The sequence below is a fragment of the Homo sapiens genome, chromosome 8 (genome assembly GCF_000001405.40).
Source record: "Homo sapiens chromosome 8, GRCh38.p14 Primary Assembly".
Classification (NCBI taxonomy): domain Eukaryota; kingdom Metazoa; phylum Chordata; class Mammalia; order Primates; family Hominidae; genus Homo; species Homo sapiens.
Window position 1 is genome coordinate 128,337,841 of NC_000008.11, and position 288,358 is coordinate 128,626,198.

The 288,358-nt window shown below is 39.2% G+C and overlaps 1 long non-coding RNA gene across 2 annotated transcripts, besides 7 other annotated features; it reads right to left on the bottom strand.

The window, feature by feature from the left end:
• Positions 6,099-6,687: an enhancer, noted in NCBI's record as "NANOG-H3K27ac-H3K4me1 hESC enhancer chr8:129356185-129356773 (GRCh37/hg19 assembly coordinates)". NCBI's record gives its function as "activates a minimal SCP1, AML or CMV promoter by ChIP-STARR-seq in naive and primed H9 embryonic stem cells {active_cell/tissue: H9 hESC(naive and primed)}" and the evidence as "EXISTENCE:reporter gene assay evidence [ECO:0000049][PMID:30033119]".
• Positions 23,949-24,569: an enhancer, noted in NCBI's record as "NANOG hESC enhancer chr8:129374035-129374655 (GRCh37/hg19 assembly coordinates)". NCBI's record gives its function as "activates a minimal SCP1, AML or CMV promoter by ChIP-STARR-seq in naive H9 embryonic stem cells {active_cell/tissue: H9 hESC(naive)}" and the evidence as "EXISTENCE:reporter gene assay evidence [ECO:0000049][PMID:30033119]".
• LINC00824 (long intergenic non-protein coding RNA 824) lies at positions 67,429-226,839 on the bottom strand. Of its 2 annotated transcripts, NR_121672.1 has the most exons (8): positions 226,389-226,839; positions 223,230-223,286; positions 89,818-90,544; positions 85,661-85,753; positions 83,903-83,974; positions 76,374-76,568; positions 68,936-69,006; positions 67,429-68,793 (listed from the first exon to the last, which is right to left on the bottom strand). It is a non-coding gene; the product is annotated as a long intergenic non-protein coding RNA 824 (long non-coding RNA). The 2 variants fall into 2 exon arrangements; NR_121673.1 differs by lacking the exons at positions 67,429-68,793; positions 68,936-69,006; positions 76,374-76,568; ... (1 more) ...; positions 85,661-85,753; positions 89,818-90,544 and adding exons at positions 221,188-221,736; positions 222,400-222,708.
• Positions 216,699-217,898: an enhancer, noted in NCBI's record as "P300/CBP strongly-dependent group 1 enhancer chr8:129566785-129567984 (GRCh37/hg19 assembly coordinates)". NCBI's record gives its function as "activates an origin of replication core promoter dependent on BRD2, BRD4, P300/CBP, MED14 and CDK7 cofactors, with strong dependence on P300/CBP, by STARR-seq in HCT116 cells {active_cell/tissue: HCT116}" and the evidence as "EXISTENCE:reporter gene assay evidence [ECO:0000049][PMID:35650434]".
• Positions 217,343-217,637: an enhancer, noted in NCBI's record as "tiled region #4031; HepG2 Activating non-DNase unmatched - State 5:Enh". NCBI's record gives its function as "activates a minimal TATA promoter and a strong SV40 promoter by Sharpr-MPRA in HepG2 cells {active_cell/tissue: HepG2}" and the evidence as "EXISTENCE:reporter gene assay evidence [ECO:0000049][PMID:27701403]".
• Positions 218,951-219,095: an enhancer, noted in NCBI's record as "145 bp enhancer 33 fragment used in the MPRA reporter construct; PK_construct_3118". NCBI's record gives its function as "activates an SV40 promoter by MPRA in HepG2 and K562 cells {active_cell/tissue: HepG2 | K562}" and the evidence as "EXISTENCE:reporter gene assay evidence [ECO:0000049][PMID:23512712]".
• Positions 219,018-219,028: a transcriptional cis regulatory region, noted in NCBI's record as "NFE2L2 motif; enhancer activity is reduced when this motif is scrambled". NCBI's record gives its function as "necessary for full MPRA enhancer 33 activity {active_cell/tissue: HepG2 | K562}" and the evidence as "EXISTENCE:site-directed mutagenesis evidence [ECO:0005528][PMID:23512712]".
• Positions 274,234-275,054: an enhancer, noted in NCBI's record as "OCT4-NANOG-H3K27ac hESC enhancer chr8:129624320-129625140 (GRCh37/hg19 assembly coordinates)". NCBI's record gives its function as "activates a minimal SCP1, AML or CMV promoter by ChIP-STARR-seq in naive H9 embryonic stem cells {active_cell/tissue: H9 hESC(naive)}" and the evidence as "EXISTENCE:reporter gene assay evidence [ECO:0000049][PMID:30033119]".

The following is a 288,358-nucleotide window of genomic DNA, read 5'->3' on the forward strand; positions in this document are numbered from 1 at the left end:
TCTGTCCTAAGCCTTTCTACTTTATTCCGCTTCATATTCACTTTCCTACTTGCTTTGTATCACCCCAGGCCTCCGTCATCTGTCCTCACCTTTTACTACTGAATTCACCTTACCTCTGTGGAAGTAACGCTGATGGTGCCTCTTTGACTGTGGCACCTTCCGTGGCCCTGATTTGCTTTCTTTGCTTACTCTCGGTATAGTGTTTGCTCTGAATAACTGTCTGCTTTGTTCCAGCTCCCAAGGAGTGAGGCTGCTCCAAAGTTGGCTGCTGCAACCAAGTTCCTTTGGCCTCTAGAAAGGAGAATTTGATGATTCCTACTTCTAAGTGGACCACAGCTTGGTGTGGAATTGACTTGTCAACACATAACACAATGTCTTAAGTGCCAGAATGGAAGGCTCATATGAAAAGTGATTTTGGAATCCAAGGGCCAGTCAAGATGTTCTTACCAAGTGGACCTTTAAGCTGAGTTTTGAGGTAGAAGGTGACACATGGGCAAGGGGTGGAGTAGGACTTTCAAGGCAGATAGAACAACATAGAAGGCATGGGAATGGTAAAAAACTGTGATGTGTGTGTCTTTGGCTGGTGCTGGTGGCAAAACTATAGATACTTTGAGCTAACTGTAGTGCTCAGTGCTGATGACAGGATATTGGAGCATTCATAACATGGCAGCTTATTCATGAAATAATTCTTATTTTTTTATGAGAAGTGGCAAAGTCATGAGTCCACACGTACCTTCTAACCCCCAAACCAGACCAACTCCTTGAATATTATTTTGGAGCAGTGTTTGATGATCAAGAGGCATGAGCCTATGATCTATATTTAGTCATGTGCTTGACAATATGGGGCCACCCTGTAAGAGCAGAGTTTCTGTGTCAGCTGGGGAAGTACTGATGTCAGGATGAGATCCTCTGATGATGTTGTCCCCAGCTTGGAAATTACTGGTAACAAAAAATGTTAGTCTTTTATATTGTTTTTTCACTGATTCTGGTTGGCTGATTACAAGGTACAGGGAAAGCATTGTGAGCTAAAAAAGCACCAGTTTAAATATTTGCATGTGGGTTGCTGTATAAGATTTTCTATATTTAATGCAAAAATTGAATGAAGTCATTCTAATGGGTATCTGACTCATTTGGAAAGTGAACACTATAGATTTGCCACATGCCAGTAAACACCCATGCATTTCTATACCTCTTTAAGTAGATGCTTCAATACTTGCTCTCATATTAGTATTATTGCCTAGTTGGCACACTTTAGTGGGAGTGGAAAAAACCATTTCATGGGTGTGAGTGGACACCAACCTGGGAGTGAGAAAATCTACATTCCAGATCTGGCTGTCTTATTGGGTGCTTGGCTGTGTGACTTTAGGCAAGTCCCTACAGGTGGACATTGAGAAGGAGCTGACATTGCCTTTTTCTAACTTGGATGGCACTAAATGGAAATTGAGTTAGGACAGAGAAAAGCAGGCTAGACACAAACAGGCCTTAAGTATCACAGAAAATTAAATCCCTGCAGAATATAATCATGGGGACTCAAATGCAACAAAAATATTAACTCTGATTTACAACATTCCCTAAAAATTTGTTTCATAATATTAATATTACAAGAAGACTGAGGAATTAGTGTCTTTAAAGCTGGTTCATTCATTCATGGTCTTCTTAAAGAGGACCTATTGAGTGGATGAACTGTTAATTGCAATTTCAAGTCGAGTGTTAATAGGTGGTATGTTTTGACCATTTACTGTGGATCAGCGCTGTTGTAAATAGTTAACAATCATTATCTAATTTAATCTTCACCACCAACCTTATGAGGTAGTGCTATTAATATCCCCATTTTGCAATGGAGGAAATTGAGGTTTGCCAAGGTTAAGCAACTTGCCCCAATCTGATGGCTGTTAAGCAGCAGAAACTAAAATATTGGTCTATCTCATGCCATAATTGCTTATCTGTTATTGCCTGTTCAATTCTTCACATTTACAGAACCCTGAAGCATTGGTTTGCATCTATATTTCCAAGGACTTGAGATTTGAGAAGGGTCTTTTCATTCAATATCCATCTAATCCACATTTTCTTTTTCCTTGTAATCCATGACGAGACAGACTTATGCCTAAAAAGAACATCCGTCTATCATTCCTTAGGTCAAAAACTTCCTTCCTTGGTGTCCTTTTATCTTTAAGATAAAATTCTGGCTTTATAACATGGCATTTAATGACCCTTTAGGCCTTTTCCAATGTAACTGTCTGGTGTGAATGCTGTATCCCAACCCAACTCCCCTCAGATCAGAGAGGTCTAGTCATTGTACATCCTTGAAACACTCCTCTTCTCCTGCCACCCTACTGACTTAGGAAAGCTCCCACTTACCCTCCTCCAGGCATCTATAACATGCCTTTTGGGGGATGACCATTTGTATGGTATCTGTCAATCCCCAGTCCTTAATGAAGCCCTACCTTGATGTGTCAAGACATCCACTTAAATCCTGCCTATATTTATTCATTTGTTCACTCAGTTACTCATTCGTTCAACATTTATTGAACATCTATATGTGCCAGTCTTTGTGCTAAGGATGTCCTGTTAAAAACCAGATAGTGCACCTGTTGTAGATATTTTTCTGTTTAATTATGATTCATTTGTGTAAAGGGATAGTAATCTTGTTGAGAGTAGATCTTTTTCCTTTTCTTTTTCTGCATCTTTGCGTCTTCAATATTGGCACATAGCAAGTTACCAGTAAATGTTTTTATTTTTTATTTTTGATGAATTTCTGAATCACATTGCTTTTTAACCTAATTTATTCATATAGTATCTGAGGAAATCAAAACATTTGTGTCTTTTTGGCAAGAATTTTATGACTATAAACTAAAGTATTGGTTTATCTCATGCCATAATTGCTTATCTGTTATTGCCTGTTCAATTCTTCACATTTACAGAACCCTGAAGCATTAGTTTGCAATGCTAAATATCATTTGTGAAAATATTATCAGGGTTTCAAAAAGTATTTTTTTGTTTTTCTTGTCTTTCTTTTTTTGCTCATTACCTTCACCACACTGAATGCAAAGCACCCAAAAGATGTTATATGAATGTAATGGTTAGGAGGTTTTTTGGTGCCCTTTACTTAACTATAGATGAGAACAGTAAAAGCTAGTTGACTTGGTATGAACATTTCCTTAAGAGTCTAAGATGTTTCTGGGTCAAAAGTTCAGATGGATTTTGCAGAACTTCAGAGGAAGAACTTCTTCATTGTAGGGGTTTCAGCCTCAAAAATGACTTGAAGTACTTTTACATCTGGCTAAATTCAATTCAACCATTTGCTGTAGCACTTACAACCCTGCACATTGTACTTATAACTTAGATACTGACTTTCTGGTAATGGTATTACCCTAAAGCAAAAGGTCTAGATGAAGATGCCTGAAAGCTGCATCTCCTAAGCAATTTTTCTGGGAGAGAGAAGCAACACACACACACAAACACATACACACACACACACACACTCTCACACACAGAGAGAGAGAGAGAGAGAGAGTGTTCCAGAGACAAATAAGTTGGAAAGTACTTCTTTACTAAGTACTTAGTAAATATCATCTTTTGTATATTTACCAAGCACATTTGCATACAAAAGACTCTGAGAAGTCTATACATAAAGAGGCCTCACTAATTGTATTACCCCAAATTATTGGACTGTACAATTTTCCCCATTCCTATACTACTTGACTCTGGCTTCTTCCTGTGACTCTATGTCTTCATTAATTCATTCAGCAAATTTGCATTGCCCAATACTGCTGGCCACCAAGGAGTATAACAAAGTCCCTATCTTCAGTAGCTCAGAGTCTACTGGGGAAGCAGATAAGTAAACAGTGGGTAAACAGGTCTGTGATATGAGCTATAATGGATGTATTCATCAGGAGCTGGAAATCAGACATTGTATTCAGGAAAGTGGAATAGAAGTAGACTTGCACCAAGTTCTTCAGAATTGGAAATTGACCAGGCCAATGGTCAAGCATAGGAGATTCCAGGCAACAAGAAGTACATGAAAGTCATTAAATATGAATAAGTGACAAGTCTGCCCTGATTAAGATACAGGGTTGAAAGAGGACACTAGAATGTGATGATATGAATGAAGCAGCAAGACAAGATCCTGAAGAACCCTATTTCTCATCTGGGTTTGTCCTTTGCTTTTTCAGAACTGATCCTTGGGTCAGGCCTGGCAGTTCTGGTTTGGCTTTTCATGCCCTCTTACCAGCAGCAGGGACAGGAGGCACACAAGATGATTCAGAATATGGGAAACTGGGTTCCAGAGTTGTAGGAGTTGGTCAGAATAGGAGGCGGCTGTAGATGCCACTGGAAAGTCCCCAAAGAATGAGTGCTCCTGATAACAAATTGTTTTTCTCTCTCAATGATTTTTGATATAACCAAATGATTCATGCTTTTCTACCTATAACACCCAGTACTGCTTCAGACACGGGTAGTGCAAGTGCGCTCACCACCACTCTGCTCTCTGCTTGAAAATTATTGTGTAAAATGGTTTCCCTAATAGAAACTGTTATTATTGACAAGTGGTAAAATGGTACCTCAGGTTCTTTTTCTCTCTCTAGATCCTGGCTGCATAATAATTTTCCTTTTGATTTTTTAAAATATTTTTTTCTCTCAGCTATGTATGTATGTATTTGTAAGCTTATAAGTGAGATAAAATATTGTTCATAAATGTTGTTACATTTTCTCATGTCCAGCAAAAAGAAAACTCCCTAGCAAAATGATCTTAAAAATGGAAAACTCTACAAGTTATTTATTCCCTCATCTGTAAAACAGTAGGGCTGGGCTAGCTTGTCTCTGGGGTCCCTTCTAACATTAAGGTAATGTTCCTGGTTTCCATGGGAGTTGGACAAAATTGTGGACAGCAGCTGTGAAAGATAATTGCCTCAGCAAGAAATTTGTCCCTCACAGACTCTGGGAAATGGTGAGCATGTATTGTATTTCATGTTATGACTGGAAGATGTGAACAATAATTATGAGAACATCCATAGAATTTCCCCCGGGGTATAAAATACAGATAAAAATCTCATAATATTAACCTTTGATTGCTGATATTCATGAAGACTGGAACTCTCTACGGAGCTCCCTGAGATTGGGACTGTGCTACTTGTCATCTGGATCTACTTGTCTATGAGGATGCCCAGGCCTTGGCTGGCTTCCAACAATCAATTCATTCATCCGTCTGACAAATATTTACTGGGCACCAGCCTTGTATAGGGCATTATTCTAGGGGCTAAGAAGAAGGATAAATAAGAGCTCACAGTGTAGAGGGGAACTCAGATATGCAGTCCATTCAACAGACATACATTGGGTGCCTAGAATGTGCATGGCTCTTGACAAATAGGAATGAAATAAATGACAACTTATGCATGTGCTCAAGCTCAAACTGATACATGGTTACTAATCCATGGTGTCTAGACTCAGAAGTTTCACAGAGGAGATAGCATAAAACAAGATTTTAAAGGAAGAGTTGGGGCTCACCAAGTGGCTAAGATGAAGGCCCTTCTATGAAGATGGAACAGCATCTCCCAAAGTACAGAGGCATAAAAAACGTGGTGTGGTTGAAGTAGTTGCGAGTGGTTGTGATGGTCGCAATATGGCTGAAGATAAGACTTGGAGGCTTGAAAGAGCCTCATATGCCGGTTCAGGAAATCTGGAGAGAAATAGGGACCCACAGAAAGATTTGGGCAGAATGCCTCAGTTGCTCGTTTGTAACACAGAACTAAAAAAGCCAACATTTATAGAAGTATTGTGAGCATCAATAATAATAAGAATAGTTGGGGGGAGGAGCCAAGATGGCCGAATAGGAACAGCTCCGGTCTACAGCTCCCAGCGTGAGTGACACAGAAGATGGGTGATTTCTGCATTTCCATCTGAGATACCGGGTTCATCTCACTAGGGAGTGCCAGACAGTGGGCGCAGGTCAGTGGGTGCACGCACCGTGTGCCAGCTGAAGCAGGGCGAGGCATTGCCTCACTCAGGAAGCATAGGGGGTCAGGGAATTCCCTTTCCTAGTCAAAGAAAGGGGTGACAGACGGCACCTGGAAGAAAGGGTCACTCCCACCCGAATACTGCGCTTTTCCGAAGGGCTTAAAAAACGGTGCACCAGGAGATTGTGTCTCGCACCTGGCTCGGATGGTCCTCCGCCCACGGAGTCTCCCTGATTGCTAGCACAGGAGTCTGAGATCAAACTGCAAGGCGGCAGCGAGGCTGGGGGAGGGGCGCCCGCCATTGTCCAGGCTTGCTTAGGTAAACAAAGCAGCCTGGAAGCTAGAACTGGGTGGAGCCCACCTCAGCTCAAGGAGGCCTGCCTGCCTCTGTAGGCTCCACCTCTAGGGGCAGGGCACAGACAAACAAAAAGACAGCAGTAACCTCTGCAGACTTAAGTGTCCCTGTCGGACAGCTTTGAAGAGAGCAGTGGTTCTCCCAGCATGCAGCTGGAGATCTGAGAACGGGCAGACTGCCTCCTCAAGTGGGTCCCTGTCCCCTGACCCCTGAGCAGCCTAACTGGGAGGCACCCCCAGGCAGGGACAGACTGACACCTCACACGGCTGGCCGGGTACTCCAACAGACCTGCAGCTGAGGGTCCTGTCTGTTAGAAGGAAAACTAACAAACAGAAAGGACATCCACACCAAAAACCCATCTGTACATCACCATCATCAAAGACCAAAAGTAGATAAAACCACAAAGATGGGGAAAAAACAGAGCAGAAAAACTGGAAACTCTAAAAAGCAGAGCGCCTCTCCTCCTCCAAAGGAACGCAGTTCCTCACCAGCAATGGAACAAAGCTGGATGGAGAATGACTTTGACGAGCTGAGAGAAGAAGGCTTCAGACGATCAAATTACTCCGAGCTATGGGAGGACAGTCAAACCAAAGGCAAAGAAGTTGAAAACTTTGAAAAAAATTTAGAAGAATGTATAACTAGAATAACTAATACAGAGAAGTGCTTAAAGGAGCTGATGGAGCTGAAAGCCAAGGCTCGAGAACTACATGAAGAATGCAGAAGCCTCAGGAGCCGACACGATCAACTGGAAGAAAGGGTATCAGCGATGGAAGATGAAGTGAATGAAATGAAGTGAGAAGGGAAGTTTAGAGAAAAAAGAATAAAAAGAAACGAGCAAAGCCTCCAAGAAATATGGGACTATGTGAAAAGACCAAATCTACGTCTGATTGGTGTACCTGAAAGTGACGGGGAGAATGAAACCAAGTTGGAAAACACTCTGCAGGATATTAATCAGGAGAACTTCCCCAATCTAGCAAGGCAGGCCAACATTCAGATTCAGGAAATACAGAGAATGCCACAAAGATACTCCTCAAGAAGAGCAACTCCAAGACACATAATTGTCAGATTCACCAAAGTTGAAATGAAGGAAAAAATGTTAAGGGCAGCCAGAGAGAAAGGTCGGGTTACCCTCAAAGGGAAGCCCATCAGACTACCAGCGGATTTCTCGGCAGAAACTCTACAAGCCAGAAGAGAGTGGGGGCCAATATTCAACATTCTCAAAGAAAAGAATTTTCAACCCAGAATTTCATATCCAGCCAAACTAAGCTTCATAAGTGAAGGAGAAATAAAATACTTTACAGACAAGCAAATGCTGAGAGATTTTGTCACCACCAGGCCTGCCCTAAAAGAGCTCCTGAAGGAAGCGCTAAACATGGAAAGGAACAACCGATACCAGCTGCTGCAAAATCATGCCAAAATGTAAAGACCATCAAGACTAGGTAGAAACTGCATTGACTAACGGCAAAATAACCAGCTAACATCATAATGACAAGATCAAATTCACACATAACAATATTAACTTTAAATGTAAATGGACTAAATGCTCCAATTAAAAAACATAGACTGGCAAATTGGATAAAGAGTCAAGACCCATCAGTGTGCTGTATTCAGGAAACCCATCTCACGTGCAGAGACACACATAGGCTCAAAATAAAGGGATGGAGGAAGATCTACCAAGCAAATGGAAAACAAAAAAAGGCAGGGGTTGCAATCCTAGTCTCTGATAAAACAGACTTTAAACCATCAAAGATCAAAAGAGACAAAGAAGGCCATTACATAATGGTAAAGGGATCAATTCAACAAGAAGGACTAATTATCCTAAATATATATGCACCCAATACAGGAGCACCCAGATTCATAAAGCAAGTCCTGAGTGACCTACAAAGAGACTTAGACTCCCACACATTAATAATGGGAGACTTTAACACCCCACTGTCAACATTAGACAGATCAATGAGACAGAAAGTCAACAAGGATACCCAGGTATTGAACTCAGCTCTGCACCAAGCAGACCTAATAGACATCTACAGAACTCTCCACCCCAAATCAACAGAATATACATTTTTTTCAGCACCACACAACACCTATTCCAAAATTGACCACATACTTGGAAGTAAAGCTCTCCTCAGCAAATGTAAAAGAACAGAAATTATAACAAACTATCTCTCTGACCACAGTACAATCAAACTAGAACTCAGGATTAAGAATCTCACTCAAAACCGCTCAACTACATGGAAACTGAACAACCTGCTCCTGAATGACTACTGGGTACATAACGAAATGAAGGCAGAAATAAAGATGTTCTTTGAAACCAATGAGAACAAAGACACAACATACCAGAATCTCTGGGACACATTCAAAGCAGTGTGTAGAGGGAAATTTATAGCACTACATGCCCACAAGAGAAAGCAGGAAAGATCCAAAATTGACACCCTAACATCACAATTAAAAGAACTAGAAAAGCAAGAGCAAACACATTCAAAAGCTAACAGAAGGCAAGAAATAACTAAAATCAGAGCAGAACTGAAGGAAATAGAGACACAAAAAATCCTTCAAAAAATTAATGAATCCAGGAGCTGGTTTTTTGAAAGGATCAACAAAAATGATAGACCGCTAGCAAGACTAATAAAGAAAAAAAGAGAGAAGAATCAAATAGACGCAATAAAAAATGATAAAGGGGATATCACCACCAATCCCACAGAAATACAAACTACCATCAGAGAATACTACAAACACCTCTACACAAATAAACTAGAAAATCTAGAAGAAATGGATAAATTCCTCGACACATACACTTTACTAAGACTAAACCAGGAAGAAGTTGAATCTCTGAATAGACCAATAACAGAATCTGAAATTGTGGCAATAATCAATAGCTTACCAACCAAAAAGAGTCCAGGACCAGATGGATTCACAGCTGAATTCTACCAGAGGTACAAGGAGGAACTGGTACCATTCCTTCTGAAACTATTCCAATCCATAGAAAAAGAGGGAATCCTCCCTAACTCATTTTATGAGACCAGCATCATCCTGATACCAAAGTCGGGCAGAGACACAACCAAAAAAGAGAATTTTAGACCAGTATCCTTGATGAACATTGATGCAAAAATCCTCAATAAACTACTGGCAAACCGAATCCAGCAGCACATCAAAAAGCTTATCCACCATGATCAAGTGGGCTTCATCCCTGGGATGCAAGGCTGGTTCAATATATGCAAATCAATAAATGTAATCCAGCATATAAACAGAACCAAAGACAAAAACCACATGATTATCTCAATAGATGCAGAAAAGGCCTTTGACAAAATTCAACAATGCTTCATGCTAAAAACTCTCAATAAATTAGGTATTGATGGGACGTATTTCAAAATAATAACAGCTATCTATGACAAACCCACAGCCAATATCATACTGAATGGGCAAAAACTGGAAGCATTCCCTTTGAAAACTGGCACAAGACAGGGATGCCCTCTCTCACCACTCCTATTCAACATAGTGTTGGAAGTTCTGGCCAGGGCAATTAGGCAGGAGAAGGAAATAAAGGGTATTCAATTAGGAAAAGAGGAAATCAAATTGTCCCTGTTTGCAGACGACATGATTGTTTATCTAGAAAACCCCATCGTCTCAGCCCAAAATCTCCTTAAGCTGATAAGCAACTTCAGCAAAGTCTCAGGATACAAAATCAATGTACAAAAATCACAAGCATTCTTATACACCAACAACAGACAAACAGAGAGCCAAATCATGAGTGAACTCCCATTCACAATTGCTTCAAAAAGAATAAAATACCTAAGAATCCAACTTACAAGGGATGTGAAGGACCTCTTCAAGGAGAACTACAAACCACTGCTCAAGGAAATGAAAGAGGATACAAACAAATGGAAGAACATTCCATGCTCATGGGTAGGAAGAATCAATATCGTGAAAATGGCCATACTGCCCAAGGTAATTTACAGATTCAATGCCATCCCCATCAAGCTACCAATGACTTTCTTTACAGAATTGGAAAAAACTACCTTAAAGTTCATATGGCACCAAAAAAGAGCCCGCATCGCCAAGTCAATCCGAGCCAAAAGAAGAAAGCTGGAGGCATCACGCTACCTGACTTCAAACTCTACTACAAGCCTACGGTAACCAAAACAGCATGGTACTGGTACCAAAACAGAGATATAGATCAATGGAACAGAACAGAGCCCTCAGAAATAACGCCACATATCTACAACTATCTGATCTTTGACAAACCTGAGAAAAACAAGCAATGGGGAAAGGATTCCCTATTTAATAAATGGTGCTGGGAAAACTGGCTCACCATATGTAGAAAGCTGAAACTGGATCCCTTCCTTACACCTTATACAAAAATCAATTCAAGATGGATTAAAGCTTAAACGTTAGACCTAAAACCATAAAAACCCTAGAAGAAAACCTAGGCATTACCATTCAGGACATAGGCACGGGCAAGGACTTCATGTCTAAAACACCAAAAGCAATGGCAACAAAAGACAAAATTGACAAATGGGATCTAATTAAACTAAAGAGCTTCTGCACAGCAAAAGAAACTACCATCAGAGTGAATAGGCAACCTACAAAATGGGAGAAAATTTTCACAACCTACTCATCTGACAAAGGGCTAACATCCAGAATCTACAATGAACTCAAACAAATTTACAAGAAAAAAACAAACAACCCCATCAAAAAGTGGGTGAAGGACATGAAAAGACACTTCTCAAAAGAAGACATTTATGCAGCCAAAAAACATATGAAAAAATGCTCACCATCACTGGCCATCAGAGAAATGCAAATCAAAACCACAATGAAATACCATCTCACACCAGTTAGAATGGCAATCATTAAAAAGTCAGGAAACAACAGGTGCTGGAGAGGATGTGGAGAAATAGGAACACTTTTACACTGTTGGTGGGACTGTAAACTAGTTCAACCACTGTGGAAGTCAGTGTCGCGATTCCTCAGGGATCTAGAACTAGAAATACCATTTGACCCAGTCATCCCATTACTGGGTATATACCCCAAGGACTATAAATCATGCTGCTATAAAGACACATGCACACGTATGTTTATTGCGGCATTATTCACAATAGCAAAGACTTGGAACCAACCCAAATGTCCAACAATGACAGACTGGATTAAGAAAATGTGGCACATATACACCATGGAATACTATGCAGCCATAAAAAATGATGAGTTCATGTCCTTTGTAGGGACATGGATGAAATTGGAAATCATCATTCTCAGTAAACTATCGCAAGAACAAAAAACCAAACACCGCATATTCTCACTCATAGGTGGGAATTGAACAATGAGAACACATGGACACAGGAAGGGGAACATCACACTCTGGGGACTGTTGTGGGTTGAGGGGAGGGGTGAGGGATAGCATTGGGAGATATACCTAATGCTAGATGATGAGTTAGTGGGTGCAGCGCACCAGCATGGCACATTTATACATATGTAACTAACCTGCACATTGTGCACATGTACCCTAAAACTTACAGTATAATAATAATAATAAAGAAGAAAAAAAAAGAATAGTTAATTTTTTTAATTTTTAATTTTTAATTTAATTTACATGAGATATTTTGATACATGCATAAGATGTGTAATAATCACATGAGGGTAAAAGGACATCCATCACCTCAAGCATTTATCCTTTGTGTTACTATTTAATTATACTCTTTTAGTTATTTTTAAATGTATAGTTAAATTATTATTGACTATATTCACCCTGTTGTACTATCAAATATGAGATCTTATTTATTATTTGTAACTGTTTTAACCACTAACTATCTCCACTACACCTCCTCACCACTATTATCCTTCCCCGTCTCTGGAACCCTCATCCTACTATCTCCATGCGTTCAATTGTTTTAACTTTTAGCTCCCACAAGTGAATGAGAACATGCAATGTTTGTGTTTATATGCCTGGCTTATTCATTTAACATAATGTCCTCCAGTTCCATCCATGTTGTTGCACATGACATGATCTCATTAAAAATCATGAACATGGATTGAAGGCTGCCTGTAAACTAAATACTGCTTTTAACACTGTGCACACTTTATCTCATTTCAATGTTATGACACCCCAGGTCACAGATGAAGAAATGGAGGCACAGAGAACTTGAGCAACCCAATGTCACCAACTATTTAGTAGAAAAGTCAGGAATAGAATCCAGGCAGCCTGAATCCAGAATCCTGTCCTCTTTCATAGTTTGTTTTATTTTAAACTTTTAAAAGTTGAATAATACAACATTTGAAGAGAAGTGCACAAATTATAAATACGCATTCAATACATGATCACAGGGGTCAGCAAAATATAGCCCACAGGAAAATTCCATCCTGCCACCTGATTTTGTAAATAAGGTTTTACTAGACTGCAATAATTCATTTATTAATTGTTGATGGCTGTTTTGGGGCTACAACAGAGTTCAGAAAGCCAGAGAAGAATGGCCCCCAAAGCCTGAACTATTTGCTATCTGTTCTTCTTCCTAAAAAGTGTTGCCAATCTTTGTGTTATCACATTGTGAGGGCAACTGGGAACCTATCATCCAGGTCAAAAAGTAGAGCATAACCAGTGTCCAGGAGCCCCTCCACTTACTTGCTTACTTCCAAACACTCTTCCTTCCCTCCAGCCCAAAGATCATCCCCACTTTGATTTCCAACATGGTGGGTTTGTTTTGCCTATTTTTTATTTTATTTTATTTTTATTTATTTATTTTTTATTATACTTTAAGTTTTAGGGTACATGTGCACATTGTGCAGGTTAGTTACATATGTATACATGTGCCGTGCTGGTGCACTGCACCCACTAACTCGTCATCTAGCATTAGGTATATCTCCCAATGCTATCCCTCCCCCCTCCCCCCACCCCACAACAGTCCCCAGAGTGTGATATTCCCCTTCCTGTGTCCATGTGATCTCACTGTTCAATTCCCACCTATGAGTGAGAATATGCGGTGTTTGGTTTTTTGTTCTTGCGATAGTTTACTGAGAATGATGATTTGCACACGTATGTTTTGCCTATTTTTGAACTTTATACAAATGCAATCACACAGTGTGTGAGTGCTTCCCTTTCAACTGCTGTGCTATGCTGAAGTGCTTAACTTAAGTCCACAAGAAATGGGAGGCCAATTTCCATTTTCTCTGACCACAGAGCAGGCAAGAACCTAGAAGATCAGGCATGCTCGCTTCTTCTTGGAAGGGTACCTACAAGGTTCACTCTTTTCAGATTGCAAGTTGAATTAGGGTCCTCTGTGTCTATCTGTATTCATTTCCTGTTGATGTTGTAATAAATTCTCACAAGCTTAGTGTCTCAAACAATACAAATTTATTCTCTTAGAGTTCTGGAGGTCAGAAGTGTGAAATAAGGATTGTGGGCTAAAACTGATGTGTTGGTGAAGTCATGTGTCTTCTGGAGGCTCCTTCATTCTCATTCTAGACTCTCCCTGTATGAACCCTCAATCTTGTAACTTAAATTACCATATTTATGCTGATAACCCCAAATCTCTTCCTGTGGTCTGCTCCCTCTTCTGAATTTCAGAAATGTATCTTTGACTCCTCAGTTGTGCATCTGGGATCTCCTGAACACCCTCCACACACCTCAGCCCCACCATCTCACATCATTACGCCTCCATCACCCACCCATCTCATTGATTGGCACCACTTTCTGCCTGGTTGCTAAAAACTAGAATCCTAGAAGTCTTTTTAGGGGGGTTTGGTTTTTTGTCTCCCATTCAATCATCAAATTAGACCACTAATCTCATTCTGTCCATTCTATATTGTTAATATTTTTTCAGTTTATCTTCTCCCCATTTCCATTGTCATTGTTCCTGGTTAGGCCTTCCCACTTTTTACCTAGCTTGTTCTACCTATAAGCCAGTCACAGCCTTGCCCCTTCCACATGGTAGCCCACATGGTCTTCCTTAAAGCAAAACCTGATTCTCTCTTTTCCCAACAAAAGAGTTAATTTTTCAAAGACTGGGTTTGTGCCTTGTTCACTATCATGCTTGCTATACCTAGCAAAGAGCCTGGTAACAGTGAGCTCTCAATAAATACATGTAATGAAATAGAGCTTTTACTTCTCTGCCTCTTTCTCACTCTCCTGTCTCTTCAGGCTTTCCTCCATTCTAAACCCTCCATCCTGTCCTAGGCTTCCTCTCTCTTTCTATCACCTGTGGGATTCAACATCATCTTTTTTCCAAGAGAACAGATCTCTGCCTTAATCACAGTGCTGGGTCCATAGCAGATTTCTGACATAGGTTGATGAGTAAATGAATCCTCATATGAATAAATAAGTGGACTCATGAGGTTTACAGGGAACATTTCCCAGGAGACACAAACATGCTTAGCTGATTTGTCAATTCCATTTGAATTGCGTATGGCAGAAAATGACAGCTGATTTTGGATGGAAGAGATTTGGAAAGCTGATGTGCTCTATTCCCCTGACTCCAGGAAACATTTCTCAAAGTGTGGAAAGTCCTGTGAGATGCTCTAGAAATCCAAAGAATATGTGCAATGATTCACCCTCTCTTGAGAACTGACAATGCACATTAACATGTTAAAGACGAACAATGCTACAGTAAAAATACCTCTTCAACATTTACCCCAGTTTTTAGTTTTATTTGAGTCTTTCCCAAACCTGGGTACCATGGAGCTCTTGTCTTCCCAATGATATCTACTAACATTCTGAGATCCAGTGGCCCAACTGATAACACTTTGAGAAATGTTAGCCTAAGGAAACATTTGCTTTTTGTGTAATAACTTTTACAAGGTGAAGAAAATTTATTGCAATGAATATTCTTCCTGCTGTAAAAGATGATCATGTTCAGAAGAATCTTCACAATGACATTTTTTTTTCAAACCTGCCAGAGCAGAAGCAGATTTTAATATTCTCTTTGTCAAAGTAAGCCTTTCCTTTAGTTAGAGGGGTGGAAGAAAACTGAGGTAATTATATAGTGACGGGAACATTTTTCCCCCCATTGAGCTCCAGTGTCAGTCTTCTCAAACAAAGGTGCCATTGAAATTGTGAATTATAAAGTTGATTTTTCTAACTTCTGGGCACCAGCTGGGCTCAGTAGGGAAGGGTCTCTGGTGTGGAGGAAAGCATTTTTAGCCAGAGATCCCTTACTGTGTCCTTCAAGGACTCTACACAGCTATTTTGCATGTCATTTGTCCATTTCACAAACATGTAGGGAACCTCTATTCTGATAGGTGCTGCCAATGCCCAGATTAACATAACCCACTTGTCACCTTTCCAAGTGAATAAGGATTTGAATAAACTCATATGCCACTCTTTCTTTTCATATTAATACATTTTAAAGTCACTCATTTTGTACCACACACACCATGTTATGTGCCTTGAAAGCTCTGATGAATTCTCATAGATACCTAGGAGGTGGTTAGCACAGCCATATCATATTTCAGGAAACTGAGGCTAAGGGACTTAGTCAGGAGGCACAGTTATTAAAGGATAATGTCAAAGTTTGAATCAAGGCATATCCATTCCATGGCTTATTGCTTTCACATTTGGACAGTGTGATGTCATTGGTAGAATGTTTGAAGATTGAAGGTTTGCTAAAAGTCAAGGTTGGGCTGTTTTGAAACAAACAGTCTCTAAGTCCTTTGTGCCTGCTTTTTGGTAGCTATCACACAGCTGCAGCAGCAGCAGAAAAACTTTTCCATTCTATCTTAGACTTCATGCAAATTCCCTCATAGCAACACTGGCTTGTGAAGAATTACATTTCCTGCTGCAGTGATTAGATAGGAGGACACATTTAAGTCCTATCAGCCAGAACTTAGCCCTGTGTTTTACTGGAAAGTTTGTTAATAAGCTTTTCATGCCAGCTTTCTCCCTCTTTGCATTGGGATAATAATTCAGGACACTCTGTTTTTCATTTACTTCCATCTACATTATTTCCTTTGAGATACCTAGTGCTCTATAGGCAAGACAGGTGGTATTATTCCCATTTATGGGAGGCAGAACCAAGGACTAGAGAGACCTGGGAGCATGACTGAATGCCACACAAACTGCACCTCATAACCACCTTTATCCTAATACTTACAAATGGTATGATCAATTTTTCTCTTGACCTCTTTTCTCTATGGCAGTGGGAATATCTTGAGGGCAGAAACTATGTTGTTCACTTGTATTTCCCTAGGATGTAACAAGAAATCTAGAATATATCAATGTGTAGAAACATTCAAGAAGTTGATCCTTGAATGGTATCCGTGATTCTGATAACTCCTAAATTTTTGCCTGTAGTCTGAATGGAATGTGCTCTGGAAGCTCAGACTTTCATATCTAAGTGCCAGCTTCACATTTCCATATAAGCATCTTTGGCATCACAAGAATAATATGGTCAAAGTAGAACTCTGGATTTCCCTTTGCAAAACTGCTTTTCCTAGAGTTTGTCCATCCTAGCAAGTAGCTTCATAGTTTTTCGTGCCAGAAATCTGAGTTATCCTTGATTCTTTTTTTTCCCAACAACTTCCAGATCTACTGGATCACCAAGTCCTCTTGACTTTCCATTCAAAACACATCCAGAATTTTCCCTTTCTTCCAACTCCCTTCTTCCACTCCATTCTAAGCCACCACTTTCTCTTGCTTGAGCTACTGCAAGTATTGTTCTCACTGATCTCCTTTCTACTCTTGTCATCCTACAATCTTTTCTCCATGCAGTACTCAGAGTGAGCTTTTGAAATGGCAAATAAAACCAACTCACTCTCGTGTTTAAAACCCTTGGCCGGACTCTCTTTTCACTGGAAAAACAAAACAAAACAAACTCCAATTCCTTCTTTTTGGTTTGTGAAGCCCTCTGATTTTCTCCCAACACCCTGGTAGCTATAATTTACCTCTCTTGGTACTCTTCATGTTCCAGCCGTGGTAGCCTCCTTGATATTCCTTAGCCTTTCTGGGTTCACTCATGCCTAAGGGTCTTTGCGCTGGCTATTTCCTCCATCTGATGCCTCCTGTCCCTTCATCCTACTTACATGACTGGCTGCTTCTTGTCATTCAAATGTCAGCCTAAAGTGACCTCATTAGAGAGGCCATTGCTGACCACCCAGTTTCAGATAGCCGCATATCTACTCTATTAAATCATCTTACTTTAAGGCTCTCTTTGGACAGCACTTACCATAATCTGATATTCTTGTTTCCTTTGTCTATTTCTCCCTCCACCAACCACCTGTCCACCTACTAGATTACACACCCCAAGAGACATCCTGACCCTCAGGAGACAGGGATCTTCCTGTCTTTTTCATTGTTATGCCCCTTGTACAGTACCTAGGACACAGCATGGGCCCCACGAATATTTATGTAATGGGTCTCAGAGGTGCCACTTTACACTGTAAAGCCATTGTTGGTATTTTTAGCAGAGTAGATGGTCAAGGACTCAAAGGATGTTGTATAATTAATTTTTGAACAAACTGGGATGAGATACATTTTTATCTTTTATTTTTCAGATGATGTAACTGACACATAGGTCAAGCAACTTGCTTAAGAGTGTAGAATCAAGTGATCAATTAAACTTGGAAGGTGAGGAAATAAATGAATCAAGCATAATTCAGATTTCTGGTATGAGAAACCACGGAGCTATTTTTTGAGATGAGAGAATGTAGAGAAAGCAGATTTGTAGGGGGTAAAACTTTCTTCTGCTTTGGGGTATTTATTCTCATAATGGCCAAGGATACACTCTTCGTCCTAGTAAAAGGGTCAGGATTTGAGCTTCTATCTTTGGACACTAAACATTATGCCGCCTTCCCCAATAGTGTGCTGAACTTTCCCAGTTTTTTTCCTTCTCTGCAACGAGGGTGCTCCCTCTAAGTAATTTTCCATATAACTTAGAGAGGTGGTGGGTCATGCATTTCTGCAGTCTGGAGATAAGAAGGATAATATTCCAAATGGGAAGTGTAAGTGATACCCCGTAAAAGAAGGCCAAGAAGGGTGTTTGCTTTGTATTTCCATGGCTGATAAATGGGGCCTTTGAAGATTCTCAGGAAAATGTGAATTTCATGGTCAGAATGAGGAAGGGGGACTGCGCACAGGAAGAGCAACCTTCCCCTCCACCCACGCTCAAGTCTGTGATAATAATGTTGCCCCCTGATGTGGACAGTTTCCAAAGAATTTCACATTGCTTCTCGCATGTGAACCTCACACCAACCTGCAAAATGGAACTTTTTATTCCTGATAAAATAAAGAGGAAACTAAGGATCTAGAGAAGTTGTTGTCCAAAGTCCTAGAGTTAGGAGTGAGCTGGGGCCGACATTCAAAGCCAGTCTTCCCGCTAGTGGTCCTGGTTCCACATACTGCTCTTTTCACAGAAACCTTGTGGCCACTCTTCTCAGGCCCTCGGCTGCTGACCATGTACTTCTATCCTTTCTACTGATCTCTATATTGCACCCACCTCGGTTCTGGAGTTCACTTTCTTGCCAAAATGACTGCAACGTTGTTTATAATCCCCTAGGGCCCCTGTTGAAGAGCTACCTGTCAGTCAGCCATAGGGAAGGTTACTGAGAAAAAAAGTCAGTGGGAAGGGTCAAGGGAGGTGTGAGTTCCTTGGTGGTAGCACTTATAACTCTGTGTCTTATGCTCAAAATTAGTGGTTCTTAAACTTTTAGGAATGCTGTGAAGAGCTTGTTAAAACCCAGTTTTTAATAAACATGCATGTGCATGTGTCTTTACAGTAGAATGATTTATAATCTTTTGGGTATATACCCAGTAATGGGATTGCTAGGTCAAATGATATTTCTGGTTCTAGATCCTTGAGGAATCACCACACTGACTGGATAAAGAAAATGTGGCACATATATACCATGGTATACCATGCAGTCATAAAAAATGGGTTCATTTCCTTTGCAGGGACATGGCTGAAGCTGGAAGCCATCATTCTCAGCAAACTCACACAGGAACAGAAAAACAAACACCATATGTTCTCACTCATGAGTGAGAGTTGAACAATGAGAACATATGGACACAAGGAGGGGAACGTCACACACCAGGGCCTTTTGGGGGTTGGGGGGAGGGACAGCATTAGGACAAATACCTAATGCATGTGGGGCTTAAAACCTAGATGACAGGTTGATGGCTGCAGCAAACCACCATGGCACATGTATACCTATGTAACAAACCTGCACGTTCTGCATATGTATCCCAGAACTTAAAGTAAAATGATTTAAAAAAAAAAAACAGTTTTTGAAAACTGAGTTGCTGATTGAGTAGGTATCTGGTCTGGGGGCTGAGAATGTGTATTACCATATGATTCTACTGCTACTTGTCTGAGGCCTACTGAAAGTAAAACTGCTCTAAAACCAGACCTGTTGCCTTCCTTGGTGGAGGTAGGGTGAGGTAGACATTCATTCACAGGTGGTATTGATAGAAGTATCTATTGGTACAGCTTCTCTGGGGGAACAATTGGCAATTCCAATCAAAATCTGAAAAGTATACTTTTCCCAACAGTTCCACTTCTGGGAACTTTACCTTAAAGAAATAATTAAGGATGTGAGCAAAAATTTAGACACTATGTGGCTGGCATTGTAGGTGTTCAATAAATCTTTGTAGAATGAATTGTTGAGTATAAAAGGTGCTCCTTGCTGAAATGTTTATAATAGGGAGAAATTGGAAGCAAACCATACATCTTTTCAACTGGATATGAGGCAGCATTAAACTGTTAGAAAGGATAATCATAATATAGCAATATATGAAAAATGCTTGTATGCTTTCATTTTGTTATACATTTTTAAAAACATTAATAATAGGATATCAATTAATTCTTGTTTATGATGAATGGGGCTTTTGATTTTTTATTTGCAATGAACAAGTATTGTTTGTCTTACTAAACAAACAAAGCCAATTTGTCTAAAATCAGCATGAAAGAATAACTATTCCACTGAGAGCTTCACTCTCTGACCCAGTATCATTTTCTATACCTGCCAGCTTGGAGGAAGCTGCATTTATAGCTGTGGACGGAGGAATTTTCTTTGCCTTTGAAGAGGCTGTTGCAATCCCAGTTAATAGAAACCAGATGCATTTGAACCTTAGCTTTCCGGAAAGCTGGGTTACTCTTTATCTTGGAGCCCACCTTTCACTCTGTCATGAGCTGTCCTTCCCTGTAGGGCTGATGTGCAAGGCTGGCTTTTAGTGAAGGTGAGCAACTTGGAGTTGTAAACATTAACTGTGTTGGGCATCATGTTAAAGTAAACTGCAGCAAATCATGTACTTCTCCTTTCAAACTTCCAAATTAGTTGGATGATATTAACCAGCAATGATTGTTAGATTAAATTTTCAAGGGAGGTTATTGTTTGCCATATGATGATTTAAAAAATAAACAAAACATTGATATCTATTTTTTCTTTGACAATAAATATTATCACCCATAACACAAACAATATTTGGAGTTATTAGCATGGAACTCACTCATCTGGACTGTTAAAATGAATGATGTTTCCTCTGGTGGGTTGAATTGTGGGTTAATATGTACTTTCATTTTCATGGAATAGATATTGATTTTCTATGCACAAAATATGTAATAAAGTATAAAATAGTTAAGAAAGAAGATGTTACTAGGGGAAACGTGCATCTGGGTTGTTGGCAAATTGAGTCTAGAGAAGAAAATGTAGAACCTGCCAGAAATCTTTGTGATTATTGATTGCTTCAAGGATTTGTCTCAATTTCTAAATTTGTACATTGCATGGATTTTCAAGTCGGACATTCAATTTAGTATAGTGCTTTCAGCATTTATTCGCTGTGAGACTAGGAGAAAAGATTCTCAACCTTTTTTGGCTATAGTCATCTTATTTGCAGAAAGAGAACCGAGAACCTAGAACCTCACATTAAGTAGATCCCTGGTCAGGAAATGTTTGTTTATGGTAATGATGTTGATAGTAATACAAAATAATAGCAAACTTTTCACCAGTCAAACATATTCATTCCTATTTGCTACCTAAGCTAGGAAAGTAAAAATGCATTTATAGAATTTATTTCATTGTAAGAATAAATATAAAATTATATAAAATAATAAAAAATTGGGAAATACCTAAAAATAAAAAAAAAACTTTTTAGTATTACCATTTCAACACAACCACTAATACTTTTTATATCACAATTACTTTTATAAAGAATGCCACTAAGTTGAGAAAAAAAAACTTGAAGTTCAAATTGTAGATTGGATGAGAAGGCTTTTAATTTCCTTTTGACCCTGCCTCCCTTGATTCCAATGTTCTAGGAAATTCAGTTTGGAAACATCCTATTTTTTAAGTATTTTTGAGGCTTAACTGTGAAAAAATGATGAAACATTATTTAAGACACTACATCTTAACACTGATTTTTATTAGAAGCCACTGAAGATACAGTAACTTCATTCATTCATTCATTCAACAATTGAACAAATGTTCATGGCTTATATGTATTTGGAACTAGGCAAAGTGCTGGGGATACAGCAGTGAAAAACAACAATAGTACAATCTCTGCTTTTGTAGGCATGGTAGTCTGATTTAGGAGACAGACCTGAAACAGACAATCACATACAAAAACACAGATTCACACTAACAGGAATCCATAAAGAAAAATGGAGGGTTTTAAGAGATGGTGTAACCAGGAGGCTAATTTAATTGAGGAGTCAGAGGAAATCTTTTGAATGATATTCCTGGTAGAGAATGGGTAGAACTTAGTCAGCCTATGAGATGGGGTGGGAAGGGGGTAGACTAGAGGAATAAGAGGAATGGGAGTTTAGACTCTGAAGTCTAAACTTGGTGTATTTAAGAGTATGGAGGAAGAGCAGTGTAGTTAGAACACAGAGGTGTGGAGGAAGCACAGTACACCGTGAAGCTAAGAGTGCCGGGGTGCTATGGCACAGAGGGCGAGGCTGACTATGGAAAAATATTTGGATTATATCTTTTTTTTTCTTTTTTAGAGATAAGGTCTCACTCTGTCACCTAGGCTCCAGTGCAGTGGAGCTATCATAACTCACTGCAACCTCAAACTCCTTGGCTCAACCGATCCTTCTGCCCTCTTAGCCTCCCGAGTAGCTAGAATTACAGGGGTGCTCCCCCATGCCTGGCTAACTTTTTATTTATTTATTTTGTAGAGATGGAGTATCCCTATGTGGCACAGGCTGATTTCAAACTTCCAGATTCAAGCAATCCTCCCGCCTTGGCCTCCCAAAGCTGGAGTTACAGGCATGAGCCACTGTGGCTGGCCTTGGATTACATTTTAAGGGCAAAAGGGGACACCAAAATGTTTTGAGTGGACAAGTGGCCTGGTGCAGTTTACAATTTCAGAGAATCTCTCTGTGGCTTTACAGAGATTGAATTAAAGGAGGTAAGAGGGCAAGTGTGGAAGCAGGGAGGACAGTTAGAAGGTCCCTGGAGTGGTCCAGAAAATAAGATGATAATGTCTTGATTTAGGATGGCATTGATGAAGAGCTGAAGAAGGAGATTTGGGTACTTTGGAAGTGAACTTGATAAGAATTGGTGAAAAGTTAAACATGAAGGCTAGGGAGAAGGAGCGATCAGGAATGTCTTTCAGATTCCTGGCTTAAGAAACTTGATGGACAGGCGTTCTCTCAATGAAATAGGGAGGACAAAGGAGAAGATTAGGCGTTAGATGAAACTTTCAGTTTGGAACAGGTTGCTTTTGAGATAGATGTGAGACATCCAAGTGGAGAGACAACTGAATATGCAAGCCTGGCAATTGCATATGTCTTGCTTCTTTTGACGATTCTGAGAACCAATGAACTTTTCTATCTATTGTAGTTTTTGGTTACTTTACATCTAATAGGTAGCTATGAAGTAATGTGAGGCAATTTCTACATATTATTTTATTTAGCCTTATACACAGTGAAATGTCCTTCTCTAATTTCAGTTGAGAAAATTGAGACCAAGAGGAGTGAAAACATGAGACAATGTATAGATTTTGGAACTGGGTAAAATCTGCTAATAACCAGTGGAACAAAGATTCAAACCCGGGTCCTGTTCTCACCTGGATCCAAATCTTCTCATGCCATATCTGCTATTCCCTCCTTCCCTCCCTCCTTTTCTTTTCTTTCTTTCTTTTTTCTTTCTTTCCTTCTTTCTCTCTCTCCCTTCCTTCCTTTCTTTTTCTTTCTTTTCTTTTCTTTTCTTTTCTTTCTTTCTTTCTTTCTTTCTTTCTTTCTTTCTTTCTTTCTCTTTCTCTCTCTCTTGCTCACTCTTTTCTCTTTCATTCTGTAATCTATCATTCTTTCATCTTTATCATCAATATAATCTATCTCTGATCATCTGTATTTGTCTATGTAATCCTTTTAAAAAATCAATTCCTCCATCCATCCATCATTTCATCCATCCATTCATCCATCCATCTTCCCAGAAATAGATAAATCCTCAAGAACTGAAGGGTATTTAAAAGGTCACCACTTCATAGATGAGGAAATTGAGTCCCAGTAGAGAGAAATCTCTTGCCCAGAGGCACTCAGTGTTGGTTAAAATTTTACTTTTTCACCCCGTTTCCTTAACCAGTACCTTTCTTCCTTTCTTCCTTTCTTTCTTTTTTCCTTTCTTTCTCTTTCTTTCTTTCTTTCTTTCTTTCTTTCTTTCTTTCTTTCTTTCTTTCTTTCTCTTTCTCTTTCTTTCTTTCTTTTTCTTTCTCTCTTCTTTCTTTCTTTTGCTTTCTTTCTTTCTCTTTTTCTTTCTTTCTTTCTTTTTTTTTTTTAATGCCTCCTCAGAGAACAGCTCTACTTGAAGCCTAAAGAGAACACTGCCAGGCCTCTGGAGGTAGAGTTTGCATCTATTTCCAGCATTTCTCCCCTCTGGTGTTTAAATGTATGGGGTTCCCCTCTGAAGTTCTGCAGAGCAAAAGCATCAGCAGGTGGCCTCTCAATGGCTGAAACTTCCAAGGTATCTGCAGTCAGTCTGCTAACACCGTTTTTCTCCCCTGCTGCTGCAGCAAGACAGAGAATGGGTTTGTAACAGGGGACAAGATAATGATCAAAGAAAAACTTAGAGTGAAGCCTTCTTGTGTAATTGATTTGGAGGTGGAGGAGGAAGCTGCTGGCCTCCTGGCTGCAGATTTGGAATCCTGCCAGGAGTTAACTCTTCAATAGCTGCCCTCCTGAACAGCCTCAGAACAGGAGAGATGAAGCACCAGAAGAGAGTTATCAGAAGAGTGTTCTCTTCTTGTCAGAATTGTCCATTCCTGAATCATCTGTGCTTTGAATTTACCCCAAACTGGAATGATATGAAAAAAAAAGAATAAAAGGGAAAAATATTAAACCACTGTTCATTTTTGTATTGCATTAATTTAACCTAGTAGTCAAATTGATGCTCATAAGCTCAATGATTATGTCTTGGCTCATTATTATAATGCACATTTATCAAGGGCCTGTCTATGTGCTAGGCACTAAAGAACCAACAACGAAAAATACAGTTTCTTCTTGATGTGGCTCTGGGCTCCATACTTAGTCTTTTTATCCTACCATTCTCCCCCTCATCAGAATATGAGCTAGTTTCCAAATGAACAACATTTCCTTGGGTCACTGACCTTCTTTGTACATGCCCTTGTCTTAGTTGAGCAGGCTCTGATGCACCTTGGCTTCCTTTGAACATCTTGACCATCAAGTCTAATTGCAAGGAATGACTATGCTGAATCTTCTTTATTGGTCTCTTCTCCCTTTACATTTCCATTGCAATCTGGTATAACTTGGCTTGATCGAAGTTGTTTTAAAATGAATTGTTTCAGCAAGTAGGTGGGGATTTCTTGAGTGCAGAGACCGAGTCCATTCGTTTCCATCTCACTCACAGACACATGGCACCTGGCATAGAGTAGGTGCTCAAAAAGTAATGGCTTAATGATACAATGAGTGAGTGAAGAACTCACACTCCTTTAGAGATCTCAGCTCTACTCTCTACTAACCTAACATACTGGTGTAGATACTACTGTGGAGATATATATATATATATAGTATATATATGTAAATATATATACGTATATATATGTGTATATATATACGTATATATATGTGTATATATATACGTATATATATGTGTATATATATACGTATATATGTATATATGTGTATATATATACGTATATATGTGTATATATATATACATATATATATATGTGTGTATATATATATACATATATATATGTGTGTATATATATATACATATATATATGTGTGTATATATATATACATATATATATGTGTGTATATATATATACATATATATATGTGTGTATATATATATACATATATATATATATGTGTATATATAACTTTGGATGCTCAGGGGAAGATTAATCACCTCTTCCCCAGGATAGAGATAATAAGCAGATTTAACAGATAATATTTTTGCACTGGGTCTTAACGTGTGAATAGGTGGAAGAGAGAGGAAATGGCACCCAGAGGTGGAGAACAGCATAAGTAAAGGCAAGCAACTGGCCATGCTTAGTGTTAAAATACTCTGGGAGTTGTGGGAATTAGGGGCGGATAGTACCAGAAGGAGTGGGAGAGGGCAAGGTAGAGGAACAAAACACACAAAGAAACTGGTATTATTTTTAAACTTATTACACAAAATTTAGAAGTGTCCAAAAAACAAGAATTGTATAATGAGTTTGCAGCTTCAACAATTATTAATTATTGTCCAATATTGTTTAATCTATAACCCCACCCATTCCCCACCTCCATGAATCTTTTGAAGCAAATTTCCACAGGTTATACTATTTAACTCATAAATATTTCAATATGCATCTTTAAAACATAAGGACTCTATTTTGTTTTTTAAAGCATAACCACAATGTAATTATCACAACTCAAGAGTTCTACAACAATTACCTAATACCATAAAATATGCAGTGTTCAATTTTTTATTGCATTTTTTATTTTTTTGCATTTTGTTTGAATCATTTCAAATAAGTTCCATACATGTCAACTGGTTGATGTTTATCTCTGTAAATCTACAGCTTTTCCATTTTCTCTTTTATTCCATTGAAAATTTTTATTTTTATTCATTTGTTTTTCATTTTGTGTCATCCTTCAATTGTTTTATTCATTTGTTTATTTTCATTCATTGGTGTTGTTGAAGATACTGGGTTGCTTGTTCTAGAGTTTCTGACTCCAACAGTCTGGGTTTTGCAGACTGCATCCTCGTGACCTCATTAGCATGTTCTTTTTTCTTGGAGCCAGGTTCTATTTTTTGGCAAGAATACTTTATTGAAGCCATGATTCAACAATTCACAGAAGTTGCAAAATGGTGATATTCTAATTCCATGTTTGAACCGAATGTTTCCTGAGGCCCCTTCCACTTCTGAAAAGGCTGTCCCAGATGCAGAGATGGAATGTGGGAAGGAAAGAAGTGAGGAAGAGCACCTATTCTGCAGCACCTGTCCTGGGAAGGCATGAGCACAACAGATGAACAAATGCTGATGACACATTTTTCCTCCTTCAAATTTTCTTCCTGTTCAACTTTAAAGAGAAGAGTTAAAGTACCAGTGGGTGGAGAATAGGGAGAAATGTATAGAAGAGAATTAGTGAGAAGGGAAAAACAAACATGCTGCTATCTCTGTGTGTTTCTTTCTGGGTCTCAGTTTTTCTCGTCTATAAAATAAAGCCCTGCTATAATTTGAATGTGTCTCCTCCAAAATTCAAATGTTGAAACTTAATGGCCAATATGATGATATTAAAAAGTGGGACTGTTAAGTGGTGATTAGGTCATGACAGCCTTCTCCCCTTATGAATAGGAGTAAGGCCATTATAAAAGAGGCTTCAAGGGCCTCCTACCATACGAAGAGGCAGTACGTCGCCCCTCTGGAGGACACAGCAGAAAGGCGCCATCTTGGAAGCAGAGAGCAGTCCCCACTGGACAACCAAACCTGCCGGTGCCTTGATCTTGGGCTTCACAGCCTCCAGACCAGTGAGAAAATAATTTTCTGTTCCTGATATATTACCCAGCCTCTGATATTTTTGTTATTCCAGCACAAATAGACTAAGATAATACCTTTCTAGCTCTGACAGAGCCCCATGACACAGAGTCAGAGCATTTGTACAGGTGTGCTTATAAACATCTGAAGAAGGAAAGGAAGAAGGAAGGAAGGAAGAAAAGAAGGAAGGAAGGAAGGAAAGAAGGAAGGAAGTAAATGAAGGAAGGAAGGAAGGAAAGAAGGAACGAAGGAAAACACACACAAAAAAACTCCTGAAAATGAAAAGTTTTATACACAAGACTGCTCTACTGATCCACAGATCCACAAATAAACTTCAGTAAATTGACTTCATAAAACATTTTCCTTAACTGCAGTCATATTAGCAGATATATTTTGTGCTGTTATTAAATATTTTAAATGCTGCAACTTATGAGACTCTAGTAAAATTTGATGTCTATATAGCTGAGACTACAAAGTGAGCCCACTTTTGGACTCAATAGTAAGGTTTGGGGGTTAAATGGTTAATTATCTTACATTTGGATTACAAAACAGCTTCCTTAGTGGTGTCAATAGCTTCATATTAACCCCAATCTGTAGTAGTATTCTAAAATATAAATTGGACTTATTTTCCTTACTTAAAACCTTTCAAGGGCTCCTCATTACTCTAGCAATAAGCTCTAGACTTTTAGCTTTCATTGCATTACTTTCTGCTCCTTCTCATGTTTGAGTTCTGTCAGCATTCTTGGTTGCAACAAACAGAAACTAATGAGACCTAATTTAAGCAAAAATAATGTACTGAAGCAATAGTGTAGCAGCTCCTGAGTGTGTCTCTCTGTATACCCTTGGCACTCACCATTTTGATAGAAGTCGAGAGCATTCTGTTGGGAGCATTTATGACTCTACCTGCAGAATTTTTCTTGACACTTTCGTAGGCAGACTGAACGTTCCAGGGAGCTCATGCTTGAGAGAAGTCCTCAACCAATGATGGATGGAAATTATACAATAAATACCCTAGGTTCTTCATTCCTCAGATGGGACAACTCTGAAGAATAAATCAGAAGGATTGAGCTCTAGGTTCCTCCAGCAGTAACCTGTTTAATCATGTGTAATATATTGGATTTCTTTCTCTATTTTTTTTTAAATTTCTCTCTTCTCCACTCCTTTACTGTTTCCTTCCAGCATCACTTCCTCAATCCTTGTTTCAAGGTCTACTTCTGGGACATCCAACCTTGGGATATAGTGAGTAGCTCTCAGAATCACCTAGAAGGTAGGGGAATTGGGCTTGGAAAAAAATTGCAACAAAGGGAAATGATGAGACAAAACCACAGAATAAATTACCCCATACACGAGTCCAGCAAAGATACCCAGCTACTCTTGCTATACATGACTGGAAGTAGAAAGCCACTGGATGATTTTACACCTGCTATACATAGGCTTACCTACCACCACACTAGAGACCTCAGGCCACCCTGTGGTTACCACTGAAACCATTTGAAAATAATCAGTGACCTGGGAAATTCTTCTCACCGCTGCTACTGCTACCATCAGAACAAGATATTCCAATGTCTTATCTCTTAAATTCTTTGCTCTAAGTTCAAAATCTTTGGTAGAGGCAACTGATTGAGTAAGCATAGATCACATTCCATAGCTCAGTTACAAGAATATGGAAAAATAAGGATGTATACATTTTTTAGCATATATAGTGGGAGGTAGGGTTTGGTTTCTGACTAAGGTTTAGAAAGGAGGGAAATTTCAAAACACAGAAGTGGGTTCAGACACAGAAGAACCTAAAAGGAGACCACCTTCCACCAAATAACATGGAGTTCCTTTAAACCTACTTTGTCATGGCATGCTGACTCAGCATGCATATCTCCCTCTACTTTGAATGTTCCTCTTGGTCTCGAAAACTACTTTTAGAATTCAGGCTCAGATGCTACTTCCTCAAGGCCTTACCTTTGTTTCACAGGAAGGATTGAGTCTTTTAATTCCATGTGCCTTGGGTTCATCCTGGTCATGGCATTTATTGAACAGTATTATAGAAGAAGGTGTGTCTTTCCTATTATCCATAGAGCTTCTTGTAGACAGGATGACTCCCTTGCTTAACCCTTAGTATTTGACACAATACAAATCACATCGTGAGAGCTCAAGAATCTTTACCTAATAAAAAGCCAGTGACCTATTGCAAAAGAGATATTCTACCATTTAAAATTATGATGATCAATGCGCACCAAGTATCCAGGAAACATTTTGGTTGAGGGAAAGTCCGAAGTTACTTTCTTTGTCATGGTAGCTCATGGTAGCAGGACTTTGATCATTTGAAAAGGTCCCGTGTTAACAGCTTACAGGATCTAACCTCATGGTTTTTAAAGATGTATTAAAGACAATTCATTAATCTAATAATTCAACAAGCATGATTAGTTCCAGGCCTGGTGCTGGATATCAAGAATGATGTTGAAGAAAGCACTTTTCTCAAAGGAGAGTTGTGCTGGTGGAGGGCAGGCATTTTTACACCCCCTTGTAGTAGTGTGAATGCATCCCTTACTACATAATGTAAAAAAGTGCTGTAGGGGCACTGAGGAGGGAGAAATCAACTTGTTCTGGGAGAGTTTAGAAAGGCTTCCTGGAGGAAAGGTTTTCAAATTTAAGTTCTGGAGAATTTTACATGGCAGGAACATTAATAGAGGAAGGGTTCATGGAGGGGAGAGGTGAATAGGACAAGGACAGGAGGTGTAAACATTCAGGAGCTACTGGGGGACTGTGTGCTGTCCAGTGTGCTGGAGTCTGGCTGTGGTAGAGATGCCTCGGCAGAGCTGAGGCTAGTGGGGAGGAGAAGTGAGGTTGTATGCAAGCCTTGAATGCCATCCTGAGGAGCTTAGACCTCATCCTTTGTAGGAAATAGGAAGCCACTGGATCATTTAAGGCAGGGAAGTGTAAGGGAGGAAAAATAATTTTCTATTTTTTATGTTTTTTAACTGAGATTCTCCATGACAAAAGACAGATTAACAAGAGAAAAACAAGTTTATCAACCTGTACAGTTCATGAATACAGTTGGTCCTCCATATCCATGGTTTCTGCATCAACCAACCATGGATCAAAAATATTAAAAAAACAAAAACAGTGAAAAACAACACACAGTAAAACATAATACAAATTGAAAAACTACAACAATTTACATAGCATTAAAATTGTATTAGGTATTGTAAGTAATCTAGAGATGATTTAAAGAATGTGGGAGAATGTGTATAAGTTATATGCAAAGGCAACACCGTTTTACAATGCGGGACCTGAGGGCTCACGAATTTTGGTATCGTGGGAGAAGGTGGGGGTGTGGATTGGAACAAATTAGGAGTAAATCTTTAGAGTAGATCTCAAAGAAAGAGCTTAAACTTCAGACTTAAATACCATCATTTTCAGAAACTAAGAAATAAGTATGTGGAAAAAGGTTTGGTTAAGAGGAGGTGGCCAGGAAAATCACTGAAAAACAAAGGTAGAGTTTTGTTATGAAGATTTAAGAGCTGCCTTCCCTGTTGTTTAAGAGTTGTCCTTCTTTTCCTAGTGCAGAAAGGGAGATACTCTTACAAATGGAGAATTCCATTATAGATGTGAATTTCTCTTTAAAAACAGTAATCTTTCAGAGCTACTCCTGTGTCTATAGTTTTTCAAAATAACCAGTTCAAAATAATTCTTACACCAAAGAGGCATATTTTGGGGTGTCATGTTTTGATCTCCTACAGTCATATTTTGGGGTCATGTTTCTTTAGCCTCATTAGGATAGGCTCCTGAAATAATCATTGAAATAATTACTTCATCTCTCTGAGAGACTAAGGCTCTGAGAGATTGGAGTTTCATCTTTCACGAGTCACATGGCCTTCCTTAAGCAAGGTGAGAAACCCATCTGTGTCCTCCTTTTTTCATCTGCAAAATGAGATTAATAGGATTATTTAAGAATTAAATAAAATAAATCAGCCAATTTAAGATAATGCGTGGCAATGCTTAATATTTATCCCCAGCTACTATTACTATTATCATTATTGGTTTATTTTGGATCAGTGTCTCTGGCAGCAACAAGAGCCACGGATTGGAGGGGAAGTAAAGACAAGAGGCGGAACCTAGTGAGGACATAGTGTGACCTGGGGAGTCCCAAGAGAGATGAGTGGACTTTCACTCAAGCCACAGCAGTGAGAATCAAGAAGAAAGAGCTGGAAGTGAGTGTCAGGGAAGGTGAAGGAGCCAAGAGTGACTAAGAGATTTCTGGGTTCTTAGACTAGCATACGACATGCTTCATGTTTTACCCTTGATCTACCTCTCAGTCCTACCTAGTGCAATGCCCTATCGTTTCACATATGCTCTAGAACTGCTGCTCTAATATATACCTAAGAGAAACCATTTTGTTCTAGACCTCTACTCCTTTTCTCAAGAATCTCCTGTGTTTGGAACAGACTTACAACCTCTCTTCCCTAACAGTCTGGGAAAAAGAAACCTTTCCTTTTTCTTATTTCCCAAGGCTGCATTAGGTTTTCCCAGAGCATCTTGTCCTTACTCTGTCAAATACTTGTCTCACCTTTGGGATTGCTTGTTTATTTGCCTGTCTTGCTTTAGAAAATTGCAAGCTCCCCAAGGCCAGAGACCATATCTTATTTAAACTGTATGCCTGGCAACTGGCATGACGCTGCATAATAGGTGCTCAGTAAATGTTTGTTGACCTGAAATTAACTAGCTTAGGCCAGCAGCTATTTGATAAAGTCCAAAACCAGTGGTTCTTAAATGTAGTGAGCTCCTGATAGACTTCTCCAGAGATGACAGGATCAGACACAGGCTGGCAGCTGCGGGCTGTAGGCTAGGTGTATGAATTTTGACGAAAGTTCTTGGGTGGCTCTGAGGCACATGTTGGGTTCACTTGAACTCACTCTTTGTCCCTCTGTATTGTCTGTGAAAGGCCCTATTGTCCTGCCTCTTTCTCAATGAGGCTATGAGCATGAGTAACATAATAACTAGTGGAAATGCTGTATTATTTATGCAACATAAGACTGCGAGTGAAGTTCCTAGCAGTGGAGTTATTAAGCAATGCATTCTTGGCTAATGACTAGCCTGTTGGGGGCCCACTTTCAGAACACCTTTCTCTTCCACATCATTTCCTTTCTGACTTTTTTTTTTTTTTGAAAATCTATGAAACTGCCTTTACAAAATCATGACATTAAGAGAAATCTGACATAGCTCACCCCATCTTGCTTCTACCCTGTAAGCTGTCCTTGTTCATTCCTAGGCATAGATGAAGTTAGGAGGAATTCATAGTTTAACTTTAAAGTAAGGATGACAACACTCCTTCCTCAAACTGCCCTCTCCTCATTCAGGGACCAAAACAACCTTGGTAAAACTAATGAAAGGCCACAAGATTAGGATTATGAGAGGGGCCTGAATTTTGCCAAGATGTAGTCATAGTTAAATAATAACCAGCCATTGTTCAGGAGGTCACAAGATTTGTAAATTCCTCAATTACTTCTATAGATAACATCACTATTGTAGAAACTAAGATTGATTTTTTGACATGTTTTTTCAGGCTTTTATATTTCTGGTGGTCAACTGACCTCATGCAGCCTCAGGAAATAGGAAAAAGGAAAGGTTCCTCAATCAATCCTGCGACCCCCTCCTAGAGGCTGACCCAGCACATAAGGACTGCCTTTCACACCCCTATGATTTCATCTTCATCCAATCAGCAGCACACATTCCCTAGCCACCTGCCCACCAAATTATTAAAAACTCCAGTCTCTGAATTTTCAGGAAGGCACATGGCTAGATTTGTATTAAACAATTCCTTCCTTCCTTCCTTCCTTCCTTCCTTCCTTCCTTCCTTCCTCCCTCCCTCCCTTCCTTCCTTCTTTCCTTCCTTCCTTCCTCTCTTCTTTCCCTCTCACTCCCTCTCTCTTTCTTTCTTCCTTTCTTTCTTTTAAGCCAGGTCTCACTCTCCTGCCCAGGCTGGAGTGCAGCAGCATCATCTTGGCTCACTGCAACCTCCACCTACCAGGCTCAAGTTATCCTCCTACCTCAGCCTCCCAGTTAGCTGAGACTACAGGTGCACACCACTATGCTTGACTAATTTTTAAATTTTCTTGTAGAGATGGGATCTTACTATATTGTCCAGGCTGGTCTCCAGCTTCTGGACTCAAGAGATCCTTCTACCTCGGCCTCCCAAAGTGTTAGGATTACAGGTATGAACCACTGCTCCTGGCCGAAATCCTTTCTTTACTACAATACCACTATCTCAGTGAATCAGTTTTATCTGTGCAGTGGGCAAGAAGAATCTATCAGGTGATTATTAGAGGGCTTCTCTTTTTCCCCCAAGAGGATCATATTTCGGGTTTCAGGATATGACTTTGACATCAAGTTCCCTTGGGGTGAAACCTGTTATTGTAGAAGCCACTTGGAGACATCCCCTTGGAAACTTGCCAAGAACTTCCCAGCATTCAAAGGAGCTGCTCACAGTGTCAGGCAGGGGCAGGGCTTGAGGGGACCAAAAGGGATGGGAGGAAGGCACAATACACCATGTTACTTTTGGAGTTGGGAAGCAGCTCTTTCATCACTGGCCGTGTGATTTCAGGGCAAGCCCCTCTTCTCCATCATGTCCATTTCCTACTCTTTATAATGAAACTAAAATTTCCTCTCCAGGTTGCTAGATACAGTAATATAATTAGAAGATGATTCTAAAGCAAATAGCACTCAGTGAATGCCCCTCCCCAATCCTTTGTCAGATTGGGTACTCCAGAAAGCCAGGACAGAATTAAATGGATGAGAGGTTTGTTGGAGGAAATGCCCATGTAGGATAAGGAGAAATGGAGGCAGATCAGGTGGAGAGGCTTAGAATGTGATGTGGGGGTGACACCTGTAAGGGCAGAGAGGGAAAGAAGAAGAGGGATGAAGAGCCTCAGACCCACAACAGCACTGATAGAGCAGGCAGTTGGGGAAGCCAGGAGCAAAGACGGGCTGCTAGAGGAGTCTTGAATTAGGTGAAAATGGCCTGGCTCTATTGTCCTCACAGTGCTCAGTCATTAGATGGGAGCTGCCTGAGTCTCCTGAGCACCATGGTGGATCCTGAAGGCTCAGCAGCTGGCGGCTGTCTGTGGACTTCCTTCATTCTACTCAGCAGGTTCTCTGTTGAGGGGACATCTGAGCAGGTTACTCTCCTAGCATCACAGCTTCCACACACCCCTCTTTCTTCTTTCATCTTTTTTCTTGTCTATACCTTGAGGATAAAGACTTCTATTACTCACTTTATCAGTCTGCTTGTGCTGCCATGACAAAACAACACAGACTGGGTGGCAAAATTTATTTTCTCATAGTTCTGGGGGCTGGAAGTTCAAGATAAAGGTGCCAGTAGGATTCATTTCTCCTAAGGCCTCTCTTCCTGGCTCGTAGACGGCTTCCTTCTTGCGGTTTGTGTGCATGCAGCTCTTCCTCTTCTTATAAGGACATTAGTTTTAGTGAATTAAGGCTCCACCTTTATGCCCTCATTTATCCTTAATTACATCCTTAAAGTCCCTATCTCCAAATACAGTGACACTGGAAGTTAAAGCTTCAACATATAGTTTTGGGGGAGACATAATTTCGTCTGTAACTTATTCATATACCTCATTCAGTAAATGTTTCTTCCTTTCCTCCCTCCGTTGCTTCTTCAGTCTTCACATTAAAAGCCTGCCATGTCCACCCAGTGTGCTTGGCATGCAGAGACAAAATATACTATTCCTACACTTAGTGAGATGACAATCTGTTGGGAAGGAAGTACTTGGGATTTGCACTCTATGATGATAGGTGCAATGATAAGAGTGAGCCTGGATACTGGATGAACACAAAAGCAAAATCTCTAATCCTGCCTAGGCTTGCTGAAGTGTCCAAAAAACACTTTCTGGAAGAGGTAGTATCCAAGTACATTTTAAAGAATGGGTAGAATTTAGCAAGTGAAGAACATGGAAAGAGCATGCGCAAATACAAGGAACTTTGAGAGATTATAGTCCACTAAAGCAACTACTGCTACTCCAGTGTGCAGGGAGCACAGGAAAAGCCCTGAGGGATATGCTGAGAACCAGGAATGCAGGGGGGTGCAGCTGTTGGTGCCAGTGTTGCTGGTGTTGGTGCTGCTGGTGCAGGTGCTGGTGCTGTTTGTGCTCGTGCTGCTGGAGATGCAGGTGCTGGTGGCGCTGATGCTGCTGGTGCTGTTGGTACTGGTGCTGGCACTGCCTGTGGTTCTTGTTTTGCTAGTGCTGGTGCTGTTGCCACTGGTGCTGGTGCTCCTACTGCTGCTCGTGCTATTAGTGTTGGTGCTGGTGCTGCTGGTACAGATTATGGTGCTGGTGCTGCTGGTGGTACTGGTGCTGGTGTTTGCACTGGTGCTGCTTGTGGTACTGATGCTGGTGCTGGTGCTGCTGCTGCTGGTGTAGGTTCTGCTGCTGGTGCTGCCAGTACTGTTGCTGCTGGTGGTGCTGGTGCCAGTGGTGCTGGTGCTGGTGCAGGTGCTGCTGGTCCTGTTTGTGGTACTGGTCCTGGTGTTGCTGGTGCAGGTGCTGCTGCTGCTGCTGCTGCTATTAGTGCTGCTAGTGATGCAGGTGCTGGTGGTGCTGATGCTGCTGGTAGTGCAGGTACCGGTGCTAATGCTCCTGGTGCAGTTGCTGGTGCTGCTGGTGCTGGTGTTGCTTGTGCTACTGGTGCTGGTGAATGTGCTAGTGCTGGTGCAGGCGCTGGTGCTGCTAGTGCAGTTGCTGGTGCTGGTGCTGGTTCAGGCACTGGTGCTGCTTGTGCAGGTGCTAATGCTGCTGGTGCTGGCGCTGGTGCTACCTGTGTTAGTACTGGTGGTGCTGGTGCAGTCACTGGTACTGCTGGTGCTGCTGCATGTGCTGGCACTGATGGAGTGTATATCATAAGTCTGATGCTCTGCTCAGAGTTTGGATTTACCCTGAATTCTCATTACAGCATCCTTTCCCTCTCCTGCTTTCCTTCCTGTGCTTTGATACATTAACAAACTATTCCCTAATATTTCAGGGTACCTGGACTTAATCTAAGGCTCACAATGCCTTTTCTCATGTTTCCACAAAACCACAGATGCAAATGACACATTCATAGAAAGGCATCTTTCCCTTCCTCTCTGTAAGCAGAACCCGAAGCTCACAGAGATGCATCTGTTCTTATGCTATAAACAGTGGCATGTCACCATCCCCCTGTTATTAGTGTAACTGCTGTGCATGCCGAGTAGATGCCTTTATCTTAGGAGCTGTATGTGAAATGGCCCAGAAACATCATATTAAGACTCAAAAGATGCAATTTAAATTTCCTCTGGCTGTAGAGATGCCACCAACACAGTGATTACATGTGTCAAGCAAGTGCAATGCAGGAGGGTTCCCTGTAATTGTGGATCCCAGGCCATGGACTTCAGATGGAGGTGAAGACCTGGTGAAAGGGGCATGCATTGCTGGGCTGTGCTTGGGTATAGCAGGTACTCGGCGCATACGTGGGAGTTATTAATTTCAGAGATAGAAGGGGCTAAGGGAGCAGTGAGTGGAGGGATTGTTGCTGTTAATGAGAAAGATTAGGCTCAGAAAGCCATTATTGGCGTAAGGTCATGATCACACATCGAGGCAGAGTCAGGACTAGAACTCAGAACGTCTAAATGCAAATCCAAACCCACTCATTTGTTCACAAAATATATTTTGAATGCCTACTAAGTTGTAGGTTCTATGCAAAGTAATCCACATACATGGGGAATAAGAAAAGTATTTTTCTCTAAGAGTTTACTGTCTGGCTACATCTTAGAGGCATCCTGGTACTTCAACAGACACCAAAGCCTGGCCCTGGTTCCAGAGTTTCTGATTTAATAGGCCTTTGAAGGGGCCCAGGTATTGATGTTTTCCAAAGCTTTCCAGGATGAAGAATTTTCAGTTGAATGCTGCACCGTCCAACAGGTGGTTGTTGCAATGTGGCTAGTTCATAGTGCCATGTGCTATTGAGAGGTGAAGCCAGCTGGACTTCTGGGTTGGGTGGGGACTTGAAGAACTTTTCTGTCTTACAAGTGGTTTGTAAAATGCACCAATCAGTGCTCTGTAAAAATGCACTAATCAGTGCCCTATGGCTAGCTAGAGGTTTGTAAAATGGACCAATCAGCACTCTGTAAAATGGACCAATCAGCACTCAGTAACAGTACTTGAAAGTAAGCCTCTTCCCCCAGGGACCAGTGCCCAGCTAGCAGAACTACTGGCACTTATCCAAGCCTTAGAACTGGGAAAGGGAAAAAGAATAAATGTGCATACAGATAGCAAGTATGCTTATCTAATCCTACATGCCCATGCTGCAATATGGAAAGAAAGGGAGTTCCTAACCTCTGGGAGAACCCACATTAAATACCAGAAGGAAATTATGGAGTTATTGTACACAGTGTAAAAATTCAAGGAGTTGGCAGTCTTACACTGCCAAAGCCATCAAAAAGGTGAAGGAGAAAAAGCAGAAGGAAACCATCAGGCAGACACTGAGGCCAAAATTGCTGCCATGTTGAACCTCCCATTAGAAATATATATGGAAGGGCCTTTGGTATGGAATAACCCTTTCCAAGAGATTAAGCCCCAGTATTCCCTGACTGAAACAGAATGGGGACTTTTGCGGGGGCATAGTTTTCTCCCCTCAGGGTAGTTAACAACAGAAGAGGGAAAGGTACTCATACCTGAAGCTAGCCAGTGGAAAATACTTAAGACCCTCCACCAAACTTTTCATATGGGTTTTGAGAACACTCATCAAATGGCTAAATCCCTGTTTACAGGGCCAAATCTCCTCTGGACCATCCGACAAGTAGTCAAATCCTGTGAGATGTTCCAAAGGAATAATCCCTTGGTCCATCGTGAGGCCCCTCTGGGGGAACAAAGAATAGGTCACTATCCTGGAGAGGACTGGCAGTTAGACTTCACCATATGCCTAAGTCAAAGGGATTTCAATACTTGTTGGCCTGTGTTGACACCTTCACAAATTGGATAGAAGCCTTTCCCTACAAGACAGAGAAGGCTTGGTAAGTGGTTAAAGTCCTAATTCCTAGATTTGGGCTTCCCCAAAGCTTACAAAGTGACAATGGTCCAGCTTTTAAGGCCACAATAACTCAGGGAATTTCTAGGGCGCTAGGGATACAATGTCACCTTCACTGCACCTGGAGGCCACAATCCTCAGGGAAGGCCAAGAAGACAAAACACTCAAGAGGCACTTAAGGAAACTAACAAAAGAAACTCATCTCCCATAGCCTACTCTCACCCATGGCCTTGTTAAGAATCCGAAATTCTCCTAAAAAAATGGGGCTTAATCCATATGAAATGCTGTATGGATGACCTTTGCTCACAAATGACCTCCTATTTGATCAGGAAACAGCCAACTTGGTCAAGGATATAACTTAGTATGGGAAAATGAAAACAACAAACTCACACACCTTTTTAGCATACACAGCCAGTTTTGTCTACCCAGCCAAGGCATATTCTTCTTATGTGGAACTTCAACCTCTGCCTCCCCACCAACTGGACTGGCACCTGCACCTTAGTCTTCCTAAGTTCCAACACTGACATTGCCCCAGGAAATCGGACCCTATTAGTGCCCCTCAAGGCTCAAGTTCGTCAGCGCAGGGCCATACAACTAATACTCCTACTTATAGGGTTACAAAAGACCACTGCTACAGGAACAGGAATAGCCAGTTTATCTACTTCATTATCCTACTACCACACACTCTCAAGGTATTTCTCAGACAGTTTGCAAGAAATAACAAAATCTATCCTTACTCTACAATCCCAAATAGACTCTTTGGCAGCAGTGACTCTCCAAAACCGCCGAGGCCTAGACCTCCTCACTGCTGAGAAAGGAGGACTTTGCGCCTTCTTAGGGGAAGAGTGTTGCTTTTACACTAATCAGTCAGGGATAGTACGAGATGCCGTCTGGCATTTACAGGAAAAGGCTTCTGAAATCAGACAATGCCTTTCAAACTCTTATACCAATGTCTGGAGTTTGGTGACATGGGTTCTCCCCTTTCTAGGTCCCATGACAGCCATCTTGCTATTACTCACCTTTGGGCCCTGTATTTTTTTTTTTTTTTTGCAGCACAAGATTTATTAAAGCAAAAGTGAAAGTAAAACAAAAGTGAAAGTGGAGCCTCCACAAGGGTGGAAGGGGACCCAGAAGTGTTGCCGTTTTTTGGCTTGGATGTCTTATGCTTATACTCAAGAGGCACTTAAGGAAACTAACAAAAGAAACTCATCTCCCATGGCCTACTCTCTTGCCCATGGCCTTGTTGGGAATCCGAAATCCTCCTAACAAAATGGGGTTCAGTCCATATGAAATGCTGTAGGGACGACATTTGCTCACAAATGACCTCCTACTTGATCAGGAAAGAGCCAACTTGGTCAAGGATATAACTTAGTATGGGAAAATGAAAACAACAAACTCACACACTTTTTTAACATACACAACCAGTTTTGTCTACCCCTTATGACCCCTCCTCTTTTCCTTTTTCTGTCCTATAGAACTAGCTTATTTTCAATCTGCTTGTGGGTTGGTGGGCCTGATTGGTTAAAAACATCAGGCTGCAGCTAGAGCTTAAATTCCCTACATGATTGATTGAAGTCTCAATCCCTTAGCTTGCAGCTATGACTTATCTTGGCTTAGGGAAAGTCCCCTTGGATTGGTTGAAGTTTCAATCCCTTAGCTTGCAGCTACAATTTATTTTGGCTTAGGGGAAAGTCCCCTTAGGGAAGTCCCTATTGACCCTGGAAGTCCAGCCAACTTAGCCACTTAGTCCCTTAGTCCCCTCCTCAACAGGAAAGCTCAAGTGCTGTTGGGAAGTTGGGCGATGATCATTCTAGCTACTTCCTGCTGAATTAGGGCATAGAAGGGGCTCTGCAGTTGAGGTTTCCTCGAGAGGGGAGTCTTCAGTGTCATGGTGTGAGAACAGGTTGGCGGGTCAGTCTAGGGGTCCTTGATAGTAGGTGCTAGTGGTGGTCATTTTGGGCTCCATTTGTAGAACCATTTGCATGGATTCTATTCTGGAAGAGATAAATTTTACAAGGAGGTTAAAAATGCAGGGTCCATACATAAGCAACATCACAATAGCCACCATGGGTCCCAAGAATGGGAGAAGCCAGGGCATCCACTGGTTGACAATACTCCAAGGTCCTGTGTCATGGAGATCTTGTGCCTGGCACTGTATCTGGTCTCAAAGCTCTTTAACCTTCTGGATGACAATTCCGGATTGATTAACAAAATAGCAGCACTCTTCTCCTAGAAAAAGACAGGTTCCACATCTTTTGGCTGTTAATAAATCTAAGGCTCTCCGATTTTGAAGGGCTGCTGCTGCTAATGAGTTAAGCTGGCTTTATAAGGTGACCAGCAAACCTGCGACTCATTCTATGTCATCATTTAACTCTTGTGATAATTTGTAATAAAATTGGGTGGAGGTGGTAATGCCTCCAATGCCGGTCCATAGTCCTCCTAATATCCCAGCCCTGATAATGAATGGCAGGACAGTCCAGGTAAGCTGAGAAGCTGGGTTTGACAGATCTTTAAAGGCAAATAGAAATTGAGAGTCAGGATGCAGACAGATACAGAAGGAAGTGTCCTTAAGATCTAGGACTGTAAACCATTCTGCTTCCTCTGGTATCTGGGAGAGTAGAGTATAAGGATTAGGTACAACCGGATACAGAGGAAAAACTGCCTCATTGATAATTCTGAGGTCTTGCACTAACCTCCATTGTGCGTTGGGTTTTTGTATGTCTAGAATAGGAGTGTTGCATGGACTGCTGCATGGCTTTAGTAACCCCTGTGCTTTTAGGTCTTTGATGATCTTTTGTAACCCTTGTTGGGCTTCTGGTCTGAGGGGTACTGCGTTTGATAAGGAAAGGAGGTAGGATCCTTTAATTTAACTTGAACTGGACAAGCATTTTTTGCTCATCCATATTGTCCTTCCTCTGCCTAGATGTCAGGATTAACTCCCTCCTCGAGCAGAGGGCAGCAAACAGGTATTCCTTCTCCTGCATGCAATTATATAATGGCCCCTGCTTTAGCTAATATGTCCCTCTCTAGTAAAGGAGGAGGGCTCTGAAGCATAATAAGAAAGGCAAGTGAGAAAAATAAGGTTCCCCAGCCACAACTTAGGGGGTGGGAGAAATACCTAGTGACTGGCTGTCCTAGGACCACTTTGATGGTGACAGACCTGGAGGACAGTTTTCCAGGACAGAAGAGTAAAACTGAGAAGGCCACACCAGTGTCCAAGAGGAAGTTAGTTTCCTGGCCCTCAATGGTTAAGCTTATCCAGGGCTCTGTGAGGGTGATGGCATGGGCTGGCGCCTGCCCTGGACACCCTTAGTCCTGTTGTTGGACCATCTGGTTAGTGGCCTCTGGCCCAGAGGACCTTTGCCCTCGGGGGCAGTGTGCCTTCTAGTGATCACTCTGGCACAAGGGACATGGACGAGGAGACAGCTTATTGTTGTTTGGGCAGTCCTTTCTGAAACGCCCCTGTAAGCCACACTGATAACAAGCCCCGTTAGGCGGGTTGCCTGCCCAGCCTTTCTTTCTTTCAGTGCCACCGAAGTTCATCTGCCTGAGGGCCATGACTATGGTGGCAGCCTTTTTCTTGTCTCATCTGTCTCGTTCAGCCTGCTCCTCCTGATCCCTATTATAAAATGCCAAAGTTGCCAAATTCAATAGAGTTTCCAAGTTTTGCTCGGGGCCCAGGGCAGACATTTGAAGTTTTTTTTCTAATGTCTGCAGCTGACTGAGTGATAAACTTATCCTTTAAAATTAGTTTTCTTCCTTCTCCTGCGTTATGGTGGACATCATTGAGAAATTCATTGGCTTTTTTCTGGTCTTTCTTAATCCCTCTAGTATACAAGTCAGTAAATGCCTGCAATTCTAGTCTCCATGCTCTGAATCGAGGTCGCAATGGGGATCCACACTGGGAACTGCCTGTTGGCCTGTGGGGAATAGTTCCCTTTCTTCTGATGTCATTTTATCATTTATCTGGCTTAGGTACCAGAGATCCCCAAACTGCCTGGCCGCAGCTAAGGCAGCCTCTTTTTTGTTGGGAGTTAACGTTTGACCTAACAACAACATAATATCTCTCCCTGCTAAATCAAAAGATTGTCCTAACCCCTATAAGAGGTCTATGTATCCATCAGGATTATCTGAGAATTTTCCTAGGTCCAGTTTGATCTGTTTTAAGTCTGAGAGGGAAAAGGGGACATGTACTCACGCTGGGCCAAAGTCTCCTCCTCCTCCCACAGCTTGGAGGGGACACAATTGAGGGCCATTGGCACCTTTGGTTCCTTGACTATCTTTTTGTCTGGTTCCTTTTCAGGCCGTTAGGGCCAAAGGAGAGTCCTTACTAGTGGGAGGGGGAGCAGTGGGGGGACCTGGGTGTGGGGGTAGGCTTTAAGGATCCCTGGTAAGATGTAAATCAAATTGGTCCCAAATTATCCAGAATACACCTCAGAGGTGGCTTCACTTTTGAGGGAACATCTCCCATCTGAAGGGAGGGCATAGGAGTGCCCACGCTCCTAGTCATGCCCTAGTGAGCACTAGTCCTAGAGTGTCCCCTACAGTTCTAATGTCCTTTTCTTTCCAGGGTGCACAATCACCCATGGAACCCTGCTTATCAGATTTATTTGCACTTACTGATGTAGCAATTTTGCCCACACTCATTTCCTGCCCTTTTTTAGCTGCAAAAAAGGGGGCTGGGGCTGCTGGATTTTAGTGGCTCCTTACCAGTGTGCCCACAATTGTCTTTGCATCTGCAAGTGGGTCTTAGGTTCAGGGTGTATTTTGAGTTTAGAGACCAGTCACCAATTAGCATATTTCCAGGCTTGGAGCTGTCCCAGCAAGATAAATTCCTTGAAAATGGCACTGAAGCACAACAGTTTTAGGGTAGGCAGTGGCAAATTGGAGGACCATGGTTGGCGCAGTGCTTTTTGTACCTGAATTTTCTGTTCCCTATTTGCCCTCCTAAGAATATTCATTGACCTTTGGTCTTGAATAGGGGGACCTATTATCTATTATATTGTTTTTGGCCCATAGTCTGACTGCTTCGAGTGGAGAAGTTCTACAGTTCTAATTGCTGATCCCAAACAGGAAAGGTGGTAATTAAAGTGGCCTCTATAATCTGGAGTAAGTTTAGGGCAACAAAAGGAAAAATGTCCTAGGACTTCTGTCAGCCACTCACATGCCTTTTGATGTCCCGGATAGTGCCTAGGGTACAGGTTATGAGGGACAGGTCTCATATAAGTATATTGATACATATTTGCATAAGAATAAGCCTGGGGGCACCATGGGCAAGGGTCTTTGGATTGCCACTCCACTCGACTTAGGCTTCTAGCCAAAAGATTCTTAGACTCAGGGGTAGGAAAGATCCTAGAAGAGAGGGCCTAAAGTATTCTCTGAGGACATTAGGACCCAGGAGGCATGGGTCAGAAAAGGCAGGGAATGCATGCATGGGCGGCTGCAGACTAGAGGCTTCTTGCTGTGCCATGATCTTGACTGGGTCAGTGCCAGGAGTTTGGGGGACAGTTTTCCACCTCCAGCCAGCCCTCAGCTTTTCCCAGGAAAGGTAGAGAAAGGTGGAACTGGTTTCAGGCAAACCAATGCTCCCAGCCTGGAGGGCCAGGGGTTGTTAGAGAGCCCTTTCCCAGAAAGCCTCACACCTGTGTCTTAAGTCCGGTGGCAGTGCTTGTTGCTTTTAAATGGCCGATGGGTGCCTGGTGTTTTCCTCCAAGTTCTAGTGAGAAGATAGAACAGAATAGCAAGTGAAAAGGGTTCAATGTTACTGTCTGTTTTGGAGAAATCCCAGGTGGGCCCCCAGAAATGAGACAAGAGGTAATGTCCCGATCAAAGGTCTTTTCTCGATTGAAGGGCTGGTGGTCTCACGGGCTTCAAGGAATGAAGCCATGGACTGCAGCGGTGAGTGTTACGGCTCAATTAGAGAAACACACAGACCCAAAGAGTGTGTGGTGGCAAGATTTATTAAAGTGAAAGTGAAAGTAAAACAAAAGCAAAAGTAAAGCTTCCATGCAGTGGAAGTGGACCTGGAAGGGTTGTCCCAGGCCCTGTATTTTTAACCTCCTTGTCAAATTTGTTTCCTCCAGGATCGAGGCCATCAAGCTACAGATGGCCTTACAAATGGAACCCCAAATGAGCTCAACTAACAACTTCTACCAAGGCCCCTGGATTGACCCACTGTCCCTTTGACTGGCCTAGAGAGTTCTCCTCTGGAGGACACTACAACTGCAGGGCCCCTTCTTTGCCCCTATCCAGCAGGAAGTAGCTAGATTAGTCCTCACCCCATTCCCAACAGCAGTTGGGGTGTCCTGTCTAGAGGGTGGATTGAGAGGTGAAGCCAGCTGGACTTCTGGGTTGGATGGGGACTTGAAGAACTTTTCCGTCTTACAAGAGGTTTGTAAAATGCACCAATCAGAGCTCTGTAAAAAAGCACCTATCAGCACTCTGTGGCTAGCTAGAGGTTTGCAAAATGTGCCAATCAATGCTCTGTAAAAATGCACCAATCAGCACACTGTAAAATGGACCAATCAGCAGGACATGGGTGGGGACAAGTAAGGGAATAAAAGCTGGCCACCCCAGACAGCAACGGCAACCTGCTTGGGTCCCCTTCCACACTGTGGAAGCTTTGTTCTTTCACTTATCACAATAAATCTTGCTGCTGCTCACTCTTTGTGTCTGTGCCACCTTTAAGAGCTGTAACATTCACTGCAAAGGTCTGTGGCTTCATTCTTGAAGTCAATGAGACCATGAACCCACCAGAAGAAACCAACTCTGGACACACTATGAGACTTGAAATGAGCAGAAGAGTTTAAAATATCTCACCTTTTTTAAAAACTTCAAAAAAGTGGCTACTAGAAAATTAATGATACATATGTAGCTTACATAATTCTATTGAACAGTGCTGGTGTAGAGGAAGATAAAGAGACATTGACATCTTTTTTCAGTGACTGTACAATATCTCTCTATGATTCACTTACACATACACAGAGCCTACATACAAGGACACAAAGTGGCACAAAGAGGGTGACCCCAGATCATACCCCAGGCAATATAGTGGAGGTGGAAAATAACCTTTGCCCTGGAGATACACTGCCTAGGTTCCAATACCAACTGCAATGATTATTTTTTGGATGGCCTTAAGTATACTAACTCTCTGTACCTCATTTTCCTATCTATAGAATGGTAAGAAAGAGGCTATTTAATTTTCCATTGAGACAATGTTCGATATCATTATTCTCCCCTCCATTGAGATTTAGCTCTGTGACCACCTTCCATTGAACCCAAACGTTTCATTTATGAAACACATAATTGCTCCCAACTGATGCAATCCACAAGCATCAATTTAATTCCATTTCATGGTCTGTTATCATAACTCATAAAATATAATCTCTTTCCCTACTGACTTCCTTTCCGTTAAGTCTTAGGGAAAAGAGAAGTCAGATGAAAATGAGATGAGTTGCTGGCCAGGAAAAGTAGAGATGAAGTTTCTGATTCTCTTCTCCCAAACTCTTAATTTAAATGATATTTTGAGTTGGGAGAATTCCAAGCGGAAGCCAAGACAAAGTATGAAGGCAGTTTGTTTTCTAAAGTTTCATTGAGACCCAAAAGTTCATTTTTGGTAGTAGGAGTATCTGGTTGAAGACTGAACACTAGGCTGAATAGACCGATCATGGTCCAACTTGTGGTGGCATTTCTTTCATTGTCAGGCTGATGGGCTCAGGGTAGAAAGGGTCTGGTTCCTTCAAAAGCCCACACTGCCTGCTTTGCTCTATGCTACAGGAGAAAGAATGCTCCTGAGTCTTGACACCAACCCTGTTCTTCCAAGGCTGCCAATTTTCTTAGAAAATCAAAGCTCTATCCACCCCCCAACAACAACAACAACAAATAAGGAAAGTAGTAGGAATGAGAAAAAGTTATAATCTCATCAGAATCTTCCTGCAGAAGTTCTTGACCTGCAGCTTGTCTGGGATGAAGAAGGTCAGCCAGAGACCTGGAGAATGAGCTTGGAGAGAGGAATTCTCTTGGGGTGGTTTCAGCAAGAAGAGAGTACACTCTATATAGTGAATATGTTCGGACAAATCCAGATCCACTCCCTGACACCAGAGACTAAGTAATCCACCTTGGAGACTAAAGAGACTGTTAAGAAAAATCCCATCATCACTGTTAGCAACTGTGCAGCAGTTAGAAGAATCTGGAAGAGTCTGGAAGAGATGAGCCTGGCACTAAATATATGACCATAGGCAAGTCACTGGTTTCTCTGGGCTTACCTTTGCCTTAGTTTAAAGAAATATTAAGAAGTTTAGATAAGAAAATCTGCATAAAATTATCCTATTAAACGCTATGATGAGTGCTGCAAAGAGAATAAAAGGCCTTGGTGATTCTGAGCAAGCAGAAATTAATGTGATGCGGAGTCACTGGAGATTCTGGGGAATGAGCTGGGTTAAACACAATAGATTTACTGGATATTTGCTAATTTTTAAATTTGTATCTTTTTATTACAATAATAATACATACTTATAAAAACAGAGGGGAAAACAAAAAAAGAATTTCTAATCTTCCCACTTAAAAGTAGTACTTGTTAACATTTTTGAAAATTCTATACCCTATATGACTTAGTTTGGTGAAATAGAAGAGAAAATTTAGTTTTTTAATATTATTTAAACACAGATGTTTGGCTTGGGCAAGGAGGATATTTGGGTCTTGGATGGGAAATTTGGGTGAAGATATGGTTGGAGACAAGTCATATGGATTTTGCAAAAAAGGCACCAGTAGTTTTCCCTTCTTGCTTTCTTTTTTGGAGGAAATCCATAAACTCTCAACTTCTCTGTCTCCCTTTCCTGCTTTCTGACCTTCTGATTTTATGAATTTCATAAACACATTGACATGATATGCTGTGGAAAATGTGCTCTCTTACTTGGTAAAGAGAACAGAGAGCTCGAGGGCCCTTCTGTCCCTGGTGGAGTTGTGGCACTAGAGAGTGTTGTTTGCTGTTAAATGAATTGCATGTCTGTGCTGGATTCCTGCGCCGGCTGCCTGCTGAGTTGTTAATGACAGGAAAATATTGGAGCCTTCAGATATGAACCCTGCTATACTTGTAAACTTCCATGTTGCCTTTTCTGGCTCCTGGCTTTCTGGGATCTGGGCATCCTCCAGCCCCTCATACATTTTCTATAATGGGCATTGTCATACATGATATGTGGCTAGAAATCTGTAGATTTAGATAGCTTTCTGATTCCAAATAATGAGGTCAGGTAATGGGACAGGGGAGAGAAAGATGAGTGGAGTGTATATTTGTGGCAGGTATGGGGAGAAAGAGAGAGAACAGAGAGTCAGTGAGATAAGATGATGAGTGAGCAGCAAAGTATGAAAGGTAGAGAAAGAAAGGGAAGCGTGGGAGAGGAAAAACACAGAAAGAAAATCAGAGACATAAAGAATGGACAGAGAAGAGAGAAGGAAAGAAGGAAGACAGGAGAGGAGCTTGAGAGGCAAAGAGACACAGTGAGGACAAAGAAGATAGAGACAGTCGTTACCACTTAATGAGTAATACTGGATTAGATGAAATATTCACAAAATGAAATCGGAGCTATAGACCAGTTCGGATGCCACTTCCCTGACCCCTTCTGTCTTCTGACTCAAAAGTGAATGCTTTGGAGATACACACCCTCTGTTGTCATCACATGGAAAGAGTTGATGGATGGCACCAGGAGAGGAAGCTTGTTTCTTTGATGGCATTTCGTTCCATTAAAAGCATTCTACTGATCTACTTGGATTATTCCTGAGTTTCTGCAAGACTGAGGAACTTTCCAGAAGGCTCTCAGCACCTTCGAGATGATCCAGATGGCTTCTCCCTCCTCTGAACTATTACTTTTGGTCAGTCTCCAAGCATTTCCTGAACCAGGGTCTTCCTTTCTTCCAGGAGACGGCTGGAAACATCCTCCTTGAGGGTAGCGGCCACCCTGTATACATCTCTTCAGAGCCCAGCGCTGGTAGGTAACAGAAACTCACAAAGTCCAAGAGACCACCATTTGACATTTGACCTGCCCAGTGCCAACAAAAATGTTATGGGAATTCTCGTCATCTCCCTGAGCCTCTGCTTCTCATCTGTGTGCAGGTACTAATACCTAACTTGCTGATAGTACCACCTGCAAAGAGCTGTTAGAGGCCATGAGAGAGTGCTCTCCCAGGGCTTGTTATAGCATGAAGGATTTCATGCTTTCCTCTTCACTTCCTCCCACCTCCATCTCTCCCTTGCCTCTCATCAACATGGGATGAAACTGATGCCACCTGTTGCCACTAGACCTTGCCTCCTGGGGAGTGATTTCAATCCTGGTGATTGGAAGGTAGAGTCCTTTACTGCTCCCCCATAGTAGTTTGCCTTTGGGGAAATTGTGTGGATGTGCTGCTGTCCACACATCCCCTGACCTCTCAATCAACTTGCCTGGGGAACTTTTTGTTTTCGTACTGGACAAGTTATGTATGGGCTAAATTTATCCCTGCTTTTGCCTGGTTTCTAGAAGTATGATATTTCCTTAGCTCCAGAGGAGCAGAGAGGTCAATCCTTTTACTATAAAAATAACTTGAGCTGTCAATTTCCCATTATAATGATGACTTAAATGGCCTCCTTACCTTCTGACTTCCTTATTTAGTCTTTGGATCTGAGTGTCCTCATTTAAAACGGGGATAATAGCATTTACTTTCATGGGGCTATTTGAAGATCAAGTGAGGGCTTTTTAAACTGTTAAACCTATTCAAATGTTAAATATTATTGTGACAGCCTGTGCACAGTTTATTTTAGTCTGAAAGATCTGGAAATATAGAAAACATCTCCATCTTTCTGCTGTTGAGTTCCCAGTGCCCCTGCAAAATGCCAGGTAATCAGTTAATGTTTTCTTAACAAATAACTGACCTCAGATCATCAGAGGTTTTTCATCTTTCATCTTTGCTGCCTCATACTCATTTTTTAAATCTTTTTTTCTTTTAATTAAAGCCTGTGACTGTCAATATCTGTGACTCTATCCCTCGACCCATAATTCCCAGCCTCCATCCTAGCTTCTGGGATAGAGTTCCATGGATAATTCAGCAATTGCAGGAAAATTTGGGCCCCCAACAGTGAACAACAGAACTCAAAAGATGCAAATACGAGGATAATGGACCACTGGAGGCTGATCCAACACAAAATACACATTACCCTGTGCTACGTTCAGGAATAGGAGGGTTCCTGTCTAGTTGCAGAAAAAGGATAAGAGGTCATATCAAAACAGCACAGTCATCTGAAAATGGAACTTATGTCTACAAAAGTTACAGGTATGACAAGCCAAGGATGGCTGGATGTAGCTTGACCTTTCCAGCATAACTCACTGTTGGTCACATCTTACTAACAGAAGCTGTATACGCTTCCAATGACACATCATTCATTTCACCTAATCAGGGTATATGTTATACATATAGAAGGCCAGCACAATCCTGGCTGTCTCTATAGGTGTTCAGTAGAGTTGACTGATTAAATGGTTATATGCAAGAGATTTCGTATACCCATTCCCTGTATCGCTTTTTCTCTCTAGACCTTAATACTCTCTAAATTGCCATCCATTTTTCCTATTTGTCTTGTTTATTGCATGTTTCCCCCAAGATTTGTAAGCTCCATGAAAGTAGAAATGTTTATCTTCTTGTTTGTTTCTTTTCTCTGATATATACCCAGGTTTAGAACAGTCCCTGGCACATATTAATATGCACTAATTATTGTTTTTTATGTTTAGTTAAGCAACTAGTTTTCTACATAAGTGGTGCTTACTCCTTTATATAAAACAAAATTAAACAAAAACATTTAGATACTTTTTAATGTAAATACCTTAGAAAATATTACATGGTTCCCTACCTTCTCAAACAGAGCTTAAATAATAATAGATAACATGTTTAACACATTTTGCTTAGTAAAAAGTGTTTTATTGAAGTCACTCATTAATCTTCTTAATAACCTTTTTCTAGAAATGAGGGAAATAAAGCAAAGAAAGGCTAAGAGGTTTGCCCAGAGTCCCCCAGTGATTAAATTACAAACCCAGCATTTGTGTCCAGACAACCTGGTCTCAGAGCCTGAGGGCTTAACCATCACACTATACTATGTCTGAACATGAGTTAGGTTGTTCTCAAAGAGTCAATGCTTCCATTATGAAGGCAAAATCTCCTATCCCAGTGATCTCCCAAGAGATCTTGAGATGAGAGAAGCTTTTTGCCACACAGACCACAGAGTAGTGTAGTTTTCTAATTGACATTTCTTCTCCTTCATTGTCAACGTTTGTTAATTGATGTTGTGAGGACTTTCTTGAGAAGTCCTGTGGCAATGATACATCTGGTCTGCTGTATCCAACAGGAAACCACATCAAGAAGACTTTGTTTTGGTGCCCCAAGAGGATTAACCTACTAAATCCTACTAGCAAGTTTCTGGAGAACTCTATAAATTGTAGCAAATCAATAACCTCTGAAGTGTAACCTCTACTTGGACTGCAGCCATTGAGAAGATGTTCTCTATACCTTCAAGGACAGAGGTATCTTGGTGTCAGGAGGCAAGTTACTCCTTCAAGCACTGATGTCTATGTTGCTTGTGATTCTCTGTCCTACAGCTTTGATTGTATAATATATGCTGGGTTAATTTTAAGTGTGTGTGTGTGTGTGTGTGTGTGTGTGTGTGTGTGTGTCTTAATGATTTTTGTTCTTCTATTCTCTTTGCATTCCAAAAAAGCAGTGATATGTAAAAGCAAATCGGTGTGACACATGAATCTTATTTATAAAGCACAAGGCCCTGCCCTCACCTTGGTGAACCAGAAAAGAATTTTCATCTTGAAGGTGTGTCAGGTCCTAAGAATTCCATAAGTATGAGTTGTTCTGGACTAAGGCAATAATGTAGATATTGAAGCGCTCAATATGGTTTCTTGACATGAATTAAAGATATTAACGTGCATGAGCTTTGTGATGGCTAAAAATGATTTGCCCTTACATCTGAGTTTGTGATTAGGGATGGTAGATGTTAGTAGAGACCTACTTCTATATAGATTATGTAAGTTTATTTGAACCAGTTTACTGTCCTGACATTATGAAGTTCATTCTCCAGCCAGTAAGTAAAAACAAAACAAAACAAAACAAAACACATAAAATTGAGGTCAAAACAAATTTATGGCCACTTATTTCTTTCCTAAATACAGTTTTTCCCTCTTAAGACATAAATATTAACAAGTGTGGGAAGAAATTCAATGATCATTAATATTTTCATTTGATGGAATCAAAGATCCATCCTGTAGATAACAGTTTCACCACGAATTTTGCATTAGGCATAGTACCAAGAGCTTTACTGAATTAACTCATTTAATCCTCACAATATGAATTTAAAGCATGCATGGAACAAATGTGGACAAGTCTTTAGGAAAACTTCTCCCTTACTCTGTATCAGAGGAGCCAAACTTGGAGAAACCTGTAATTGTTGCCTCTGGCTAGGAATCTATCTCCTGATTTCTACTTTCAAACCTCCCATTCATCAAATACTGCCTCCCCCATGATTTTCCTACAACATGCAATTTAATTTTCCTCATTTAAAATACATCCCCAAAGCCATCTCGTTTTGTTCTCCTCTGTCATTGATCCTATTCTGTCAGACAGTGTGGTTCTCTGAGGATGTGTGATGTGCTCTTAGCAAGGACTTTGGAATCACGAGACATTGGTTTGATGTTTCTGAGGCTCACTGAGTAAGTGGTACAAAAAGCAGCATTACTTACCTCTGGGGTCTTATGAGACCTAATCAGAAAGCCTAGAGATAATACTTTGTTGACTGGGAACATGGTTTAAAAAAAAAAAACGTATTACTGAACACATTGAAGCAAGTGCTGAGCTGAGTTCATTTTTTGTGTGTTCTAGGAAACCTTAAAAGATGCCTGGGAACTAGCCGTCTTGCTCAATGTATGTCAAATAAATATTTTTAGGATAGAACCAGATACCTTCTTAATAGATAAACAGCTCTGAAACATCTCAAGAGCTTGTTCCCCAAGACTCAGAGGCAGGATAGGCAGATCCTTAGCAGGTGCTGGGTTCTTTGAAGCAAATGAGGCACCACATTTTCCTTTGATGGCTGGGAGGACACAAGACAGAGGGAGATGCTTTCTTCAGCAAAGGAGAAAGTACTCTTTTTAAGAGGCTTCCTTAATGTGGCAAAATCCTTCATCATGAGGCCAGAAGACTCAATGTCAGGCATGTGAGAGGCATGCTCTATATGGGGTAGAAGGACAACATTTGGCCAAATTTGATTCTCAAATGCAGGCATGTTTGGTGCCTCTGCACCTCTGGAAGGAAGGCTGTGTTTGTGCAGTGATGGACTAATTTCCATGGCAACAGAGTGTCTGGTGTCAGAAGAATAGAAATGAAAGCTCCATGTGCCAACACTATATTTATGTGATGTTTATCTCATTGATTCTTACAACGCAAAGAGGGCTTGATCTCTCAGCAAGCGTGCTTTTGTCCAAATGATGCCAATGCAGAAATCATGCCATTTCTATCAATATTTCACATCTAAAGGTTGGGTGTACTATTTTTGTCTTGTGAAGTTTTGATAGTCTCAATGGAGCCTTTAGGCTCCTTTCTACAGGTTTTGTTAGAGCTTCATGGGGTGGCACCAGGAATGGTGAAGGAGGCAGCTAGGGTCTGGGTTTTGGTTTCCTAAGAATGCAGCAATGTCACTGAGCAGCCACTTTCTGCAGGATGAGGAGAGTGAAAAAATGCACTCAAAGGACTGAATGGACCCTTAACTCCTAAGGGCCAACCAGACAGAATGTGAATGAGCAGAGAGGCTGGTCTGATCTATTGTAAGCACTCTGCTCCCTCTTGCTACAAGTGTCTTCTTGAAATTGATACCCTCCCCTCCACCCCTAAGAAAAGCTCACCTCTCAGCCTTGAGTCCCAATCTTTAATGCCTTCCAAGACTTTTCTCTCTCTCTCTTTCTCTTTTTTTTTCTTTTTTCTACTATGATCTGTGCCCTGAATACCTCAAACCAAAGACTTCACTCTTGGCTTCTTTCCTGACCCCAGGCTTCTCCACAAACCACAGAGTCCTATAGTGTTGCTTCATAGGCCCTTACCCTTTCTAACTCATTCCTGTCTTCCCAAACCATAGGCCTGACACATCATGGGAAACCCAACCACCCCTACCTTGTTCTTTACCCCAGATACTGGGTGTCAAGCAGTCTTTCCAAAAGGAAGGTACTTTTTATCCTGTTGGTTGGCAAGCTGCCCACAGAGAGAATGTAGATGAGCACTTTTAAAAGTGAATGAGGTCGGGCGTGGTGGCTCATGACTGTAATCCCAGCACTATGGGAGGCCGAGGCAGGCAGATCATGAGGTCAGGAGTTCGAGACCAGCCTGGCCAGCATGGTGAAACCCTATCTCTACTAAAAATACAAAAAAATTAGCCAGGCATGGTGCCATGTGCCTGTAGTCCCCACTACTCAGTAGGCTGAGGCAGGAGAATTGCTTGAACCTGGCAGGTGGAGTTTGCAGTGAGTCGAGATCGCAACACTGCACTCCAGCCTGGGCAACAGAGCGAGACTCTCTCAAAAAAAAGTAAATAAGTAGAGATTAAAATGTCCCCAAGTTACTGCAGTAATGGTTGTGCATATCTGTGAACAAATAAAACCCATTCAATTGTACACTTTAAGTGGGTGAATTGAATATATGGGATGTGAATTACATCTCAATAAAGCAATTTTACAATAGATCTTATGTATGACATGGTGACTATAGCTAATAACAATGTATTGCATATTTAAAATTTGCTAAGGGACTGCAAAAAATTATAAGTATGTGAGGTAATGCATGCTGTATCTAGATTGATTTAGCCATTCCACAGTGTATATATATTTTAAAACATTATGTGTAGACCATAAATATATGTACTTTCAACAAAGCTAAATTAAAAATAAAGCTTTTTTAAAAAAGTAGGTAGACAAATACAGCCATCACATAAAACTCATGCAATAAAAATTTTAAAATGAATGTATTTGGAGAAAATCTGAGTGGATTTAGAGAAGAATGCTGTATACACCATAGTATGGTGTAAGTGGTTTGGTGGTATGTTGTAGTATATAATATGTGGATGTGGTATGTGAATGTGTTCATGGAAGTTTATAAAAAGTTGGTATGATGGAAAAAGCTTTGGTATTTCTCCTGACAAATCACTTCTGAGCTCCTTCTTGCTGTTTGCTGCTACTGCTTGAATGTTCAATAAACATTTTGGATCACTTTATATCTTTATATGAGCCAGGCACTCTTCAAAGCAGCAAGGACACATCAGTGAGCAAGATGGGCAGAGTCCCCGCTCTCAAGAAGTCCATATTCTACGTCGGGAGGCAGACAGAAGCCAAATCAACAAATGAATAAACGGTGATTTGGATGGCGATAAATGCCAAGAAGAAAATTAAACAGAGTGATGGGATTGCAAGAGGTTGATGGTCAAAGATAGCCTTTCTGAAGGAGCTAGCCATAGTAAAGGGAAGAAATTGCCTTGCAGGCAGGGACACTAACTGCAGGAAAGTCCCAAAGGAGGGAATGAGATACAAGAATTTGGGGAGCAGAAAGAAAACCAGTGTGACTGCCCAGGGGGAGAGGCAGAGAGTGGATACAGATAATATTGGCTTTAGAGTCTGGGGTGAGATGCTTGGATTTTGTTCCAAGTGTTATGGGAAGCCACTGGGGAGCTTTGAGCTGGCATGGAGTGATTATGTTTTCAAAAGTTTATTCACTCTGGCTGCTGCGTGCAAATGGTCTACAGAGTTGCACACATGAGAATATAGGGTCTGCTAGGAGATGGCAACCATCATTCACAAGAGAGTTTTTGGGAGCCTGGACTAGGATGGCTGTGGTGGAAATGAGGGAAGTGAAAAATAGATGCTAATAATTGGAATAAAAGGATGAAGGAATGCTTTGAGAGGACATGCAAGCAAGGAAGATAGATTGGATTTCTTCCTGAAATTAGGAGTCCATTGATCTTAACCAGACTGGAGTGTTTTTGAGATGAGAAAGATGACTGGCTAACCACATTAGACTCTATTCTCACTAGATTTTTTAGACAGTGGTTCAAGTTGGGTTTCTTTCATGGAAAGCCCATTGTTTTGTTCCTATAAAGGGGGTTAATAGACTGTAACACCAGTTTAATTATACCTGTTTCCTTGACTGCTTTCTTTAGTTTAATATTTACTAAGTTTAGCATTTAGCATGTATCTCAGTATAGATGGAGGTCATTTAAAAATTCCCTGAATGCAAACTTAAGATTTTAAACTTTGCCCATCACAGGGAGATTAAGACAGTTCAGCCTTTTATAGCATATCTTGTGAAAAAAACCGAGTCTCTAAGCCTTCTTGGGTCTCTGATTATTGCTTCTTTTTAATTTTGGTGAACTTGATAGTATTAAAAACAACAACAACATAATTTCAACTACTGTTTATTGAACACCAACTAAGCACTGGGTTTCTTATACTAAATTAGGTTTACTCATCATTACAATCCAGCAGGTAGGTGTTATCACTCTTATCTAGCAAACGGGGATTAAGTGGCCCAGGGAGAGGAAGTAATGCACCCAAGATCACACAGCTGTTGCAGTACTTTCCCAGGGCTGCTGTACCAAATTACTGCAACCTGAGTGGCTTAAAGCAATAGAAATCTATTGTCTCATAGTTCTGGAGTCCAGAAGTCTAAATCAAGGGATTATCAGGGCCATGCTTCCTTGGAAGGTTCACATGGGGAGACTCAACCTCTGCTATTCTAGCTTCTGGAGGCCCTAGGCATTCCTTGACTTGTGGTTGGTTCACTCCTGTCTCTGCTCCTGTCTTGACATGGCCTTCTCCCTATGTCTCTTGTCTAGGTGTCTCTTATAAAGATACTTGTCACTGAACTTAGGACCCACCTAGATAATCCAGAATGATCTCGTCCTAGGATCCTTTACTCAATTACATTTGCAAAAACCCCTTTTCCAGATAAGGTCACATTCACAATTTCCAGAGTTAGGACATGGACATGTCTTTCTGGCAGGCCACATTCAACCCATAAAACCTGCTTACTTGTAAGTGGCAAAGCTTTTTCCTTGCACTGAAGAGCTGTGTTCACACTGAACTTTAAACATAAGAAGAGTAGATGTGCCCAGCCTTTCTTCTTTCATCCTGGTAGTCTCATTCATTCTGACAGCCTATTTTCAGTGACTATGGCCAAAGAGCCAAAAACTTTTTCATCTAAAATAAACTTAGCAGTATAATACAGTAAAAGTTATAATTATAGGTTCACAGGGGAGGAAGCCTTCCAAATGGTGACAGATATTTAAAGAACACTCTCGTGTTAAGAAAGGCTGGTCTTGCTAACTCTAATTACAAAGGAGGGTAAATAATTTCAAAATACATCTTAACAGTTTTAGGTGCAATAAAAAGCCAGCGTTAACCAAACAGTAACTGACATCTGCACGGATTGATGACACAGCTTTTTTCTTTCCTTCTTTTGTTTTTTTCTAATGTTAAATTAAAAGCTAGTTGTACCATTAAAAAATTAGGTCAAATTTTTAATCCTCAACAGCTTTCCAACCTCTGCCTCCATTTGCATTAAGCCACAAGTCTGAAGAAAACCCACAGCAACCGGGTCTGTGCATCACAGAGTGAAGCAGAGAGCCAGTCAATCACTCTCTAAAGCAGCAGGGCATCTGAGCAAACTAAACACTCTTAGTTGAAGGGAATTCTAGGCAAGCAGTTGCATAAAGCTAGCTGGATCGATTTGTCTCTAGTTTGAGTGGTCATCTTCAAGACAGTTGATTAGTTGACCATTTGTTGCTTGCTCTGCAGGGTTCCTCTCTGTCTCTCAGCGATGTGAGTGTGTCCGTCCTGGGTGATGAATGGGGCTAGACTCTCCAGGTGATAAAGAGCCATTCTCCTCTCCTCCACTGCCAGAATGTTGGCGTCTCTAACATGGCTCTCATGTAATGTTTAAAAGAGAAAGGAAAGAATAAATCTGAGCATAGCTAAGACTAAGCTAAACTCTTGACTTGAGTGGCCACCATGCTTAATGGCCTAAACTGGTTTCTGGTGAATTATTGATAGATAGATAAGTAGATAGGTAGATAGATAGATAGATAGATAGAGATATACTTATCACAATATATATTTAATGTATCAAAATTAGGGTATATTTATCATTATATATTTATATATGCAGTTAAAAAATTTATAAAAAAATCATAAAATTATAAAACATGTTAAAGGATATTGGAAAATGTAAAAAGCCAGAAAGAAATGCAGTTCATTAACCATACTATTTGTTGGATTTTATAGCCTGCTTTTTAAAATGTAACACCATATTATAAACATTTATAATGTTGTTGTATAATCCTGAGGCATGTCATTTAAATTGGTATTGACAATTCTGTAGAGGAGTTACGCCACAATTTTACCTATCTGATCATAACTGTTGGATATTTGGGGTATTTTTTCTTCTCTACCCATTTAAGGAGGGCATGAACATATCTGAATCTAAAATCTTTCAAAAATCTCTGTCTCTCTGTCTCTCTCATATATCTATTATCTATCTATTTCCCCAGGGTAGGTATCCAGGTGTGGTCAAAGGGTACAAATCAACTTCATAGGACCAGCTGGGTAGAGCTGGAGTCTCCTTTCCTTTCTTCCTTCTTTCTTTCTTTCTTTCTTTCTTCTCTTCCTCCTTTCTTCTGTCCCTCTCTCTTTCCTATTTTCCTTCTTTTTTCCAACTTTAAAAGTTACTGAGACAATAATCTCTCTCAGTAATCCTGGAGCTTTGGCTGTTGGGAACATGCTAAGGTATGATTGATCATAAAAATCAAGAAAAGGACTTATTTTTCTCAATCAACCCCCAAGCACGTATATATATCCCAGTGGCTCAAAGAGTTCTAGAGCTGGATCTGGTTCATCACCATCTTTTCTTTTTCAGACGTGGAAAGTGAAGACAGAAAGATGAAGAAAAGTTTCCCAGAATACAACTGTGCCTAGACTCACAAACCCAGTTTCCACCCTTATTGAGGGCTGCCTCTGTTGCAGGCACAGTTACTCTGCTCCGCAGTATGTGCAGAGCACATAATAACATTTATCCCTCTGAAGGGCCCCCCTATATAGGACTTTTTTTGTTATGCCCACTTTACAGATAAGGAAATGAAGTCACAGGAAGGCCAAATTGAGTCTCTTGACTGAAATGCCAGGTCTTTTTCCACCACACCACACTATATGTCTGTCCTGGGACCTGAATGGAAAGTAGACAGGAGAGAACAGTCAAACATTCCTACAGCAGGACTGGGAAGGTGAAGGTTCTGCCCTCTCAGGAGAAGCAAACAGACCTTCCTAGCAAGTTTGTGCAGCTTTTTATGAAAATGGAAAACTCTCCAAGTGAGAATGGTAATATTTCATTTGATTTTTCCTTTAAAGAAACAACCATCCAGGAAATTGAGAGCCATCTCCCACTTCTCGGTTCTCCCCACAAGCCTTGATCATTGCAGAACAGGAAGGCCTTCCTTTGTGTTTTCTGTGTTGCTTCTGTCACTTTACTTCTCCCAGAGACCCCCTTTTCTCTTTAGCTGCCCAACTCCCACATGCTTTTTAGGATGTACCAATTTGTGTTCTTGTCTTCAGGTCTTGCCTGCTCTTATCATCCCCAGCCACTCAGAATCATTTGTTCGGCCAGTGATGGCAGGGTAGTTGCAGTGTGCCAGCCATTGCATTTGGCTCTGGGGCTCAGCAGGAAACAAGACAGGCAGGTCTCTACCAGGGAGACTATGTGTCCTTCTGGGTGCCTGTGACTGGTGGATGGGTGCAGTCTGCACCTATGCTAATGAGGCACCATCTCTAATCCAGACTGTGCTTGTTGAAGCAGCAGGATGTGAGAGGATTGTAGAATGTGTTCCCTGTGGGATATGATTTTGAAGTGTTGGGGCTCAGAGCATGATACCTCCTGGCACCTTGGCAATTGAGAAAGACTCATGAGTAAGAAGGTCACTCTGACCTTCCCCAGCCTTTCTATGTGAAGCATGGTCATAAAGGAATTCTCTGATCTACCTTGTCTGAAAGTAGATCATAAGACCCTCATTCCAAAGGGTTCTGCCCCATATGTGGGGGGAAGGAATGCTGTTCAAGAGAGACCAAGAAAAATTTAAACAGAAAGGCCTTGTTGAGTTTCTCTTCATTTATTATCATTAGATCATAACATTTTTGTTCAATCATACTTCTACATGGCTGTCTGTTCTTCATGGAACCTAAGCATAAAAACACATTTTCCCTGAGTCTTTGGGTCTCCATTTTGAAGGCTCCTGTGTCAAGTGAAACTTTGATAAGTGAATCTTCTATGCTTATTAAAAATTAATCTGTGTTTTGTTACAAGGGTCTCAGCTATGACTCTTGTGATGGCCGAGGGAAAGGTATTATTTTTTCTCCTCTGCAGAAGGAATAGGACATTAAACTTGAAAAAAGTATTTTGGAACAATACTAAAGTCAAGCCAGGGCCAGAGACATAGCAATTGAGGGGAGATTATCATATGCAGGAATTTGCTTTCATTTTCTCATTTAACCCTCACAATAACCCTTATGGACATATTGCAGATGAGAACGATGGCAGAGCTGGTTTTGACATGAGCTCTATCTGGTTCTAAAAATCAGGATTTTTCAGCTACAGAATTCTGCATTATTTATTCATTTGTGTTTTCTAAAATCTTTGTTTTTTTGGACTAATATATTAAAGTGTCAGGGACTATGCTAAGAGCTGAAGATACAGGTTTTAATAATAGTTCCTGGAACTCACATTCTAAAAGGGAAGACAGACAATAAATACATAAATAAAAAATGTGTAATTTCACAGAGAAATAATACTTCAGAGAAAAATGAAGTTGGGGATAGAGAACAAGGGGACAGGGACTAAGAACTCCAATACAAGGGACACCATGGGGGAAGCATCTGGAAAGGATACTGATAAAGTGACGTGAGCAACGTGTTCTCAGGTCTCAAGATCCATGGCCAGTAAAAATGAAAACAACTTATGGACAGAAATAAAGTTGAAGACCTTTAAATTTGGCAATTAAAAATACATAAATACGTTTTCAAAATTCCCAAACAATTACTTTATCACTATGAATTTATAAAGATCTTAACATTTAAAAAAGTGAATATATTTAGCTTCATAAAAATAATTTCACTCATTTTTTTCTCATTTTATTGCAGATTGTTGAGTACTTGACCATGGACTGACATTTGAAAACCATTACTTTTGTTCACAAATGTTCTGTGTTTTGAGGAAGGACAGGAACTGCACCCTGGTAGTTTAGTAATAGTAGTAATAGATAACACTTACTGAATTTTTTGAATGCTTTAGATGCTATGCAACAAGCTCTTTGCATTATTGAATTGAACTCTCACAGCAACCCTATAAACTGGGTATATAAGGGATAGAAACTAGCCCTTTCCCCTGGTGAAAAACTGAGAATTTCAAAGGTTTAGTTTGCCCAAACACAGTTAGTACATGAATGATATGGTTCGGGTCTGTGTCCCTACTCAAATCTCACCGTTAATTGTAATAATTCCCACGTGTCATGGGAGAGACCTGGTGGGAGGTAATTAAATCATGGGGGTGGGTCTTTCTCATGCTGTTCTCATGATAGTGAATAAGTCTCATGAGATCTGATGGTTTTATAAAGGGGAGTTCCCCTGCACAAGCTGTCTTGCCTGCTGCCAGGTAACGTGTCCCTTTGCTTTTCCTTCATCTTCCACCATGATTTTGAGGCCTCCCCAGCAATGTGGAACTACGAGTCCATTAAACCTCTTTCCTTTATAAATTACCAGTCTTGGGTATGTCTTTATTAGCAGAACGAGAATAGACTAATTCAGCAAATAACAAGATTCTAGTCTAGAGTCAAGGCAGAGCCTATCCTCTTAAATATGGGAGGGATTTGAACCAGAGCTTGGCTGAGTACAGGGAGGAGATAGAAATACATCTTTTGGCATTTTGTTGGCCCTGTAGCTTTTGGTAGCTTCAGGACAGGTCATATGTTCCTCTTGCATCCTGCTGTAGTGGACGTCTCTTTTTTAGCCTTCTCAATGTCCATTCCCCCTATTTCTAGCAATGAACACTTGTTTTACTTTGGGGACTACCTCATTCCATTGACTAGAGTTTTGGTGGGACTGCCCCCCATGGTGTCCCACTCTCTCCTTGACAAGGGGTGGGCAGGTGACTTGAATGAGGCCAGAGTCTTTTGCCATTGAATACGTCTCTTGAGTAGAGTAACACAAACCCTGAAAACAGATGAAGCTGATGTGTCCCCATTCCAAATGCCCTCTGAAGAAGAGACTGTCCTTGAATTCCAGGAACTGCTTTGATCCTTGTTCCATTTTAATTGTGTTGGTAGGTTTGTTCTCTTACATTCATCTTCAATCCTAATACATTTCCTTTTTGTATAGGTTAGCCAGAGTCTTTCTCTGTTGCATGCAACTGGGTGGCTGAGCCTGGAGAATTAGAAACCCTAATCAGAGACTCCTAAATCAGAGAGATCTCTATTCTTATCCTAACTCCACTATTTTCTAAGTAGTTGGCATTGGAAAAGTTACTTAATCTTTCTAAATATGTTCTCTTACCTATGAAATAAAAATATAGCAGACATATATAATATGCTAAACAGAATGTCTGGACTTAATCACACAATTTACTTAGCCTTTTCTTATCGATTCCTTAATAAATATTAGCTTCTCTGACTTGCATTGGTAAATTATAGAGAGCCATGTTTTCCCTCAATTCAAACTAGAACCAGATAGTTCATACAGTACCAAACATAGATAAATATTAGGAAAAAATCACACAATTAAAATTTTACAATATCAGAGCCAATGATAAACTGAAAACACATCAAAGCAGAAGACTATAGAGGATTTATTGAAGTAGAGATTCTACAGATTTCAGAGCATTAAGAACTCACAAAATCTTACAATCCATTATCTTAATTTCAAGTATTTAAAAAGTTATAATTCCCTGTTTACAGTTGAGATAACTGATGGCCTTTCACTTGACCAGTGTTTATTGAGTATCTACTGTGTGTGTCACATTGTGCTAGGTTCTTGGGATAAGGAGGTAAAAGATACAGCCAGTAACGGGATCTGGACTGCATCCAGAGACACAAGAATTTATGGACTCTACAAATGTATTTGAATAATGAAATAAATACTGGAAGGGCGATCAGCACATCTGGTCTGTAATCTTGGATCTAGGGATCTGTGCTACTTGTTAGAACACTAGCCACAGAAGCAAGCAAATTCCTCAGTTTTTCAGTTGGTTATCATAAAGTTTATTTCTTGCTCACAAAGAAAGTTCTATATAGTCATTCTTGGTTAAGTGTGGACATTTTTCCACCTAATAATTCAGGGACACAAGATTTTTCCATCTTGTGGCATCGCCATCTTGAAGAACTTCCGGATTCTCTATATTCAGTCAGAAAGTTGGGGAAGGGAGATTGGAGGGAGCACAGTTACTTTTAAACCCAAGATGGTTCAGGCAACTGAGATGCCTGGGGTGGATGCCTGTGGTTGCCCTAGAAGTCCATTGATAAGAGTGATCTCATGTCCTCACCTGGATGTAGGGAGATTGGGAAATGGACAGCCACTTTTCAGCAGCAACTCTATAGCACAAAGTAAAATAGAAACCCTTGGTGAAGATCCAGCTATCCCTGCCCCTCTGATGGCAGAGCTTTTCTCCCTGGGCTTCCAGTCCCTAATATTAAAATAATTACTTTGACCTCAAGATGACACATTCCATGATTCTAAAACTCTCTGAAAATTAAGAGATGGTAGGTTTTTATTTGCTCTACCAAATTTAAGGTTCCATTTGTCTATCAACTTACACACACACACACACACACAGAGTATTAATAATCATATTTCAGGCTAAGCAGCCCAAATCCAAAGCTATGAAATCTGTAGCACTCCAAAATCTGAAACTTTTTGAGTGTTGACATGACACTCAAAGGAAATGCTCACTGGAGCATTTCAAATTTAGGATTTTTGGATTAGGGATGCTGAACTAATATAAGTATAGTGCAAATATACCAAAACACAACAACAACAACAACAAAAGCACCTCAAACACAAAACACTTATAGTCCTAAGCATTTCGGATAAGGGATACTCAACTTCTGTATTACTTTGATACTCCTTTGTAGCTTTTATCTAGAAAATAGTCTATATATCTTAACGTAATACCACACATATCATACCTTGACAGGTAAATATTTAAATATTTGTGTACGATGGGGGATGTGTAAAGTTTGTCATATCTAAGTAAATGTTTTTCTGGCTTTATTCATTTTGAGGACAAAAGATTCTGATATTTTGTCTGTCGTTAAAACTGTAAGCTTTAATTCAGAGGTTAATTTTCTTCTCTTTCTTCCACTTTCTCTCTTTTTCATCTCTTTTCTCCTCCTGTTTCTCCTCCTTTTCATCTTCTTACCCATTTTCATTTTCTTGAAAAGTTGAAGAGAGACCTAAATCAACTGACTTGGTAAAGAACAGTTCACTTAACGTAAATCAGGGGAAAGTGTGAATTTTATGTTTGAAAGTCTTTGGATATGCAAATTGGACCAGGCTCCATATGATGTAAAATAGCAAGCAAGAAAATTAAAGGGAAATTAAATCTTACTTACAAAATCTTACTTTTAATATTTCCCTACATTTGTCCTTTAATGAACTGGTACAGAACATTTTGATTTTTGTCAGGTTTTTTTTTTTTTTTCCAAATTAGACCGGAACATAACACTGTAAGGATGATTAGTCATCTACACTTATGATAGCTGTCTCACTCAATCATTGACTCACAGGTGGGAGATAGTGTTGAGAAAATTACCTCTGAGTCCCTATAGCTCTGTCTCTATCTCTGTTTTTACTTGTATCTTTAACTATATTTAGTATTGGTTTTTATTTGGGGGACTAGATTGTTTTAAATAATAATGTGCCATGAGTTGGTAAAAATCTGGAAACAGGCCAGGTGTGGTGTCTCACGCCTGTAATCTCAGCACTTTGGGAGGCCAAGGCGGGCAGACCACGATGTCAGGAGTTTGAGACCAGCCTGGGCAACATGGTGAAACCCTGTCTCTACTAAAAATACAAAAATTAGCTGGGCACAGTGGCAGGTGCCTGTAATCCCAGCTACTCAGGAGGCTGAGGCAAGAGAATTGCTTGAACCCAGGAGGCAGAGGTTGTAGTGAGCCGAGATCGTGCCACTACACTCTAGCCTGGGTGACAGAGCAAGACTCCATCTCGGAAAAAATAAAAATAAAAAAATAAAAAATCTGGAAACAATTTCCATTTTCCTCCCATGGCCACGACTACAAGATATGGATTCTAGGCACTAGGCATTTAAGCAATAATATGTTAGCCCTCTCTCCAGTAGCAGAGACAGATATGCAGAAGCGGTGTACTGAGAAGTTAAGTAACCCATCTAAGATCACACTGCTTAAAAGTTAACAACACCGGGATTTCAGAGTTGATGCTATTAACCACTACTCTGTATTGATATTTTTGTTGAGATAGAAATGATGAGAAGGTGACCATTGATAGGCAGAGAGACAGCAAATGCAAGTCCCTAAAGTCAGATTTCTCTGTTAGAATCACAGAACATAAACATTTCCTCTTGGGAGGGCTTCAGAGTTCATTCATTACTCTTGTTTAATAGATGAAGTGACTGAAGATTTGCAAGGGGCAGGTCATATAGCTAGACAATGGATTCAGGTGCATGCCCCATTGCTTCAGAATCAACTGATGACACTGGAGGTAGGAGGTTCTCCTAAACTCTAGGTTTTATTTGCCAGCTCTTTGCCTTTTTCTTAATAAACCTTGGCAGTGTGTGTTTTTGTCTCAATCTATTTATATCCCTGCTCAGATGTCATTTTCTTCCCTGGCATGGAATAACTTGTTCACTCTGCCTTTATTGACTATCTGCAGGTCTCTCATCCCACACTGCGACAAGAGATAGGGTTATAGCATGGAGATAATAGAGCCTGCTCTGTTGCTGCTAGATATTTGATCATGACAGAATCATTTAACTTTTCTTTTTCTTTTGTTTCTCCCACCTGTAAAATGGGGCTAATGATGATGCATATCTTATAGGGTTATAAGAATAGTAAAATGAGGTCAACATGGAAAGAGCTTAGAGCAGTGACTGGTGTATATAAGAATAATGTAGTGGAATATTCCTATTTGAGGAGATTATAATCTAAAATAGGAGATGGGCATTAAAGAGGTTTACAAAATTATGACAAGTGCTGTGTTAAGGGAGACCCAGGTGTGTGGGCACTTGCACAGGACAAATACTTTGCCCAGCCTGGAGGACGTGGGGACTCCAGGAGTCTAGGTGGATGTCTCATCTGGATGGGGTCCAGGGGAGAAGTGAGCAGCTCCTTATGCTCCTTTAGAACAGGGTAAGCCATGGCCGGGCATGGTGGCTCACGCCGGCAATCCCAGCACTTTGGGAGGCTGAGGCAGGCAGATCATGAGGTCAAGAGATTGAGACTATCCTGGCCAACATGGTGAAACCCCGTCTCTACTAAAAATACAAAAACTAGCTGGGTGTGGTGGCACGCACCTATAGTCCCAGATACTCAAGAGGCTGAGGCAGGAGAATCGCTTGAACATGGGAGGTAGAGGTTGCAGTAAGCAGAGACTGCACCACTACACTCCAACCTGGCGACAGAGAGAACAGGGTAAGCCTTGTGGTGAAGGACAGGAGTCGGTTGAGCTAGGAGAGATACATGGAGGTCAAATCACGTAAAGCTCTGTGTGTCAGGCTGAGGAGTTCAGACTTTGTCTTCAAGCCAAGGCAGTCCAATTCTTAGACAAATCTTTCAACCCAACTGTTTTGTGATGGGGAACCCAGAAAAGAGAATTAAGATTCACTGAGTGCCAGCTCTGCCCTATATGCTTTATCTCAGTTCCCTCACTTATTCCTCACCACAGACTACAGGGGAAGGATTATTACAGATATATAAACTGAGGCTCAGAAAAATAAGCTACCAAGAGGTTGCATAATTAGAGGCAGAGCTGTGATTTATATCTTACTCTGTCAGACTATGGATGTTTCTTCTACCATGCATAACACATCAAATCCTAAAGAAAGAAAATAAAAGCTAAATGAACAAAACTGAAAGCACCCAAAACCTTGCATGTGATATGGGAGGATTATGTTCCAAGGAATCCAAAAGTGTTCCTAAAAGTTTAAATTATGCAAAAATGATTATTTAAAACATTAAAAATTGGCTTGAACTTTAAATGCAAGTAGAATTCATTTTCTTGTGTAATTTCTTGCCCAAAGAACCTATTTTTTTTCTAGCTTATTTAAAGTGACATTAGAAAACAGAAGAAATTTATTTTAAAATGCAGGAGGATGACTGACTGGTAGTGATTTTGCAAGAGACTGAGTAGATAATTTAGCATGGGACTGTGAGGGTGATTTTGATAGGATTTTAGAAGATTTCTTGAAATATCTGTCAGGCGAGTCTTGAGCACAAGACTGTTTTTTCTCTCAACAAGGGGGCACAAAGCAAGCCCATTCCTGAGAACTGCTCTCTGGTTCTGTAAACTTCTCTGCCTTGGTAAATATCTGGAAGGCTTTTTGGTGCCAACTTTTATAATTTCCCTACTTTTAAAGACTTCTTCAGACTCTTCAATAAAACTCATCTTTTAATACTGTCCCTGATGATCTGTTTCACGAATTTCCTATGTGTGACTTAATTTGGTATTTGGTCTTTACTTTCCAGATGGTCAGCTTCAGTCCGTGGAACCTTCCAATACTACCAACAATTCCTCACTTTCAGCACACAAGTGGTATCTATCTTTGTCCCAATTGGCTTACTGTTAGTGTCAGTGCTTTCATTTATTACCATTTCCCACTCATCTTTATAAAACACTGGGACAAATTGCAATAAAACATTGCAATAATTACACAAACTTGACTGCAAAATATGGTGTTGATGCAGTGTGTCCGAGCTCTGATTGTGAAATTGGTTTAAGGGTGTCAATGTGAAAAGCAATTGTGTGGAAATCAAGGACTGCTTTAATACATTTATTTCACAAACACATTGTCTTAGAGTACCTTCCCAGAAGTAGATTCCGACACAAGGATTTGTGTGAAAGTGGTGTTTATTAAGAAGCATTCCTGGAAAAACCTCCAGAGAACTGGAGAAGTAGGACAGGGCAAGGAAGAAAGGCAATCAAGGGTACAATGCACTTATTACAAACACCGTGAAGAAAACCAGCAAGGAAAGTCCTGCAGGTGAGCACTGCAGACAGGGAGATCACACATTAGTGTTTTCCTGATCAGGGAACAAGGGAGCTAGAGTGTTTACAGTTATCACCCCGTTCCTTAGCAAATGGCTAAGGCTATGCAAGTTCCCAGCCTTTAGCTCTCTATGTTTTCATGCAGGCAATCCAAGCTGGACTTCAGGAGCCTGGGGCAGCCCTCAGAAAAGAGAAGCAAGTGCTGGCTGATGGACATGAGAGCACTCTCAGTGAAAGTATGCAGGAAAATGATAAAAGGATCCAAAGAAATATGGATGAGACCCTCTTCCCGGCACTCTCTTAAGGTGAAGTGGAAAACAGAATAAACATTGCCTCCAACCACTCTCATGGAGCTTACATCTGGATAGGGGGAAAATAGGCAATAACAAACAAACAAACAAATTAATTAATTAATTGCCCTTTGTGATATGCGCAATGAAAAAATAAGAAAAGCCTGATATGAAGAATAAGAAATCTGGGGTATATGGTTGCTCAGTAAAGAATTCTCTCTGCATGTGAATTTTAAGCTAGTGGCCTAAATGATAAAAGGGAGTTAAACCATTTGACAGGTGGAAAGAGGAATGTATTTTATGCATAAGGAATAACATGCAAAGTCTCAGGGTGGAAAAGTCAATGGCATGTTCCAAGGCTTAAGAGAAGATCAGAAAGGCTGGAGCCTAAAGTCGGGAGGGTGAAAGGGTATTTCAGTTATGTATTGCTGCCTAATAAACCACTGAAAACTTAGCAGCTTAAAACACAATTCACCGAGCTGCAGTCATTCTGCTGTCTTGACTAGGGTTGGGTGGTCTAAGATGGCCTTGTCCAGGCAGCTGCTACTGGTTCTTGGTGGAGCCATGTCTCCAGTAGGTTAGCTTGGTCTTCTTCACATGGAGGCACTATTCAGGGAGGCAAGGGCAGAGGCTAAAAGTCTCCTTCAGCACAGGTGCCTTGTTGCAGAAGGCAGAGTGTCACTTCCACCAAATTCTATTGGTAGTCACAAGAGCCCACTAGATTCAAGGGATGAAGAAAGTTACTTAATCTCTTGATGGGTGGTATTGCAAAGTGTGTGTCCATTTTTTTTTATCTACTACAGACAGAGACTGTGATTTGAGATGTGCCAGGGGTCAGATTAAGCAGGTCATTGTGGAAGGTGTTTGGATTGTTGAGATGTGAGAGTATCCAATAAGCAGTATCCATCATCATCAAGATCTAAATCAACATAGAAATAAGATAAAGTGTAAGATGCATGCAAATCAAAATCCTTCCTTCATCTCATAGGATTTAAATTAAGTCTGTGGACGACAAGTGGAGTGTCTAATAAGAACCTATAGTATTAAACAGAATTACTCACCGAGGCACTGACCAGTCCTTCTGATGACTAGACACATTATCTTGAGCAAATTGCTTCACTTCCTTGTGTTACTGAGAATAAAACGAAATAATGCTTGCTAAGTTTTTAGTCCAGTGCATGGCAGGAGATGGCTGTTCTATGAAATTTGCAATTGTTTTTAAGAAGCATAAGCAGCTCTGGGTGGTTGATTTGCATAAAGTCCACGGAGGGTGGTATACCCACTGTTTTCTTCTTCCCTATCCTCTTTATGAAAAGACCCTATTTCTTGTTCTGTCACAACTTTTCCCTTCCTTTTTTTTTTCCAACCTTTTTGACATTCACATGTACAAATGTCTTCAGCTTAAGGAGGAAGGGAGCTGAGGTAGACAAGAACTTTGCAGAACTAAACAAGCAGACCCTCAGGGTTTATTATCATAATGAAATTGCTGGTGAATTAAAATAACAATAACCAATAAATTCTTTCAAAAATGTTATTATGAAGACAAAAGCTGTGAGAAGCAGTACTTTATATCAGCTGGTGTGATTGTTTCTAAGGTGACAGGAGAGATGTGTGCCTATACACAATGCAATATTTTCTCAGGACAACACTATTAAAACACATATATGTATATGACTGTAGGCACTCACACAACCAAACAATTAATTGTTTCTGCCTTTCATACTTTGTATAGAATTGCAGGCAATCTACAAATTCCATAATTTATTGGATGTCACTTCTCATACAGAAAGGATGCCATTATATTTGACATATTTATGGAACTGGTTAATACTAAGTATTAAATACATTATTGAGGGTTTAAATCAAGGCAAGTGACTTCCACCCAGTACGCAGAGATTTGCAACTTGCTGGCCCCATTTTCAGAGTGAGCTCACCAGCTATGGAAAAATTATTACATGGTTGAATAAAAAGGAAACAGAAGAGCAGAAATGGCATCCAGCACTTAAGAGCAGTGCCCTATGAAACAGCTAAAGGGGATAGCAAAATGCAGTTTCTCAATTAAAAAAGAGAATGAGAAAGAAAGTACACACACACAGAGGTAGATGGCACCCCTAGGCACTGAGAGACTATAAACTGATCTAGAGACTGTAAGGACTCTTGGGAGTTAGTTTTCCTTGGACACGCACTGCACTTATGTGTCTTGCTTAATTTTCTCTAAATATTTCATACAAGAAGAACAGCTTATTTTAGAAAATTACTTTACAGTGCACAGGATAATTTTACATGGTCATATTTGATTTTCACAGTCTCATGCACTTGACCTTATTTCCAGCTCCAGCTTACACATGAGGAAACTGAGGTCTGAATAGCTAAGTGACTAAGAGCCCCTGACATGTGACAGGTACTAGGCAAAACTGGCATCAGTCTCAGAGCATCCAACTCAAGACTCTCTGTGCTTTTTACTATGTTAGGGTGCTTCTGACGTCATTTCTCCTCTCCAACCATAGAATACAGTTTCCATGGCTAGTGAAGAAAATATTTCTTATATTTCAGTGGTAATCCTTGGAGAATCTTGCACCTTCTGGACTCATGGGAGGAACTTAATATATGTTGATGAAGGGAAAGCCTTATTGCCCTGGGAGTGAAAGGACAATCATTTCTTGCTTTCCTACCTTCAGCTCCACAGTTTTTTGTTAGAAGTATTCCCAGCTAGTGTGTGACAGAGCTCTTTTAATGCTTTATTCATTGCATGCATTCTTATTCAGTCATTAAACCTAGCTGGGTTCCAGAGTTTCTCGTTGTTAACTTGGGGCTATTCTGTTGGCCTCAGACTGCTGCTGTAAGGATGAAATCTGATTAGAATCTAGCCTCTTAGCAAAGTGCCTGGAATTTAGTGGGCACTAGTTAAATGATAGCTACTGTTATTGTTGTTGCTTCCTCCTAAGTTTCAACTTCTATAGAAATCATCTTGTTCAGGAATTTTACCAAATAATGAGTCCAACAGCTTTTTCCTAGTCTTTCTCTCTTTAGTCTATGTCTACTTTAATCAGTGCTGTTCGTGCCCTCATGATCATATTGACTCATGATGGTATCAGCTGAGGTTCACTCTTTCCTCATTTCTCATTCCTGGTTTCTCTCCCACATTTCTCCATTGGTCAGACAACACTTACTGTTAATTTAATGACCTAATTTATCCTTCTAATGATGACATTCTTAAGACTGAAAGAAAAATCCAGGTCAAGTTGCAACCACCCAACACAAACCAGATGATCAAGTGCTCACCCTACTCATAGACTTTTGCCAGACGTAGAACTCACAGATGTTCTCCTTTAGGTTTCCCTATTGATTCCTTGAGAGAAGTCTGTGCCTTGTCATCCCCAAAGACTCCTTCCAATAAACAAACTCCACCAAATGGGATTCTTCTGGGAAGTCTTACAACACTAAGCCCCTTGAACTTTTTCACTTAAAAATGTGTTGCCCTTGAGAGCCAGGGCTGGAGGCTCTGCTACATCCTCACTGGCTGCTGAAGTTCTGAAAGATGCTTATGCTGTTTGGTAAATGGCTGCTGACCTGAGCTTCGCATAGGCCCATGTCACCATCCTCTGCTCTGACCTCTCCTTCAAAATCCTGGGATCTCCCACTATTCAGTAACTAAGGGACTGATACCCAGCCCAGCACCATGACTGAAGTTCTGCTGCTGTCCTCCCAGGGCCTTGGGAGGATCTGGCTTGTCACTGCACCCCCTACCCCAGGGCTTCTCTCTAAGTCTGGAAGCCCCAAGGGGGCAACACCTGGAGGGAAGTTCTGTTACCTACTTCCTGCCAATCTGTCAATTAGCAAGCAATGACTCTCACACACCACTCTTCATCCGAACGTGCCCCTTGTTCAGAGGACGTAAAGACATCAGCAGGAAAAATGGTCCCCATTTTATCTTTGACACTCTGGTAAGGAAAATACTCATCTATAACATTTGAGACATCATCCTTCAGTCCTAGTTTTGCTCTTAACCTGCCATAGGATCTTAAGCCAGTCCTTTAACCTCTGTTAGATTTTAGTTTCTCTAATATCTGGCTTAGCACATGGATTACTAGGAGAATTGTAGATAAGATGGGCACCAAAGTGGTTTGCAAGTAGTTATTTGTTACATATGTATAAGATGTTAATATTATTGCTGTAATTATGATTAGTTAGTACCACCCAGGACCAATGGGTCTATTTTCAGACAGTATTCTTATACCAATTTGCACCTCATGGCACTTTAGAATGTTAGAGCAGAAAGAGAAGTTAGAGATTATCCAGTCCAAAGATGAAAAACTACCAAATATTTAGATTAGGCTTAATTTCTTTCTCTCTCTCTCTTTTTTTTTTTTCTGGCAAGAGGTTTTTGTTTTGTTTTGATTTGTTTTTTAAATTCAGTTACCAACATTTAAAAATCAAGAGATTTTTACATCATAATACAGATTTCTGGCATCTTTTACAAGAATTGGCCTCTGTTCCTAATAAATCATACAGGGCAAACATTGGCTGGAGCTCAGTAGAGCTGCCTCTTATACAAAGTGTACATGCACTACAGTTGCCTGGGTAGCCCCTGCTTCCCATCCCAGGCCTCCCCCCATTTTCTAACATCAGGTTAAGATGGGCCTGGGCCCATTGTAGGCTTTTGAGTTGGCCATCTGCCCACCCCCATTCCTCCCAGTTTGTACTACCCTATTACAGATGAGGAAACTGAGGCCCCCCACCCACTCTTCCTTTTACTCTAGGTGTCCTTATTTACTAGATTGCTTTTTGTTGTCTGGGTCCATGTTCTGTCTTCCCCAACACATTAGGAGACCACATCTTCTCTTTTATTATTTTATTTTATTTCACATAATTTAATTTTACCTTATTTTATTCTTAACTAACTGCAAAGTTCATTATAGAGTGACTTGAAAATAAATATTGACAGACTTTCTGCTTCTCTTGAAAACATACTACCAAGTCTAAGTAAAAATAGTAATAACACAGAAAACATTTTATTATTTTATATTACTGCAATTAATAGCTACCAGAGTACATACATATTCATGACCTCATTTGATCTACAAAGGCTCTGATAGAGAGGGCAGATGATGGCATTGCCTTAAAGCAAGCTCATATAAACAGGTGTCCTCAAACATGAAAGCTTTATGCAAATATTCAGCATTTTATTCCTACTTATAAGAGCAGGAAACATGGGACAGAGAAAAGAGAGTGGAGCCAAAAATAAGACACAGAGATGGGACCAGAACAAGGCCTCCTGTTTTTGTCTAGAGCCCTGGAAATATGGACAGAGATGGAGAGAAACTTAGGAATAACTGATTTCAAATTCTTCACTTGACACAAGGAGAAACTGAAGCCCCAAGAGGGGAAGTTACAGCCTCTGCTTTCTTTTACAACTGAAGGAACTAGGTTTAGAATATAGAATTGCTAGAGATTGGCCAAGCATTCTATTCTGATTCTCAGACCAATTTCCCAAACCCATAGCGAGATGTTTATACTTAAAAAATATGAATAAAAGGAGTTAAAACTAGTGTAATTGTTTAAAAAGCTAAGGTCATCATACTGTTTCAATGCATTTTAATGCTGCATTGATTAATGCACAGCAATTTTTCTCTTTACTGAAATCTGGTTTTTTTTTAAGTGAATCGATAAGTATTGTATATTCTGACTCTCCACCTTCTTTTGTCCTTCATTTATCCCCTAAACCTCTTATTATTTCTTTCTCATTGTCTCAGCTCTCCTGCTCTATTTCATCTGTATGTTGTGGTGTCATAGAAAGAGTCCAGACCTGGAGCCAGAGGGAGTTGAATTCAAACACCTTGATTTCTTATTATCAGCTGTGTCAAGATCAAATCACTCCTCTTTGGCATGCTGTTTTTTTCTAGAAGTATTACTCTTGCCTTAGCTATTACCATCCCCTCTCTTGCTTGTAGGTTGATATTTACTTGCTAATTCACTCTCAGTGCATTGTTTTTGAATCTTAGCCTAGTTTTTTGTTTGTTTGTTTGTTTGTTTTGACAGTCTGCTTACTGCAACCTCTGCCTCCCAGGTTCCAGTGATTGTTCCACCTCAACCTCCCGAGTAGCTGGGATTACAAATGCCAGTCAACATGCCCAGCTAATTTTTGTAGTTTTAGTATAGACGGGTTTTCACCATGTTGGCCAGGTTGGTTTCAAACTCTGACCTCAGGTGATCCGCGTTTCTTGGCCTCCCAAAGTGCTGGGATTAAAGATGTGAGCCACTGTGCCTGGCCAGCCTGGTTTTAATGTTCATAGGATATCACTACCTGTGCTGGTCACCTCCAGGGTCTAGGGCAGATAGTGGGGTGGTTCTGCAATTTTCAAGCTGTGGGAAATTGAACACTTCTTAAACCATACTCTTTAATCCTCATTCATTCATTCATTCATTCACTCATTGAGCACTTGTAATGTGGCCAGGAGTGTTCTAGATACAGGATATACTGCTGGAAACAAGATAGCAGATTTTCTTACATGACAGAAGAGGAAGACAGAAGACAAAGAGATCAACTGTGAAAATACCAGATTGGAATGAGCGTTATTCAGATATGGTGAAGTTTCCTCTTTACGTGCTCCAGTTGGGTCTTGTACGTTCTCTCCAGTTTTGCCTAGTACCCTGTAATTATTTCTTTGTATATTTGTCTTCTCCATTGGAATTCAAATTTATGAAGAGACAAAACGTTGTCAGTTTGCTTCTAAATTCCCACTTCCTACATGATGTCAGCTACAGTGAATGTGCTCAGTTAATGCTTGTTCATATTTTCAATACTGACTTCATGTTTGGGCACATCTTATATTTTCCTATTCGTGTTTCCTTTATTTTTAATTTCTTAACATACCTTTAAAAATGTATGTACTTTTATAAACTACTGTAAATCTTTCTGGAATGAGAAAAGCTTGTACAAGTAAGCAGCAAACAAACAAATAAATACATGTGTAAATAAACCTAAAGGGTGTCAAATCAATAAATGGATAAATTAATAAGTACGTAAGTCTAGGTTAGACAACGCTTGAGTTTGAATGCAAACTTTCCAACTTCTACTAGTTTTGTGACCTTGGGAAGGGAGCTTGTTTTTGCTGAGCCTCAGTTTTCTCATCTAAAGAATTGGGCGAATGATATCTGCCTCATATCCTGAAAGGATTACATAGTGTTATGTATATAAAGGACTATGTACAGAATAACAATAGCTCATCTCTTTGAGTGCTTAGTCTGTAACAGTGCTTTATATTTATCAAAGACTGAGACATGGTAGTTGATAACCCTATCAAATTGTGATAAGCAATCCAATGTTGTTAATCATTACTCTACACATTCAGTACTATAAAGTAGGCACTCGATAAAAGATAGCCACTGTAAGTATTATGTTTATTATCTTTTATTGCATGATCTCGTTAGCAATATTGAGCAACCCACAGAAAAGTATTTTATGAGAAGTCAGAGCATATACCAACACTCCTGATGTAAACCCTTATAACCCCCAACCAGGATGAATGTGTGCCCTTGTTTGCTAGGGTCTATCCCTGGTTGGCCTTGCTATCCTACTGTGAGAGCACCCTCCCCTTCTAACAAAACTGTCCTGATTTAATATAGCCACCTATCCTAACCAGTTCACATTCAAAGCCAAGAATGCACAGAAGACAAAAGGAAGAAAGGGGAAGAAACAACAAGTGTTCATTCTGCAAACATGTCTTCCTCCTCAGGAACACATCCTCAAAAGAGGCTTTGATTTATGTCTTCTGATTCATGGCAGTTGGAGGCGTGGAAGATTTGTCACCTTGGATTTTGAGGGTCTAATTATTTTCACTCTAAAACTATGTCTTCACCTCTGAGGAACGATACAGGGATGGTGTGCGAAGTATCATGTTAATGGGAGGGCTACAAAAATCAATGGCAGGATCAGGGATGGGGGCCATTTAATCTCATTTCTGCAGCTCAAGATGCTAGCACATCCGTCTTTCTCAAGAGTATGCACACAGCTCTATTAGGTGCTGGGCGTGCTATAATTCTACTGTAATTGCAATAACATTATAAATTATTGTCATAACAGCATAGAGTGAGTGCATCAGAGGTCTGGTTCACAGCTTGTGTTTTCTCTATGTGCAACCATTTATTTTTGGAGATGGTACAAGGAGCTGTGAGCATAAATATGTCCGCATTCTCACATCACATGATTAGTCTGCTGTCTGCCTCTCTGAGCAGCTTTGCAAGATCCTGCAATGAACTGAGAGAAGGGAGCTCTGTGTTCTATACTTAGCATTACTACTATTTGTATAACCTTGTGAAGGTCATAGTCCTTCCCTCACTTTCATGGTATCTAAAATGCGTGCATTTAATTGAATCACAGACTTCTAAATTTCAACCAGTTTCTTACCTCCTAATTTCTTGTCCTTTTTGTATATTACATGTAGAATTTAATTTTTTTTAAATATGTGTCTATGCACAATACAACATCATTGTACTTACTGTGTTATGCAAATAGCATGCATGTTGGTGTAGAGAGGAAAAGTAGTTTTCTCCAGGTTTGACTGTTTGGGTGATAGATGGAGACAGAAAGCACAAATGTTTTCTGTTTATTGTGTGCAGTTACAGTCTTTTCTTTGGCTTTCCAAAACTTCTGTTCTAGCTTATTGTCACTCTCATGAGATTTGGTGCCATGTCCTGGAGACAACAGAAAGTTGGTATTAAGAAAGTGCCTCCATTACTTTCTCCTCTGTGTGTCTACCCCATCTCCTGTGCTTTAGAGGTCCTGGGGTGATCTCAACAACACCATAAATCTCCAATCTCTTTTACCTCCCATGGATAACCCTTGAGTCTGCAGGCATTCTTGGGATTCAGCTTCCATAGATTTTGAAATTGAGTTTGGAGGCAAAGTGGTCTTGTGCATGTTTTTCAGGCAGATCCACACTATGCCATCTCTTCCCAATCTTCCATTCTTGTTTTCTGATAGCAGAGGGGCAGGTTTAGAAGTCTATGGTTAGATAACAAATCTAAGAATGAAAACCTCTTCTTGAAAGTATCTCTCCTAATCTTTTCTATAATGCTTATGAAATCTTTCTCCATTGACTTTGAGGAAAGGTAGCATACACCTTCCTCATAATCATTATATTCCCAAAGACAATCTCCATCGCACTCTTTTTTTTCTGTACTGACAACACAGGGGAAGGAGAAAGTGAAGGGAAATGTGTTTTGTTTTTGTTTTTGTTGTTATTTTGGAGGGGCTTATCCTCTAAATTCTAGCTCTGCATAACTTTTCAGGAAGGTGGCAAGCCCCAAACATCAGTGGTTGTCTTAATGAAAAGAGTGTTTTGCTCTTTTGACCTTATTTTTAAGTAGTAGCTAACTTAGCACAGTATCCAGAGTGACACTTGTGAAATAAAATAGAAATTATTTCATATCACTCCTCTGCTTAAAACTCTCCAATGTCTTCCCATATCATTCAGTCAAAGAAAAAGATTTAAAAATGATATTCAAAGCCGTATTTAACCTGGTTCCCATTTTTTTTTCTGTTGGTACTTCCTCCCACTCATTTCTAGCTTCCTGTACTGTGGCCATTCTATACTTCATTGAGTTTTTAAAAAACCAAGACATTTCTGCCTTAGTGTTTTCCATGCTTACCATTTCTTCTGACTGAAATATTTATGTCTTCTTCCTTCACTTCTTCAAGGTCTCTGCACAAGTGTCTGGGAGCTCTTCTCTGACTACCCTAGCCAAGGTAGCAACTCCTCTTTTCCTTGGCATGCTCTATCTCCCCTACTATGTTTTTTTTTTCCAGATAGTTCTTTAATATTATCATTTGATATGTAATATATTTTTGTTTGCTGTTCATCACCCCTCCTTAGAATGAAAGTTCATAAGGGCAGAGATTATTGTTTTTTTTCTTAATTATTGCACACTCAGTAACCAGAACAGTGCTTGGCATATAATAGGCATTCATTAAGTGTGTGGTAATAAAATTGAATACATAAATTATTGAACCAAGACTGTTATTTTTCTTCCTTCCTATTGTGCCTCTATCTAGCTTGTTCTCTTCTTCCTGCTTAAAAAATTACATGCAGTAATTCATGTTATTATAAAATGCTATATAGTGAAAAGCCTTCCTTGGAATCTTCTGACTCATTAAAATTTCTTTGTGCATATACAAGCATTATACATATGTTGGCTCTCCTTTACCTGCTTTCTACTGTTAGGGTTTTTTTCTACTCTTTTTAAGTTTGTTTCTTTCTGTCTTCATCTCTCAGTCTGTTTCTTTCTTTCTTTTGCCTGGCTGCCTGCCTGCTTTCCATCCTTGATATATCTCTCCCCTCCCTCTGTCTCTCTTTTTGTTTTTTCTCTCCTCTTTTTCTTCAGTCCCTTCACTTCCTTTTTGCTTTTCTTCTCTTTATCCTTTATGACTCTTATTGTATTCTCTTCAATATCTATACCTTTTGTTTTCCTTCGATTTTATCTTTGTGCATAAGATGGCTTTGCTTTTTTCTTCTACACCGTTGCTTAGCTATTTTAGCTTAGCTTTAACCTCTTTCTGTTATATATTTTCTAAGATACTACCTTTTTGTTTGTGGTCTTCTTTAATCAGCACAATTGCTTTATATATATTTTGAGTTATTGTCTGTTGTTACCATAATCTCAGCAAATTTAGATGGTCTGTATGATTCTTTGTGAGTTGTGCCTTCTCTGCTTCTCCACCAAACTTGCTCACTTGGTTCTCTTATTGTAACAAAGAAGGGTGATAGCTTTTGCACTTTAGATCATGAACCTCACATTTAGGAAGTGTGTCGTTGCTGATGTTTTCTGAGATTTGACATGCTAGACCTTCTTTTCACTTCCTCCCATCTCCACATTTGCCTTCTACCAAACTCAGTTTTGGCAGCCTTTTTATATATTTGTGAATTTTAGCTGCCTCTTAGTTTAACTAAATATGGAACTTACTGGCTTTAAGAAATGATTCTTGATGTTTTTAAACTGTGATTTCTTTGAAGAGAAGTATAAAATGCCGATTATTTTATTATGTTCATATAAGAAATGCTTATTCCTTGTTTTTGACTGTTTTGATTCTTATTAGAATTCTCTAGAAAGCATATTGGGCAAATTTCCTAATTTTTTAATGTTTTGAGCTTTCTGAAGTAAGAGTATTTGGGGCTTTCATTCCAGGAGTAGGGATAAAAGTTTGTTGAATCAACCACCCTCTTTCATTGAGTCTCTTATGAAAGAGTTGCCTAGAGAGAGAAATGTGAAGACTATGAAAATACAATTCACATCTAAAGAAATTTTGTTTTGTTATTGGGAGAAGTACTGCCAGATCTTACTAATGTTCTTGCTTTATAGAAAGCAATGTTTATTTATGATAATATAACATTACATCAGAGATAGAAGGAACCACAGATCCATCTTGCCTAATACATCAATTGAAAGATGAAGAAACTGAGTAAAGAGTCTGAAATAGACTTGATCCACAGTTCGAAGGCCACAGTGTGGACCAGAAGAAGGTCACATGTAAAAGTAAGTCGGAAGATCTAGGGAAAGTCAGGTTCTAAGACTGTCCAGACTGCATATACCAGTGGGCAGGACAACTGTGTGTATTACAAGTTTGCCTACATAGCCACCTCTTTCTTCATCTTACCTTTGAAAGCTAAAACAGTCAGCTGGATGAAGTAATGATCCTACATAGGAGGCAATGATTATACATAGGAGGAGCCCCGAGTGTTAATCTTGCTCTATTCTTCTCAAATGCATGCTCTAGTGTGTTAGTCTCTCAAGTCTCTTTTTACTTGGAACTACTGAGGCAACCACAGCTTTACATCTGGGCTTGAAGGGTAGGTAAAGCTCCTTGTGCCTTTCCATGCTATGTGTTCTAAGCCCATGTCTCCATCCAAAATAACCAAAGAGCTTATCACTGGAGTATCGGGCAAAAACCCACCTAATTATAATAAAGTGGCATTTCGTTTCTTATTTGCCACTTTCTCTTTTACATACATCTACCTTTCTTAGAGACTTCATAAAAAAAGGTGGGTGGCCCTTGGGGGGATGTAGGTATTCATGGATTCTATAAAGACCATCAATAGTATCCCCAAACAAATTATCAGTACATTTCAGCTATCTGTTCCATTTCTCCCCATTTACCAAAGCTAGTTGAGAAATCTCTATTTTATCATCTATGTGTACAAGCACAGTTTAGCAGGGCACTAGCAGAAATTATCTTCAACTTTAATTGTAGCCACGTAACTACTTAAGCAAAATCACATGTTTATCACTTCCTAATATCTTTAAGTGTTGTTTCAATCTGTGCCACAGATGTACTTTAAGATGTATTGTAGGCTGACCAGGCTGACTTTGGGAATGTTTGGATTATGATTGCATTAAGAGTGCAAGCATGGCTGGGCATGGTGGCTCATGCCTGTAATCCCAGCACTTTGGGAGGCCAAGGCAGGCAGATCACAAGGTCAGGGGTTTGAGACCAGACCAGCCTGGCCATCACGGTGAAACCTCATCTCTACTAAAAATACAAAAAAATTAGCCGAGCATGGTGGCAGGTGCCTGTAATCCCAGCTACTTGGGATTGGGAGGCTGAGGCAGGATAATTGCTTGAGCCCAGGAGATGGAGGTTGCAGTGAGCTGAGATCACATCACTGCACTCCAGCCTGAGTGACAGAGGGAGACTCCTTCTCAAAAAAAAAAAAAAAAAAAAAAAAGAGTGCAAGCAAATAGGCCACAATGGGAATGAACAAAGCAGGAGGACTGATGAGTTCATAATGGATCCTCTCTTTGGTAAGTGAAATGGCACCTGCTCCTCTTTGAACATCACTGGAGCAGATTACTTTTCTTTCCCTCTGTGCATTGTTGAAATCAGGGTTTCTTGATTTAAAAAAAAAAAACAAAAAACAGTTTTGATCCAAACTTTTGAGGGTTAGAATGAAAAGAATGTTTTAGGCAGAGGAAAGTATAGGCAGAGGAGTGCAAGTAAGTGGAAGGATGAATTCAGGATCATCAAATGGCTTGTGTGGCTAGAAGTTCTGAACAGGGAGAGGAAATAGTTGGGGTGAGTCGGGATGGGAGATGGTAATGGGAATGGGCAAGGGCTTGGTTTTGAAAGATGTGGACTGACACATTAGGGATCATGGACATTATTCTTTGGACAATAAAACAGTATTACATGATTTTAAGAATGAGAGTGATATGATTCAGTTCATATTCTGGAAAATTCATTCTTACTAAAATTTTGAGAATGGAATTAAAGGAGATAATATTGGACATAGAATTAATTTTGGAACTATTTTGATAGAGGAATATGACATCAATGATGATGACAGCATGTCAGACACTGCTAATCATTTCCGGTACATTATGTGGGTTAATTCTCATCACAACTCTGAGATAGAGAATATAATTTTCCCTGTTTTATGAATGAAGACATAGAGGTCACACAAAGGCGAAGAGGCTGAACTGAGATTCCACTTCAGTAGGTCAAACTGTAGAGGTTGAATGTATTCTGGAGTTCAAAACACACCGCCTGAAAAAAGCCAGTTCTGTAGCTCATAGATTGCTAGATCAGAAAAGCACCTATTCATTGTATTATTTTGTTTCATCTGTTGACTCTTTCCAACTTTGATTAGCTTAAAATATATCATTTTTTTTTGCAAGGAAATTGTCGATATAAGTGAGGTAACTGACTTGACACTGAAACTTCTCTTATGCATCCCTGGGAGGTTTCCTGTGGAGTTGCAAAGAAGAAGATGAAAATTTAATCCAGTAAAGATTTTCAAATGAAGGGGATTCTTCCTCATATTTATAGAGACTTATGGAAAGTATTGTCCCAGAAGTGTTCTGAAATCCTTGAAGTCAAATGTAAGTCAAACAAATTATACTTAATAGTAGGGCTGATATTCTGCAAATATAGGAAATTTGGTCTGTTTTCCATTTCCATAAAAAAATAAATTAGTGCCCAGTGCTATCACTATTGGCTAAAAATAAGTTTCCTGAATGTTAGGTTCAAAAGGGGTTACATTTTAGATTATAAAATTAGAATACCATTTAGGCATTCAATTTTCACAGAAAATGAATTGTCTTTAACCTTTCAATAACTCTAGGATTTCGTTTCTTAAGATAAAATAAGGAATAGATTACTTTCTCAAAACACCTTAAAATAAATTAGGTTACTCGCTTTCCTTCTTCTCTCCCTGTTTTCCCTCTCCCTTCTTCTCTTCTCCCTTCTTTCCTCTCTTCCTTTCTTCTTTTTCTCCTTCTCGCTCTCCCTCCCTCTCTTTTTATTTAAGAATTAACTAAAAGCCAGGGCAATTCATTTGAGGGGAAAAACAGCTCCTCTTTCTTCCTCCTTTCCCTGTAAAATCTGCTCACTGTTGACAGAATGTTGATTTAGAATTACATTAATTGACAGTGAAAGACTTCATATAATCCTGTTTATATGACCTCCAATAATGTTGAAAGATCAAATAAAAACCCTACTCTGGCAATTTTCCGAAGCCATCATAGACTGTAGCAGAAATGATTTAGATGAACGAACTTCCAGTTTCCACAAAATGTGAATTTGCATTTTATATGAAACCTGCCTCATCAGTCAACCAGCCTGCTCCAAAACGATGACTTCTGTTTGACCAAGTGCCTGCTTTTCTTTATAGGCAGTTTCAAGAAATCCTTAATTATTGTTCTTAACAAACCGCATGTGCTGTTAACTTCTCTAGATGAATGATCACGAAGTTGTAGCGTCATTATTCAAGAGGGACACCAGTTTCAATGTCAGTGGCAACATCCTTCACTAACACCCTTGGCAATAACCCTTAGTTTTGGCTGGGCCCGGTGTCTCACGCCTGTAATCCCAGCACTTTGGGAGGCTGAGGCAGGCGGATCACGAGGTCAGGAGATCGAGACCATCCTGGCCAACATGGTGAAATCCCGTCTCTACTAAAAAAAATACAAAAATTTAGCAGGGCGTGGTGGTGGGCACCTGTAGTCCCAACTACTCGGGAGGCTGAGGCAGGAGAATGGCATGAATCTGGGAGGCGGAGCTTGCAGTGAGCCGAGATCCGCCACCGTACTCCAGCCTGGGCGACAGAGCGAGACTCTGAAAAAAAAAAAAAGAAAGAAAAAAAAAGAAAAAAAAATAACCCTTAGTTTTAGCAGAGGTCATCTTAACCTTTTAACATGTAGATATTGAATAAAAACTGAGTAAGGTCTCTGAAGGATGGTCTAAAAATGCATAATGGAATTTTAGAGAGTATTGACTTATATTTGACTTGGGGCACATCTTTTCTTCATTTTGTATGATCTATACATTTGCTTATGCTGTTTATATAACTTCAACATACTAAGCTGCTTATGTAACCTTCAACCTTTTCTCTTCTACTCTCGAAATAATACCTTTGAGGGTCAGATGCTATTTTTTGTGTTGTCTTTGGAAAACAGAGTATAGTGTTCTATGGTCTGTCTTCAGGTTTCTTGAATGAAACTTTATTTCATTCTCTTTACTCTTTACCTATGTGACATCTCAGGACTGCTTTTTGATGTAACAAGAAGTGCCATCATTTTGAAAACCAATTTAAAACTAGAGAAATAGACATATTTTTGGTTGTGATTCCATGAATATGTTCTTATTGGTAATGTCCAATACTGAAGTTTCTGGATGCAGAGTTTGAACAGAACAGTATTTGGAACATATTAGATATCAAATAATATTTGCTTTATGGTTGAATAAATATGAAATCCTAGGGCTTTTTCTTTATTTACTTTTTCTACTTCCCAGACACTAAGTACTATCCTTGCATATAACAGAAAATTACTGTTTTTACACTTTCACCTAAATGTTTTCTTGCCCAATAAGCTGTGGCTAAAACCTATTCAAACTTACATTTACATCCCAAATACACTGGCTCGGGACAACCCCACCCACACTTTTGCTTGTTGGCTGCTCAATAAAAAATTTAAACCACTGTCAAAATGCCCCATTGTTTTGGAAAATTTTTAACAAGGTGTGTCACACTTGCCATCAAACTAGCCTCAGTTGTAAGTTCCATGCTGGATCCACCATGTTGTCCTCCTATCCTGGCTCCCTGTGGCTAGAAAAAAAAAAAAAAAAGCAATCATGTTTGTAAAGTGACTCTAGAAGTTCCTCATTAAATATCTGTAAAATGAATAGTTGTTGCTTATGAGGCTACTTGAAGCCAGATCAATGCTGCCATTGATAACAGTGTCCATCTTTAGAACATCAACGTCAAGTCTACAGAGCTAGCTCTTAAAAGTCCTCCTCAGACATTTTGTCCTGCATCACTGGTCTGGATGGAAAATATACATAAACATATTACTTGGCAAATTTATTTAGCCTTGAATCTGTTTTTCTTGATGCATTTAAACTGATGGTGGAAGGAATTGATTGAACCCTGTAAAAAAGAGGGAGGCAGGTTGAAACATGTAAATTCAAGAATAAGAGCTGGTGCCAATAAAATGCTATGGCAAAACAAAGACTATTTCACATCCTGTCATTCTGTGAGCAAAGGGATCTGGAGTAGATTGATTCAGAAATTGGAAAAGGGTGGAGAATGGGTTCAATCCACCAACCAGGAGTTCTGAAATTGAAAAAAAAAAAAAGAGAGAGAGAGAGAAGTCTTTAGATGTGTACATGTGTTCAAGAAGTTTTGGATTTCTGCTGGTTTGTTAGCCAATAAAGATCTGGCACTGATCTTCCCCATCCTGGGAGCAATGAGGACCCACCCTGGCATCAGTGAAGGAGCACCATTTCCTGCAGGGATTGGCTCTGGTGTGCTAGGAACAAACAGTGCTAGGAATCAACAGCAAAATATGTGCAAATGAGATGGAAATAATGGAAGTCAGTGATGTGGGTGGCAGAGGGCCATTGTTTTAGACAGAGTTGCAAGTGATTGAACAAATCTAGGGTGTGAGCCATGGAGATGTCTGGGAAAACAGTATTCTTGGTAGAAAGAATGTTATGTGTAAGAAACTCAAGGTGAGGGTGGTCATGGTTGAAATAATAGTGATCTCACAATCTTATGGGGCTACTGTGAGGATAGCATGTAGCAACATATGTGAAAGGGCCGGGACAATGGGGCTTAGTCATTTCTTAATAAATGAATGTGGAAAAATGAGAATTCACACTTGCTGATTTTTGAAGAAGTAAAACATAATAAATATATACCTACAGCCAGATTATATGAAAAACAATTGAATCCTTCAATGATTCAAAAGCTGTACACTTCAGAATCTCATCAGAGTTGTCTCTCATTAGAGCTGATGTTGGCTGTCAATGTTCAGAACTGTGGAAAGAAAGTCTGATTTATAAGAATCTGTAGCAGGTGGCCGGGCACAGTGACTCACATCTGTAATCCTGGCACTTTGGGAGGCCAAGGTAGCTGGATCATGAGGTCAAGAGATTGAGACCATCCTGGCCAACATGGGGAAACCTTGTCTCTACTAAAAAATACAAAAAATTTAGCCGGGCATGGTGTCAGGCACCTGTAGTCCCAGCTACTTCGGAGGCTGAGGCAGGGGACTCACTTGAACCCCAAAGGCAGAGGTTGCAGTGAGCCGAGATCGTGCCACTTCACTCCAGCCTGGTGACAGAGAGAGAGCAAGACTCTGCCTCAAAAAAAAAAAAAAAAAAAAAGAATCTGTAGCAGGTGTGGATTCTGAAGTAAGAAAAATCATGTCATTTAGATCATTATCATATTAGTCAGAGTACATAGGAGTAGCTGCTATAATAAGCAATCCCCTAAATGTTTTCTTCTCACCATATAATTCAGTGCAGATCTTGTTTGTCAGTTAACTCTTCTCCAAATGGTGATTCAAGGATGGAGCCTCTTGCCATTTTGCATTCCTGCCGTCTTCAACATGCAATCGTTGTAGAAAGAGAAGAGAAATATGAACATGCATATGAAACTCCTGGGAGGTGAGGGGCACCTCACCTATGCCTACATTCCATTGTCCAGACCCCTTATATGGCCCCACTAAGGTGCAAAGGGGCTAGAAAACATAGTTGTCCTCAATATCTGGGAGGAAGTAAAGTATTTGGTAAATACATAAGAACACAATTTCTGTGCACAGACTTTATAGTCATTATCTCATTTACATCTGTGAGGTAGAAGCTATTATTTCAATTTATTTCCTGTGAGGGCACAGATAAAAGTTTATAGAACTAATGAGTGTCACACAAAGATCCTATCTCAGACCTATATGACGCTAAGCTAAGTATTTTTCCACTCAAATAGTAATAGTCACTAATTACTACCTTATACTTTGTTATAAGCAATAGGGTATAACATCAGAAAGGCTTGACAGAGCAGAATCCTGGGGCATCTTTCTGCTGTGTCCTTCAGTAGCTTGGCAAATTTGGGAAACAACCCTGCATTCTCACATGTCAGTTTCCTCATAAGAAATGGGACTACTCAATCCTCAAGTTCCCTCCTAAACTGAAAATTCATTTTTTTCTCATTTTTTAAAGTATGTCTATTGGAGAATTACTTCTATGTTCTTTTAATGGTCCTTACAGGTACTACAGAATATTGGAGAAAATGCTCCCTTAGAATTATATCCATACAGAATACTCAGCACCTTCTAAATTCCCTGATCCTCTCTTCCTCTTGGAGAATTGTCCATTTGTGAGCAGACCCCACTGTCAAAGAGCAGCTGATTCCTGTTGGTTTAGGGAAGCGTCTAGTGTGACTTGTGTTCAGCAACCCCTTGTCTCTTTTCCAGAGCACCCTGGGAATATAACTTGCCAAATCGCTTTCACCCTAAAATTGGCATGAAATGTGCCCATTCGGGCTTCAGAGAGGCTTAACTAATAAAGCAGGAGGTTGCTGAGGAAAAGCAGATACTTGTGCTACTCAGGAATTCCATGTGCCAAGAACCCGCCCCTCCTGGCTCCCTGGGGGAAGCTGAGGTTTTACAGATTTAAAGTCAAAGCTGCAAGTATGGCCCTCAGCCAGCTTCCTGGAAAGGGAATAAAAGTCTCCATTAGAATTTTTTCCCACTTCTCTTCACCATCTCTTCTACATCTGGCTGGAGCAGAACTTGCTTTCTCCTCCTCTACTCCTCCTCCTCCTCCTCCACTCCTCCTCCCCATCTTTCTCCTCCTCCTCCTCCTCCTTCTCTTCTTCTTGTTTTGTCAGAAAAAAGGAGGCTGTTCTTTGTTCACAGGAATGACGAACAGTGGCAAGAAATGATGTCAAATGATAAAAATGCCACCAAGATAAGATGGTAATTTTTGCAAACCCGGGCCTGAAATGGGTGACAAGTTTTCAGAATGTACTTTTTAAAATTGTTTTTTCAGAATATTTCAAGTGCTGGGGATGCTAAGGATGAGGGGGAGACATCATCAGAACCAGCCAGGGAGAGCACTAGCTGGCTACAATTTTTCTGTAAGCCCAGGGTGGTCTAACCCTTTCATTCATTTATTTCAAACACTTTTATTGAGCACCTCTTCTATATCAGACATTGTGGCTGGTAACGGGACAACAGCCGCTTAATGGTCCCCCTACTTCTTCTTGTTCCTTTTCACCCTTTAATCCAGTTTTCTTCCCATATAGAGGTCAAAATGTCCTTTTAAAATACAAAAATCAAAGGTCACTTGCCCAAGAAAAACCTTTCAACGGCTTTTCACTGCACTTACAACCATCAAAACTCTACCTGTCTCAGCTGTCAAAGCCCTGCCTGGCCTGGCCTTGTGTCTATTCTGTACTTATCTTGTCTCTTTCCAGACTCCCTGTTTCTTACCATTTTCCATCATACAAGCCTCCTCTTAATTCTTTGCACACATCACGTTCTTGCCAAAGCAGGACTTTTGTGCTTTCTATTCCTACTACCTGAATGTTCTAGGCCCAATTCACTGTGGGCCTGGATCCTTCTTTTCCTTTAGGTCCCTGCTTAAATTCTACCTCCTCCAAGAGCGATTTCTGACCACCTGTCTGTGCTGGTTGGCTTTGACCTATGTCCTATACTATATCGTTCATTTATTTTCCTTCCTAGGAGTTACCACAATCCATAATATTTAACTTGTTTATTTGTTTGTTTTCTGGCTCATTGACTATTTCCCCTATTAGAATGGAAGCTGTCTTACTTTTTCAATGTGCATACGGTGCCGAAGAAGGTCTAGGCAAAGCCTTGTCCCTGTTGCTGTCAAGCCACTAAGGAGACAGGTGTTTCAAGGCACAACCCAAATACAGGGAGAAGTGCTTAGGTGGCCAAGGAAGGCTTCACCAGTACAATGAATTTTGACCTGGGCTTTGAATACTGAGTGGTTTGCTGATGGAGAATGTGGGCTACAGCTTTTCCATGTGTTGAATAATGAAGGGAGTGTTTTGTGTGGTGTGCAGTGTGCAGCAGCTGAAGGAGGGAGAGAGATATTCGCAGACAGCTGCGGGCAGATCTCACAGCATTTGGATGATGCAAAGTGGAGAGTGTGTCAACCTCCCCTAATACCTTGAATCTAGGGAAAAAGTGTATTCCTCCAGCTGCTGACACTCAGTGAGAGAGTGACGCCTCTATTGAAAGTCGTCTCCTTGGTGTGCTTCTGAAGGAGAAGACTCCACTTAACTATAATTAATTTCTTGCCCTCAATATTGTCCCCAATTATATCCTTCACGTGACTTTAAACCCATGCTTGGGTATCTTCGAGCAATGTGGAAGAAAGGGACAAAGAAGACTTGCCATTTTTATTTTATGCTTCATTAATGACTTTCAAATATGCCTTTTGAAGAAGAATCAAACTGTCATTACTGTTGGATTAAGGGCGGCTTAGAGTGATAGGATGGTGCATATGCTTTTAGCAAGTCAGGATTGAGTCTGCTGCCCCAGAGTGGGCCTGAGTGCCCTGCAAGTGCAAAGTTCTGTGAGAACCACAGTGTGAATGGGAAGTCGTTGCTGCAGGATTTGCATTTTCTTCACAGAGGACCAGAGGTGGTAGAATAAACTGGGTCTGTCCCAAAATAGTAAACTGGAAGGTCAAAAAGGATTTTCCAGGATTTTATTTGGTATCATTACCTGTTAGCACTGACTGGTGAAATTTTGCTTTTTATGAAAGCCATTTAGGCAAACTAATGTGTTTTTGGAATTGCAAGTAGAGAGGCTGGCTAAGGAGAGTGAGGAAGTGTTACCCACTGGTTATTAGGTGAATTTGAATCAGACAGACCTGGGTTTGCTTTTTGGTTCTGTCCCACTTCTAAGTTGTATAATTTTGGCAAAATTATATAACCTCTCTGAGCTCCGGTCTTTCTTTTGTAAAACTGGAGTAATAATTCTTATCACAGAGAATTATAAATGCTAAAGAGATAATGCACACAAGATGCTGAAGATTGTATCTGGAATACAGTACACATCCATATAGATTAGTGAATTATTATTCTTTGTTACTCCTACTATTACTAGAATGATTTCTATATATATTTACTAGACTATAAAGTGTGCACAGGCAGAATCCATATCTAATTCCTTTTTTATCTCCCATAGCAGCACGATAACTAGCACATAAATAGCTCTTGACAAATATTTATGGAATGATTTTTAATTATTAACACATTATCTTAAGTTATTAATACTTGCTTAGTGATTTTAATTATTATTAAATTATTTGTTCAAGAATCATTTGAATACATTCTTTTTTTTTCTCTTGTACTCATTTTTTTTTTAATGGATTTCAGCCAACCTCTATGGAAGAAGGAAGAGAGGGGGAAGCAATATTTTTATGTGGTTGAGAATAGGGGCTTTGGAACTAGCCAGTTGGATTAGAGTCCCTGCTATGTGGCTTTCTAGCCTCAGATTTTTCATCTATATAATGGGATGATACTTACAATAGCTACAATCATATATAGCTCCTAGGTTTGTGGTGCTAAGTACTTAACCTATGTTATTTCATCAAGTCTTACAAACACCTTGTGAGGGGTGAACATACCAAGGTAAGACTGGATGAGAATAGCAAAGTGCCTGGTTCATAAAAGAGGCCCAATGTCAATTAGTTTCATCTCCTTCTCCCTTCCTCCATTTACTAGACACTGAGGTGCAGACAGGTTCTGGACCAAACTGCTGACTGGCTGGGCTGGGCTTCCAAGTTCATCAGCTGAGTCCCAAATCCACGCCATTTCCACATGGCCCTTGAGTTTCCATCAGAGACAAGTGGGGAAGTTATCTTTGCATGTGTATGAACCCCTCTGTTTCTTAGCTAGAAGCCATCTTCATTTAGCTGTCTGGAGGCCTTGCAGAACGAGTCAGTCACATGCCTGCTCCAGGGCCATTTTCCAGGTGACAGAGACAAATGCCATACTTGGCCAGGATATAAAGATCCTCCTGGACCAGCAGCCCCTATCAATGTACTTTGCCGTTTTGTCTATGAAGGAGCCAGCATTTCTGACCAGTAGCTTCTTTATGGGCAGTGGCTAGCTGTGCAATTGGTTTGAGGTCTCACTGAAGCTACTTTGCCTCTTTTTAAATAGCCAATGTTAGGGCATTGCTGAAAAGCCAGAGCTGAGTCACCTTCAATGCAAGCTTCTTTTGTGTCTGCAGCTTCTTGCCAGAGAGGCTCTATCTGATTTTCTGATGCAAGAAGCTGCAAGCTTCTTTCTCTGCCACAATGTCATCCTGTTGGCTGGCTCCATCCATAAAGTTCAACAAACCAGTTCAACCTGGAGAGAGAGAGGGAGAGAGAAGATTTAGACTCTAGGCTGAAACCTGAGTCCTCCAGGTAATGGCAAACAACTGCCATGACTAGGCAGAGTGAGAAAGTCTCATTTGTAATCTGCCTTCCTGCCTTCTCATCTTGCAGCTACTATTCATTTTTGAGCTGGAAGACTTTACCTCAAGCAAGAGTTTTGACTCCCTGCCTTAAGCCTTTGTTTCTGCATCTGTAAATTGATGACTATGATTGCTTAACTCACAAGATAGTTGGGGGACTAAATTATCTAACAGAAAAAAGGAACTCTCCCGGGCCCCTGACTGACACCTCAGACTGTGCTGGGCTCTTGTGTTGAATGCTTTCATTGGCCACTACATTCTCCCTCCTTAAAACCCTTCATCCAAATTATGCAATTCATTCTGCTTCTTGCTTTATATCTGTCATCCTTTCTAAAACATCCTTCCATTAGACTGGAAGCTGTTTTACTTTTTCACCAGTGAATAGGGTAACAAAGAAGGTCTAGGTAATGCCCTGTCCCTGTCACTGTCAATCCACGAAAGAGGCAGATGTTCCAAGGCACAGCCCAAATTCAGGGTGATAATTTCAGTGCCAGAGGGAAGCAGGACATTATGGAAGAAGTGCTTAGATGGTCAGGGAAGGCTTTATCAATAAGGTGAAGAACAGGAGATCTAATTGTGTTGGGGCTACGTCAGGCTCACTCACTGCTCTATGTGGGCTATCTAGCTGAGAACCTGGCAGCCATTTGGGGGTGCAATAAATATTTGTTGAATGATTAAGCTACAAATTATTTAAACAAACTTCTAACTGGTTTCCACCAGTCCCCTGCATACAGCTTTGCCCCTCTCGAAACCATACATCTCAGAGGTGATAGAGCAATCTTTATAAAGCAAACATCCAGCATTTCCTTCCTTTCCTTAAGCCCTGCTATTCTCTCTAGAGTCAAGGAATCATGTAGCTCCCCATTCTCACTCACTGGTCTTTACTCTTTGAATTTCACTTCTTGTCTTCTTGGTGTATTTGGGTACCCACAGGACACCGGGACACTTAGAGCATATTCGTTCTTTTACATAAGATTCTTTTTCCTGACTGAAATCTCCTCTTCACTCTGGTTATTCTTGGAGAACTGCTAGATGTTTACCACCTCCGTGAAGTTTTCTCCAACCAGACAGCCAAGTAGTATTGACTACTCCTTTCCTTGTATCCCCAGCTTTATTAGACCTTTCATTTCCTAATTGCCAGTCACATATTTGTCTTCCCTCAAAAAGATGGCACATTCCAGAGGGGCATGGTATACGTAGGAATGGTAGTCAGGTAGATAGGAGTGGAGGAGGGAGGCAGGAACCATAATGATGAGTGTGCCCTTGTGAGGGTGAATGAATGCTCTGGGTGAGAGGACTGGAAAGATGGTTGGACAAGTTTGCATCAGAAATGGTGGCATTTTTAATCCAGGGCAAATGCAGGGCACTCTACATCTGTCAGGTCACCTGCAGCAGCAGCAACTGAGACTGAGTCCCGAAATAGACTGCACAGCAGGCGAAAGTGTGTGTGCCAGTGCTCCCTTCGCCGAATACTGGCACATGGCCCAGCATCAGGCACATATCCAAATTAGGCTTGAATTCCCTCCGTAAGCAAACAGCAGGACAAGGAACACAAGTGCTTGCTAAGTTTGAGTGGATCAATGCTTTTTGTGCTAGAGATGGCCTAAAGCAGCTCTAGGATTCAGCCAGGTCCCCTTGCTGAATCAGCTGGGGGCTCAGTGGTAGTGCTGCATGTGTGTGACTGGAGTTCTGCCTCTGACTTTAGAGAACTGTTTATTTATATCCCCTAATATCCATCTGGATTCTGGATAGTTTGAAGTATAAAATAGAAGTGAAGGGCATGGTAGAAAGAGCCCAGGCTTTGCATTTTGATGGAGGTGGGTTTTTCCTTCTGAGTAACCATGACGAAGCCACTTAACTTTCTGAGACTCAGTTTACTATTCTATGAAATGGAAATAATTATGGTACCTGGGTTATAGGTGATACTGTAATGTATCCCTGTGTTTAGCGCTTAACATAGAGCAGGTTCTCAACTGGGGGCAATTTTGTCCTCTAGAGGACATTTGCCAATTACTAGCATTTTTTATTTTCACAACTAGGAAATGTTATGGCATCTAGCAGATAGAGGCCAGGGTTGCTGCTGAATATCCTAAAATGCACAGGACAACTCCTCACAACAAAGAATTACCTGACCCCAAATGTCAACAATGCTGATGTTGAGAAAATCTGCCTTGGAGTAAGCTTGGCCATCTGGAGGCACTAAAAAGTGTAGCTATTAAAATATAATTATAATATCTTTCCCACTTACATGTACTGAGTATATATTTAGAAAATCTGGAAGAAGCTATGGTGCATTAAGAATGACTATAATTTCTTTGGCACTCCACCCATTAAGAGGTGGGGTCTCTGTTGTCTGTCCTTGAACCCAGACAGGCTCTGCAATTGCTCTGAACAACAACAACAATATGACAGAAGTGATGCCATGCTAGCTTATAAAACTAGCAGTTTCCTCTTTCTGCCTTTTGGAACACCTTCTTTGGGAATCTCAAGCTAGCATGTCTGAAGTCTGACTTCCTAAGAGCACCATGCTGGAGAATTCAATTGTCAGCGAACCCATTGACAGTCCCAGCTGACTCCAGCCTTCCAGCCACCTCAGCCAAGTCACCAGCCATGTAAATAAACCTCTTGGACTCTCCACAGCAGTCCATCCAACAACTGAATACCACTGGTGAAGTATTGTAGTCAACATCCCACTGAGAAGAATTGCCCAGTTGACTCTTGCCTGCATTGCTGCTCCAAAATATTGGAATATATAATAAAATGGTTATTATTTTAAGCTATAATGCATTGGAGATAATTTGTTTTGCACCAATACATGACCAAACAGAAGTAACAGATGTCCTCAGGTAATTTATGATGTCTTGAAAAGACCTCATAACTAAAAAAGAGAAAAATGAAAAACCAAATATTTGTATTTAAAAAATGTTAAGATACATTCATTAAATGGAAACTAATACAGAGTTCTTGAAGTTTACTGAATTGGAATCACGGAAGCAGATTTTCTCAACATCAGCATTGTTGACATTTGGGGTCAGGTAATTCTTTGTTGTGAGGAGTTGTCTTACTCTTTAAAAGACTTTGGGCAAGCTTCTTAACCTCTAGAACATTAGCATCTCTAACTGTACCTGTTGATAATAATATCTGCTACATGAAGTTATTCTGAAAGTTCCACTGGAAAATAGATATAGAAAAGTTCCTAATGCAAGTATTAGCACAAAATTAGTACTTGTTAAATGTTTGCTAAATTTAAATAACTTTAGAAGTTAGTAAGTAAAGGATTAGCAAGAATTTTTGTTATGGGGGAAAACACACAGGAGGTGTAAACCTTGAGCTAAATTATAAATTGTTATAATTTCAAACTGTTTCTTGCCTTGAAATAGGCAACATTTTAATTTGCAGTTGTTTGTACATGAAGAAATGCTACAGTTCTGTCTGGTGAGTGGCCTCAGGTGACTATCCTAAGAATACATTTGTGTATGGGTTAGGGGCATTCTGAAATATAATTCTATCTATGGACATACAGGGCTTCAGTCAGAGAGAGAAATAAAGACCTGGTAACTGGGTATACAATGGAAGCCAAATTTCAATGATAAACTGTTGATCACTCAGAAAAAAATCCTTCAGTGCTTAAGGGGCAAAACTAGCAAAATGGATTTAGCAGCTCAATGCAAACATTAGAGGGAGTGGGAGTCTTGGTGCTGTTTCAGTGCAGTGACTATAATATTTAAACAACCAGGTTGGAAAGGTACTTGCATATGGGAAGAAAATGGTTTCAAATCACTCTGAAGGTCTGAGCAATCCTGTTGTGGGACCTTCTTTGAAAAGAAAATCATGGGAGCAAAAAGTATTTCCTTACAAGAGAAGAAAGAGCACAACATTGTCTGAGCAGCAGTAGCTCTGGAGTGAGCCAATGCAAGAGGCTGGGTCTGCAAAGAGCACTGAAAGCATTGACCTCCCCAGATGCATTAGAAAGGGCCCAAGGCAGCATGGAAATTGATGTTGGTGACTCTTGAGCCAAAGACCTAGGGAGAGCACTAAGCAAAAAGAACAAAGCTAGAGGCATCATTTTACCCAACTTTACACTATGCTGTAAGGCTACAGTAAGCAAAACAGCATAGTACTGGTACAAAAACAGACACAAAGACCAATGGAACAGAATAGAGAACAAAAAATAAATGCATACACCTATATCCATCTGATCTTTGCAAAGTCAACAAAAATAAGCAATGGAGAAAGGACTCCCTATTCAATAAATGGTGCTGGAATAGCTGGCTAGCCAAATGTAGAAGAATGAAACCGAACCCCTATTTTTCACCATATACAAAAATGAACTCAAGACAGAATAAAGATTTAAATGTAAGACCTCCAGCTACAACAATCCTAGAAAAACACCTAGGAAATACTATTCTGGACATTAGTGTTGGGAAAAAATTTATGGCTAAGTTCTGAAAAACAATTGCAACAGAAACAAAAATTGACAAGTGTGGCCTAATTAAACTGAAGAGTTTTGCACAGTAAAATAAATTATCAACATAGTAAACAGACAACTTACAGTATGGGAAAAATATTCTCAACCTACATATCAGAAAAAAGTTTAATATCAGAATCTATAAGGAACTTTAAAAATTCAACAAGCAAAAAACATATAACCCCATTAAAAATGGGCAAAAGACATGAACAGACACCTCTCGAAAGAAACATACAAGTGAGCAACAAACAAATGAAAATATGTTCCACATCACTAATCATCAGAGAAATGAAAATCAAATCACAATGACATATTATCTCCCAGTAGTCAGGATGGCTATTATTAAAAAGTCAAAAACAACAGAAGCTGATGAGGCTGTAGAGAAAAGGAAATGCTTATACATTGTTGGTGGGAATGTAAACTACTTCAGCCACTGTGGAAAGCAGTTTTGGGATTTCTTATAGAACTTAAAACAGAACTGCCATTTGACATAGCAATCCCATTACTAGGTATATATCCAAAAGAAAATAAATTGTTCTACCAAAATAAAACAAAAAACATATGCACTGTGTGTTGATCACAGCACTGTTTAAAATAGCAAGGACATGGAATCAACTTTGGTGCCCATCAGTGGTGGACTGCATAAAGTAAATGTGATATATATATACACCATGGAATACTGTGAAGAGAAAAAATTATACAATCATACTTTACAGCAAAATGGATGCAGCTGGTAGCCATCATTTGAAGTGGATTAACCCAGGAACAGAAAACCAAGTACCACATGATGTAGTTTGGATATTTGTCCCCTTCAAGTCTCATGTAAAAATCTGATCCTCAGTGTTGGAGGTGTGCCATGGTGGGAAGCGTTTGGGTCATAAAGCTGGATTCCTCACAAATAAGATATTTCCCTCCCCATGGTAATTAATAAGTACTCACTAGTGTGGTTGTTTTAAAAGAGGTACACCCCCTTCCACCTCTTGCTCCTTCTCCCGCCATGTGATATGCTTAGTCCCCCTTTGCCTTCCACCATGATTGTGAGCTTCCTAAGGCCCCCACCAGAAGCAGATGCTGGTGCCATGTTTCCTATACAGCAGACCCATGAGCAAAACCGTGAGTAGAACCATGAGCAAAAATAAATGTCTTTTCTTTGTAAATTACTTAGTCTCTGGTATTCCTTTATAGCAACACAAAACTGCCTAACAGAGAGCATGTTCTCACTTCTAAGTAGGAGTTAAACATTAGGTATTCATGGACATAAAGATGGCAACAGTAGATACTGGAGACTACTAAAAGAAGGAGGGAGGGAGGGGGACACAGGTTGAAAAACTAACTATTAGGTACTATGCTCACTACATAGGTGATTGGATCATTCATACCCCAAACCTCAGCATCACACTATGTACCCCCTAAATCTAAAATAAAAGTTGAAATTATTTAAAAAAATAGAGGAAATGAAAAGCAGAACACATACCAATGAAACCATGGCTAGAAAAGAGGTGGGCTTTGCCTCTACTTGATTACACATCCTGGTACATGCCTTCCTCCACAGAGGTGAGCCTAATTCCATGCCTTCCCTGGCTGTGTCTGCATTTCAAGTTCTGCCGTCAACTTCTTCTAGCATGCAGCGCTCATCTTTGTTTTGCTACAAAAAAGTTTCCCCTGGATTTTCTTACCATTTCTTTTCCCTAGTTGAATAAGAGCAGGGTAATTTGAAGATAAAAATCTAGGACTTTTAATAAATGCACAAATTTATAAGTATCAAATCTTAGAGCTATGATTTAACAACTTTGTCACTTTGGGAAAGTCAACAAAACTTTCTGAACCTTGCTTTATTCATCTGTGAAATAGAGATAGTAAGTCTTTTCCACAGCTATGTTGAGGAAACAGACATTAAAATACTCTGCAATATTATTTAGAGAGTCTTTGGATGAATATTTTCTTATCTACTGCCCAGTCTAACCTAGAAAGGTCAGATTAAGAACTCAGCATCATAGAAGTCAGAATTATTAATTATACTTGAACTTATACCCCTTTAAAGGTTTATGTCAGGTTATTTTTGGGCTGAGAAATTCCAAGATATTGGGGAACGTGAATATGAGCCATGGTGATTTGGAACTGTGTGGTCTTTCTCAGTAACTACCAAGGGACCAAAGGAAGACAGAAAATAAGGGTACAGGAAGCTCTTTACCTCTTTTCAGAGTGTTCACAATCATTATATGATTTGAGCCTTAAATTTATTCTGAAGCAGGAACAGGAGAGATTACTATTGTTTCCCCAGTTTACAGGTGAAGGCAGTGAGCCAGAGAGAGTCTAAGTTTAATACCTGCTTAATATACAAGCTTTGGGGCATGAAAACACTTGCCAGAATGTGGTCCATCTGTCTTTGTTCTCCTGAATACGTAAGTACAGGTCAAAAGGAAGGGGCTAACATCTTCTAAAACGACAAATATGCCCATGGAAATAAAAATGTTTCCGTTTAATCCTTATAACGACCCTTCAAAAAGCCATTATCATCTCCATTTTATTGACCATAAAAACTAAGGCTCGGTGAGGCTAAGGTAATTTACAACCCACCACCGCTATGCAGCAAGAATGTGGCAAAACTTGAATTCGAACTCAGCTCTTCTGTTCAAAGCCTATGCTCCTTTTCCCCAGTGGGCCTCCTATATGTCCAGTATTTCATGCCAACAGGGTACTATTGCATATCTAAAACAACCTTCTGAATTTTTTTTTCTCTAATAAAATGACAAGGCCCTCAGCAGAAAGATATTTCAATGGCAAATGGTAAATCTCACACCCGCTGGCATTTCTCTTTGCTCTGTTAATTTAGTTCTTGAGGGAAAAAAAAAAAAGAAGGTTACAATCAGCGATTTTACCACAAGAGTGGAACTGACACCCTTAGCCAGCTGTGACCGAGTGATCCATTATTCATGGAGCACGCTGGCTCCATTCCTCACCTGCCCGTCACTGCCTTGCATTTCTATCCATCCTTTAGGAATGTTTTCATCCATCCTTTAGGAATGTTTTCAGATCGCTACCACACAGAGGAAGCCCGTCAGTCTTGTTATGCCTAACAGGCATCCCTTGTCTCACTCTAGTTAGCTCAGAAGGAAGCAAATCTTGTCAATTTCAATGTCATATAAAAGATCTTTTCATTGTGGTTGTCATTAACTGAAGACGTTTCTCACTGTAACCCAAAACTGAAGTATTCTATGTGATTTTAGGCAACTTGGAAGCAAGTAACAGTTAAAAAAGAAGCCCTAGCAAGGGAGCCAGTAGTTCTAAATTTCAACTGCTGTGGCTGAGGTGATGTTTGATTATGGCACCCATGTGAGGACCACAGGGAGGGGAACTCAGTCAAGAAGAATAGACTAAATCATATTAAATATAGTGTTGTTTCTTTTTTGCCTAAAGCCATGGAGATTGACAAAATCTCTGTCAGCAGTGAGAAAGACTTCATTTTGTAGGTTGAAGCAAAAAATATAACATTTACTGAGTATTATTTTTGTAAGGTTCTAATTTGGGGCATTCCCCAGGTCCTATCCTCCTTAATCCACCAACAATTCTTTGCTAAAGAGGAGGTTACTGGAAAATAGATAAGTGAAGTAATTTGATTAAGGTTCTACAACTAATAAATGGGAGAGTTTTGAATCTATACCAAAACTTGCAACTCGAAGTCCAGTTCTCTTTTTACTACACATATGGTGTTCATGGACAGTCTCAGAAACTTAACAGCAAACATGACACAGAAAAGTATTAGCAGAGTTTGTTGGACCAAAGAGGGAGGACAATAACACCCTGGGCATTTATAGGAGTTCAAGTCAATGTTATTAGTAATTAAAAATAGCAAGAGCTGGGATAATAAAAACAAAGACAGTTGAGTTCAAGGTATATGACCTTTGAGCTGAATGACTGAGTGCTGGCTGACTGCAGAGGGGCTGCCTAAGAACTCTTTGTAGTAAGCTCTCATAGAAGGAAGTGGTCCTAGATTTGTATATAGATATGAGCTGAGACTAGTGTGGATGGAGAAAGCAGAGGACAGAACCAGGCAACAACAGGAGGAGGATCTAGAGCAGGAATTAAAAGAGAATCTACCTCAATAAATGCTGGCTGAAAATTTCTGTAATGCCAAGTGAGGAGGGAGTGAGGGAGCTAATAATGTATTTGGACTTGATTTACACATTTAATAGCTCGTTCTTCAGCGCTAAATTTATGACAGATTGTGAAGCTACCAAACAAACAACCCAAAAGGTTTTGTCCTTACTGCATACAAAATACAGGTATATATCTGAGCTCATGTAAATATTTGGGTTTCATTTTTTTATGTAACATTATATAACTTTACATATATATATATATGCTTATACATATATAGAGATATGTGTAAACATTATAGAATTAACTCTCTTTCTCTCTCTCTCTCTCTCTCTGTGTGTGTGTGTGTTTATGTGGTGGTGGGGATGGTAGGGATGGTGGAGTTATGATTTTTTTCAACCAACCCTTCTGTTAGGTTTTTTAAACCCTAAGTAAGAGAATCCAAGATACTACTAAAAAGTAGAATCTCTGTCAAGCGGATTCAACTATCATTTTAATTTACCTTTTTGATGACTAGAGTGGATCAGTAGTCATCTGTCTCTAAGGACAGTTCTTATTTGAATATGGAAGCTCTTACACGGTCATTTGAGATAGCAGTCATCAACCATCAGAGGCTGTTTGGTTCAGCTGGTTAAACATTAATGTTGAAGCCAGATTGGAGGTTTCAGGATCTGGGTGGGTCTGTAGCTCTATCACTTGTTTGATAAGAACAGCAGGGTTCAGGGTAAAGGAATGGAGATGGATACCAACAATAATTGATTTTGGTCTTGATAGACAGCAAAACAATGTGACACAGAAAGTTTCAAAGCTCTGGAATCAGATTATTATGGTTTCAAGCATGGTTCAGCTGCCTACTCGTTTAGCATCTTTAATAAATTAATTAATCTTTCTGAGCCTAGTATTCTAATTAATGGTGTGTGAATAATAATATTATCTTTTAACATGGTGGTCGAGAGTAAAGTAGCTTACATATATGTGAAACACGTAACACATTATCTCACCCATAAGAGGCAATTAATAATTGGCATTTATGCACATCTTTCTTTATCCACCCTCTATCTATCTACCAACCTATCTATCACTCTATCTCACCGCTAAGAGTAGTTGGTTAAGTTTAAACTACTGTATTTTCCAGATAATCTCAAAGCAAAGAACAAGTCTCTAGTTCACACATTAACTTTAAGATTATTGATTCATAAAGTTTGACAAATATAGGTGCAAGTAAATGGTTATTAGACAAAATTATATACAATTTTGAGGATTTATTTAGTATTTTAAAATTAAACATAGAATTTCCATAGTGTGTATTATTAAAAACATATTTTAAATTAACACAATCAATAAAAGCATTAAGAATTGTATGCACTTTCTAGATTCTTTACTATTTTAAGAATCTGTAGCCCGAATGTGGTGGCTTAGGCCTGTAATCCCAGCACTTTGGGAGGCTGAAGCAGGAGGCTGACCTCGCTTGAGGTCAGAAGTTCAAGACCAGCCTGCTAACATGGTGAAACCCCATCTCTACTAAAAATACAAAAATTAACCAGGCGTGGTGACAGGCACCTGTAATCCCAGCTACTTGGGATGCTGAGGCAGGAGAATTTCTTGAAGCCGGGAGGTGGAAGTTGCAATGAGCTGAGACCATGCCATTGCATTCTGGCCTGAGTCTGGGCAACAGAGTGAGACTCCATCTCAAAAAAAAAAAAAAGAATCTGGTTATAATTTCCAAAATTTTGTTAACATATAGTTAACATATAGATAACTGCTTATTGATCTCTCAAGAGTTTGATTATTAGACTCATTAAATGATGTCTGAAAAAAGAATACTATTGTTAATTGTGATCATGATAAAATGTGCCAAAAGTATATAAAATGTTTGGGTTTGGTGGCTCACACCTGTAATTCCAGCCCTTTAGTGGGCAGAGGCAGGAAGATTCTTGAGGCCAGCGGTTTGAGACCAGCCTGGGCAACATAGTGAGACCCTGTGTCTACAAACAAACAAACAAAAACATAGCCACGTACAGTGGTAAAAACAAAGTGGTAAATGCTTATAGCCCTACCTAATTGTGTGGCTAAGTTGGCAGGATCATTTGAGGCAAGGAGTTTGAGCCTGCAGTGAGTTTGGATCATGTCACTGCACTCCAGCCTGTGTGACAGTAGGAGATTCTATCTCTAAAAAAATAAAAATAAAAATAAATTTAAAAGTATGTAAAATGAATTAAATTATTAGTAAAAACTACGGAGGACAGTTGGAATGCCATGTATAGCTGGTTGTAATTGTTTGTTATTGACCAGCCTTATTTCTATACTCTGTTGTACTCATGATCTATATCCCATGGTAAAGCTATCACACACATTCACATGATCACATATTCCTCTCTGGTTATATCTCTCCATTTTTGCATATCTGTACATTCAGCTTATTTAGCAGCATGTTGAATAATCTATTTTGTTTATTCGTTTGTTTGTTCTTTCTTTTTTTTGTTCAATTTCTATTGGGAGTTCAATATATTATAGATATTTCATTAGGTTCTATGGACACAATGTAAACTGAGACATAATCTTCATTTTAAAGAAGTTAGTGATGCAGTATACATAGATGAGGAGGCTTTATAAACATGCAGACAATTATAATATGGCTTTTCACAGACAATAATAATGTGCCATAGATTGTTTTGGAGGGCCAGTTAACCCAGACCTGAAGTCTGAGAAAGCTTCCTGGAGGACATGACACTTAAGCTAAAATATTTTAGATAAAATAGGTCATTCCCAGATGAAATTGAGTATTAACATTTTAGAATACAAAACCAATGTACAAAAATCACTAGCATTCCTATACACCCACAATAGTCGAGCTGAGAGCCATATCAGGAAGGTAATCCCATTCACGATTGCCACAAAAAGAATAAAACACCTAGGAATGCAGCTAACCAGAAAGGTTAAAGATCTCTATAATGAGAAGTATAAATAGCTGCTCAAAGAAATCAGAGAGAAGACACAAACAAATGGAACAGCATTTCATCTTCATGGATAGAAATAATCAATATTGTTAAAATAGCCATACTGCCCAAAGGAATTTTTAGATTCACTGCTATTTCTATCAAACTACTATTTCTATTCTTCACAGAACTAGAAAAAAACTATTTTAAAATTCGTATGGAACTAAAAAGAAGCCCAAATAGCCTAAGCAATCCTAAGCAAAAAGAACAAAGCTGAAGGCATCACACTACCTGACTTCAAACTATACTACAGGGTGACAATAACCAAAACAGCATGGTACTGGTACAAAAACAGACACATACATTAATGGAACAGAATAGAGAGCCCAGAAATAAAACTGCACACTTACATCATCTAATATTCAACAAAACTGACAAAAACAAGCAATGGGAAAAGGACTTCCTATTCAATAAACAGTGGTGGGATAACTGGCTAGCAATATGGAAAACATTGAAACTGGACCCCTTCATTACACCGCATACAAAAATCAAGTCAAGATGAAGACTTAAATGTAAAACCCAAAAGTATAAAAACCCTGGAAGACCACCTAGGCAATATTACTGTGGACATAGGCATGGGCAAAGATTTCATGAGAAAGGCTTCAAAAGCAATTGCAACAAAAACAAAAATTGACAAATGAGATCTAATTAAATGAAAGAACTTCTTCACAGCAAAAGAAACTATCAACAGAGAAAACAGATAACCTACATAATGGGAGAAAATGTTTACAAACTATGCATCTGACAAAAAATTACCAAAGCACCTATAAATAACTTAAACAAACTCATTAAAAAACACAAACAACACCATTAAAAAGGGGACAAAAGATATAAACAGACACTTTTCAAAAGAAGACATACCTGTGGCCAACAAGCATATTAAAAAAACGCTCAACATCATTGATCATTATAGAAATGCAAATCAAAACCATAATGAGATATCATTTTACACCAGTCAGAATGGCTGTTATTAAGAAGTCAAAAAATAACAGGTGCTGGAGATGTGAAGAAAAAGAAACACGTATACACTGTTAGTGATAGTGTAAATTAGTTCAACTATTGTAGAAAACATTGTAGCAATTCTTCAAAGACTTAAAAACAGAAATACCATTCTACCCAGTAATCCCATTACTGGATATATACCCAAATGAATATAAATCATTCTGTCATAAAGACACATGTAGGCCTGTGTTCACTGCAGCACTATTCAGAACAGCAAAGAAACGGAATCAACCTAAATGCCTATCAATGGTAAACTGGATAAAGAAAATTTGGTGCATATACACCATGGACTACTATGCAGCCATAAGAAATAATGAGATCATGTTTTTTTCAGGAACATGGTTGGAGCTAGAGGCCATTATCCTTAGCAAACTAACACAATAACAAAAAACCAAATAGTGAATGTTCTCACTTAAAAGTGGAAACTAAATAATGGGAACATATGGACACACAGAGGAGAACAAGAGACATGGGGACCTACTGGAGGATGGAGGCTGGGAGGAGAGAGACTCTCAGAAAAAATAACTAATGGGTACTAGATCTAATACCTGAGCGACGAAATAATTTGTACAACAAACCCCCATGACATAAGGTTACCTATATAACAAAACTACACACATGCCGCTGAACTCAAAATAAAAGTTAAAAAAATTAAAAAAATTCTAAATGGAGGGAATAGCATATTCAAATGCTGTGAAACAAAGAATGAGCAATATTTTGAAGAACAAAAGGTAGTCTAGCATAGGAGTATTAGACACCGTGGTGTAAAAATGAGTAATAAAATTATATCTCTTGAGGAACATTTCATCTGTGATGAAAGAGAGGAATGTATCAGAGGATCAGAGGAAAAATGTGTTAAGTGATACGTATTAATGTGTGCAAAGTCCTAAGGAGGTAAAGCGAGAGTGACTCGGTTTGCCTGGCAGTCAAGGAAGGCGTCACACAGGAGGTAACTTCTCTCTTTTGCTTGATCATAAGTACCCTGAAGGCGGAGATCTTGTCTTACATTTTTTTTATTATCCATTTTGCCTAGCATAGTAGCAGGTACCCAAGGAGTGTTGGATAAATTCCTGATTTAATGTTATTTGTTGCAATGACCCCTGGGAGGCTGGAGCAGAGGCTGGTAGCATAGAATGTTGGGTGTGGCTGTGACACGCCAGGTTAGCATGAGGGTGCTGCCCATGCCACGTGGCTGTGGCTCTTGTCCTGGGGATGCATAATTTCTATCAACTCACTTTTATATTCATTCATTGACATTGACCACCTCAGTGTTGTGCACTGATTCCATGCTGGTGAATATAAAGACTAATGGCTCATGCCCTTGCCCTTGGCAAGCATGAAGTTGGGAGACAGAGATGTAAACATATTATTACATCAGTGTGACATGAGAAATACCCTGACAGAGCACAAGATACTACAAAGTGAAGAAGAAGTGATGTTTTTTGGTGGTTGAGGTTATTAAGGTGTGAGCAGACCTCGTCCTTGGTTTCCTTCTCTTCTGTCTCTAGGGTCTTCTCCTTAGTAGCTTATTCCATGCCATGTTTTCCACTAATCTTCATGAGGCTTATTTCCAAATCTATTTCCCCAGCATGACCTCTTTCCACAGCTTCATCCATATAGATCTAATTCTTATTTGACATCTCCACCTAAAGTCCTGCTGACACCTCTAACTCAATTTGTTCAATGCTGAGCTCATCTTTTTTCTACAAAACCTGTTCACCATCCTGCTCCCTATTTTGTTAACAGCTCCCTGCTGAAGCCAGTGATGCAGGCTCTAGTGCACATTGATAACTTTGAATCAACCCTTTTCTTTCTTCACTTCTGCATCCAACTATTTTTTGTTGATTCTATTTCTGTGCTATCACTCCTGCCATTTTCTCTCCTTCCTGCTACTGTTATCCTATTTCAGGACCTCATTTTCTTTCTCTCATGTAGGTAGTGTACTTTTAGCCATAAGAGTAACACGACTCTCTATTTAGCAAAATCAGATCTTCAAAATTCTTCTCTTGATGGAGACTTTTCAGGTGAGGAGGAGGAGGGGGAATTTAGACTGGTGATTCTCAACCTTGGTTGCTATTGGAATTAACCAGAATAACTCTGGAAAACACTCATGCCTTGCTTCTACTCCCAAAGGCTCTAATTTAATTGATCCAGGATGTGTCCTGGAGCATCAAAGTTTTTTAAAAATATCTCCACATAATTTTAATGTGTAGTTAAGGTTGAGAACCACCAAACTAGACCAAGAGAACCCACTTTTCTCCCCTTTTTGATTGACATTTCCACCACCACCACTCTTGCTGGAAAAGTGAAAAAACTTTTGTACCTCAAGACAGGATGGAAATTTTCAAAGACTTTTACAAATACTAAACAGAAGGGAAATTTTAAAAATGAAGTATGAAAACATCATACTTATACTATGATAGTTAGCTTTCTCTAATCTAAAAGATGAATATATCAATACAACACAGTAGCTACAGCATCTGTTTAAAAAATAATATATAAACCTAGAGGCATAAGAAGATTCCACTCTCTTATTCATTCTCTCTGTTTCCAATTTTCTCTACCTCAGTCTCAAGCATTATTGCCAAATTTATTCTCTTGAAAACCAGCTTTTAATATATCAATCCCTTTCTCAAAATTTTTCAATACCTCCTCATCACTCACTGGAAAAAAAATTAAAAGTTCTTTCCTAATTTGATCTACAATTTACTATTTCAACTTTCTTTACTGTAACTCTCTTTCATACATTCCTGCCTTCTGGACTTTGCTTACACTGTTCTGTATCATTGCCCCCTTCCAATTCCATTTGTATAAAGTTTTGTAATCCTTAAAGATTCTGCTCACTTACCATCTCCTCTGAAGAGCTTTTAGAGAACATTGTAGAAGCAATTTTTCCATCCCCTTAAATAGCACAGTCCTTTTGTTGTCTATAAAACTAATTTATTAATCATAAAAAACTTTCCGCATTGATATTTTTTGGTTCATAAAATTAATTATTTCCACCATTTAATATTTATTGAGTACCTGCTGTATGGGCTTTGTGCTAGAGATATACATAGACCATTTCAGACAAGGTCCCTGCCCACGATGAGAGACTGAGCAGGATACAAGGACTTTAATTAAGCAGGTGACACTGTTATTTGTGATTATGTCTGAGAATTGGAGGGAAAAAGTAAATGAGCATCAGACTATGAACTTTCATACTCTGTTAATAAAGTGTATCATCTTTCTAAATGAAACAAGCAATTGAACCAATGATGATTATGCCCCTAACTCTAAAGACTTGGTCTTAGAAGTAAGTGAGCTAATGAGAAATAAGCCCCTGATTTTGATAGAATAATCTTGGAGAAATGAGACTAGTGAGGATCAGTCTATAGATTCTGATAGTAAGGTTTGGGGGGTGCAGGGGAATCTGAGGTTTGGCATTGGTCATAACCAGCTTCTGCAGTCCTCATTTTCCTGATTGGATGATCTCTGAAGACTCCACTTGATTTTTTGGGTCTTTCCAATAATAAACACTGGTAGTAGGAACCCACTAGCAGCCAGGCTGTGAATTGTGTGAAGACACTAATGTCTAATTTGTCACCAGCTACATCCACCATGCAGGAGAATGTCAGGACAATGAGGGTCTCCTGGCTTGTGACCAAGGTGGGAAATTGGGGCAAAAAGGAAAAGGTACTAATAGTTCTTGCTTTAACCACTAAAAGAAATAATCAGTTGTGCCCTTTTACTTTTAAAGGCTTGATATTGAGCCTTCACTGTAATGAACCCTTGTAGGGGGTTTGGAATATGTGGCATCCCTTTAATTCCTCTAGTAATTTCAAAGAATAAGAAGGCCTTTCACAAATAATTTATCACTTTTTACCTCAGTTTTACTTATTAAAATACATTTAATACTTTTTTTTTCTTTGAGACGAAGTCTCGCTCTTGTCCCCCAGGCTGGAGTGCGATGGCGCCATCTCGGCTCGCTATAACCTCTGCCTCCCGGGTTCAAGTGATTCTCTTGCCTCAGCCTCCCGAGTAGCTGGGATTACAGCATTTGCCACCATGCCCAGCTAATTTTTGTATTTTTAGTAGAGAGGGGTGATCCGCCCACCTCAGCTTCCTAAAGTGCCGGTATTAAAGGAGTGAGCCGCCATGCCCAGCCCATTTAATATATTTTTAATCACTCAGATTAGATGATAAGTTTCTTGGAGGAAAAATCAACTTACCTGGGTATTCCTTAAAAATGCCCACTGCTGTGGCCGGGCACAGTGGCTCACCCCTGTAATCCCAGCACTTTAGGAGGCTGAAGCAGGAGGATCACCTGAGGTTAGGAGTTTGAGACCAGCATGACCAACATGGAGAAACCCCATCTCTACTAAAAATACAAAATTAGCCGGGCATGGTGGCACAAGCCTGTAATCCCAGCTACATGTGAGCCGGGGAGGCAGAGGTTGCCGTGAGCCAAGATTGTACCATTGCGCTCCAGCCTGGGCAAGAAGAAAGAAACTCCATCTCAAAGAAAAAAAAAATGCCCACTGCAATTCTTAGTACAGAGTAAATATTTGATAGCTACTGTTTTATTCAACAAATGAATGAACAATAACTATTAGTTTGCTAAGGCTGACTTAGTAAAGTGGCAAAGTACTACAAACTGAGTGGCTTTACCACTTTTTGTGAGAAAATAAACAAAAGATGTTTGTTATCTCATGGGTTCTAGAAACAAGGTGTCCAGAATCAGGGTGTCAGCAGGTCTGGTTCCTTCTGCAGGCTGTGAGGGAAGGATCTCTTCTGGGTCTCCCTCCTTAGCTTGTAGATGACTGTCTTCTCTCTGTGCCTCTTTCTATTGTCTTCTCTCTATGCCTCTATGTTCAAATTTCCCCTTTTTATAAGGACAACGGTCATATTGTAGGGCCCACTCTAATGATAACACTAACTTGATTACCGCTATAAAGACCTATTCACCAAATGAGATCACATTCTGAGGCACTGGGTGTTAGGAATTTCACATATGAACTTTGAGCAAGGAACACAATTCAACTCATAACAATGAATAAAGTCTCCAAAACTCTGTGTGCCCTTCTTTCTTCTACTTTCTCCATTTGTTAGACTTATTCTAGAACAGCACTGTTCAATAGAACTTTCTGTGAGAAAGACATTATTTTCTGTCTTAGCTCTTTAATATGCTAGCCTGTAGTGAAGGTAGCCATTCATTTGAAATGTGGTTACTGTGGCCCCCAAAACATGAATTTTTAATTTTATTTACTAGTAATTTACTTTAATTTAAATGTAAATAGCTGCATATGGCTAGTGGCTACCACAGTGGGTTTCACAGTCCTAAATGTTGGGAGATTGGGCCAAATTACTCATCAAAAGTAAATAGTTTACATGCCTGAGATTTGGAATAACATATCCAATGTGAATTCAGATTTGCATGGTTTTTAATATGAGAGATAAATATTAGCAACATATATTCCTCAAAGAGATAAGAATTAGATAAGGCAGAAAATGGAGGTTGCAAAGCTACAACCCATAAGAGCCAGGTGGTAACATATGCAGAGGCAATGACTTGGAAGGGAGAACTGATATACCAGCTGTGTTAAATGGCAGCAATTGGGCTCCAGTCCAGCAAAATGTTAGCTAAAAGGAGGTAGTTCCAGTATTGTTGGATCTTCTGCTGTTCCATGAAAAGCTGGAAATCTAGACTTTCATATGGAAACTCCTGATTTTTAATATTGACAACTGATTTGATAGTCTCCATGAGCAGTTTAAATCTGGTTAAACACCAACAAAACATCCCATTGGCTGGAAATAGATTTGAGACTGGAAATAGAATTGAGACTTCCAGGTTGCAAGTTCTGTTTTGAAACAAAAACTTCACAAAAACTTCCTTAGAAGAATTTTCCTTGATCCTATTATCCAAATATTATAGAACTCTTGGAAAACATCAAGTGTAAATAATATACCTGAATAATGAGGTCTTTTTATATACTACAATTCAGAGAGAACTAAAATAATGAAACTTTGAGATGAATGTATTGTGAATTTTACTTCCAGAAACTTCTAACACCTGCACTAGGCTGTGATGTTCCCAGGACTGACAGATGTGTTCCTGTCTCTGATCTTTTCTCATCAATTCAATTTAGAGAGCAAAAAAGAGGAGCCGACAGAAGGAAGATTGGTAATTGCCAGCTTTGCAGATGTTCAGATCTCTGTTTGACATACAGAGCTTCTCTTAAAAGACAGAGGATAAGAAGTATATATAATAAGTTATTTACTTCCTATGAAAACATTTGCTTTTACTTAAATTTTTTGTTCATAAAATTAATTTTTTCAACTATTTAGCATTTACTGAGCATTTGTTTTCATGCCAAGTCACTGGTATCATGTTGGGGATAGTGCACAGGCTAGATCAATCAGTCATGGTCCCTGCCCACAGCAAGGTTGAAAACTGAGAAGAGTAACTAAGATTTATGCAAATATTCTTCATGGCACTAATTCCAATGATAAGAATTGCTATGAAATAGAAGAGCTGAGTGCCGGGAGATCTTGAAACAGGGAATTCTAATGTTGTCTGGCAGAAGAAGTGGGGACAAGAGAGTTAGATCACCAAGAAAAGAGGTGCAGACAGGGTAAGGCGAGAAGGGTAGGGTGGGTGATATCCTGGGCAAAGAGAGAAGTTTAGGACTGCCCAAGAGCCAAGAGCAGGTCATTTTACCTGGAGAGTAAGAAGGAGAGGGGGTAAGGTAAGATTGACCAGGTCGTGTGGGGATTTGAGCTCATTTTCAAAGACAATAACAATTGGCCTAGTGGAAGCGTTCTACTGAGAATGCAAAGAAAGAATTGGGCTCTTGGATCCAAGTAATCTGCAAGTCAAGGCTATTTCTCAGTGGGGTTTACACCTCAGTGCACAACACCCAACCCCAATGCAAACTTCCCCTGTGCTTGGACAGTTTAAATATCACTCTGGTGATTCTCAACTGAGACTATTTGGCCCCTCAGGGACAATTATTTGGCAATGTCTGCAGACATATTTCACTGTTTGATTTGTAGGGGAAGAGGAGGTGCTAGTGGCAGCTAGTGGGAAGAGGCCAGGGATACTGCTAAATGTCTTATAATACACTGGGCAGGCAGCTATGTCACCTCCCACCCCAACACACACATAACAAAGAATTATCATTTCCAAAACACATCAATAATGTCAATGTTGTGAAAGCCGAGGTTAAAGTGAACATCAAAGGAAGCTGTAATAAATGGGACTGGGAGATAACAGCAACAGCAAGTAGAGATATCAAGAAGCAGGCCTGGAGGGGCAATAGCTCAGTTTTGTGGCTAAGTTTGCAAATCTGAAATTATGTTATAATACAAAAATTATATTTTGACTATGTGCTTCTTTCTTCTCAATATACCAACTGCCAATGGCATCTTTCAAATATCTGGCCTAGGTCAATCAGCCTCATTTGCCATAGTAACCCTAGCTGTGGTTCTCTATGATCCACATCAAAATAAGTGTTGACAATATCGGCTGAATAAATACATGGATATTGTCTTATTTCTAAAAAATAAAATTTTGTATAATTATGATAACTATTGAGCTACTAACTTGAGAAAGGCATACTCCAAACTTTAATGTAATCCTTACAGAAACCCTATAAGGAGCTTATTAGCTATAACCAATAGAGGAAGAAACAGAGGCCAGTCAAGAAACGAGAGTGGCTTAAATTAAGTTTTTTAGTAGAATGGATGGTGAAATATAACCATATTTGGACCTGTTTTCTAGATGGATGAATAGGATCCATTAAGGGGTTAGATGATGATATTGAGGAGGGGAGGCAAGAATGATCCCCAGTGTTTTACTTGTGAAGGATGGTGGCTGTGGTGCTATTTACTGAGAAGAGGAAGATTTAATGGGGAATGAGTTTGGGTGAGTGGTGGCAAAACCCATAGTATGGCTGTGGACTTGTTATGTTTGAGAACATTCTAGTGGAAAAGCTGAATTGGCCATATGTCTTAGGGTGATAGGAGAGAAACTCAGGGAGAATATGCATTTTAGAGTGAGCCATGTATAAATGGTAAGTAAATCCAAGGACTGGATGAGCTCCCTAGAGAGGGAAGGCAGGTGTCCAACCCTGAGCTCAGAGAGCACACGAGGTGTACTTTGTGACCAAGGTGTTTAGTCTCTTTACATCTCATTTTTCTCACCATAACATGACGGTTATAAAAATTGCTCACAGGTTGATGATGACAACTTGATGGAGATGATATTTCATAACAACCTTGCATAGTGCCTTGCACGAGGTTTGGACATCAAATTCCTCTCTTTCAGTGTCCACGCCACTGTCCTCTGATAAATGAGATCTCAAGTGTGAATATTTTGATCATTAAGGCACTCATTTTAAATGAAAACTGAATAGATTATACGATTAGCATTAGAGTTTCAACAATTTTACAAAGTCCTGAATCAGTCTCAAGTTAAAAGTGAGAGACACCCTTGTGCTCAATCTATACCTGGAAGTTTCAAAATGTTTTGCAAACAACTCAAAGTGGCTTTCTACTGCTTCAAAGGCCTCAGAAAACCTCATGTGTCTGCAGGTATGAAAAAGAAGGGTTGATTGAACTGGAAACAAAAAGGGACTCATAGTGTCACTGTGCTGGAGGTGAGTGAGATAAAGAATTTCTTTAGAAAGAGTTTTCATAAAATGTTCACTTAGTCAGTTTCCTTTTTCTTTCCCCAATATCTCAGCTAAATCTTGTTGGCTAACATGGACTTGGACACTGACACATCTTCCCATCTCTAGCCTCTGGCTCTAAGTTCTATTATTTTTATCTTACTCAAAAATTCATTTTCTAGCTTAAAGCCGTCTCCTGCCATGAACCCACCCATGAAACACAATGAGAAACCAATGTGAAAGAAACAATCCACATTGTATAAAATAGTGTACATCCTTTACTTTGCTGAAATGCATTTTTAAAAATTTAAGAGAAACAAAAAAACGATTATTTCCACTATGAGAAAATCAATTGGTTCTAGGGGATCAAAACAGGGTATCAAAAAAGCTGCTCGGATCTTGGTTCCACAAAGAGTACCCTGAGTGATAATGAGATATTGTTCAATAAAGTAGGGATGGCTAGACAATTGCAGTGATATAAAAACTTAATGCCAAGGCAATTTTTTTTCCTCAATTGGAGCAAGGCTATCCTCTATTTGCATTTTTTTTTCTGCTGGATCCCAAAGAACATTACATAACCTAATGTTATTACTAAAATTATCTCTGTCCATGGAGCGGGAAGTAAGTAAAAAGTTGCAAATAAGATAGATAGAAAGATTTTACTTCATAATATAAGTGGGACTAAATTGAATTGCAAGAAAGATTCTTTCTGTCTGATGGGTCGCGTATAAGTCAAATTAAGACGTATATTAAAAATTGTTCAATAGAGGAGCTCTACAATCTAAAACATGGTTCAGGGGACTAGACTAGGCTGGCACAGATAGAAGGGTAGGCCCTCTGCATAGAAAAGTAGAAGTTGTTTACCACACAAAGCCTGGATCATATCAAGAATGAATGAGAGAATGTATGAATCAGAGCTAGATTAAGCTATGATTGATGATAATTGAAGGTTACTATAGAGAAAAATTACCAGCCTGTTCACTTTTCTGTAAATCTTTCTCTAAATTATGATGTATAATTTATATATGCTAGTAATGAACAGACAATTTATATTATGCTTTTAATGCAAAGACATATTTTATAGGGAAACAGTCAGAGACTTGCTCCTCTGCTGGGCTACTTTTGCCTGCTCAGTCTTACCTCTGGGCCCGAGGAGTCAGACTAAAAACACCGTTCATCTGTTGGCAGTTTTCCAACTTGTGTCTTGGAAAAATTTAATATGTTTCTTTCAGATAGGTCATGTAAATGTAGAACCTATTAACCATTGAAGACTTCTTGAGCAATAGAAGGCAATACATTAGAGCTATGCTGCTCAAAGTACGTTCTGTAGACTGATGCTGATGAGAAGAGCACAGAAATCGAAAGCTAGCATTTAGAAACTCTTACAGCAATTTGATGTTGCCGTGATATGTAAACTAGTTACATGAAGTGGAACTATGCTATATCTGTAACTATTTGAAAATTTAAAAACAAAAACACAGCAAATAAACAAACCAACAAAATCACAAGTGTGTAAAAAGAACCAAGTTAAAGAAACCAACACCATCTTGTATTTTGGTTCTAATGCTTGGAGCTGCTTGATGAGAATGGCCACCTATTTTTCTGAGTTGGAGTCATTTGACTCCACTTGGGGACCCACTTCAGGATCTGAGACAAGTCGTTTTCTTGAGAATGGAGAAAGGAGTGATATTCTATGAAGCCCAAGCTCAACATTTATCCTTCAAGTAGCTGTTTATTAATTACTACTTGCCAGCTGCTGTGGGTTCTAGAGCTATAGATATGAATAAGAAAGCTTCCCTGAACCAAAGTGCTTAAAGTCCAACTGGAAAGGCTTCTAAGCAAGTTATTACAATATAACCTGATGAAGCCAGTCAACTTTTCTCCTTTCTTTCTCTTCTTCCTTCCCTGCATCCAGAAATACTTATTTTCTACATTTATACCTTTGTAAATATGATGCTCACTCTATTTTAAATAGTATGCATTACACCAAAGACGTGGTGCTGAATAAGGATGCTATCCTTCCTGTCACACAGGGAACTCCTTTATGAGAGAGACAGACATCAACTAAATAACTACATAGCTTATTTAATTAATTAATTGAGCAGGAACTGCCACATATTAAAAGAAAAAGAACTGTAAATGCGTGTGCCAGGAAGACATAAACTTGATTGAACACACAGTGAGGGTGGATGGGTCAGTTGGGGAAGGTGTCCCTGAGGGTAGAATGTTTGAGCAGAGCGCTAAACAGTGTTTGGAATTCATCCCAATGAGGAAGTGGATGAAGATGTCTTCTGCAGAGACAGCATGTACAAAGGTCCTGTGGCAGAAAGAAAGCCACTGTGGCAAAGGTGCTATGGGAGAGGGGATTGCCCTGCTTTGCCTGTCAACTAAAGCCGTTAGAGTTTACATATTATTTATACCTACTAATCTGGCTCTCACTTCATATCTTTTTTCTCCTCCCCCCCAACAGTCATAGTAATTGGATCTATGACTGTTCCCTTATTCGAGACCCTGTGTTGTAATGTCTCGCTTTCTCAAATGGAAGTCTTTTCTTTCTTCAGAGAACTTGCCTTCTCCCAGTTCATGCCTGGAATTTTAGTGATAAATTGTATTACCTCCTTCTTGATCCTTGGACTAAATTCACCTGTCCAGAAATGCACCACCCTTCGACCCTGTCCGTCCTTTGCTTTGGCCAAACAATACTCCTGCGTCAATCGTCCCTCACACTAGCTAATGCTGACGGCTTTCCTGGCCTCACATCTAGTGTGGTATCAACCCATATAAATAGAATACTCAGCTGGCTGAAAAACTTTCTCTAATTGCAGGAATTTAGCCCACCTCCTCCATGTTCTCCCCCATTCATTCCATGAACTTATTTAATGTGAAAGGAACTTTCCTGATCTTCTCTGTCTCCCTTCAATTGTCAATTCTCTGTTCACATCCTGTCTTGACTTACAGCATGTCCTCATAAAATATGGTGCAGTGAGAAGAGAATAGACTTTTAGGTCAGATCAACTAGGATTAAAGTCCAGCTTGGATACTTGTTACCTGTGTGACCCCAGGAAAACATATCACCTTCTCTGAGCATTAGTATCCTGTATAGCAAACAGGCTTACACAATACTTAGCCTCTGGTTGAGACTACTACATGAGGCAATGTATAGCACCTGCTTCACAATGAATTCCTTCTTTCTAGCTATCCAGCTTGTGTTTTTTTTTTTTTTTTTTTTTTTTTTTTTTTATTATTCAGTCTTTTTTTTTTTTTTTTTTCTTTTTTTTTTTTTTTTTTTTTTTTATTATACTCTAAGTTTTAGGGTACATGTGCACATTGTGCAGGTTAGTTACATATGTATACATGTGCCATGCTGGTGCGCTGCACCCACTAATGTGTCATCTAGCATTAGGTATATCTCCCAATGCTATCCCTCCCCCCTCCCCCGACCCCACCACAGTCCCCAGAGTGTGATATTCCCCTTCCTGTGTCCATGTGATCTCATTGTTCAATTCCCACCTATGAGTGAGAATATGCGGTGTTTGGTTTTTTGTTCTTGCGATAGTTTACTGAGAATGATGGTTTCCAATTTCATCCATGTCCCTACAAAGGATATGAACTCATCATTTTTTATGGCTGCATAGTATTCCATGGTGTATATGTGCCACATTTTCTTAATCCAGTCTATCATTGTTGGACATTTGGGTTGGTTCCAAGTCTTTGCTATTGTGAATAGTGCCGCAATAAACATACGTGTGCATGTGTCTTTATAGCAGCATGATTTATACTCATTTGGGTATATACCCAGTAATGGGATGGCTGGGTCAAATGGTATTTCTAGTTCTAGATCCCTGAGGAATCGCCACACTGACTTCCACAATGGTTGAACTAGTTTACAGTCCCACCAACAGTGTAAAAGTGTTCCTATTTCTCCGCATCCTCTCCAGCACCTGTTGTTTCCTGACTTTTTAATGATTGCCATTCTAACTGGTGTGAGATGATATCTCATAGTGGTTTTGATTTGCATTTCTCTGATGGCCAGTGATGATGAGCATTTCTTCATGTGTTTTTTGGCTGCATAAATGTCTTCTTTTGAGAAGTGTCTGTTCATGTCCTTCGCCCACTTTTTGATGGGGTTGTTTGTTTTTTTCTTGTAAATTTGTTTGAGTTCATTGTAGATTCTGGATATTAGCCCTTTGTCAGATGAGTAGGTTGCAAAAATTTTCTCCCATGTTGTAGGTTGCCTGTTGACTCTGATGGTAGTTTCTTTTGCTGTGCAGAAGCTCTTTAGTTTAATTAGATCCCATTTGTCAATTTTGTCTTTTGTTGCCATTGCTTTTGGTGTTTTGGACATGAAGTCCTTGCCCACGCCTATGTCCTGAATGGTAATGCCTAGGTTTTCTTCTAGGGTTTTTATGGTTTTAGGTTTAACGTTTAAATCTTTAATCCATCTTGAATTGATTTTTGTATAAGGTGTAAGGAAGGGATCCAGTTTCAGCTTTCTACATATGGCTAGCCAGTTTTCCCAGCACCATTTATTAAATAGGGAATCCTTTCCCCATTGCTTGTTTTTCTCAGGTTTGTCAAAGATCAGATAGTTGTAGATATGCGGCATTATTTCTGAGGGCTCTGTTCTGTTCCATTGATCTATATCTCTGTTTTGGTACCAGTACCATGCTGTTTGGGTTACTGTAGCCTTGTAGTATAGTTTGAAGTCAGGTAGTGTGATGCCTCCAGCTTTGTTCTTTTGGCTTAGGATTGACTTGGCAATGCGGGCTCTTTTTTGGTTCCATATGAACTTTAAAGTAGTTTTTTCCAATTCTGTGAAGAAAGTCATTGGTAGCTTGATGGGGATGGCATTGAATCTGTAAATTACCTTGGGCAGTATGGCCATTTTCACGATATTGATTCTTCCTACCCATGAGCATGGAATGTTCTTCCATTTGTTTGTCTCCTCTTTTATTTCCTTGAGCAGTGGTTTGTAGTTCTCCTTGAAGAGGTCCTTCACATCCCTTGTAAGTTGGATTCCTAGGTATTTTATTCTCTTTGAAGCAATTGTGAATGGGAGTTCACCCATGATCTGGCTCTCTGTTTGTCTGTTGTTGGTGTATAAGAATGCTTGTGATTTTTGTACATTGATTTTGTATCCTGAGACTTTGCTGAAGTTGCTTATCAGCTTAAGGAGATTTTGGGCTGAGACGATGGGGTTTTCTAGATAAACAATCATGTCATCTGCAAACAGGGACAATTTGACTTCCTCTTTTCCTAATTGAATACCCTTTATTTCCTTCTCCTGCCTGATTGCCCTGGCCAGAACTTCCAACACTATGTTGAATAGGAGCGGTGAGAGAGGGCATCCCTGTCTTGTGCCGGTTTTCAAAGGGAATGCTTCCAGTTTTTGCCCATTCAGTATGATATTGGCTGTGGGTTTGTCATAGATAGCTCTTATTATTTTGAAATACGTCCCATCAATACCTAATTTATTGAGAGTTTTTAGCATGAAGGGTTGTTGAATTTTGTCAAAGGCTTTTTCTGCATCTATTGAGATAATCATGTGGTTTTTGTCTTTGGCTCTGTTTATATGCTGGATTACATTTATTGATTTGCGTATATTGAACCAGCCTTGCATCCCAGGGATGAAGCCCACTTGATCATGGTGGATAAGCTTTTTGATGTGCTGCTGGATTCGGTTTGCCAGTATTTTATTGAGGATTTTTGCATCAATGTTCATCAAGGATATTGGTCTAAAATTCTCTTTTTTGGTTGTGTCTCTGCCCGGCTTTGGTATCAGAATGATGCTGGCCTCATAAAATGAGTTAGGGAGGATTCCCTCTTTTTCTATTGATTGGAATAGTTTCAGAAGGAATGGTACCAGTTCCTCCATGTACCTCTGGTAGAATTCGGCTGTGAATCCATCTGGTCCTGGACTCTTTTTGGTTGGTAAACTATTGATTATTGCCACAATTTCAGAGCCTGTTATTGGTCTATTCAGAGATTCAACTTCTTCCTGGTTTAGTCTTGGGAGAGTGTATGTGTCGAGGAATGTATCCATTTCTTCTAGATTTTCTAGTTTATTTGCGTAGAGGTGTTTGTAGTATTCTCTGATGGTAGTTTGTATTTCTGTGGGATCGGTGGTGATATCCCCTTTATCATTTTTTATTGTGTCTATTTGATTCTTCTCTCTCTTTTTCTTTATTAGTCTTGCTAGCGGTCTATCAATTTTGTTGATCCTTTCAAAAAACCAGCTCCTGGATTCATTGATTTTTTGAAGGGTTTTTTGTGTCTCTATTTCCTTCAGTTCTGCTCTGATTTTAGTTATTTCTTGCCTTCTGCTAGCTTTTGAATGTGTTTGCTCTTGCTTTTCTAGTTCTTTTAATTGTGATGTTAGGGTGTCAATTTTGGATCTTTCCTGCTTTCTCTTGTAGGCATTTAGTGCTATAAATTTCCCTCTACACACTGCTTTGAATGCGTCCCAGAGATTCTGGTATGTGGTGTCTTTGTTCTCGTTGGTTTCAAAGAACATCTTTATTTCTGCCTTCATTTCGTTATGTACCCAGTAGTCATTCAGGAGCAGGTTGTTCAGTTTCCATGTAGTTGAGCGGCTTTGAGTGAGATTCTTAATCCTGAGTTCTAGTTTGATTGCACTGTGGTCTGAGAGATAGTTTGTTATAATTTCTGTTCTTTTACATTTGCTGAGGAGAGCTTTACTTCCAACTATGTGGTCAATTTTGGAATAGGTGTGGTGTGGTGCTGAAAAAAATGTATATTCTGTTGATTTGGGGTGGAGAGTTCTGTAGATGTCTATTAGGTCTGCTTGGTGCAGAGCTGAGTTCAATTCCTGGGTATCCTTGTTGACTTTCTGTCTCGTTGATCTGTCTAATGTTGACAGTGGGGTGTTAAAGTCTCCCATTATTAATGTGTGGGAGTCTAAGTCTCTTTGTAGGTCACTGAGGACTTGCTTTATGAATCTGGGTGCTCCTGTATTGGGTGCATAAATATTTAGGATAGTTAGCTCCTCTTGTTGAATTGATCCCTTTACCATTATGTAATGGCCTTCTTTGTCTCTTTTGATCTTTGTTGGTTTAAAGTCTGTTTTATCAGAGACTAGGATTGCAACCCCTGCCTTTTTTTGTTTTCCATTGGCTTGGTAGATCTTCCTCCATCCTTTTATTTTGAGCCTATGTGTGTCTCTGCACGTGAGATGGGTTTCCTGAATACAGCACACTGATGGGTCTTGACTCTTTATCCAACTTGCCAGTCTGTGTCTTTTAATTGCAGAATTTAGTCCATTTATATTTAAAGTTAATATTGTTATGTGTGAATTTGATCCTGTCATTATGATGTTAGCTGGTGATTTTGCTCATTAGTTGATGCAGTTTCTTCCTAGTCTCGATGGTCTTTACATTTTGGCATGATTTTGCAGCGGCTGGTACCAGTTGTTCCTTTCCATGTTTAGCGCTTCCTTCAGGAGCTCTTTTAGGGCAGGCCTGGTGGTGACAAAATCTCTCAACATTTGCTTGTCTATAAAGTATTTTATTTCTCCTTCACTTATGAAGCTTAGTTTGGCTGGATATGAAATTCTGGGTTGAAAATTCTTTTCTTTAAGAATGTTGAATATTGGCCCCCACTCTCTTCTGGCTTGTAGGGTTTCTGCCGAGAGATCCGCTGTTAGTCTGATGGGCTTTCCTTTGAGGGTAACCCGACCTTTCTCTCTGGCTGCCCTTAACATTTTTTCCTTCATTTCAACTTTGGTGAATCTGACAATTATGTGTCTTGGAGTTGCTCTTCTCGAGGAGTATCTTTGTGGCGTTCTCTGTATTTCCTGAATCTGAACGTTGGCCTGCCTTGCTAGATTGGGGAAGTTCTCCTGGATAATATCCTGCAGAGTGTTTTCCAACTTGGTTCCATTCTCCACATCACTTTCAGGTACACCAATCAGACGTAGATTTGGTCTTTTCACATAGTCCCATATTTCTTGGAGGCTTTGCTCATTTCTTTTTATTCTTTTTTCTCTAAACTTCCCTTCTCGCTTCATTTCATTCATTTCATCTTCCATTGCTGATACCCTTTCTTCCAGTTGATCGCATCGGCTCCTGAGGCTTCTGCATTCTTCACGTAGTTCTCGAGCCTTGGTTTTCAGCTCCATCAGCTCCTTTAAGCACTTCTCTGTATTGGTTATTCTAGTTATACATTCTTCTAAATTTTTTTCAAAGTTTTCAACTTCTTTGCCTTTGGTTTGAATGTCCTCCCGTAGCTCAGAGTAATTTGATCGTCTGAAGCCTTCTTCTCTCAGCTCGTCAAAATCATTCTCCATCCAGCTTTGTTCTGTTGCTGGTGAGGAACTGCGTTCCTTTGGAGGAGGAGAGGCGCTCTGCGTTTTAGAGTTTCCAGTTTTTCTGTTCTGTTTTTTCCCCATCTTTGTGGTTTTATCTACTTTTGGTCTTTGATGATGGTGATGTACAGATGGGTTTTCGGTGTAGATGTCCTTTCTGGTTGTTAGTTTTCCTTCTAACAGACAGGACCCTCAGCTGCAGGTCTGTTGGAATACCCTGCCGTGTGAGGTGTCAGTGTGCCCCTGCTGGGGGGTGCCTCCCAGTTAGGCTGCTCGGGGGTCAGGAGTCAGGGACCCACTTGAGGAGGCAGTCTGCCCGTTCTCAGATCTCCAGCTGCCTCCTGGGAGAACCACTGCTCTCTTCAAAGCTGTCAGACAGGGACACTTAAGTCTGCAGAGGTTACTGCTGTCTTTTTGTTTGTCTGTGCCCTGCCCCCAGAGGTGGAGCCTACAGAGGCAGGCAGGCCTCCTTGAGCTGTGGTGGGCTCCACCCAGTTCGAGCTTCCCGGCTGCTTTGTTTACCTAAGCAAGCCTGGGCAATGGCGGGCGCCCCTCCCCCAGCCTCGTTGCCGCCTTGCAGTTTGATCTCAGACTGCTGTGCTAGCAATCAGCGAGATTCCGTGGGCGTAGGACCCTCCGAGCCAGGTGTGGGATATAGTCTCATGGTGCGCCGTTTCTTAAGCCGGTCTGAAAAGCGCAATATTCGGGTGGGAGTGACCCGATTTTCCAGGTGCGTCCGTCACCCCTTTCTTTGACTCGGAAAGGGAACTCCCTGACCCCTTGCGCTTCCCAGGTGAGGCAATGCCTCGCCCTGCTTCGGCTCGCGCACGGTGCGCACACACACTGGCCTGCGCCCACTGTCTGGCACTCCCTAGTGAGATGAACCCGGTACCTCAGATGGAAATGCAGAAATCACCGTCTTCTGCGTCGCTCACGCTGGGAGCTGTAGACCGGAGCTGTTCCTATTCGGCCATCTTGGCTCCTCCCTCCCAGCTTGTGTTTTTAAACCTTATTTCATCACAGCAAAAACTAACCCAGATAAAAAGAACAGTGAATCCACACATCAGACAAATGAGAGGTAACTTACATTGTCAGTTTTAGCCTCAGTCACCTTACTGAGGAGTCTGATATAGACACATGTTGTCTTTTTATTAATATCTCACTTAGCTGATATTCTATCACAGAAGCCAGTGTATCCCCATGAAATTCTCTTTAACTTTTTTATTAACTAATTAATGGAATTGGGGAGATAGATATCATTTAATGGAATACTTCTCCCTCCCTAAGAAAAGTTTCACATGCATAAATTAATAAGGTCATGCATTTGCACTTGGCCAAGTGCTGGCTCTTACAGCCATAAGTGCTACGTGGCTGTGAAGTAAGGGGAAGAGAAAGAATGATTAACTGATGTAGAAAGAGAAGGAGGCAGAGGGTTGGGAGTCTGGGTGAGAAAGCAGAGGCAAAGCTGGCCCTGATAGGAAGAGATGAACTAAATGTAATGGGATGATGTGAGCCGGGGTAGTGGGGGAGCAGGGCTGTGAGGAGGGCCAGGCAGAACAGCAGCGAGTTTCTTAGGACAGCAAGCTTACAGTCTGATGAGCAGGACAGGAGGGTTTACACTGAGCTGCAAGGTATGGGGTCCCACCTAAATGCTGCCACTGTGTGATGTGGGGAGGTACAAAGCTTCAAAGGGCTCAGCTCTTGTCTTAAAAGAAGTGATAATCTGGGCCAGGCATGGTGGCTCACGCCTGTAATCCCAGCACTTTGGGAGGCTGAGGCGGGTGGGTTGCCTGAGGTCAGGAGTTTGAGACCAGCCTGGCCAACATAGTGAAACCCTATCTCTACTAAAGATACAAAAATTTATCTAGGCATGGTGGCAGGTGCCTGTAATCCCAGCTACTCGGGAGGCTGAGGCAGGGTAATTGCTTGAACCTGGGATGCGGAGGTTGCAGTGAGCCAAGATCATGCCATTGCACTCCAGCCTGGGCAACAAGAGCAAAACTCCGCCTCAAAAAAGAAAAAGTGATAATCTAGAGGAGGAAAGAGACTTTCATTACAATAATGTGAGAATTATGTGTCAAATGCCACGATGAAGGGATAGTCTATGAACATCCCCCTATGAGGGATGGTCATTGCTTGTAGACCATCCCCCCAGAAGATGGTATGTGCTCCTGGGGAAGTCAAGAATGGCATCTCAGTGGACGTGTCTGTCTTAGGTCAGTTTACAAGCAGCAGAGCCTGAGGTGGGATTTTATTTAGGGTGAACTCTTAGAGGAGCCTGATAGCAAGGGAAGCAGGATAGGGCAGGGGAAGCAGCTCTGCAAAGATGTGCTTTCAACTTGTGCCACAAAGGTTGTCTCATCCAGAGGCAAGAGGCCTGAGCTGTCATTCCTCTTCGTCAGTCAGTCATTTGCCATGAGAGGGTGGGAGTATGTGGTCACCTCCTAGACAACTCTGGGGGAGGTGGCTCTTGAAAAGCTCTTTGGAGAAGGAAGCATATATGTATGATTTTCAGTCAATATCTGTAGCAGCTGATAAGTCAGTTCACCAGCACTATAAGTAGTAGTTGAATGGGGCACTCCCAGCATTCACTTCAGTGACATTGGAAGTGGTTCATTTGCTGCAATGAGTTGGAGGGCGATACAGAATTCCATGGAGAAGCAAAAGTATGTGCAAAGGCCCAAGAGAGTTGGTGGGTGGAACTGATTTGGCTTAGAGGGGCCAGCAGTCAGTTTTGGGTGAGATGAGAGTGAGGGATAGGCTATAGGAGATGCGGCTGAGAGAATGGTGATTAACAATGTGGGCTTGGGAGTGACACAAATTCAGGTTTGAATTCTTACTGAATGTTTACTGATTATGTGGCCTAAAGCAAGATACCTTACTTTTCCTTGCCTCAGTGCCCTCATTTGTTAAATGGGCGTGATGACTACCTTTCAGGATTGTTGTGAGCATAGAATAACTTAACGAAAGTAAACCACTGGGCACATTAGCTGGGGCATATTAACTTTCAATAAAGGCCAGTCTTGATTATTACAAAGCTGAAAATGTTGAACTGATTTTGAAAATTTTGAAATCTATTCCAAGGAGGTTGGACTTCATATAGAAATAATAATAATGATGATGGTAATAATAATAATTATTATTAATAATTAATGACAACATCAGTAATAGCAGCAGAAGCAACTAGAACTAAGATGTCAAATGGGGAGCCAGTAGATGTCTTTACAAGAGTAGGGAATTTGCAGGCCTGTGATTGAAAAAGATACATTGGTCATTTCTGGGGAGAATTGGTTGGTGATAGAGAGAGAAGGGCAGGAGAACCAGCTACAAGACTCTCTCAAAAGTCGATGTAAGAGACAATGAGAGCTTGAACTTGGTCAAAAGTGTGGACCAAGAAGGGACTGAGCCAAGACCAGAGCAAAGCCAATGAAACTCCATAGCAACAGGGCTCAATTTGCATTCATGGGTCTTTGCCACCTGTCCAGTGAGCAACTCCAACTACACATAGTACAAACTCAGTCAAGGGTGGCTTTCTGCTTTGGGTAAGGCCTTTTAGTGGAAAAGGCCTTTGTGAGATGCAAGCTGCCCCTGGTAAGGATGATCCAATGATGCTCGTGAGCCTTCTCTGTCACTTTTATTGAGTTTCTGTATACTCTAATTTATTAATAAAGGGACAAAGGAGGAACATGGGCATGTTTTACTCTTGTCATTATCTGGAAGAGTTTTTCAATGAAACCATTGAGCATAAGGTAATTGCTGTTTCTGCTGAAAGCTCATCTCTATACAGAGTGACCTTGGCTACAATCCCTGATGAAAATGAGGAAACATGCTGATTTAAGTTGGTCTTATAAAGGCCCTCTACTGCAGCCCTGCTCTGGAGGAAATCAATAGACGTATCTCAGCAGATAAACACAAATAAAAACATCCTGCTTAGCTTTGCTGAATTCCCACCTCTTCTCACAAGTAAAATGGTAAAAATAAACTCATTACCTCTAGAACCTATGGAGTTAGATTTGATGATGTCATGTCTCTTCCAGAAGTACATTCTTACTCTTTGACTTCCCAAATTATATTAATAATAGAAGGTAACAGCTCTAACATTTATGGAGCAGTTATTCTGTGGCAGGCACCATGTTAACCACGTCATGTATGGTATCTTATTTAGATTTCATGGTCACCATATGCAGTAGTTAATATTGCAATCTATTTTACAGATGTAGATACTGAGGACTGATAAAATTCAACAGAAAGGTGTGTAGGATAAAATGAGGCACCCAATGTACATGTTTCTAAACGCTGTGCATTCTGAATTCTATCCCTTGCCTCTTCTTTTCACTCATTTTAAATTATACTAAAATGTTAAACACTCAGAACAAATCTCCTATCTGGTCATTTGACGGATATCCATGGAAACCCTGTATGTTTTCTACACTTTTTGGTTGTCAATTAACTACCACAATGATTGCTCTTCTCATGGACAACAGTGACATGATCCTACGTTGTACTGTATTACCCTCTACTTGTTTCATGGGTGGGATTCATCACCCCCAAACACAGTGAGGGCCTAAAGGGCAGGAACTATTTTCTACTTTTGTGTTTCCCTTATACCATCCATCAACAAGCTGATACAACAAGAACCCAGAAATTGAATCAAATTTTTTCCAGAGTTATTAGACTATAGCTCTTTATATCTTGTTGCCTGTGCCTTCTTCACTTTTGAATGTAGATAAGTCTAAGGATTTATCTTATAGAAAGGCTTAGCCCATTGAGAAATGACTAAAATCACTTGGAAGAAAGGCACCATATATTCTGATATGTACATATGTAGGCTTGCATATACATTAAATAGTTGGATGCATATTCCTTGATTAGTATATATATTTATGTTGTAATTCAACCAATATGTAATGAGAGCCTAATTATGAGCTGAACGCTTTACGAGGAGCTGTAATGCAGCAGTAACTATGCATAGTGTAATTCTTATGAAGCTTATTATTTAATAGGGGATAGAATAAACAGATTTTTACCTATATGTACGTTTTTAGAATCTACACATGACATTTGCACATTGCTACTTGGATTTTTGATAGATAAATATAAACCTACCTGGATATATGAAACACTTGACACAAATTGTATCTATTTATTCAACAAACATTAAGTGAGCATTTGCTACAGTACAAGACAATCCTTAGAGGTGACACATTCTCCTGGTTCTGGGGCAAAAGCCATCTTATTATGAACCCTATGTTGGGGTAAGTTCAGAAAACCATGCACTGTTTCTTAAGATTAAACTTCTATACATGTTGATTTGCATCCTAGCTCCTAGCAGTCACTAGATAAGTGACTTTGAGTATATTATTTAACCTCTGATTAATCTCATCTGTAAAATAGAGATAATAATGATACCTACTTCACAGAGTTTCTATAAGGATTAAAAAATATTTTGTAAGTTAAAAGCTTAGTTCAGGCACATTGGAAGTCCTTAATATCCGCTAACTACTATTATTTAAGGTGGGGGTAGTGAGAGCAGCTGCCTAGTAGTGATTACTATCTAACGATTTTCTTCTGGAGATCTGCTGGCTACAACTCCATGTTCTTCATGTCATTATCTCTCTCAGGGAGGAGCACAGAGCCCCAATGAATGGGATTAGAAAAGGTGCTGTCTGCTTCATTGTTCCACGTGCCCCTCATCTATTAGCACAAAGCCAGCACTCTGGGTGGGCAAGTAACTTTGCTCTGTTTCCAAACAGCTAGAAACATCCTTTTCCCTGAATAATATCCATGTTAGGCTTTCAGAGCTGAGTGAGTAATAAGATACTAGGGAGAGTCCTGGATAACAGGTAAGTGGAGTTGGAACCACTTCCAGAGCAAAGGATAAATGCTCTTACTTGGCTCATAGGCCTGACATGACATGAACAAAAAACCAGAGTTTTCTAATTGAACCTAGAAATCAACAACTGCTTGTTGCAGTCAGATAGCTGAACTGAGTTCACTCCAGTGAAAGTTTAAAACTTGGCAGTCACTCGTATGTGCTATTTTTTGCTGTCTAAAGCTATCAGGCTTTGGAGTAGCCATTTTTACCCCTCTTAATGCAGTTCTTACTTTAGTGATGGTAGTAGAGGTATGTGTGCACACATATATGTGTATGTGTATGTGTGCACACATATATGTGTATGTGTATGTGTGCACACATATATGTGTATGTGTATGTGTGCATTTTATGCCCACAAAAGTTACTTAGAAGGAAATCTGCAGTCTGTCCATCTCTGTAGCGCCATTGCTTCTAGCACAGGACTGGCACACAGTAGGCATTCAGTAAAATGTTATTACTACTTGCTGAGTCAGTGAAAGAGTGACATTGATCTGCTGCAGCTCCATAATGCTTATAACATCAAGTTTAAAGGCCTCAGTTTGGCTGTCACATTTCCTCATAGATGGAGGAATGAGAGGGTCATATCTTGAATACTCAGCTCTTTCTGCCTCTTCTAACCCAAGAGAATCTCCTCTAACAGTACCTTGCCTCTCCAAATGCAGCTGGCTGACTCACTATCACCTCTAAGCTGTTTTCTTCTCAAACTTGTCAACTCTTATTCAACATCGGATCTTCCAATGCAACCTCTGACATCCTCCCCTCACCCCAGGAAGTCATCTTTCAAATTTTGGGGGAAATGTGACACCATATGTTATTCCCATCATATTTGATAGCTCACATTGATCACCTATCTTCTGAACTTCACTGCTGAACATCTGTCTCAGTCCCATGTTATGACATTTATTAATCTAGACCATTTACCTCCCTGCCTCACCCTTGAAATTATATTTATCCAGCCAGACTGTGGGCTTCTTGAAGGCCAGGAACAATATTTCTTTTTCTTGGACCTTTCACCATCTTCCCTATAGCATCTAGTGTAACATTAGGTATGGAGAAACACAGTAATCACAGATATAATAAAGAGTATTTGTTTCCTTGTAGAGAAATAAAATAGTAATATGTGAGAAAGAAGGGGAGAGACAGAGAGAGAGAGAGACAGAGAGACAGAGATTTTCTCAGAAAAAAATATATGCTATTTTCTGTGCCAACTAGTTTTCTTGTTAATAGTATTCCACTCTTGAAGCTCCCTATTCAAGCACGGAGTACTTATTACAACCATCCGCATAAATAATATATGCTAAAATGCTTCTCTGTGCCACAAATATTGACCTTGTTTAATAATTGATGATGGACTCCAGTACTACCCTGGAACCATGCTGACACAGGTTTGTGCCCTTTCCACTGGCCTATATTTATAGTTTTTATTTCCTTAAGTTAAAATTTACCTTAATTTCTTTGTGGAAAAATATTTTCCCCCAGGACTCTAATATAATACTGGAAACTGAAATCAGTAAGGCAGGTATAGTAGAGATAAAAGGGGGGATTCTTACTCCATCATTATAAACAAAACCAAGCTTATTTTCTTTAAATGACATTCCTGACATGTCCCTTTTTTCTTCATAATTTTTCAAAGGCTTACCAATTGCCAAAGAATAATACAAAAAAAAAAAATAAGACTTAGTGAAGACTTACCTGGTGCCAGTTTCTCTATAAGCACTTTACTTGTATTGCTTCATTTAATACTCAAAAAGTTTTCTTTACTACAGATAAGAAAACTAGACACATTAAGTAATGCATTTAACATACTTAGAAAGTAGTCTGAATCAAAACCTTAGGCTCTAAATGACTATAATAAACCAGCTCTTTGCTTATACAACCATGTAGTAGAAAATTTCTGGTTTTGCTTTCTCATCACCCTTTCATATGGGAATAGTGCTTTACTTCTCTTTCAAAAACCATTACTCCTAAGCTTTCTGTCCACACTTAGCTCACAGTAACTGAATAAATGATGGACCTTTGACCAAAATCCAGCATGAGATTGATTGTAAAAATGATTTCAATTTTCCACCTACCTTGTATTCATGCCCTTTTCAGTGTGACTTTTCAGCTCTTCCCTTTAAGTTCATCCCAGTCCTTTAAATATGGACTGGCCTCACGACTGAGTCAGGCCAATAGAATGGAGAAAAAGTAATGTGCTAATTCTAAGTCTAGACCTAAAGTTGTCTTCTGAATTTCCACCATCTCTATTAGAACCATGCCAATGCCATGAGAAAAGTATGGGTCGAACTGCTAGAATATGAGAAACACATGGAGGAGAATCCAATTGCTGTAGCTGAAGCTAATGTACAACAGCCAGTCTGTCATTGCTCAAAGATGCTAAGAATCCAGAAAAGATCAGCACAGCCTCCGATTGTCCCACAGCTGACTGCAGATGCGTGGATGAGCCCAGCTGAGACTAACAGAACCAAACCCTGCCTACAGACTCATGAGCAATGATAAATTATCACTACTTTAACCTATGAGTTCTACAGGGATTTGTTAGCTAGTAGAGACTTTCTGAAATTTTGGATGTAGCTATTGGGAAAGATGTAATATCTATTTATTGACATTGCTAAGCTATTAGGATTTAAGCTGAAATTGTTGGTAGTCATTTTCTACCTGAGAAGAATTTGCATAAAAATGCAAACAAAGAAACAACAGGTATAAAAGATTATGGAAACATATTTCTTTATTTTATTTTATTTTATTTATTCTATTTTATTTTTATTTTGTTTTTGAGACAGAGTCTCACTCTATCACCTAAACTAGAGTGAAGTGGCACAATCACTGTTCACTGCAGCCTCAGACTCCTGAGCTTAAGTCATCCTCTCACTACAGCCTCCTGAGCAGCTGGGACTACAGGCGCACACTGCCACGCCCAAATAATGTTTTATTTTAAGTTTTGGTAGAGATAGTGTCTTGCTATGTTGCTCTGGCTAGTCTTGAACTCCTAGCCAAAAATAATCCTCCCACCTAGGTCTCCCAAAGTGCTGGGATTACAGGTGTGAGCCACCATGTCCAGCCTTGAAAACACATTTCCGATAATATTCTTTGAGCACCTGGAACTACCAGTGCCTAAAGCCAGTATACACTTGGACTTTCTTGTGACATGAATTAATAAATCTCCACACCGTCCCTTAAAAAAAATAAACAGTAGACATGGGTGCCTGCTCCATATAAACACAGTGTTGATTAATATGATCACTGTAGACTTTACTGTATATTCCAATGCACATCAAATATCTACCTTTTTCTGTCCCTTTGCTCCAATAGATTCTCATCCTAAAGTGTCCTTTGCACATATCTTTATCAAGCCTTTATCATTTGAAGTCTGAACCTTGCTTCAGAATCGTTTGAAAATAACGTCAAGGAGCAAAAACTAAGTTTATTAGTAAGAGGCAGAATGGAAGATACTAAGAATAGAGAAGAAGGAATATTACGCCTTGGAATAGATTTGACTCAAGGTCAGAATCATTAACTAATTCATTGAACAAGTAGTTTTCAAGTGACTCCATATATGTAGAACTGTGCTAGGTCTTGAGAATACAGAAAAGGAAAAAAACTTTCCTGCTGGAAAGTACAAAAGTGTATTTTCTAGCAAAAGACACAGATACATACAATGAATGCATACACTGATGGATAAGAGAATTTCTGATGAAGATAAATGTTTTAACATTAATGCAGCCAGGTAGTATGAGGAAAGTGACTCAGATGGAATTGGAGTGGTTGAGTGGTCCCAGAAGTCTCTCTAGGAAGTGATGTTGAGCCTGGAGAATGACAAGCAGCCAGACTGAAATGATCCAAGGACCTGGATCCAAGCACTTGTCCGAAATGAGCATTTCAGATAGAGGTAAGCGCAGTACATGGGTTTGAGAGAAGTCCATGTTTTATGTTTTTTTTTTTTTAATTTGGATGAAGAGAAAAAGTAATAAAGTGAGGTGAGTGTGGGAGGACTTGGCAAGAGACGAGGCTGGGGAAGCTGGCAGGAGTCTTCAGGCCATGGTAAGTAAGAAGCTGGGATTCTATTCTAAGCCTGATGGAAAGCCATTGAGGGTTTTTAATGGGAGAATGGCAGGATGAATTTTATAGTTTTGAATTGTAGAAACTATATGAAAGATAGATTGTAGGACTGGGAGTGACTATAGGGAGATTTGTTTAAAAACTTTGTGGCAGTTCAAGTGACTGATGATGCTGGAAGCTTAGACTGTACAAGAAGCAATGCAAAGAAAAGTGGAAGTATTTAAGACTGCCACACAATAGAAAGAAAAGACCAGGAATTGTCAACCTAACATTATCACACACACACGCACACACACAACTAAATCTCACTGATAATCATATTGAAATTAAAATCAAATAAAATCACCTAAATCTTAAAAAAAAAAAAAAAAAGAGTGGCCTTTTTTTCTTTTCTTTTCTTTTTTTTTTTTTTTTGAGACGGAGTCTGGCTCTGTCACCAGGCTGGAGTGCAATGGCGTGATCTTGGCTCACTGCAACCTCTGACTCCCAGGTTCAAGCAATTCTTCTGCCTCAGCCTCCTGAGTAGTTGGGACTACAGGCACGCACCACCATGCCTGGCTAAGTTTTGTATTTTTAGTAGAGACAGGATTTCACCATGTTGGCCAGGATGGTCTCGATTTCTTGACCTGATGATCTGCCCACCTCGGCCTCCCAAAGTGCTGGGATTACAGGCGTGAGCCACCACATCAGGCCGATGAGTGGCTATTTTATATTTCTTTTGTACTTTTGTATTTCAAGATGAAATAAATTAACGAGAAATATCCAAGACATATTCAGACCCAGATATACACATATATTTAGCTGTATACAATTAGAATAGTTGTGCTATGCATATAGTTTTATGCAATTGTTCATTTGATATTAAGTTACTAATTTAACACATATTTATTAAAAGCCAATTATCCACAAATATTTTTCTAGGAAATGGAGGCTGAGCAGAGAATGAAAGAGGCAAAACATGTTATAGTTCTCATGGAGCATGCATATGCCAGTTTGGAGAGACAAACAAGACACAAGATAAGGAGAACACATAGATTTTATGTGGTGGTAGGAGCTAGTTGAAATAAAAGAGAATGTTGAGAGGAGCTGAAATTCGTAGAGAGGGAAACCACAAGTATATTTCCATCATCTTAATAATTAACCAAACATTTTAAGGACTTCTCGATAGCCATTATGTTAACTAAACTTTAAAAACCCTATTTATAGTAACTGCATATATTCACTGTGTTCAACATTCCTATTAAATTCAGACATTTTTATTGCTGCTAATTTTCTCTGTTATATATCATTATTTATAATTCTCTGCAGACACCTAGATTCATCATATTTCTTTCAGCATGAAACTACTTAAGGCTCTTGAAGCCCATACCAAATTTCCTTCCAGGAAGGAGTAATAATGTGAATTCGAAACATCAGTGTTTAAGAATGCCTTACCTCTGAACGTTCACTTGGGGCTCCCATTTCATGAAACTGAAGAGGCAAGAAAACATGGTCATCTCGAAGAGGCCTTACTACATGCTTAGTTTTGAACTAGGAAAGCCAACAAGGTCCACTGAGACCAAAATTAGCATTTGAAAGAGGAAAAATTGAGGCTCAGAGGAAAGAAGTTACTTGGCCCTATTATCAGCAAATTAGCGACAAAACCTGGACTGTATTCCAGATTATCTAACTCTCAGTCCTTTTACTCCTTGATTTAATCATCATCATCAAGTGGGTGGACCTCAGAGTGTCCAAGGTAATTCATGTATGAGCAGCAAAATTACTTTTTATATCGCATCTGCAGGTGTGTATACCGTGGGGCTCCTTACCCTTTTTTATGGGAATCTTATTGGAATAGTTTAGGCAGCTATAGTGCTCAGTACCAAGGAGAGCTCCAGTAAGCATGTAGCCCTTGATGTCCTTCACACTTTGAAGCTTATTATCCTGAATAATTTAATACTGTCTGTGTTTGCTTCTGTCCTCAGGGAAGAACTTTCTAAGCCATAAGGGATCTGACATATTAGTGCTGGTGCTTATCCCCCAGAATAGAGGTGCAGATCTTTTCACAGAAACTGCTCACAATTCACACATATCAGTGTGGGCTGTAGAAGTGAGTTCCAACTAATGGAATCAGAGCAGAAATGATGTGTGCCACCTTCATGTCTGGAGCATAAAACCTCCCATGCACAATCTTCTAAGATCTTTTCCACTGGGACAGTGACACTCAGAGCAAACTTGGAAGTTACATGTTATACAGGACAGAGCTGTTGCAAACCAGAGTCTTTAAGTGACTGAGTGGAGAAGAACTACTGCAAACGTAGCTCCTGCACCCCAATGAGAAAGAAGTAAACATCTTTATTCTTAAAGCCATTGAATCTTGAGTTCTATTTGTTTCAGTGGTTTGCAGTAGTTTGTACCACCTATCCTACCCTACTATAGGTGTTTTTTCATTATCACAGTTTTCTGCATTTGTTTGAAACTATCCTAACAGTTGCTATTCCCAACTAATTCTATGTTCCTCAAGTCCTTCCCCTTACTTAAACCTCATTTACTTCTTGCACATTTATCTCAGCTCTCAATACTGCATATGTAAAATCATAAGTCAATTTATCTTATCCTCTTTCATTTTCCTCTCTCATTTAGTCATCATCACACCTATCTTAAAATTTCTTATCTTTTTCTTCCTTCTTCTACCGGAAGAGATACTTTTATGTCTGTACTCTCAATTCCACCTTCCCTCACCTTCCAGTATAACTTGACATAACAATTATCTGCAGCTTTTCTTATAGCACCAATCCTTCATTATATGTTGCATTCAGCCCTTCTGTCTACACAATGTTGTGCTTTTTCTTCTCAATCATTCCTCATCTCTCTCCTTTTCCTTCTTTCTTTTTTTCATTGCTTTCTTTACCTCAAACCTATCTCTATTCATCACCAAATTGTGAGAAAGGTCAGCCCACACCGGCTGCACTGACTTTCAGTACAGGGACTTTTTTTCCCCTTGAGGTCTGATGTGCTCCATGCTGTCCTACATGGGAATGGCTCTTGTAAAGGTCAGAATCACATTATTAGTGATGTTCAGTTTTAGTGATTATTAGAGCTCAGTTCCACTCTTCTTGACCTCTGTCTACCTTATGATCTTGTTAATTTCTTTTTCTTAATGGATCATCACCTTCCTCTTTAAGCTAATGGAACTCCAGTTTTTCTACATGTTTCTGTTTCTTCTTAGCTGACTTCTCTCCCTTTATGCTAAAATTATGTGTTCTTTTAGGGCCTGACTTCAGTACGTGTGAGCTGTACTCTCTTTCCAATATGACTTCTCACTGCTCCAGTCATATTGAAGTAATTGCTAGGCTTCACATTTGAACAATTTCTGTGACATTACTCTTGTTATTATTTACCTTCATTTCTCAAATATTTATTGCAATCGTACACCTTCTTCTGGTTAAAAATCAAATGTTATGCCCTCTATGAAGCTTTCTCTGAATGTCCCAGGTAAAAACAAACTCTATCTCTGTATGAAATCTTTTTATACTTTATACCTCTACCATGAAATATTTTATAATGTGGTTGTTTGAATAGAGCCAGACACATAGTTGGCCCTTACCAAGTATCTTTTCTTTTGAAAGGAAGAATAAAGAAATGAAGGAAAGATTCAGAGGTATCTTTTCTTCTCCCTGAATAATTTTGTGAAACGGCAACCAGATAACACATGCATGGTCTGTGACCATCAGAATCCTGAGCATAAATTGCAGTTTACCTCCACGAGGCTTGTGTGTTCTGTGCCATTTTTCCCCCTTCCTTTTTGGAGAATGATGAATCAGACTCATCATGGTATTCAATTAATTTCACACAGCTGACTCCTGAGGGAGTTTGTATCCAATGCCCTCTAACCGATGATCAATCATGCTCTTGTGGTTGGCACCCAAGGCAGCGGGAAGCAGGCCCATGACGTGATCCAGGTTGTCGAAGAGAATGTGTCCTCATCCAAGCAGGAAAGGTTTTGGTGACCTTTGATGGCATTTGAGATAAGTCATTTGCTCTGGCTTTTCTGAGGCCATATTGATCTTGCCCAGGATTCAATTTTAGACAAACAGGCGACATAATTTATGTAAACTGGGCAGGTAATTAAACTCTTCTCCCAGGCAAAAAGGTCAGAGCAGAATATTTAAAGTTTCATTTCTAAGTGGAAGCAGTTAGCTAAAAAAAAGAGAAAGAAATCTCACTGGGATTGTCATGTTGCCAACTGTTACCCTATAAATTATTTGGTCCGGATTATCTTGCTAGGAATAGGTTTGAGTTCTCTTTGCTGAAAGAGCTACAAAAGGTGAGATACTCATTAAGCACAAAGTTTCATGTTTAAAATGACTGTGGAGTAGAATACTTAGTGTTAGACTGTGAAAAAAAGTTCAATAACTTTTTCAGAGTGATTTTAAGATAATATCAGACTTAAACCATTTGAGAGTAATTTACTAACATGATGATGTCCTATCACCCTCAAATAATTCAGTGTTCATTTTCTATAAACAAAAACATTCTCCTGTGTAATCACTAAACAACTATCAAGATCAGAAGTTAACATTACTATCATCTAATCCTCAGACCCCATTTAAATTTAAGTGTTGTAATAATGTCCTTCATACCAAAAAGATGCATTTTAATTTTGTGTTTAGATACTATGTCTCTTTAGTTTCTTTCAGTCTGGAAAAATTCCTCAGTGTTCCTTTGACTTTGAAGACCTTGACATTTTTTGAAGAGTACAGGCCAGTTATTTTGTAAAACATCTACTTTTAAAAAATTACATTCGTGGTATGCACCTCTGGCAGGGATATCATTGAAGTGATGCTCTGTCCTCCTCATTGTTTAATTTTTTTGCTTTCTAATAACTTATGATTTCTACTTGTCCCATTCCTGGTGATGTTAATTTTGATCACTTGATTAAGTGGGTTCTGACAGGCTTCACTGCTGTAAAATTATTCGTTTCCCTTTGTGGCTAATGAGTATGTTGAAAAATGTACTGTGTATGAAACTATGTAAATATTCCATTATTCATCGGCCTTTCAATTTATTCATTGATATATTTCTGTCAATAAAAACACTTGGATTCTCATTTTACTCAGTAAGTCACAATCCATTACTCTTTGTATTTTTTGTTGCTTTAAGTTTCTGTGTTTGAGCAGTGGGAGCCCCTTCAAGCTAGCTTATGTGTCTTGATGTGTCCCCATCTGTCTTTGATGACTTCTTTATATTCTGGCCAAGATAGGTGCTCCAGGGTCATTTTGTACTTTCCCTGTCCCAGCCTTAGGGTCAGCCATTTCTCTAAAGAAATATATATACATTTGGTTGAAAACAGTATTTTGAAGCCAAGATGTGAGTGCTATGTGTGCTCATTGCTATTGGAGGATTCCTACTCTCAGGTCATCTCTGAGTCCAGAGCTAGGGAACATATGCAGTTTCATATACACCAGTTATGCATGTGCACACATTTCCATCTTAATAGGTGCATTTATCTATCTGTATATTGAAAATCCCAAGCTTACATCAATTCCTCCAATTCCACTTCAGTGCCACAGGGTTCATTCTGGTTTTCTCTTTTTTTCTATTTCTATCTCCCTTTTCCAATTTCTAGAATCCTGACTCCCATGATCCTTAATTCATTTACTTATTTGAGCATTCCTCTTGTATATGACCAGTCCCTTGTCACAGGTCTGCTCACATTTGCAGAGACCACTGGCTCACCCTGCATGGGTTGTCAATTCTCCCCTGGGCCTCTCATACCACTGATCTCAAACTACCACTGCCAACCCCATGATCACTCATGAACACCCTCCTCAACCCTCCCAGGCTCTGACACACTTGCCCGCCACCATTGCTGCCCGTTCCCCACTGCACAGATGCCCTCCTCTCCTCACTTGGGCTCCAACACTCCAGGCTGGGTTGCTGCTGCTCTTGCTGCTGGGTTTTCCATTCCCTACACGGATGCCTTCTCCACTGTGCCCAGGCTCTGGTAACCTGCATCAGGCTGCTCCCTTCTCCCCATGTAGAAACTTTCCTTAACTTCTCAGGTTCTTATACCATGCTGGGATACCCTCTACATAAATGCCTTAAATGCCTTTTCATCTTTCTTGGGCTCTAATACCCCATACCAGATAGTCCTATGTGCATGTTCTCCTTATCCTGCTGAAGCTCCAATAACCCTGCGGTTTGACAGTGCCACACAAAGGTCTTCCAGATGCCACTCTGGCTCTGACACTCTATAGCAGCTGTTTTCCTCCCCCTAGGATGCCTTCCAGCATCCCGCTTAGGCTATAACCCTTTGCACTGGACTCTCCTGCCATGTAGACACCCTCTTTCTGAGCTCAGCCTCCCATTCTTACACAGGGCTACATCCCTCTGCTCCTTCCACCCACAGGCTCCTGCTTTGATCAGCCCCATCTTATCACCAATATATTGAATTTTTTGGGAAAGAAACAGAAAGAGAAACAGTTTGATAATTTTTAGAAGTTGTTGTTATTATTTTTAAAAATTTTAACTGGAAAAATGAATGCAATCTTCTTTGTGTGGATATGTGTGTCTACCAAACAAAATGCGGACTATCTACATAATGAAATACTATTCTGCCACATAAAGAACAAAATCCTGTCATTTATGGCAACATGCATGGAACTAGAGGTCATTATATTAAGTAAAATTAGCTAGGCATAGAAAAACAAATATTTCATGTTCTTACTCCTGTGTAGGAGGTATAGACGTTGATATCATGGAGGTAGAAAGTATTAATAGAATGATAGATATGAGAGGCTGGGGTATGTAGGTAAGAGAAAATGAAGAGAGGTTGGTTAATGAATATAAACATTCAGTTAGATAAAAGAAATAAATTCTCATTTTCAATAGCACAGTAGGGTGACTATAGTTAAAAGCAACACATTTTATATTTTAAAATTGCTTGAAGAGAAGAGTTGAAATGTTTCCAATAGAAAGAAATGACAGATGTTTGAGGTTATGGATATTCTAAACACTCTGATTTAATTATTACACATTGTATGCATGTATCAAAATATCACCTGTACTTCGTATATACAAATGGTGTACAATATGTACAAATATGTATAATTATTATGGATCAATAAAAAATTTAAAACCTTTTTTTATTATAAAGTTCTGGCATATTTGTCAGACATTGAGTATCAAAAAACTAGGGTATTCTGCAATGGATTTCTATTTTCCAAAAGGATTCTAATCTCTTTGTTTTCTAGTGGTCAAGTAAAAGCAGCTGGTTTCCATAATCTTCCTATGTAGGTGTGATTTTATAATATTATAATATTAACATCTGTAAAGTCAGTGTTCCCAGAAGAAACCAGGTGGTGCATAGGCATGAGGGTAATTTAAATAGGGTCTAATAAAGGGACTATTTAGAAAGGTGTAGACAAGGTGAGACATCCACAAGGACTCATGCCAGACTTTGGAGGTTGTAACCACCAAGAGACATCCCTGAGTCTTGTGTTTTTGGATACCTAGTCACAATCCTGTGATTTTGTTACCTGATCCAAGTCCTAGCATGGGTGGGCTGTGCCAGCTCACTTTTTAGTGATCCACAGGGCATATACTCTCATCTGTTCAAAATCTTCCCAAGCTACTTTCTGTAATCACAGAGAAGCTTTTCCTTTTCTTTGTAGGGTTTGGCTTCCCTTCTGTCTCAGCCTTTATTCTTCCTTACCCTATAATTTTCTCTAAAGTCACTCCTTCAGGTTCTAGTTCTTAATATAGTAAACAGATAACAGAGAGAAAGAAAGAAAAGAGAAGAAAAAAAAGGAAATCAGCTGTGTAAGTTCTGATAAGTCCTTTTCTCTTTCTCAAATCAGCCTGATGTCAAGGCTGTTATCTCCCTGTAGACATAAGCAAACAACACTCTATTTTGAAACTCAGAGCTTGACAGCGATGTCTTTCTTTTGAGCATTGTTAGGTAGAGAACAGCTGCAGGGCCATCAGGCACAACCAGGGGTCACTGGGAATCAACATGTTTGTTTAACATGCCATATAGATTGTCTGTCACACTTTATGTACAACCTGCAAGTTAGATGATTATTCTCTCTCTTTTGCAGGTGAGGAAACTGAGGCTCAAATATACTAAGTAATTTACCTGAGACACATCATCTGTTAATAGTTGCTCTGAGATTCAAACTCACCTTTGTCTGACTTTTTTTTTTCATGACAGAACCTTGTTGCCTCATCTCCCTCGTCTGCTAACACATATCTCAAATCAATAGCTCGTTGGGAAAACTAGGGTAATTTTGTGTTTGTGCATATAAAATAGTGATATTTTACAGTCATAGTCTTTTTCTGGCAGCATTTTCACTAATTTCAGTTTTTTAAAATGTGGAGTAGGTAAGGTTGCTTAATCTTAGAAGTTAGTGATCAATTTGGAGTCAAAATTTCCAATAAATGTGAAGTGCATCAATCCATATGCCAACTCGGTCATCACTAGAGAGAGGATGGCATTAAAGCAAGTGCTAGAGAATTAGAGGTGAACATTGAGGTGCACCACTCAGATAAATCTTCAGGAAATAACTTGCTGATCAGATGTAAAAAGTGAAGTCAGATGACATCTTCTAGCTGAAGCACCCTTGGGATTGGCCACAGCATTTGAGTGAGGCCACACTCTTCTGGAGTATTAAAAGATTTCTGCCTAAAGAGGGGAGCAGTGGCACTGGGGCACCTCTGCTGCCCTCCCTGCCAACCCCTGCTCCTTCCTTCTTTTATCTTCCCCATGCTTGCCTTCTACCCCATAAGCCTCTTGCACCTGTGACTGTGTCTCTGCCTCTAGACACAGAAATACTGTAATAAAGAGAACTTAAAAAAATTTAGGCTCCAGATAACAATAAATATCCCTTCATGTATTGGGCATATGTTGTGTCTCATGAACTGTTCTAAGTCCTGAGAACAATAAGGGGAAAAGACTTAGTTCCTGCCCTTAAGGATCTCACATTCTAACATAGAAGGTAGGCATGCACAGCACATGCAAAACAAACTGTAGCAAAGAAAGGAGATATGCACACACAGACATGCACAGGCAAAACGAATTAGAGTGAAGAATTTCTTCTACATCTTCACTTCATTATTATTATTATTATTATTATTATTATTATTATTATTATTATTTTGAGAGTGAGTCTCACTCTGTCGCCCAGGCTGGAGTGCAGAGGCATGATCTCGGCTCACTGCAACCTCTGCCTCCCAGGTTCAATCAATTCTTCTGCCTCAGCCTCCCGAGTAGCTGGGACTACAGGTGTGCATCACGACGCCTGGCTAATTTTTGTAATTTTAGTAGAGATGGGATTTCACCATATTGGCCAGGCTGCTTTCAAACTTCTGACCTCTTGATTTGCCTGCCTCCACCTCCCCAAGTGTTGGGATTACAGGCGTTAGCCAATGCACCTCGCCTATTATCTTTTTTGACTAAAGGTTTGACTAAACATTTGAGACAATGCATAAATGTGTAACGACTCATTTTTGTAAGACCCTGGAAATGCCCATTTTTAATGGGCTCATCAAAGTCCTTATATCCAGATAATATCATTGTGGAATATAGAAAGAACCGGGATTGGGACACAAATCTTTGAAGAAAATCTTCTAATTTTGTCACTTGGGTTTGGTACAAGTGACGCACACCTTCCCTGACCTGGTTTTCTCATTGAAATGGGGATAAAATTACCTTTTTTTTTTTTTTGAGATGGAATTTCACTCTTGTTGCCCAGACTGGAGTGCAATGGCGCGATCTTGGCTCACTGCAACCTCCCCCATCCCAGGTACAAATGATTCTCCTGTCTCAGCCTCCCAAGTAGCTCGGATTACAGGCATGCGCCACCACGCCCAGCTATTTTTTTTTTTTTTTTTTTTTTTAGTAGAGACGGGTTTTCACCATGTTAGTCAGGCTTGTCACAAACTCCTGATCTCAGGTGATCCACCGGCCTCGGCCTCCCAAAGTGCTGGGATTACAGGTGTGCACCACCATGCCCGGCCTGAAATGGGGATAAAGATACTAACCAATCATTTACCCAGTTGTTTAGGTGCCTGCAAAGTGTTTTGTTCATGAAAAAAAAAAAATAACACCTATATTAAGAATTTTGAGCCATGGACAATCAGATCAGGCTTTGAATGTATTTCCCCAATTACCGACTCACTCATTTAGAAGATGTTCAAAAACCATTAATTTATTTAACTCAAAGGAAACTATTGATTGATAAAAAAAAAATTATTTCCTCTGAAGAGAAAAAAAATAGTAGACTTTTAACATAGGTTTGCTTATGACTATGTTTCAGAGAAGTAGGTGAGTGGCAGAAACATTTCTGTCTGGAGCTGAATGAGCAGTGACTGGTTCATAGGCAGAATCCTCAAGTCCTGATAAAGAGGTTTTGCAGTGGGAATTCCACTGAAGGATCCCAGTTTTCACTTAAAAAAGTGTTACTTTAGAATAATTGTAAATTTACAGAAGGGTTGCTAAGATAATAGAGCTCTGTATACCCCTGACCCAAATTTAATGACATTTTACGTTACCATAGCATATTTGTCAACATTGGTAAACTACTATGAATTAAACTTCAGGCTTTTTTTCCTCAGAAATTTCTTTTTCTCTTTCAGGTTCCATCTAACCCAGGGTGCCACATCGTACTTAGTTGCCATGTCTCCTTTCTTTCCTCTGGTTTCTTTCCTTGTTTTTCACGACCGTAACGATGTTAAGGAGTACTGACCAGGTATTTTGTAGAAAGTCCCTCGATGTTTGTTAGACAACTTTTTCTCATGATTATTGGAGTAATGAGACTTGGGAAAGAATAACATAGTTGTGAAATGCTATTTTCATCATGTCATATCAGGGTACATGATATCAACATGATTACCACTGTGATGTCAACCATGATCATTTGCTTGCCACATTTCTCTACCGAAAAGTTACCATTTTTCTCACTTTCTATACTCCATTATTCAGAAGCAGGTTACTAAGTTCAGCCCAAAATGTGGGAGTGGAGAGTGTGGAGTAGGAATTAAGCCTCACTTCCTGGAGAGGGGAATCTTTACTTACCTTTTCACTTTTAATTATTTTCCATATTTATTATTTCCAAACCACAAAGAGATAAGTCAAAGATGCTGAAGTAGAACCCAGAGCACAAACTCAAAGATGTTGCAAGATTTGAAAGGTTTGAGAATAATAAAAACAGTGAAAGTAAAAGTAAAGGGTTTTATTCCCTGGAAGTCCATTGTATTTACCAGGCACTCTGCCACTTACCTTTCAAATATTCCTCTAATGTTAACCACACTCTGCTTATTTCTAGTTACCTGAGAGCATGGAGACCCAGGGAGGTTTAGTCTTTTGGGACAAGGCTATATAGGCAGTGACTTAACACAAACAAGAGTCAAACCCACGACTGTCAGGCTCAAGCTGTCACATTGCCTCACGGAGTCTGAGAAGGTAATAAGAGTCAGAATTGGCCAGGAATTGTAGCTCATAGTTGTAATACCAGCACTTTGGGAGGCCAAGGTAGAAGGATTGCTGGAATCCAGGGGTTTGAGGTTGCAGTAGGCCATTATTGTGCCCTTGCATTCCTCCCTGGGCAACACAGTGAGATCCAGACAAAAAAAAAAAAAAAAAGTCATAATCTTAGCAGTGCATCAGGAATTTAGAGAGTCCAGAAAGATTGGCTTGGAAGCAGGTGCTGTTTGGAAAGATGGAGTAAGCAAGGGATTTAGTACAAATAGTCAATTTAGACTAGAAGCAATGACACATTGAGAAGGAATGTTAGGTAAGCCAAATCTGGTTATTTCCCATTCAATCAAATCTTTTCCTTCTCTATGTACCCATTTCCAGGTTTATATGTCTATCATAACACTTGTCAGATATTGTTAATTTAAAAATCATGTCTGTTTCTCTGACATTAGCCCATGAGTGCTAGAGCAGCGATGTCTATGCCTCGCAGCTCTCCATAGCACCAATACCTAGATGGTGCCCAGGGCTTCCTAGCTGCTTGAGCAATGTTTGCTGAATGAATGCATGAATTATTATATATGAAGATCCCCAGTATATCAGTATTTAGAAAGGACCATGTGTTCTAATCACGTCAAATTATTTCTTTAGATTGAAGGTCATACAAGCAGAATATTCAACCTTCTCTGTTTCAACTGGAGACAGACTTTGTCTGCAAATCCACAATGATACAGTGGAGTCAACAGTAGAATAGATCTTGGCTGGCTTGGCTGACTAGAAGTTCATCAAAATGGGTTTGCCACTTAGACAGTAAACAATAGCTGTGTTATCTTGGTATTAGTCAAATGAGTAGGACCATGGTTATTGCTTCCAATATGCAATACCCACAATTCCCTCTTCACTAACCACCCCACTGACCCCTTGTTCTATTTACCTAACCGCTTTCCAGAAAGTATGGTTCAGACATTTGGTTAAAATGTAATTTTGAATGTTCAGACTTAAATCTACACAGAATCATAATATTCTGTTCTGCAAGGTTTTTATTAGCATGGTATCATTATTAGGTATTATTCTATTCCTGACTAGTATTGCTAAATGGTTTAAATACATTTAATTTATTTTTGTTTATTTTAGTCTATCTTAAGTGCTCTTAAATGCATTTGCTTGTAGCATTTTTAAAGTTTTGGCTTGAAGTTATAACCAAAGAAACACTAATGATAATTGCATGCATGTGTAGAAGACTGTATTTTACAAAGAACTATCCCATGTATTAGCTCCCAAGGGTAGGGACAGTTCTAGTACAAATCCATGTGCATTAAGAGATACGGATAAGTTCATTACCAAGGTCTCTTAATCTGTTTAAAGAGAGATAATTGTAACATTCCTTGATGATAAGGATTATGAAGCCTATTTAAACATTCCCAATATGGTGAGAGATGTGAAAAAATGTACCTCTATTGAGATCTATTTCTGACAATAATGTTTTTCTAGAGTGGTGCAGTGCATCCCCCTACCTGTCTAGTCTCCCATTCCAGAAAGATGGAGATTCCCAGGCATTTCTGGCTTGGCAGGCTATGGACTGGGTGTGTTCTGAGCAGGTGCCAAGGCAGTGCGTTTCTTGTCCTTGGAGGGGAAGGCTGAAGCCGACGGGCCACTGTTGAATACCATCAAGGGAAGTAACAGACAAGTTATAAGCAAACAGTTCATGCCTTGGTGGCTAAGTCAATAGGAGCTACTAGAGGAATGGTTGCTAGCACAGAATCAAAGGAAGTAGAGACCAAGGTGAGAGAGGAATTTGGAGGTAGGTAGAGAGATGAGTCTGGAATAATTTCAGTGTGAGAATGCAGATGATCATGGAAGCATTTTATGTAATAGTGGCAGCCTCTGCTTTGGACTCTCCAGGTGTATAAAAAACCATTGGTTTTAGCCTAGTTTCACATTTGAAACACCTGGGTTGCTTTGGAATGTACAGATGTCTGGCCTCCCATCCCCTGAGACTCCTGTTAAGTTGGCCCAGGCATGGCCTGACACAAATATTTTTTAAAAGCTCCTCAGGAGACTTGATTCATTGAAAACCACTGATCCAAAAAATAAAACGTTTAACATATACCACTTATCAATTCTGTCCATTCTTTAGTAAACATGCAGATATTTTTCATGGCTTCTTGTAGAAGATAGGCAATAAATAAGGTCAGTACATTCTGCTGAACTGATGCACCTGAGGTCACTGCAATGGTGCAAAGAACTGCTGCTTTGGTTCATTTAATATTAATGACCCCTGATTTGATGAATTCTCAGAATGTGAACTCCTTAACGACAGGGACTCTATCAGACAGGATCTTGGAAGAAAACAGATAACATCCTCAAATTGGATACTTTGATGAAAGTTTAAATATCTGTTTTCAAATGTGTTAGCAGGGTGTGTGGAAACGCTAAGGAATAATTACCGAAATGGGAGCCTTTAGAATTCCTTGGCCTAATGAGAAAAAAGGAACAGTTATAGAAACTAAAGGCAGGAGAGGATTATGACTCAGCTGAAGGATGCATTTAGACCTCTTGACCGTGAAGAGATGGAGCCAAGGAAATAAATGCCCTGACCATTCTCTTCCATCTATCCAGTCTCCTGCTCATGCTCCTCATTGGTCAAACCCAACCAGAATTCCAAACACAAAATACCCATTGATGAAGTCCATACAGATCCACACATAAGTCACAGATCAGGGATAATCTAGGGAAGGAGGCAGAGTGAATGCAGAAGGGCAAGTGGAAGATAGCTGCACAGGTTCAATAGTTTTTTTTTTTTTTTTATCCATGTGATCGCCTACCCCCAATATCTGTAGGGTCTGGTACCTATAATATTCTTAGCAAGAACTATGTGAATTATGATTATCAATGAACAATGAAGTTACAAAGAGAAGTGAAAGTAACACTTATTAGGTACCTCCCAGTTACCAGGTGTTTAGTTTTATTGAATCTCACAATAACTTGGTGAGATGAATTATGATTATAGCCATCTTACAGGTTGAGAAAATAGCAAGTCAAAGAGGTTGAGCAACTTAATACAGGGGCACATCATCTATAGGTGCAAAAAGGGACTTCTGGCCTAGGCCTAGCCAACTGTGGGTCCAAGCTTTTTCTCTAACACCATGCAACTCTCTTACTGCAAACAGAAGTACAGTTCATAACCACAGGAAACCTTGAGTGATCTCTCCATGATGAGATTGATATAAAGTTTGATTCAATTCACTTTGTTAGGTACCAAGGAAATAGAAGTTCATGGCTCCTTCCTACCCTCACAGAGTTAGTAAGCTCACATATATTTCAATCATTTGTGGAAAGGTTACCACGTAGGGGGCCCAGGCCTTAAAATAAAAGCCATAATTTATCATTCATTCATTCACTCATTTATTTATTTTTCCATTTATTAATTCACTCAGTGCTTGACATCATTCTAGGCTGCGGCAATGCAGCTGCAAATAATCTAAAGTCCCTCATTACACAGAATTTACATCCTGGTGGGAGCCAAAAAATAAACCAACAAATAAATAAACAAGAAAAATGATAGGTAGTGATAAGCATTATACAGAGAATGAAAGCAGGTGATGTGATAAAGAGTGATGGATGGTTTTGTTAATTTGGGAAGCCAGGAAGAACTCTTCCAAAAGGTTTATGTCTCAGCTGAGATTGGCAGGTCTGAAGGAACCAGCTATGAGAAAATCAAGGGCAAGAAAATTTCCCATAGTGTGGAGGCTCTAAGGCAGGAATTCTAGGATGTGAGAGAAAACTGAGAAAGCTAAAGCATAGTGAGCTAGGAGAACAGTTATAAAATAGAAGTTAAAAAAGCATTTGGGGTAGATCATATAGGATTTTTTGCCCATCCAAGGGTGATGGGAAGCCATAGGTAGGTTTTGAGCAGGGAATGCAGTGATCTGATGCAGTTTGAATGCATTACTCTGGCTGCTTTCTGGACTGTAGTGGGGAGGAGGGAGAACAGAAAAACCTACTAAAGCACTGTTGTAGGGATAAAGGAGAAGATACTGGAGGCTTGGACTGGGGGTGATGGTAGTGGAGCAGAAGAGAAGAGGATACTCTCAGGCCATGATTTGGAGGTAAAAGGTGTCAACAGGATTTGCTGAATTTTCAGACGTGGGACATGCAGGAGACAGGAATCCAGGATAAACTCACTGATATAATAAAGACTAAGGAAGCAGTAGACTAGGAGAATAGAATAAGAATGGAAATTCAGAATTTTGTTTTAGCCATGTTAAATATGAACACTTGTTAAGACCTAAGTGGAGGTGACACACTGGAAGGTGGATGCAGATACTGGAAAAAGCAGGGCTGGAGACCCACTTTTGGGGTTTCTGACACATAAAGCATACAGAATCCAGGGCTGCATGAGAAAATCTAGGAAGCAGGAGTAAAGAGACAAGAGGCCTGGACGAGGCATTCAACGTTGTGAGGGCAAGCAGAAGATGAGCTAACAAAGGGAAATAGCAAGGTGTCACTCTTACAGTATGTCTGAAGGCCCTGATATTTCAGGACAGAAAGAAATTTGTAAGTGTTTTTGTTTTTGTCTGTTTGTTTTTTGAGACAGAGTTTCACTCTGTCACCCAGGCTGGAGTGCAGTGGCGGGATGGGATCTCGGCTCACAGCAACCTCCACCTCCCAGGTTCAAGTGATTCTTGTGCCTCAGCCTCTGCAATAGCTGGGATTACAGCTGCCTGCCACCATGCCTGGCTAATGTTTGTATTTTTAGTAGAGATGGGGTTTCACCATGTTGGCCAGGCTGGTCTTGAACTCCTGACTCCAAGTGATCAGCCTGCCTCGACCTCCCAAAGTGCTGGGATTACAGGCATGAGCCACTGTGCCCGGCAAGTGTTAAATTTAATCATTTAAATTAAATGCACAAACATGGAGACTTCCTTCTCTGCTCAGACTGACATTGTGAGCTATTAAGGGGGAATATTTGAGCCAGCTTCATGGATGGCTTACAGAGTAGATACACTGAATTGCAGATACTGTTAGAAAGAGCTAAAAGGCTCTCTCTATCACTAGGAAACTGAGCACCTGGGACCTGCCTTTCTCAGGTGCAGTTAGATATGCTGCTTCTGTGCCGTGTCCCTGAAAACAGTGAACAATAGCTTTGAATCATAGGTGCTTTGTTTCAAATTGTGGCCCTGCTACTCATTAGATATATGACAGCACACAAGTCATTTGGCTTCTTTGAGCCTCTTTTTCCTCATGGATAAAACAACGATGATGCCAATCATCTGCAAACTTCAGTGGAAAAAGAAAACCTCTTTCCTGACAGATTCAGAAAAAATCTCAGGTGCGATATGATTTTCAGGGGCCTCATTTTACCATCGAGGTCCAGGTGTGTGAACCCTCTCCCTTTTTAAATTAATTTATTTAATTTGTTTATTTATTTTGAGACAGAGTCTCACTTTGTCACCAAGCTAGAGTGCAGTGGCACAATCTCTGCTCACTGCAACTTCCGCCTCCTGGGTTGCCAATGTAATGGATATGCATTGATATTCTGTCCTGCATCCATCCTTTGCCTCATTCTACCCTATGAAAATCATATCACAATTTCGTTCTGATGGTCCCACCTCACCCTCTCAGCTCTTGTACTTTAAATGAAGTTGTCTATCCTTTCCCTCCAGGTGCAACAGTGACAAATGCCAGGTTTTCTCTAATCAGCACAAATCAGCACATTCTATACCTCAGGCTTTGCTGATTGGCTTAAAGCTGGGAATATTTGAGCCAGCTTCATGGATGGCTTACAGAGTAGATAAATTGCACTGCAGATGGACTATAGGAAAGAGCTAATGACCTAAGTCAGGCCAATCAGAACCAAAACAATCTAATCATGGTGTATCTTTTCTTAGCTAAAGAAATAAATAGATTATATTCACTGCTGGAGCGGGTGCTACATTTTGTGAGTTTGAACCAATGAAAGTCACCATCACGACCCTAAAAATTGAGCCTATCTAAAAGATGCAGCTTGAAAAAAAAAGTTCTGGGGGTATCCTTTGAGCCCTTGACTGAGCCATGTCTGAGGCCCCTGAATTCTACACTGGACTTGAGTGCAAGTTAATAAATCCCCTTTCTGGTTCCAGCCTGGCGGAGCTGAGTTTTCTTTCACTTGCAAGTATAAGAGTTTAAAGTGATCAAACTGTCTTAAAGGGTTGTATTGAGGATGAAATTAATAATGATCAACAGCACTAATCCAGAGGAGGTGCTCACTAAATAGAAGCAATTATTGCAATTTCATTTTCAGCTTCCTTTAAATACTATACTCTTTCCATGATAACGATTGCAGTGGTCTCAAAAATGGAAAGCTATAATGGGACTTAAGCAGAACCAGGTGCTGCGAATTTGTGTATACTTTTAAAAGTTCAATGCATCAAGCCAAGAAGACTAGTTACTCTAAAACAGACTATTCTTCATCAGAAGTACATACCTGAAAAGCACACACAAACACACACAAATACATAGAAGACTCTATATAAACATTCACCCTCGTATCCAACGAATATGTAAGTCTCCCTAAGTTGAAAAGAGGAAAGAACAAAACTTGACATATCCTATCCGATTAATTCAGTGGAGTGTCCAAAGCAGATTATGTTAATTCCAACAGTAATTCTTAATATTTGTAATGTAATATATGACTTGATAAGATTGTGAAACCTTCTGACAGCTTATTAGCTGATGCCATTAAAACCAAATGTCAACTTTATCAACTGCTGTCAGTGATATTAGCAATGAAACAGTCTCCAAGGGATGGAGGTTCAATTTGTGTTGGATAATGGTATGAATAATCACTTAGATTTATATAGCACCTTTTCTCAGTAGAGTTTAAAGAGTTTACACACATCATGTTCTCACAATACCCCTGAATAGAAAGAAGGGACGAAGTTTAATGTTCTTCTGTGGTTTGTGGTCACTTTACAGCTTTGAGTTCATGAAGCCAGTGCTTACAATAGACTTTACATCCCCCCAATTGCTTTGCTTGAGTTAGGATATAATGCCACTGGGTGTGGAAAGATGCCCACATAGAAGAGAATAATAATAGAAAACAGATAATGGAATGCTTTTCCACTTCATTATACCACAAACCTAAACTATATTATTAAGAACATTTACTCACAAAGATTAACTAATTGCCATGTTTGTAAACATAAATGAAAAATTAGAATACATTTCAAAGCAATGAAAAGCAGGGATATAGACAATTGAAGTTGAAAGACACTTAGACAAAATAGCGCTCCATGCTCTCATTTAGGCTTTATGAATCTTGGCGATCATTTTTATTTTTTTCCCAAGCATCTATTCATTCTCCTGACAGTGGCATTTCAGTTTTCCTTTGGGAAAGTTTCAGTTTTCCTTTGTGTTGCCCCTATTCTCTGCCTGTGCTGTTTGGGTAGAGATGATCCCAATCCTGATTCTCTGGGTGAGGACATGACCCAGAATTGGTGAGTAAGAAAACTGCATCCCTTGGTCACCCCTGTTGTAGAGATACTATGTGATCCCAAACGGGGCAGTAAAGGCAACACCTGAGATTTTTTCTGAATCATCAGGAAAGAGGTTTTCTTTTTCCACTGAAGTTTGCTAAGCTGGTTTTATATAAGCATAAAGTCATCTTGTGCCCACATTAGAAAAGTTTGCTTGAGAATGAAACCACTATAGTGGGATGAAGCTATAAAAAATAAAAGAAACAATATGATTCTCAGGGGCCTCATTTTAGCATCGAGGTCCAGGTGTGTGAACCCTCTCCCTTTTTAAATTAATCTATTTAATTTGTTTATTTATTTTGAGACAGAGTCTCACTTTGTCACCAAGCTAGAGTGCAGTGGCACAATCTCTGCTCACTGCAACCTCCACCTCCCGGGTTCAGGCTATTCTCCTGCTTCAGCCTCCAGAGTAGCTGGGATTACAGGTGCCTACCACCACACTAAGCCGATTTTTGTATTATTAGTAGAGACGGGTTTTCACCATGTTAACCAGGCTGGTCTTGAACTCCTGACCTCAGGTGATCCACCCACCTCGGTCTCCCAAAGTGCTGGGATTACAGGCATAAGCCACCCCACCTGGCCACCCTCCCTCTTTTATATGAGTCGCAGTAATTTGGCTTTTACTATTTGCTAATCAAAGAGATCTTATGCAGGTGCTGACTGCTAAATCTTTAGTGTTACTGATACCAGTTAACCTAAAGTCACTTTTCTCCATGGTAAATACGTAGTCAGAATAAGTTACTGTTTGCTGTGGTAACAAAAAAAATCCTGAAATCTCAGTGGTTTAAGACTACTAGTTGTTGTGTTTTTTTTTTTTTTTTCCTTTTCCTAGCTTACATGCAGCTTTATGGTGGATGGGCTCTCTGTTCTCCTCACTCAGAGTTGCAGGACAATGGGGCAGCCATCATCCAAAGTATTTGTCATTGTTATGGGAGAATAAAAGAGAGAGAGTTTGGGGTGGGGTGGCGAATAGCACATACATTCTTAAAGCTTCCACTTGAAAGGAAAACAGATTACTTGGCATAAATAACTTGCTGGATTTCTGAGTGTTAATACATAAGACCCTAGAATTTTAGGAACTTCATACAATTTTAAATCTCTGCAGCCATGGACTAGTCCCTGGACACAGAAAGTGCCTTAATAAGTGTCATTGTCCTGTGTTGTCTAGCTGTCAACATCACTAATCCTTGACTCTTTCTTTGGCTACTGAGTTATACGATTTGTCACTGACTGTTCTTTGCATTCTCCCTCCCTAACCACTTAATTTCTTCTTAGCAAAGTGAAAAGGAGTCTCTTTGTATCCCCACATGTCAGCAAAAATGAGAAGTGAAGTAATTCTATAGCAGCATTTTCACACTGGACTCAGCATGGAATCCGTGATTATTTTTTCCAAAATAGGAAGTACCAATTTTCTTCTTTTCAACAAGAGAATCTTTTCTACCCTTGGGTATTTGTCTAAAATGTGATGCAGTGCTGCAGTTTGCTCATATACTAGGAGGCAGTTCCCTTCCAATTATATATTATGAATTCTATCTTAGATGGGAAAAAGCCTTGTGGCAGTTACAAATCCCAAGCTAATTATGGCATAACTTTAAGAGGCATTTAAACATTGAATCGGATTAAAAGTAGCTAGCAAATGTGGAATTTGTAAAGAATCTATGCAATATTTGGCCATTTCCTAAAGAGACAGGAGACTCAGATGAGGACTAAGCAGGACACGATTTTTCATCAAATTAACTAAATTAGTGCTTTGTGGATTGCATGTGGCAACTAGTCAGTAATTACCATGATCTGCAAATGAAAACTTATTTGAAGATGGAAAATAAAGAAAAGAAATATGAAATCTTTTTTTCTTTTTTTTTTCCGGTCAGCTTTGGCAGAGACTAGTTTCCACTTCCTGGACACACAGGAAGACAGTATCTCCCATCCTGTCTTGCAGGTCAGCTGAGGTCACGTGACTGCTTCCTGAACAATGCAATCTGGATAGAAGTGGTGTGCACCATTTTAGGGCCTGACCATGCAACCCCTTGCCTAATCTCTCATTCTGTTCACCCTCCAGTGGTCATGGTGAAGGTCAGATATTGAAAATGGTGGCATCACAAGCTGAAAGGAGATGAGATCACTGTATCATTTTTTAGGCGAGAGCTACCCAGGAGAGCCACAGATCTTCATAGGATCATGTGATGAGTAAGAAATAAGCCTGTGTGCTAAGCCACTGAATTTTTATTTTTACTCTTTTACAGCTATTTATATTCTTTCATAGATTTTTCCTCTAATATTAAATACATCAGAGCAAACAGAAACAAGCTCAACTATTTTACAGCAATTACTACCTTGGATTTTAGTGACATGGGAATACTAACAAAGGACATTTAAATCTGAGTAAGATGTCAGAGAAGTCTTCCAAGATAAGGTGAAAAAGTAAAAAGTAGAAGGCAAACAGAAAAGGCACAGCATGCAGAGAGGACAGTAGGCAGGAGGACATGCAGGCAGGAGCAGCACAAGGACAAGATTTGAGGAACTGCCCCTTAACCCAGGTGAAAAAAGAATACATTGTTTCTCAAAGCCAGAACCCCCAGTGAACTGCCTACGCCAGAAGGTCCTGAGCCTCCCTCTGCCCATCCCCTGAAATACTGTTTGATTTGTTACAGAGAAAAATGAGCCTCCTGTCTGAAAGAGGGAAATGAGGAAGAGCAGATTGCTGAGTCTGAGGTTTGTGCTGCCTATGTGCTGTTGAAGAGTCACCTGGAAGCAGATGCTGTGGGGAAGGGAACAGCTGGACTCATCAACATCATGGTTTTCTTCTTCTAGCTCCTGATTGATCTCTACAATTTTATTCAGTTGTATGATTCCTTTATATAATTCAACAAGACCTACATTGCATAGAAGATTGTTTTCCCAAAGTGGAGAGGATCTTCACAGAGAAAAAGAGAAGGCAGTTTATTTTTCAGCTCTGATGAAACACTAAAGTGTGCGGAAGAGAGATTGTTTGTTGACCATCCCTCATACAGCATGCACATTACTCACTGAAAGTGGAAACCAACCTGTATTGCTTATAAAGTGTGAAAGCACAAGCTTATAAATGTATAAAATCTTTTCTGGGTGTGACACACCTGTGTCCAATTTTGAATTTTTATGATATGTGCCACTTAATTACTGGCACTGAGTATCACTGAACTTTTTAGTTTTCTAGTGGGGAAATGTTATGGAGAAGCCCTCCCTTATTTTAAGTAAGTTAATTAAATCTTATGTGAGTTGTCAAGTGTAATTTTTCAAGGGAAAAATTTTGATGGGTGGAGAAATGAACTGCCAGATAATCTTTCTGGAATTCCGGGAGAATTCCAAAGAGGATTTTTTTTTTGACACTTTTTTATATCTTTAAAAGAACCACTGTCAAGTAATTCTTAGAAGAATATCCTGGGAAATGAAGCAAGTTTTTTCCCGTGTGTAAGCAATACACGAAGTTACATTTGCCCTAACCGTAGGGATGATTCTTTACCCAGTTTTAAAGACCATAGTGGTTTTCTAAGGTGTTGACACCCTCCATCCTCAGAACAGGTAGAAAGTATTAGGAGTGCAGGAAATAGACTAGGGACTATATTATGGACAGCCTGTGCTTTTTGACTTCAGTTTGCTATCTTTCTGTGATCACATCAGATTACTGATTCATAGATTCTATCTTTTATAATTCTGGAGAAAAAGAGGTTTGTTAGTTTTGTAATTTTTCGTAAGAACAAATGTATGTATTTTAGGAGCTCCACTGCATGAGAACAGTGTAACTCACACTGACTTGTGAAATCAGGCTTCTCTAGGCCATGCGTGTGGAGAACTTTCTATTTTACCAAGTGGGAGGGCTAAAAGCACAGCAGCCTTTTTGGTAGTCACATGGCGGAATGATCAAAGTTACATTGCTTATTCCAACATATTCGTTCTTTTTAAAACTTTTTTTTCACCCAAAGAAAAGAATAATATAAATTATTAACAATAAACATAAATTCCGAATTTTGATGTGGGATTAAATATCCAGATTTTATTTTTAATCTTAATCCTTAGCTTCTTGGGAGTTGCTGGGCTTCAGTGTCTCTGTGGTTTCGCCAGCTTGGCTAAGCTCTGGTTATTTTGGATCTTTTCTGCTTTTTTAAGTAACAGAGTCATTTTTACCAAACAATATAGTTTGAATGTATAGCTGGGAAAACGTGTATTGCTCTAGATTGGCCAATTTAAGCCATTTTAAAGAAAGTTAGTTCATAGTTGTTGCCTTTTAACTCATAGTCAAGCTTCATTCTTTCAACGAGAAACTTGTGATTTACATTTACTTGCTAATATTTTGTAGTTTGGAGATCCTTGTGGGCATTATTCTAACTAATATGTAGACACTTACATGGAAATTTTTGGACATAATATTAAATGAGTGGTATCTGTGAAATTGGTTGTATTAGGTGGCTTGACTAATTTTTTTCTATAATTGCATATGGGCTGCATTAAAAAAAACCCTGCATTTTCCTTTATGCTGGATTGTAAACAATTATATTACAATGTATAAGACATGTTTTTCCCTCATATGTTAGACTTTTCTTAGTATTTCATATTTATGTGTAGTCATTTTGTGATTTTTAAACCAGAATTTGGTTTAAAAAATATGGTTATAATATATGTGTGAAATAGTTTGGTGTTTACCTTATGAAAATAAAGGATTGTAGGTAAGGTTTCCTGTGCACCTTATACCAGAATTCAGTATAATACACTACTTTCTGTTTTCAAACAGATAAATCATAATATAGTCTGAATTGTCTGTAAGATCTATCTCAGAAACCACATTCTTGACAACTATTTACTTTTGAATAGTTTGCATTTTAATATGTGACTTTTGCCTTGAAAAGTAGTAAAGCCATAAACTTGTGCAAAACAAATTTCAAGTTTATAGATGTTAAGTATCTAATGTAAGAATCAAATGTGTATGCAAAAATACTTTTACCAATCTGGAACTTGAGAAAAATCCAAGGAATTTGAAACATAGATTTTAATGAGCTGATAAACACAAATTACGTCAATAAGGGTAGTCAGGATATTAAAAAAGAAGAAGAAGAAGAAGAAGAAGAAGAAGAAGAAGAAGAATACATTGTTTCTTTCCTTATATTGGAATGCAAAGATGCTGCAAAGAACATGATTATTATTCTCCTTTTGCTGATGAGAAAACAGAGCAATTTAAAAACAGAAGGCTAATACGTGGTAAATCCAGCATTCCTGGCTTGAAAGTGGAGGAAGGACACTAAGGGGGAGGAATGTGGCGGCCTCTTGCAGCTTGAAAAGGCAAGGAAATGGATTCTCCCCTGCAGCTTCCAGGAAGGAACCAGCGCTGCCCTCCTGACAGCTTGACTTTAGCCCATCTGGGACTCCTGAAACATGTAGAGTGGGCACTGAGGGAAGTGCAACAGAGTGACAAATGTCCTTATGCCACATTAAGATGAACAATTAACAACAGAGCTGAGTGCTTCCTGTTATTTTTACCCACTATTGCACTGACATCTTCCAGCAAAATGTTAATATCTTATTTATCAAATAAAGGAAATAGTACAAACATTTCTGGGTTGAACTTCTGATCTTCAGAACTATAAGATAACAAATTTGTGTTGGTTTAAGCCACTAGATTTGTGGCGATTTGTTAGAGCAACAATAGGAAACTAACACAGACTCTAACCTGGTTGTAAGATAGCCATTAACTATTCCTAAGCTGCAATCTTAACAGAAGAGCCTGAAAAAAAATGAACTGCTTTTCCTGGGAGTAGGAATTACCAAGAAATACTGTGTATCAGTAGTAAAGATCCTAGGAGCCTTTCTGTTAATGGTACACTAAGCACCCATTTCATCACAAATTTTCTAGGTGTAGGTACAGGCCTTGACTTTATCACATATTAGCCTTCTGCTTTTTCATTTCTCTGTTTTCTCATCAGCAAAAGGGATACATATACAGTCTTTAGATGTCTCTGTTTTTGTCATTTATTGTAGACCATTTTCACTTCTTAAATACTTTAAAATTTAATAAGAGCAACACAAATGCCTGACCTTGACAAACATTTGAAAAGCAAACATCAATGAGAAACATATAAAACTCTTTAGTGGACTCTCAGGAGTTTTCCTAAGTGAATCAGAGGAATCTGAGAAGGGGACATCTAGCTGACCATTAGCACACACTCTGAAAAGAGTCACAGATGTGATGCTTTATAAGGTAGATTTGCATTTGTTAAAGGTCATTCTCCACTGAGTATTTGCACTTATGTCTAAGACACAGGAAGGCCACTCTACCTCGTTCTTCCAATTTGTCTGTTCCGTGATCAATATTGGAGTCTAGACTAGGACGACTACAGGATCTTACCACTGCTTGATTTCCCATAAGATTGAGCGGACTTCCTGAAACAACTGGGGTGGGCACCAAGGGAAGTGCATTGGAGTGACAAATGTCCTTATGCCACATTAAGATGCACAATTAAAGGAGCTGAGTGCTTCCTGTTATTTTTACACACTATTCTACTGGGATCTTCCAGCAAAATGTTTATATCTTATTTACCAAATAAAGGAAATACTACAAGATTGAGTCACAGTTCTCCACATTTGAAGAAAGTTAAAGATGTTTTTGACATTTCACATTCTGTCTAGTAATGGACTGAAAGTGTCCTGTTTCTGCCAGGCTCCTTACAACTAATGAAGACTCTTGTCTTTCATCCGAAAGCTCTGCTCAATCTCAGGCTTTAGCACCAATGTTATGGCTGTTCAAGGGATTTTAAAAAGCCCCAGATTAGTCATTCTGGGGATACAGAACCAACTTTCTCTTGCTTCACCCTTACTTTTGTCTTCAGTCCCAGTGACTGGGCCTCTGCCTTGACTGAGATTAAGCTCTAATTTACATTTTGGTTGTAGGTACCTAGCTCCCCTTTCTCCCCCTGCATCATAATCCTTGTGTCTTCCGCGACTAGTTCCTTGGGGCCCCAGTTCTAGCTACATGTGAATATTTATTCGATTTAACAAAAATATATTGAGTAGCTACTATGTGCCAGATTATTTTAGGTAAGGTGGTAGAAATACAGAAATAAACAAGATACAGAAACTTTATGATCTCAAGGAACTTTAAGTCTACACAATGAGACAAAAATACATGTATAAATTATATACACAAAATAAACAAGTAAGTCAAGGGAGACCCCATTTGAGGAGGCAACAGGTGAGCAGAGACCCACTGATCTCAGGGAGCAATTGTACATATAAGTGGGAGGAAAGTGTTCAAGGTGAAGGATACTAACATGATGTCAATGAAGAAGACTATGCTTGGTGTGTTTGGGAAAACTGTAGTCCAGTGCGGCACAGCAAGGACAAAATGGGAGTGAATGAAGCAGAAGTGTTGCCTGGCCTGGATCTGATCTGATTCAGTTGGCCAAATTCCCTGGGTCTTGACCTTGGGGTCACATAACTAGAAAACAGGAATGGTTACATTTAAATCCAGATTAATTTGTGTTTCACTTCCAGCTCCATCATTTTCAAACAGTGTTTAACTAGAGTAACTTATTTGCCTCTGTTGTGAAATAGAGTTTCACAGTTTTGGCTACTGAAAGGAGTAATAAAGTTGAACTATGTTGACTTAGTTTGGGCTGCTCTAACAGGCTACCATAGACTGGGTGGTTTAAACAACAGAAATTTATTTCTCACAGTTCTGGGTGCTGAGAAATCCAAAATCAATGAACAGCAGTTCTGGCATCTAGAAAAAGCCCACTTGCTGGTTTCCAGATGGCCATCTTCTCTTTGTATCCTCACATGGTGGAGAGTAGAGATAGAACATGCAAGCTCTTTGGTGCCTTTCTTAAGGGCACTAATCCTGTTTATGGTGGCTCCACCCTCATGATGTAATTACCTCCCAAAGCCTCCATCTTCTAATACCATCACATTGGGAGTTAAGGTTTCAGCGCAGCAATTTTGAGGGGACACAAACATTTAGTTCATATCATATGCCAAGAGGCTATAACAGTTCCTTGCACATAGAGGGTATTCAAATATTATCTATAATTAACAATAGTACATCAGAGTTACCCATGTTTTAAACTCTTTGACATTTTCACGCGGTTAAATATCTTAAACTCATTTTACATCATCTCTTTTCTCTCATAGCTGCTCTTTATTCCAAGTCTTTTATCTCAGTAAATGGCATCACCATTCATTCAATACCCAAGTTGACTCCATCCTCTTCCTCAATCCTCATGCCTAGCCAACCACCCGGCTCTCTTGTGTCTGTATAGGGTGACAGACTCTTCCTGGTTTGCCCAGAACTATCCCAGTTTTAGCACTGACAACCCCCTAGTCTCAGGCATACAGGAATGATTCGTCACCCTATCTCTAGCTCTGAAATGTTTCTCAAATAATTTATAATTTTACTTCTCTTCATTTCTAACTTAATTTATCATTCTTTTTTTTTTTTTTTTTTTTTTTTGAGATGGAGTTTCGCCCTTGTTACCTAGGCTGGAGTGCAGTGGTGCGATCTTGGCTCACTGCAACCTCCGCCTCCCAGGTTCAAGCAATTCTCCTGCCTCAACCTCCCGATTAGCTGGGATTACAGGCATGCCCAACCATGCCCAGCTAATTTTGTATTTTTGGTAACGATGGGTTTTCTCCATGTTGGTCAGGCTGCTCTCGAACTCCCGACCTCAGGTGATCCATCTGCCTTGGCTTCACCAAAGTGCTGGGATTACAGGTGTGAGCCACTGTGCCCGGCCACCATTTCTTTTTCATCTGGATTATTACTACGACTTTTCAAATGGTTCTTGCTTCCTCTTTTGATGTCTCCATTTTATTATCTACTGCAGCAAGATTAACATTTCATATCATTATGAAAATTAAAGTGCTTCAATGGCTTCCCATTGTCTTTATGGTAAGACCCACATTTTTAACTGTTCTGCATTGCTCTCTGCACAGCCTCACTCCCTTATTCCTTTCAAAACTCATCTCTTACCACCACCATAGGTTTTTACCTTCAGCCTACCTCCTACACTCCAGATACCCTGGTTATTTTCTCCCTCTGAATAAACTAAACTGAACTTTCCCATGTGCTGTGCTCTCTTTCTGGCTGGATTCTCCATCTTAAGTTCAATCTTCTCTTCACTAAACTTTAAATCCCAACTCAAGTAGTTCTTCCTTGGATGGAAGATTTCTACAATCTCTGAGAAAAACTGATTAAGTTCTCTTGTTATATGATCCCAAAGCAAGATGTTTAAACTACAAATTTAAATTACATTTCTAATTATCTTTTTATCTGCATAGAGTTTAGAGTTCACGAGGTCAAGGATCATAACTGCCTTATACTCAACTGTATCTTCAGCCTGAAGCTATGCCTGGTGCATAGTAAATGCTCAATTAATTATTGTTAAATGGGTAAATAGGTGAATATTTTCTGAAGATGTCACTTAGTAAAATTGCTGATAGGGTTGTTGCTTATGATTTGCCACTGTGTACTTCTCAACTCCAGGGGCCACCCTATATTTCATAGTCATTGTTGACTTGTATGGTCTTTAATGACAATTTTTCAGCAGATAGCAAGTAAAGTGCTTTGAAGAATGAGTCCTGTACTAACGAAGATAGGCTAAATTAGACTGCAGTGATAAGAAAAGCGTACATTTTAGTGGTTTAACCAGAAGTTTATTTTCTGCTCACCTGTCATATACTGTGTCCAAGGCGACCCTACAGTTACAGTCCTCCATACTTCATGATCCCAGGGTACTTTGATTTTTGCTGCTGTCATTTTAATACAAAGCCACCTTCACACTTGCTGATGCAGAGGAAGAACATGCTGGAGGGTCTTAAGTTAGATTTTAATTGGGATGATAGGAAGAACATCTAACACTTCTCTCCAGAACCACTGAGAAGGATAGTCACATGGCCCTGCCCAGCTATAAGGGGAATGAGAAAGTATAATTCTTACATGTTCATAGAAATGGAACAAAACTGAATATGAAGAAGTATTAGATATCTCTACCATGAGTGCTTTAACCTAATTTGTACAAATTTCCCCTTTGGATTAGTGGGATAAATGGCTAAAAAATTAAGCCATTACAGTGCCTTCAGTGGTAATTTGGGATTGGGGAAGGCACCTGGCACATTGACCCTGGAAAGGATATATGGGGACAAAGCTTTATTCAGTAATGGGTACACAGAGTGATACCAAAGTTGGATGATGTGCTAAAGGAAATAAATAACATTTCACCATATGGCAGCTGTCTGAAGGCTGTTTTGCAGGAGGCTGGTCCTGAGCTTTTCTATATTAAATTAAGACACAGTATATTTGATCAAAAGGTTTTTGTTCTTGATATCACTTGAGCTGGGATCAAATATTCCACTCCACCAACTTGCTGTGAGGCCTTAGTTGCTTATTCCTGAGCCTTTCCCCACAACTGTAGAAAAGGAAGATTATATTTGCTCTGTCTTCCTTCACTGGCTCATTTGAAGAATCCCATGAGATGAAGTATTTTTCATAAAGAATGAGCTATTGGTTATATATTATAGTAAATTGAATAGATGTGGGAATAACATGTAAACATCAAAGCACTATATAAAATATAAGATGGCGTTATTTTTATAATAATTATCAAGGAAAATAGAAATGAATCCAGAGTAAAAGAGATGATCATAGTGATCCCCTTTTGAGTATTCACCTGAGTGTGTCTCCCTTGATTTGTATTCCTAGAAGGAAGAATGTGAAGTCCTGTGCTTAAGACATATTGACTCAATTTCCAATTTGCATATTATGGATTGCCACCAGCAGGCATTGAGTGAAAATCTTTATTAAAAAATGGTGCTGTTGCAGCAGGCTGTGCTTTGGCAGCTTTTATTTCCCCTTTTCTTGCATATTTCAGCCTCTTAGCTTTTAGATAAGGGGAAAAAAAGTAAATATTTCAAATAAAAAACCTAAAATTGCTATGTTAAAATGCAATGGGTGGATCTCGCTTAGTTTCGATATGCATAAACCAACTGTAAAAGATGTCTTCTAGATAATCAGGAACATTTGAATATGAACTGTATATAAGACAAAATTAAGAGATTGCTGTTAATTCTGTTAGGTGCATTACTGTCATGGTGCTGGGGAAACTATGCAAAGAAAACATGATATTATCACTCAAAAATTCATACCAATCATTTACATATGAAATGACATGACATCTGGGATTTGCTTTAAAGCAGTCCAGCAAGCAAAGAAACAGGCAAACAAAATTGAGGGGAGGTGCTAATAGGTAGGAGGTGATACTGGCAAAATGTTGATTATCTTTGAAGCTGAGTGACTGAGACATGAAGGCTCACTGGAGTACTTGTTCTACCTTCTTTACGTTAAAAAATTTTCATAAAAAGAGTACTACAAAAATTGCCATCTAAGAGGATGAAGTCATTTCTGGGGCTGAGGAGCATATAGAATGTGCACTTGAAAATTGAGCACTTTTTGAAACTTACTATAAGCAGTTCATGTCAGGAAGGGGATTGCTGTGCCTTACTCTAGAGCCCATTCCTTTTTTTTTTATGAGTGCGACAGAGATAAAATCCAAACGTGATCACTGCAGAAGTGATGTCTTAGAAAAATATATTCAATTCTAATCCATAGATATGGAAGTGGTGGAAAAATAATGAGTAACAGACAGCTGGTCCTCCATCACCAAAAACAATTTGAAAGTCAAGCTTTTCTCTGTTGTTTTTTTTTCCTCCTTTATTTCCTACTCTGGTCCCCCACCAATGACTCCTGAATGCTCTGACATCTGTAGACCTATTTTTAAAAAAGTATATAAGTATATTCTTAAGTATGATCAAGCCACAAATATTCCTTTGTCAGGGGAATGCAGTCAAATGGTTCATCCAAAACTGTAAAAAAACATAAAAGATATAGAAGTAATAAACAGAGATTTAAAAAATTAGTGATAATTGATTAATTCATTTATTTATTGGTCAATTTATTAATTCACCAAAATCGAGTGCTTATATGTTGCAAGCACTCAACTAGGCCGTGGGATGCTAATGGTGAACTACTAATGGAGATTACAGTTTAATGATTGAGGGATCCTACAATTTGTAATAAATGAGGATCTGGAGACCAAAAGGGACAATGGTGACTTTGTGCACACCTGTGTGTGTGTGTGTGTCCTAAATCACATACTGGGGAAAAAACATATTTACAACACAACCACAAAAAAACAAATACTTTTAGTCTTGTCTCTTATATCTGGCCTTGTCACTTTCTCACCAGTCAGGATCTGTATTTGCATACTACCTTTCAATCAGACTAAGCTACTAGTCTATTCCCTAAATATGTCACCCACTGTGATGTTTTCACATCTACTTCCCTGCCTGAACTGGCTTGTCTCCTCCCTACTCAAGAAGGTCAACTCTTCATCCTTCAAAACCTGGAGTACATGTTACAGCCTCTCAATCTTGCCATGATGCTCACTTTCCTGTTACCCAGAGGAATAAATGCTCCCTCCTCTGTATTCTCATAACACTCTGTACAGACATCTATTGTAGCACTTAAGAGGCATTGTCTTTTTTGTTTAAATGTCTTGCTCTCTTGCAGAACTCTGAAATTCTGAAAGACAAAGTCTGTACCTTACTTGTCTCCGTAACTTCAATGCATAAGGCGGTGCCTGATTCGTAAGAGGTGATCAATAAGTGTATTTTAAGCAAATGAATGGATAAATGAATGAACCACATCAAAATAACCTCTCTGACATAAAAGTTTAGTCCCTTGAGAGTAACATATCATAGCTCTTTTAGCAAAAGTCATAGGGTTTCAAAACTGGAAGAGATCTTGGAAACCATCTGTTCCAAACCCATAATTTAGCTTTGGAGCACATATTAGGATGGATTGGACTCTCTTGGTCAGCACAGAATGAATTGCCTATTATGCTTTGATTCAGAAAGAAAACAGGAGAGCCAGGACATAAGACAGGGAAAGGCAGGGAGAAGCCAAGGCAAAATTAAACATTTACTAAGAGGCTTATCTGCCTAGGGGAAATGATCACACATTGTCCTAATGACCTCCCTGCTGAATACTACATGCCCCTCCTTGTCTCCTGATTTGTTTTCCCTACCCTTCTCTGTAAGTTTTTTCCATGGCACTTATTAACTTCTAACATGCCATATCGTCTCATTATTGATCATGCCCATCGTTTATCTTCTGACTCCCAATTCAATGCTCCCTTCACTACAAGCATTTATGCCTAACTGGTTCATTACATTCATGGCAAGGGCTGAGTTTTTGCAGGCTGTATAGCATGATGTTTTAAAGCAGTGCTCATCAAACCATCTCTACTGAAGGACTCATGTTTAAATTTCTAATCGCCCATGGGCAATGTCATCCCACTGTGCATGACTAACATTTGGCCTACACCACATCCAGAATGGCCCTATACCATGTTCACTGAGATGAATCTAGTGGTCACACTCTGGATGCCAGGATAATTGCAAATTGCTATAAAATTTTCTAGTGCTTATTCTAAGCTTCTATATTATCCCATCACATATTGCTAACAGGTCATGGGACCAGCACCAGTCCTCATGTCACACTTTGAGGATCAACTAATTTATAAGATGGACTTCAGAGTCCATTGGTCTGGGTTTGAATTCTAGCTCTACTTTTTCCTAGCAGTGTGGCTTTGAACTCATTTTCTTAACATTCTGGCTCTCAATTTCTTCTTCTGCAAAGTGGGAATACTTATAGTAGCCCCTCAGAGGGTTGTTGTAAAGGTGACATGAGTTTATGTATGTGAATGGCTGAGAACACTGCCTGGCAGAGTCAGTAGTCAATACATGTCAGTTCTTATTATTACCACTTGACCTTTCTCAATCTGGAACACTCCCTCCATTATCATGGTTACTGAATTTCCCAGCCAAGTGTCACCCTGGGAGTGCAGGAGAAAGCAGCTCTCAGGGACACCTGAGGGAGAGGAGGGATTTGAACTTAGGCAGTCTGGAGCTAACACCCTTGTTCTTAACCACTGTGATATACAAGATGGTTAGAGCTCCACTTAAGGTGCACCTACGCAGGGCCTGGGGCCATCCTTCCTTTTACTCTCTCTTTCCCCTCAAGCAGCAGCGGGGGTTATTTTGTGCCTCCAGCAGGGAAAAGAGAGAGAATACATTGCCCTTGACTTGAATGGCTGAAAATAAAGAGACTTGACTTGATTTAGAGATTTCTGTTGATTCTCTCCATCTTTCAATGAAGCTGAAGTGAAACTCAACTTGTCCTGCAGGAGGCAAAAATGTGACTACAGTAAGAACGTATATTGTTTTCTAGAGAGTTCGAAAGTCCAGCTTTCATCCTAACTTCATTGGCATTCTCTGTCTTGAGTCAGCACTTCTTTGGGGAGAAACTTTTTGAGTTGTTAGTACTGTCCTAAGTAGGCGTTAATGCAGACATGTTCTGGGGGATGGCATTCCTCCAACCTTGATAAAAATCTATTTGTTGAATGGATTTGTGTATATAAACCCAGCCCACTTCCTGAAGTGTATTTAATAAACACACCACTTTAACACAGTGAACATTTAGAACAGATAAAAGAGAACAGTCAAGTAATAAATGAGGAGGAAACAAATTGTTTATTAAATTTGCTTGCTTAATTTGAGTAATATTTGAGGGATGACTTGACAGCAATTACACACATATACCCATATATAGATAGCAAATCTTACATAGAACATATTGCATTCTAGGCACACTGTTCTATGGTTTTATATGTTTTAACACATTTAGTTCTAAAAGCACAGAGATAATCTCTTTTCTGAGATGAGGAAACTGAGATGCAAATAGGTTAAGTGTTTCCCTAAGATCACTCAGGTACTAAGAGGCAGAACTGGGATTTGAACTCAGACAGTCTGGTGCTAACACCCTTGGTCTTAACCACTGTGTTATACAAGATGGTTAGAGCTCCACTTAAGATGAAAAATATCAAAAGAAGTATCACCATGTAATGGTCAGGTAAAAAGAAATTGGCCATTTGGTGAGTGTGATGTGTGGCTCTGGGTGAGTTATTTCCTGTCTCTCAACTTTGGTTTACCAATCTCATCAATGGAGAGATTTGATGAGACAGGCCTTCAGGGCTCTTCTAGTTAGCATGCACAAGGCTTGTCTGCTCTGATTAGCACCAGAGCTCCCCTCTCCGCAGCTCTGCTTCATATGTCCCCTCTCCTCTTCCTAGGTCCTCTTCTCCCTTTGCTGGTTGTCCCCATTTATTGCCCTACGTCACTGCAACAGGTTGGAAAAAATGCTCTGAGTTGTTTCTGCATGGATGACAGTAAATCCACCAGGCACAACCCTGGGACAGATGAAAAAGCATAAGGATTCACAAATGGGACAAAAGCAAAAGACACTGACCTCTTCATTGTGCCAACCCTCCAGCTCTAGGATGGGCACTGTCCCCACCTCTCCAGACAGATGTCATAGTAAAGTCCAGGATCAGAGGGCAATGGAAAGGTGACCTAAGGACAACCCTAAATTATAGTCCACCAAACAGCTGGGACTGTGTTTGATACACTGACACATCCTAAATGTTCAGCATAGAAACTGCTAAATCCTAGGTGCTTTTATTAAGCTATCTAGCGCCACCCCTATTCTATGCATAATTCCACCTTTACAAGGGCTATCAATATTTGTATGGAAATGGAGAGTTTAAAGGCCTTTTCATATATATTGTTTTATATCTTTTCAATTATCTCACTTAATTCTTCCTTGGCTCTTGGCACCCTGATGAACACTCTTTACTTCCTCTTAACAATAGGAAGTATTGTCCCTCAGCAACTGTCCCTCTGCAACAGTGAAAACCTCTTCTGTTTCCCCTTCCTCCCTGCTGAACCAGGTCAGGATTTCAATTCAATAAAGACTTTTTTCATAGTGGTATCAGGAACTCAACCCAGGCACCAAAAAGCAAAGGAGAACAGAATATCCAATGACTGTAGCAGGTAGCAGTGATGAGAAGGGCAGGAAAAACAAGATACCAAATGGATTTCGTTCTTTTCCTTGGTCAACCCAGCACTCAGAGCATTTGCAGAAATAGACGTGACTCACATGGGGATTGATCACACAGCTGAGGGGAATCCACAAGATGATCTGTCTCAGTACATACAGCAGGAGAGAAAAAACTTGGGATACTTACAGAGGCACTAATCAGAAAGAAACAGTTTGTTTTATTCATGAAGACATTAGTCATGTCCTCCTTCATGCTACCAATGGCTGACATTAGAAAATGATGGATGCTGAAAGTGAGTACAGAAGATTTTTATTATGTAATTAGCATGAGGACTTATTTTTGTTTAAAGTCTTGCTTCAGAGTCACTTACCTACCATTCAATATTTGAAGCTCTGGTTTATTAAAAATAGGAATCAAATAATCTCTAAGAATGTCAAGCCCCCTGTTTAAGCCAGAGGTTTGGATTGGTGGTGTTATTACGTGAACTTAATTCAGTTTGTTCCTCCTTCGAAAACGAAGAGTGGATATAATGGTATATTTTATGGTGGTGTTAAGTCATGCAGACACTCATTCATACTGAATTAAGGCCCTGAAAAAAAAATGGAAGTTTGGGGTAAGGATTACTTTATGAAAGAATTACCCCAATTCTCCAGGGCTTAATCAAGTTGGCCCAGGATAAGTCTTTATTTTTGCAAGTGAATTGTTCTGCTGCAAAGGAAATTCAACAATAAGAAAGAAATTTCTCAGGTTTGTATTTGCTGGGTCCAGTCTGACAAAGAATATTCTCTTGTGAGGCGTTGATAAAGGAAAGAGAAACTGGAATTTTCTGATGCCTATGATGAACCAGGGGCTATATGGATATAAGCTTATTTAACGCTGATAATTTTTTTACAAATGATTAAACAGATGCTCAAAGTGATTACATAACTTGCCCCAGGATCAGGTGGTTAATAATATGTGGAGTCAGCCTTTGAATCCTAGGATTGTCAGGCAGTTTCATAATCACATACTATATTCCCAGTACCCCAGTGACCGAATTGTAGTTGTCTTTTATCTTATTAAAATACTCAGCTAAATCAAAGTAATGAACACCTTGGGAGGGTATGGATGGAAAAAAGAGGAGCCGAAAACCTTCTACTCCTCTGCCTTCCCACCCAGCAAGGTACCAGCCTTGAAACCAATTTGCAGTGCATTGTCTCAGCTTCTAAACTGGGGAAACTCAGCACCAACCCAAACCCTGCTGAGCCTTCTCACTTCCCATCAGTCCTTTGCCACTGTTTCTCATTCCTTCATGACTCCTTCAAACCTTTATCACTACTGCCTGCAGCCACCTCATCAAACTCTTCTTACCAGATCACTTTACCATCGAGACCAGCAGAAATAAAAATTTTCAGTGGTCTTCCTTGACGACCTACATATCTATTCTTATCTGCTTCTATTCTTTCTTCCTTTTCTTTCAGCCTTAGTATGTGAGATTTCCCTCCTCACATTCATGGCTAATTCTTCCATATGTGCCTTGATCTTAACCCTCCTACCTTCAGCTCTGGGAAGTTGCTTTGTAGATATTTCCCTTTCTTGTATTTCCAACTTTTCCTTCCAGTTGCTTCCTTCTACTCTACCATTTTCCTTTCTCAAGGCTCAGTCACCATAAAAAATAGAACACTTGACACTGTGCTCTTGCTCACTCTCCAGCCTCTTACCTGCATCCCATTCACTCTCGACTTCACCTCTAATTCATTCACTATCTACTGGCTGCAACCTGACATTTGTCCCCTCCTTTTTTTCTTGTTGCTGCTGTCTGTAAAATGCCCAATGATTTTCTTTTTTTATTTTGTCAAATCAAACAGGTGTGTTTTCATCCTTAGCCCAGCAGATCATTTTTTTCTGCATTTCAATCACTGTCATTTTTGATTCTGTTCTCCATGTGTGCCGTAGGCCTTCTCCTTTTTGGTCTCCCATTCCCTTGTCCACTCTTTTATTATTGGTGTTTCACAATATTTCACTGGGCTTATAGCATCAATGATGACCTGTAGGTGGGTCACTTCCTTGTCAAGCTCTAGATTGCATGACCTGTGGTACATCTTCATCTGGATGTCCTCAGTCACTCAAACTTAAGTTGTCTAGATCAGAACATAGCAACCTACCCTCTGTTATTTTCTTTTTCAATTAGCAGTAACACCACCAACCTGGACTGCCAAGCTATTAGCCTGATAGTCAATCCAGTTGTTCTTATCTTCTTCCCATTACCTTCCAAAATCCAATAATTAGTTCCAAAATTTTATTTCATACATATTTCTTGAATCTCCTCCTTCCTCTCTGTTCTCATATGCCCTAACTATGGAATTCTTACTCTTTTGCAACAACTGTTTTAGCTGCCTTTAGACTGGCCTCCCAGTTTTCAGGTTCTCCCTCTTTAAATCAATTCTTCCTGTAGATATCAGTGTGATTCATTAAAATAAAAAGCTCGCTTTTTTATTCCATTAAATTTTTTTATTCTTTTTTCTACTTCTTTATCGAAGTAGAACACATTATATCAAAATTACCCTAGTAACATTTTTTATGTGTACAGTTTGGTGATATTAAATGCATTCCTAATATTGTTCAACAGTCATCACCATCCAGCTCCATAATTTTTTCATCTTATAAAATAAAAATTCTGTACCCAATTTAAGTAAAAACACCCCATTCTCCCCCTCAACTCCTGACAACCACAATTCTACTTTCTGTCTGTATGAATTTGACTACTTCAAGCAAAACACTTCATATAACTGGAATCATATAGTATCTGTCTTTTTGTGTCTGGCTTATTTCATCCAGAGTAATGTCTTCTAGGCTCATCCATGTTGTGGCATATGTAAGAATTTACTTTCTTTCTAACACAAAATAATATTCCATTGTACGTATAGCACATTTTGGTTGTCCTTTTAACCATTGACAGGGACTTGGGTTGCTTTCGCTTTTGGGCTATTGTGAATGATGCTTCTATGAACACAGGTGTGTTTAAAATGTCTTGGGTATATACCCAGAACCAACTGCTGGATCATTTATTCATTTTATTTTTAATTTTTTTAGAAACTGCCATACTGTTTTCCACAGTGGCTATGCCATTTTACATTCCCAACAGCAGTGCACAAAATCCAGTGTTTCCACATCCTTACCAATGCTTGGTATTTTCTGGATTTTTTTTTTGATAGCAGCCATCCTAATGGGTGTGATTAATTTTATTTTTATGGGACAAACTTTAAGCATTATTCAGGGGCATATAACATATTACACAATGTGTGAAATTGGCTCCTTTAAAAGGTTCTTAATTGTGCCTAGAGATTTGCAATAAATGATTTGAAACTTGAAAACTGTTTAGAACAGTGATTTGTGCACAGTAAGCTTCCAATTATGTTAGTTTCTTTGAGGAGGATGTTGATGAAGAGGATGAGGAGGATGAAGAGGATGAGGATAATAATGGTCTAGTATTTCTGCTACCACCTCACCTTCATTTTTGCCATTCTCTCTCAAGCTACTCCAAGTGGCTCATACTTTTCTCAAAAAAAATGCTAATATTTTGCTTTGTTCTTTTTTTTACCCATGAAATTCTTAGGGCCTGATATGTCCTGCTACCCACACCTCTTTCCTCTGGCCAAATCAGCCTCCTTTATTTCTCTTTCAGAAGTGATCTTTTCCTTGAAGGGTTTCTCAAATAGTCTGTGATGGGTAAGGTTCTTTCTCAATACTCTTTGCCCTCTGTGAATATCATGTATTGAGGTGGACTATTTAGTTACATTTTTCTGCCCTCTAGACGGTGAGCTTGAGGGCTGAGATGCTCTTTTTCAAAGATTCACCCAGGCCCCAGCATAGTGCTTGGCACAGGGTAGATTCACAATATAATCAGTTAAACAAATGGATAAAAGGCAGAATGAAAAATCCAAGGATGAGAGTATAGACTGGAAAAGTGACAGAACACTGAAAACAAGAGGCAGAGATCTGCCTTGGGACGTCCTTCAGGTGTGCAAAGACCTAGCTTTGTGACTTGAAATCACTCCAGCACTTCCCGGTTGTGTGACTTTGCTGTTAGCTTCAAGGACATGCTTTACTGAAACCTGCTTTATGCAAGCTTCATTCTTTAGTTTGCATATTCCATTTATTAGGAATCAACTATTTTTAAGGCGATACCTTCTCGACTGTCTTTAGTCACAAACACCTAAATATAAATAAGAATTAAAGGCATAGAGTGCTGGTTTCAGTGGATGTAAGGACAGATACAGGGAGATGTGTAATCATCTGAGGAGGCGTGGAGGGGAAGGGGATCTCTCCAACAGGGTAAACTGCTTCCCTCCACTCCATGGCCAATGAGAAACTGCCTTCCTCATAATATTGCTGAGGATTGGCCTTGACACTGCCTCTGTCCTAAATTACCCTCAAATTGAAGGGAGATAGCAAATCTCTAGGCACGATTAAGAACCTTTTAAAAGGAGTAAAGTTCACAGAAAACAAAAACGGTCAACACAAAACCATAAACAGTAATGGTCAAGATTATTAATCAGCTCCTTGCCCAAGGATGGAAAGTGTGATATTTGTGCACATGCTAATCAAACTGTGCCAAAAGTTAGGCTCACAGAAGACTTATCCTTTTGCAAAGTAAATATGAGCCATTATTGGTTATCGCCACAACCACAAAGAGTACTAAGCCAAGTACTATTGATCCAAGTAAAAGAGATAAATCCTGAAGGACACAGTGTGCCTGGTCTTTTGCTTGGGGCAACTTCCACTCTCCAATTGCACATTTCACAGCATCTTAAAACGAACTGTGCAATGGCCCACATGACTACAGTTGCCACTGACATGGCCAATGATAACAGCCTCTGAGAGGCTGAGGGTGAGAAGTAGGCACAGTATTGGCACGGTATGAGGAGGATGGGCTTAGGAGCCAGACAGGTCTATTTTTGCCAATATTATAGTGTTACGACCTCTTTTCCTCTCTAGTGCCTATCTACTGCCGTTATCTTTGCATATGTCGAAGCTGTAGTATTAGGTGTCTATAAATTTAGAACTATTAAGTCATCTTGTTGAACTGAAAGTTTTAACATTATAAAATGATTTTTCTTTAAAAAAAACTCTGATAATACTTTTTGCCTTAAAGTTAACTATGTGTCTATTTGAAACTGCTATGACCACATCAACTTTTTTGGTTATACATGTGATATGGCATTTCCTGTCTTTTTATTTCCAACTTCCAACATCTTTTAAATTTTTAGTGTGTTTCATAAGCAGCATATCATTTAATCTTTTTTTTTTTCTTTTTCAAATTTTGGTTGACAGTTTCATTGAATTGGAATGAGTAGTCAATTTATATTTAATATAATTACAAATAAAATATCAAGACATTTGTGTCTTGATATTTATTTTCTACTTGCCCTATTTCTTTGGCCTTTATTCCTCTTTTCTTGCCATCTTCTGGATTAATGGAGTAAATTTTTATTATTCCATTTTATCTCCAATATCTTTTGGAGGAAATATATCTACCTCTGAGAGGTTTGAGTTTATCACTTTAAGCTCCTACCCCAAGCAGCATCAAAATAAGGCAAATGTCTTAAGAGGAAAGCCTATTGAATGCTTGTTGCAGGATTTTTTTCCCTATAAGGATTTCATCTGCCAAATATTTCAAGAATGCAGGAGATTTTGCCCTGACTTTTCAGGATTTTATGCCTCCATGCCTCCTTGGGGCTTTTTCAGGTTCCATTATGTTCTGCTAGTCCCTATGGCTGCCAAACTTCTATGGCTTTCTCCCTCTGCCCCAACATGCCTCACTGGAGACTATTGGCCTAGGCCAATCCCCAAACCTCCCCAAGCCCAAGCTTTAGCTTGTATCCAGAATTGGCAAATACCCTCAGAGAAGAAAATGATAGAATCTCAGTTTGCCTTATGAGCGCTCTTTTCTATAGTTCTAGGTCATCCAGTCCTCTTTGTCTCTCCAGCTTGCCAATGATTTATTTTTTTTTAACTATGACCTTTTTGTAATTTATTATTTTTATTTTTTTCTAGTAATTTTAATAGGAGCAATGCCTGTTGCTTCTACCTTCCCAGAAACTGAAGTTCTTGTTAACATTGAAATTAAACACCTGAGGTACAGGGACATATATCAGGGTTTAAGAGGACAGGGCTGGAATTAGGCTGCCTTTTCGCATTCTTCTTGGGTCTCAGGCAAGAGATTTAATTACTGGGCCTCTTTTTCTTCTCTTATAAAATGGGAATAATGACAGAACTTGTTTTGTGGGTTTTTGGGAGGATGTGCTAACATAATGAATGTAAAATATTTCACACAATGCCTTGTACATAATAAATGATCAAAAATGTTAACTGTTATTATATAGTATTGACTATGTTAGTTAGGAACCCAAGCATCACGGTTTTGAATCAAATGCCACTTAGTACCAGTTAGAATTTGAATGACTTATTTAACTTCTTTATGGCTTTACCATCTCATTGTGAAACACCGGATTAGTAATAACGTCTCATAAGGGTTTATTTTCTAATTTTATAGTGGCTCCGGCTTGAATCATGGGGCTTGTGAGCTGGGAGCATCACTGAGATCACAATGATTTCAAATGCTGGTGTAGTTCATGACCAAGACACATATCATGGGTCTGAAGCTGAGCTGAAGTCTCAGATAAATTTGTAACTTAATTGAACAAATAGCATCCAGGGCATTGTTCTCATTCCTATCACATGAAAATAGATTTGCAACAATGGCATGTCAGATCAAGTTGCATATTCTAATTCTACTTCATGTTGCTAATGTTTACAGAGATGCCCGATTTTCAAACAAGTATAAAAAATTTTATGCTCCTTAATATTATCATCTGTCAATGCTTGTTGAGATTTCTCTGTGTTTTCATATATTAGTTTTACCAACTGTTCTTCCTTGGACAAAATTGTCTTTTATCCTGAGATTATGTCTTTTCAATTACTTTTTTTTTAATTAAGAAGATCTTCCTTCATGAAATGATGCAGACAGAAGTTGTGGGGGGTTTTTTTTAATGATTTTATTTAGCTAAAATAAAATCCTGAAAAACTTATAAAAGTCTCTTAGTTAAAAAGCAAACAAAACTTTTTACTCATTCACAGAATCTGAAAATCTGAGAACCACTCACTAGTATATATACAAATGAGTAGGCTCCTCCCAGAAGTTTATTTCTCAACTTTGGATATGTCATAACACTTCCCAAGTATCTACACATTATTGACTTCAATTTTTCTTTTATACTTCACCGCATTTTGTGAAAGAAACTACATGAAGTGGTAGTCAAAATTTCAGGAATTCTCAAAAATCATAGACTTATTAATCTTGAGTTCCAAGGATCTGCTTTTCAAACACATTGAATGTGCTCACTGTACACCCTAAGTTCTAGAAGCTCCCAGTGTGAATGTGTTCACTGAATGATCACATTCAGCCTTTCCTGGCATTTAACTGAATGCAGTATATATGTGCATAGATATCTCAGACATCACATTATTGACATTTTTATACCCCTTTATTACAAATGGGAGAAACCGAGGCACAGGGGGTTAAATGTCTTGTCTGAAATTTCAATCAGTGTTGGGTTCTAAAAAAACCCCACCACTTGGATGAATTATTAATATTTTCCAGGCAAATATGTAGTCACCTTTCTGTTCACCATGCAGGAAAAATGTAAGAGAAAGAAATAAATCTCTCCCCTTTCCCTGCATGCTTTTCCTGGGCTCCAGAAACTGTGTTACAAAATTTCCCTGTTCCTTATGGACTCCTAAATCCAAACCAGGCCCCTGCTTCATCTCCAGGCCTGGAGTGGCCCTATCACCCTCCCACCTAGCTGAAGGCTGCCAATCAAAGGTCTGGATTCTAGCACCTAGTTCTTATGGACGGTTTCAAGAGATGCACAGAAGACATTTTGTCTGGCTTGCCCTGTACCTCAATGGTCTTCTATTTTTTTTCTCTCATCAGCACAGACTGTTCATCTAGTTTGCACATACTTTGTGGTTTTTCTTCTGTGGAACTTGAAGCCACAGTAATAAAGTCAGTTTTGAAGGAAGGGGTGGATTGAATGTGACTCTTTCAATGAAGCTCAGAAGCACAGCACTTACTTGTCTCTTGATGCTGACAGCCACATTTTTCTGGAAGGACTCTCTGGCTTGCATGTGTTTTATTTATGTGGGCCTCACACGATTACATAGTCCTAATCACTGGAAGTCAACTACCACACCCTAAGTCCTAGAGGGTCCCATTTTCAGCACCATGTGAATGTAGAATTGTTGACTTTCAAACAGGAGTGTCAACATTTATTTGTTGCGATTCCCTGTCCTTGAGATAGTAAACTATTATTAAACCCATTTGGTAATAAGCCAACTGAGGCTGAACAAGATGAAGTTTCCCCACAAGATTCAACAAATGGTAAGGGAAAAGGAGGTGTATCTCCCTTTTATTTAAATATATTTAGCAACTAACTTTTCTCAGACAAAATCTTATGTGGAAAGCCATTGATTAAACCCACTAAATCCATTGGCATGACCCTATTTTAGAAGTTCTAATTTATTACACTTATTTTACTATAAATAAATAAAAAGATCCTTGAAGCTGTTTTGATGAAATAAATATGTGGAGTTGCAGATCTGAGATAATAATTATTTCATATTAGTCAGCTCTCAATTTGATTGTGGGTGTTTTTTTCTTGTTTTGAATTTGCAGTATCAAGTAAGTATCTACTCTCATGGGAGCATAGATGTGAAAGTTACAGTTAGGTAAGGACTTGCCTTGCAATCTCTATGCATTCTTTTGTTAAATTGACTAAGAGCTGCAAGAGCATTGGGTCATTTTTATTCAAACTTGAATCACTAATAATATCTAGCTATGGGCCATATTTCTTTTGATGAATACCACAGCTAGAAGATCCAAAATCTACAAGCACTAAAATAAAAATATGATACTCTGGTGTTCCATGTAATGCATATACTTTTTATTGGACCACCTACACCACACTGTGATGAAAGTATGCACTGAGCACATTCAGCCTTTCCTGGCATCTAACTGAGTGCAGTGTATGTGTGTATTAGTGGTATATACACTCATTTATGCAATTTCATGCAAGCAGATGTGTATAGGCCTGAATTCCAAGAAGAAAGAATGCCAACTAAAAAACTTTCTAAATAATAATATATTTCCGTGAATTTTAACCATATGTACAGAGGTAGGGAGAGAAGCTTTATCCTAAATTCTGCTCAAAAACTGGTTCATTTAATGCAATATAACACTCTAAGAGGGTCTCCGAGATTTTATAATTTAAGTAACATATGTGAGTGTGCATGTTATTATAGTTTTTAAAAATGGTAATTATGTAATCGATTGTTGAGTCAAATATTGTGAAGCTTCCAACACACCCCCCAGAGAATTTTTTCCTGTTGTCTCTACCTCCCTACTTATTTTGGCTCTTGTCTGCTTCACATTTCACATCTTCTATAATGGTCTCCTCTCTGTATCCTCACCATAGCAAACCCTTTCTCCCACCCAAAGGCCTTTGCATTCATTGTTTTCTCCAACTGACTACTTCTTTCTTAATTTTTAGTTCCCCAGTCAAATATTATTTCTTCAATGGAGGAAGCCTTCCCACTAATGTATTACTCCTTCCAAAGCAGCCTTTCCTCCTTCAGCCACTGCCCGTCACATCACCGTATTATTTTATAAGATTCTTCTCATAACTTTGCTTTTTTTACTTATTTATTGTCTGCTTTTCCCCACTTTCTAGAACACTGTGCAAAAATAGAGGCACTGTCTGGTTGATTATATACCTCATTTGCCAGTCCTGGTAAATTGGACTGTCTGAGCACACACCTATTGTTATAATTATTATTACTGTTTTGATTCTTAAAAGTGTCCCATTTGGGACAATAATTTTTTTTGCTGGAATTAATGAATGCATATGAACCCTGTGATTCTTTGAGAAGCAGTTTACCAACTGTTTGTATACAGAATATGTCTTGGATTGGAAATTGTAAATCCTTTGTTCCGGTTCCAAATCCAGTCATTTAGTAGGTATAATATCCCTAGATGATCCGCAAGGCAGGTACAAGCTTTAACAGGCAACATCCCCAAATAATCTTTATTAGCACGCATTCTAGTATATCAGACCAATAACCGAATATTTTCAGACAAAACGATTCCGTCTCTAGAGATTTGCAAAGAAGTTCAAAGTTAGTTAATAGTCTAAAGTTTTCATTGGCACAGGGGCAGGTTTTGGCTTACAATAAGAAAAATTACGAGAACCATGCAAACCTCCTGAGTCAGTGAGCACCTGTTGCTGGAAACACACAACCAACTCCCCAGTGTATTCCCATGGAAAGAGTGCTGAGTTGTAAAATCCGATCTTAACTTATCAGTTAATACCTGGAATACTTAATCCCTCTGGGACAAGGTCCTTTCATGTTTAAACTTTAGAATACACTTTTAATTCTTCCTCATATTTTCTCTCTTAAGTTTGCTGTTAATTATGCAAATGTTGATAAATTATTCTATTGTAAAGAGTAAGTGACAATACCATCTGTTGCCATATCAATAAGAAGAAAGCCCAACATAATATGATTCAACCTGGATGGTTGGGTGAATTTCAAATCCAGGAAGTGATGGGTTAGATGAAATATATAAAGAGCTGAGATGAATGCTTCAGAAGCTTCTTAAGACATAGGCAAGTCTGTTTCTGCTTCTTGATGTCTTAATTTTTGACTTTATAAAATGGGTGTAATAATAGTTGTTTTGCATCTGTCCTAAGATCAAAAAAGGAGCCTGTATGTGAATGTTTCTTGGAGGTGAAAAAGCACTATATAAATGTAAGGGCCTTGACGTGTTGCACAAAATTGAGGTACGGGCTCTTACATGTCTGGGCGGGAACCTTGTGAGAGGTATTCAGGGTTGAATGAATTTTCATTTCTTCAATAAAACAATCTTGGAGACGTGGTTGTTCATATGCACCCAGGAGCCTTGAAAGGTAAGGCTGTATGAATAAGCATATGTGTGGATGGTGAGAATGAAGCCAGAGTGGAAATAAAAGTGATATTTTTAGCACCTACTTGATGCTAAATTGCTTTATATAGGTGATTTCATTTAAGTTTACTACATACAAAGCCAATGAAAGAAGTGTTACAATTCGTCTATTACATATTAAGAACCAAGTTTCAGAGAGGTTAAGTAATTTGCCCTAGGTGTTGTAGGTTGTGGACAGGCCTGCTGTAGTCCCTGAGATGCAGAAAGAAAATTAGCAATTGGAAGTATGTGAATTCTGAAACCACAGGGTTTACCTTATTTGTTGGTAGTCAGGCTGGAAGGGTGGTCTGCCCTTCCTCTAAATTAACATTATAAACACCAGCAACCCCCACCCTACCTTTCTTAGTGCTCTGACATTATAACTTTCTCACCTTCTCCCACACAACCACTCAATCTCAGGCCCATTTCCATGGATAACTAGGAAGCACAAGGAATTATGTCTGTTCATCTGTATCTTTGTCTTGTGTGCCCTTCACAAGGATTGTTTGCTTCTTTAGTAGTGAAAGCAAATTTGACCTAAGTTCCAGGCAACATTCTTAGCAATTTGGGACTCAAACCAGCTACCTATGGCTTTTCTTAGGCATACACTCTATGTGGAAGAACCAGAATCCTTACCAATTCCAGCTAATTCTCTCACCCATATTCTCATTCAGCTCACTTAGAGTGATGTGCAGAAGGGTAGATTCCACTTTGTAGATAATCATTTTTTAAAATTATAAAACAACAGTTATGGGGCTTCCATTTCTCTAAAATTCATTCAAAACTGTAAGAATTCACATAACGTTAGTAGTCAGAGTGTTTGGAGGCCTACTTTCAAAGAAGAATTGAGCCTGAGTTAAATACAAATGATTACTACTCTTTAAATATTGTCTCTTTTGTTGGCAAAGGGGATGGAATTGATGACTAACTAGTTCCTTTATCATCAAGGTCTGTTATTTTTTCACAGTGACCTCAGAGTAGCCACAGCACTTGTGATCTTATTCATATGGGCTCCCTGCCCAGAAACACAAGGGAATGAATCTTTCCTTAAAATGAATAATACTGATGACTTTTGAGCACCTCGCTGCCTCCTAAAACAATTTAAACCTCTTATTGTTAGTAATAACGATACCTTTTAAGTGCATCCATGTTTCATTTATTCTTTGCCGCTGGAGAGCCTCACTAACAGCTTGTTTCTTTACATGGTATTGCCAAGACTAAGAAAAAGTGGTTTTCAAAGTGCTTGTAGAATTATCACTGGTAGAGATGTGGAAAGAGTACACATTTCAGGATGAGAAAGATCTAGGATTCAAGCTCAGTTTTGAATTTCCAGCTGTGTGTCCATGGGCATATTTCTTAAGCTTTCAGTTTTTCAGTTGCCTCATATATAAGACCCAAGTCATCATATGCACTTCTGTGGGTGAAGAAAGCTGCCTAGCTTGTGAGTGTTCAGTAAACCCCACTTCCATTCCTTTGTATTTCCTAGGGCATCTTAATGAGCTGTGGCACATTTTCCTGTATTGTTAGTCGTTATGGTGATTAGGTGAAAAATTTATTTATTTGTTAGTTCATGAAATAAAATCTATTTATTTAAAATGTATCTGATTTTTAATTACACATTTATTTTTATTGTACAATAATACGCCTTCACTTCTCAAACTAAACAGAAACATATATGGTGAAAAATAAATCCCTCCTTACCTGCCCCTAATACCTAAGTTCCACTCCTTGGAAGTATACACAAATAAAAGTCTCATGTACACCTTTCTAGAAAATTGCAGTGTATAAATGTGCTTAAATCGGCATATATCTTCTTTTTAAATAAATGCCCTTATTTATTATAGCTGCTCTCTATTTTTTTTGCTTAATTTATCTACATAGGTTATTTATTTTCTCTAAATTTATACTAATTTACCTCTTTCTTCTTTATATTGGTATTAATAGTAAATTTATACTACTTCTTTCTGTTAAATAGGTTAATCATATTCTATAGTATAGAATATTATGACATATTAATATTATTGTATTAGGCTATTCTCATGCTGCTAATAAACACATACCTGAGACTGGGTGATTTATAAAGGAAAGAGATTTAATCAACTCACAGTTCCTCAGGGCTTGGGAGGCCTCAGGAAACTTACAATCATGGTGGAAGGGGAAGCAAACATATTCTTCTTCACATGACAGCAGCAAGGAGAAGTGCCGAGCAAAAGCGGGAACAGCCCCTTATAAAACCATCAGATCTCGTAAGAACTCACTCACTATGACAAGAACAGCATGAAGGTAATTGTTCCTGTGATTAAATTACCTCCCACCAGGTCCCTTCCACGATGCATGGGGATTATGGGAACTGCAATTCAAGATGAGATTTGGGTTGGGATACGACCAAATCATATCAATTATTATTTGATAATTAATTTGATTATACGATATTATTATTTACTGAATAGCATATAATTTATTTTAGCATTCATTAGCAATAATGTTTAATACTTATTTTTGAGGTAAGTATGCTGGTTTTAGAGACAGACAAATTTTGGTTCAAATTTGGGATCTGCTGCTAGCACAGTGAAGTTGGACTTTTTTCCCATTTATTTAATCATGGCAAGTCTAGTTGCATCAAAGAATCATAAGAATTACATTAGCTAATCCTAAAGAAGACTGCAATAGACTAAATTTATGTGCCCTCATCAAATTTATACATCAAAATCTAATCCCCAATGTGACGGTACTGATGTTGGGGCTTTTGTGAAGTGATAAGGTTATGAGGGTGAAGCCCTCATGAATGGGATTAGTGCCCTTATGGAAGAAACCTCAGAGAGCTACCTGCTCCTTCTGTTATATGAGGGCATGGAGAGAAGACAGCTGTCTGTGGACCAGGAACCATGTCCATTCCTATAGACATGGAATCTGCTGGTGACTTGATCTTGGACTTCCAGACTCCAGAGCTATAAAAAAATAAATTTCCATTGTTTAGAAGTCACACAGTTTATGATATTTTGTTCTAGCAGCCCCAAAGGACTAAAGAGAGGACCTAACAAATAATCAACTTCTAGATGGTTTCTAATGAATTCTAATAATAATAATAATAGTAATAATAATGATAACATCATTACTTCTAGTTGAAGAACAGTCCTTCTTAGTTGATGACTCTGAGAAACACAGCAGGTAGCACTTATTTCTGCAGGATATGTGATTGTCACTGTTGTTGGCTTTGGTGGTCAGTATGAGCAGGCTGGGTAAATGAACCACAGGTCCTGATCCCTCTGAGAAAATCTGCAGACAGACTCACTTTGAGATTATCCATCATGCTGTCATTCTCATTGGGAGAACTGTTTTCCTCTCTGGTAGCATGTGAGCTCCTGAGGGTAAGGAGAATAATTCCTTTCATATCCCTAGCACCTGGCAGTGGATGAGAAATACTGCTGTAGTGCTGTGGTCTTGATGGTGCTGGTGGTAGAGGAAGAAGAAATATTAATAGGAGAAGGTAACATTTACTGAAAACTTGCTCTCTGTTTAGGGATTTGATTGAGTTAAGTGATTTAATATCCATATTCTGAGATAGCTGGTGCAATTTTCAGCATATGACCTAACTTTTGTGTCTCTGTTTCTGAGTATATAAAATCAGGAAAATTGCAGAACTATCTCAGAGCATGGGCATAAGGTTTTAATAAGAAAATACATGCAAAGTGCTTAGAACACAGTCTAGCACATTGTGAGCATTCAGGAGCAAACTGAGGCTCAGCAAGCCTTAGAGGCTGCTGTAAGTAAAACTCCTGTGTACGTGGTGTAGACTCAGCACTCTGACTTCAGTAGTCCTGTTCATCACTGAGCCTTATGGCTTCTACAGGTTTTTAGTAAATGTGAGTTGAATGGATCACTGTTAAGCCTTGCTTTTGCAGAGAAAGAAAATTCGATTTAGGAAAGACAAACAAGCATATGTGACATTAGGAAATTGCAGAATCCTCCCAAGTCCTGTGATTTGGGGTGCATTCCACTATGATAAGCAGTGCAGTTCTTGGGCCCTGGCTTAGGCAAACTCCTGTATCTTGTACTTTCCACTTTTACACAGACAAGTGGGAGACAGGAGAGCATAGGAATGAGGAGTTCATGTTCTAATGCTTACCCTGTGTGACTTGAACCAGTCAATTACCCTGCTTATGCCTCAGTTCCCTCATCTGTAAAATTAATAATTTTTTTAAAAATTTCTAAATTTCTTACCACTTTTACCCCGCTTTGTTTCTTGAGTCACCCATATCTTACCTCCTATGCAGTGGAAGCTAAAAACCTATAAACTCCATCTTTCCCCACTACTCATTTGCCAGTTACCTTTAATAATCAATGAGCTGGTTTGTGTGCTCAGGTTATCCTGAATACAGATATACTGGGGGTTAACCTCAGCTTTTCTCCTATGGGCCTCAGATTGGAAAAGTGTTTTGAAACCATTTGCAGAGTGTGTGATCCCTTGACTCTGGACCTGAGGAAGGGACCAAGGCCCCTTGCAGTGAATAGTCTTTGGGCAGCATGTCACAGTGACATCAACCTCATTTTTTTGTAGCATGATGCAGCCATCTTTAAATGGTTTACACCTGTTGTTACTATATGTGTGGTTAAGGCTTGGATGCTTTGACATGAAAACAAGAATGGTTGCTGGGAGACAGAACAAAGATGTGGCATTCATGGACACTTGTGTCAGTATTTCAGAATTCTCAGCAGCATGTCAATTCAAACAGCTTTTGGGCACATTAGGGAGACAATTCAATAGAATTCAGAGATCAAAATAAATCTTAATAGAATGTATCAGACACCTACAGCCAGGAGAATGCAATAACAATCAGCCACTTCAACTGCCACGTGCAATGTTGAATCCTGTCTACCATCTTCAAGCAGAGAATGTGTCAAGCTCCTGTTTGAAATATCCTTTGGGATAGGAATCTCACTTCCTCATGAGAGTCTTCTAAAATCTAGAAAATTCTACCTGCTGCAATGTGTGTTTCTATAATGACTTGAAATATTTATAACCTCCATACAACAATCCCCATTGATGGAGTACCCAAATTCAATAGTTCTTCCACATGAGAACTCTCAATTCTTCTCAACCTTCTTCTCTAAGGCACTTCTCCCCAGTCTAAACATATTCTTCGGTCATTTCTCATGTGACATGATTTCAAACACTGTCTTAGGAGAGAAATTATATTTCATTAGGAAGGCTAAATGTTAAATATTTGCTCATTAAATCAGTTAGTCATCAAATATAAATATCTTGCTTACCTGCTATAAGCAAGGCATTCTACAAGATACAGAGATGAATCAGACATGATCTTTTTCTGCAAGTTGTTCTAGCTTTGTCAACTTTTAGGAACTATACGATTTTGATTGAGTTGTTGAACATTTCTGAATCTCAGATTTTTAAATCTCTAAAATGTGGATCAATTCAGCAATCACACAGGGTTGTTGTAAGGATCAAACACAATAATGTATGTGATACTCTTCACAAACTCTAAAGTACCCTAAGAATGTTAGGCATCTTGATTAGAGGAGAGAGGAGGATCACAAATGTACGTAGAAAGTGACCAATATGAAGAGAATTATTAAAAATGTGCTAAGATTGGTAGACTGAATAATAAGTACAAGTTAAGTGCCAAGGAAGAGTGGACTCCTTAAGCCATGTCCAGATGAGGAATCTGTTATGTAAACTTCCAAGCAGACGGAATTAACTCAAAACAAAAGAAGTAATGAGAACTTTAAGAGAGAAAGGCAAAACATTTTATTTTATAAGAATCCATGTGGAAAAACGACTGCATTTGAAATTCTTTCCATGAGGCAAATGAAAGCAAAATACTTTGGAGGATGGCTTAGAAATAAATGCCATGTGCCTGTCTCTGTCTAACCACACCTGTGTGCTCCTTTATGATGACATTCATGCTACATGCCCTCTGTCCCCCAACATGTACAATATAACACCCACTGTCCTGGCAAGAGTTCTACACACTATTTTGGGCAATTACTATTCTCCCCATTGGAATGCCCCTGGCTCTGGGGTAAAATTCCCAGCCATGGCCTCTAACCAAAAGTAGTAGTTGTTTCCATGGTAGAAGCCAGAGCTATCCCCAGAGAAACAAAAGATCATAGGCAGATGATGAGATAATTTATTATGTAAAATGGGACACTTTAGAGAGTACAAAGGATGATTTTGAAAACTGTTTCAAAACAACAGGTGTATAATGGGACTGTCCAAGGCAAACTGGGGTGTGTGGTCAGACTAGCCATAAAAGAATGAGCTTTAGAGTCAATGTAGAGCAGGTTTCTCCTTTGGCCATTTGATTTGTCACTTTGGGCAAGTCATGGAACCTCTCTAAAACTCTTTCTTCATTTGCAAAATGTAATTAGTAATACCACTTTCAAAGTTGTGTTTTATGTATTGAATAACATAATGTATATAAAGTTCCTATCTCAGTCATGATACCTTGAGGTCTTGTCAAACATGTTGGCTTTATCTCTTTCTCATCTCTTTCTTCTGGTCCTTTCTTCCTGCCAGCCTGCCTTTCTCAAGTTTTTTGGTGGTAAAGCCAAGGCTAAGGGTGAGCAGACCCATGCTGAGTTAATCTGGGGCCATTACTATAATTCTGACCTGCAGACTCAGGCATGACTAAGGGAAAAAAGCAGGTAGATTCTATGGGATGATGTCAGCTGCAGGTCAAAGCATTTTATATTCTGGAATGTGGGCATTTGGGGAGGTACAATATAGATAATGACAAAGAAGAAGGAAATAGAAACATAGAAGGTTGGGATTCGTTCAATCATCCACCTATTCCTTTGAAGATATTAAGAGTCTATTAAGACTCCACCTCTGCTAGACATGGCAAATATGGTGGTAGCTGCAGACATGGATTCCACAATCATGAAGTCAATAATCTATAATTTCAAGAATCCTAGAGACCCTAAAGTGCTCCATGATTCTAAACAAACAAGAAAAAACAATAATATTTCAGCGAGTGTGCTTAAAGCATTTCATGGTTGCTGACATTTTTGCATTTACTGACAAATTGCAGATGCATGGGTGGCAGCCGTTCACTCTGTTTGGAGGATAGGGATTGCATGACAAAAAGTCATTGTGGTTAAATATTATCATCCAAAGCTGTATCCTCTAATTTAGAGGTTTGCAAAATGTGGTATTTTTGTTAATGAAGTTTTATGGGAACACAGCCATATCAACTTGCTTATGGATGGTCTGCTTTCAGAACAGCAGGATCAAATAGTTTGGACAGATATCTTGAGGCCCATAGCCTAAAATATTTACCATCTTACTCTCTAAGAAGTTCAGTGTTCCCTACTCTAATGCTCTTTTAGAGAGACTCAAAATACATTTGTATGCTAAAAACTCTGAGAAGTTTTGTACTCAATACATCTTTGAATTCTGTTTAACCCAGGACTTCTGTGGTAGACAGTTTCTAAGATGGCCCTCAGTGACTCCTACCTCCGGCTATTCATGGCCTGTATACTCATTCCTCTCCCTCTGAGTAGAGGTTGGACTGAATAATTTTCTTTCTAATGAATAGAATGCAGCATAAATAATGGGATATCATTTTAGATGCTGGATTATAAAAATATCTACGTTTTTGTCTGGGACACTCTTTGGTTCTCTCTTGCTCTAAGATCACCGACTACCATGTTGTGAACACACTCAGGAAGCGTCTAGTGAAACCCGCTTGGTGAGGATCCAAGATGTGCAGCCACATGAGTACACTTGAAAAGGGAGGTTCTGAGGCTGCCAACAGCCATGTGCGTGAGCTTCAAAACAAATTCTCCAGCCCCAGTTGAGTTTTGAGATGACTACAGCCGTGACTGAGAGCCTCATGAGAGCCCCTAAGCCAGAGGCATGCTGCTAAGCTGAGACTAGATCCCTGACCCGCAGAATCTGTGAGGCAATAAACATTTGTGGCCTTATGTTGCTAAGCATTGGAGCCGTATGTTACACGGTAATAAGTAATTAATACAACTTCCTCAAATATTCAGTCCTTGAAGTCACTGTGCACCTTCACTTCACAACACCCCCCACCCTTCGCAATGGATCACCTATTGTCTACTTGCAAGATGCCAACTCTCCAGTCAATACAGTTTGAGAAATAATGGCAAAAGATATTAAATAATTGAATCTTCCCAATAGTTCAAACTAAATAATAATAAATAAAAATTATGTTTCTATCCTGATCTTGAATTAAAACCCCAAAGAGCTTGGTTTATTGTCTTTTATTCAATATCATATTAATAGGCACCCTTTAGACAAATGATTTTTTTCAGATCAAGGTTCCCACACCACTATAAGAAAGAAGTATAATTATAAAAAATCATCAGAAAGAACAGCTGCTTCAGAAAAGAGTCTACCATCTCCTGCCCTGTGAACTCTGTGTTTTCCAGATTATAGAAGATATAGAGATACTGTGCAATAGGGAGGTCACTGACATCTTCCCGGCATCCTCACCCAAAGTTATAAAGCCATACATCGTTATTGTGTATTAGCTTTGGGAAATGTGTTGCTTGTCTTGGAAGCTGCTTTGCCTTCTGTTATAGGTCAGAGCTGACTCACAGTTTCATGATATTGGTTTTGCTAACTCATTAATCACATGGGTCAATGATGTATTTTCCCCCATTAATGACTATAAAGTCTATTTAATTGAGTTTGTCAACAGCAGAAGAGACAATGGCTTTCAATAAATGATTCTGAAATTTACATATTTATCTGTACCTTTCATTTCATGGTAAAAGTTGAGCAAAATAATTAATCCAATGATATCTTTAAGAACCTTGCCTTAGTAACTCTTCTGTGCTCAAGGCTGGGGATGTGTAAGAATACCATTCATATCAGTGAGGAATGTCAGCCCATTCCTGGGTGGACCGCATAGCAACTCGAAATAATGCTCATTTTGGAATTAGATAAGAGTGAGCTTGAATTCCAGTTTTGCCTCTTGCCAGTTGTATGAACTTGGGCAAGATACTCAGTAATCCAAAGATCTGTTTCTCCAACAATAAACGTGGTAGAGTCATGGTCTGGGAATTAAATATGTATAAAATATCTTGCACAGTGCTCGGCTTGTAATAAGCACTTAAAATGATATTTTTTTCCTCACTTTACTTCCTTACACCCTAAACTTCTTACTCAAGACAGAAAAGCACTCATGAAGTCCTTTTTCTACATTATGCTGTGAATGCACTGAGCTACTGTTCTGCTTGTGTGCTGGTAGCCACTTATCTTGTCAGCTTGTGTGGCTTTTTATTTCCTCTAATTGACATGGGCTGTCTTTGACCTAAAGGGTGGAAAACTTGAACATTTCCCATAAATGCCTAAGACACTTGACAGATAATAAAAATCCTAGTTTGAGGACATTTACTAGTTTGCAAGGTTACTGGAAAGAAATATGAATCTAAAGCAGGGATTGGCAAACCTGCACGCCAAATGTGGTCCATTGCCAGGTTTTGTAAATCAAGTTTTATTGGAACTGGCCGCACCCATTTGTTTATGTATTGTCTATAGTTGTTTTTCCAATACAATGTCAGTGTCAAGTAGTTGCAACAGAGACTGTATGGCCCACAAAGTCTAGAATATTTATAGAAAATGTTAGCCGACACCGACCTAAAGAGTTAATCTCTTGAGGCAACTTTATAGGACAAATCTCTGAAAGTATTTTTGTGGAAATAAATTAGACTTGAGAAAACAATAAACAAAATATGATTTTTCATCAGAATATGAGAAAAAATAGTCTCAGGATCTAGAACTAAGATGCAATTCCAGTGAAATTAGTAAAGACAAGGAGAAAAAGATAGGCATGAATTCAAGGACTTGGGATCAAAAGGCATACATTTTTTTCCATAGGTCTATCACTTTCAAGACATGTAACTTTGAACAAATGACCTTGCTCTTGACGAATTGTTTTCTTAATCTGTAAAATAAGAATTGCAATAATTCTCCTTCAAAGAATTTTTGTGAGACTCAATGAGATAAGGTATTCCATAAATTTGAAAGCTTCATATAAATGTTATTTTTTATTATTATTGTTAAGACTCATACCACACACTCAAAATGTGTTTGCAGAATAAATTAATTTAAAGATTGTACTTCTAAGATTGTTGGCAAATGTCTAGGCTTGTACAACATGGTACTATATATGTTGCTTTAGCAGTCAACTATGGGTTAAATTCATTATTGTCCAAAGTCTCATTATATTTTCTTTTCAATTTAAATGGTATTTTAGGTTTTTAAACTTCAGGGAAACTTCCAATGTAGATACTTTCTAATCCTTATGGATGATGTTCTATGTCTAAAATGCTGAAAATTGTGAAACACAGTTGTACTCATTCCGTACTAGATCAATGGTAGTGAGGATAAGTCTCCTTTACTCTCTTGTAGGGATTATTTCATCACTGAGCTTAGAACAACCAGTCTATCTTAGAACTGCTAGGGCCATATAGCATAAAAACCTTCTCTATTCTTCCTTGGCCCTAAGGACCTGATGACACCCTGGCAGCTTAGGTAAAACTCTCCATGTTCCCAACCCATGACTCTTCTTCTGGCCTCTCTCTGTGAAGTAGATGGACAGTGCTCAGCACATTGATTTGTAGTTGCCTACAAATAATATCCCTGGGCCCAGGAAGAATCCAGTTGTTTCTGCCACATGGATGGGAGGGGAGGAAAAGTTAGGGAGTTAAGATGATGATACAGAAGGTCTGCCTTGACGGGGAGGGGGAATTGGGGTGAATGTAAATGAAAAATTACTATTCTGGGAAGATGCTGGCAGGATTCCCAGATTTCCCTTTGTGTGAATGCCATTCAGTTCAATTAGGTTTCCAGCTTCTGCTGTATTCCAGCTGTGATTTGTGCCTGCTATGCAGTGATTTACTCTCTGCCACTCTTAATCCACACATTTTCAGGCTGGTAACAACACATACTGGCATCTAACTTGCAGAGACGGGTGTCCTTCTAACATCAAAATGTCATAAAATAGAAAGTGCCTGTAGTGAAAACTCCCTGTGAGTGTGGGGTCTGAAGAAGTCAGGTTGCCCTGGGAAAAATACCTTAGGAAGGCCTCTGTTCAGAATCCAAGGCATACATATTCTCTCCTATTTGCCTCACATACATTCACTTCAAATACTGTCTATATGTAAATATCATTCTAACCATTTCACAGGTGAGGAAACTGAAACACAGGCATGGAACTTGCAAACAGCCACTCAGGCAGTGAGTATTAAAACTGGACAGAGAATCCAAGTCTGTCCATATTTTTGTCACTCTCCTAGGCTGGTCTCATGAGCCCTGAATTGATATTTTAGTGTCAGGAATGTTGATTGCATTCTCTTCTCATTCTCTTTTTCCTTTCTCCCTACCTTCCTTCCTTCCTTCCTTCCTTCCTTCCTTCCCTCCCTCCTTACTTCCTTCCTTCCTTCCTTCTTTCCCTCCCTCCCTTGATTTTTCCTCTTTTCTTTTCATGAATGTCCTTTTAGAATTAATAATTATCTGACTGCTACTTGACAGTTAGCCAGTGCAACACAGTCATTCTCTTTTGTTGATGTCAGGATTTGAAGTGGGGGTGATGAAAAATGTGATGGTCCATTCAACACCAAATCCAGAGCCAAGCACATCATCACAGCAAGTTACCCAAATAACTTACATATCTGCACTGATTTACAAAGGAGGATTGATCTGCTAAAGCAGACTTCGGTTAACCTTTTCTGGAGAGGGACAGATAGTAAATATTTTAGGCTTTGTGGGCCACCCAGTCTCTTACAACTGTTCAACTCTGCAGTGTTGATCGGCTTAAATTGTTTTCAGTTGCAGTTTATCCATGAAAACAGCCACGGACAACCCACAGACAAGGGAGCAAGGCTATGTTCCAATAAAATCTTACTTACAAATGCAAGACATAGGCCACACTTGGCCTGTGGTTCAAGATTTGCTGACCTAAGTACTAGAATACCTTCAGTGTTAAGCAGCTAATCTGGGATTTCCCTGCAGATTGTGGCAGATAGGACAAACGCAAAGAAACTGACTGGGGAAACATCTGATTGGCATTAGAGCCACCAGAAAGTTCCAGATTATCTGGTTTTTGTGTTATGTGCTACAAAGGATGCTCATTGGTGAAGACAGTAACCAGAGTCAAGATCAACTTCCCTTGTGGAGCTAAATCTAGAGAGGACCCCAGGGATGGACCTCAGTGGTAAAGGTCAGAACCTGGTTGAGCCAGAATACTGGGTTGAACAAACATCGAAGAGAAGAAAAAATAAACAAAGGACCATTGTGGTAGTGGTGCTGGGGGGTGCTTTAGGGGTAAATTTCGAGGTAGATGTCATCTTAACTCTCTTCTGTGACACCAAAGTCAAATTACATCAAAAGATGTCATGTGCTTCTTTTCCCTGTGTCCTAAGCAGACAGAACACATTCATCCATTTATCCAGGATCCAAGTCATGCATATTATCTCCACCCCTGTTGTATTTTCTCCAACCCCTCATCCATTCATTCATATAGTCACATAGTAAATATTAATGATTGACTATGAGTCAAAGACTTGCATTACAGGCCTGTGCCTTCGAGGGACTCAGGGTCTAACATCATGGGATTAATAAGTAACTAATAAATGCAGTGACATCTTGTGGGTATCATGACAGAAGTTTATATAAAGTACACAGAGGAAGAGCAGAGGAGGGAAGAGATATCTATCTGGGTTAGTTCAGAATTCGGGCTGATCGACATCTCGGTGCTGGGGGAATGATGGCAACTGAGATTCAGCTTAAGTTATTTTCAGTTGCACTTTATCCATAAACTGGTAAATAAGCAATGTAAATGTTTCTCTGGTTCCCATGGAGGTATTAAGAAGTTCAGGGATCAATGCCATCTACAAAATGTGAATGCCCCACCAGGTTGGAAAAGCACTGAAGCAAGGGGCTTGCTTCCTTTTATATCATCAGATTGTGGGAGGAGCCGTGAGGTCCAGACTTCCCTGTGTTCTGTTTCTACAATGGGACCATCAGTAAGCATGCTCACTATCTTCCACATTATCCCATACATTTGTCCTAGGGAATGAATGAAGAAAATTTATTTTGGTGTTTTTGCTTGATGCAGTTTAGTGTTAATATATTTTATTATTAATGTTAATATTAATTATCTACACAGACAATGTTTGCATTGGGTTTTAGCATTTTTAAAATGTTTTTATATTGATCATCTCTTTTTATCTGATCCTCATTGCATTCTTATAAAACTGGATGGAGAAACTGAGGCTTAATGACACTGAGGACCTTAGCCAAATTTACACACCTCATCAGTGGCTGGAACTGAATCTTGAACCTGGTTCCCCAATTCTGACTCCTGGTTTCTTTCTTTTCTTCTTTCTTTCTTTCTTTCTTTCTTTCTTTCTTTCTTTCTTTCTTTCTTTCTTTCTTTCTTTCTTTCTTTTTCTTTCTTTCTTTCTTTCTCTCTTTCTTGCTTTCTTTCTTTCTTCTTTCTTTTTCTTTCTTTCTCTCTCTCTCTTTCTTTCTTTCTCTTTCTCTCCTTCCTTCCTTCCTTGTTTCTCTCTTTCTTTCCTGATTTCTTGAGACCACCTCATGCTAATTTCAGCTCTGTTGTCCCTTTCTGCCACAGGTATTAAATGATCTTGAGGAAGTATTCTTTTGTAAGATGATGCAGAAAGGTGGGGAAGATAGAGCACTGTGAACTTAAAGTTGGGAGGAAAATCAATTGCTGTGGATTTGCTCTATCAGCTTCAGCCTTCCAAATGTGGAGGCTCATTGTTGGTCATGGATAAAATCTAATCCTCCCTTACACCCTGGGAGGTTGTAAAAGGGAGGCCTAAATAAGTAGGGAGATTTTGCAATCTCTAAGGAGACAGAATGGACCCAGCAATTTCACTATTTGGGGCTGGAGATGAGCATTTCAATTGGGAAGAAAGAATGTCAACTAAGGGTTTCTAAGTATATACATTTGGTGAGTATTGCATTTTGTGTTAATGATCAGGAAAAGAGGGAAGTGGACACGAAACAAAAAAGATTTTCAGACTTCCTTACAGTCTAACAAGTATCTTCTCATTGATTGCCTTATTGAGTACTCCCAAACACTTTGTAGATACGATTGTTTTAAAGTAGTATTATCACCACCCTCATAGAGTAGACTGGGAAACAGCCTTAGTGAGATAAGAAACACGTTCATATACTCTCAGTAAGTGAGAGACCTGAGATTTGCCTCAATCCCAGTTCCCTGCTAGGCTCATTATCTCCTTGGCTTATTTCTTCACTGAACAGCTTATTTTATTTTATCCAGACAAAGATGGTCTCCATTCTTTTTGGCCCCTGGCCATTTTGATTGCTCTAGGATACTGCAGCTCCCTAGATTGCTAATGTCTGCATACAGCTCTGTCTTGCTGAGTAGCCCAGGGGCTCTCTGATACCTAAGACACACCAAGGAGATACTTGGTACATGTTTGCCATCAGAGTATGAAAAAGAGGAACTGATGAATAGATGGAAGCCATGTATGTGTCACTGACCTAGACCACAGCACTAATGGGTTATGGTCATGCTTTTATTTTCCCCTGGCTACTGTGTTGTACATCCTTAAATGTCAGAGCTGGAAGAGGTCTGAGGTCACCTAGTCCAACCTCATGATACTGCAGATGAGAAGACTGAACACATATTGGAGAACCACCACGCCTATGATCACACAACTTTACTCAGCTTTGCAGCCATTGACTTTCATTTAGTAAATATGTGCAAAGGTGAAAATGGTCACTCGGAAGAGGAAAACTATACATGGTGCCTGAGACTTGCAGTAGGCCTAATAATGCATGGGCTGATTGAATGAGTGAGTTAATTTCAATTTCTGGCAACTAAGTGCACACCTTACTGAGTGTGAGTTATCCTGTCATTATTGTTAGGAAAGACAAGATGCACCTGGGTGTCCATTCTAGACATTTTAGAAAAGGATGGTTTTTAAAGCCCATTCATTTCTGACTTTTAAGTGTCATTGACTTCTGGGTCCAGGAAGTCCTGGCTGACAGATACAAGATTGCCCTACATGGGCTTTAAAAACTTTCCAGAGCCTCTTGGTTTGACAAAATATTAAAAACTTATTGGATCTCTATTCACAGAGTTGGAAGTTGACTCTACTGTCCTTTACTGCTTTCTGCTCCCTGCAGAATTTTTGAGGATCCAGCTTCCTCCTTCAGAAAACTATCTGCCTTCTCATAGATAAATGCAATCTCAATGGCCATTCATGTTTCCAAGAGGCTTATCTAAAACAAAGATAGCTCTGTGTAAGCTAAGCAAATAAAGAAAACCACCTTTTTTGTAATTATTTTCCGGGCATTTTAATGCAATAGGAATAAAATTTAGTTTCCATGACCTTGAAACTCTAACAAGAGCAGTTAACAGAAATATGGGTCTAGGATGAGCCAGAGCCTCCCTGAAGGCTTTTGAAAAATCCACCTACACAAATGAACGAAATCACTTTATCTTTTTAAATTGAGGATGTGTTTCTTTGGGCAGTCAAAAAATCAAACTTATAAATAATGGGTCATTTGTGTCCTCACAGTGTGACTGAACAGGCATAGGCACAGAGGCTGGAAGAACAGGTTCTGCTCTGTCACTACCATTTCCTATTTCTGTGACTTTGGAGAGGCAGGCCCTTCATAACCTCTCCAAGACTCAGTTTTATTTGAAAAATAAGATGAAAATCCTTAGCCTCAGAGGTTAACTGTGAAAAGAACTAGCATAGTCAGTGGCACAAGTTGGTTCATGATTTCATTTCAGCCTGGGTCTGACTCTTTAGGAAACTGGACTTCAGTTGAATAAACTTTGAATAAGTAGAACATTGGGCAGATAACTGCACCTCTGCATCATCAATGGGCAAATGACTGTACCCACGTTCCTGCACCTGTATTCTGAGAAGCTTAGATTAAATGATTTCTGAAAGTCCTTAAAATAGTAGTAATTATATACAAATGATATGCAAAGTACTTTATATATGTGTGTGTATGTATATACATTTATTTTATACATATATATATATATTTTTTTTAGACGGAGTCTCACTCACATTTTTAAAGCCCATTCATTTCTGACTCTTAAGGACCATTGACTTCTGGGTCCAGGAAGCCCTGGACCCAGAAAGTCGCCCAGGCTGGAATGCAGTGGCGCAATGTAGGCTCATGCAGCCTCCGCCTCCCAGGTTCAAGCAATTCTCCTGCCTCAGCCTCCTGAATAGCTGGGACTACAGGTGTGTGCCGCCACACGCAGCTAATTTTTGTATTTTAGTAGAGACAAGGTTTCACCATGTTGGCCAGGCTGGTCTTGGACTCCTGGCCTCAAGTGACCCTCCCACCTCGGCCTCCCAAAGTGCCGGGATTACAGGCCTGAGCCACTGTGCCTGGCCCATATTACCTCATTTAATATGTGCCATGCCCTGGGAATTAGATAATATCATCTTCACTTACTGAGGAAGGAGTTAAGGTCAGAAGAGAGCAAACAGCCATTCAAGGCCACGACACTGAAAGGCAGAACTGCTGGGATGTGAACCTGATCTGGGAGACCACCAAGACCCCATGTGGATCCACTGAACAGTACATCATTACAGAGATAGAATCACAATGGAATATATGGGAATGTTGGGGGCCCTCCTAAGGCACCCTGATTCTCCTGCCAGCCCCTCAATTATTCCAACACTGTCTTCTTAGTCCAAGCCTTCTGGAGTCTAGACAAACACAGACAAAAAAACCCCCTACAATATAACTTTTCTTATGAATTTAAACCAATAATTAACTACACATTGACTTTTTGGGGAGGATGAGGTCACTCACTTTGTACTCCCTATGTCTGGCAATCATGAGGCACAGGCAGGCACTCAATGCATGCTACCTTGAACTGAGCTTTCCTTGTATGCCATTCATCTCTTGTTTCCAATACTCTTCTTAGCTCTTGTCTTTATAGCCTCTTTATTGATTTTAAGACTACCTTTTGGAACTTACAAAAATCTTAAAGCAGAAGTGCTTAGGAAGCATTTATTTGGATGCTTTTTTTTGTAACAAGAAGGAGCCTGAATTCATGAAGTGAGTGGGTAGCAGAGAAAGTTTTTTCTTTCCTGAAGTGCAAGGTTCTTCATACCCCAGCACCCTTTTTAGGTGAGGCTACCCATTCCTTACTCAACCACTTCGAACACCATTGCAGCACCTATTCCCTGCAGGGGGCAGGGTGCAATGAGCCTGCCTGTCTAATGATATTATAGTTGATTGGGTGATTTCCGAATTATATCAGATGGGCTAGTAAGCTGCTGGGACATAAATTTCTGATATATTTACAAGGTTTTATGACTCTCGCTCTACTCTGAAAGCTTCTCCAGCCAAATGTGATGGTAACAAAAAACTGAGTGAGAAGTGTTCCCCAAAGCAGAGGAAGGCCCTGAAGAAAAAAAGGAAAAGGAGAATCAAGTGACAGGAAAAACATGTGGGCTAATATTTTCCACATTTGTCCCCAGTGAAAACCCTTAGTGGAATATGCCATGTTAGAACAATACGAATTTGGCCTTGATATATCTGTCACTTCTAGAAAAAGAAAAAGATGTCTTTCATCTTGTCAAGATTGGACTTAAGCCAATGAAGTCTGCATATCTGGGGTCTCCTGGGACAAATGTTTCGGTACAAGATCTACTTGTAGCTTTTAGGCAAAGGCATTGGCAATGAAACCACACTGGGAGGAAGAAGGGAAAAGAACGTTGACTGAGTGCCTACTATGCTTCCATCGGTATTGCTCAGGTGCCAAACTCACAAGCCTACACACCCACCTCCTTGACTTTCCAGTAATATAACCTAGCAATTTATTTAACCTTCCAGTGCATCATATAATTTTTATGAGTATTAAATGAAATTAGTCTAGTAAAGTTCTTAGAATACTTCCTAGCATGTAGTAGCACTTGAAAAGTTTTATTTTTTATTATGATGGGACTTATTTGCAATGTGTATGGGAGCATTCTTGACTGCCTCAATGACTGGGGGCACTATGCTGACATTTTGAACTCAGCTTCCTGAAATACTTAATATTTTAAAGTGTATGCAACAGGCTTGCACAAAGGGAATGTACCCCCATGTTTCCCTTGTTGAGAAACACAGCTAGGTCCTATACTGTTGGTTGCATAATTTTTAATCATTACTAAAGATGCTGTGAGGTCAGTAATTATTACCCCTAATTCACAGATGGGAAAACTGAAAGTTTCAATAACTTGCACAATGTCAAAATGCTATGAGTAGGTATTGCTCAGGTTTCAAATAACAGATTACTGTCTCTAAAACTGATGCTTTCTTTGCTACATTCTGCTTCCTTGATTACAAGCATCCAGATACTAGTGTTCAAGTCTTTCTGAAAAATGGAAAACTAGGGGTAAGTCAAGATATCCATATCATAATTTGAACAGAAATATTTAAGTTGGTTAGAAAAAAGTAGCTAATTTATGGGGCAATTGTTGAACTTTAGCACCCTCAGCCATGTGAAAAGCTGCTCATTAGCTGGCAGGCAGTTTGTCTTGCTAACAGTAATAACCAGTCCTTTCTATCCTGGGAGCCTCTTCTCTCAGAGCTGGGTGAATATACATTGGAGATGACCATGAGCATCCACAGTGGTGGCCAGGGACATTGCAAATTTCCTACCTGAGTATGCATTACCCAGCATTTGATTTAGTCTGTGTTTACATTCATTTATTCATTTTAAAACACTCATTGTCTCAATTCAAGGCTAACACATTGTGCTAAAAACTGGATCAAAGGCAAATCTAATGTATTATTTTCTTCAAAGACATTCTGATTTAATGAAGAAGATGCGTAAGAAAGGATTGCAGTGCACTGTGGAAAGAACAATGATAGAAGAGTTTACAAGGTGCAAAGATAGCTTAAGGCAAGAGATGCTGAATCTCCCCCAGAGAGTCCAACTAGGCCTCCCTATTTCAGCAGTGGTTTGGGCATTCGTCAGGTGTGCATCAAGAAACCTATGCAGCAAGAGAGGATAGCAGGTGCAAAGTAAGAAAGCCTCCGAAGCTCAGCTCCAAGTACCTTGGCAAGGCATGAACAAGGCTGTGGGGAGAAAATGGGAAAATGTAAGCCTGGAGAGTAGGCAGGGGCAAGATCAGAAAGGGAGTTTGCTGAAGAGTTCCCCTTTTATTTGGCAGTTAATAAAGAACCAGTAGCAGCAAACAGTGTGTGTTATTTGGATGAACCACAGTACAGTCATGCACTTCATAATGACGTTTTGGTCAACAACTGACCACGTATAGAATTGTGGTCCTGTAAGATTAGAACAGAGCTAAAAAATTCCCATGGCCTAGTGATGTGATGTCGTAGCCATCTTCAGTCATTGCATAACACATTACTTGTTGTGGTGGTGGTGATCCTGGTGTAAATAAGCCTACTATGTTGCCAGTTGTTGAAAGTTTAGCAAGTTTAATGAGGTACAGTACATAATACTTCATAATGATATTAAACGACTATGTTTCTGGTTGATAAATTTACTATATTATACATTTTATCATTATTTTGGAGTATACTCTTTCTGCTTATAAAGAGAGTTAACTGTAAAACAGCTTCTGACAGGTCCTTCAGAAGGTATTTCAGAAGAAGGCACTATTATCCCAGGAGATGACAGCTCCATGCGTGTTGTTGTCCTTGAAGGCATTCTAGCAGGACAAGATGTGTAAGTGGAAGGTAATGATAGGAATAACCCTGCCTCTGTGTAAGCCTAGGCTAGCGTGTGTGCTTGTGTTTTCATTTTTAATAAAAAAGTTTTAAAAGTAAAAAAAATGTTAAATAGAATAAAGGCTTATAAGGATATGAAGAAAGCAAATATTTTTGTACAGTTGTACAATCTATTGTGATTTAAGGTAAATGTTTATTACAAAAGAGTCAAAAAGTTTAAAAACATTAAAAGTTTATTAAGTAAAAAGTTATAGTAAGCTAAGATTAATTTATCATTGAAGAAATAACATGTAAAGTAAATTTAGGGTAGCCTAAATGTACATTGTTTATAAAGTCTACAGTAGTGTACAGTAATAAATATCCTATGCCTTCACATTCACTCACCACTCACTCACTGACTCACCCAGAGCCACCTCTAGTCTTGCAGGCTCCATTCGTGGTAAATGCCTTAGACCATTTTTTTATCCCTTACACCATATTTTTACTGTACATTTTCTATGTTTAAATACACAAATTCTTATCATCGCATTATAATCACCCCCTGCATTCAGTACAATAAAGTGCTGTACAGGGTTGTAACCTAGGAGCATAAGGGTATACCATATCAGCTAGGTATGTAGTAGTCTATACAACCTAGGTTTGTGTGAGTCCACTCTGTAATGTTTGCCCAGTGGAATCACCTAATGATGCATTTCTCAGGACATATCCCCATCATTATGTGACACATTCATGCATTTGATGCACACACAAAAATATGTATCAAGACCTGCCTTTTCTATACATGATGTTCCTGTCAATAGTTCATGAGTTGCCAATTCTGTACAATTACCTTTGGGGTTGTGTCTCATATTTATTTATTTCCTTCATCTCTTCTGTGGTTCCCTAATCCAAACTCCCATCCTTTTGAATTCTCATCACTACAGAGGCTTCACCACTACTCTCTCCTTCCTATAATCCATCCTTCACTTATAGAGCTTCCTAAAATCATAAATACGAGGGAATGTGTGCTAAATATAAGACCAGGAACTCAATATATATTTCTTAAAGAAACATTAATAAATGGCAATTAAAAACTCATATAAGAGTTTACAATTGACAGAACATTTTCTCATACCTCTTAAAATTATAGCTATTGTCTTTTTTGCTGTGTTCATCAAGGACTAAAAAGTATAAGACTAAAAAGTTTAAGAATGACCAAAAAAAAAAAGATGTAATAGGAATAGAGAGTAAAGACTTAATGATTCCAGGGAGCAGTATCAGGAGTTAAAATATTGATTGTAAACATACAAATTGGGTAATGTATTAGTTCCATTCTCACACGGCTATGAAGAAATACCCAAGACTGGGTAATTTATAAAGGAAAGAGGTTTAATTGACTCGTAGTTCCACTGGGCTGAGGAGGCCTCAGGAAACTTACAATCATGGTGGAAGGGGAAGCAAACACATCCTTCTTCACATGGTGGCAGCAAGGAGAAGTGCAGAGTGAAGTGGAGAAAAAACCCTTATAGAAGTATCATATCTCATGAGAACTCCCTCACTATCACAAGAACAGCATAGAGGTAACTATCTCCATGACTCAATTACCTCCCACTGGGTCCCTCCCACAACACTTGGGATTGTGGGAACTAAAATTCAAGATGAGATTTGGGTGGGGACACAGCCAAACCATAGCAGGTACTAAACTGAGGCTTAATAAAGTTCTCTTAATGGAAAAATATTGTGATAGGTTGAATTATGTCCCTTCAAAATTTACATGTTTAAGTCCTAACCCCTAGTACTTGAATGTTTCTTGAAGATATGTCATTGCAAATATAATGAGTAAAATTGAGTTCATACTTGATTAGGGTAGGCCCTTTATCCAATATGATTGGTACCCTTATAAAAATGAGAAATCTGGACACAGGCAGGCATGCATGAATAGAAGACGATGTGAACAGACACAGGGAGAAAATGGCCATCTATAAGCCAAGGAATACGACCTGGAACAAATCTTTCCCTCACAATCCTCAGAAGGAACCAACCCTGCTGGCACCTTGATTTTGAACTTCTGGCCTCCAGAACTGTGAGACAATAAATTTCTATTGTTTAAGCCTCCCAGTTTGTGGTTGTTTGCTCTGGCAGTCATAGCAAACTAATACAAATGTCAAGGAATTACGATGCTAGGCTTCGGATGGTTGATCCACGTGGCTGCCGCTAGTTGCTACTGTTGGTGCCTTGCACTTATACCCTTGGATGCCTTTTACCATTTCTATGAGCCTCTCCCCACTTCATTGTGCTTTATCTTCTTTCTAGATGACAGCCCTCCAGAAAGGAGCAACTTTTCTCTTACTTGCAGACAGTCCTTTGAAGTTTACAACCTCCCTTCCAGTGCCCAGTGGCCTTTGACTGATGACTGAAGGGTACAGGAGTAGGAATTGCCCACTCTCTGTTCTCTGAGGTGGAACCTACCCTCAAGAGATCTCTTGCACTATAAAGATGAAGCTCCCTTTCTCAGGACATCATCTGAGATCTCCCTCTTGCCCTACGTCTTCCATTCCTTTACCAGATTCTCCCAGGAGCTGTGCCTTTGTAAGTCACTTGCACCTGAATTCTAATCTTAGATTTGCTTCTGGGAGACCCTTATTGCGGGTGCTGACTCTCCCATCAGCACCTACAATGGCTAAAGTTGGAGTAGATAGTGAGTCGACAATTCCTCCTTCAAAATAGGAAGTGAGGTTGGTAAATGCCAGCCAAGGGTATGGCTGAAAGGCAATATAGCCTACATGGTACATCCCTTAGAAAACAAAGAGACTTTGCACAAGAATGGAAGAATAACATGTGAAGGTGGCAAAGGGAAGCTAGGAGAATGCCAACATAACATCTGTGTCCTTGATACACAAGGAGCTGTTTATATTATGAATAATGTGAGCATAGTTATAAGCATGATGCAACATAATTCCCAGCAGGTAAGTTTAATAGTTCACACATAAATCTCAGCAGGTAAGTTTAATACTTAGCATGGGCTTTTACATCTTCTTCTTATGCTCCAGAAGCATTAAGGCAAACTGTGGAACTTGTAGCAAGGAAGTGACTTTTTCACCTGTGGAATTTGGCTCAGTGTTCATTAAATGCTTTGGAATTTAAAGTGATTTTTTTTCTTTCTTTAAAATGTCTAAATGCTGTGTTGATAAATGTCACATAGAATAACGAATGTGATGGAATGTGCTGAGGATAATGGGAGTTACTTTCTAGTTCACCTGAACCATGACTTGTCTACATTTAGTAAGAATAATGAATGTAATTTAATACAGCACCTTTGCATGGAAGTGACTCAAAACACCTTTCAAAGTGAATATTAAAATGCTGAATTATGCAATAAAGACATAGATTTAAGTAGATAATAATGGATCACATACTTACAAAAGCACACAGTGCGGCAGAGGGTACATTTTTAAAATATGCATTATATTGTTATTAGGTAGAAGGATGAACACAGAAAGTGAAGTCGACATGGAATAAGAAAAACAAAGGTCAGATAGAGATTAAATAGGGTCTTTAATGAATAGAGCCAGCACAGGATACTCCAAAGAGCATGACAGCCAGAGTCAGACAGAACAAGGTTTTATCTACCATTGATGGTACAGGTGACCTTGAACAAGTTGGTCAAACTGCTTAAGCTTTGATTTATCTAGTTATGTAAAATGAGCTAATATTTTCTGCTTAATAGGGTTTTCATGAGGAATTAATGAGATAATATATATTTCAGCAGGTGCTCAATAAAAGATGGCTTTTATTATCCTTATTATCGACAATATATAATAACCACAGCTACCTTGCACTCACTTATAAGGGCCTGTTCCCCACTTTAATATGTATCAGTGACATGTCACTCTATCAATCCATCACCACCCTATCTTTCTCTATACCATGAATTATAGTCATAAATCACATGCCGAGCTTGAAGAAAAAACAACAGAATTCATCTAGTCCAACCACCTTATTTTTATAAACAAGTAGATTGAAACCCAATGAGGTGAAGTGATGTGTACACCATCACACACAAGTGTAGCTACTGTTTTGTTCCAGGGGCTCTGCCCACCATTCTACATGAATTACTATTTTGATTCTTATAATAATTTTATGAGAGAGATATTCTTATTTATCCCTGAGTAAACTGGGGCACTAAGAGAGGAAGTGGTTCTCCTAAAGTCACACGGTTCTCAGGTGGCACAGCTGCATCTCAACATCCGGGTTCAGCTGATCCTCTGCAGGTGTCTTCAGAGTCCCTTACTCACCTCTCCTTACCTCTTGATTCCACAGGGTGAGAAAGGAGTTCAGCCTTTACTCTCTGGTACTTTTGCTATTGGATTGCTTGTTATGATGGCCAAATCTCCTTTTCTGGGGACTTCCTGTGTCCTTGTGGAGGGGAGAAAGTTGGGGGGATGCTGCAAACAGCATTGTTTCTTTTTTTGCTGTACGTACAGATATCTACCTTGGTTCTTTCCCAAACTCCTTTGCTCTCCTTCAACTCTGAGCCAAGGATTTAAATTATCAAATCCAGCTTTTAATCTGTGTCTTTAGGGAAGTCTTAAAGGCATTCTAAGACTCAGCTTCTTCACATGAAAAATGGGGTTGTAATAATGCCAGTTTCATGCAGCTTTCATAAGGATCAAACGGTACACGGGAAAATGCTTTGAAAACTGAAAAGTGCTGCACATATTCATGTATTGGTATGTCACGCCAAAGGTGAGGCTTATAATAAGTGTTAAGATAATCCATATTTTATGAATGAGATGTGTTCAGTAGTCTACTGGCCATAGGGCACTAATTCACAAAACTGATAATCTGTTGAATACTTGAGTATTATTATGGCTATGTCAATTTTTGAAAACAGGGCAAAGGTAAAATATTTGTTTGAAATGATGGCTAAGGAAATGATGGTTAAAGAAAACAGAACTTTCACATCTGGCACGATAGCCTTTCTAAGCCAGGAAAATCCTTGGCAACAGCCTCTTCCAATAAATCAGCATGTCAGAAGAAACAATGACCCTTCCCTCTAGGAGAGGAACAAAACCACTCAACTTTCCAATGTAGAATTGGAACAGAAGTCTCCAAAACAACTTCGATACATCTTATTCCCTTCCCATTCACTGAAGGCAAGTACAAGGGGTGATGGAATTCCTTCAACTCAGTCTGTCAAGAGGCTCACCAATCCAGAACGACCCTCAGAAACCAAGATAAGAGAGTGAATTAATTGTCCATTGTAAATGTCGATATCCTTCGGCCAAGCTACCAACCGTTATTTTCTAATGTGAGTAGTACTAAGAATTTTTATTTGAACAGGAACCTAGAAAACAAATAACAAACATAATAGATCATCTCAGCTTCCTGACAACCATCAGTGTGGGCTAATTTGTTACTGGAAATCTAAGGGAAACTAGATTAACTGTGGGATGTTGTTTTCAATTTTACAGATCTCAGAGATGAAAGGCAACCTGTATGTCATCTTACCATACTGCCTTCTTTAACCCAGGAGGAAATATGGACCTAAGAGATGAGGCACCTTGGTCCCAGGGCATCCGTTGAAAATTTTTATGTGCTTTTTTCGTAATACAACATGGCCTCTCTAATTATTAACTCTGGACAAGCATTCTATTATCCAATTGATTTATTGAGTGCTTACTATGTGCTTAGCTATGTTTTTGGGACAAATTCTGGGAAAAAAATGAATTATGTAGGCAATAAAGAACTGTTTATTGACACATACTACCTCTTTTAATCCTCATAATGGCACTGTGAGTCTGAGGTCATTATCCCTATTACAAATGAGGAAAGCAAAACTTGCGTATAGTCTTATGGGCTGATTGATGGCGGAGCTGTGATTCCAATTCTAGCTGTCTGATGCACATTTAGGATTATCACCCTATACCATGTTGTCTTTCTCAACCCAGATTTTTTTCCTCCCTCTTCAACTCTTGCACCACCTTCCACACTTAATTCCACAGGCCTTGTTCTCATCTGGCTCTCAGAGATGTACAACGACCTGGTAGCCTGCAAAGCCCCCAACCTCGAGAATCTAATATGCTAGGGCTCCACAGACTGAAGACCATAAACAAATATATATCTGATATTTATCCATTTGATATTAGCACTAAGAAGGAAAATTAAGCCAAGTAAAGGAGAACAGACTGACTAGAAGAGCTAGTTTGGATAGGGTTGCCAGGGAAAGCCCTTCTGAGGGGTGACGTTTGATCAGAGGCTGAAGTCCAGGGATAGAGGTGGGAAGTGGCAAAGGCCCCAGCGGTTGTCTTAGATAATACAAACACAAAGTGAGATGCAGGGAAGGGGTCAGCACTGTGTGGCAGATAAGGGCACCTGCTCTGACATCAATGCCCCTGGGACTAAATATCTACCAGGCTCTTTAGTGGCTGTCTGACGAAGAAGGTTACCCAAATTCCCTGGATCTCAGTTCACTCATCTCTGAAACGGGGCTAAAAATAGTACTCACGTCTAGGGTCATGTGACGATTAACGGCAAACAGTGTGTAGCACACAACAAATAACAAATATCAGCTGGGTTTTTTCCCCTCTCCTTCATCATTAAATGCTATAGCTTTCATTCTTTTAACTTAATATAATTGCCCTAGATTCTTTCTATACTTAAAAAAATGGAAGTGGAATATTTTCATATTTTTAAAAAATAAAATATGAGGAAATCTGATATGATAAAATCAATAAATGAGAAGCCATTCTGGTTTACTCAGTGGAGTAGCAGGCAGGTTTGCTCTCTGCTCAGCTCCACCCACAGCCCCACAGTGATTCTGAAGAGGCCCTGCGCTTCAGAGAGCACAGCTAATACTATTCCTATTAGGCAGAGCTCCTAACATAATGACTGGTATGAAATAGGGGCCGAACATTTCATTGTTGAAAGAACGTTGAAAATTACAAAGTAGAACCTCTTTCTTTTTTTTTTTTTACATTTTTTTGAGAAAAGAGATTACTAGGCCACACCACACAGAGCGATCCTTCTTGAGGTGAATGTCGGGGGTTGTTTATGAAGCTCAGGCTTAGTCACAAGTTCAGAACATTTTGTGGGTTTTACTGGAACTCAATATCATTGCTCATCCCAACTCAGATCACCCTGGCAAAGGCTACTAGTGACCCCTGGATTCCCAGGTTCCACAAGAGAATTGGGAGTCCTGCTCTTTTTCAGCCTTAAGGAAGTCCCCTGGGGTTTCTGCATCTCCAAGAGCCAGAGCTGCAGAGCTGAAAGGGTCAGATACGTGTGGCAGCCTGTGTCTAATACCCTCTATGGATACCTTTCCACATTTTGGAGTCTAGAGAGCCTTCTACTTTGAATTTCTGGAAATATATCCATCACCTGGAGGTCAACAAGTTATGTTTTTGTTCCTTTCGTGTGTCTTACTTGTATGCTGCTGTGAATTCGGGTGTGGTTAGCCCAAATATGGGTCTGTTGTTGAGGGTTTGTTGGTCTCTTGTCTGTTTACTTCAATTCACCTCACCGCAGCACTTACCAAAACCCTATTTCCTCAGAGTCCTGAACCTCACCCTGTTCAGGGAAAGACACTTATATTTGTTGCATACTCTACTATGTGTTAGCCAGAGGATAGGCACTTTCACCTATAGAAACTTGTTTAATCCTCTCAACAGTCCTAAATGACACCCAAAGACATTAAATAAGTCATCCAAGGTCACAGTGAATAAGTAGAGCAATGTCAATTCAAACCAAAATTAGGCTCAAAATTCTCCTTTTTTTCCAACTGCAATGTGCTCTAGTGAGGACGTCCACCTAATTAAAAATATATATTTGATGTGCAGTTTAACCTAACATAAAATAATCACATTTTAATACTTGAGGTTTACTTACCCAAGTGATTTTTTTAGACAGTATAATTTCAAGTTGTGTATATGTGAATGTTTGAGTGAATGTGCAGGAATGTGTGTCTATCAGTGTGTAGGGCAGAGAAAAAAACAAAGAAAACAAGTAGGAAATAAGGGTGACATGCTTAGGCAAGTATGTTCTTCTTTCTCTGGCCCTCAGTTTCTACAAGTGTAAAATGAAAGTTTTGGATACAGCATTTCCAATGTTCTCTATGTGAAGGCAGTGACTCTGTTTCCTCTTCCCATCATTCACTTATGTTTAAAGGTCTTTGTTTCTCTTGGAGCCAACTCAAATCTGCAAGAAAATCAGGTGGGTCACTTATAATATAGACGTGGCTTCCAGGTGCATACTCTATTAGGGAAGCCTGTGGCTTGAAACAAAGTTATTTTGTGGTGAGCATGTCTTCCTAGGATGTATTGCTTGAGTGGTGACTGGGGTTGGGAGAACTATGTATTCTCTGTTGTTAGCTCCTCCTACTCTAATGATACAGGCTTAGAGGTGAGTGACATGGGGTGCCTGGATGGATAAGAAATAACAGTGGTCAGTGAGTGAAACCAAATTCCTAGTGACTCAAGGGTGGAGTTTTGGAAGAGGCAGTGGCCAGGGCCAGTGTGGACCCCTGGCTGAGAACTTAGGCACTGTGCGTTAAGCATGCTGGAGTTTTCCAGGAGGCTATGCTTACAAGTGTGGGCAGACATTAGTGATGGGACAGGAATGGAAATGGGAAGGTGGTCCCAACAAATCCAAAAAGCAAAGGTCTAAGAAGCAGGTCTAGAGATTAGGCACAGATATCTTCTTTATGAAGACTTAGTACCCATATGTCTCTGTCATAAGCAATGCAGCACACTGTGGTTTATAACTCATACCAAGACAAATTTGGCCAACACACGCTTATTTCTAACCTAGCGGTTTGGGAAATCTGTTTTATAGAAACATGATTCAGAGTTGAAAGGCACTTTAGAAACTACCTCATCTAATTTCCTTTACAATGCAAGAACCACTTGTACAAAACCTCAAGAAATGGTGAATATTTTCACTACTTTTCAGGCTTTTCTAGTCCTTTGGAGGACAGTGGTAAGGACACAGTAGCATAAGGCAGATGAGCTTGGGATGCCAACTATGGCACTTACTAGTTGCATGGCTTTCAGCAAAAAACAATTCTTTGTGAACCTTAGTTTCTTTGAAAGAAATTGGAATTATTTGTACTTTAGAAGTGCTGGATTAAATAAGATGTTTATAAAGGGTTTAGCACATGCCTGGCTTAAAGAAAGTGGTCAATAAATGCTAACTTTTAATATGCTTATGTATTAATATATCTTATTTTAATCCTGTGAGTATCCTCCGAAGTAGTTATTATCACTCTTATTTTATGCATGAGCAGATTGAGCCTAGAAGAATTGGAACTAAGTTGACGATGGTAACAAAACTAATAAGTAGAAGTGGGGTCAATAAACCTATGCTTATCTAGCTACAATGCTGAATTGTCTTCAATTAAATCACAGTAACTTCCACACTGGGAAAAACTTGGTTTTCCAGCAACTGGAAAGCAGCATAATATAGTTCTTACATATATGAGACAATATTGTCTTTGCAGTATTGTGAAAATTAAGTGACATAGTAAAAATAAAACACTTTGCATACTGGGCATATAATATTCACTTTGTATTACATTTTCTCTAGTATTTCCATTGCTGGCACAGAGCCTAGTACAGAGATAGTGTTCAGTAAATGCTTGTTAAATAATTGATGGCATATGTTTTGCATTTGGGGAGCATCACAGAAAATGTCTACTTCCACCTTACGGTTGTGAGTGAATGTTTGTCCTGTCTCTTTCCAATCTGTTCTCAAGGCTACATGTCACCAGTTTCCTCACCTTCCTCCCAGCTGTTTTTCATGTCTTTAGACAGAGGTCACATGGAGTGGCTGCCGGGGTCATTGTGGGAAAAACCCAAAGGAGAAAGTCACAGGCCTGTTCCAAGTCCTGACTCCTCCCACCCCCTGGTCACCAAACCTCATTTTCATTTCCCAAATGAGGCACACTTTATAAGATACTACTCTGATTTTCCCCTCTCTTTTAAGAAGAGACAACTTTAAAGATTTAAACCGAAAGATTTAACCTGGGTGAGGCCACGGCGTGGAAACATTTGATGAGCAGGTAACACCTAGAATGCAACCTAAGCACCGTGCATATGCAATGGGAAGTGGGTTTTCAGATCTCCTCAGAAGAGCTGCCTCCTTCAAAGTCTTTGGTCTTAATAAGATATTAACCTGCTTTTACTCTTCAGCTTCATTTCTCTAGCCTGAGACCTGTTAACCCAAATTACTCTTTTTCTTCCAATAAAAGAAAAAGTTGACATTGTGATTACATATCAGTAGCATGACAAATTACATCAGGGGTAACAATATTCCCAAAGGAGAGTGGGAGGTTATTATTTCTGTAATTCTAGCACACTTGCAAGAAGTGCAAGACAAGCAAGAAAGTATCAAAGAGTAGTCGCTCAATAACTGGGTGGAGGGAAGCCAGGGAATGCTACCTGGATCCCAAGGCCAGGCAACTTGTCCTCGGTGCTTTCTAGGGCTTGGATACCAGTGGAGGCTGACATGCCTTTGGTTGTAGAATGAAATCACACTTCTCCATATTGAGAAAAAATCTGCTTTGCAGAATCTGGGATGCATAGCTCTCCGTGTGTGAATTGTTAAGACTCTTTTATTTATTCGTCTACCCATTTAACAAATTTCCTGATAATACAAATTAGCATTTATTGAAGATTTTTCTTTCCGTTTCTGTTTATTGTTTTGTTTTGCTACATATTAGACATTGTGCCAATTTTGTTCATGAATTTGTTGTTTCATTTGCGTAACACTTCTAAGAGGTAGGTATTAGTATCACCATTTTTAGATAAGAAAATTGGAATGCAGAATGTTTATTACTTAATAATACTCCTAATTGTGTGAGAGTAAGAACTTAGCAATATTTGTGTTTGTTACCTAACTTTTAAAAAAGGTAACATTCAGGCCCATAAGGAACTCACAGTCTCCTGAGTGATATAGATAAGTGGATGGATAGATGATAAATAGATAGATAGATAGATAGATAGATAGATAGATAGATAGATGTACCTTCAGATTTAACATTTAATAACATAAAAATGAAGTATAGCAGTATAGCCTCACACAAAATTCATATAAATGTGGTTAAAATAAGCATTTTAAAAGAAACAAAGGCAAGCTCTAAAAAAAGATACATTTCAAAATACCCAAAATTGAGAAGAAATTTAAATTGGTCACAGTAGGAAGTATCTGAGTTGGCATTGTGGAAACTTGTTAATGAATACTAGGCACAGACATAGGCTTTCATGATTGACAGCTGAGATTTAAATGTTTCTATGGGATCAAGAAGATGAAAGCTAGAGCCTGAGTACAGTGCAGAGGTGAAACATGTTCTTGCAGATACAAGATCTTATAAGGAGTTCCACTTACATTAGAAGGATACTGGAAAAACTCTAAACACTGATGTTCAGAAACAACAAAAGATTTTTCTCTCCCCAGGTCCTTGGATGGAAAAGAAATGTCTCTCAAGAGAAATCAAAACACAAGGCTATACCACTTGAGTTTAAGGGCCTAAATTTACAGTTCCCATAGGTATAGAAATTCTAAACAGAATTACTGATATAAAAACTAGTTTCGACCCATGAAACAACTGGGTATCACTATGTAAGAAAATATGAAATGCTAAATAATTGATGGCATATGTTTTGCATTTTGGGAGCATCACAGAAAATGTCTACTTCTATCATATGGTTATGAGTGAATGGTTATCATGTCTCTTTCCAAACTGTTCTCAAGGCTACATGTCACCAGTTCCCTCACCTTCCTCCCAGCTGTTCCTCTCAGCCTGTGTGATCCTAATGGTGAAAGAAACAATCTCCACTGAAGATGAGCTCACAATCACAAATTATAAACCATTTAAGGAAATGATGCTCCATGAGGGCAAGCCAGCAGACACAACTCACTGGGGTGATAGTACATCAATAATTCAGTATACTAGAACAATCAGAGAGGGGCTATAAAGAGTATTTAAATATATTAAAGATAAACATAAATGGATTATAACTAAAAGGAAAAAAATGTACTGTGAGCAAAAACACAGATGCACATTATAAAGAGAAAATAAAAGAGAATTTCTAAAGATGAAAAATGTCTAGCTGTGGCAGCAGGGGGAAACTCAATGGAAGGGTTACACAACACATAGTTATAAAAGAATAAAGAATTAGTGAAAATAGATCTAAAGAGATTAAAAGAACTTGGCTCAGCAAAAATAAAGATAGAAAAGATAAAAGAAAAGCTAAGACATATGGAGAATAGAATAAGTTTGTTCAATATGTATTTAGCAGGTTATCAAAGAGAGAGAGAGAGTAGAGAGAGTGGGGGAAAAGTAGCATTTAAAAAAATTATGCCTTAGAAGTTCCTCAACTTGAAGATATATATGAGCCTTCAGAATAAAGAAACATACTGAATTCTGTGGAAGATAAAGCAAACACAAACCTCAGTTAGCTATACCATGGAGAAGTAAGAATGCTACACACAGAGAGATTATTGTAAAAGTAAGCATAGAGTAAAGAGAGCAACGATTAGACTGACAGTAGCAATGGACACTGGAAACCAGTGAAATAATGCTTGCAAAGTGCTTAAAAGATGAACAAGAAGAATTCAAGTAGCAATTATGTGCCAATAAATTGGGAAGTCTGTAGATAAATCTAAATAAGGCTTACTGTATAAAACAGCAAAATAATTACTAAAGTGTTGCAAAAAAAATGGAACTAGAATACTAATTACCAACACCATGAAAGATAAAAGTGGATGATAGGTGTGAAAGTGTGGTAAAATGTTATTTTTTTGCCTTGGGGAATAGGTATATCCCCTGTGAACTTTGACATTGCTAAATCAAGATTAGGTGTGATGTTAAGAATAATTCTAAAGAACAGAATGTAGAAGTTATAGCTTTTAGATCATTAGAGCATGAGGAAAGGGGAAGAAATAAAGACAATCTGACCAATGTGAAAGAAGACAGGGAAGGAGGGAAAGAAAAGCACAAACAAAGAATGAAAGTTAGAAAGCACAAAATAATGTTAATAGATGTAGAACCCAGAATTAGACTCATTTAGAAGCAAAGACTTAGTACATTAAAAAAACATCAGGAATAAATAAAGCTGCCAATAAATAGGACTAGAAAAATTGACTATGCAAATTGTAGTAAATAAGTAAATAAATAAGGTCCTTACTTCACATTATTCACAAAAATAAATTCCAGGTGAATGAAGAAACTAGAGGTGAATAATAAAACAACCTTAAAACTTTTAAACAAATATATAGAAGGTTATTTTTACTGCCTTTGGCAAGAAAATAAGTTTTTAGATAGGGCACAAAAAGACGACATCATAAAGTAAAGGATTAATATCTTTGAATACCTTGAAATTCAAAGCATCTGTATGACAAATGCACTAATATCAAAGCAGAAAGACACAGACCAATAAAAATTATTTGCAAAAAAAAAAAAAAAAAAATAGAGAAAAAAACCAAGTGTGTAAAATAAATATGGTGGGGGAAAACCTAATTTTAGAATAGTCAAATTATTTAAACTGGCAATTTATGACAAAGGAGACAAAAATAGCCCACATACAGTAAGATTCCATTTCACATCTTTAAGAATTAGCATTAATAAGGTTCAAAAGATACCAAGTGTTAATGAGAATGTAAAGAAATGACAACCTTCATTTGCTGTTGGTGGGGGTTAAGATTGAAACACAATTTTTATGGCAATTTTGCAATAAGTTTAAATATGAAGAAATGTGCATGATTCCTATACACGACTCCTCTCTCAGGAAGACCATATAATTTAGGTAAGTTAACCTCATCCCTGGGTCTAGAGGTGAGGCATGTGGCTCAGTACTTACCTACTCAACATACATTCTTCTGTCTACCCGTACAGTAGCTACAGTACTTATGGGGGTGGGGAGTGCTAATTAGGCAAAAGCCAGGACTTTTATTTGATACACCCCTCCTTGCTGTTGGTGAACCAGGAAGCATGCATCCTTGGCAGCCAATAACAATAATTTCGAGACCAGTAGAGAAGGAGCTTGCCAAAATGGAGTAAATGCAGAACAATTAGAGCTGAGAAATGGAGAGAAAGCTATTCTAGGTCCTACCTTGAGTTATAAGATGAAGCTTCTCCTAAAATCAATTATCCCTGGACTATGCAATCACATGAATTAAACAAAAACAAAAACGAGCTTTGTCTTATGCTGCTGAAGTCATTTTAGGTTTTGTGTTGTATTGTGTTCTGTAGCTATACCCAGTAGCATCCTAAAATGAGTAGGATTGAACTGGCATAAGGGAAAGGAAAGATCACCTCAGGCAAGTAAGAAAGACAAATATCGTTTTATGGATATATTGTGCTTTGCTTTGAGTGTGTTCTCTCATTGTACCCTAGACTTCACAAGCATATTCTTTTTTACGCCTAATTATTACTGTTCCTTTCTTTTCGGGGTCATACACATCTTGCTTACCATTGTATCTACAGAGCCCAGCCCAGTGCCAGGAACATCATAGGTACTGGATAAATATTTGCTGGATCGATGTTAAGTGAAAATAATGCAGGGCTGGTAGGCAGAATCAAAACCAACAGTTAGCAGGATCCATACTGGGGAAAAACTGGCTGGGCATCACAGTCATTCCATGCACCAAGTGGCAGATTTGGGGGACTAGCCAGTGCAAAGTACCAGGAGAAGAGACACAGCTTAACAACATGATAAGAAACAGTAAGTTTGAGAATTCATTGACACATTCATTTATTCAAGAGGAAATGGGGATTCATACTTACATATGTATAGTTTACTTACTATGTGCCTGGAACTATTCTAAAGACTTTTTTTTTTTTCTTTTTCTTTATTTCTTTCTTTTTTCTTTTTTTTCTTTTCTTTTTTCTTTTTTTTCTTTTCTTTTTTTTTTTTTTTTTGAGACAGAGTCTTGCCCTGTCGCCTAGGCTGGAGTGCAGTGGCGTGACCTCGGCTCACTGCAAACTCCACCTCCTGGGTTCAAGTGATTCTCATGCCTCAGCCTCCCAAGTAGCTGGGACTACAGGTGTGCACCACCACACCTGGCTAATTTTCATATTTTTAGTAGAGACAGGGTTTTGCCATGTTGGCCAGGCTGGTCTTGAACTCCTGACCTCAAGTCATCCACCTGCCTCGGCCACTCAAAGTTCTGGGATTACAGGAATGAGCCACTGCGCCCAGCCAAGACTTGACTATTACCTCATTTAATTCTAATGATATCCATCCAGGTAATGTGATAGAGTCTAGCACTTAGGTGGTCAATTTACTGAGTGGTGGTTGTGGGATGAATGGATAAATCCAAAGTCTGTTCTTTTTACTGATCAAGTACTTCCCATAAACACTGACTGGGTGCTCCTTAAGAGCCAACAAAGTGGAAAGTGATTGAGGAAACAATGAGAATAATCCTGGGAGTTGATGCCTGGATTCATCTGGATTACCTTCCTCATAGTCTAATGTGCAGGATGCTTTGAAAGCCCCACCCAATACTCCTTACTAAGCTTAAATCATGGAGAGAATGATAAATATGTCCTATGTAGACACAAGGAATCTTTGACTAACACAGAATGAAGATTTTGGAAGATGATAGTAATAGACACCAGGAGAGCAGATAATGGGGTCAATTAAAATAATGGTAACTACTAACATTGATTTAAAAGGGTGAGGGGACTAGTTATAGCTTAGCAAGGAGGCTGTTTACATAATCAGATACTTGAGAATCTACTCTGGGTCTTGGCAACAGGACTAAGAAGTAACAAATACAGCCTCAAGAGATTCTATGAAAGGAATGTACTGGAGTTAGTGGCATTGCCACAGGCAATAGAACTTAAAGGATAGGAATGTGAATGGTAGAGTTGAACTTCAATGTGATTACCCCATCTCAACCACTTAGTCTTTAAGCTTGTTTCCCATCTGTAAAATGGGAATAATAATGAGGCTAATCTCATAGAGTTAGAGCGTGAAGAGCATTGTCTGGAATAGGATAAGTTTTTGATAAATTGTATCTGATGTCATTGTCCGTGTCTCTAAGAAAGAGCATGTATCAACAAGGATGAAACAATATAAACATAATTCGAGAAAACATGGCAAAAAGAAGAATTTGGGAGATGTAGATTTTGTCAGAAGAGGATCTACTTGCCGTTGGGTGTGATGAGTTTATATTTAGCACTTGTCTGCACTTACTATGTGCTTAGCTTTGGGTCAAGCTCAGAGATACTTAAAGGGAACTAACAGCATGCGATTTGCGGAGTCCTATAGGTCTGAGAAGCAATTGTGCATACAGGCTAATGGTTTTGGCTTTGGAGTCAGACTGTATAGTTTTGAAATCCTGTTCTTCCACTTAGTAGCATTTTATTTTTCTCTGTAACCCTCAGCTTTCTTTTCTAAAACAAAAGTGAGGGGTGGGGAAACAAATCCCTAGGATTTATGAGAGATTTAAAAGATCAAATGAGGCCGGGCACAGTGGCTCACGCCTGTAATCCCAACACTTTGGGGGGCCAAGGTGGGTGGATCACCTGAGGTAGGTAGTTTGAGACCAGCCTGACCAACACGGAGAAACCCTGTCTCTAATAAACATACAAAATTAGCCGGGTGTGGTGGTGCATGCCTGTAATCCCAGCTACTCAGGAAGGCTGAGGCAGGAGAATCACTTGAACTGGGAGGCGGAGGTTGCAGTGAGCCAAGATGGCGCCATTGCACTCCAGCCTGCCTGCAACAAGAGAGAAACTCCGCCTCAAAAATAAATAAATAAAAGATAAAATGAGAAAAGTACTTACCATTAATATCTGATATGTACCAAGACATTTGTAGGAGTAATAATAATGATAGTGTGAATATAGGTAACAGTAGTCATTGTAATAATGTTAACATCTGAATTACTGCCTATGGTCAGGTGACAGGCTCAGAATAATAATGTGCATTTTGCAGATGTTAATACAAAGATCAGAATGGAGCCATCGTCAAGGGCAGAGTTTTCCATAGGGAGATGGGTAGAGGGAAAACAACTGGGATCAGAAAGAAGGGGAAAAAGAAAAAGAGGATGGGCTGGCAGAAAGACAGGAATAGTTAATGTCTGAGAACTGAGGAAAGGTGATGATTCTAGAACAGGGAGCCAATAACATCTAATATCCAAGAGGTCAAAGAAATTGAGACCTCAGGCAAGATATGAGTGAGTTTTAAAAGGACAATTTAAAACTTACCATGATAAGGGCAGGAATGACCATAGATGGTTTCAGCAGGAAATGTGTTGATAGGAAAATTAAATTCATTGATACCTAAAAGTGCCACACAGGTAGGAGGACTATCAGGATGACAGGCAATGTGGCTTCACCCATGCATGAGACCTACTTGGCGTGACATCTCTGCTGGGCCACCTGCTCTGTGACCATGGGAGAGTGCTCCCCTTTCTTTCTCTCCCTTGCAGTTGTGTGCCCAGGGGGCTGAGTTATATCCAATGGGATGTGAGCTGAGTGATATGCAGCACTTTTAGGCCTGACCCAGAACATTCCATGAACAATTTTCCCTCTCTTTCTCTATTGCCAGCTGAATGGGAGGATAGAAACTTTCGTTCTATTAGTCCACTAATTTTTAAAGTCCTTTGTCACAGTGGTCAATTTACCCTGACTGGTGTAGTTAATAACTACTCTGAACCTCTGCTTCTCAGGCTAACAATAGCTACTTAGCTGATGGTTGTTCTTTCCGTTTTTGCCTGCTAATAGAATCTTAACGGTGATGAGTTAATTGGCATTCTTTTGCTTTACGAGAGTCTGTGTCCCTCCTCAGCGTTATCCATGGAATGGTGTGTGTGTGTGTGTGTGTGTGCGCGTGCACGTGTGTGTGTGCATGTGTGTGTGTGCATGTACGTGCACATGTGGGCATGTACTGGCCAATTTAAGCCAAGGGCAGCAGTTTTCCTCCCTTGCCTGTGAATATCTTAATAATGGACATGGGGTCAGTGATACATGGAGGGAAGTTCTCTAGTGGGCTTTTAGCAAATTTTCCTTGTTCTTGTTCTTAAAAAGGGGCTCGAAAACAGATTTTCATTTCCCATTTTAAATTTTGCATATTATTATGATGCCTGGAGCTACAGTAGCCACCTTGTTCATTGAGAGGAAACATCTGAAGGCAAAAGCCGACAGGCTGAAGAGGCGAGAATCCCAAGGTGTGGAGCCAATCCTGAAAGCATCCTACCATCACAAGTGTTTTAAGTGAGATAATAATATTGTCTTTTATTTATACCATTCTCAGTTGGTTCTTGTGTTCCTTATATCAAAAATACCCTGACCGATATTTTGGTTAGAATTACATCAATTAAAACATAAGAATCGAAAGCCATGTGGTAAGTGATCAAGTATGATATCATCAAAATAACCACCACAATCACCGTCAAAGCATGGACCTCCTGTCTCCCAACCTAGTGCCTCAGACCTTATTGCTTCCTGGGTCTCAACAGAAAAATAAAGTCTGTGACACAATATTTTCCAAGGGGTGGGAAAACAGCCTAGAAACACAACCAAAGAATTCTTTTTAGAACTTTTAGTTCTTTTGGAAACTGAGGTTGTGGAGGAGATTTCGTTATTGGTGGCATTGGGATGTATCGTTTAGATAATGAGATATTTGTTGGGTAAAGTGAAACCTTGGGATAACAGGTGCCCTATACAAATAAGGGTACTATTAGCTAGATAATATTTAACGAACACTCCCTCCTTATCACAAGCAATTCAAGACAATAGAATAGAATATTACAGTCGATGGTGGGGGAAACATAGAATCCTTACATTATTCCTACCAAATGATAAATACGGAAAGATGCAGAGCCCCTTGTCATCCTGCTTCCTGCCTTCATTCAGGTTATTCAGAAAGATGAGTGCAGCTTGAAGAAAGATAAGGCCAATGTAAGACAATCTGTACTGTGTTCATACTCCTAGAGCCCAATAAAGCAAATCAAATCAAATATATGTGATGAAGACCTAGATGAAATGAGAAGCTATTTTCATGCCATTGAATGAGGGTAAGATGATAAAAGATAATAATAGCATTGAGGAGAAGAAAGTGAAGCAGAAGGAGAAAGAACAGAGATGTTTCTTTGCTGTTTTCCTCTTTATTAATGTCTCTCACATGTCATTTTCTTGTAACATTCGATGCCCAAACAAATCAGCAAGGTAGCCTCCACTATCCATATTTAACAGATGAGGAAATTGACACTCAATGAAGTTCATTGACTTATCTGAGACCACAGCCAGATCTCTGAGTCCAAACAGCATATTGCTTTTTGCTCAACAACTTTGCTTTTCATTTTATTCTCTCTGGGATGAGAATCCTGAGTGACCTGCATTAGTCTTTTCTCACACTGCCAATAAAGACATACCTGAGACTGGGTGATTTATAATGAAAAAGAGGTTTAATGGACTCACAGTTCCACGTGACTGGGAGGCCTCACAAGCATGCTGGAAGGCAAAAGGCCCATCTTACATGGCAGCAGGCAAGAGAGAATGAGAACCAAGCAAAAAGGTTTTCCCCTATAAAACCATCAGATCTTGTGAGACTTTTTCACTACCACTAAAACAGTATGGGGGAAACTGCCCCTATGATTCAGTTATCTCCCACCAGTTTCCTTCCACAACACGTGGGAATTATGGGAGTTACAATTCAAGATGAGATGTGGGCGGAGACACAGCCAAACCACATCATGGCCTGATCTTCGGACTCAGAAATGACAGTCATCTTACCCTCCGAGGAGCTGGCTGCAACTCAGGAAGGTGCATCCATGAAGAGGCATGTTGGGTGAAGTAAGAAAACACCTTGCTTGGAAGGGAAGATCCCTGACTCAGGATTCTGATTTAACACTGTCTACACTTTGTAATCTGAGTGAAGTGACTAAACCTCTCTCAGCTTGTGTTTCTTTGAGTTTAAAAAGCAAAGAGCCTTCGTGACATTGTGTTTCTGATTATTTATTGTTTCTTCTGTTTTACCTCAGAAGACTGGTTGACCCTTGTTTAAAAACAAAACAAAAAGAAACTAACATAGGAAAGGGGCCTCCTGGCCCCTTGCTATTTATGCTTGTCCAATATAAGTGTTTTCCTAAAGTGCGTAAAGTACTTGTGAATGCCATTTTTTAGATATATGCTGTCAGTTCTAATTGCACAGAGCAGAACATTTTAGCCATGAGAGCTTCTCTGTGTCACAAACCTAGCATCCTGTAAAAGCAGGCCTACAAATGCTTTCACAAATCAACTCATTTCAGAATCAGGTCATTGGATGGTTGGATATATGGTTGGAACCACTTGGTTCCAAACTCTCCTGGCTCTATTCTTTTTTTGTGTGTGTGGAAAACAGATCTGCCAGGATTCTTCTGTATGCCTCAGACTAGAAACCCATCTAGACATCACACACATCTCTTAAGCTGATTTTAATTTCATTCTGTTGTGTGGTCCCAGCTTGCTGGATAGAAGTTCTTCCAGAACTATGTAGCCCAACACACTCTAGGTTAATGCAGAGCCTCCTCCCCACCCCGCTCCTGAAATGGTGCTTCTCCTGGGCTCTGGGCAGTAGCCATCCATTCACATGACAACCCACTTTTGTTTTGCAGGCACATAGGTTTTTCATTTATTCTGTAGAACAATCATGCATGTCAGACAAGGATTGACAGCTCCATTTTATGGGTAGAGAAACTGACTCAGAGAGCTTAGATAACCTGCCAAAGCTGATGGTGATACTCAGAGGTTAACCTAATCAGAAAGTAATTAACCTCCTTCTACTCTAATACATCTCTACAAATAATCCCAATTCACTTTCATCCTTGATGAAAATCTGATTTCTATGAAGCTTTGACTAAAACTTCTTTAACTTTACTTCATTTCATGATCCATTCCATTTATATGCCTCGGTTTCCTCATCTAATAAAAAAGCAAAAAGTAATTAGGCTGAGTTACCTATGCTTGGTCTGTTGAAGTAGTTTGAATTTTTCTGAATCAGGATGAATGCAAATTGCCTCATTATTTCACTAATTAATAATGTCTGCTTGGAAATGCAACTATCAGTGCACAATAAATGATAAAGCTTATAATTATAGATGAGAGCAATTGCTTCTTTTTTTGTTCTTACCTTCATTTCAGTTTATCTTCCTGAGCTATAGCTACCTCTGTAAGGGTTAGGAAAACATTTAAAATATCTAAACAGTGATTCCTTTCTCAAGCGTTCGGAAATTGATGAATCATCTTACTCTGCAGCATTCAAAGTAACTGTGTGCTTGACACATAGGAGGAAAAGTGGGCTCTTTGAAATGTGAGCAGAGCACCGATCGTGTCACCTGCCCGGCGCGTGACCTGTTCACTTTCCACCTGACCCTCTGTGCCCAATGTCACCTGGAGCCTGAAACCTGGAAGGGAAAAGTCCTTGACTGGAGTCAGTGGAGAGAAAATCATCACCTGCTTGGGCACAAACATGCCTGGTGACTGCGTCACTGTCTGTTAAGTGGGATCAGCTAATAGTTGCACAGCGGGCCTTCAAAGCATCACGGCAGAACTGATGAAGTTCCTGTAATGCATTCCCTGTGTGAAGGCCTTGGACTTTAGAGCTCAAGTGCGCCAGGAGCATTTTGAGCTTGCCGACAGGCTCTCCCATGGATTCTATTTGGTTATACGGCAGTGGAAAAGAATTGACTTTCATTTTCGTCACTCTCTGCCTGAGTCTCTCGACTGCAGCCACACTTCTGTTTCCCGTATATTGCATAGGCTATTCCCTCTACCTGGGACACCCTCCCCTCTGGATTGCAGCAAGATTTGCTTCTATGTTTCACTCAGTTATCTACTTACAAATCACCTCCTTAGGGACCTTGCAGGCTGCTCTCTTTCTCCTTACCTGGCTTCATTTTCCTTCACAGCACCTGATACTATTACACATATTTACTTAGTTAGTAGTCCATGCTTTTTCTTCCCCACTGGACCATAAGTTCTCTGAAGGCAAGAGCCACATTTGTGTTTTTCCACTGATCTGTCCTCAGTGTCTACAATAGTACTCAACCCACAATATAACCTTGAGAAACATTTCTTAAAGAAGTGAATAAATGAACGAGTGAAGGAGTGATTTTTTTCTCATTTTACAAATGAAACAAGTCAAAAACAAAGAGGGGAAGTAAGCTAGTCCAGCTCTACAACCATTTAGTGGCACAGCTAGTATTAACATTTTGATTTCCTAACTCACAATCTAGGATTTTATTTTCGTTTTATTCCATACAACACTGTTCTCCAGAAATTTGGCAACTCAGACGGCACTTGACTTTTCACAAACACATTTCTTGCTGTCTTTAACCTGTTCATGTCAATGAGAATGACTATAACCTCATGAGAGACAAGTGTTTACTAGTTAAGTTCTTACTGAAGTGATTGGTCTTAGAACTCCCTTTCAAGGGCAAAGACGATTGAAAATTAGTTATACAATTACATTTTTAAAACATTTTTGAGTATAATGATTTTAAGCATTTGTTGTATAAAGGTGGATATGCATAAAGAACAGGTAAAAATAATAATCATTATAATCATATATAGAAGTCGTCTTGGTACATTTTAAACATATTTAACAATTGGAATCCTGCTGTATGCCGAGTTTTCTATCTCTGTTTATACACATTATATTTTAAACATTTTTCTAATGTCACTAAAACTAACATTGTTTTAGGGATAGTATTTCAATATATAAGTGTGTCACAATTTCACAGTTTTAGTTGATCATTTTCCTCTTATTTATCATTAAGATTGTTTCCACTTTTTATTTATTGGGTTTCTAGGTTTTAGTCCTTCATATTTCTGGGTTCAGTTATTCTATAAACATTTTCAAAACTATGCAGAAAATAAATTGTCCAAGTTTGTACTTAAAGTGCTACAAATAATCTAAAAAAAAAATCAGGGTTTCAAGCTCAAAGCTTCTCTTCAAATCAATAACTGTTGAAGATTTCACTTATTTGCATTTTTAGTCTTTGAGGTTTAGAGTGGAGGGTGGGGATCCGGGGGCAGTGGGACAGGAAACATTGACCAATTTGAGAACAAATAGAGGCTTGGAAAATTTGTTTACATTCTGTTCTATGTGTGATTCTGGCCTTTGTAACAAGGAGGATAAAAAGCCAGAACTCACTTTGGTGGCGCCTGCAGACCTCTGCACTGTAATGACACGAGTGCAAGCTGCACTGGGTGCAAGTCAGCATGACTCAGCCACCCTCCCCACGGGGTGAGAGGAAGCAGTGGTGGAAGGCCAGCACTTGTTCCTACCTCCGCATGTACAGTGGTGAAGAGAAGGCTCACAAAGGGTTTCTCAATCTGAGAAGGAACCCTGTATTCAGAGTGCAGCTTAACCCAATGGGATATTCCAGCTATAATTCTAATAAGGGTGATGGTCCCACTACATACCTAGCATATTTATGAATCTCAAATTGATGCCACCTCTTGTACCTTGCACAAGTAATAATCACTGCCATTGATCTGGCACCTCCTACGTGACAGCTTACTAACCTAGGCACTTTCAGCTGGTCAACTAATTTAATTCTCAAAACAAGTTTGCCAGGCAAGTATTATTGGCTGCATTTTCCAGATAAAGACATTGAAGTTTCTAATGAACTTCAGGTAAAGTTTATTCCAGATAAACTTCACTGAGGTTCATGCTGTCCAAAGTCACACAGCGCTGGGATTTAATACTGGTCTATTTGTCTTCAAAGCCTATGCATTACTGCACACCTATGAGGTTCTGCAGAGAAAAGGTTCCTCCTTCTGCTCAGTACCTGCAATTCTAGGGACAGTTGTCATGGAAAAAACTGTATTAGAATAATCTATTGATCAATAATCTCATTGACTAGCTATTTAATGAGCACTTACTTTGTGCCAGGCTCTCTACTAGTTTCCACTGACAGAGTTGAATAGAACACATTTCTGATCATAAAACGGGAGGAGGGCGAGATTCGAAGGGCAGGATTGTGAGATACATAAGCCTCCACTCTCAGGACATAGAATACTCTATTCACCACAGGGATTAGCTCGTCACAGAAACTCAATAATATTTGTGGAAGAAGACAAAGATCAAAGGATGGGTGATAAATTATAAGGCGCTTAAAACTTAGTCTAAATACTTGGAATCTATTCTCAGGTTTATTCTGTATTCACTGTGCAACTTTTGGAAGTTTTGTGTAGCCCCCTAAGCCTGCCTCCTTACTTTTAAAAGTGGAGATAAACATCTTTGTCTGATTTCACTCATTGGATCACTGTGGATCCAGGGGATCAGGGGATCAACTATGGGTATCAGAGCTACTAAAAAGGTAAACATCAGTTTCCAAGTATCAGGAACTATAATATTTGTTGGCCAAATCAACCAATCAATATTTATTGCATACCACATGCCAAGTATAGGACTAAGGACTTCACAAACGCTCTACATTTGTGCCTTCAACAACAACACTTGATTAATGAATGTCTCCATTTTATAGATGAGAAAACTGAGGTTCACACTGTTTAGATAGCATGCTGGAGATGACACAGCTGGTGAGGGGAGAAGCAGGAATCAGATTCTCATTGCCTGATGCTGATGTCCCAGCTCTTATAACTGTGCTTTCACCCCAGCAGCTGCATGTGACAGTCATCCTACTAGAAATATTTCTGCAGGAATTATATGCCTGTTCTTAATTTTCCCCTACTAACTTAGAATCAGTCACGGGATTCCTCAAAAGTTAAAAATAGAGCCACCATATGATCCAGCAACCCCACTACTGGGTGTACATTACAAAGGAAATGAAATCGGTATGTCCAAAGAGATGCCTGCACGTTCACGTTCACTGTAGCATTACAGTAGCCAAGATGTGAAATCAACCTAAGTGTCCATCAACGAATGAATAAATTTTAAAAATTGTGGTATATATACAAAATGGAATACTCTTCAGCCATAAACAAGAAGGAAATCCTGCTATTTGCAGCAACATGGATGGAACTGGAGGACATTTTGTTAAGTGAAATAAGCCAAGCATAGAAAGACAAACATTGCATAACGTCAGTTATATGTAGAATCTAAAGAAGTTAAATTCGTAGAAGTTGCATAGAATGGTGGTTACTGGGGACTGGGGAAGTGTGGGTGGGGGAAAGTTAGAAAGATGTTGGTCAAAGGACACAAATTTTCAGTTAGGAGGTATACATTCAAAAGGCCATTGTACAATATGATGACTATTGTTAGTAACAACATATGTATCTTTAAAAAATACGAACAGAGTAGAGTTTAAGCATTCTCACCACTAAAAATAAAAACTAAGTAATGTCAATTAGCTCAACTTACTTATTCCAAAATGTAGATATATTTAAAATATTATGCTGTGCATAATAAATATATACAATTTTGTCATTTAAACAAAAAGTAATAATTTTTATTTTCCTAAAATAAAAAACAATCAGCTACAGGAAGTCAATTCACTTTCTGAAAATTCCAAGCTGCACTGCTTTCAGAACCCGGAAGTCTTTTTTTTTTTTTTTTGAGACGGAGTCTCGCTCTGTCGCCCAGGCTGGAGTGCAGTGGCGGGATCTCGGCTCACTGCAAGCTCCGCCTCCCGGGTTCACGCCATTCTCCTGCCTCAGCCTCCCAAGTAGCTGGGACTACAGGCGCCCGCCACTACGCCCGGCTAATTTTTTGTATTTTTAGTAGAGACGGGGTTTCGCCGTTTTAGCCGGGATGGTCTCGATCTCCTGACCTCGTGATCCGCCCGCCTCGGCCTCCCAAAGTGCTGGGATTACAGGCGTGAGCCACCGCGCCCGGCCAGAACCCGGAAGTCTTGTGTTACCCTTAGGTCTTCAGCTTCTGACTCCTTTTATTTCTGAATCCAAGACCATCTTGTTCCAACACTGTCCATACCCCTTCATATGTGCTGGGGGGTGAGAGGAGAAGGGTCCATGCCTACCAAGTATGAAATGAAAATAAGACCCTCCACCCAGACCCTCAGATGCTCTGAGCAAATCCTGAGATTTGCTATAGAAGCAGCTTCCTGTTGATGCTTCATGCCAAACACCTTTTTGACCCACATCCTTTCATCTTTTTTTTTTTTTTTTTTTTTTTGAGATGGACTTTCCCTCTGTCTCCAGGCTTGAGTGCAGTGGCGCGATCTTGGCTCACTGCAAGCTCTGCCTCCTGGGTTCAAGAGATTCCCCTGCCTCAGCCTCCGGAGTAGCTGGAACTATAGGCACGCACCACCATGCCCGGCTAATTTTTTGTATTTTAGTAGAGATGCGGTTTCACCTTGTTGGCCAGGATGGTCTCTATCTCCTGACCCCGTGATCCGCCCACCTCGGCCTCCCAAAGTGCTGGGATTACAAGCGTGAGCCACCGCGCCCAGCCAGCCTTTCATCTTTGACCTTTGAAATTCCCTCTTGACTGATTCCACTACTCCCGTGTCCGTGTTACAGCTCTTCCTTTATGGTGCTACCTGAGTGGCCTTTGTTGAATACAACTGAGCTTTGTCTTCCCTGCGGCCTCTTTAGTACAAGAGAGAGGCATGGTGTTCACTAATTTCATCTCCATCTCCAGCTCTCAAACCCACCCTTGCCCCCAGCAAATCCTTACATGCCCTATTCATAGAAGGCTTTTGAAGCCTGTTGCTGGTCTTTGAATTCTCCATGGTCTTTTCTGGATCTCTTTGTGCTTCTTGATATCTAGACCTGGACTCAATTTCTGTTTTCCATTTTGCTTGGTAAACTGCTAGTCCTTCAAGAGCAAGCTCAGATATTGTTGTGTTTGGGTCATTCCAGGGAGCACCACCTCGCTTCCTCCTCTGTGCTGTTGTGGTTGTTGGAATCTAAGTCAGTTGTGACACATCTTATTTTTCTGTCACCATTTGTATTTGTGCTTATTTCTTCTGCTGGGTCATGTACTCTGTAAGAACAGAGATGGTGTCACACTCATGTTTACATGCTGTACCTAGCATGGTGCCTGGTACATAGTAGGTACTCCGTAAATGCCTGCCAACTTGAATTGAATCAAGAGCCACAGAGATAAAGAGTAGCTGGCAATGACTGTGTAAAACCTAAGAAAGATTCTGAATTGTCTCCAGCAATTATTAAAGAGTAAAAAGTGATTTTAAAAAAGATCTTATGTTGGGTTTTAAAAGATAAATTTGGAAGGTATTAGAACACTCAAAGCAATGACCACTTTTTGTGCAAGTGAAAAATTTTTAGTTTTAGTCTTTCCCAGGACTTTGTGAGAAACCAGATTCTAATTATGTATTTAATCAACCTCTATTCCCAATGGTTTCTTATGATGACTTTCTGTTTAAAGGGTTTACAACACTGGATTGTCCAGAAGCCATAACTGAAGCTGGCTTAGTTAAATTGATTTCCTGATTCCCTAGGTTTACCATTAGAATTGTATTTCTTCATCAGGCTTCCTTCTCTCACCTCTTCAGCTCTGCCACCTCCAGGCCTTACCATCTTCTTGGTTTCTGGTGATGCCATCTACAAGAGAGGAAAGGGAAAGTGAAGAGGGAATGGGAAAGGAAGGAAAAGAGGAAGAGTTGTGATACTTCGGAATTACTTTTTGAAAATCACAACAAACCCATTTCTATTGTTGGTATCAGTTGTATTTCAATTGCCTTGGTACTTACTGCTGAATTGCCTTTGAAAAGACTTTTTAGCAATCTACACTTTGAAGATTAATAAGAATGGCTATGTGACTACACTCTTGCCAACACTAGATAGTCCCATTTTATTTAAAAAAACTAAAAATTGTATTTAAAGTCGTATTTATTTGATTACTCAGGTTATTTTGCCATATATTTCTTAACCAATTGTTTTTCCAATTTTATGAATGTCCATTCAAAGAATTAGATAGGTTTTTAGTACTATATTTAGACCATTGTCTTTGGGGATTTAAAACTACAGAATTTCTCAAAATGTACCAGAGTTTCACTGTAATACAATTGAGTAAAATTATTACTTTCAGCTTTAAAATAGAGTGAGTTTCTTTAATAAATATTTGCCCTTTCAGAATAGAAATAGTCATTTTTCTCATATGTTAGGTACATAAACATAATGAAACATGGTTCCTCAACTCCAGGAGCTCACAATTTCATAGGAAGAAACATCAGAAAAATCAATTACAGCATATTATGATAGGTGCTTGGATAGAGTGAACACATTGTGCTGTGGAGCCTAGAGAAAGTTCATCTTAGTAAAATATGTAGCAATAAGAAAGGATAAGGCTCAAAATAAGTGCTATAGCCTGAAGGTTTGGGTCCCCACCAAAATGCATATGTCGAAAGTTAATCCCCAGCATAAGAGTTTTGGGATGTGGGACTTTTGGGAAGTGATTAGTTAGTGTGGGACTTTAGGGAAATACCCTCATAAAAGAGATTAATGCTCTGGAAAGGAGACCCCCAAGAGATCCCTCACCCCTTCCACCATGTGAAGGAACAGGAAAACGATGGCCATCTATGAAAGAGGAAATGGGGCCCTCACCAGACAGTGAATCTGCTGGCACCTTGATCTTGGACCTCCCAGCCTCCGGAACTATAAGAATAAATTTCTGTTTATAAGCTACCCAATCTGTAATATTTTGTTACAGCAGCCGAAATAGACTAAGATAATAAAGCAGTACTATGGTAATTTGGAGTGAAGGGAGAAAGCAAGAAAATTGTGAGGTAGGATTTAGGACTTGGGAGTGAAGATTGAACATGTGTGTTGACTTCCAGTTATAGGAACTCTTCTTTCTCCCTAATTTATCTTGTCTATTTCTTCCCAGTGGATGTGGCAGGTAAGAATTGTTGTTGGGACTTCATTCCTTTCTGTTCTCATCTCTGTTGAAATAGGAGATTTGAGGGTCATAGAAACACATGAAAGACAATCCATAAGATGTGATTGTTATTAGCAAAATATTTTTAAAAAGAGTTTGAGTGTCAGTCAGGAGGACCAGAGACAAATTGAAATTTCTGTCTTGGGCCTTGGATTTAAGAAGCCTCAAAATGAAATGGGAGTAAGTGAAAAGGGCATTCTGAGTGAATCTGGACTCTTAAGGAGAAAAGTAAAGGAAGGTAGAACTGGGGAAATCCATTGAAAGATGACAGCACTGAGTAAGGGAAATGATTAAAATGTTTCCATTATTCCCTGGAATTTGATCATTTTTCTCTTCAGTTACCAGCAGACAGAGTCTTGCTCTATCACCAGGCTGGAGTGCAGTGGCACGATCTCGGCCCACTGCAACCTCCACCTCTGGGGCTCAAGAAATTCTTGTGCCTCAGCCTCCCAAGTAGCTCAGCATCTGAGTAGGGATTATAGGCTAAACACCACGCCCAGCTAATTTTTGTATTTTTAGTGGAGATGGGATTTCACCATGTTGGCCAGGATGGTCTCGATCTCTTGACCTTGTGCTATGTTCACCTCGGCCTCCCAAACTGTTGGGATTACAATGTCTTTCTGTATGTCCCTCCAGCTATTCTTTTGACTAGATTACACACATACTTAAACAAAAAATTAATTAATTTCAATTGCAATGATTGCTACAAAGTAGAAATGTAAGGTGACTTGAACTTCCTAATCTAATCATGGAAATCAAGGAAGGCTTCCCAGGAGAAGTGAAACCTGAAAGACAGATAACTATGAGTTATATACAGCAGAGTTCCTCAGCCTTGGCACTGACACTTGGGACTGGATAATTCTTTATTGTGGGGATTAGTTCTGTGCACTGCAGTACGTTTAAAGAGCAGCATCCCTGGCTTTTACTTACTGGATACCAGTGGCACTTTTGCCCAATTGTGGCAAACAAAAATGCCTCCAGACATTTTCAAATGTCCCCTGAGGAGAACAGCTAATCTAGAGGGATGGGGCGAAGTGCAGCATTCTCAGCAGAGGAAACCACATGTGCAACTCTAAGGCAGGGAACGTGAATCTGAAGAACTGAACAAGGCTACAGTGTCTAGATCATGAAGCCTCAGTGGGCTAGTGGTACTAGGTGACATAAATAAGGTAGGGTTAGATAGATCATGCACAACCTCATGCATGTGAAGATTTGGGAAGAATGAGATGAGTAATGTATACAGCATCCTTGAATTGTGAAAGATCCATACTTAACAACGTACCTATTTGGATTGTTCCCCCTCTAAAATCCATTTACCTGGTCATTGTGATGGACTCAAGCTGTCTGCAAACCTTGAACATAATTTGCATTTTGGGTCACACAGTCCCTATAGAATTTGTAGGTTTTGCTGGCTTTTAATTTTATTGCCTATGACATTTAACTTTCAAGCTCCACTAAAGAGCTTAAAAAACAAAACAAAAAACTTCTATTTACAATCTGTTAACCTTTTCAGCTATAATCTTTTTTTTTTTTTTAACCTTTCCTTCCACACGCCCCACAACACATATTGAATCTGATGCAATGACTTACCCGTTACTCCTTCTTGGAGTCTTTGTGTCATCACAAAGCCTCTCAAGCCAATGTCTTACTCCTTAGCTGGCTTCCTTTTCCATAAGTTTGCTGCTCATTTCCCCACAGACACAGATGGACATTTCAAAGATTTTACTGTGATTTGTTTTCTAGAATTAATCTCATCATGAACTTACTGTGCTCTGTGATGGCCAATGTAGTAGCATCGTGGAAAAATGGCCCTGTGTAGAAAGGATAATTCTTCTTCGTGGTTGCAGTGGATCTGTCTTCGAGAGATCGTGCCAATTAAATTAACACGTTTATAGCTCTTCATCTTTTAAATTCCACATCATTCTGCTTTTCATGCCTTCACTTTATCTCAACTCTTGACTCTACTTAGTCTTTCCAGGAAAATCTTCTAAAACTCAAGTCTAAATTTCATTAGGGTGAAGTTTCTCTCTTATTCTTCTCTGTGCCTATAGATCTGGGATTGCTTCCTGTTAACTAAATTTGTTACGGTGGAGTCTACCTTCTTCTGTTTACCTGGGCCATAACTGTTTTGCCACAGTTGAAGTAAGCTGAGCTTTTAAATAGTGTTCTGATAGGGCTGATGGGGATCAGATTTTGGAGTAATGTTAGGGCATGTACAATAGGCAGTAGAAAACTGAAATAAACACAGTGACTCCTGCACTGGCCATGTGACAGGAAGTGGTATACCTCATCGCTACTTACCTGCCATTGGCCACAACAAGTTGCATGGTCTATCCTAACTTAGAGGGTGCAGGGAATTGCAATGCTACATTTTACCCAGATATTGGTGAGTGAAAACATCAGCTATAGTTTTAGTACCTACCATGATTAGCAGAAGCAGAGAATCCCCGCCCTTATGGCTCACATTGTCCATTGGGACAGCCATGGATCAAAGTACAGAGTGATGATCATGAGGAATGTTTTCAAAACAGGAGTGTATGGTGCCCATGAGCACATAAAATAAGCAGACTTGACCATTGAAAACTGAAAGGTAATATGGATTAACTAACTGAGGATGGAAATAAGAATTAACTAAGTGAGGATGAATGCAACCCGGGCAGCAGAAATAGCATGTGCAAAGGCCCTGGGGTTGGAGAGAATCTGGCATATTCTAGTAGGGGAAAGGCTGCTATGACTGGAGGGTGGAAAGTGAAAGGAAGGCTTATGGAAGATAATGCCAGAAATGTAAGCTATGACTTTATTATAAACCCTTAAAATGTCTGAGGCTTGAGAGTGGTGGTTTTGTTTTGTGAAGTCAAAGAGAAAAATTTCAACCAAATGGAAAGGATGGAAGGAATGTATTGAGCACTGAATCAAGGGGTCAGATGTTAGCTGGAGAGATAAGGTAAGATAAGCCCAGGAAGATCACAGCAATGACCCTTTGTGCAAATGCTTCCTTTAAACCAGAGCTGTGACTGAAAGGAAACATACCATTTAGATGGTAAAGAGGCAACATTGTTGGGTGCTTACCAGAGAAGTCTTAGTTTTTTTCACCCACAGTGATGAAGAAGGGAAGTAGCATCACCTAAGGTGTTTTGTGCATATCTCCTGAATGTCCCACTTAATCCCGCAAGAGGTTTAAAGTTCAGAAAAATTATTACACAAGTTACAAGGGTAGATCATGGTGAAGCTGAGATTCTAGTATGTTTTGCAGTGGGCAGGCATATGCACATCTTCTTCCCAAGGCCCAGGGGGCTGAGAGGTTGAAGAAAGAGGCTGACATATCCAGTTTCCTTGAAAGAAACATTTAATAAAGACCTACAAACAAAAAGCCGAGGGATAAGATGTTGGATCCCCATCCAGTTACCCCCAGACCCAGGGCTTATATACCATAGAGAATTTGCTTAAGGGCAGAGTTTATGATAAGTACGCATTTACAATAACATCAAAGTTGTTTCGACTTAAGGGCTGGATTTACAGTAAGTATGTGAAAGTAGAAATCTTAGAGGCATTCCCAGAACTGGAGTTGATCAGAAGTCAACATGGTGGATTAGCATCCAAGATGAAGTTGCTTTAGCCTCCACACAATATAAAACTCTTAAATGGGTACCATATTGCACCTTGGAAAAAAGGAGGGTTGTTGGTGTAGATGATCTTCAAGGTCTAGCTATGCCTTTTTGAAAGCTTCATACTTTTCAGAGAAGGATCTGGGCCCCCAAACTGCATGATTTCTTCTCTTCATTTGTGTACTTCACTAAAGCTCTGTCACCCTTCTTTATGCTGAATTTTCACCAATGAAATTTGAAGATAATTTTTCTGAACAGGACTTTTAAAATCCACAGTGTAGCATACATCATCAAAATCAAGAATTTGGCCTACTGTGTGTGTGCATGTGTGTGTTGATGGTTTTATTCCTCTTGTCTTTGATCTCAAAAAGCTTAAGCTTTACTGATAACACAGTTGGTTAACATATATTTAGTATGTTACATGTATTATATACTATAGTTTCCAAAGCACATTACCTAAATTGCTAACCTATCTTGTAATTTGCTTACTACCATTCAGATTTTAGAAGCTGGCTCATTGACTGTGCCCACCCAATCAGCAAAAGGCTAGAATATAGCTGCTTCTCCAGTAAATAAATGGGAAAAGGAAGATTTGTGTTTATCTTTGCAAGTCTCCACTGTAAATCATAATGTCAAGGCGATTTCATGTGTCTAAGCAAAAAGATGACAACATGGCATTTTGAGCAATTTTCTTCTTTCTTCTGAGCATGCATATGGAGTTTAATTCACTAATGTATTTGTCAGAGAATGATTAAAAGCATTGATTAGTTTCCCAGAGAAGATTTTAAGTTTTCATTATAGATTTTTATTAACTTATTCTGTATTAGATATGGGCTAAAAGACCTTTCATGTAATGTCTTTAGAAACACTGGAGTTTACCAATTTATTTTAGCAGCCATTCTATGTGATAAAACTGGTACATACATTTATTTGTACAGTGTAATAGTTAAACCACAGGCTTCAGAGTCAAGTTGCCTTGGTTTAGTTCTTGACTGTGCCATTTAACGATTATTTTAAAATTAATCAAATTATCCAAACTTTCTGAGCCTCAGTTTTCTCATTTGTAAAATGGAGGTAATAATAATACATATTTCATAGTGTTTTTGCAATGCTTGCATGAAGTAATACACAGGTAGTTTTGCTAATAAGGCTAGATATTGTTGTTATGTGTAACACACACAAACTCGCACACACACACTCAAATAAACAAGCATGAAGGAGTATGTACCAGGAGGCTACTTATGAAGTCATTGCTCTATCCAGGACGCATGCAGGAAACCGGGTGTCAACCAAGGAAAACCTCGGTGTTTCAGTAACTGAAGGTTTAATGAAGATACTTTGTGTTGGGCTATGGTATCACTAGATACATAAGTCATAATGCCTGCCCTCAAAAGTTGGGATTCTAGCAGGAAAGACAGATCACAGAACTCCTGCAACAAGGAGTAGGAGGAGGAGAAAGAGGAGGAAAGGAGGGAGATGGGAAGAAATAAGGTGCGGGAGAAGGAGGAATAAGACAATGAGGAGGAGAGAATAAGACGATGGCAGGGAGGACAAGAATCAACCTGTGGAGTTTGTTTTGTCTTAGAAGAAAACCTATTTTCTACTTATGTGAAAAGTCATGGATCCAAATTAAAAAGTTGACACAAGTTGAGTTTAAAAAACTATGATTTTAAAATGATTTAAATAAACTGGGGATATGTCCAACAATGGAATATTACTCAGCAGTAAAAAGAAATGAGTTCTCAACCTATGAAAAAACAGTAAGAAAAATGTGTAAATTACTAAGTGAAAGAAGCCAATCTAAAAAGGCTGCATGCTGTATGATTCAAGCTACAACTGGCCTTTGAACAACACAGGGGTTAGGTTGCTGACCCCTGCACAGTTGAAAATCTGAGTATAACTTCTGACTGCCCAAAAAGCTTAACTGCTAATAGCCTACTGTTGACCAGAAGCTTTACTGATAACACAGTTGGTTAACACATATTTTGTATGTTACATGTATTATATACTATATTCTTATGATGAAGCACACTAGAGAAAAAAACAATGCTATTAAGAAGATTATAAGGAAGAGAAAATACCTTAATGGTGTCATACTGTATATGTCAATACTGTAGGTGTATCACATCTGTTTATAAGATGAATCTTCTATCTGAAATGGGAAATCTGAGCAGTAGAACCTCAATCTATGATCCATATCAAACAATCTGACTTTTACTTGTAACATCATAACTTTGTTTCTTGGGAACACTTCCAGTAACATTAGTGGCACTTTGTATGGATCCCATGGTATTACTCAAAATTTATGATATTTCACTAATCATGATGAAAAATCCCTGAGAGCCATGAGAGATTACTTTTTCACTTTGATCCACAATTTTCTGGAGAGAACTGCTCATAAGGAGAAGATTAGTGTCACATGGTGTTTTAAACAAATACCTGCAACACAAGCTCACCACAATAGCAACAGAAGGTAGCTGTGAAATTATTACAGTAGTATAGTAGGTACTACTGTTAATATTATGCAGTTATGATTTAATACTGCATCTTTATATTTGTTTACATTTCTCTCAACTGCAAGCAGCGCCATGTTTGTCTGTGAGTGTTGGTGTGCATAAATTTTGCAAAATTTTAAATTTTTATAATCAAATTTGATAAATTTCCTTGTGATGGAACCAGGAAAGTGTAACACCCTTCCCTACCTTCTCAAAATTTTTGGAAATATTGACAAGGCCCTGGAATTTACTCCAGAACATTATATCTCAATTCTATGTTAATGGAAAGGCTTGGTATTTTGGAGTTGGCCAGGTTTAACAAACCGTTAGAACACAGCTTCACATATGTCATAACAGCTACATGTCTAGGGAGCTGGGCAGCCACAAATGAAGAAAGGTTAGTCAGATCAGACAATTAGAGAAGACATTCTTAGAGACAATGGATTTGAATAAGTCTTTGTTTGTTTTTAATTTGTTGTTTCAGCTCCATTTATTGTAAAGACTGTTCTTTTGCCCAATGCTCTCTGATAGCATTTCTGCAATACATCAGGGGTGCACATACATGCATAAATTGAATCTGTTTATAGTTTCTCCTTCATCTTCTGCTAGTTTATTTTGACCTATCCAAAAACTGCACTATCCTAGTTAGTATATTCTATAAGCCTGGAGGGTATCTTTCTAATTTTTATCCAACAGTAACTTTGCTATTATTTTCCAATTGTATCAGAAACTAATACACATTTTCACTTATTTTTTTTTCACTTATTTTCTTTTGAAACAGCGTCTTGCTTTGTTGGCCAGGCAGGAGTCTGGTGGTGTGATCATGGCTACTGCAGCCTCAACCTCCTGGGCTCAAGCGATCCTCATGCCTCAGCCTCCCAAGTAGCTGGGACCACCGGTGTGTGCCACAATGCCTGGCTAATTTTTAATTATTTTTTTTGTAGAGATAGGATCTTCATATGTTTCGCAGCCTGGTCTTTCTTAGGCTTAAGTGATCCTCCTGCCTCAGCCTTGCAAAGTGCTGGGATTACAGACATGAGCCACCATACCCAGCTACATTGGTTTTAAACATCATCCAACCAATTATTGCCAACCACCTACTATGTAGCAGGTACTTGGCTGCATCATGCAGTAAAGAGACAAAACTTCCCATCCTTGTGGAGCTTACAAATTAATGTGTGTGGGGAAGAATAGGCACAAACAGTAATAAGAAATAAATTATATTATAAATAATACCAGAAAGTAAAAGGGCTATACAAATTATAGACAAGGCTATGTGGGATTGAGATGGTGTGGTAGAGGGGTTTGAATTCTAAATAGGTTGATTATAGGAGGCTTCTAATCAGCCTGTCAAATTCTTGAAAACATTGCTGATATTCTAGTGGAGAAGACCGATGTATCTATATTAGAATAAAATATATTTGAACATTATATCTAATCTAAAAACTTGGCTCATTTGTCACTCTACTAGGCTTTGCTTTTATATCTATAAACTAAGTATTCAAGTTTTCTCTATGAAGGTCTTACTTGTATTTAATTTCTGCATACTTTTTAATGAAATTGTAATTTTTAAAATTTGTTTTCTATTTATTGCTATGTGGGTAGATATTTAATTTTTAATTATCTGTCTTGTTAAATTCTTATTAATGATAATAATAAATGTGTAAATTGAAATAAAAATATATATGAAAATCATATGTGCTGTCATAATTTTAAAAATTCAATTCCAATATCATTCATTCATTCATTCACTAATTCATGGTTTACTATGCTACCCAGGACCAAACGTCAGTGGCAAGAGCACACAACCTGGTCTTATTCCTAAAACCTAATATTATTATAGGCCAGGGAAGGTGGCTCATGTCTGTAACCCAGCACTTTTGGAGGCCAAGGCTGGAGGATCACTTGAGCCCAGGAGTTCAAGACCAGCCTGGGAAATATAGTGAGATCCCATCTCTACAAAAAATATAAAAATTATACATATATAAATATTATATAAAAATAATATTACATAAAGAGAGAGATATGTATGTTATATGAAAAGATATACTTACATACCATACACATATATGTATACAGCCACATGTATATGTGTGTGTGTGTGTGTGTGCACATATATAGAAAGATTTTGAGGAATTGGCACACGTGATTGTTAGGCTTGGAAAGCTCAATATCTGCAGGGCAGACCAACATAGCTGGATCTTATTTTTTTAATCCAACTTGCAACTCTGTGTACTTTAAGTGGAATATTTAGACAATTTACATCCTAGGATAATATTTATATGTGTGGCTTGGATGAATCCTAAAGGATGAGTGGAAACTTTCTATGCAGAGAGATTTAGTGGGGTTAGGAGGGTATCACTGGTGAAGGAAACAGCATAAGTAAAGGCATCATGGCATGAAATAGCTTGGTCTGATAGAAACTGTAATAAAGCAGACAAAATGAACATGACTAAATTTATTGTTGTAAGCTGTACTACACAACCAGGGGAGAATCCAAAGAGGCCCATTCACATTCTAATTACCTGTTATTTTCTAGAAAATCCAGACAACTTAATCCTCTGCTTTCCTAAACCTTAGGAAGTGGTAGCTGGGTAAGAGAAGGTGGCATTAGAGACAGGTGCTATCCAAGGAAGTGAAAAATATGTAATTACTTCAATAGGTTTGGGGACTGAGAAAGAAGCAGCTAAGATCTTGCTATGGTTTTAATGTTTATGTGCCCTCCAAAATTCATATTGGAACTTAACTTCCTATGCAACAGTAGCAAGAGGTGGGTCCATTAGAAGGTGATTGGGCATTGAGGGCTCCAACTTCATGGATAGTCTTATTAAAAGTGTTGAATGGAACTAGCTAGGCCTCTTTTTGCTCCACCACCTTCTGCCAGGTGAGGACAGAGTATTCTAGGTGCCATCTTAGAGTAGAGATTTGTCCTTTACCAGACACTAAACTTGTCAGCATCTTGATTTTGGACTTCCCAGTCTCCAGTAATGTGAGAAACAAATTTCTGCTATGAATAAATTACCCAGTTTGTAGTATTTTGTTATAGCAGCACAAACGGATTAAGACACAAATCTCTTCAGTTTTTGATTTGTTAGTGGGCGAACAGCACTGCTGTAAATGGAACGTTGCATTGGGAAAAAGTCCTGGCTTGGAAGTCCCTGTAAGATAACCAGGGAGAGATACTCAACAGGCATTTGAGCATCTGAAGCTCAGGGAAAGGTCTGAGAAAGTTATATAGATTTGGGAAATTAATGACTGGTAATAGTCATTGGGACAATGACAGTGAAGAAATTTGCCTAAGATTCTACAATTATCCAATGACAAGGGATGTCAACTGGGCTCAGAATCTTAGAGAATACCTACGTCAGGCAGTTGAGAAAACTCATGAGAACAATAAGATGACCTCTCTGCATTGAGTCCTATTCCTCTGATACCGTGCCACGTTTGTACATGCCTCTTCAATGTTGGTGGCCTGAAGTAAATAGACATTTTAGGTCCAGAATAGAATTGAACTTTCACCTATCTTATTTTAGCATCTATAATTCTACTAATACAGCTTGTGTCTATGCGTGTCAGCCATATTCACTGTTGACTCATTTTGAATTTATAGTCAAACTAAAACTCCTGAGTTATGTTCTTATTAACTGTTATAAAGCTAAGTTTCTGTAACTTATGCTATTTCAGTATGTTTTTGACCTTAAATATAAGCCTTGTCTGCATTAAATGTTTTATCTTTTGTTTCTTGTTTATCTAAATTATCAAGAAAACAATGATTTTATGTTTTATTCCTTCAATATAAAAAGTAATCTTCACGATATGCTTATTTCACATTGCATTCCTGTATAAAAACATCTCCTGTACTCCATAAATATATACACCTACTATGTACCCACAAAAATTTTTAAAAAACAATATAAGAAGTGATGTTAATGATTAATACAAATATCATTCAAAACATTTTAGCTAAAAACTGTGATTTAAAGGGTCAAGCTTCAATTATCTGGGTAATAAAAACTTTTGTCATTCTTTAACTTATTCTATAAATATCTTCTAAATGTCTGCTATTTGCCAGGCACTATACTGGGGGCTGGGTATTTAGGAATATAGATGTTCTAATATCTTTCCCCATGGGGTATGCTCTCAAGTGGGAAGACAAACTGTAAGCATATAAACATAAACATATAATTAGTATCATTTAAATTCCATAAAGGGAAATTACATCCCATGAGAAAAAGTATCAGGGGGTCTACTTTAGACAGGTAAGTCAAGGTAGGCTTACTCGAAATGCAGAAGTGACATTAACCTAAACCTGGAAGTATGAGTCGGTCTTAGCTAAGTGGAGGTGCAGTGGATGGGAGAAGGCAACAAGAGAGTTTGGAACAAGTGCAATATCCTGAGGCAGGAGAGTGCTTGTGCCTGAAGACCCAAAAGAAGAATAAAGTGATTGGATGTCAGCAAGGGGGTAACCTTAGACATGACTGGTAAGAAAGGGAGAAGCCAGGCCTTCATAGCCTGGTACATTATGTTACAGATTTTCTTTTTCCTTTCTCTCTTTTTCTTTTTTTTTTTTTTTTTTATTTTTTGATTCTGAAAAATGCAATGGCATGCTATTGTAGGGTTTTCAGAAAAAAATACATTTTTGTTTGAGAAAGATGACTCTGGGAGATCAATTAGAAAATTATTGCCATGATTCAGGTGAGTGACGCTGATGGCTTTCAATAGAATGATGGCACTACAGGTAGGAATATTCTTGGTGGGTTTTGAAAGGGTGTGTTGTGGAAGGTATAAATAATGAAGGCCAGGTTTTTGGTCTGTTGATCTGGGTAAATGGAGGTAACATTTACTGGAGTAAGAAAAACAAATGTAGCAACAGATTTAAAAGTCAAGTCAAGGTTTCTAGTATGGGCACGCTTAGTTCAAAAATCAGATAGTTATATTAACAATTTTGAATTTAAGAAATCACATTAAGGGCTAGAAATATAAATTTTAGAGGTTTTGGCATAGAGAAGAACTTTAAAGTCAGTGGATAAGGTTGTGCAGGAAAGGATCTAGATCAAAGACTGGCTTGAGATAGACTGTAGGAACTTCAACATTTGGAAACTGTGTAGAGAACTCAGTTGGCCAAAGCAACTGAGAAGAAAAAAATTGAAAGAGAGAAAGAACATCTGCAGTATGGTTTAACTGAATACAAAAGAAATGGGTTTCAAGAAGAATGTGATTAAATACTCTAAAAAGTCATCATGAATACAGCTGCATTATGTGCTTCTGTTATAGGTAGGAGATTCTTCTGGGTAGACAAGACTTTATTACTTTTGCCACCCTAGACCTTGCCTAGTGTTTTCACATAACACATTAATAACAAATTTTTGCTAAATCAATTAATGATTAAGATATCAAAAATATGTTTCTTGTCACAATTTGCAAAATATTTTTAAATGAACAATGTCATAATCACACAGCGAGGTCATTACTATCAGCCCCATTTTCCAAATGAGAAACTAGCCTCCTGGAGAAGTTACGTTTCTTGCCAAAAAATCAAATATATAGTGTTACGATAAGGCCAGAGTAAGTCTGGTGTTCTATATGGACATCTCTACTCACTGACAATGATGGATAAATGAGGTCACATAACTGTATGTACTGACTTATACTAAGATATAATATATTACATATGTCAAGATAAATATCTTGGAATTTTTTATATGGTTATGTGTGTTGATATATCCCCAAACTCGAAATATGATAGCGACAAAAGCTGAATTGGCAGTCAGCTCACAAAGATGGTAGACACCTTTTCTATAATAGAGTGGGAGGTGATCCTAAGTGGTACACCCTAGGTGGTGAGGTAATTGATGGAAAGGAAGGGGTTGAGAGTGTGAACCAACAGCTGCAAAGAGTTGACAGTGAATGGAGTTGTAGTCTAACAGCCATAATGACAAAAGAACTATACATTGCTCATGCAGACATTATATAGAACACAGACTTAATATGCCCTTGATGTGGAAGGAACTTCTGTTGCAAATCAAGAATTCTAGCCACATTTACACATGGGAAACGAGAGCAGCTGCAGTGACATCTTCAGAGAGTGAGTACAATAACCTAAAGTGAGGGAATTAGTCATTCTTCACCTTCTTTGCGTCACATTGTTGATTTGCTATTAACAACGGTTAACGGACGAAGAGATTGCCAACCCCCAACCCCATAACTTCCTATTATATCTGTAAATCCACATTAACCAGACCAAATTGTGGATTTGTTTATGGAAAGGCAGGACATCTAAGATTCAAGAAGTTTTGCTTCAATTCAATGAATTTTATCACAATTTTATATCTACAGACTGCTTCTTCTATAATCTTCATTCTCTTGAGTCCTTCCCAGGTGTTTTGGGACTGAATGAGTTCACGAAGAATTTCTTCTCCTTTAGGCACACATTGAAGAAAGAAAAGATCCTCATGAGGACTATTTATTATTTCCCAGAATTTTGATGCCTATAAAGTTCCAGTAGAAAATCACAAAATGAAACATAAAAAGTTCCTTTGTGGCTCCTAGGACCTACATTCTTAGAAGATGAACCCTGAAGCTCACTGCATAGGCCATTTCTAAATTCCTGCTTTCAGGGAAAGGATCCTACTGATGTTTTCAGATAAGCAGAAATCCTTGAAATAAACGCAGCATGATCTACCCTCTGTGGGCTTCGAATGGCTTCATGGGTATAGGCCATGTTTTCTCAGCTATACCTTAAATGCCTTGAACAGTGGGACTGTGTTATGAACCAAAAGGAGCTCAGCCTCTCTTTGAAATATGAAAACCTCAGGAAATAGCACATAATGGCAAGCTCAGAAAATGTCAGACAGCATTTCCCAACATGTGCTGACTCTTATGAGTGGCTCCTCATAGAAAGGATTTCACGGACAAAATACTTGGGATATAATCCAACCATAGGCTCTTCTTGACTAATATGAAATCTCATTCTTGGTTCTAAGAAAATCTCACATGTAAGAAACCAGTTAACTTTTATTCCATACTTTCCAAATTTCTTTGACCACAGGACTTGAGTTTTTTTGGTTTCTTTTTGCAATAGGACTGCATTCTACTGAACACAGATTTGGCAAAGTACAAGTATTTTCTATCTTGGGATGACTTACTGCAAATCCCGGCTCTGCCATTTTTCTAGGGAATTGCCCTATCCACTTACAATTGAGTGAGCCTAAGCCAGTCATTTCAAATTCAGAAGCTCATGAATACAGTAAGACATGCTTCAACAATTATTGCAAGGATAAATGAGATAACATAGATGAGATGCCAATCACAATGCTTGGCACACAGTGAAAGCCTACAAACACTAGCTGAGTCTGCATCTGAATTTCTGCATTGAAGGAATCAAAATAAAAACAAACAAAAGCCACTTCTCATAATGATGAAGACTCTCGTGACAGGCTTTGTGAAGCACCAAATAGCACACAATCCAAGACTGAATATCACTATTTACTGTCTAAGTCTTTGTAGCAGGTATCCATAGTAGAAATGCTTAAGTAACTCAGTACACATCCTTAAACGCTTTCAGGTTTATTGCAAAGCTAAATTAGTAAGGTAGCCTGAAAGGCAGACCTTTGTGTTGAACTTCTTGAGGAAACACATCTTGGACCTGAGGTGCTAGAAAAGCTGTTCAAATGTTTTCCTGGGGGATGCAAATCATTTTCCGAATATTAAATAGAAATATCATGACATTTGATTACAACATTAGTGCTGGTCTGGCCACAATGCTGAACATTTATTTTACGCTGTATGCAATAGAAAAGAAAAACATTTTGCTAAGAAAGCTCTTGTGGCCTGATAGGTTCAAGTTTAAAAGGAAGTCTGATTTCCGGCTCTCTTTCACTTTTCAAATAACTGAGTGCATTAATTTTAAAACAGCAAGGAATTGATTTTCCATTGACTTCTAAACAGAATCTCCTTACACTAGGGAAGTCCAAGTCAACCCTGTATTTGAAAATTAGCATACATTTACCAGACTTCCAATCAGAATGGAAATCCCAAACCCATCTTTCAACTGCACAGCACAAGTTTGTCTTTGAAAACAGTGAAGCAGCTTTCTGGGAAAGGGTTATCTGGTCCCAGACTGAAACTGGAACACGTTAGTCACCATTTTACCTTATTAAAATCTAGCAAAACAGTGGGCAAAATAAAATCTCTGACTGGTCCACTTAATTTGAATAGAAATCGTCAGTTAGCATCCTGAGAACAGTGTGAATCAGGAGGAAGAGAGAGGCTGGATTCAATGGGCGAGAAACACACTCAGTAATGACTTATACCTTCAGATGTTTCCAATAAAAAGGGGGTGGTGTTTTCTCTAGACAGGTCTGGAGTCTGGAGAAGATGACTCAGATTCACAAACTATTTCTCAGCCACTTTTTTTGAAGGCCATGAATCTGAAATGTGAGATTCAGTGTCATTGCAATCAAAAAAGAGCCATGTTAGACACATGAAATGCATGTGAGCATGATAAAAGTGAACCAGGTTCTAAAAGAGGGTTTCCTTCACGCATGAAGTTTGCAGCTATTTTGTGATGAAAATATGTCCAGTGTTTACAATCTAAGCACTTCAAATATGGGCTCATTGAACTGGTTTTAGGACAAATGTCTTGACCTAAAACTTCACTGAGAAATGTCATTACTCAAGTCTTCAATTTAGATAAATTAAAAACTTTGACGTATGAGTTCGAAGAAAGGAAAAGAGGGTGAGGACATTAGTATTTATGTAGCACTTTCTTCATTCCTGGGAGGCACAGTGTTAGTTCATTTGCACACACGCTTTCATTAGTTCCTATTACAACAGCATGAGGTAGGCATCATAATTGCCTTTTTATAAAAAGATGGAGAGAGGATAAACAACTTCCTAAAGATTACACAAAGAAAAATTCAAATTCAGGTGTTCTGATTGTGAAACCAGGACTTTTTCTTTCTTGTCTCAGTTATCTGCAACATGTGTTTTATAAATCAGAGGCTTGGGTGTTATTTAGTAGGATAGCATTGTCGTTCATTTTCTGGAATGACTTTAGCATGTCAGTCTTCATTCTTCTAAGTTAGAGAAAATTATCATAGCAAATATTATTGAATGACAGAAAATGTGCTAGAAACTTTATATATATAATCTCCTTTAATCTCTAGCAAGTCTAGGACAAGTTTTAGTCTGTATTTTACAGAGAAAATGGGAATGCACAGCACACTTTGCTCAATAGCACATAGTTTGGAAGTAACAGGATCAGGATGTGAGCCCAAGTAATATGAGTCCAGGTCTGTTCCCTCAGCCATTATTCTATGGTTAAATATGCATTCATGCTGTATGCATTTGCTTTACAAAACTATTCTGACCATGGTCAGGAATATTCACACTGTCAATGGAATCAATACATAACCTCACTTTTTGTCCACACAACATACTCTGGCTATCTACTTCCCAAATGATGAGACTCGATCCTGGGAGTGTAGTTGCTTTGCAATTGAGTATCTCATTCTGGCTGATGGGCTGTTATTAAGATCATGAGCCTAGCAGTCAAAGACAGTGTTCTGCAATGGACTTATTTATATTTGCAGATCAATTATTTTAAAAAATCAAGTATTGCTCTATAGAATTGCACTTGCTGTGAAAGTATAAAACAAAGGACTGCAGTGGGTAGCTTGGATGCACATTTGAATGTACTAGACTTGAACCACAAGCATGATTGCCTATAGTAAGGATGAGTAGTGTGCCCTCTTCAGACCCTTCCTTTACAATAGCAAGCTTATGTGTGACCAACATGAAGCACACTGACGTATAAAGTTCAATTTTAAAAAAAGCAATCTCCCATGCACTTTGATGCATTTATCATCATTCTTAAATATTATCATTAATTGCTCAAAGGTTATTACAGTTTTGTTCAAATATGTCAGTCCAACTCATTTGGAGAGTTCATACAGATTTTAGTTGTCCCTTCAATCTGCATAAGAGCAAAGAAGGTATATTTCTTCTCCGGCAAAGTCCACAGAGACAATGCAGTCATATAATTACACACTGATAGTTAAACTTTAGTCTTAGTAATAAGAAGAGTGATGTTCAGTGCTTTAATAGAAAAGAGATAATCTGCTCAAAATGAGTATAGCTAATAGAGGTTCTCTCAACTGTTTTTACAGTTTTATTTAAAATATTTTATCTTTTTAATATCTGGATTTGCCTCCAAAGGTAGCCTACAGCTTTTCTTTTAAAAAAATACTTTATTTTATTATTATTTTTTAAGTGCTGGGGTCCACATGCAGGATGTGCAGGTTTGTTACATAGGTATACGTGTGCCATGGTGGTTTGCTGCACCTATCAACCCATCACCTAGGTAGTAAGCTCAGCATGCATTAACACTTTTCCTTAATGCTCTCCCCTAAGTGCCCTCCCTAGACAGGCCCCAATGTGTGTCGTTCCTTTCCCTGTGTGCATGTGTTCTCATTGTTCAGCTCCCACTGATAAGTGAGAACATGCGGTGTTTGGTTTTCTGTTCCTGCGTTAGTTTGCTGAGGATAATGGGAAGCCTATAGCTTTTCTAGTTCATTTTCTTTCTTTCTTTCTTCCTTTTCTTTTTTTTTTTTTTTTTCTGACATATTCTCACTGTAGTGCCCAGGTTGATCTTGAACTCCTGGGTGCAAGGGATCCTCCTGCCTCAGCCTTCCAAAGTGCTGAGATTATAAGTATGAGCCACTGCACCCAACTGCACCCAGCCCTCCAGCTCATTTTCTTTGTCAAAAGAGTCTCAGTGACTGTTCCCCAAAAAGGCCACAGTGTCTTTGGCAGAGGTCCCATAGCCCTTGCCTGGGAAGGGCACTTGGAGGCATAGTTAGGCATGTGAGGCTAAGTCTGGCCTATGATCATAAGGTACACAGTTCAGAGAAACCCGGAAGCTGGATTTGGAGTGAAGGTAGGTCCAGGAAGTATGAGGAGTTCCTAAATATTCATTCCCAATGGATATATTCCCATATCCCAATGCACACTGAGTGTTCTTGCACACCAAGGCAAGTCTTAGGACACAAAACGTGGAGAGATGCCCTGAGCAATGAATGGTCAGTGGCAGGACCGGAGCCATTCAAGTTAGGCCAATGTATTTTAACAAGACTTGCAGGTAAGCCACAGGCTTGTTCACGCATTCTTGAATGTAAACATTCCCAAATGTTATTGAACAGAAATTAGACAAGATTTTGTGCTGACATAAGCTATTGTATCACAAATCAAACTTGTACATAGCAATTCTCTGTTTTAACCCGAGTGTCTCCTCCCACATTTTTAATGCTGAGATATTTTGTCCTGATCATCGGCCCTCCACTCAGGCGCTCAACTCTATGGAATATTTTTCTAATCCTTCTCATAATGCCAACATAAAGAGTTAAAAATTGACAATAAATTATAAGCTAATATGTATGTGTCATAATAAACACAATACAGAGTGTGGAGGATTTTTGTTTCTTAAATATCATACTTTATTTTGGTGCAATTTTTATAACTTTTAAAACCCTTTCATTGTGTTCCAAAAACTGAGCAACTATTAATTAACATAATTGGTTTTGTTTTTCAATTACATGTTTGTGTTTCGTAAGTAACATCATTTTGTCTGCACTTGGACAGGCCCAAGCCCCAAATAGAAAAGAAAGAGTGTTCAGCCTAGCCTAACCTATGTTCCTGCATGCAGAAGTTCTTCAGGTCTGGGAACAGCTTACTGGGTTCAACTTAATGAAGGACAAAGATTCCTCAGAAATATGAAATCCATAGATCATAGCAGAACTCCCTTGCAGCTCACATTTTAAGTCCTTCCCCCAAACCTCACACTCTTGTCCAAGAGCTGTAACAATTAAGAAAAATAAATTAGTAGGCTTACATTTTTTCTACTGAAGTAATGTAGATAAGTGATTGTATTTCGTATCAGAAACTCTGGGATCAAGATCCATTCCCCCAGTGATGGAAGTGAGCATGGAAAAGTCATATCATCTCTAAATCGTCACTTCCTAATCAATCAAATAGGGGGCAGGAATACTTTCTCTACCTTGAATGTCTCACAAGATTGCTCCTTAGAGCCACCAAAATATTATGAAATACAGTAATTCAGTATATTGCAAAGCACAAAGCAAATGTAATAACTAGGGCTGCCAGGCTTGGGTAAAGAGGGGCTGCAGTCCAACCTGAGGTCGGCTGACAAAACCAACCACTCTGGCATGGCACTGCTTTACTTACTTATTTTTGCTATTCACACAAAGGGACTATTTGGATTAACAGAGACCTGGGTGGTATAAAAGAAAACAGAGCTCTGTGAATATTACATAAATATATTTATAATATCATTCAATTACATCCATCTCAAAGTACAGAATTTATAATAGGGAAGCCTGGACTCTAGTCCTGGCTTTGCTGGAAATCAACAATTTTAAGTTATTTCCTTAGCTACTTTGAGCTTCTACTTGCTCATTTGTAGGATGAAGAGGTTACCTTCTCTCTAATCTGGATAATTAAATTAAATTCATATATTTCTTTAATACTCTAAAAATGTAGACATGTTCATCATTCAATGGATGCTCTAACTGCATCTGATCTAATTATCTCCCTTATTAAAAAATTCCTGGCAATCTGTAATTGGTTCATAAGAACAACAAACTATCTTTAAAATCCAGAAAATCTATGTAGTCAGCCACCACAGGGTGCAAATGAGGCCAGGTGTTCTTTATCCATGGCAAAGATCCACACCCACCCTTTATCTTCTTTCTCCATCACGTTTGGTCTCCAAATTCCCTTACTCATCTCATTCAAAAATTACTTGATGATTATTGTGTAAAAGATAATTGATTTAATTATTTTAGCCTAAACCAACAAAGCTAAACATCACATGACAGTACTACCTGCTGGCCTCTCCAAGGGCTGAAGTTTTAAGGCTCTTGATTTAAATTATACTTGCACTTAAAACAGTGGCTTCACAGAATCATGAAGAGTGTGGTGACAAGGAGGCTTGGGGAGCATCCAGTTTGTCTTCCTTGTTTGTAGAAAAGGGGCTGGGGCTCTAAGTAGAGCAGGGACTGGCCCCAGATCACCTCTTCATGAGTGGCAGTGTCTGAGTAAGAAACCAGGATGTAACTTTAGGTACATCGCCTTTCCAATGACATCATGATTTGGCTTTGCCAGTCATACCTCTTGCCATTCTCCACCCTGCTCTCTAAGCTCTTGGACCTTCCAAAGCTGCATCTAGTGCCTGGACAAACTAAGAACAAGCAGTCCTTCCCCTGGAAGCCCATACACCAGGGCACACAGCTTCATAAACAGATCATGAGTGGGCTTACCAGAATTTCTCCATTTATGCTAAACTTTCCTCCACCTCAAGGCCTTTACATTGGCTGCTCCCTCTTCCTGGAGTACAATTTCTCTCTCCATAGATTCCCATAGAAGTCTCTTTATCATCCTTCTCGCCTTCCTCCTTCCTCCCTCCCTCCCTTCCTCCGTCCCTCCTTCCCTCCCTTCCTTTCTTCCTTCCTTCCTTTCTCTCTTCTTTTCTTTTTGACTTCCTCTCTTCCTCCCACTCTCTTCTTCCCTCCTTCCTTCCTTCCCTTTCTTCCTTCCTTCCTTTCTTCCTCCCCTCCCCTCCCCATTTGTCCCCTCCCCTTTTCTCCCCTTCTCTCCTCTCCTCCCCTCCCCGTCCATCCCCTCCCCTTTTTTCCCCTTCTCTCCTCTCCTCTTCCTTCCTTGTTCAAATGATGCCAGTTCTGAGAAGCCTGTATTTATCACCCTATCTGGAATCTTTGATCCCACCATTATTCTCTTCACCGTTACTGTGCTTTAATTTCTTCATAGCACTTATCAGTCTTCAATATTATATTTACATTGCTCATTTTTTACTTGGTAATTTTCTAATTTTTCCCTCTCAGCATGTAAGTTTCATGAAAATGAGATCTTGTTTCTTGTATTTATCACTTCATTCTCATTTCCTATGTAAGTCTGGGATCTAGTAGGTGGTCAATACATATTGCTGGATGGTCAGATGAATGAATGAGTTTATAAATGAGTTATACGTCTCAGTTTCCAGAGGGTTCTCCTTTTACTCTCTTTCAGCAATGAAGCTTGTTGGTTTTGATGCTTCTAAGAAACTAGATTAGCCTAATTCAACCCCAGTTTAACATTTTTTAAATGTCAGCTCTCCTTTCCTCTATTAACACTAAATTATTTTTATTCTTTATGATCTCATCTTACAGGGCAGTCCACTATAGATAGTAATAGAATCTCCCAAGTTTCATCTTGGATAGAACAAAAGATTCAGAAGTCAACATGCTGTTAGTATATTTTATTTGTTTCAAACTGGTGGGAAACTTAGCTTGTCTTTATTAAGTATTTGTAATTGTAGATACTTTGTTCATATTGTACTGCTGACAAGTATGCTCTGAAGCCAGAACTATAGTTTTTCATGTCTGTGGAGTTCTCAGCAAGTGGTGTCATGCTAATTACTTTGTCTTCTGTAAGCCCAAAATATTAATGGATAATAGGTTAAGGATCCCAGCGGAAAAATACTGGCAAGACTTCTTACCTATTATGACATTTTTATTTAGCTCGGTCTTTATTTTCCAATCTACTTTCTTTAGAGTTACTTCATGTAAGAGTTTATTATTCATAGTAAGAACATTTTTTTTTTCCTGTGGCAGAGAGAGTAGTCTAGAGAGTTCAGTTGATGCAAGGGCAAATTCAAAAGCAATCCAAGTAGACTCTGGCCTCTGTGTAGAGCCAAATCCATCAAACAGAGGAGATGAGACAGCAAAATGTACTCTTTCATTAGTTTCTACCCACAGAGAGTGGTTTTTAAGGGGGGAGGGAACACTTGGTTGCTTTATAAAAGTGTCTTCTTGTCTCTCCAGGATTTCCTGTTGCCTTGAGGAAAATTTGTTTGTTTGCAGATTAGGTCTATTCTTGTTTTAATTTGATAGAAATTTTAAAGTAGGTGTTTTTAAAAAATCCTTTTTAGAGACCTCATTTACTTACACATTCACAAGGCTGGACTCCAAGGCCTTCAAAGAGCAAAAAGTACACTTAATTATTATTCAGAGTTTATATAGCTCCTAGCATAGTTTCCAGCATATAGTAAGGGCTCTCTAAGTGTTTGTAAGTGAAAGAATGGATGAATCAATGTGTGAATAAGTAAATAAAGTAAATTAGTAAATATTTTTCCTACCTGAATATTGATAATAAGAAATTAATAATTCTATTTGCATAATTATTTGAATGTATCTCAACTCCCTGTCTCAATCTAAGAAAATTCTAGAGTTCCCTGTAGATTCCCTTGAGGCCTCTGTTGCAACTGCATCATGGTTCACCTTTTATTGCCTAATCCTGCTTCCAGCTTTTCCTTACAGGTGTGGTTCCCAAATGCAGTTCCCAATAAATATCCCGCATGCAAAACTCTCCTGCAGAGTCTGTTTGCAGGAAATCCAACCTAAGGCATCATTCTGAGACTCAATTTTCTGTTTTTAAAATATGAAAGATCCCATTTATCCTATAAGACTGTTACGAGGATTTAAATAAACTGTAGAAAAGAAATGCCATTTTGGGCCTTCAATAAGTGTTAATTTCCTTTTCTTTTTCCTCAAATTGTGTCCACATATGAAATCCTTTGCTGCCACAAAATAAGTGGTCAGCACATACTTGTAGCATGAGTAAAAAGTATAAATGTTCCCACGTGTCCTTTTATTAACCTGTGGGGTGATATCATGAGTAAAGGTCAAGATGCTCAAAGGCCAAGCCATCTCATGTGGATTCTGTAAATGAAACCTGAACGTTTGCATTTAATATCATTTGCTTGCAACAAGTTTGAGTTTCTCCCTTTCTTAAAGGTAAAGAAAACTCCAAAATCAAACTAGGCTCTTTTTTCCCCCTTTTATCAGGGGAAGAGGGGCTTTCTCCTTTTATTGGGAGCTCAGAATTGCCTTTCTCCTTTTATTGGGGGCTCAGAATAGCTTTGACCAACAAAGAAACTAGGTTGCCTGCCCTAGTAGTGGTTGTGAAGGTTCTTCTAAGAGTCATTTGGTGACTCTTTTTCACCTGCAATCTTAAACCTGACATTTACGTCTGCCTCCAAAGAAAAGCCACTGGGGTCTTAGGCAGAAGCCCAGCCAGCTCTCTCCATGTATCCAAACATCTTCTCTTCTTTTGAGAGAATGCTGAACATATTTATTGAGCTTTCATTGCATGTTAGGCAGCAGTTTTTACAGGCAGCAATTAACCCTGTATGTTCTATATATTAGGGTGGACTTTAGGCATCAAGGTGCAGGTTCATGCCTCAGTTTCCCTCCCTGTAATGTGGAGGTACATACTCTTTGGTGACGGAGAAGTAGAATATTTTGTTTAAATACAGTGTAGATATGTATTCACTCAAATACACAACCCACTTTTAATGGACTCTTGATACCAGGAATAGAAGAATAAGAACAGTTAGATCTAGCGTTTACTGAGATTCTTTCATGTGCCAGGGCCTTATATTTGGTATTAGTCAGCTGTTGTTGCAATAATGCTGCATAAAAGGAAACAAACTCAAACAAAAGGCTTATGATCAACAATAATTTGTTCTAGGGGTCATGGGGTTGCACTACCACTTAGCTGATTGAGGCTGAGCTTGGGGGGGGGCTTTGCTTCAAGCTGTAGGTTTGCTGGGCTTTGCTCCAAGAGTATGCTCAGTACATATTTGCTTTTTGTATGTTTGTTTGGGGGCCAGGGATGAAAAGGCCAAAGCTACCTGAAACACTCTCCTCCGAGGGAAAACACACCCCCTACACTGTGATTCTATGGTGTTTCTTGCTCTTCTCCATCATAATCTGCCTATAATTACATAGCAGGTGTTTGTTTACCAGAGCTTTTGAGGGACAATAAGTCCTTTTACCTGAGCTTTTGAGAAGCAATTCACTCATTTCTGAATCCAATACTTCAGAAATTTCATGGCACACAGAAGGAGCTCAATAAATGTTTTTGAGTTAACAGATGCATAAGTGAATAAAATCTTTATAGATCTGTACTAATACCTTCTAAAAGGGTTGTGCTAAAATGATGAATGGTTGAGTTACAATTTGTAATTAGGACAAGCTTGACCTGCTTGGGCAGTCACTGAATCTTTTGAAGTCGACATCATGGAACACAAGTGACAAATGATCCTTTCATGTCAGCATTGGTGCTGTACACCGGGTAGAATGAACCACTGATCTGACCTCGTGGGTTTCTTTTTTGTATTTATTCATGGGAACATGATTAAGTAATTGAGAGATTTCAGCAATCATCCACACATGGTTTTGAGCCCTTCAAAACACTGCATTTGGAATTATTAGAATAAAAGTATTTATTATCTACAAAATGTTAAACAAGAACATTTTCCAGTAACTCAGCCACCTACTCCCTGGAGAGAAGTTCAAAAACAATTTCATAAAAGCAAACAAAAGGCATTCATGATGAGTCTTCACATCACAGTAGCAATAGAACTGGCTTGCAGAATCTCAGCTTGAGTGGGAAGTAAACTCCCATAGAAGCCATGGAAGTTACAAAGTTTTACTAGGTTCTTCAACTCTTAGAAGTGAATGATGCTGGACATGTCACTTAATTTCTCTGAGTCTCCATTTTCTCATTTATAAAAGGGACATAATAATACCTAAATGCTAGGTCTATTACGAAGGTTAAATGGGACAACAGACGTGCATTGCTTGGTGACTTCTTCTATTTTTTGAGGCAACATCATTTTGTTTTTTAATTTCAAGACTGTCTATTATGTGGACTATTGATGGCACTACCATTTTCTTCATGTAACTTTTCTTTTGCTATAGAAGTATAAAATTATTTTACTATCTATCATTATCTAAAATCTATCCATTATCAGTATGATGTGTGTAAGTTGCATTAAATTCTTTATTAGATGGTCTGAATTCTAATTCATTTATGGCCACTAGCAATTTCTGTGGCTCAGGCTTTCTGAGCCACCATTTGGTTCACGGGACATTCATATTTAAAGCTTATTGAAAGTATGAGTCTACAAATTCTATTATCTCTCTATCAGTCTACCAGTCACTACCTATTTTGTTATTTATGTGTCCACCCATCTACTCATCTATCTGTCCGTCACAAACACTTTTCATGCCTGACATGGTTTGGCTGTGTCCCCACTCAAATCTCATCTTGAATTGTAGTTCCCATAATCTCTACCTGTCATGGGAGGAACCCAGTGGGACGTAATTTAATCATGGGGGTGGTTACCATCATGCTATTCTCGTGATAGTGAGTTCTCACCAGTTCTGATGGTTTTATAAGGGGCTCTTCTCCCTTTCACTCGACACTTTTCCTTGCTTGCCTCCATGGGAAGTAGGACATGTTTGCTTCCCCCTTCTGCCATGATTGTAAGTTTTCTGAGGCCTCCCCAGTCCTGTAGAACTGTGAGTCAATTAAACCTTTTTCTCAGCTATGTCTTTATTAGCAGTGTGAGAGCAGACTAATACAATGTCATTCACAAAATCACCTTATATAGTAAATGGATCATTCATATTAACTTGAGGCACTAGGTAAACCACTAATATTAACCAAAACATTGCTGAAACTGAAGCAATCAGGGTTAAAACTATTCTAGTGAATGAGAGATTGCCACACACATTATTATATACCAAAGTATATTATCTGACCAAATAAAAGTGAATTTGCAGCAAAGATGTCTAAAATATGCTTTAAGCTAACCCCAAATATGAAAATTTATATGAACTATACAAGTAAGTTAGAGAGTTATTGCCTATATTGTAATCAGTCAACACCAGAGTATTGTAAACCACAAGCTCTTCTGACATACTCAAATGTGATTTACTTTATAAAAATCTAATCCACATACAGATTTTTCTCAAGATCATATGTATGCCATATATTAGGCAAAGGTAGTCTTATTTACCATCCCCATTAAATATGAGCAATGTAGATGTCTCTATTTTTTCTTCAATTTATAGTTTCAGATCTTAGTTGTATCTACTCTGAATTCAGCTTCAAAGATAGATTCTTTTCTAGCTTCCTCTTCTGTTCCTACTGTTCTTGCCACTGTCTTAGTTCAGACCCATACGATTTCTCTCCCAGGGATTTGCCATGGCCTCCTAACTGGCCTCTCTGCTTTTGAAGTCATCTCTCTTCAGTTCAGTTCATCAGCCAATCTGGTGATTATTAAAGATATAAATTCAACTCTACAAATCTACTCCAAGATTTTCTATTTCCCTTAGGTTAAAGAACAAACCTCTCAGCATAGCACACATCACTTTTCCTGCCCCACCCATCCTCATTTCTCACAACCCAATCACCTACATCAACATGGTGGTAAATGGAACTTTTGTACTCTTCCTTAAACTTTCTTATCCCTCTGTGCCTTTCCATAAGCTCTTTTTTTTATTTGTAGAAATGTATGGGGTACAAGTATAATTATGTTACATGCATACATTGTGTAGTGGTGAAGTCGAGGATTTTAGGTTATTGATCACTGAACATCCATCACACAATTAAGTAATCTCTTACCATCCACCCTCCTTCCACCCCCTCACCCTTCCAAATCTCTGATGTCTATTATTCCACACTGTACATCCATGGGTACACATTATTTAGCTCCCACTTATAAATGAGAATATGCATCATTTGACTTCCTGTTTCTGAGTTGTTTCACTAAGATAATGGCCTCCAGTTCCATTCACGTTACTGCAAAAGACATGATTTTATTCTCTTATGGCTGAGTACTATTCCATTGTATATATATACCACATTTTCTTCATCTAATCATTCACTGATGGATTGATAAACACTTGGCTTGATTCCATATCTTTGCTATTGTGACTAGTGCTGTGATAAACATAAGCACTTTGCCCTGTAGAAAATAGCCTTTTTCCCTTAATACAGCGGAATTCTATTTCTTCCATTGGTCAAATGCTTTTTCCTCCAGAAAGCAACCTCTGATCTCATCATGCACCTACCCTCCTCTTACCAGTCTTTTATAGAGGGTCTCCTTCCTGCTTCAACAGTCCCTTGCTTAACATACTTGATGCCTAACACTGTACTCTAATTATCTGAAAATATGTCAGTCCCACAGTACACTGTGAATGGCTGAGTGCAAAGATCCAGGAGCCTAACATAGTGACTGGCCCATGTTAGGCATTTAATAAAGTTTGTTAGATGAACAAAGTGAATAAACTTTTTAAAGCAGCAGTCACTTGGTTGTCAGGCAAAAAAAATTCAAACGAGAAAGAAAATTACCATACAGGATGATTTGTCTGAGTGCTTTGTTTCCCCGTCATATTATGTCAGGGATCAAAGGATAGCATTTTTCCCTCTTCAAATTGAAAATAGCTTTGTTTTTACTGCTTTTTTGTTCCTCATATTAAAAAGGAGCTTTTGTGTTTGGCTTTAATATGACTGGATTGTCTCTACATTCATATCCCTCGATACCTGGCTTTTCACCATAAGTCAGCAAGATCAAAATCTTCTCCTAATTACCTTCACTACCTGCTGAAATATCTGCTGCTGGGAACATGTCAGTTGCTCCAACAATTATGCTAGTGGTAACGGCACACATTCTCACGAGGCAGGGTGGTGATACCGGACTTCAAAGGGCCTATGCCAAGTGGTGATGTATATTGCAGTTCAATTAAAGCGTAATTAAAGTGGCATACTACATTCTAACTTCTGCTTGTGTCGAAGATAATCCATTCCAATAGTGCATGCCATCACCTCTACAGCAGATCCTAAGTTACAAGGACAGGAGCATAGCTCTAACTCCTTCAGCATTCACCCACATGAAGATGACATTGCGTGGTCGAGGGGGCAAATTTATTGCAGTTATGTGTAATGAGCTGCTGGTTTGTGCCAGGTGAGGTATCCTTATGAACAATATTTCATCAACTCCTGGTGGCAGGTATTATTTTCCTCATTTTCCAGAGGGGTTAGCTAAAGCTCAGGAAGGTTCTATGATATACACAAAGTCATGAGAACTTTCACTTACTAAGTGTATAACCTTGAGCACATTTTCTAAACTCTGAGATTCAGTGTTCTAATTGAAAAGGGTGAATGCCTTTATCACTGGTCACATACATACACACACACACACATATATACACACACACATAAATATGTATTTATGTACACATATAGATACACACATGCATACATACCCACATCTACATGAGGATATATATACTTGTCTATATCTATGTGTGTGATATATATATACACACACACACAGATATGTGTGCATAGAAAACAAGTTGAGTGATGAACAGAATAGGTACCCAGTAATTGTTTTTAATTGTTGCCATTTTGTTTTTGTTTTCAAAGGCCTCCAAAGCAAGTGATTCATTCAACCTTCCAGTGTTCTCATGCCTTATGACACATTAACCTTCATGAACTTCCTATTCTTTCTGTCAAGGAGCAAATGGTAAAAACACCAACACTTGGTGGGGCCCCAAGGTGACTGAGAAAGACCACATGGAGACTCAAGTCTTCTCATGTCTGTCTCATTCATGCAACAGTAGTCCAAGGGCTGATGGACTTGTTGGATACTTGCAGGTGCAGGGGGTCCTTGGGACAATCTTGGAGAGCTGTTTTTTTCCTGATCTCTCAGTAGTGACCTGTTACAAGGAACTGAGTTGTTTACTGTGGTTAAGAGCACAAAATCAGAAGTTAGAGAAGTATGAGTTTACATGCGTTTATGACAGCATTATTTACAATAGCAAAGTCAGGAGTTAACCTAAGTGTCCATCAACGGTGGATTAGATAAAGAAAATGTGGTACATAAACACTGTGGAATAGGACACAGCCATAATAAAAAATAAAATCATGTCTTTTAAAACAATGCAGATGTAGCTGGAGGCCATTATCCTGAAGTGAATTAATGCAGAAACAGAAAATAAAGTGTCACATGTTCCAACTTATAAGCGGGAACTAAACAATAGATACACATGGATATGAAGATGAGAATAATAGACACTGGGGACTCCAAAAGAGAGAAGGGAGAGAGAAAGGGGGAAAGGGGCTGAAAAACAACTTACTGGGGACTATGTGCCCTATCTAAGTGATGGGTTCGCCAGAAACCCAAATTCAGATGCCTCAAAAACCCATTTAACAAACCTGCATGTGTACCCCCAAATCTAAAATTTAAAAAAAGATAAAAGTATGAGTTTATACTTAGATTCTGTCATTTAGTAGTTGTGTAAATTTAAGCAAGTTACAAGACCTATCTAAGCCTCAGTTTTACCATCCAGAAAACGGGGATGATGATAATAACTTACCTCATAGAGCTGTCAAGGGAATTAAATGAGATAATGCACATAAAGTGCTTGGCACTGTCGTGTTCTTATACTCCAATACATAAACTTATTATTATTATTGTTATTACTCTAGCGTCCTTTCTTACTGTCTCTCCTAATCTCATCTCTTTTTACACATACATACTCTCATCTACTCTGAGGCTCACTCAGATTTTCAAATATTTTTGAAGGTGTTATTATGCAGTGGACTGAGTGAGTGAACACACAGGCTATATGCAAACTACCTCTGGAATTCATTCCACCCCTATCTTTGCATTTCAATCAGATTCACATTTCAAAGGCCCAAGCCATGTCTGACAATTCTCCTGGCAATAGCTACAATGAAAACTTGAACATAGCCTCTAAGCCTTTCTAAAAGCAAGATTTCCCAGTTATCATAATTAACCATATTTCAGAATATACAGAGTGCTATCAGTGAGCAGTATCAAACCTTCAGAATCATCAGCATAAAACTAGGTTGAGTTGCATGGGAGAGAACTCTGAACCTGATTCTATCACTTCCTGTCTAAAAGTGAATCAACCATACCAGAGTGGTGACTGCCCCAGTGTTTGGGTGTAACAATGTGTCAACAACTTCTAGGAATAGAATTTATGTTTCAACTGCAGGGCAAGATTTAGTGAAGTATAAGCTTGAAGTTTTGATATGCAGATTTAAACACAGAGAGCAGAAGACCAGATAATGGAGGATAAAAGAGAAATAAGGAGGAAGAAAGGGAGGAGTGAGAAACAGAGAGACTTAGATGGTTGTCATGCAAATACTTGGTATTGCAAGACTCTTTTCTAAGTATTTGCTATCTGTTAAGAACTTTCATTTTCCCCTGATATCTACTATATCTTTTCAGCAAAGGATATTTTAAAAAATTCCAAATGCTTAATGAATTCTCATAAAAGGTATTAAAATTAAGAAAAAAAGATTCTCAGTTTTTGAAGAATTATAGTAGGTCCTTAGAAACTTAAATAGTTGGCAAGCTTTCAGATATTCCAAATTTACAGTAAAACCCCAGTTTTCTAGAAATAAGTGATTCTGTGGGGTTAAATTTTCCTATAATTTAGTATTCATATGATTGAACGTTTTTTCCACTAATATATCTCTCCTACTTCCTAGCTTTATGAAGCTCTGATGTATACTGTATCACGTACTTTTAATCTTTCCTTGATGCCTGAACATGTTCATCATTATCACCATATAGTGACCAGGGTCAACGTGAGTGTCTGGTGTATTTCTGCCTTACACTAACTGGCCTCAGACTGCTGTGTGGTAGTAATTCTGACGTTTGTTTTTAAAATGGATTTCTGTCCCTTTCTTCTCTGTAAGGTGTTCAGCAATTACACACTGTTTTGGGAAACATGTCTGCCTGTAATAGAGCATTTGGCTCCTGTCTATTATGGCAAAAAAGAAATAAGAAAGAAAATACAATAATTGAGTTTTAATTTATTTAATTTCAAAAACATGGTGAATGTCTACTCCATGCTAGTCATGTGTTAGAAGATGGGGATACAGAAATGAATAAACCCAAGTAGCCTGTGGGCTGATGAAGAAACAGGCATTTAAAAATCAGACACAATACAATGCCATAGAGATTCTTACAATGGTAAGAACCAAGTGCTTTATAGGGATCTCAAACTCTGATTCCCACAGAGATTGACAGGTAAGATGAATGAGACAGGAACATAGGTTGCAAAAGAATATAGGAAACTGTCCTATGGGAGAGGCTACAGTTATGTCAGCTGCTACTTAGTTCCAGTTCATGTTTATCAGACTGATGTCGAGGGTCCAGTGTGGCCAGATCCTCATTGTTTAAATTGTAATTTTCTTATTTTAAAATCACTGGTCAGGCCAGGTGCAGTGGCTCAAGCTTGTAATCCCAGAGTTTTTGGAGGCCAAGGCAGAAGAATTACTTGAGACCAGTCTGGGCAATATAATGATACTCCACCTCTACAAAACATTTTAAAACCTCGCATGGTGGTACCCAAGAGGCTGATGTGGAAGGATCACTTGAGGCCAGGAGTTAAAGGGTACAGTGGACTATTATCACACCACTGCACTGCAGCCTGGGCAACAGAGCATGACCTTGCCTGTAAAACATGAAAATACAAAATACAAATAAAAGCACTAGTTGGACTTGATCAAGGGATGCCCATTTGAGATCCTTGAGTATAATGGGAATAAAATGAAAGATGTTTAATTGTGACTGTAAGGTTACAATTGTTACCTCTGAACTGAGCCTTACAAGGTGAGCGCAAAGAGAAGGAGTGACAGTCTGTAGACTTACACTGTCTAGCATAGAGTATGTCTCCTTCATTTGTGTGTCTGTTTCTCCTCTCCTTTCTCAAGGTCAGGGATTTGGGGCATTCAATACAGACTGCAAGGGCCAAGACCGTTTGCCTCCTGGAAGTTCAAAAATTACTAGCATGAGGCCAATTGATTAACAGGAGGAAAGGCATACAAATTTATTTAACGTATATACATGGCAGTCTTCACAATGAAGACCTAACCTCTCAGTGAGGTACAAACTTATAAAAAATCTTGAGATTACTGGAAAAAAAAAAAAAAAACGAGCGCTTTGATCTTGGTAAAACAGGTTACAGGGGCAGGGGGAAAAGAGAAATTCTGCTAAGGGGTAATAAGTGATTACTAGGGAGAATGACTGGATTGGGAAACAAAAAGTAACTTATAAATAATATTCTTTGGAATTTCAATGTGTATGAGAAAGAGGCATTATCTTGTGAAAGAGTCTGTGCAGGTGTGGTTACATTCTCGGTCTTTTAGGGAAAGAAAGAAAACTATTGCTCTCTTTGGCGGGTCTGGATCTGAGACAGATAAAAGAACCTCAGCTTTTTTGGGAGAGACTATGAAGGTTGTGGGGGGATGGTCTGAGAGACCTTTAGGTTTCTTCAGTTCAGCATGTCCATTTGTCATATTACGGGGTGTCAACTTCTGAACCCCAACAATAGCTATTTTATAGATTTTTAGAACCTCAGAAAAAGGTAATATCATGTCAAATATAATGTGGATACGGGCCGGGCGTGGTGGCTCCTGTCTGTATAATCCCAGCACTTTGGGAGGCTAAGGTGGGAGGATCACTTGAAGTCAGGAGTTTGAGACCAGCCTCGCCAACATGGTGAAACCCCATCTCTACTAAACATACAAAAATTAGCCTGGCGTGGTGGTGTACACCTGTAATCCCAGCTACTTAGGAGGCTGAGGCAGGAGAATTGCTTGAACCCAGGAGGTGGAGGTTGCAGTGAGCCAAGATCGTACCACTGCACTTCAGCCTGGACGACAGAGCGAAACTCTGCCTCAAAAAACAAAAAAACAAATATAATGTGGATATAAACATGTAAGATGTAGTGGGTATAAGTGTTTGACTTTTCTTCCTTCTTCTTTTCACTTATTGAACAAATGATACTGGAGACAGCAAGAAATTATTTCGGCAGATAGCGAAGGCAAACGAGGCCTCGGCAGAACTTCCCTTCTAACAGAAAGCAGCCAAAGTAATCATTTCTTTTCTAACAAAAGGCAGCCTGAAAGATCAAGCTGAAAACATAGGTAAGAAAGCTGGAAGCTTGCGTCGTGGGAGGCCTGCAGCTGCACCAGTAGAAAAGGGCTACCTGAGGGCCAGGCATGTTGATCATGGGGCTCCACCTTCCCTTTTTTGTTAGCAGGTGTACAATGAGAAAAAGGGCAACATGGAGAAGCTCAGGAAGAGAACCCACCTGCATAACAAAAGATTAGGGTGGGGGCTGCAAGTGATTCGCACCCTTTGCAGATGAAACACTTGGTCCGAACCGGGTTTTTGTGCCCTGTGTAAGTCAGACACCACCTCCCCACTAGCTCATCTATAAAACCCCTGCTGCATTTCACCACAGATTGGCAACCCATTTTTCCAAAACCCCTCTCTATAGCAGAGAGCTATTTATTCTCTTTCTTTTGTCTATTTCATTTCCTCTCTTAACCTCACTTTTTGTGTGTCCGCATCCTTGATCTCCACCGTCATGAGACAATGAACCTCAGTGTCACCCCAGACAACAAGACCACTTCACAAATAAGTGTTAAGAGTCTACTATGTGCCAGACACTGTTTTGTGTACTGGCAATATAGCAGTGAACCAAGCAGGCAAAGCCTCCATTCTCATGGCACTTACAGATGAGCTGGGAAAACACAGGCAATAAACAATTAAGTAGACTCACAATGAGCATACATATGAGTGATTTGGGTTTATTCAATGTATATCTACTCATTGTATATATATTGATCTGCTTATTGTCTATATCTTTCCAGCTAAAATGTAAGCATACTGTATATATGTAAGCATATATAGATACCACATATAAATATATACACACATATTGATATATATGTGTGTATATGTATGTGTGTGTATATATGTATATACATACATATATGAAATAATTGCTATGGTATAAAATAAAGCAGAGAAAAAGTTACAGGTTGTGCTAGGCTAGGTGTGAAAAATATTATTCCTAAATATAGGAGGTCAAGGAGGATCTTACTATTTCAATTAGAAGATGACTTTTAACAGAACTGTAAAAGTTGCATGTATTTCCAAGTGAAGGATGGTCCAGATCGAGGGGCCTGCAAATGAGTTGAGAAAATTCTTGGAAGAGCACAGAGGACAATGCAGCTGGAGAAGATGGGCCAAATGGAGAGCAGTAGGAGACAAGCTCAGGGAGTCAGCAGGGGCCAGATCCCCCAGGTCCTCCTGGCCCCTGTAAAATGAGAAGCCCCTGGGAGCTTTGAGTGGAGGAGTGACATAATCTGACTTAAATTTTGAAAGGATCACTCAGTATGTTGTGTAAAGAATAGAATATAAAGAGCAAGGATGAAATCAGGAAAAACAAAAAACTGTTAGGAGGTACTGCAGTTAGCCAGGAGAGCCATGAGAGTCGTGACAGTGGTAAATATTAACAACTGCTCAGGTTCTGGAGATATTCTGAAGGTAAAATAGTTAAGATTTGCTGACAGATTGGATATGGGTTGAGAAGAAAGAGAAATGCAAAGGATAATATCAAGATTTTTTCCTGAGAAATGGAAGGGTGGAATTGCCATGTACTGTGGTGTCAAAGATTATGGCAAAAGCAGATTTGGAAGAGATGAGATTAGGAGGTGATTTTGGCCATGATGAATTTGAGATGCCTACCAAACATCCAAATGGAGGTGTCAAGTAGGCAGGTGTATACGCACATCTGGTGTTTGGAGGAGGGGTCTGAGCTGGAGGTATAAATATAGTAGTTATCAGTGTGTGGATGGTATTTCAACATTTTTATCTAGTAAGATCAATTGAAGAGTAAGTTTAATAAAGAGAAAAGATACAGGGACTGAGTCTTGGGTCACTCTGTTACACGTATTGAAGACAGTAATAAACCAGGAAAGTGAGGTTGAAATAGGAGGACAACCAGGAGACAGTGACTTTCTGAAAGACAAGTGAAGAAAGCATTTTCAAGAAAATGAGGGGATCAACTGTGTCAAATACCATTAAGTAGGTCAAGAAGGAAGCTGAGAATGGTTCTCAGATTTAGTAAATGAAGGTATGTAGTGACCTTGATCAAAGTTGTTTTGGTGAAGACCAGATTGGGAAGAGTTCCAAAGAGAAAGTGAGATAAATTAAAAACAGAGCTTCCTGTAAAGGAGACAACAGAAATGATATAAATGTGAGTTCAGGAGGTGGAAGATATTTTATTTTTCAGCATACTCCTGGATGACAGGAATGAGTCAGTAGAGACGGGATACAAGAGAAAGGAAATACCCTGAAATGACATCCTTGAATAAGGAGAGAAGGCATTTAGGAAACAAGTAGAGGAAATGATCTTGGATCTTGGATTTGCTAAAGGATGATGAAATATGTAAGTTCAGAAACCAGTAGATTGGTATAGATGATGGTGTACGTGAGGAAGTTCTCTTGTAATTGGTTCTATCTTCATTAAAGTCAGAATAGTTATTAGCTGAGAGTGAGGAAGGGGGAATATTGGAGGTAAAGGAAGAGAAGAATTAGACAGTTATTTAAGATATTGGGAAAGTGGATGGATTATGGAAATATTGCTGGATTGTCAGGTGGCTTAATTGCCCATTTGAGATTAGGTCATGTTATGTGAAACAAGTTAATATGCTTGTATATTTTTCACAAGCCATTTCAACTATTCAAAGTACAGGAATAAAATAGAAAAAAATGTTAGATTTAACAACAAATTGAGATTTTGCTAAGTGAGGACAGCCATACATTTTACTGCACTTTCTTTTATTATGCTTCACAGATATTGCATTTTTTACACATTGAAGGTTTGTGCCTGCATCAAGCAAGTCTACTGACACCATTTTTTTTTTCAACAGCATATCCCCACTTTGTATCTTTGTCACATTTTGATAATTATTGCAAGTTTTCAATTTTTAAGTTATTATTATATCTGTTATGGTGATCTGTGATCAGTGATCTTTGATGTTACTATTGTAATTATTTTGGGGAACAATAAACTGCACCCATATAAGACGGTGAACTTAATTGATAAATGTTGTATGTTTTATGACCACTTCAACCACTGGCCATTCCCCTCCTTCTCTCTCCTCAGGCCTTCCTATTCCCTGAGATCCAACAATATTGGAACAAGAATAATTAATAACCCTGCAATGGCCTATAAATGTTCAAGTAAAAGGAAGAGTCGTATACCTCACACTTTAAATCAAAAGCTAGAAATGATTATGCTTTGTGAGGAAGGCATGTCAAAAGCCTAGATTTGATAAAAGCTGTATATATTTGTCCATTCTCACGCTGCTAATAAAGACATACTTGAGACTGGGTAATTTATAAAGGAAAGAGATTTAACTGACTCATAGTTCCACAGGGCTTGGGAGGCCTCACAAAACTTAGTCATGGTGGAAAGGGAAGCAAATACATCCTTCTCCACGTGGCAACAGCAAGGAGAAGCGCTGAGCAAAAGGGGGAAAGCCCCTTATAAAACCATCAGATCTCGTGAAAACTCACTCACTATCACAAGAACAGCATGAAAGGAACCACCTCCATAATTAAATTACCTCCCACTGGGTCCCTCCCATGACACATGGAGATTATGGAACCTACAATTCAACATGAGGTTTGGGTGGGGAGACAGCCAAACCATATCACTAGGTCTCTTGTGCCATACAATTAGCCAAGTTGTGAATGCAAAGGAAAACTTCTTGAAGAAAGTTAAAAGTGCGACTCCAGTAAACACAGAGATGATAGAAAAAAGAAGTGAAACATTTTTACTGCGGATACAGAGAATGTTTTAGTAGTCTGGATAGAAGAACAAATCAGACATACCGTTTCCTTAAGCCAAAACCTAATCCAGAGCAAGGCCCTAACTCTCTTCAATACTCTGAATGCTGAGAGAGGTGAGATAGTTGAAAACTAGCAGAAGTTGGCTCATAAGGTTTAAGGAAAAAAGTTGTCTCCATAACAGAAAAGTGCAAGATAAAGCAGTAAGTATTGATATAGAATCTGCGGCAAATTATTCAGATGATCTAAATAAGATCACTGATGAAGGCCACTACAGTACACAACAGATTTTCTATGTAGACAAAACAGCTTTCTGTTGGAAGAAGATGCCGTCAGGGACTTTGACAGCTTCAAAGGAGAAGTTGATGCTTGGCTTCAAAGTTTCAAAGCACAGGCTGAGTCTCTTGCTAGGGCCTAATGGAGCTGATGACTTTAAGTTGTAGCCAGTGCTCATTTTCCATTCTGAAAATCCTAGAGTTCTTAAGAATCTACTTTGCCTGTTCTCCATACATGGAGCAACAAAGCCTGGATGACAGCTCATATGTTCACAGCATGGTTTCCTGAATAAATGTACATTATTGACTCATAATACTCATAACAGACTCATTGTTGTGACCTACTGTTTGGAAAGATTTTTTTCAAAATATTATTGCTCATTGACAATGCACCTAGTCACCCAAGAGCTGTAAGGGAGATGTACAGGGAAATTAATGTTGTTTTCATGCCCATAAATCAAGCAGTAGTTTTTGGCTTTCATATCTTATTATTTAAGACATATATTTCATAAGGTTATAGCTGTCATAAATTGCAATTCTTCTGATGGATCTGGGCAAAGTAAATTGAAAACCTTTGGAAAAGGATTCACCATTCTAGATGCCATTAGTAACAATTGTGATTTAGGGAAGAAGGTCAAAGTGTCAACCTTAACAGAAGTTTTGACAAGTTGATTCCAGCTCTCCTGGATGACTTTTAGAGGTTCAAGACATCAGTGGAGCAAGTCACTGCAGATGTGGTAAAAACAGCGCAAGAATTAGAATGAGAAGTGGAGCCTGAAGATGGGACTGAACTGCTTCATCTCATAATAAACCTCGAACTTATAAAAAATTGTTTCTTATGGATGAGCCAAGAAAGTGGTTTCTTGAGATAGAATCTACCCCTGGTAAAGATGCTGTGAACACTGTTGAAATGACAACCAAAGATTTAGAATATGGTTTCTGCTTAGCCAGTTGAGCAGTGGCAAGATTTGAGAGAACCGACTCCAATTTTCAAAGAAGTTCTACTATGAGTAAAATGCTATCAAATAGCATCACATGCTATAGAGAAATCTTTGTTAAAGGAAAAGTCAATTGATGTGACAAATTTCATTGTTGTCTTACTTTAAAAAGTTGCCACAGCCACCTTAACCTTTAGCAACCACAAGTTTTATCAGTCATCAGCCATCAACATCGAGGCAAGATATTCCCCCCAGCAACTTACTGAAGGCTCAGATGATCATTAACAGTTTTTAGCAATAACATTTTTAAAATTAAGATATATATTAGACATAATGCTATTGCAAACTTAGTAGACTACAGTGTAGTGTGAACATAACTTTTATATACACTAGGAAAAGAAAATGTGTGTGACTCACTTTATTGAGATATTTGATTTATTGCAGTGGTCTGGAACTGAACCTACAATACCTCCAAGATATGTCTGTATAAGGAGAAAGGGGCAAAGGATTTGAGAGTTTAATGAGCATGATCTCAATAATGGGCTGTGGAATATAAGCTTTCCTCCTTCCTCCTGCAAATGTTTAATGATAGCCTGTGAAACATCATGAGAATTTTGGGGCTAGAGAAATGAACAGACATGGTTCTTGCTCTGAGAAAAGAAATTATATTATAGTCCATTATTTCCCAAACTGTAGTCATTCAAATGTCCCATCATATTTTTGTTATATCTTTGTGCTCCCTGTATTATCATATAGTGTTTTTTAAAATTATGTACACTTTTAAGTCTTAATAAACTTATTTGAAAAGACATTATTTTTGGTCTCAATGAAAAGCCAGTCTCATTTGCCACAAATAGAAGGTAATTGTTAAACCCAATACAATTAAAACAGTATATATAACTAAATTCAACCCAGCTACTTTATTTGCTGAAGGCTCCAAGCCTAGATTTGCTGTCTGTTTGATAAAAAAGGAGATTATTAAATACGAAAGAGTTGTTAAGGACATACTAGCACAAAACTTAGCCCTTCTCCAGTCATTAGAAGGACTCAAGGGAAGGCAAAGGAGAATGTTTTCCACTTATCCTTAACTGTTATGAAGTGCACCATATAGTACAACGTAAAAGCAACTCTCATCTCTTTAGCGATGCACATCCCGTGTTTAAAGAAATACATATTCAGTAGGAAGACAGCCATACAAACAAGTACAATATACGTGGCAACGATGAGAAACAGATTCTAGCTACAGCATAGATTGTGAAGAGCCTTGAAGACCATAATAAATCAGCTCATCTTTCATTAAAAAAATTAAGTTTAGAAATCAAGAGATGACTTGAGGATGAGTGTTCAGGGAATTGTGTTATTGTTGAGTTAGAAACTAAATCTGCAAGAGTCAGACTCCATAGAAAGTATGCCACATGGTGATGGATTATCCATTCAGCTGCACCACAGATGGCCATAGAAGGCTCCACCACCAGAATGGGGTTAGTATCATTCTCTTACACTGAGGCTTGTTTGGGACATGAACTTCACCTGCTCTTTTTTTTTAAAAACATTAACTTTCCATTCTGTGCTAGAGAAAAGTAATGTGAAGGCAGAGATGCCAGTTAAGAGAGGAAGTTACCCAGGTTGGAACCTATAAAGCCTAAAATAAGTTAGTAGAAGTTGGAATGGGAAGATAGAGTTGGAGATAAAAAGCATTTGACTGTAGTATCTGTAGGGCTTAGTGATAGATGATGGATTAGGGCAAATACGTGAAAGGAGGAATGATCCTAAGATGATAAAGTAGTTTGCTGATATTTAAGAGTATGTGGAATGTGAATTACAATTTAAGAGACTTGTGTTGTCAAACTTCGTGAACTATTTTAGCTGGAAAGAGGCTTTTCTGGCTTATTTTCTGCTTCTTACCCTTGAAGCTGCAGACAAACGAAATTGCCAAATATAAAACTTTCTTATTTATAAGGCGTGTCTGAACTATGAATTAAATATTAGAACATAAATAAAATTACTTTTTATTTAAATTTTAGATTTCTAATAAAGGCTTAGCCTGAAATTTGGCATGAGAAGGCTCCATTAAGTGGTAAACCCCATGAAGACTGCAATAATATCTGTTGTTCAATAAATAGCTATTTAATAAATGAAAATATTCTAAATCTTGCTATGTCAGTTTTTTACTTGATCAAATTGTTTTATTTGTTTCATTAAAAGTATTCATTGTGAACTACTTTCTGCCAGGCAACATGCTTTATAATCAAACAAAAACATTGTCAGTTTTCACAGATCCTTCTAGAGGATGAGATAAAGTATAATAAAACAACCACACAAATAATTTTTAAATAGCAAATGTAATTGCATGCTACTAAGGCAGCTATGAGTTGTTAGGAGAACATGAATACATTCATTTACTAATTCAATAGTTATTGGTTGAACCCTAATGTGTAATAGGCACTAGCGATATATATATAAGGTTAGTGCAAAAATAACTGCAGTGTTTGCAATATAAAATAATGGCCAAAATCGCAATTACTTTTGCACCAATCTAATACACACACACACACTCACACACACACACACACACACACACACACACATATATATATATGTTAGCTCATGCAAAGGTGATATATTAGCTTTTGGTAAATAGGAAAAGGGATAGGAGTGCAAAGGAGGTCATGATTTTAGACAAAGTAGCCTGGAAAGGAAGAATTCAGTGGGAAGGTAACTTTAAGTAGGTGAAAAAAGCCATCTATTTAGGCTTTCTCTCTCCTGCATCTCAATGCATAACACTTTAAGAAACCAGGGTTGTTGCGATGATCAAATGAGATAACATAAGAGAAACCATCTAAACTAGGACCTGGAGTCAGTTCCCAACTGAATGAATCTATTCCCTGGATTCAGAAGAGGTGCTGAAATGTGGTCCTCATATGCCTACATATTCTCTTCCTTGTTCCACCCAACTTCTAAAACAAATAAATCAGCCTCCCCAACTCATTCTTAATGTGATAAGTTGTATTTGCTTGGAACTACTACTTTTGTACCTAGGCTTGCTCCTGTTCATTCAACTCTTTTACCTCTGCAGTGCTGCAGAAGCCAGACTTGCAATATACTCTTGTTTTTTCTATGCATTGCTTGAGGCCTATAGAAAGGTAAGACAAATAACATTCAGTGGCAGTTCTAGGTCAGAATGCAAAACACCCTGGACAAATTTCCTTGTGTGGGTTACAGTGTCTGTAGCTAGTCGTAGCAGATTGGATAGCGCTCAGTTTGTGGGGCAACTTTGGTAAGATGCATACCCTTTTTAAACCTGTCTTCTCAGCCGCAAAACAAGAAGAAAGCTAACCTTTTCTGACCCCTTCAAAACATAAAGAGAGGGAAATAAGTTAATGTTTGGAAAGGCCTGTGTGACCCTTGAAGCCAAGACATTATCAAAGTACAAAGTAAATTACAAGAACTGTTTGCTATCCCATTAGTAACTCAAATAGTACAAGGGGCTCCACCTGTCAAATCCTAGTTAGGCTTGTAGTGCACACTTGCTTTGCTCATGAGGATAAAAATGGAAATAAAAGAGTTGGAAACTCTCATTGGGCTCATTTTTAGAAAGTTTTGCAGTAGAAATCCTTATAGGCACAGACAGGTTCTCTTTCATAGGTGCATTTAGCCCCAGTCCCTTCACTGAGCCTTGGAGCCTGGAAATAAGGTAAGGATTGGAGCTTGGAACCCAGAGACAAGATGTGAGGACTTTTGTGACTGTAGTCTAGTTTCTTAGAATCACCGGTTCTCTATCTCTGGACGTGTAAAATGAGAATCATCATCACCAACATCATAATTACTTTTTGGTTATGATGTCTCTTTAACATAATTAAATAGCTAAAATATATGGACTGTTAACTCTTACCATGTTAATCACTCTATTATACTATCTCCTTAAATCCCCACAAAACTTTATGAGATGTGGCTTATTATTATCCTTAATTTTCACACAAAAAAATGAGGCAGTGAAAGGTTGAATAAATTACCCCCATTAACAGCTCTCAAAAGCAGGGAGCATGAGATTCCTTTCCCCACAAATCTGCTGAGCTGACTGAAAAATGAAGCCCTACCTCTCTGAGTTCCATTTGCCTTTATATACACTAGAACTGGCATGGAGTGGTCAGTACTCCCCAGTGTTATCCATCTGTGGAGCAGAAATGCTTTTTGATTTGTAAAGCATTATTAAAATGATCCTATTCAGATTAATAGTCACATATCCACAGGACAAATGTGTCCATCAAACCTTCCTGCAGGACAGCAAGCACTGAGGTATTTGTTGCATCTGCCTGTCTAGCACTGGATGGATGCAAAAATAAATTCATTCTAGCTAAGATGAGAAGAGTGAGGGCTGGTGCATGGCTGTACTGAGTCAATACTTCAATTTCCCAAAGGTGTATTTAGTCTCTTTTCAACCTGTTTTCCTACAGTGTTAAACCAAATTGTAACTATTAGAATCTGCAATTTATTCCCTAGTATAATCGCATACTTATAAGGGATAGATATTTGGGATGGGGGTGTGAGAGAGGGAGGGCTGGCAAAAAGCAAATAGAAGTACAAAACATTTGGCTCCTGATAGAACATTTTTAGCAGCCTTCAAACGTCTTTTATACACTAAGCTTCATTCAGATGAGAATTGGATCTCACCCCAAATTAGACAGCAATGTTGTGAATTAGGTGGAATGGAGAGCTAATATTTCTTCCATTCCTAGTTGCTTGGAAGAAAAGACAAAATTTGACTGCATGTTTATGAGGCAGAGAGAGAGGCCAGTATTTGAGGACTGATATTTAAATGAACAACTTGATTTTTGCCAAACTTTGATATTTAATCTTTTGGGGATAGGAGAGAAAAGGGAAAAAAATGTTGACTCATCTAGTATTTGCTAATGTCTCAAAGGACTGTGGTGGGTAGGAACAGGACAAGAGGACTGACAAAGTGGGAACTAACCATCCAGATCATTAGAAGTCGTAGATACACTAAGGATCCTGTTGGTCTTTTAATTCCAATGCATCTTCTGCAACGATATTCAAACTATGCCTAGGGTAAAGAAAGTGGATTCTAAAACAACCAAAGTAACATTCAGTTCATTGCAGAAACCTCTCAAATATATAAAATTGGGTATCACAAGATTGAAAGCGACAAAGAGATGTCTTTTTTTTTTCATATCAAGAGGTGATTAAACACCATTGTTAAGTGATCTCCCAGCCTCAAAACTTAGACATTCTACTTTTACCTTTCACAAAGTGGTATCATATGAGCATTAAGCTCACACCAATTCAGCAACACTCAATCTCAACCAGGACAAAACAATAAATTGTTCAGGTTATTTCTCCCATCACTCTACTAATTTCTACTTCAGCAATGTGCTGAATAGGGTGTCAAGTGCAGAAAGAGGGACATATCATTTTCTGGAATTATAAAAAAGTAAAAACCTCCAGGGATGTTGAACCTACTCTCCTGGAAGGATATATGTCAGTCTACAAAGTGGCCTTGCACACTTTTGTAATCCATTTTCAAGATAATTTTAATTGTACATTAAAAGAAATATCCCACACTGACTTTAGAACTTTGTCCTTCAGGAAGATACAATCCTACCATACTGCAATCAAACTGATATTCCAAAACATGACAGACCATGTATCACCCTAAACAATGCTTTCACATTCAATCATTCCACAAATATTTAATAGGCACCTACTATTTTGTTACAGGTATTGGAAATACAGTGTTACACAAAACAGAAAATATTTCTTCTGGTGAGCTTTTATCCCAGCAGAGAAAAGCAGAAGGTAAACAAATAAACACATACTAAGCAAGATGATCCCAGGTAATAGAAAACATTAAGGAGAAAACAAAACAGAGTGATGGAGAAATTGGTTAGTCAATTTAAGATGGAGCTGCAGGAAGCATTCCTTCTAAGAAGGGAATATTTATGCCAAGACATGATTGGCAATTGGTGGGAAGGAGTCAGCACAAGAGCCTCTGGGATGGGGGAATCAGAGACATAAATTACTGCAAAGTCCTTGAGACAGGAAGGAACTTGGCTTATTTGGGCAGCAGACAGAATATCAGCAAAGCTGTATCTTCAGAAACATTAGCTACTAGTAAGCTCTTTTTCAGCATAAAAAACACTACTTGATCTGATACCACGTGACTTTCCAATTTCACCACTCCACACTCTTTCTCTTTCACTCTCTCTAGTTTTGCTGAACTATTCGGAGACTTCTCATGTATGTACCAGGCTGTTCATGTCTCCACTTATCAGTACACACTGTTATCCCTGCCTGAAATGTGCTTTTCTATTTTGTAACCTAGTGAATCCCACTCACTTTTGAAGATAAATCTTCCCTTTCATTCCTGTAGAATCACAGAGAGAAAATGATTAACTGCCCAAATTATCCAAATTTCTATCACCATCAAAGGGCTTTGCTGCTTCTTTTAGAGCCTATATTCTAATTGAGTATTCCTTTTTAATGCTCTTCTTTGACTTATCATAGAATTTAGCATAACTTTTTAGGTTGTAGACTCCAGAAAAAGCACACCTTTCTTATATCTAACACAAAAATATACGTCAGCAGTCAGTACATTAATCAATTATTTCCCCTTCCCTTCCCTTCCTTCCTTCCTTCTTTCCTTCCCTCCTTTCTTCCTTCTTCTCCTTTAGTTCATTTAACTAAATTTCTAATTCATTTAACTAAACTTAGGTATAATATTTGCTGCTTCCCTTCTCCTCATCCCTTGCAGCCATGTTATTAGGCTCTGACTTGACAACACATGCTTCATCTACTCACCTTCACAAAGTCATGTTGTTACCATCCTCTCTCTTCATTAAATATGATCCTGGTGGTCTTGTGTTCTTTCTTCCCTTCCTATGCACCAAAGGCCTTTACTTTGTTAACCTCTAAAAGGGACTATTCCAGATCAGTCTGCTTCATGCAGCAACCCTCTCTGCGCTTTCTGTCATGTCACCACTTATTTCCTTCACAAGACTTATCAAAATATTTTGTTTTCTAGTTTATAGTTCACCTTTTACTTTAACATAAATTCATTGAGGACTGAAACCTTGGATGCTTTGTACATCATTGTATCCTAGTACTCAGCACAGCATTTGGCACATAGCAGATGTTCAGTATGTACCAAATGAGTAAGTGAGTGAATGAATAAATGAACACGTACTTGAACACATGTATCATGCCAAGCTCTGTGTTAGGTAATGGAAATTTTTTTTTTTCAAAACCATGTTCAAATATATATATATATTTATTTAAATTTAATTTTTTAAAATTATTACTTCTTTTTTGATAGAGACTGGGGTCTCACTATGTTGCCCAGTCAGGCCTTAAATTCTTGGCCTCAAGTGATCCTCCCATCTTGGCTTCCCAAAGTGCTGGGATTACAGGTTTGAGACACTGTGCTCCACCGATTTTTTGAAAAATTAAATCATGGCCTTTGCCTTTGAGTCCCTTTTTCCTTCCTTGTAAGTCTAGCCTTTCTTTCTTCTGTTCTCACACTTAAGAAAAATATTGATTAGTACATGGAGTTAGAACCTCATGATAATGCCCTAGAAGAAAGATCATCGGTTTCATTTGGATTAAAAAAAAAAGTTAACTATGTCCTTAAAAGAGTCTCTAACCTTCGGTAGTCATTTTGTATTCTCTTGAATTTGATAATAAGATGGTGTGAATAGGTTAGATCAAGTATATCCCCTAATTAGCACTCATCACAGGGTACTGTGGTTAATGATTTATATACCTTCCTTACCAGACTCTGAGATATTCAGTGGAAAGCACTGCATCTTGTTTATTTTTGTTTCCAGTCTTCATTTAGTATCACAATAGGCATACTAATTTTTTTCTAAGACAACAACCTAGGCATAAACTTAATTGTTTTTCAGAGCATGTATAAAGCTTTAGAGATTATGTTAGCTATCTTCTAACTTTTCAGATTTGAAAAATGATGGGAAGCATTGTGTTCAAAATAAATGACAAAGATAAAACTGTGACTTGGGTCTACGATTCCATGACTTGAGTACTTCTTCGTTGTTCAAAGTCACATCTTTATCTGAGAGGAAAAAAAAAAACCACCACTCTTGGGAATCATGCTGCTTAATGGAAACTTTGCTCTCTTGGGACAAGGCAGCAAACAATAAATTAAAAATAAATGCTGAGCTGGCAGGAAGATGATGTTTTATCCAAAGATTGCACAGGCATATGCCCATAGGACAGCAAAGAAATTCTGTATTCTCTGAGTTCATGATTAGCAACAAAGAGCTGTAAATTGTCACTAAATTCACCTGTTAGGTGATGCTGGAGAAAAACATTCCCTTCTGAAGACTGCTTTACTTTCAGTCACAATAAAGAATTAGACCTGAGAGCAACTTGGAGGCACACAACAGCCACTCTTTTTGCATCCTTACATCCATAGGATTAACAATTTTCAAATAATTAGCATGATGGTTAATTTTGTGTTTAGTTGACTAGGCTACAGAGTGCCCAGATAGCTAGCTAGACATTGTTTCTCGATGTGTCTGTGAGGATGTTCCTGGAAGAAATCACCATTTGAATCCATAGCCTGAGTAAAGAAAATTGCTCTTCCCGATGTGCATGGGCATCATCCAATCTATTGCAGGTCGAATAGAACAAAAGGCAGAGAAAGGGAAACTTCTTTCTCTTTGCCCAACTGAGCAAAGTGAGACATTGGACTTCTCCTGCCCTCTGATCAAGACTTGCGTCAGCTGCACTCTTTGTTCTCAGGCTTTCAGACTTGAACTAGAACTTACCCCATCAGTTTTCCTGGTTCTCAAGAGTGAGTTGTGGACTCCAGAAAAAGATAAATTTTTCTCTTGCCTAACACGAGACATAAGGGTTTCTTGTGTCAACCCTTAATAAATTAATCAATCATTTCTCCTTCCTTCTTTGAAAAGAAACATACCACCAGCTTTCTGAGATCACCAGCTTGCAAAGGGCGCATTGTGGGGGCTTCTCATCCTCCATAATCATGCAAGCCAATTCCTTATAATCTCATTCTCTCTTTCAATACAGTCAGCCCTCCACATATGCAGGTTTTGCATCTGTGGATTTAACCAACTACGATCAAAATCAGTGATTATGGTGGGCCAATAGTACTTATTTATAATCCATGATTGGTTGAATCACAGAATCCTATGAAGGGCCAATTGTGCTATGCTAATTTAGATAAGGGACTTGAGCATCCTGTAATTTTGTTTTTTGTGGGATGTCCTGCAACCAGTTCCCCATGGGTTCAGCGTGCTGAACATATTTATCTCTCTCTCTCTCTATCCATTTATCTATCTATCTATCTATCTATCTCCTATTAGTTCTGTTTTTCTGGAGAACATTGACTAATACATAGCATTTTAAGTTCTTGAATAGTTAGTAAGCCTTATAGGTGACAGATGTTAACTATGTTAACTGGAACACTCAATTTACTGGAATAATTCTATGTTCCAGATTCTTGATAAAATCCTCATTTAATTTCCTTGATTTTCTTAATACATTGGGGAGCAAAGATAATAAGGGAATCCATGAACAGTCAGGATATCAACATTTATTGAGCACTTTTGTTGGAGGTGACAGCTTTCCAAAAACAGTTCAATAGCCATAGTTGTCCTCATTGTTTATGTAGCATCTAATCAGTTTCTTACCCAAACTTTAATGTCAGTTCCCTCTTGGTCTTATTAGATTACTTTAGTGTTTCATCTGTCAGATTTCATCTATATCTAAATAGCCCATATTCTTGACCTTTTATCATCTGCTCTGCTAATGTACTCCTGGGCTATGCATGAAGCCCTTTTGATGGTTTAACTATGTTTTGCAAACAAAGGCCAGACAGCTGGTCTAGGGAGAACTCCCATCTGGCCTAGGCAATTCTTTCTTCTCAAAAACCATTGTGTTAACCCAAACAATGTGAAGTGGAGTCAAAATTTACACATAAACAAAATGTAAAAAATAAAAATTTTTAAAAAGCCACTTGATTTTGAAAAACATTCTCTCTTGTTCTAGGCCCCCATTCCTGCTGATGACAAAAGAAGCTGGGAATTGGTCCTTAACTTTCCATTCTCTTCCAGTTTAAGGCAGTCTCTTTTCTTTTATCTTGCCTTACTTTTACTTGTACAAATAATCTGTAGATTTAAAGTTCAAATTTCCTATTAAGGATATTTGTTTCTTCTGTTAAGAAATCTCTCCTCTTTGCTTTCTATCCAGACTGGTATCTGAGCAGAGGAAGAAGCTTCTATACTTTGGTGCTGCCCTTTGTTTGGGATGCCTTTTCTCCTTAGTATTTGGACAGGGATTCCTCTGAGGAATTATTTATTACTGAGGTAAAGTTACTTTGGCACAGGTGATGCTCTGTTACCTCTTCTGGATAGCTAGTTTCCACAGGAATTCACCCTGGCTCTAGCTGCACATCTCATTTACTCCCGAAATTGGGAACACTATTATGCATCCTCAAAGGCTTTGCCCCTCCCATTCACAAATTCAGTCTCCAGCACTCCCTGCCCACAGTCTTCTAAATCTCCTGAGGTACTCAGGAATTTCCTGCTCACAAAAGGTAGGAAAGTAGAAGTGTACTCTTAGCATCCTTGCTCTGACCAAAGTTTTCATGCTACTGTCATAGTTGGCTTTACTCACTCCATGTTAGAAGACAGTTTCACCTCAACCGGAAATGAAACAAGTGCTCCAATTGCCTTTGGCTCCCCATATGACCCATCTGTGGTTTCTATCTCCAGGGTACCCCCCAAATTCACCCCATGGTTGAGATCTGTAAAAGGTGGTAGAAACTGCAAATCCCTGCAAAACCAAAGTAGGGTTCCTTCTCTACCTTTAATTCCTTCAAAATCTTTCCAACCACTATTTCATCCTTGAAGTAGAAAAGTTCTCTATCTCCTTTTGAAATAGGGAGAAGCATTCTTGGCCATATGTGGAGTTCTCTGTATCCATAGCTCATAATAATACTCCATATTCAAACCTTCAAGATTTTCTCTTACTATACAAGGAGAGATTTTTGAATTTAGAAATCCCCTTTTCTCTCTCACACACACACATGAAATTCTTCTTGTAAGACTTGTGACTTCCTTTGGGCTTTGCCTCCTATTTTGGAAGATAAAAGTTGAATATTGATTATTTTTCCTTTCTTTTCTCTAATCCTAATCTTTCTGGAAACAAATGGATGCTTTCACTTGTACAGAGAGGAAGGAAACATCAGGAGGAGAAAACTTCCAACAATATTTTAAAATATTATGTTACAATGGTAAAAATCCTTTATAAGCTCCCCAAAGGAAGAGTGAACGGTATACATTTTGTAATTTATCCATTTCATTTGGCCATATCAATTATACCACAAAGCCTTTACCGTGATGAATTTTCTCTATAAATTTGAACTGAATGCAATTCAAATCAGTTCAATATAGTTGCAATCAACAGATATTACTGAGTACCTGTTAATGTGCCAGGCACTGTGCTAAGTTGTAGGAATACTGATTAAGGAGGTACCTTTATCGTCTTTGAGGAGTGCATATCCCATGAAAAAACCAGGCTTATAAGTAAATAAATTAAAGTAAATTTAAAAATCAATGTAATTATTTCAAAGACTATGGGAATAGCCATAAGAGAAATCTTTGACAATCTGTAAGAAAATATACTATTGTGATTCAGAGAATGGAAAATCTAAGGGACTTGAGGATAACTCATGAAATGAGGTGATGTCTTAGTTGGATTATAAAGGATGACTCATTAAATGGGGAGCCATTCCAGGCAGAGGGATTATACGTGAAAAAGGACCAATGCATACCTTGGATAAAGAGACATTTGACTTCACTCACTATATGTACTCACAGAAGCCAAACATTTTTAATGCACTGATTAAATATTGTGTGCTGACAATCTAAAGGGCACAAAACCCAGTCTTCTTTGAGAACACCCAGTCTGGGCATAAGAAAAGGGAGACACACTAAGTTAATAATTAAAATTAAGGTAACCAGAGGGTGTATGGGACATAAAGGAAGAGAGTCTGGGTTGTGTACTGCACTGCACTTTCTAGATAGACTGCAAGAATGTTCACACCTTTTCTGGATGGCTGGTCATACTACTTAGAAGGCTGTTTGGGATAAAATGACCTTATTAGGAGGGAGTGGTACTTAAGAGAGAAGATTTTAGACAGAGACACTTAAAAAGATTTAGTAGCACAATTGGAGTGGGGAGGGAGTTGACACAGCCCCCATCTGGCCAGCTTTTCTGATATCCTGATTTGTATAAGCAATCATTTCTCCTTATCATTTAGGGATGTGCTGGATGAAATTTTTCTTTAAGAGCAAAGACAACTCAGAAAGATGAATGTGTGTTGCTGAGCTAATCAACACACAGAATTAATCAACCTGAGGGAGAAGAATCATTTATGGACCTCTCATTTATTAGGAAGCCACTAATTTGGCTTCTGTGATCACTTAGATTTTTATATCTTCTTTCATGCGCATCCGTGTGAAGAGACCACCAAACAGGCTTTGTGTGAGCAACATGGCTATTTATTTCACCTGGGTGCAGGAGGGCTGAGTCCGAAAAGAGAGTCAGTGAAGGGAAATAGGGATGGGGCCATTTTATAGGATTTGGGTAGGTAAAGGAAAATTACGGTCAAAGGGGGTTTGTTCTCTGGCGGGCAGGAGTGGGGGTCGCAAGGTGCTTAGTGGGGGTGTTTTCTGGGCCAGGATGAGCCAGGAAAAGGACTTTCACAAGGTAATGTCATCACTTAAGGCAAGGACCGGCCATTTACACTTCTTTTGTGGTGGAATGTCATCAGTTAAGGTGGGACAGGGCATATTCACTTCTTTTGTGATTATTCAGTTACTTCAGGCCATCTGGGCGTTTACGTGCAAGTCACAGGGGATGGGATGGCTTGGTTTGGGCTCAGAGGCCTGACATTCCTGACTTCTTATATTAATAAGAAAAATAAAACAAAATAGTGTTGAAGTGTTGGGGCGGCGAAAATTTTTGGGGGGTGGTATGGAGAGAGAATGGGCCATGTTTCTCAGGCCTGCTTCAAGTGGGATTAGGGGCGGCGTGGGAACCTAGAGTGGGAGACATTAAGCTGAAGGGAGGTCTTGTGGTAAGGGGTGATATTGTGGGGATGTTAGAAGAAATATTTGTCGTATAGAATGATTGGTGATGGCCTGGATATAGTTTTGTATGAATTGAAAAACTAAATGGAATAACAGAAGGAGAAAAACAGGTGTAAAAGGTCTAAGAATTGGGACGACTCAGGATATCTGATTAGAGAGTGCCTAAGGAGATTCAGCATAGTCCTACCAGCAAAGATTATTTATTTACTTCAAGAGTTAAGAGTGGCAGTTTGGGGATAGCACCAGGAGATATCAGCTGTGATGGCTTGGAAAAACAGTGTAAACCGGCAGTGTAAACAAGAGCAGGGCATGTATGAGGAGTTAGGAATGGTGAATAGGAGTATGACTAGACAGAAGATAGTAGGGATGACAAGTTTTTTGGAGCACAGTCTAAGTTGGTCTGGTGTCTGGAATGAGACTGGGGCCTAATAAAAAGGAGCGTCTATACAGGAGCTTAAATGGGCTGTACCCTGTAGCATTCTGAGGACAGGCCTGAATTCTGAGAAGGGGAAGTGGTAAAAGTATTGTCCAGTCCTTTTTAAGTTGGTGGCTGAGCTTGGTGAGGTGTATTTTAAGACCTTTAGTCCATTCTACTTTTCTTGAAGACGGAGGACCGTAAGGGCTATAAAGGTTTCACTGAAGAGTGAGAGCCTGAAAAACTGCTTGGCTGATTTGACTAATAAAGGCTCATCTGTTATCACACTGTATTGAGGTGGGAAGGCTAAACTGAGGAATTATGTCTGACAGAAGGGAAGAAATGACTGTGGTGGCCTTCTCAGACCCTGTAGGAAAGGCCTCTACCTATCCAGTGAAAGTATCTACCTAGACTAAGAGGTATTTTAGTTATCTGACTCAGGGCATGTTGAGTAAAGCTAATTTGCCAGTCCTGGGTGGGGCAAATCCTCAAGCTTGATGTGTAGGGAAGGGAGGGGGCCTGAATAATCCCTGAGGAGTAGTAGAATAGCAGATGGAACACTGAGAAGTTATTTCCTTGAGGATAGATTTCCACGATGGAAAGGAAATGAGAAGTTCTAAGAGGCAGGATAGTGGCTTGTACTATAGCATAGCCTGCCTTTGCTGGTGTGTGGCGATTAGGCCTGGTGGAACCGCCATCAATAAATCAAGCGTGATCAGGGTGAGGAACAGGAAAGAAGGAAATTTGGGGAAATGGGGTGAATGTCAGGTGGATCAGAAAGATACAGTTATGGGGGTCAGGTGTGGTATCAGGAATAATATGGGAGGCCGGATTGAAGTCTGGCCCGGGAACAACGGTAATTGTGGGAGACTCAACAAAGAGTGAGTACAGCTGAAGGAGCCGGGAAGCAAAAAGTATATGGGTCAGCTATGAGGAAGAAAATAGATTTTGGAAGTTATGAGAACCGTACAGAGTGAGTTGAACATAGTTTCTGATTTTGAGGGCCTCTAAAAGTATTAAAGCAGCGGTAGCCGCTGCACGCAGACATGAGGGCTAGGCTAAAACAGTAAGGTCAAGTTGTTTGGACAGAAAGGCTACAGGGTGTGGTCCTGGCTCTTGTGTAAGAATTCTGACCGCGCTAACCATGCCTAGGAAGGAAAGGAGTTGTTGTTTTGTAGAAGGTGCTGGGGTTTGAGAGATCAGTCAGACAGGCTTGGCAGGGAGAGCACGTGTGTTTTTATGAGAATTATGCCGAGATAGGTAACAGATGAGGAAGAAATTTGGGCTTGATTGAAGGAATGGGGGCTGTCTGTGAAGCTTTGCGGCAGTACAGCCTAGGTAATTTGCTGAGCTTGATGGGTGTCAGGGTCAGTCCAAGTGAATGCGAAGAGAGGCTGGGATGAAGGGTGCAAAGGAATAGTAAAGAAAGCTTGTTTGAGATCTAGAACAGAATAATGGGTTGTAGAGGCAGGTATTGAGGATAGAAGAGTATATGGGTTTGGCACCATGGGGTGGATAGGCAAAACAATTTGGTTGATAAGGCGCAGATCCTGAACTAACTTGTAAGGCTTGTCTGGTTTTAGGACAGGTAAAATGGGGGAATGGTAAGGAGAGTTTATAGGCTTTAAAAGGCCATGCTGTAGCAGGCGAGTGATAGCAGGCATTAATCCTTTCAAAGCTTGCTGTGGGATGGGATATTGGCGTTGAGCTGGGTAAGGGTGATTAGGTTTTAATGAGATGGTAAGGGGTGTGTGATTGGTCGCCAAGGAGGGAGTAGAGGTATCTTATACTTGTGGGTTAAGGTGGGGGAATACAAGAGGAGGACGCAAAGGAGGCTTTGGATTGGGAAGAAGGGCATCAATGAGACGTGGCTATAGTCTAGGAATAGTCAGGGAAGCAGATAATTTGGTTAAAATATCTCAGCCTAATAAGGGAACTGGGCAGGTGGAGATAACTAAAAAAGAGTGCATAAAAGAGTGTTGTCTAAGTTGGCACTAGAGTTGGGGAGTTTTAAGAGGTTTAGAAGCCTGGCCGTCAATACCCATAGCAGTTATGGAGGCAAGGGAAACAGGCCCTTGAAAAGAAGGTAATGTGGAGTGGGTAGCCTCCGTATTGATTAAGAAGGGGATGGACTTACCCTCCACCATGAGAGTTACCTAAAGCTCGGCGTCCGTGATGGTCTACGGGGCTTCCGAGGCGATCAGGCAGCGTCAGTCTTCAGCCGGTAAGCCAAGAAGGAGTCAATCAGAGATCCTTGGGCCAGAGTTCCAGGGGCTCTGGGAGTGGCTGCCAGGTAAGTTGAACAGTCCGATTTTCAGTGGGGTCCCGCACAGATGGGACACGGCTTAGGAGGAATCCTGGGCTGCAGGCATTCCTTGGCCTGGTGGCCAGATTTCTGGTACTTGTAGCAAGCTTCTAGGGGAGGAGGTTCTGGAGGAATGCCTGGCCGCTGCAGTTCACGCGTTTGGAAGTTCTTGTGTGCTGGAGATGTGGCTGGGGTTTGTCTCACAGTGGAGGCAAGGAATTGCAACTTTTTTTTATTATTGTACACCTTGAAGGTGAGGTTAGTTAAGTCCTGTTGTGAGGTTTGAGGGCCAGATTCCAATTTTTGGAGTTTTATTTAATGTCGGGAGCAGATTGGGTAATAAAATGTATATTGAGAATAAGATGGCCTTTTGACATTTTAGGGTCTAGGGCTGTAAAGCGTCTCAGTATTGCTGCCAAACGAGCCATGAACTGGGCTGGGTTTTTATATTTGATGAAAAAGAGCCTAAACGCTATCTGATTTGGGATAAAGAAAAAGGAGCATTAACCTTGACTATGCCTCGGGCTCCAGCCACCTTTTTAAGAGTAAATTGCTGGGTAGGTGGGGGAGGGCTAGTCACAGAACGAAACTGTAAGCCAGACCAGGTGTGAGGAGGGGAGGCGATAAAAAGATTACAGGGTGGAGGAGCAGAGGCTGAGGAAGAATTGGGACCTAGCTTGGGCTGGCAAGGAGGGGAGAGGTCAGATGGGTCTGTAGAAAAGGAAGATTAGAAAGACTCAGTGACTCTTGGGGTTGGGACTCAGAGGACAGGCAGGAGGGAAAGAAGGAAGATTTGGGACGAGTTGCACTGGGCACAGAGACTAGGAAGGGACTGATGTATAAAAGAATGCCTGGACGTCAGGCACCTCAGACCATTTGCCCATTTTATGACAAGAATTATTTAGATCTTGTAGGATGGAAAAATTGAAAGTGCCATTTTCCGGCTATTTGGAACTACTGTTGAGTTTGTATTGGGGTCAAATGGCATTGCAGAAGAAAATAAGGCATTTAGGTTTTAGGTCAGGTGTGAGTTGAAGAGGTTTTAAGTTTTTGAGAACACAGGCTAAGGGAGAAGGAGGAATGGAAGGTGGAAGCTTACCCATAGTGAAGGAGGCAAGCCCAAAGAAAAGAGTAGAGACACGGAGAAGGGGTGGGGGGTTCTTGCCCTCCAGAAAAGCAGAGAAGGGGTTGGGAGACAGAAATAAGGGATTGAGGCACAGAGATAAGAGATCAGGGTGCAGAAATAAGGGATTGGGGCACAGAGATAAGAGGTTGGGGTGCAGAAATAAGCGATTGGGGGGTTCTTGCCGCCTAGGAAAGCAGGACTTGCCGCTAAGGGTGAAGGAGAAGGGGTTGAGGGGTACTTGCCCCTCTCCCAGAAAAGCGGGGAAGGGGTAGAGACAAGGAGAGAAGGGGTTGAGGTACTTGCCCCTTCCCCAGAAAAGCGAGACTTGCCGCTAAGGGTGAAGGACCAAGGCAGGCGTCCCTGCATGGTCTGACACCCTTGAAACGTGGGTGTATAATCAGAGAGGTGTCCCTGCAAGGATTAAACACCAAGGGAAGGCTGCCTTCCCAGTCCGTGACCGGTGCCGGAGTTTTGGGTCCATGGATAAAACGTGTCTCTTTTGTCTCTACCAGAAAATGAAAGGAATTGAAATTAAGAGAAAGGAGAGATTGAAGTGTAGCGCCAAGATTGAAAGGAGAAAGATGTTGAGGGAATAGTGAGGGAAGTTGGAGAAGAGAGTAAAAAGAGGCCGCTTACCGGATTTGAAATCGGTGAGATGTTTCTTGGGCTGGTCGATCTGAGGACCTGAGGTCGTAGGTGGATCCTTCTCAGGGAGCAAAGAGCAGGAGGAAGGGGGATTGATCTCCCAAGGGATGTCCTCCGATCCGAGCCACGGCACCAAATTTCATACGCGTCCATGTGAAGAGACCACCAAACAGGCTCTGTATGAGCAACATGGTTGTTTATTTCACCTGGGTGCAGGCGGGCTGAGTCCGAAAAGAGAGTCAGTGAAGGGAAATAGGGGTGGGGCCGTTTTATAGGATTTGGGTAGGTAAAGGAAAATTACAGTCAAAGGGGGTTTGTTCTCTGGCGGGCAGGAGTGGGGGTCGCAAGGTGCTTAGTGGGGGTGCTTTTTGAGCCAGGATGAGCCAGGAAAAGGACTTTCACAAGGTAATGTCATCACTTAAGGCAAGGACCGGCCATTTACACTTCCTTTCTGATGGAATGTAATCAGTTAAGGTGGGGCAGGGCATATTCACTTCTTTTGTGATTATTCAGTTACTTCAGGCCATCTGGGCGTTTACGTGCAAGTCACAGGGGATGGGATGGCTTGGCTTGGGCTCAGAGGCCTGACATCTTCACTTTCTATAAAGATAGCATTCACAAATACATACACATAGGCATAAGTGTGGGAAAATATTCAGCCATCCTAAAAAAATTCAGTGTGCATATTAAAATATTGCTTAGTGATAGAATCAGAACTAGATTCTAGACCTCCTATTTCCCAGTCTAGCACTTTTTCTCCTGGTTGATATTTTAAAGTGTTATGAAAAACAAGCAAAAAACTTGAACATTTCCATATAAATCTTGCATAGCAGCTACTTGTGTGTAGAGAAAATAATAGTTATTAACTTTATACAATTTCTATATTACAAGTATTTATCTAAGTGTTTCACATATTATAGAAGGTTATTTAGTCTTCAGAATGATTTCATAATGTAGGAAGTACTATTACCCTTATTTTAAAAATGAAGAAACTGAGGCCGAGAGAAGTTAAGATTCTTGGTTAAAGTCATATGGCTACTAAGAAGTAGTCAAGCCTGAGTTACAAATCCTGGCCATTTACCTTCAACACATTGCACTATACTGCCATTTTAATGCTCTTCTAGCAAGTAAGTTTAAAATTTGGAAATTTGGAGAATAATCCCCAACTAATGATCTGCTATTAGGCAATACCTTGGCTTGTCTATGGGGTGCAGAAGAATTTCAGTCACAAGGCCTCTAGTCTTTGGATGAGAGGAGGCAGACTGGAGTCCTGGAGTTCCTGAAGGAATTATCAAATTCCTCATATTTTCTCTTATATTCCATGTAGCCAAGCAGAGTCTTTTTCCAATCTTGCATTAAAAGTAATGGCAAAAACTGCAATTACTTTTGCATGATCTAATAAACGGAAAGTCATCATGGGTAGAAAGTGGACTCCACACCAGAGTAGCCCCACAGAAGTCTAAGTTGGTAACCTGGGCCCTGGGTGGGTACAGAACTGGGGACAGAAGATATAGTTAGCTCATTAGGACTTTAGGAAGACAAGTTACTTGTGTTGGTTCACTTGAAATCCAGTATGGGTTACAATAAAAAAAGATATGGTGAGTTATCTGAGATAGAGAAATATAATTGAGAGAAGTAAGAAAGTTTACAGGTCTACAATGATAGAAATAGGCTGATTTCATGAAGGAAGATGGTGATGTTGCTACGGGGTTTGAGTTCAAGAGGGAATATTTCAGGCAGAATGGGTTTTACCAAAATCAAGTCAGTATTGTAAAAATTTCAACGGAGGAGGCCTTGGTGTTGGAGCCAGGGGCCTATATGTGAGAGCTGAGTGGAAATGCAGAAGGCTTGGACAAGCTAATTCCTTAGCATTCCTTCACAAATATATTTGTTATATATGTGTTCAAAGTTTATTTTGGGAGACTCAGCCCCGATCTCATATACCCACTCAGCAACACAAATGCCATATTCTTTACCAAATCCATACTCATTATAAGGCAATTTAGGTACTATCTCTTGTGACTTGGTCATGTTATATAGTGAGCTCATATTTCCTCTCACATTCCATGTAGCTTACCAAAGTCTTTTTCCAATCTTGCATAGCTTTCTCAAAGGAGACTTAATAATAAACACAATTTTCTTTATTCGGTGTCATTTCCAATGAGATTGAAAGCCCCCTTGAGAACAGAGCTCCCAGCAAGTGCTCAGCCAGTATTCTGCTAAATGCAGATCTCATAAGAGCAGATTCTAGCTCTGGATGTGCCTAGAAAAATTTATGTAACTTGAACAATTTGTTTCCGTACCATGGGCCTATCTACCTTATCCGTAAAGTGAGGCTACTGAAAGAAGCCAGACATAAAAGAACACACACAGATCATATGACACCATTTCTATAAAGTATTTAGAAAGACAAATCCATATATACAGTATGTAGATTAGGGGTTTCAAGGGGCTGGAGAGACAAATGAGAAGTGATTGTTAATGGGTGCAAGCCTACTTTTTAGGGTGATTAAAAATGTTGTATAGTTAGACAATAGAGATGATTCCACAACTTTGTGAATATACTAAAAGCAATTAGATTTTGTGTAATTAAAATGGTAAATTTTATGGTATGCAAATAAGATTTCAATTAATAAAAAACATATGAAGGCTTTTTCTACTGCTGAAAAGTTTCACAAGTAAGGTTTTTTTTTAAATGAATTCAACCTGTAACATAGTAAGAAATCAAACGCATTTTCATTTGCTATTTTTTTCTTCTCTTCGCTCCCAAGCTATAGACCACAATTATTGATGCTTTATCCAATTGCTCGTTTTCCTAGCAGTGAGAATTTGATAATTATTCACAAATTTGACAGACAGGCAAATTTAGGAAGAGGGGAAGATATTTTCCTGGATTTGAGCCTTAGGAAATGAAAGATGACTATATTTATCTCAGTGGGCTTCCATCCTGTTTCAGTGAGCAGTTTGAGCTTGAATCCAAGTGATTTGGCCATGATACAAATAGCACACATTATATGCAAATTTCCCAAGCATATGAAAACAATCACATTCACAGTTGGAAGAAAGTGAAACAAAATCTATATATAACCATGCAATCACTTATTATGCTAAAAATACCTTCTTTTAAGACATGTCTTTTTTTTTATTATTATTCCCAGTGGTTGAAAATAAATTTGTACTATGCTCTCTGTGGCACTAATAATCTATTGTAGAATTATGGCATGAAGTTTTAAACAGCTTTTTTTCCCTTCTGAGCAATTGTTTCTTGAAAGCAGAGAAACAGTGCCTTTCTCCTGTTTCTAGGCCTTGGAGCAAAAGCTATCATTTTAAACACCTGTTTTGATCTTAAAACGTATAAAATTCCAGCATATGTATGGTGATGCATGACATCTAGCTGTGCAATACTTACTACACTACTGTCTCGACGATACTGCCACTTACGTGATGGAGACTGGGGACCTTTCATTTGCTACTCTTGATCAGCATCTGTAACTGAGATTGCTGCAGCTCAGGGAGAAAGCATCGCGTTCCCCTTAGAGATGCCTCAATGCTCTCCACCACTAATGAGGTTCAGTACTGAAAGAAGAAGGCAGAATGCATACCAGGCTTTTTATCTTTTTAACACTTCCCTTACCCATTTGGCTTTATCTTCCTTCTCTGGTGATGGAAACAATCAAAACAAGTTTATGGCCTATAAAAATGCTTTCCATGCTGTTCCTTTTTTTTTTTTAAATGCTGGTATAGAGGAGATTTTGGAAATGTATACTGTACCATTGTCCCTCTGTATCTGTGGGGAATTAGTTCCAGGACCTACCTTAGATATAAACATCTACAGATGTTCAAGTTTCTAATATAATACAGTGTAGTATTTACATATAACCAATGTATATCATCCTGTATACTTTATCTCTATTTATGGTACCTAATACAATGTAAATGCTATGAAAATAGTTGTTACACTGTATTTTAGGGAATAATGACAAGAAGAACAAATTGACACATGTTCAGTACAGACACAATCTTTTTTCCCAAATATTTTCTATTCCCTGTTGGTTGAATGTGTGGATATGGAACACATGAATGTAAAGAGCCATCTCTATAGGCTTGGAAAAGCATATATTCCTTGCCTTCAGTTGATTTCCTGGGGGCTTGGAGGCCTGTGGGAGTGGGAGCAGTGGGTACCGGCTGGTGGTAGGATCGGGAGTGGTAGGCTGGGGTAACAATGTGTATGAGCATATTAAAGGCCCTAAGGAGCCTACAGAACACTGGCTTTCCACATTTGGAAAACTATCCTGCAGGTTCAAGATCTTAACTGTTATGTTGATATTTAAGGCCTAAGAAAATGCTAAAACTTACGTTTCTTTATCACCTACTCGCATATAAGAAGCATCTTCAGGCATTGTGTTGTTCTCACATGCAATTGAATATTTTCCTTGAAATTTGGAAAAGTTGTGTCTTCCTGTGACTCTTATGGGTAATCTTATCTACTCTTCTGACTTCAGGAACATATATAAAACTGTGTTTTTTGCATAATTCAGGTTTGCCATTCCTACTCACGGCTAACAAACAATCCCTAATCTCAGTGATTTAATACCACAAAAGTTTCTTTCTCAGGTACAATCCACTGTGGGTTAGGTGGCTCTTCTTTGAAAAATAATTTAGGAATTCAGTTCCTTCTATAGTTTGGCTCAATCATATTATGGTCTATAAAACAGCTCTACCAACTTGGGGGTCTTTTACTTCCAACTTCATGGATGGGATGAGAGTATAGACTGAGATACTTGTTGAAGATTTTCAGGACCGCTGCCTAGAAGTAGCTTCCTTCTCTTATCTCCACATTCTATTGGCTATAACTAGATACAAGCTAAGTGCAAGGGAAGGTGGAAATAAGGTTCTCCTGTGTTCAATTGAAAGAGAAATTGTATTGGTGAGCATCAAGTTAGTCTCTGATTTATCCTGTCTGATCATCATGGATCAATTTTATTCTTTCTTCTAAACATGAAATATGTCCTCATCCTCCCCATGGAGAACAATTTGATGTCCTTTCAAAACACCAGCTCTCCAGATAATGTTCAGGCCTCTACACTAGATCCACATGTGTGCCCTTGTTACTGAATGCCAGGGGTTCAGTCTAGGTCCTATTGCTTTCCACACAGAAAGACAATTACTGAGACAATGTGTATTGCTAGGGAAGTAGGCTTTATTACAGGTGATGTCAACCAAAGAGACTGGAGACAAATCTCAAATCCATGTCTCCCCCCAAGTGAAGTTAATAATTTATACAACTGCAAAGGAAAACAGGAGGGGCAAAGAAAAGGAGCTGGTCAACAGGCAGCAGGTGATTGAATAGAGGTCTAGCATCTCATTATAACCACGTGTGGGAAACTGAGAATTAGGGAAGGGTAAGGAAGAGGAGTTGGTCAACAGGCAGCAGGTGCATCTCATTGTACAAATGTAAGTTTCTCAAGCTTCAGTTCTATGGGCTTCTGGCTTATTGAAAAGTTGGGCCAATTTTATTTTTATGGTTTGATAGTTCATGAAGATCGGTATCCATCCCCAATTTCCCTCCTTGGTTACCACCGTCAAATATACAATAGCAGAATAGGGATGGGATAATTGCAATGTGTACTCTCATTTATGAAGGGAAAAAATACAAGACACATAAATCTATATTTATAGTGGATGCTGTGGTGCCCTCCCCAGATCTTCCTTTATGACCAAGGCCCTTAGCCTCCTAGCTGCTGATGGCTCACAGTTGAGCCCCACTCCAGGAACTGCTATCCAAAAATCACTGCCTTGACCAAGAGTATGACCTGCCTTGTGGAAGCTTGCATCCAATGACTAGTGCAGAGTATGAGACATCAACTCTTTGTCTCAATGGGGACAACTTGAAGGGATCTCCTAGCCTCTGATCTCTGGTGGGATTGGCTGAGTTCTTTGTTGCAATTACTTCACTAGTTCAATGTTTCCCTTTGCCTAATCTTATTTTTCTTACTCCTTAGAGGTGTTGTTTTCAATGACATTTCCCAAATAACCTGTGGCACACATATCTCAGGGTCTCTGAATCTGTTTCCTGAGGGACCTGAGCTACAGCACTGGTCATAATTGCTCTGAAATTCCATGGGGCCAATTTTATGAAGTCCCCCTAGTTTGGGTGGGTAAAAATAGTGCCTTTCAGGCTCTGATTTTGCTCTCTGTTGGAGGAAATCCCTTGTCTTTTATAGTTTATGGCCTGTGGCTCTACTCTTGAGGGTCTTCTCTTTGTTCAGTTTCTTTGGGGACTCTAAAGTGAATGCTGGAAAGCATACCATTGTTAGGGGTTTTGAGACTTTCTGCCTGCTTGTGATAGGTCAGGATCCTAAAGGTTACCTCAAGTCTCAAAAAGCCAAAGACGTTTTGAATTAATTTGTGACTTCTTTGTCAATGTAATTCTTTCAACACCTTCATAGCTTCTAATCTCTGTACATTCCAGTCAGTTTCATGTCCAGTAACCACACCCTAGAACCTTTCCTAGACACAGTTCTCTGACCTGCTTTATTTCTTTGCTTTTTCAGAACCCTGCCTCTCTGTCTTAACTAAAGCTACCTTGAGGTTAGAGGGATTGAATGGGATTGATTGAGTCTGAATTTGTCATTGCTCTAGTCACTTCATCCAACTGAAGAGTTTTTCCTAGACTTAGTATTTCAAAGTCATTAAACATCTCATATCTTACTTTTGAAGGTCTAGAATCTAGAATCTTCTCACTTTTTACACCCCTAAAAGGCCTTGAATTTCTCAACTTTCTTTATTCTTTTTCATTTCTGCCTGCAAAGTATCTAATTATTCCTTGAGGTCATAACTTAAAATATCTTACCAGACCACCCATTGGTAGCCAACATATCCTACCAAGATTCTGCTTTCCAAGCTTTTCTGCTGGAGCTATTGGTTGACTAAGCGTGCTCTCTGTATTGAGAACAACTACAGAAGGGATTCAAATGAAGTGTCTTGCAACTGCATAATCTGGAGACCTATGCTTAGAGCCTGTGTCAGCTTCCATGATGCTCATCTCTGAATGCTTAACCAATGCCATGTCTTTATCTTTGTGTTATGGTAGTCCCCTCTTCAAAGTATCAATTTCTGTATAAGGTTATATAACCAACCACCTGGTAATCTCAGTGACTTAGTAAACAAAATAGTGGAATTCTTCCTCGTGTCATAGTTTGTTGCAGATTTGATTGCTTTCCTAAGAAGTTTTCCTTGAAGAAACACATCCATGATTCTTCCATAGTGTCACTACAACTCTGTACTCTTTTTTTTGTCATGAGAACCTCAAGATGATTTTAAGGTCTGGTCTTTCAAATGGTGCATATCACTCCTGCTCCCATCCCGTTGTCCAGAAGTAGTCATGAGGGTATATTTTATGGCCCATAGGAATCATAAAGAACTCTAGGAAATTTATTCTTCCTCTGTTCTTGGGAAAAGGAAGAGAAATTGAGAGCATCTAGTCACTTGCTGTCATATTCCCAATTTCATGTCTCTGTAATCTAGATTTTTCCCTGAGTTGAAAATATTTATTAAATAATATTTAAGATGTATATGTATTTCAGTTTAAAGGTGATCTTGCACGAATTATATTTTTTGACTCTCAAAACATCCTGTGTGATATGTATTAATATTTTCATCTTCCTTTACAGATGATAACATTGAGGCTTGTGAGTCAAATTCCTTAACAAAGGAATAAATCTTCTACTGTATGACAAGTAGCCTGCTAGGCACTAGTGACAGAAAGGTGGCCCCAAAATAGATACAGACTCTGTTCCCATGCTTATGCTTTAAAGTAAGAAATAGGTATTAACTGAACAAAACATTAATAAATGTGTATTAACAAAGGAGATCAGTGCTCTGTAAGAAAGATACGTAATTGTCCAAAAATGTATTTAAAATTTAGCCTATGCAGTTTCTTTTTGGAGTGATGATTATATTTAAAAATTACCATATGATGATTGTACAACTCTGTAAACATACTAAAAACAAACCATTAGTTGCAGATTTTATATGGCTGAATTTTATAGTATGTACATTATATCTCAATGAAGCTGTTAAAAAGAAAGAAATACATGCAGGGAAAATACAAGACAATTTACCCATGCCAAATTAGTCATATAGACTGTAAGTACTGCAGAAAATCAATATTTAAAATAATTACTATACTTTACTATTAGGTTTTCAGTTTCCCTAGGCTTTTAAAAAATATATCAGAAAATGTTAAAAGATAGTATTTAAAAAGAAAATTCATGACAACCCAGTAACTCTTTATTTTTATATCTTGTCTTTTTCTTGGGGCAAATTATGGTAATCATGATAGAATAGAAGCTACATTTTCCCTAGATAACTTCTTCTGCAGTAGAAACAATAATTGATATAGTGTAATGTCATTTTCATCCATCCAATTAATATATTATGGTTTTGCTTAGCAGTATAAAAGACATTGAAAGTATAAACAAAACCAAACAAATGAAATATAGCCTAAACTGAAGGGCTCAAGGAAAGATACACTGGAGAACTCTAAGCCTGATATCTGAAAGTAACCTGGAGTTAATAAGGGAAGAATAAAAGAATAACATTCTGAACAGAGGGGTAATTAAGGAACCATGAAAGGCTTATGCAGGCAGAGACACTGCATAAGTGGAAATCCAGCAGGAGGGCCCAGGAAGGCCTATATTGTGTATACCTGACAGACAAAGTTAAGATTTTTCATTTTTTTTCCAAAAGAGTTTTCCAACTAAAAAGTTAAAGGTAGAAAGTCAAGGTTAATTTGATGAACAGCTTTTTTGTTTGTTTGTTTGTTTGTTTGTTTTTCCATAGAGTCTATTTCTAGAACTTAAATTACTCATGTACATTCAGCTTTAAGTGGTTGAATTGGAATCTTGAACTCAAGCTACCTGTCTGTGGAGGCCACTAGACAGTACCCAGCATAGTGGGGACAAGCCAAGTCAGCTAGGCTGGCCCTGTAGAAGGCCCTGGTCAGGTCACCAGGAAGCTAAGTACTCCTAGTGATGCAAGAAATATACTCAGAAGTATATAACCCTTGGGCAGGTCAAATTTTCCTATTTTGCAAACAGTATGGATCCTTGAGAGTTGGGGCTGCTTGCACCCAAAGATAAAGAGTGGAAGGTTCT